The 234823-nt window shown below is 41.9% G+C and overlaps 9 protein-coding genes and 1 long non-coding RNA gene across 15 annotated transcripts; 3 read left to right on the top strand and 7 right to left on the bottom strand.

Moving 5' to 3' along the window:
* Positions 1–16181: 16181 nt before the first annotated feature.
* On the bottom strand, positions 16182–33913 carry LOC133960651 (uncharacterized). The gene is made up of 3 exons (XR_009921937.1): positions 33716–33913; positions 18709–18931; positions 16182–17335 (listed from the first exon to the last, which is right to left on the bottom strand). It is a non-coding gene; the product is annotated as an uncharacterized LOC133960651 (long non-coding RNA).
* ptmaa (prothymosin alpha a) lies at positions 32526–39198 on the top strand. 2 transcript variants are annotated; one of them, XM_062395421.1, is made up of 5 exons: positions 32526–32719; positions 35673–35741; positions 35828–35897; positions 37048–37136; positions 38319–39198. In XM_062395421.1, exons 1-5 carry the CDS (start codon positions 32675–32677, stop codon positions 38355–38357), a joined length of 312 nt encoding a protein of 103 aa, XP_062251405.1. In that variant the 5' UTR covers positions 32526–32674; the 3' UTR covers positions 38358–39198. The 2 variants fall into 2 exon arrangements, with proteins under 2 accessions (XP_062251405.1, XP_062251404.1); XM_062395420.1 differs by having other exon boundaries at positions 35828–35903.
* Positions 39199–40972: 1774 nt separating this feature from the next.
* On the bottom strand, positions 40973–58862 carry lrrc40 (leucine rich repeat containing 40). The gene is made up of 15 exons (XM_062395013.1): positions 58645–58862; positions 56059–56240; positions 55281–55354; positions 54258–54387; positions 54039–54162; positions 52804–52943; positions 50234–50406; positions 49400–49490; positions 48785–48830; positions 48395–48497; positions 48069–48176; positions 47245–47355; positions 45870–45947; positions 41648–41833; positions 40973–41277 (listed from the first exon to the last, which is right to left on the bottom strand). The coding sequence occupies exons 1-15, from the start codon at positions 58787–58789 to the stop codon at positions 41172–41174; spliced, it is 1797 nt and encodes a 598-aa protein (XP_062250997.1). The 5' UTR covers positions 58790–58862; the 3' UTR covers positions 40973–41171.
* A 34340-nt stretch (positions 58863–93202) lies between these two features.
* On the top strand, positions 93203–137901 carry nfic (nuclear factor I/C). 3 transcript variants are annotated; one of them, XM_062394717.1, is made up of 13 exons: positions 96159–96596; positions 103964–104134; positions 104408–104584; positions 106061–106244; positions 119348–119422; positions 120136–120210; positions 120590–120722; positions 124092–124213; positions 125027–125140; positions 125220–125377; positions 125526–125709; positions 127222–127310; positions 128535–137901. In XM_062394717.1, the coding sequence occupies exons 1-13, from the start codon at positions 96567–96569 to the stop codon at positions 128553–128555; spliced, it is 1533 nt and encodes a 510-aa protein (XP_062250701.1). In that variant the 5' UTR covers positions 96159–96566; the 3' UTR covers positions 128556–137901. The 3 variants fall into 3 exon arrangements, with proteins under 3 accessions (XP_062250702.1, XP_062250701.1, XP_062250700.1); XM_062394718.1 differs by lacking the exons at positions 96159–96596; positions 127222–127310 and adding an exon at positions 93203–93388; XM_062394716.1 differs by lacking the exon at positions 127222–127310.
* Positions 137902–142090: 4189 nt separating this feature from the next.
* Positions 142091–155318, top strand: sass6 (SAS-6 centriolar assembly protein). 2 transcript variants are annotated; one of them, XM_062394933.1, is made up of 17 exons: positions 142091–142423; positions 143744–143804; positions 143888–143967; positions 144061–144165; positions 144397–144565; positions 144734–144811; positions 145191–145310; positions 145505–145696; positions 147849–148043; positions 149562–149651; positions 149982–150161; positions 150743–150824; positions 151755–151864; positions 152082–152185; positions 152469–152525; positions 152876–152967; positions 153868–155318. In XM_062394933.1, exons 1-17 carry the CDS (start codon positions 142362–142364, stop codon positions 153918–153920), a joined length of 1830 nt encoding a protein of 609 aa, XP_062250917.1. In that variant the 5' UTR covers positions 142091–142361; the 3' UTR covers positions 153921–155318. The 2 variants fall into 2 exon arrangements, with proteins under 2 accessions (XP_062250917.1, XP_062250918.1); XM_062394934.1 differs by lacking the exon at positions 152469–152525 and having other exon boundaries at positions 142093–142423.
* On the bottom strand, positions 155131–158865 carry ahsg1 (alpha-2-HS-glycoprotein 1). Its single transcript, XM_062394935.1, has 7 exons — positions 158636–158865; positions 158074–158184; positions 157853–157937; positions 157330–157499; positions 156974–157090; positions 155848–155925; positions 155131–155775 (listed from the first exon to the last, which is right to left on the bottom strand). Exons 1-7 carry the CDS (start codon positions 158831–158833, stop codon positions 155263–155265), a joined length of 1272 nt encoding a protein of 423 aa, XP_062250919.1. The 5' UTR covers positions 158834–158865; the 3' UTR covers positions 155131–155262.
* Positions 158866–163455: 4590 nt separating this feature from the next.
* LOC133960381 (leucine-rich repeat-containing protein 24-like) lies at positions 163456–175526 on the bottom strand. The gene is made up of 8 exons (XM_062394932.1): positions 175011–175526; positions 172183–172367; positions 171905–171991; positions 171580–171771; positions 171246–171414; positions 169334–169596; positions 168520–169092; positions 163456–166767 (listed from the first exon to the last, which is right to left on the bottom strand). The coding sequence occupies exons 2-8, from the start codon at positions 172348–172350 to the stop codon at positions 166348–166350; spliced, it is 1872 nt and encodes a 623-aa protein (XP_062250916.1). The 5' UTR covers positions 172351–172367; positions 175011–175526; the 3' UTR covers positions 163456–166347.
* Positions 175527–176271: 745 nt separating this feature from the next.
* Positions 176272–193209, bottom strand: lonp1 (lon peptidase 1, mitochondrial). The gene is made up of 21 exons (XM_062395540.1): positions 192646–193209; positions 188367–188455; positions 188007–188126; positions 187238–187403; positions 186415–186528; positions 186201–186262; positions 185943–186072; positions 185614–185697; positions 185453–185521; positions 184391–184542; positions 183208–183346; positions 182945–183123; positions 181862–181949; positions 181077–181199; positions 180863–180979; positions 180484–180624; positions 179880–180045; positions 179044–179130; positions 178810–178937; positions 177529–177693; positions 176272–176925 (listed from the first exon to the last, which is right to left on the bottom strand). Exons 1-21 carry the CDS (start codon positions 193171–193173, stop codon positions 176770–176772), a joined length of 3003 nt encoding a protein of 1000 aa, XP_062251524.1. The 5' UTR covers positions 193174–193209; the 3' UTR covers positions 176272–176769.
* A 17096-nt stretch (positions 193210–210305) lies between these two features.
* LOC133960240 (radial spoke head protein 4 homolog A-like) lies at positions 210306–221371 on the bottom strand. Its single transcript, XM_062394721.1, has 8 exons — positions 221172–221371; positions 220135–220357; positions 219365–219658; positions 218551–219000; positions 218314–218452; positions 212198–212315; positions 211824–212090; positions 210306–210765 (listed from the first exon to the last, which is right to left on the bottom strand). The coding sequence occupies exons 1-7, from the start codon at positions 221270–221272 to the stop codon at positions 211862–211864; spliced, it is 1554 nt and encodes a 517-aa protein (XP_062250705.1). The 5' UTR covers positions 221273–221371; the 3' UTR covers positions 210306–210765; positions 211824–211861.
* A 2070-nt stretch (positions 221372–223441) lies between these two features.
* dohh (deoxyhypusine hydroxylase/monooxygenase) lies at positions 223442–234563 on the bottom strand. 2 transcript variants are annotated; one of them, XM_062395379.1, is made up of 6 exons: positions 234409–234563; positions 233848–233989; positions 232792–232959; positions 232077–232153; positions 230939–231194; positions 223442–224790 (listed from the first exon to the last, which is right to left on the bottom strand). In XM_062395379.1, the coding sequence occupies exons 2-6, from the start codon at positions 233951–233953 to the stop codon at positions 224480–224482; spliced, it is 918 nt and encodes a 305-aa protein (XP_062251363.1). In that variant the 5' UTR covers positions 233954–233989; positions 234409–234563; the 3' UTR covers positions 223442–224479. The 2 variants fall into 2 exon arrangements, with proteins under 2 accessions (XP_062251363.1, XP_062251364.1); XM_062395380.1 differs by having other exon boundaries at positions 233848–233957.
* Positions 234564–234823: the final 260 nt, after the last annotated feature.

Genomic DNA, 234823 nt, shown 5'->3' with positions numbered 1-234823 from the left:
CCAGTTCCAAGGCCTTGCTCCAGTTAAGAGCTGTGAACTGGCATTTGAATACGCAGAGAAAAACAATTACCCCTGTCCCTGCCAATTGGACAGAGAAACAATGTGCCGGTAAGCTAGGTTGTGCAAGAGATCACATGAAACATAATAATCATTAATGTGTCTAATTGACCAATCCCCATGATTCTGTTACAAGTCCGATATTAGTGCTTGTCAATCTAACTTTCTGGATTTTAACTATTACAACATGTGTTGTTATGGTAGTTTTAAAGAGGAAAAATTAAGTGGACCACTTTACCCCGTAGCTTGGGTAAGGTGGGACACAAGACCACTTTTTTTTAAACAATCATATTTTCACTGCCCTTTGTCCTGAAGACATTCTGATCATTTCCATTGCTAGAAAACATCCTGAATTAATGGGAAATGTGTAAATTTTACTGATATATCATTTAAGCTCGCCTAGAGGGGAGCAAGTGTAAAAAACGTCCCACATTACCCCGCTCTCCCCTATATACTGGTATGTTAAAGAAAGTGAAAAATAATTGTTGGATCAGCAAAACATTTAATGGGTTCTTCCCTGACCCATGCCACATCCTCTTATTACGTTTCATGGTCATTTGTCCAGTAGTTTTCAGCTGATGCTTCCCACCAACAGACAAAAAAAAAACAAACACAGATGAAGGCCCTCTTCGTACTTCTTGTTAATGTCCAGACGGAGTCTAAACACAAACAGCATCAGAAAACAGAAGTTTGAAATGAGTCAGGTTTGAACTACTCTGTGGTCCCAGATATGTATTGGCCTTTGTTTCAAGTGCGGAAATGGATGGCAAAAGACAAGTTCAGCTTTCTTGTGCAGTGACCAGGAAGATGTCACTGGAAAACCTTTGGTGTTTTCAAAGAGTCCTTAGTGTCTTACACGGTCTGCTTTAGAATGAGAGCCTGTTTTTGTACTCACTGCAGTATTTTCGATAATATAATCTTGATGACTACGCAGAATATTTTACAGTATTGATTTTTCATTTACCCATTCACACACACATTCTTACAGGTCATCTACTGTATGTGCAGCACTTTCTCTATCATCCAGCCCTCACACAGGGCCGCCAGAGACAATTAGGTTCAGAATCTTACCCAAGGATTCTCTGGCAGGCAGGAAGGGGGAGATGGGGATCAACTTCCATCCTTCAGTTTAGTGGATGACCTGCTCTACACAGCCTCCTCTCAGGTATCTCCAAGTCATCCTTATGGACCTATCAACTGGGAGTCTGCATGAGCGGTTGATAGAAGAGATAAAACTGTTTCGGTTGAAGATGGTTTTGAGTCGTTAGCTGCTATCAACCATGTGGAAGCTGGCTATCACTGATGAATTTTCATACGCAGTTTTAACACTGACACAGTTGTACTGGTTGTGTCCTCAGTTCTCCACGGTGTTGTCAGTGTTCATGTCCATGACTGATGATTTCACATTGTCCAGCTCCTGAAGAGGGAGATAGCTACTGGTTAAGAAACCACATGATGACATATGGCCTCAGCACAAGTGCAGATTTCACTCCATGCTCACGGCCGGTGGATTTGGTGCTATTGGCCAATGTGTGGAGGCATCAATAGCAAGAATTTGAGCTGGTGAAAACCGTTACTAATGGGACATTAACACACTAACAGAGAAATTAAATCAAAAGTAATGGAGATTTATCCAAACTGATAAATCCAAATAAATAGGAGCAATTAAGCCAAACCAAAATAACTAAGAAAACGAATTAAACCCAAAAACATGCAAAGCAAACCACAAATAATATCATCAATGAGATCAGTTAAAAGTCGGTTAACTGAATAGATAAAGATGACACTGAAAACGAATTAAACCAAAAACATGCAAAGCAAACCACAAAACACAAATAATATCATCAATAAGATCAGTTAGAAGTCGATTAAAATGAGACTGAGGATGAGGCAGCAGTCCCCATACTCGGTGGCAGGTACAGCACAGTAGGAGATGGAGAGTAGGATGGATGTGTTGGCTATATAAGCCAGTGGGCAAAACAGCAGCCGGCAAACAGCAGCGTGAAGAGGGGGGGGAAACGTGCTGGCAGAAACCGCCCACACACACGTCAACCCTGCCATAGAAAAAAATACATTTGTTCTAGAAGCTGAACAACAACTGTGGTAACTTGAGTTAGCGTCATCTTATCCACATACCGTCAGGAGTTGAATGAACATCAAAGGGGAGGAAGGGGATCACTTGCGTCGAGCAGCACAATTACGTGCAATGCGATCGATCAGCTGATTGCTCCCCGCTGCAACCGGCAGAGGAGGAAAACACTCGCATGCCCTACAATTGGGGCCGATACGGGAGAAGGAAGACCCGGTCAATGAACTGCCTGAGGGATGGAAGCCAATGTTGAGGACTTGTGCAAAGTTTAGAAGGTACACCGACGCAAACAACTACTACATACCAAACAACGGCGAGCTGCACGACCCAGCTGAAAAGGCGATCAGGTGAGGCGGCCAGGTGCGGTGATAACAGAAGGCGGGGCAGTCTGTAGCTCCAAGGCAAGAGGGCTCCCAGTGCACAACCACTCACCTTTATAGGCAGCGCAACCAACCGTGATAGGCCGGTACTGCAGCACTAATTAAAGGCCCATCCTGCTACATTCTACCCCCATCGACTTCATCGTCGTCCCGACGATGGAACAACTGATCCAGAGGATCACCCAACTAACTCCACGGCCTAAAGAGCGCAGTAACGGCATTTGACACTGGACCAGGGGGATTTGCAGCCCCAGATGCCAAGTTCCCTACAGGTCGCGGAAGGTGATAAAGGTTTGGGTGCTGGCCAGCCATCGACCTGGCTGACCGGCGTACTTCACTTTCACCAGCATAACTGGTGGATGGAACGGCCAGGGAAACGGAGGGTGGATCTGCCACTGCAGTAGAGGGAGCGCTTGACGACTCTGACCCAGCAGAGTCAGGTGGTGGGAGCAGCAACCGAGGGGTGGTTTGAGTCACCACGGCTGTGCGAGCAGGGGCAGCAACAGGGGTCCCCGGCCCCAACATGAACAAGTCTCCGTCAAACGGCAACTCATCCTCTGACCGAGGCCGGTCAAGAGGGGGTGGACAATGGGGCAATGCACTACCCTGAGGGGCAGCTCCAGCAACGGCTTTCAACAGTGTTCGATGGACCTGCCGAACTTTGGTCTGGTCGTCCATCGGTGCGATGGTGTACACTGGACCACCTTCTCGGGGTGCCTTTATGACTCAGTACACCACAGGGCCCCACAGATCTTGTATCTTGTGGCGCCCCCTTGCACTATGATCGCGCAGCCACACCAACTGCCCACCTTTAGTGGGTCATCCCGAACATGATTATCATGATTCCTCTTCCTGCGCTCTGCCGCCACCTTCAACCTTTCCCGAGCCCCGTCAAAGGCCAGCTGGAGCCGGTTTTGATGTTCTTGGATCCACTCGTGGACCTCGCCACCCACAGGGTCTGAGACTCTACCCAAGAGAAAATCAACCGGCAGCCTGGGTTCTTGCCCGAACATCAGGTAGAATGGAGACTCGCCGGTGGACTGATGGGGAGTGGTGTTATACGAGTAGAGCACCTGTGGCAGGCAAGAGTGCCAGTCTCTTTTCCGAGATGCAGGTAAGGCACGCAATAAGTTGTGGAGAGTGCGATTAAAGCGTTCGCATTGGCCGTTACCGGCGGGATGGTATGGAGTGGTGCGAGATTTTTCAATACCGTAAAGTACACAGAGCTGTTGAATGAGGGAACTTTCAAAGTTGCGGCCCTGATCAGAATGGATACGGGCAGGAACGCCAAACTTATAGAACCACTCAGAGACCAAAGTCTGAGCAACAACTGGGGCTCGTTGATCTCGGGTAGGAACAGCCAAGGTGTATTTACTGAAAACGTCTGTCATGACTAAGACATTCTCCAACCCGTTGTGGCTGGGTTCCAGCAAGGTAAAATCAATGGCCAAGATTTCATTGGGACGCGAAGCCAACAAATGCCCCATGAAACTGGGAGGCGGTCTGGGTGTGTCCTTAGCAACTTGACACCTCTCACACTCTCTGCACCACTGTGCCACCTCTGAGGACATACCTGGCCAGTAGCACCTTTGCCGCACTAGCTCCAATGTCCTCTCCACACCCTGATGCCCATGCCCTTGATGAACCTGAGCCAGCACCTCTTGCTTTAACGTGGCAGGCAGCAGAAGCTGAAGCACTGCTTCGGCGCCATCAGGACGGAAGATGCGCCGGAAGAGAACACCCTCCTGCTCAACCAGCCGGTTCCACTGACCTATAATGGTCAGTGCAGGAGGAGACAAGTGCTTCCGCTCCTGATAGTTGAGACTCCGCTGCCGCCCCCAGAATGCTAAAATCTCCTGAAGGACAGGATCAGCTTGTTGAAGTGCCCGGAGGTCAGAAGGTGCATGATGGGGCAAAGCAGCAATAGCAGCTTGATTGGTGGGAGTGGTTTCACGCTGCAGGACCTGTCGCAAGGGCTCAGGGACTGAGGTACCAGGAAACATCACCTCTAGGTTCTTTGGCCCGGGTGGATGCTAGCATAAGCTATAGGTCTGACCTTCCCATTCTGTTCTTGGGAGAGCACAGCTCCAAGGCCACCATAGCTCGCATCAACCTCCAGGATGAACGGTAAGGAGAAGTCGGCGTAGGCGAGCACAGGTGCAGTGGTAAGTTTGGTCTTCAACGCTTCAAAATTGCGATGGCACTCATTCGACCAATGCTCCGCCACTATTCGAACCACACCCCTAGACTTCCTACCAGCTAGTTCTGCTACCAGCTTGTGTAGAGGGGCCGCCAACTTGGCAAACCCCTCCACAAAGCGGCGGTAATAGCTGGCGAAACCAAGGAATGAGCGTAGGTCAGCGATGGTGGTGGGAGGCTGCCAGTTGGCAACTACCTCTTGCTTGCTGGGATCGGTGGAGACTCCCTGGTCAGAGACCACATGGCCCAAATACCGCACCTCCAGCTGGAAGAACGCGCATTTGCTTAGCTTAGCCTTCAGACCTTGTTCCTGCAACCGTCCCAGTACAATCTCCAGCCGCTCCAGGTGTTGTTCCACCGTGGAAGAGAAGACTATGACGTCATCCAGATACAGGAGCAATGATTGACATTGTTGGTCACCGAACATTCGCTGCATCAGCCTCTGGAAAGTGCTGGGGGCGTTGCGAAGCCCAAAGGGCATGTGGTTCCATTCGAATAAGCCGAACGGGGTGCAAAAGGCGGTTTTGGGCCTGTCTGCTTCTGTGACCGGGACCTGGTTGTACCCGCTGGCCAAGTCAAGAGTAGAGAACCAGCGGGCACCTGTCAGCGCGTCCAAAGATTCCTCGATGGGTGGAAGGGGAAAAGCATCCTTCCGCGTTTTGTTGTTAAGCTGGCGGTAGTCCACGCACATGCGTAAACTGCCGTCTTTCTTTTTCACAAGGACAATTGGGGAACCATAAGGACTGCTACTCTCTCTGATGATTTGATTTTCAAGCAGTTGGTTAATATGCTCCTTAACCACCTCGTACTCGGACGGCGGGATGCGCCTATAGCGTTGCCTGACAGGCACATTGTCTAAGAGCGGGATGTCATGGCTGATCAGGTTGGTGCATCCCAGATCTCCCTCATGGGAGGAAAAGACAGAGCTGTACTGCCTAAGAAGGGACTGGACCTTACCCTGATCTTTAGTTGGCAAGGCTGACAAGTCCAGAGCCCCAATTCGATCTGGCACGACTTCAGACGTGGCCTGGGAAGCCACGGTGGCGACTTCTGTTGGCATCTCGTCGACTCCTGCAGGCATGCTGACAACCCGGACTTCATCCAAGGTGCCCACCACAGTATGAGGGTACAGCAAAACACTAGTGGAGCCAACATTTACGATCGGGATGTACGCAGTGCCTCGTACTACCCGAACCAAAGCAGGTGAAGCAAGCAGCCCAGCAGGTAGGCCAGACTCCGAAGGCTCAAACAACACCCTAGTACCCGAGTACTGCTCGGAGCATGTTGCTGTAACTATTGTCATCGTATCACCATGGATACGGCATGCCTTCCCACCCCGAACCTTGACCTGACCTGCTGCGTGCTGAGGGGCTTGCCTGCTGGCCTGATGACACTTCTGTAGTGCCTGCGAAACTGTCTCTGGTGCATGTGATACAGAGAGCGAATTGAACAAAGCCAGACCATGCTGTCCAAAGAGCACCTGATAACATCGATGAATAATGTTCATCCCCAGAATACCGGGAACCTGAGCAGACACCGGTCCCGGAGGATCTTTCACCACCAAAACCCCACACCGCGGCACTGAAGTGCCACAGAGCTCGACATCTAACTCCAGGTAGCCAACATAGGGGATGTCCAACCCATTGGCTGCTCTGAGCTTCAGCCAATTACAAGCTTGTAGCCTCTCATGCCCCCAAGGCTGGAAGTGTTGCAGGAAAAAGCTTTCTGTAACTGTAGACACCATGGAACCGGTGTCTACCAAGCAAAGAACCTGAGCTCCACCCATGTCCACGGCAACATGGGGGCAAGACGACATCAGCTCAAGAACTTCCTCCGAGCCAGTGGCTACCCCCCCCCCGAACTGTGGCTCTGCAGTTCGGTGGGTGCTAGTTTTCCGGCACCTGGGCCTGATGATAATGCCCGTTAGACGGTTGACGACCAGGCAAAGAAGACTGTGTACGCCATCACAATCGCTTGCTGACCTGGCTGTTGGCAGCGCCGGCATATAACAGGGCCACGACGAGGTGGAGGGCGGCGCAGGTGAGTGGGCTGCAATGTGGCGATGCTCGTAGTAAGTTGGTTTAGCTGTTCTTGCTGCAACCTTAACATCTCTCTCATCTCCACCATTTCCTGTCCCTGAGGTGGAGTGGTTGCTCCCTGGGAGCCACTATGTACCCCGTACTGGAGACCAAAAGCTGACGGGACGGAATGACTCCGACCCCTTACGCCCCCAGGGAACCCCTCCCGCTCCCACCGGATCGCCTCACCCCGTACATCAAGTAAAGTAGCAGTAGCCTGCCTCCTGACCAACTGCTTCAGCTCGCGACGCAAGGCACCGTCCAAATCATGCTCGACAAATTGGTCGCGCAGCAAAACGTCTGCATTCGTGATCCCACCAGGTGCACTTCCTTTCACCGACGCCATCAAGCTCAACAACGCGAGGGAGAACTCGTGCAGTGTCTCCCCTTCTTGTTGCCGTCGGGAAAAGAACGCCTCCTGTAAGGCTACATAAGACTTTGAGCACCCATACAGTTCCTGTAATACAGAGATGATTTGGGCTGAGTCTTCCCTCTCCACAACAGACCGATATTTGATCTCCTCTCGAGCCTCACCCTCAAGATGATCAAACAAGAAAAAGGCTTGCTCAGATGTGGATAAGTGACGCGCCCGCATGCAGGCTTGAACCTCCTCAAGCCACTCATTCAACCCCATACCTGATTTTCCCCTGAACATAGGACACTTTCTATCCCTTGGCACAAAAACCAGCCTCTCTGCTATGGGGTTCCTAGTAGTAACAGGGGCCACAGGTGGCACAGAAGAAGTGGAGGATTCCGAACTAGGACCAGGCACGGCCTAAGCCTGCTCCTGCCGCAACCTCTCATTGTCCGCCTTTAACTGTGCCACCAGCTCCCTCAACTCCTGCAGCTCTACATCCATAACTAACACTACAGTCAGACTAGGACACAACAACCCCACAACTGGATTCTCACCGAGACTCTGCGGACCACGAAAGGCCAAGCTGCTGTTTTGCCTCTGAACACAATTAAAAACATCTACATCAAATATGTACCCTGGGGACTATTAAAATAAACAAAACAAATTATATAAAGGAACTGGACCACACGTCTCTGCTTTCCAAAAGTAAATATCCTGCCAGCAACGCCAAATGTGGCATTCGACGTTCGAGGGACCAATAAGATGAAGTTTTAGTTTAACTAGTGACAAGTTGCCAGTAACGCCACCCCAGGAATTTCACCTGGAGAGTTAGATTAACCTTAAAGTTAAAGCACACAAGTTAATTACTAATTAAAGCTTGAGACTGGGTCCAGCATACAATTTCAATTCCTTTTAATTAATATATATAATCTTTAAACATGACTTCGCAATAAAATATGTTCAACTTAAACAAACTCAATAAATGCAAACAAAAGAAAACTAACAGAGAAATTAAATCAAAAGTAATGGAGATTTATCCAAACGGATAAATCCAAATAAATAGGTAAAGCAATTAAGCCAAACCAAAATAACTAAGAAAACGAATTAAACCCAAAAACATGCAAAGCAAACCACAAATAATATCATCAATGAGATCAGTTAAAAGTCGGTTAACTGAATAGATAAAGATGACACTGAAAACAAATTAAACCAAAAACATGCAAAGCAAACCACAAAACACAAATAATATCATCAATAAGATCAGTTAGAAGTCGATTAAAATGAGACTGAGGATGAGGCAGCAGTCATCATACTCGGTGGCAGGTACAGCACAGTAGGAGATGGAGAGTAGGATGGATGTGTTGGCTATATAAGCCAGTGGGCAAAACAGCAGCCGGCAAACAGCAGCGTGAAGAGGGGGGGGAAACGTGCTGGCAGAAACCGCCCACACACACGTCAACCCTGCCATAGAAAAAAATACATTTGTTCTAGAAGCTGAACAACAACTGTGGTAACTTGAGTTAGCGTCATCTTATCAACATACCGTCAGGAGTTGAATGAACATCAAAGGGGAGGAAGGGGATCACTTGCGTCGAGCAGCACAATTACGTGCAACGCGATCGATCAGCTGATTGCTCCCCGCTGCAACCGGCAGAGGAGGAAAACACTCGCATGCCCTACAATTGGGGCCGATACGGGAGAAGGAAGACCCGGTCAATGAACTGCCTGAGGGATGGAAGCCAATGTTGAGGACTTGTGCAAAGTTTAGAAGGTACACCGACGCAAACAACTACTACATACCAAACAACGGCGAGTTGCACGACCCAGCTGAAAAGGCTATCAGGTGAGGCGGCCAGGTGCGGTGATAACAGAAGGCGGGGCAGTCTGTAGCTCCAAGGCAAGAGGGCTCCCAGTGCACAACCACTCACCTTTATAGGCAGCGCAACCAACCGTGATAGGCCGGTACTGCAGCACTAATTAAAGGCCCATCCTGCTACATATGCAAAAAAGAATTAATGGATTACATAAAATAGGGAATCATACCTGTCTCACTTCCTGCTGTAAGTGGAATCTGCCTCTGTCTTGTTTCCATTGTAACAGTGACATCAGAGCAGGCGGTTGGCTTGTTTCTGTAAATGAGCCCCGCAGCTGATGGAGCACCAGTTATGATAACTTGACAATTTCATGTCTGACACAGGGCTGGGTCTAGACAGGCATGTATGAGGGGGCAGCCACAAATCTTGAGGGGGCATTGTGCTCCAGCACCTTTTACCATGTCTAATTGACAAATTCACTCACTAGGATGCGGGTACACTGAACAAGTGCCTTGTAAAGTACTGTGGTCTCAAATGCTTGGCACACTTATTTCATTGTAGTTATTGTTGTTAGACTAACCATATATGAACTTGGGTAGTTAGTTGTATGTCCTACCCTCAACCTAAACTGACTGCACTTTGTCAGGCCTCTACCCTAAGACCTGCCCAACTTGGGTGTCCCTATGAAGACTAGCGTCTGTTGGTATAGCTCTTAGGGTCACTGAGGCACTCAAACCTCATGACCACGATAAGGTGGCAATCCCTCAGGAGGATGTTTTTGTATTTTTTTTGTATTTTTTTGTATTTTTTTATTTTCATAATACCCTCAGGAGGATGTTTTTGTATTTTTTTGTATTTTTTTATTTTTTATAACACCCTTAGGAGGATGTTTTTGTTTAGTTTTTTAAATAAAAATTAAAGAAATAAAACAAAGGCTATTAGCCTAGAAAAAACAAACAACGTTGGCTAACTACAGCATTTTTGCTGGCCACTAATTTTAGTTAAGTTCTCCTAGGTCTCTAGGTCAACGTCAGCCTCCTGTTTCCCTTGGCAAACTCCCTCACAAATTCGTCCATGTCCAGCTTGTATGTAATTGACTTTTCATGGGCCAAGATAACCAGGTTCCTCTTTCTGTGATGCAGCATAGTTCTGCGAAAGGGGGTTAAGACACGGGACAGTGTGGAGAAAGAGCTCTCACATGCAGCAGAAGAAACCCCAATGACCAGTGCTGTAATGTATAACTTGTACAACAAGGGAAATGCTGCCTTGTAGTGCTGTAGGGTTTAGCACACTGTAGACAGATCTGGTTCATTGGGGCATTCCTTAAGCAACATGGGCTTTGCCACCAGGATTTCATTACTATGTAGGCACAAGGCTGGACGTGGCCTTCATCAGCTCCAAATTCTTCTGGCAGAATCTTGTCTCCAACTCGGTAATTGCCCGGTCCAGAATGTTTAGTAGAGGTCTTTTAAGTGTCTTATGGGGGGGAACACTGTCATCTGTGTCTGTGTGGCCCACTGTTGTAATTACAACACTGTCACTGAGGTGCCTATTCATTGTTCTCCTTCTCTTTGCTGGAATGTCATCCCCAGCTGCTGTGTGATCTCCCTCTCCCCACTCATCGCTGTGATCCCTCATGGCCCTCAAAGAATCCAGTGCTGTACCAACCTCGTTTGAGGCTCTGCACATATCCACAGACTGAGACTGTAATATGGCATTTGCTGGTTTCAGTAGACCAAGCACTTGCACCAGAAACTTGCCAATTTTAAAGAAGTGCTGCCTCTTAATCTGGCAGAGCAGGCCTGATGCTTCAGTGCACAGATCCACTGCAGCATCATCATCCGTTGCCACCTCAGACAGAACAGTGATTATTTGATCTTCATTCTCAGTAATGCAACGTGTCACCTCATAGTGGCTAGTCCATCGGATTTGAATTAGCCACCTAAGATTAGGAGCATCATTTTTTCTAGTGATGTAGTGGTGCTGAAAAAAGTTGTACAAGGAAGAAGACAGATCAAAAAATCTTTTAGTACATTGTTCGCTCTGCATGGCATGCACAACTACCAGGTGCAGTTGGTGGTTGTAGCAGTGAATGTAGGGTATATACTTTCCCAGCTTCTGTTGGAGCAGAGCTTGAACACCACCTCTCACCCCACTCATCACTGAAGCTCCATCATAACACTGGCTCAGAATGTTGTCAGCACTGTAACCAGCATCAGAGAGGCACTTCAGGATCTCAGAGGTTATGTACTGTGCATCTAGTTGGTCGAGGTCAAGCAACCCAATGAGATGCTCCTCGGGTAGGGAAGCACTGACAAACCTAATCATAACTGACAGGTTTTCGACATTACACCTGTCCCTGCTCCCATCACTCTTGAGGCAAAAACCCACAGCATCAGCATTTTCATATTTTTTTTTTATCTCTCCGAGCACCATGTTTGCCAGTGTGTCAATAATTTCATTTTGTATGTGATTTGATGTATATGATGCATTCCTTGGGATACCCTTGGCGATGCTGGCTAGTTTTTCATCTTTCTCAAGGGTATATTCCATTAACTTAAGAAAAAGCCCAGAAGCAATATCATCATCATCATGACCAGCAGCATCACGCCTGTGTTCCGTTGTTCCACGTAGACTCAACTCATTGACACAGAGGAACTTCACAGCGTTGCCCACACTCTTAACATAGTACCGGTTTTTCTCTACCTGTGTCTTGCCAACCAATAATGTGTCAACATTTCCCCGAGTAGCCTCTCTCTTCTGGTGCTCAGCCCAGAGAGTAGAAGCATGCACATGGTTGTGGGAGGACACATGCCTCTGCAGCCCTTTGTCACTTTCCAGTGCAACTTTCCAGTTGTTGAAACCAGTCAGAGTGAACACAACATCCCTCTCATTCACAGTACTGTATTTGCGACAGGGAAAGCAGAAACATGCATCCCGTTCAGCAGAGTATTCAAGCCATGGTCGTGTGCGGTACCAGGCAGGATTGAACGACCTCAGTTTTTTGCTAAATGCACGTTTTGGGTAGCTACTTAATAATAGCTGAGATGGTGCAATGGTGGTTAAGTCACTGGGTAAAATGGGAAGTTTGGGGTTAACTGTAAGAACAGCTGGGAAAGGAGGAGGTAGAGTAGAAGTAGTGCTTGCTGGTGTTATGCTAGCTACTGCTGGAGTGATGCAGGCTGCAGAACCACTACTAACGTTAGCTGATGCGCTGCTAGCTACAACACTGGTAGGGGTAGGTGCAGCGCTAGCTGCTGAGGTGCTAGCTAGAGCATTGCCACCATGATCTCCATTGGTAGGGGCAGGAGGAGTATGTTTTTTAAAAGCTCTGAAAAACTGATGCATTGTATATGTAACCTCAGAATGATCAGCAGAATGGAATGCAAGCAATCTCTACACTAGTGTTGTATGTCACTTGTTTACAAGGCTGAGTCCCTGAGGAGAATGAGATATACAAGGTTGGGACAAGTCTGCTGAAAGTTTTACAGGAGTGGAAAAGTGAAGATGGGATTGTAAAATAGCAGCCAGATTGCAGAAGTTGGGTGGGGGCGGGGCTTTCTTTAGGGGTCTGCACGCACAGATCATTTGTGCTCAGTCTGTGGCAGGGAGCGGACAGTGCTCTCTCCCCGTGCTGTGACACATGACAGGGACTGTGGGCCCACACACCCTGATCTAGGAGAATAGGCTACAGCTTAGCTACTACAAGAATTTGGTTATGTGGTTTTGGTTGTTGTTGTTGACTGAGCAAATAAAGATTTTCAAGAAAAATATTAACTCTTGTTTTTATTATGTTATTAGCAATTAAGTATGTCACTACACAAAATACTATGACCGAATTTAACAGAGCTCCTTTGCTTCGCAGTTTACTGCTGCAAGCTGCTATTAGAAACCTGACACTAGCTCATATGCATACTAAAGGGTGATTGGAAGTTGGGCAGACAGCTATCCCTCACAGTGAACCGGCAGCAGGCCGATACACTGAGCAGAGCGAAAAGGGGAGATGGAGCGGAGGTGAGAAACATGACATGAGAAACAACTTGATATATTTTATATTTGAGGGGGCAAGCAAGACATTAAGACATTAAGAAGTGGAGCGGAGGAGAGAAGCATGAGATAATAAAAAATATATGAAATTTATTATATTTTGGGGGATTTAGTTTGAGGGGGCACAACATTTGTTTGAGGGGGCCAGGCCCCCTCTTGCCCCTGCCTAGACCCGGCCCTGGTCTGACATGATAATACCCCAACCAGTTGCTTTGTTCTCATTAGACAGTGACACAGAGGACATCCACTGAACATACTGAAGGTGGTGCTGACGGCCTGATAATGTCAACTGCTGAACTCTGGGTCAATGACTGTGAAGGTCTTCACACAACTATACTTCCATGGGACATTTTCACACCAGCTGTCCCTGCTGACCAAGCTGCATCTCTCCCGGGAGCACTTTTTACTTCAGAAGAGTGGGTTTATTCCTAATACAAAGATTAATATGATAGCTTCCTTTGTTTTGGATTAAGATTCCCTTATTGTACACACAAGCACTATACATGCAATGGGGAAAACCTTGTTCTGTGTGTGACGACCACACAGAGCAGTGGGCATCTTTGGAAAGTGCCCGGGGAGAAGATGTAAGGTGCCTTGCTCAGGGGCACTTAGACAGTGAAATAGGGGGTCAATCTGTCCTCTTGGACTCAAACAGATACAGGTCTGGTCCAACCTCCGGTCCAGGTAATTTTGCCAATTTTGGTTCGAGGCCAGGTAATTTGGCCTCGAAACCAGCAACCTTCCTGTCTGATTTACCTTTTTCTAACCACTAGTCCAACGCCGCTCATGCCTTTCATAGATTAACAATGTCAAGACTCAAGCTGTATTTTACAAAATGTTCACTTCAGCGCAATGACTTTGCCTCTGCAGGTGAGTCCAATGTTGTCAGATCTTTCCAATTGGTATAAATGCGTGACCAAGCCCAACATTCACAAATCTCTATTAATAACCAGTGTTTCTGTTATACTTACTTTAGGAACTCATATATGAATAGAATGGCACCCAGCAGAGCACATATGTCTATCCCCTTCATATGCCACATGTTGTGTCTTCAGCATTGAGGCTTTATAAGCTGGGAAATTGGTTAAAATGTAAAAACGTTAAAGTAAATGATAAAAATAATCAGGATCCACTCCTTTGTCTGGATCTGCACAAGATTATATCGAATAAATTGAAAGGTAGGTGCGTCCTCTAACCAAGCTCGGTGGTTCGATCCCGGCCGTCCCCCATCTGCATGCAAAAGTGTCCTTGGGCAAGATGATGAACAAATTGCCCCTGATTGAAAAAGTGCTGCACATGGATGCGCTGTATGAATTTGTTTGTGAATGGGTGAATGGCAAACTGTACTGTTAAGCACTTTGAGAGGTCATCAAGACTAGAAAATGGCTTTATAAACAAGGACCATTTACTGTTCTCTCTTGGCTAATATCCAATCCTCCCATCAAGAATGAATTTTTTGGGGTAATTTTTACAAAATCTTGCTGACAATCAAACAAACGATATAACCTTCTTGGTGAAGATAAGAACAGCATATTAAAAAAAAAGATTATGACAGAGATATATGTATATATATATATATATATATTTAAAAAATATATATATATATATATATATGAACATGTAAAAAAAGAGAAAAAAAGATGGTATCATTAAAATTATAATTTTTTTTTACAAAAGAGTTAAATTATCCTAATACAAATTAAAACTTAAAAAATAATGATGATAATAATAATAATCAGTAGCCTATATTATATTTTTTTTGTCAAGCTTAGAATTAGATCTTTTTTGTTATTATTAACATGTTGCCAGATAATGTAGTTCTTGATTTGAAGAAAGAAACGTCCTATATTTGCATTTGGAGTCCATCAATTGTTCTTTTCCATGTGACACACATGGACGTACGATTAGTTGAATCCATCTAGTCATAAACAGCAGCTGATGTTCTTGTTTACCTGATGGTATATATAGTAACACATTCTCAAATACCATGGTCAGATCTCCTCTCCATGCAGCAGGTCCAATTCTTCAGCGAATCAACACATCTCTATATTAAGAGGGGTTTCTTGTACAGTGGTCAGGCGCTGCTGTTGTAGAGTTGCACTATTATAGAAGCTCTGATCACTCCTGAGTCTCCAACCCTGTAAACACTAGACTGGTAATTCCAGGGGCGAGGAACCTCAAGTGCTGTTCGACGGTCATTCTAAATTACTGAACACATACTGTAATTCACACTAACCTATTCTGTGTATTCTGGTACATTATTGTGTATCATTTACTAAGGTATGTACAGTTTTTTGTACATTTTATGTTTATTACATTCTGTTTCGTAATCCTTTTTATTGCTACTTTGGTCTGTGTGCAATACCCTTGACATGCTGCTGTAACAATAATTTACCAATTTGGGATGAATTAAATCTATCTATCTTATGTAGTGAGTGGAGAATTGGAGCAGAGGCAGGGTGTTGTACCTGCAGCTTTCAGCTCCTTGCTTAACCAGCTGGTTCATTTTAGACAGCGAAACAAATACATTCATTTCCTTTGGTTTACTTTTCATGTCCTGAAACCTCTCGCCAAATGGCCGAAGGAGTTTTTCAAGCTCATCAGCAAATTCAGATGTCATAACAGGCTTCTTAAACAGTAGGAACAAGCCCAGTGTTTCCTCTTCGCAGTGGCACTTGGTTCAAAAACCATCATTTTGTGGCCATGTTGACCAATCCTTCAAACTTTAAAAACGTTGATGGTTAAGCACGGAAATCAGGTTTAGGTCACGATAAAGGTTATGATGGTTATTGAGTGTTGTCATAACAGAAAGATGTGTGTTTGTGTCTGTGAACTTGTGTGAGAGGGCAGTACCCACAAAGTCCTCAAAATCCAAAAATCCGTAGTTTATTTAAATGTTCTCCATCATCAGTTCCTCTTGCTACCTTTGCATTTCTATCCATTGCGATGGGAGAACAGTTTTTACCAACAGCACACCCAAAAAATCATGCATGCTTTGAGGTCTATGTCCTTTATTTAATCAAAGAATTTATCAATTCAAGGCTGCAGTGACACAGACTAACTGACACTAAACAGTTGAAGACTTATAAACGTAGCTTGTTCCAATAAGTCTGAACCCAACCTGTCTCATGTCAACAGTCCAGCCTGCTGCTGCTGACGGTGTGATGATGTGGGGAATGGTTTCATGTCACACTTCTAAAGGTTCCTTTCAGCAGAATAATGCTCCAAAGCAAAGCATGTCGCTATTTATTAGTAACCTGGAGAAAACTGAAATGAGTGAGGACAATTCTGTTGTTGAAAAACTGATGAAACTCAAAATCTTGCTTTTTCTAGCCGGGCTACACCAGGAACACTTCATCTCCCTTGTGAGTACAGTGAAGACAGTGCACGAACACCACTGCACAGGGAGAAAAACAAAAACAAAAAAATCTGAATCTGAAACCAAAAATGTTGTGGGCGGGGCTAAGTTCGTCTGGCATCCAGGCTAATACAAACCCACAAGGACACAAGGACAGCAGTTAAATTCAGCAAGAAGTTCACAGAACTGTGCATTGGGAAACAAAACAGTTCCTCTGGTCACCAGGTGTGTTCCTCTGTCAACCTGCAGCAATGCACACATTCTGAACAGAGACAATGGATTGTACAGTAATAGAAAATCATTTATATTTACTTGTTAATCGTTTTTTATAGCGCTTTTCTAGTCTTGATTACTCAAATCTCTTTACAGTACAGTTTTGCCATTCACCCATTCAAACACATATTCATACAGGGCTTCTATGTGCAGCACTTTATCTATCATACATCACTCACACACTGCCGGCACAGGGTCAACCTGGGCTCAGTATTTATCCCGAGGACACTATGCATGTGGAATGGGACAGACTGGGATCGAACTGATCAACTGTCTTCTTTCCACCTGGAGGTGGTCTGAGGCTACTTTCACACTAATAACACTAATTACACACTAATTTGGGGTTCTATACTGCATCTATGTTGCTATGTTTACATCAACACACACACAAACTCTGGAGTTTCTGAGTCTTGACTTTGGGGCTGTGGCAGGAATTTTTGGAAAAAATGACACAGTCACCCGCGTTTAGTTCATATCAATCGTGACTTTATTACCACTGGTGAATGTAAAAATGTAAAAATTACCAGCTTAACCAAGGTTAGCAGAAGAAATGTGTCGTCTGGTGGTGGGTGTGAAGCGAGTCACAGCCTGTGTTATCATTTCAGTCCACCCCTGCTTCCACACATGCTGAAGAGAAGCAGGGACGCCTCATTCTTACACACACAGCCAACTGACAGTGTCCCTGAGCAAGCCACAAATAGTTATGTTCATTGTTACTGGAAAGTATTCAGTCTCTTTATAATACTACACGACGAAGTGGAAAACATAATTTCAGATTTTGTTTTAAAAGGCTTAAAAGCAAATAGCGAAATATCACATTGACATAAGCAATCAGACACTTTGCTATAACACTTGAGCTTCAATTCAGGTGCCTCACTTTTTTTTTTTATTGGAGTGTGCTGAAATCAACTGATTGGACATGATTTGGAAAGACCCACAGCTAAGCCAGGCCCCTAGATATCCCAGCTGACAGTGTACATCTAAGATGCATTTATTAGTCCCAAACACATGCACAGACATGCAAAGGCACACTCATGCAGGTAGGGAAATGTAATCTCTGCTTTTGACCCATCTGGTGGAGGACACAGAGCAGTGAGCGACAATGTACGGCGCTCGGGGAGCAGATGTTGGGGGAGTAAGGTGCCTTGATCAGGGGCACTGATGAACTGATGAATAAGGGAGAAGGACCTTGGTAAGACAGCTCACTTTGCAAGTGATTTGGACATGACAGAAACGTCTTTGTTTGACACTGTCATCACACATGCTGACACTTGTTCTCTCCATATCATCATCAGCTACCACTCTGCTCTGACTTGTTCTATTTCTGATTGTGTGAGGTGGTAAAAATGAACCAAGTGACTCCAGCATCTTCCCTGATCACAACACTGTGTGCTGCCAGCTGTCACTGATCAGGCCCAACAAATCTCATGTGGGCTGAGCTTGTGTTCTGCAGTTATTGGCCACGTGAATTTTAATGTTAATGCTTTGGCTGCAGGCCCTCATAACCTTACGCCCTAATAACATGATTACATTACATTCGTTATATTTTGGCATCACTCAGTCTTTTTAATCCCGTCTCCAACTGTTACAAGGGTAACACATTACACCCACTCTCGCCTCTCTACACCGGTTGCCTGTCAGCGGCAGGGTTAATTTTTAAATTCTTATGTTTGTGTACAAGGCACTAAATGATCTCGCCCCATCCAACACCTCAGAGCTGCTGTCCTGTCCTGTTTCAGGGACAGGGCCTTCCTTCTCCATTCTGCCCCAGAACTCTGGAACAATCTCCCTCTCATTATCTTATTCTCTCCTCAATAGACATCATTCGAAAACATGATTATTGTTGTTGTTGTTGTTATTGTTATTCCTGTGATTGATGATGGTAATAATGACCATCACTGTTATTTTGTTTAGTAAAGCAGTTTAAAGTGTTACACAAATAAAGTCGGGGTTGAAAGCAAAATCGCACCATTGGAGAAAAATATCAGGCTGTGATATTTCGTGTCACGTCATTCTTTGACAATAAAAACATCCCATATAAACCTTAAATACTACCTGTTGGAGTAGACTTCAGCCATCTGAAAGACATGACAGCAAAAATGGTCTGTGGAAGCTGATTGACAATAAGAAGCTGCCATTCACTTCTGGTGATACATCTCCAGTCAGTCCACCTCCACTCAGATCTGCAGCTCCACTCTGGGTTTTGTCTGCAGCCTCTCCGCACCCCCTCTTCTCTCCTCCTCTCTCCGCCATTTCAAACTGCTGCCTGTGGTGTGCTCTGTGATGGAGGAAGAGGGAGAAGGTCCGCTGAGATTGAGGGAGAGAGGGGAGACAGAATCACAGCTGCAAACAAGAGGCAGCACACGCTCCAAGGAAAACCAAGGGAAAACAGAGAATCTGTTGTTTTTCTTCTGCAAGTCCTATTAATGGGGGATTAAGTATTAGGAAAATGTTCAAGTATTACTAAACCGTATTCCGTTAAATGACAATGATGAGTCCATCTGGCTCAGGTGTTGATAAATGGTTTTGGTTTTGTGTTTATATAGCACTTTTCTAGTCTTGATGAGCAATTCTTATCTGCAAAGTATCTGGTTTGAATCGGGTCTCCTCACCACCTGTCTGTCATTCCCTCTTTTGCTGTCTCCAAAAGCATAACATATCAAATCAATACGATATGACACAGAAAACGATACGGAAATGTTCGAATCAATCGAATCATATGGGTCAGTTACTAAAGATCAGGCAGAGTGCAGAGCTGCACACATTCAACAAGACAAGGTCAAAATCGTGACCTCCGGCTCGTGAGGAGTAACTACTGACCTCTGAAGAAAGTAGCTACTGTTTGTCCTGATACTAGCCAGGTTTGTTGCTTGGTTCTTTTAAAAGAAAGTGAAATGACACTTAATCCATCGACAAGTTTGCTACGTAATCGACTCCACCTGCAAACACCACCCTGATGATGTAATAAAAAACAGTTTGTGCCAATATTTTTTTAAAAGAACTATGGCCAATAGGGAAACTCCAGTACGGCTTGTTCAGTCATACATTTGAATTTGTGGTTGGCTTGGCTGTGGTTTAGCCAAAAGAGCATTAGAGATGCAGCAAGATAAAAGCTAATAATCATGTTCTTTGGTTTTCAAGGAGCATTTTAGGTTATCTAAACCCATAATTTGAATGCTGGTGGACTGGAGACAAAAAAAGATAAAAGGAGATGAACCTGGCTCTTTACTGTGTTGAGTGAAAAAACTTGAAGTGGATGATACTGCCACCCTGTGTTTGCTGCATCAGTTATTGTTTGGTGTGGCCCAAGTGCTACACCAACTTATAGTCCAATTGTGGCCAAGTAGAGCCTAAAAGGAAACAACTATGTCCTGCTCATTTTATTAGAATAGTGCTGATCATGTGCTTTAGCTGTCTCACTGGTGGATTATCTAACAGGTCTCGGGAATTAGAGAAAGGTCATTATTTATTATTGCAAGAAAAAAGACAAAACATTGACAGGACAACATGGGGAGACAAAGTCAAGTGAATGGGTTTTTTGTAAGTCAAAGAGAGGATTTCGTGATCACAGTTATTGCTACTGATCCAAGACGATATCATTTCTGAATGCATTCATGTTTTAAATGTGTCTGATGTTTCCACTGATGGTTTCCTGTACTACTTTGCATTGTACCTTATCAAAGTGTCAAAGTGGAGCCTGTTCAGAACATTGTTTTGGTAAAGTTTTGTCCAACCCCTTCTCTTCTCCTTATCTGCATCTGCGGCATAATGCTCACCTGCAGTTTTACCTAACAGCAGAAGTTTAGATTGATGACTTCTCACCTAAACTGCACTGAGCATCAACATGTAGATGTGTTGACAATTGTGTGGTTTGCGCTGCTGAACATGAACCAAACTGCAGAGGTATCTGTTATGACTTGTAATCAAGAAAGATGTGCTTACATGCGATCTATGTTGTCTGTGAGACTAAAACAAAGAGAGAGAAAAGAAAAGAGCAAAAGAAGCTAAAAAAGTGTGTGAGTGAGTGAGTGTTTGAAACATGCAGGATAAGTAAGCAGAAGTCAAAATAGTAATAAATTTAGCACACGTCGCTGCAGTCTACGCACTGACTCCCCTCAGGCAAACTTATAAGACAGTAACTGACCCATCCCATGTTCTACTTGGTGCGTACAGCCCTCTGGTAGGACGCTCAGAGTCCCTCATTGCAGATTCAATGGCTTTAAAGAAATTGCTCATCAATAAAAGTCAATAAAACTATTAGATAAAGTCTTGCATGTGCAATCTGGTTAGATGCATCATTCATTGTTTGTTTATTAATGCATTTATATATTCTATGTATGAATTGCTGTTGTTTTATGGCTGCAGTATGGCTGAAGAGACCAAGACAAATGTACAGCTCTTTGGGACAGTCCAATTAGTACTGAATTTTGAATTTATGTTGTTTTAGCAAAATAGTTCTATTAATGAGTATGTAAAGATGTATGCACCCCATCTGCAGAAATGCAGCAAGGATTACTTTTTCACAACTAAACAGAGCAGTGTGCTTCTCTAGAGTGGCTGTCCACTGCAACTCCACTACTGCCCCCTGCTGTCAACCTGTCAGGGTTACACGTAATGCACTTAAACTGACCCTATCATATGCACTGAAGTTGAGTTCTTTCTGTCATTATATCCACTGTTGTACTTATAACAGTTCACTTATATGCATCATATCAACATTATACCATTATACAGTGTTTTATTTACCTGCTCCTCGACCAACACCGCTAGAAGGAGATCAGTGAGGTTCTAATAATAACAATAATAACAATACATCTTATTTTGAGGCGCCTTTCAAGTCACCCAAGGTCACCTTACAATACAATAGTACAGGATAAAAGATAAAAACATTAAAGATAAAAACAACATTAAAACAGAACATCAACATAAAAACAAGATGGAAAGAGACTAGTCATATCAATGCTCTCTAGTCCTTTTACATAATCTAAATTGATTGTATTCATGTTAATTCGAGAATATAAAGTAATGTGTGTAGCTGCCAGCAGCGTTGCATTTGCAGCCATCCTGCTGGAAGCTGGTTGACTTCTCTGTAGTTGTTTTCACCAAAAGAGAGACATGTCAGTGTATGAATTGTCCTATACAGAATAAAAGTTCAGAAGCTTCAATTCTTCCACACTGCTGTTTTTCATTATGGTTTTAAATATATGACGTGAATGTATGTGTGAGAGAAATCAAACTGAAATTGTCTAACCAGCACTACCACAACATCAGCGGTGCAGACTCCGACATCAAGCACAACATTTTGTCAGTGAGGGGGAGGTTAGAGTGACGGGGATGCAGTAGTAGAGTGGAGTCCTGCCCCACCTTCAGACCAGGGTGGACCCTGTTCAATCATCAGAAATGATCAGAAGCATCCAAGTGGGACACCCTTATGTTAGATCTCTACAATACCTTAACAAGACACACCGAAATATGGTTTGTGATACTCACAACTGGAATTTCATAGACCTGGACAGTTCTTTAATGTGGCAACCAATTCATCTTTCACTACACCAGGTTACCTGTTTGAATACATTATTCAGGTAATTCATGTTGTTATGTCAGAGCCCTCTGCTGCGCCCCTGCACTGGCTCCATTCAAATGAATCAGAGGACTGCATATGGCCTAAGATCTGACTAACCTTAAACACTTGAACGGTTTTCAGACATGTGTTAAACTCTGGATATCTCCTGACTTTCTCCTGAGGGGCTGTTATGTACGGTGGCCCTGAGATCTCAACGAACAGCAACTTAAGAAAACACATGCAAGTTGACAAAACACATGTAAGTTGACAAAACACAAGCAAAGTAAGAAAACATCTTCATCAATTTCACAACACAACACAACACATTACAGAAACGCACTGCAAATAGACACACTTATGCAGTTTGAAACCTTTACTATCAGAAGAGACATTTTGCCCCCTCTTCTGAGCGAGTGGGCGGGGTCGGTGCCCCGAGACCCGAGACCGGTCAGTTCGCTACACACACACACACACACACACACACACACACACACACACACACGCACACACACACACACACACACACAAACTCCCGCTCCTGGTATTTCATGAGGGCCTGATACGATGATGATTAAAAAAGGTAACGTGACGTTCAATCACGTTCATCGTTACGTTCACGTTAATAATATGAAAACTGATTCGTTAAGTTCAGCGTTTGCGAAACATATGCACAACACTGTAATGTACAGCCACGGCAGAGGGGCTGAAGAGCCGTGTTCGGCTCCAGAGCCGCGGGTTGCCGACCCCTGTGCGGAACCGAAATTGTATGGTGTATTGGACGTTTTAGTGTCTCCTGTGGCAGCGTTGTCCATCCCTTTTAGCTGTCCTCTGGAAACACTTCCGTTGTGTATTCGCCTCTACTTGCTGCGCGTTCGTCTATTTGCTGCGCGTTCGTCTATTTGCTGCGCGTTCGTCTATTTGCTGCGCGTGTGGCTATTTGCAGCTCGTTTCTGTAATGTGTTGTGTTGTGAAATTGATGGAGATGTTTTCTTACTTTGCTTGTGTTTTGTCAACTTGCATGTGTTTTGTCAACTTGCATGTGTTTTCTTAAGTTGCTGTTCGTTGAGCTCTCAGGGCCACCGTAGTTATGTATCAGAATGCAAATGTCTAATTAAGGGACTCCAACCAGTCCCCTTCTAAAACCTAAAAGCTGAAGCCCCCCTAAAATGTTCTTCAGCCCCCCCAAATAATTATTGGGATTATTTATTTATTTTTTTAATTAAACTATTGTTTTACACATGGACAAGTTATTTATAACTCTAACATGCTACATATATGAGTGCGTTTCTGGTTTGTATGTTTTCTTCCCCTTCAAATTACAATCCCATAGCCTCTCATCATACTTAACAATGAAGAACCTGGCACTAGGACCTTGGGGAGTCTATGTAAAAATCAAAGGAAATTTTCGATCTCAACTTTTTCAATTTTGGAGTAAAATGTCGTCTTACATATGGCATTTTGTATGGGACTGCATTAGTTCCACTCAGTGTACCTACGCATTGGTTATGAAATTAGGCATTGCTGTATTTCAAATAAACACATTTTCAAGGTAAAACTGGAATTGAAGATCTCTCACTTAAGATGGAGCACAAAAATAAGGGAGCATCTAGATTTTATGATATATTTATATACAATTTCCATAGTTGGAGGGCCTCAAAATATGTTGAGGCCCTCCATCGTTTCTGTCATGGTTGTTTAACCCTTGTGTGGTGTTTGTGTTTTGGTCACTCAGCCAATGTTCGTGGGTCTGGTGGACCCACCGCATTATTCGATCTTTCAAGCAATACAGCTACAACAATATCTGTAAAAATACTTAACAGATGTTAACTTTATCCCAATTACAAGGAATATAAACAGCAAATAAATAAACTCAATTACAATCAAGATATGATTAGAAAAAACGAATATGAAACAAGGTTCGTCATCAGTATTGAGGTCTATTTCTTGAACTTAATTAGAAATTGAACACACTCATGTCAGTTTCACATGATAAATGATTTTTGAAGAGAGAAAATCTTTGGAAGACAACAGGCACGTGCACAGACATTTTGGGGGGCCGATGCTCAAACCCCCAAAAAAGGGCACCCATCGCCAAAATTATTTACCAAATTAAAAATAATTATAATAAATAAATAAGAAACAAAGTAGGATATTTTCAACTTATATATTTATTTTGTTAACAAACTAACTAACTATCAATTCAAATAAATAAATGAATAACAGGTAAAAGACAAAACAAGGCCATATTGAATAACCCAATAATATGTAAGGGTTAGGGTTAGGGTTAGTGATGTGATGGGCTCCTCTGGACCAGGTGGGGTTAGGTACTGCAGTACAAGGTCGATCCAAGTGGAAAGCGCAAGCACATGTATTGTCCTTGAAACAAAAGCCTAATACCAGACTAATGGATATAATAGTTCGATGAGTTATTTTTGTGTAACAGTCAAAGTTGAGGGGCGTGGCTTATTGTCACATCAGAGTTTCCATTGATCTATTAGTCCCATTAGCTTCCTTTAACCACCTTTGCTTCAATTCCTCTAACCCCCTTTGCCTCAATTCCTCTAACCCCCTTTGCCTCAATTCCTCTAACCCACTTTGCTTTAATTCCTTTAACCCCCGTTGCTTCAATTCCTCTAACCCCCTTTGCTACATAACCGCCTTTGCTTCAATTCCTCTAACCCCCTTGGCTTCAATTCCTTTAATCCCCGCTTCAATTCCTCTAATCCCCTTTGCTTCAATTCCTTTAACCCCCTTTGCCTCAATTCCTAGTAGCCACTTTGCTTCATTGAAGAATCAGTCTGCAGCAACCAGCCAATTGGTAGAACAAAGAAGAACAAGAGATTTTTCATGCAAAACACATTTCGAACAGCGAAAAAAACAGTCACAATGGAGTTCACTCAGAAAGTTAAACAAATGGACATAAATGCAGAGACTGTCCGCCCGTACTTTGAAAGCTTTTTTACGAAGCTCACAGCAGAGCAGTGGGGGAGGTTGAAGTCATGCAATCCGGATGAAGCTACAACATTTATGTTGGCAGAACTTCTGCTGAACCTAATGACGTCTGTTTCAAATGCCATTGTGAAGCGGCGTCCCCGTTCACCTGTGTCTTAGGATAAAGTTCGGTCCATTCTGGGCGACACTCTCAACAACAGTCTTTCACCAGGCAGCACAACAACGTCTGAGAGTTTGGATAAGCTCACAGACTTAGTTGTAGAGGAGGTGACGGAGACTGTCAACTCCACCGTGTCTGCAAGCTCCAGCTGTGTGAGCTCTGAGAAGCCTATCCCAACCCGCCTCATTAACCCCGCTAAAGTCCAGAAGATGATCTGTTATGCCTGTGAGTCATTAAAGACAGACAGACGAATCAAACAGTTGGTCAAGCAAAGTCGGGCCATCTCCTCAGAGGAACAGGACCCTTCAGATGATCCCATTCTGGTGTCTAGGACTTCTTCAAGCTCATACTCTTCACAAGTTAGCTCCAAGTCAGGTAGTTCCTCAGAGGGAGGTTCAACAACAAGCAATGTGGATAGTGTGAAGAGGCTTGTCCAGGAAACAATCAACGAGAGTTTGACTGACATCACAGACTTCTTCAGTGAGTTCAAAGACTCAAAGTCTCTCTCTCAGTTCCTCGTTTTCTTCAGAGATTGATTTGGCTTTAGATGAAATAACTGAGTAAATCATTGAGGAAAGCACAAATGGAAAAGAATTTCCAGAGCCAAACTCCTCAAACGGTAAAGCGATGAGAAAGATCAATAGCCTTTTCATAAAGACTTTTGCCGCAACAGGGACTCTCCAAATATTGTCAAAGGTTGCGAAAAAATACAATGAGAATCCCAAATTCTCTAGCAGGAAGGCGATGCAGTCATTGATTGCTAGTATTGACGCTGTGCTTCTGGAGAGGGAGAAGCCAGGAGATGGAAATGAGAAAATTCTGCATTCAAAACACTGGAAAAGCCTCAATCTGAAAAGGTTATTGTATTCACAAAACAGCTTTCAGATGTCATCTATTCGCACATCGCACCGGGCAAGAATTCAGACAGGGGTTCAGGTCTAGGGAAGAAGGTTCGTGTTCCTACATCACACAGGGGCATATATGCAGACATTCAGAACAGGGTGTTTTGTTTTCTGTCCTTGATAAGCTGGTGGCTGAACAACCAAGTTAACCGCCACACAAACAGAGTGTCAGTCGCTTTAATGCCCATCGACTCATCGCAGTCATCATCATTAGAGGTCAACAGCCTCGAGGAGAAAAGATCAGAGCAGTCGTCACCATCATCAGAGTTCACCAGCAGAGGGAATGAAAGACTGAAGCAGTCAACACCAGCAGTGGTCACCAGCAGTGTGAGTAAAAGATCGAAACAGTCTTCATCCTCAGAAGTCAGTAGCGGAGGGAATGAAAGACTGAAGCAGTCAACACCAGCAGTGGTCACCAGCAGAGGGAGTAAAAGTTCGAAACAGTCTTCATCCTCAGAAGTCAGCAGGGGAGGGAATGAAGGACTGAGGCAGTCAACCCCAGCAGTGGTCACCATCAGAAGGAAGAAAATATCTAAGCAGTCTTCATCCTCAGAAGTCAGCAGCGGAGGGAATGAAGGACTGAAGCAGTCAACCCCAGCAGTGGTCACCAGCAAAAGGAAGAAAATGTCTAAGCAGTCAACACCAGCAGTGGTCAGCAGCAGTGGGAGTAAAAGTTCGAAGCAGTCTTCATCCTCAGAAGTCAGCAGCGGAGGGAATGAAAGACTGAAGCAGTCAACATCAGCAGTGGTCAGCAGCAGTGGGAGTAAAAGATCGAAACAGTCTTCATCCTCAGAAGTCAGCAGTGGAGGGAATGAAAGACTGAAGCAGTCAACATCAGCAGTGGACACCAGCAGTGGGAAGAAACAATCTAAGCAGTCAACACCAGCAGTGGTCACCAGCAGAGGGAATGAAAGACTAAAGCAGTCAACACCAGCAGTGGTCACCAGCAGTGGGAAGAAAAAATCGAAGCAGTCTTCCTCATCAGAAGTCGGCAGGGAGAATATTGAAAAGATCCAAGCAGAGGTCAAATATAAAATGTATGTCAGTGTTCTCTCGGACAAGCTCGTCACAAGAATCTATAACAAGGCAAAGCTGACCTGTAATGATGATGACACAAGGCATCATCTGCTGGAGAGAATATGGGCCGAGGTCAAAGACATTGTCTCTTCCCTTCTTGGAAGAGATCCTGAACTTGAGATATCAATAAGCTCCATTTTGAGAAGACGCCTGTGCAAAAAGCCTGGCTTCTTCTCCTCTTTCAGAGCAGGCAACTCTTCCTTCTTCAGGAGATAATAGGTGGATGATGTTACTCCGATAGCTTCACTTTCAAATGTCAGTGTGGCTGTGGTGCATGCCAGGGGGCTCTCCCACACAAAGCCAGAAACGGAATGTTTGCTTGTTAACATGATTTATTGTACACCACACACGTGAACACACAAACTTAACACAAACACAAAGTGACTCGCTTTTCAGTGTGAGGACCAATCAGCTAACAGCTCTCACCTGCGCTGATTGATCCTCTGTGGTGCAGGTAGCCCCATAATAATTTTCAGGACAGGGATTTTCCGGCCTGCAATGGGTTTTCTCAAGGTGCTCCTGTTATCCCCACATTTATAAAAATGAATAAAATTTCTAAAATGGAAGTATTTGTTCCCAGTATTTATTCCACTCTGACTAAAGTTTTGCTGTTTTACAAGGTGAAAATTCACGGTTTCTCAAGTGCAATTTTCTTCCTTTTATTCATCAGCCATCGGCACCTTCACCTGAACTTAGCTCCCAAAAGCTGTGTAATGCGGAGGAGAGTAACCTCATTATGGCTGGTGATCAAATAGCAATAGTAAGCATCTAACTTTCAGATATTTTCAGAATAAGAGTCACAGTTGCTGCACAGAATCAGCGTAAATGGATACAGTGTTACTTGATTGTGTTTGTCTTAAACTAAGCTAGCTAGCTAGCTATTTTGTTAGAAAATGTCTCCAGTAAAAATCTCCTGTGCATTGGATTCTATTTTTGAAATAATTTGAATGTATTTTTTGTGTATTGTGTATCTTATTCAACTCAGAAGTTGACACTGGCAAGTTGACACTGGCAGGTCCATTCCCCATCCATTGTGTGTTCCCTTTAAGAATTAGGATTTTGGAGTGACGCGGATATGAAAACTAGTATATCCGTTTTTCCTTTACAAGCAGGAAAATTATTTCTCTCAATTGGAGAAAAGTTCATATTTGTGTTGTCAAATTTCACAATGACCCTGAAATTCTGTCTCTTCTGTTATCTTTTAATGAATGAATGCAAGCAAAGATACAGAGAAAAATCACACTCTTTCTGATTGAACCAATCTATGAACTGTCTGAAACAATGGATATGTTTTTTTTGGGCCTCAAATGAGCCCCCCAAAAAACATTCAGCATCCTTAGGGGCTAGGCCCCCCTAGAAACGCCCCTGGAGAAATGTATCAGTGAGATTGAGTGAACACCAGAAAACGAGGCAGTCTTCAGTCTGTGAACACCAAACCAAATCCTATCGCAGCATCAACTGCAAACAGGTAAATATTTCACCAACCAGAAGCAAGAGACAACATGGGGAACGATTAAGGAGACACTGACATCTGACACCAAAGACGATCAGAAGCTAACTTTTATATCATAAGGTAAGTTTTATTTCTCGATATGATTTTATCAGGGTATTTAATTTTTATTAATGTCAATAGGTTGTTATATTTTCATCTATTTTATTTTATTTGGTTACTTGATTTTCTAAATTAATCAAATTTGATCTTATCTTTTTATTTTTTTATTTTAATTAGTTTCATTAGGCTATTTTATTTTCATCTATTATATATTACTTGGTTATTCGATTTTTCGAAATTAATCAAATATTATCTAATCAGGTTATTTTATATTAATTTAGTTTAGTTTAGTTTTGCCGGCAGCAGTGAAACGTCCAGTCCGCTCCGCTCCAACTTCGCTTCTGCTGTTACCTCCAGCTGAATACCCCACCCACTTTGCCCTAGCTGATTGACAGCTGTATCAGCCACTCATCGGGCGCAAAGCGTCAGTTTTATGTTCGCTCCAGTTCACCAGCCAATCAGAGGGAATGTTCAACAATCGCGACGCCACACGGACTCTTAAATCCGCCATGTTGGTGAGGGAATAAACCTCAGCGCTGTCCTTTATTCTTATTGAGGAAGTCTCGATGTTAAACATACATTTTCCTTGTTTTTCTGTCCAGCAGTGTTTCCTGTTTTCAAATGGAGATCGTATCCATTATTAGTTTGACATGAAAGTGTCAATAATAAACCGTTTAAACACAACTGTGACTGAAATCACCATGACGGTTACACACAAACAGCTCCACTTTAACAGGATAAGCTATCCGTCCACACACGCGCGAGCGCACAGACAAACGCCTCTCCTCATTTCGTTCTCTACTCCCCCCTCCCATCGCTCTTGTTATTTTATTGCCTCTTTGCCTCCCTCCTTCCTCTCTCACCCATCACTCCCAGTCTCCCTCCCTGCATCCCTCTCCCTCCCCTTTTCTCTCATCCATATTTTTCCTCTGCTCCCTCTCTGTCCTTCTCTGTTTCTATGTTACTCTGTCTCCTCCTGTATCTATATTAGATTAGATTAGAGTCTACTTTATTGTCATTGCAGAGAGTACAAGTACTTAGACCATTCGTCACATATATATATATATATATATGTGTATTGTTGTTACATCTATATATAACACATCTTTATATGAAATACATAGGCCTACAAGCAGAAAGGAAATACAGTTAACAATATATTTTGAGTACTTTGAGTTATCACCTAGAGTAACCATTGATTAGTTGTGGTACCAATTGTAGTTTGTGAAAGTATTGTTGTATTATCGCCCACAGTTACAATAAAGCAACAGTAAAGTTGTGATAAAAATAACAGGAGGAGTAACAGAAGAAGTGAGCAGCTGTAGTATATTACCAGCAGCATTGTAGTGCAGTATAGTAGCAGTAGTTATTACTGTTGCAGTATATTTGTAGTTTCCATTGTATCTACAATAGTACCAGCAACAGGCAAGTTGGAATAATTACAGCAGTGGGTATGACTTAATGGTTTTCACTTGATTAAAATAACATTACAGTCCAGAGCAATGCTCATATTATTTCTTTTAAATTAATTTCTTTGTTGTCTGTGTATTGCTTGAGTAATTCCAGTTTGTGCAGTTTTAATAATATTATTATAAACTTTATTTATTTCCAATTTTTATTTTTCAAAACATAGTTACAAAGTGCCTCACAACAAGTAAGACAACAAATCAATAAATAGAAATAAACTAAATTTACAGCCTAAATAGATTCAAGACAGGGTTTCTCGTAGTAGTAGGTTTTGAGGTTCCTCTATCACAGTGGTTCTCAAAGTCTTACCTTAGACTGGGATCTAAGGTTAGCCCTTAGATCCCATTCTTCCCCTTTTCGACTGCCGAAGTGTCCTTGGGCAAGATACTGAACCCAAAATTTGCTCGGTGCTGCACATAGATGCACTGTATGAGAGAATGGGAGCTACTGTTAAGCACTTTAAGTGGTCATCAAGACTGTCAATGTGGCTTGCCTCTCTCTCCTATTTGGTGGATATTTTTGACCGGCTGAATGGCCTTAACCGGTCTTTGCAAGGCCACGAATCAAACGTTCTGCTCCTTGCTGATAGAGTGAATGCCTTCACGCAAAAAATTGCTCTCTGGCGTGGTTGCATCAGTTCTTGAAACTGCGACATGTTTCCCAGCCTTGCAGACTTCATTGCAGATACACGTGGCACTGATTTCTCCTCTCTCCTCCAATCAGCTGCTGATCACCTTTTAGTGCTGAAGAATCAGTTTGGGTCCTATTTCAAAGTGGACTACCGTTCATTCACCTGGGTTCGGGATCTATTTCTCTGCTCAGCAGACAAGCTGTCAATAGACATGCAAGAGCAGCTTATTGAGCTGAAGAGTGACAGTAGACTAAAGCATCTGTTTACCACCTCCCCTCTTTCTTCATCCTTGGTAGCATTGATGCCAGAATACCCTCAGCTTTGAGACATATAGCCTTTAAAATGATCCTCCTTTTCGCATTGACTTATTTGTGCGAGGCAGGCTTTTCAAGACTGACTGCGCTCAAAACTAAATATCGCAACCGCGCACAGATCGAGGATGACCTGAGGATATGTTTGTCAAACATTGCCCCAAGAGTTGAGGACCTTTGCAAGGCAAAGGAGGCTCATGTCTCACATTGACAGACCTGCATGATTTTTTTTAAAGATCACAAGAGTATTCTAATGATAGCAATAATAATACTTATTTTTATTATGATAGTAATAATAATATTATGAAGGTGATAATAATGGGCGGTGGCGGTGATTATTTTTATTATGAGGGTTAAAACTATACAGCATTTGGACTTGTTTATTAGCAATACAGATTGTTTGTATGATATTTATGGCTGTCTGCGTCTAGGGTGCAGATGGTAACTTGTAATTATTTTTGTGAAGACCATTTTGAGCATATAACCTTTACAGAGTAATGACCTTTTTGGAAAGTGAGTACATTTTGGCCAGTTCTTACTTTTTCAAAGGCTACTTGGTTTTGGGAGTTGTGATGGTTAAGGCTAGGGTAAGGGGCTGGCAGATGCATTATGCCTATGAGTGTCCTCACTAAGACGGAAGTACAAGAATTTGGGTCCATGCACACACACAAACACACACTCACACACACACACACACACACACACACACACACTATCACACACACACACACACACACACACACACACACACACACACACACACAGACACACACACACACACACACTCTGGTCACTATATTTAGAGCCTTACTACTAGACCTAACCTTACCCCAAGCTTAGCCTAAGCTTTACCTAATTTTACCTTAAACTTTCAGCTATTTAATTTAAAACTTTAACAAAACGTTACCCTCCACCGAACTAACTTACCTAAGCCTATAACTATACAAATTAAAAATGTTATGACGTGTGCTTTGTCCCCACAATAACCTTAATGTGCCTGTGAAATCAGATATAGGTCCTTACTGCATTGGTAATACCTAGACCAGACACAAACACACACACTCAGAGAGAGAGAGAGAGAGAGAGAGAGAGAGAGAGAGAGAGAGAGAGAGAGAGAGAGAGAGAGAGAGAGAGAGAGAGAGATGTCCATTGTGTCCCCCTGGCCAATTGCAGGCTGAATATTTTCAAAGCTAATGGACCAATCGGCGTGTAGGTCCAGACACCTAGCGCCTCCCACTTGTCTATAAAGGCTGCAGCTCTGACTGGTGGACACACCGCTGTCAGGACGACGTCTTTCGTTTTCCACCCTCACAGGTTTAAGGACTCTACGTCTGTTCTTTTTTAAAATTTGATTTTCACATTTTGCAATATTTTGACTGGATATCCAGCTCTTCTCACACAGTAACATGGCGGACAGTAAAGTAGAAACCAGCGGGGAACTGAGCGTCAAGGTAAGGACAAGAGATGAAGATAAGGACACAATGCTTTTTTTTCCTGCCAACTCCGCATCCATTAATAACTGTGCTGGTAATTGATCTATTTCAAGCAGCACCGCGTCGAGCTAACGGAAGACTCGAGGTTGATTTCGAAGCATGTGAAAAGCGGACAAACGGTGTGAATTGGACATGAAAGTGTGTTTGCGGGGAGACGTGTAGAGGTGAAGCAGCTGTGAGAGTGGATGAGGAGCCGTGAGGCTGCAGCGGAAGCCTCCCGACACATTTCAGCATCTGTTATTTCACTAACTACACCAAGCACACTCCACAGAAGGCTTTACAATGAATGAACGAAGTCAAATCTCACCAAATGCTACCTCCAAGCCCCGAGAAGCGGTCTGAATGAATGCTGCCATTTAATGGACTTTGATTATTTAACTACGCTCCCGCCCACTCGGTGTTTGGATGCAAACTGTCGGCTCATTAAAAGAACACCGAAAAAGCGACGGTCCCGTTTGAGGCGCCGCTGGCCCCCTGTTTACACATCGTCCCCATGCAGAGGGTGAGCGCGGATCTTTCAGAATGGCTTTTGTGTCCCTCGAATTCGTGCACACAACAAATGGATTAACATTGTACGGAGTTATTTGGTTCGCGCAGAGCCGTGTAGTGAGACGACGCAGGTTCTGACTCACACCTACTTAATAAGTACAGTATCCAGATTAGTCCGCCAGGTTGTAACTAATCGGTGACGTGACTGAACAATAATCTGAGTTTATTCATCTCGAGCCCCTCCCGACTGAGCCCCTGTTCTCCGCCGTGAGTGCGCACGCCAATACATGTGTGTGTGTGCGTGTGCGTGTGTGTGTGTGTGTGTGTGTGTGTGTGTGTGTGTGTGTGTGTGTGTGTGTGTGTGTGTGTGTTTAGTTGTCATTGCGGAGGCATCGTGTGTATCAACAGAGCTCAGGGTCGCTCTTCTTCATCACGGAGCTCTCTGTAAGATTTCCTCAACTCTACCTGTCGGTCACGGGGAGCGAGGTTCCTCTTGCTTCACGCAGTTCCTTGTCCTTTACAGACAGTCCGTGATTCAAACCGGGGCAGCGGGTCCACAACAAAGTGACGAAGTTACTGTTTCATGTGGGTGTACGGCGCATACAGCGCGCGCTCCGCTCCAAATACTTCAAGCAGCTGGGGCGCGAGGAGGGGCAGAGTCGTGCGCGTCTCACTGAACTGCGCGCGTAGCCGCAGGGGGGCGTGACGGAAACAGACTGATCTGCAAGAAGAGCGGAGGAATGGAAGCAGACAGAGATACAGAGAGACAGACGGGCAGAGTGATAGACACGCAGAGAGAGGCAGAGAGAGGCAGACAGACAGACAGACAGAAATACTTACAGACAGACAGGCAAGCAAACAGATAGATAGACAGGCAGACAGACAGGTAAACAGAGAGGCAGGCAAACAGACTGTTCAGTAATGTGTTTGTCAACCACCTGCCCTGTGAGCAGCTTCGTTTCTGTTCACTCAAGTCAGTGGAAGTGCACTGGACAGATTCTTCTTACTCTTGACAGTGGTGGTGGTAAAGAGAGTCCAGTATCCACCCAAAGTCTCCCAGGTGTACAGTGACTGTGAAGGCCACATGAGTCACATCACTCATCTAGGCACTGAGGAACTCCTCCTGCCCCACTGTCACCCTGTCTGTCTCTCCACTGTAGACAGACATACAGACAGATGCCAGCATTGTGGTAGCCACACAGGTTCAGTTAAATAAAGTGAGTGACGGTTTCCTGTTGTTGGTCTATCAAGTGGAGGCAGGCGTGTGTGGACAGGTCTGATGATGCTGTGTGGATTCCTCAGCCTGAAGAGGAAGGAGGAAGTTATGCTGCTCTACATTATTCAGTCAGAAGACACCAGAGAGAGTAGTAAACATGCCCTGGGTGCAAATATACTATACTACTATATGAATATAGTAGAATAATGTTATAATATTAATGTGTAGCACAGTGTATGCTAAGTATATTGTTTTGCAGGTGACTGATCTACTGCAGTTGTTTAAGGAAGCTCTCCAGAAGAAAAACATGTATTTGCTTTGGCAGCTGATCTGATTAACAGACAGGAGAATAATCAGCCTCTGTGCTGCTGGGAGTTGTAGTCCTTGCACTGGTGAGCCTGTGGTTTCTCTGCCAGGCTCCGCTCTGACTACATGGCAGCAGTGACAGACAGTGTCGGGTTTCAGGGAGCCAGTAAGAGGTGGGAGGGACTTGTGAAGAATTCACCAATAGGAGGGCTGAGCTTCTCCACCTGACCGCCAAAGGCAACTGGCAGCCAATGCTGGCAGCCCAGCTCCATGATGGTGAGGAGGGTTGAGGCTGTAAAGCCCGTCTGAGAGTTTCCCTCCTTTTCTGCAGGACACAGGCTTGTCTGGTACCAATCAGAGAGCCTGGAGGATCTAAACAAACCAACTCTTTCTTTGGTGGATATTGAGGGTTATAAATTATTGCTTTATTGATATATGTCTTTCATTCGGTTTAGTTGTTTGGTGTTTCACAGCACACTTTTTCAAATGCTATTCCAACGTAACGCTTATAATTATTAACTGATTAATCATCCACATTAAACGGCCATTTAAAAAGCAACCACACTTGAGTACTTTCAGAAGTGTTTCCTGTTCTACACAGAGGACGAAACAAGTAAAGTCATAGTTTGACCTCAGAGACAGAGTACGAGACAGAAATAGATGCACTACTACAATGCAACATTAGAAAAAATCACAGAAACACGTAGACATAGAATTTTATGCCAGAAGCTGAATGTCGAACCCAACACTCAGTCAAGTTGATCTGAAAACATTAAGAATGTCACACATTGTCAGATTTGGTCACCAGGTCATTTCATGTTGTCCTTTTATTTGTATCAACTCAATGCCCCATTCATAAAAGTGTGTGACGTGTGTGTCTAAGAATATGTTTGCTCTCAGGAGCTGAAGGAGAAGAAGAAGACCGAAGAGGCAGAGAACGGAGAGGATGCTGCTGCCAACGGCAAAGCTGTAAGACAGCACTTCTCTGCTTGCAGAACACGAATGATCCATGTCTATGTGCTGGTGATAAATATAACTCTGTTTCCCCCTGTCAGAACGAGGAGAACGGCGAGCAGGAGAATGAGGTGGAGGACGACGTAGGAGAAGAGGAGGATGACGAGGATGGTGAGGGTGGGTGTCTCATACCATGTTGAACAAAGACAAAAATGCAGTGTTACCTGCTAGTGAACCTCCAACACTATTGTTGTGAGATTGGCATTCTTTATTATAGATATTTTCTCTGGAGCAACAACATTTACTGTTCACTTCTTTGTTTTAGATTCTTATTCAATGTGATGATTATTTGTACCTTGTGACAAATTCACCATCACCTTCACGTTCTGTGAAAAGCACCTGCACATTTACAACAGGAAAACAAACAACACTTTGACAACACAAAAGCTAGCCCGGGCCAATGACCATGTCCATACAACAGTCCAGCTGTTTATTCACAAAGCATAAACTCTAATAACACCAACTTCCAATTAATGCAACAGTTTTTGTTAATTATTAAAACAATTCAGATTCAAGTGTGCTCTGTGTGCCAGGGGAATGTTTTCTAAGGAACCTTCAAACAACCAAACTTGACTCAGGATAAGAAATAAAAACAATAAAGCCACAGTGTTAAAAAGTTAAAGTTAAAAAGTTAAAGTAGCTTTATTGTCAATTTCTTAACATGTTCAGAACATACAAGGAATCGATACAACGTTTCCCACTCTCCCACAGTGAGACATACAAAGTGCACAGGCACAACAGAAGACACAAGACATTTCCTAATACTAAGTAAACATACAGAATTGTTTAAGTACAGCAGCATAAGGTTCTCTAAAAGTGTAAACGTAGTGATTAAAGTGATAACAGTCTGAGGTACTCCTCAGACTGTGTGTTGGGTAACAAGAACATGAAAAAACTGTTATGTTACTGCTGCCTGAAACAGAACTGCACATTCAATGGAGCAGGATCAGCGATGGACGTGTGCACATTTCAGTGAATTCCTTATCGATTCAATAGAAGGGTTAGTGTGCCACCTGGTGGCCAGACTGTACAACTGTACAATGTACTAGAGCCCATACTGGTATCAACATTGTTTAACTGTAACAGGGAGTTAAACCCATATTCGCTCACCGGTGATAAGGAGATAAATATTCTGAAATTGTACCTGAGACATGCAATGCATGAGTCAACACAATCATGTATGAGAAATTCAGACTGTGAGGACATTGAAGTAAACTGAAGACTGTGTTTATCCAAAATCACTAATGATCTGTGTGTTCAGGTGATGAGGAGGACGATGAAGATGACGACCTTGATGTACCAACGGGGAAGAGAGCGGCTGAGGATGATGATGATGATGATGATGAAGAGGTGAGGAAGAGTCTCCATACATACTTGAATAAGAATAAGTGCCCATATTGTTGCCATTGTGATAGTACAGGGGAGGTGAAGGGAGTATAATGTGCAGACTGAGGTACTCACAGTTTTGCATCATTGGACCTAAATACCTAATTCTTATTTTTCATCATGTACAGAACACAAGGTCAAAATATTTCACAAGTATTTTTGTTAGATAGAAAGTAGTTAGATAGAAAAATATTGCTGTGCAATATTTATATGTAACCAGTTTATCTAAGATTAAAACCTAACTTCCAATAGTGGAACAAAAATAATTGCAGGGTTGTCCAAGGCACTCACACTGTTTTCTGCTACCATGCTTAAGCACTCAGTGTCTGCAAGAAACACATGGTGTATAAACAGTGAGATAGGGGAACACACCTTTTAGTCTGATAGCACAGAAGAGAGGATCAAATGCACTGCTCATGGATATTGGAACTTTCACTGAAAGACAGACTTGATATAAAAATCAATATGTGTCCACTAGAGCAGAGAGCAGAGAGCAGACATGGTTCAGTCAGTGAACTGTGAATATGCAACAGAAGTTTACAACAAATAGGTATATTATATATGTAACAGGCATTGTTTGGATTTGTACTATTCTGAATTAAAAATAACGAATATTTTAGAGGAACATTTTCAGAATTATTGACGCAGTCACTGCTGTTCAGTTTGGCAGCTTATACTGTTTTTGTCACAGTAGAAGAGAATGATTTTTAATCTTAATCAGTTCATTTATCAGAAACAAATGCAACTGAAAGGCTTAATACAAGCATGCTTTAAAGTGTACCTCAGTGTAAAACAATCAATGTTTATCTATCATTGTTGTTGATGCGCAAAACAGTGAATGGCACACAAAGACAGTGACTGATGACCTTTTAGTCCCATTATGAAGACATACATCATCTATAGTGTTGTTTTCTTAAATGTTCCTTTTTCATTTGCAAATACATGTAAATGAAAAAACTGTCAAAATTGTATTTAACCTTTGTAAGGATGGAATTCCAAGCTCCACTTTAAAACAGCATAGCCCACATTACAGACAAACCAGCATGTTGGCAGTTGTCCAGCGCTGAAGAGGGAGAAGAACATGTGGTTACCTGTGTTCTCTTTACCTGAGATGAGAGGTCTCACCTTGTTTGTCTTTGTTTCCAGGATGAAGTTGAAACCAAGAAGCAGAAGACAGATAAGTAGAGTTTGGCCAAGGCCCCGCTGTCTGGACGACGACGCCACCGAGAGGACAGACAGCCAGTTTTCCAGCAAACCTTCAACACCTCAGTCCTCCCTTCTTAACAAGAATACTTTTACAAACAGAATAAGTTTGTATTTTTATTTACATTTTATATTTTTGTAAATACTGTAAGGAGGTTGGCCATTTTGCAACAATGATCTTTCTTGGTATCAAGTGGTGCTTTGAGGACTTTTAGATTCCAACTTATCATCAGCCGTCCACATTCTGCATCAGCCAATCAGAGGCAGCCATCCCCCCCAGCTTACTTTTATTACATTAGGGTTCTGCTTAGGGTTCCTTCAGGGTGTGTGTTGGCATGGGAAAAATAACTGATTCTGCACTTCTCAAGAGTGCTGATAGTGTATTACTGGTAGTTTCAGCTGTCCGTCTGTCCCTGTCTGTCTGTTATGGCCAGATGTTAATGTTGTTATGTCTGTGCTGTTTTGTTGAACAATAAACAGTCGTTTTTGTTGGATTGTAACTGTTAGTTTATACCTGCAGTAAAAAGAATGAGGAGAAAAAGTCTTCAGTGACCGGAGTGTCAAAATTTAAATCTGTTTAGATACAGCCAGGAACTCCTCCAAATCTCCTCAATATCACAGTAATGGGTTAAAGCTGGTATCCAGATTTGTTTTTATTATTTTTTTAGATAACTGGTTAATATTTTGTGGTTGAGGATTGTATAACAAGAACTGGCATATTATCTGTTGGAGACTCTCTTCATACTTTTGAAAAAAATATTCAGCTTGTCAGGTTGCACCTGTCCTGGTTGACAGTTTCAATAAAATTTGTTCCAAACAGTAATTGCACTGAAGGTCCTGTAATTCACTAACAGACTGTATGTGGCCGTGGCTGAGGGGGTACCTGAAGGTCGGCAGTTCGATCCCCAGTCTGACCCATCTGCATGCCGAAGTGTCCTTAGGTAAGATGCTGAACCCTGAATGCATCATAGAATAACAAAGATAGATGCACTGTATGAATGTGTTTGTGAATGTGTGAATGTAAAACTGTACTGTAAAGCGCTTTGAGTGGTCATCAAGACTAGAAAAGCGCTATATAAATACAAAACCATTTACCATTTACCATTTCAGATTTCACAGCATTTCCACTTCCTCCCACCCAGCACTCACCAACAAAAGTGTAGGAGTGAGTGATCAGCAGGCTGCAGAGAACTGATCCTGCATTCGCATGGAGAAGAGCTGTTTACTGAGCTGCACGGTCAATCAATCTGACAGAACTGTCCTCTTCACCACATTACAATCATAACACAATGATATTTTTATAGTCCCGATATATCACATCCACATGAAGGTGAGGTCACTGGGATGTTGGTCTTCAGACGCCATAAACCAAAATCTAATCAGTTAATATTTGAGTCCAATTAAACCTTTTTACCAAATCTGAAGACATTTCCTCAAGCTGATCTTAAGATATCAGGTTCAAGCAAAACCATCTACTATACTCTATGAAGCCAACATGACCTTGAACTTTGGCTACCAAAATCGAATCATTAAATCCTTGAGTCCATGTGAACGTTGGTACCATATTTGAATAAATTCCCTCAAGGCATTTTTAAAATATTGCCTTTATGGGAAAGGGAAAGAAAGACGTACACCATGAAAACATAGTAGCTCTTAACACTGGCTGTCACCTGCATGGAGGCATAAAAACACACAATTCATAAATTCTGACATTACAATATAACAATGCAAGTGGCCACAGTTATGTGTGATGTGAACAGGCTTTTGGGAAATCAGGTGTCAGGTTTAATTTGCTGCTATGAGTACTTTGCGTTCTTACACTACAGGTAAAGTCTTTATTTTTGTCAGCTCAGGCTGGAAGAAAAGCTGAATCAAAATTCTTGTTTACACCAAACTGTTTTATTGCTGACAGCTGTCACCTACACCTGCTTATCCTGTGCAGGGTGGTGATGATACTATTTCAGAATCATAATCAGGGTTTACTGCCAAGTAGCATCCAGGCTAGCCAAGTAGTGGTATACATAAAAGGAATACACAAACATACACATGTTTGTGTATAAGCATAAATATAAATAAGGGAAAAGTATAACATTGTGTTTCTTAACTGACCTCATCTTCTGGGTGGTAATTGTCACAGTTATAATAGCTTATGATATGAAGGCACATATTTACAAACAAAGAGCATGTAACACATCTTTGTCCAGGTCAAGTGATGGAAAGATGCAAGACAAACTATAGAAGAGGTGAAAGTGAAATTTGTCTTGTGATGGATGAGATCATTTTCTATTGGAGTCTCCTCAGCTCACATCGTGATTGGCATTACAACAATGGAACCAAGAATAGCAGGTTTGGCTGTGAGCTCTTAGAAAGTTGATAGTTACTGTCTACAGATGGGGATAAATCAAAGATAAACAGTATAGCTTGTCAGTAAAGATGTGACGTCTCACCACAAAAGGATATGATCCACAGCTGCTCCTGAAGAAATCTGGCAACAATTAGCTGACTGTTAATTAGATGGGTAAAACATTATAGAAGCTTACAGCTGCTGTTCTATTTTAATTGCTACTACGCTTTTATAAAATTCACACCACTCATAATTCTTAGCAACAATTTTATTAGAGATGTGCCTTTGGTCAGGTTACCTTTTTTGGACTGAATTACATAAAGAGCCTTCAAATTGTTGGTTGAAACAATTAAAAATCAAAACTGATTGAAATTGATTGACAAAGGAGAGAATCTTCAAGTCCAATACAGATCTGAGTTGATGTCGGTGCGAGAGCGGTCTGAGCTCAGGGCTCACGTAGGAATGCGGCTGCAGAGATACTCCAACACTGCGTCCGTGCCTTTGGCCAAGATGGCTTCTCTGGGTGTGCGGAAAGGATTCCCTTCCAGTCTGAGACACCTGAGCAACAACACAAACTTCCACTAATCATCCATGTGACAATTATGACACAGTTAAATTCACATATTTTTAGCAAGGTCTCATTTCATTTAGACTTAATTCTAACTCTTTGTGGTTTTCTGAGAGGAAATTGAAGAAAATATACAAGACGCAGTTTGAGAAACAAAGAGAAATGAACACTAGGGTCAGTTACATCTCATTATCGTTAATTGATTCCCAGTGGACCACACACAGGAAAAATACTGAGTAGCACCAGTGTCATTTTCCCCCTTCTGAAAACCAGAGGATGGCATCTGGTGATGCTGCGGTGATTGCGTTCAGACACATGTTAAAAGAGGGTACAGGGCAGTGTGCTCAGCTGGGCTTCTACCTGAGGCTGGAGCAGAGGCCCAGCTCAGGGGGGATGTTAAGCAGGTCGTTGTTTGACAGATCCAGTGTTGACAGATTAACCATCTTCATCAGGCGACTAGGGTCCACCCCACCCACCTGGTTGTTACCAAGCAACACTGTCTCCAAGGATGTAATCTGATAGAGGACTTCAGGGAAGGACTTGAACCTGTGATCAGTACAAAGACTATGACAAACTGGATGATACCATATAATTGAATAATGCTGTCGAAACAGCATGATTCTACTTTAAATATTACTTCAAAGTACAACACAGAAACACGTATAACAGAATGTACTACTGCTTTACAGTTATTATGAATGCTTAATGAGAAAAGTTAATTCCCCTTTCTTTTGTGTTCCATTCCAACTCATAATTGGCTCATAAAGGAAATGTAAGGTACCCCATCCAATTCTAATAAGAGTATTTGTTTATTTGACCCTATCATGTTTTGTTTTTACCCTCAATGAATATCGACACAAGAGGAGATGGGACCCAGCCCGGAGGAAGCCCGGGGCCCCCGTCTGGAGCTAGGCCCAGACGGAGGGCTCGATGGCGAGCATCTGGTGGCCGGGTTTGCCACGGAGCCCGGTCGGGCATAGCCCGAACAAACTACGTGGCACCCCCCCTCTCTTCATCTCATGGGCCCACCACCTGTGGGAAGACCCGTTGGGGTCGGGTGCGCAGCCACATGGGTGGCAGCGAAGGTCAGGGGTCTCGACGGACCAGACCCGGGCGGCAGAAGCTGGCTCTGGGGACGTGGAACGTCACCTCGCTGTGGGGAAAGGAACCGGAGCTTGTGAGGGAGGTGGAGCGCTATCAGTTAGATCTGGTGGGGCCTACCTCCACGCACAGTCTCAGCTCTGGTACCGTACTCCTGGATAAGGGTTGGACTTTATTCTTCTCCGGAGTTGCCAAGGGCGTGAGGCGCCGGGCGGGTGTGGGGATACTCATAAATCCCCGTCTGAGCGCCGCGGTGTTGGAGTTTACCCCGGTAGACGAGAGGGTCACCTCCCTGCGCCTAAGGGTTGTAGGGGGGAAAACTCTGACTGTTGTTTGTGCGTATGCACCAAACAGCAGTTCAGAGTACTCGGCCTTCTTGGAGACCCTGAATGGAGTCCTGTATGGGGCTCCAGTAGGGGACTCCGTACTTCTGCTGGGTGACTTCAACGCCCACGTGGGCAACGATGGAGACACCTGGAGAGGCGTGGTGGGGAGGAACGGCCTCCCTGATCTGAACCCGAGCGGTCGTTTGTTATTGGACTTCTGTGCTAGCCATGGATTATCCATAACAAACACCATGTTCGAACATAAGGGTGCTCATAAGTGTACCTGGTACCAGAGTACCCTAGGCCGAAGATCAATGATCGATTTTGTGATTGTGTCATCTGATCTGAGGCCGCATGTTTTGGACACTCGGGTAAAGAGAGGGGCGGAACTGTCAACCGACCACCATCTGGTTGTGAGTTGGATCAGGGAGTGGGGGAAATTTCCGGATAGACCTGGTAAGCCCAAACGAGTAGTGCGGGTGAACTGGGAACGCCTGGAGGAGGCCCCCGTCCTAGGTATCTTCAACTCACACCTCCGGCGGAGTTTTTCTGGCATTCCTGTGGAGGTTGGGGGCATTGAGCCGGAGTGGGCGGTGTTCAAAGCCTCCATTGCTGAAGCTGCGGCGGCTAGCTGTGGCCTCAGGGTCTTAGGCTCCTCAAGGGGCGGTAACCCTCGGACACCGTGGTGGACACCGGTGGTCAGGGAAGCCGTCAGATTGAAGAAGGAGGCCTTCCGGGATATGATATCCTGGAGGACTCCTGACTCGGTTGCAGGGTACCGACAGGCCCAAAGGGCTGCAGCTGCTGCCGTGTCGGAGGCTAAGCAGCGGGTGTGGGAGAAGTTCGGAGAGGCCATGGAGAAGGACTTACGGTCAGCACCAAAGTGTTTCTGGAAGACTATCCGGCACCTCAGGAGGGGGAAACGGGGAACCATCCAAGCTGTGTACAGTAAGGATGGGACTCTGTTGACCTCAACTGAGGAGGTTGTCGGACGTTGGAAGGAACACTTTGAGGAACTCCTGAATCCGAATAACACGCCCTCTATGTTGGAGGCAGAGCTCGAGGTTGATGGTGTTTCATCGTCAATTTCCCTGGTGGAGGTCACTGAGGTGGTCAAACATCTCCGCAGTGGCAAGGCCCCAGGGATTGATGAGATCCGGCCAGAAATGCTATAGGCTCTGGGTGTTGAGGGGCTGTCATGGTTGACACGCCTATTCAACATCGCGTGGGAGTCGGGTACAGTGCCAAAGGAGTGGCAAACCGGGGTGGTGGTTCCCCTGTTCAAAAAGGGGGACCAGAGAGTGTGTGCCAATTACCGGGGCATCACACTTCTCAGCCTCCCTGGTAAAGTCTACTCCAAGGTGCTGGAAAGGAGGGTTCGGCCGATCGTCGAACCTCAGATTGAAGAGGAACAATGCGGTTTTCGCCCCGGACGTGGAACTTCGGACCAGCTCTTCACTCTCGCAAGGATCCTGGAGGGGGCCTGGGAGTATGCCCATCCGGTCTACATGTGTTTTGTGGATCTGGAGAAGGCGTATGACCGGGTCCCCCGGGAGAAACTGTGGGAGGTGCTGCGGGAGTATGGGGTAAGGGGGTCTATCCTCAGGGCCATCCAATCCCTGTACTCCCAAAGCGAGAGCTGTGTTCGCGTCCTCGGCAGCCAGTCAGTTTCGTTCTCAGTGGATGCTGGTCTCCGCCAGGGCTGCGCCTTGTCACCAATCCTGTTTGTGATATACATGGACAGGATATCGAGGCGTAGTCGTGGTGGGGAGGGGTTGCAGTTCGGTGGTCTGAGGATCTCGTCACTGCTTTTGCAGATGACGTGGTCCTCATTGGATCATCGGCCTGTGACCTTCAGCACTCACTGGATCGGCTGGCGGCCGAGTGTGAAGCGGCTGGGATGAGGATCAGCACCGCTAAATCTGAGGCCATGACTCTTAGCAGGAAACCGATGGATTGCTTACTCCGGGTAGGAAATGAGTCCTTAGCCCAAGTGAAGGAGTTCAAGTACCTTGGGGTCTTGTTCGCGAGTGAGGGTAGTATGGAGCGTGAGATTGGCCGGAGAATCGGAGCAGCGGGGGCGGTATTGCGTTCGCTTTACCGCACCGTTGTAACGAAAAGAGAGCTGAGCCGCAAGGCAAAGCTCTCGATCTACCAGTCGATCTTCGTTCCTATCCTCACCTATGGTCATGAGGGCTGGGTGATGACCGAAAGGACGAGATCACGGGTACAAGCGGCCGAGATGAGTTTTCTCAGAAGGGTGGCTGGCGTCTCCCTTAGGGATAGGGTGAGAAGCTCAGCCATCCGTGAGGAACTCGGATTAGAGCCGCTGCTCCTTTACTTAGAAAGGAGTCAGCTGAGGTGGTTCGGGCATCTGGTAAGGATGCCCACTGGGCGCCTTCCTTGGGAGGTGTTTCAGGCACGTCCAGTGGGGAGGAGACCTCGGGGAAGACCCAGGACTAGGTGGAGAGATTATATCTCAACACTGGCCTGGGAACGCCTCGGGATCCCCCCGTCAGAGTTGGTCAATGTGGCCCGGGAAAGGGAAGTCTGGGGCCCCCTGCTTGAGCTGCTCCCCCCGCGACCCGACCCCGGATAAGCGGATGAAAATGAGATGAGATGTTTTGTTTTTCTTTTCTTTTGAAGAATATTATATCTCAGTCAGACAGTTAGACACCTTGACGCAGTACATGATGCATTATTGTGGCAGCAGTCTGCAGGTAACAGGTGTTTGTGGCTGAATTTGTAGTCTCCTTGTTGCATGCTGTAGTAAGCATCTCTTCCTCACCCTTCAAATTTAGTCATACAGCAGCATTATCTCAAGGCACTTTACAGAGCAAACACTTGGTGACAGTAGAGTTGCTTGAAACAATCTTAGCAGTGTGAATTATTCTGTGTCTCTTAATCATCCTTCAGTATTTTATCAAAGAGAAACTACCTAAATACAGATGCGAATCAGCCATTGGCCTGATAAAACAGCATGACAGAAATAACATAAATTTGAATGGATAAATAAGGAAAGGTAACTAACTGTCAGAGATGATGATGCTTTTTACTTCTTCAAACACTTCAGATAAAAAGAAGCCAAAGGGGCTGACGTGTATGTTTGTTGTTACATGAACTTCAGTTAAACTGGTCCTGAAACAGTGAGTTACCTGTTGTAATTGAGGATAATGGAGCGTAGTTTAGTTAAGTTCTTCATATCAGGTGCTAAATCACTGAGCTGATTGTTCCTGAAAGCAAAAAAGACAGGTGAAAAATGGAGGGTGCAGCATTTCAGGGTGATTCTATACAAGTCCTATTCCTAAACTGTCTATGAATACCCTCAGCAATACTATCTGAAATCGTTGGCTTCCTCCATCTGTTTAAGTCATCACTTGTAGACATTTCATCATACACACTTAGTAATTTAATAGGAAATCCACACTAAAACTGAGCTGTTCCTCCCTTGCTGTGAAGCAGCCTCAGTTCTTTGTGGCATCACGTCATCTCTGCAGATTTGTCAGCTGTACATTCAAGCTGCCAATCTCCGGATAGACCACATCACAAAGTTGTTTATCTGGTGACTGAGGAGTTAGCTTTAAGTCTGGACTGTTGACACTAGGCAGGTCGGCTCCATGGATTGATGCCGTTTCATTTCATTTATTGGTGTATTTGACAGGGACGATGCTCACTAATCGAGCGCAAAATTACTAAATGAGCCGGAGTTAGCTCAAAAGGTTAATTGGAATTGTTGATGACACATTGTGATTCTATCATATGCAGCTTCAGTAGAAATTCAAAGTCAGCAGACCAGGCTAAGTTTTACAGTCTTCAACTGTCCACTGTCAGTGTGTGTATGAATAAAGCGGTTTCAAACAAGTACTAAACTCCAGACAGTAAGCGCCTCTGGTACTTCTGCGGAGTTTCCCCTGACAGCCCCCAAATAACAAGTCTGCAAAATGACAGAAGGAGCTGATGTGAGGACAAAGCAGGAGATCCTCAGCAGGATTCATGTGAGCGAGTGGGAATGGGTTGACATGTCTAACACTGCACAGATGCAAAAGATGATACAGACGAAGATATCAAGAGGGCTTTAGGTGATAATGGCCGTTGCCTTGTGAAAGGCAAACTCCGGTGAAAGTCCCAATGCTCCAGACATAAAGTGCTAGATAAGAGTAATTCGCCTAAATGAAACTTTCTTTTGATGCTGTGGCAGAAAAGTAATGATATCAAGTGATAGAATTTACAAATTATTTAGCAGATAAATGTTTTATCTCTGCAGATTAATTAATGATCATCATGTCACTTCCACTTCTCATATTATATAATATATTCAGTTATTTATTATAATGTTGATGGTTAAATTGTAATACATCAAGTCTAAATTCAATTTCTGAGTCATTAGTGTTTGACAACATCTTAGGAATCATAGCTAATTATTTATATCTATACATCTACATATCTATATCAATCAATCAAATTGTATTTGTATAGCCCATATTCAGGAATCACAATTTGTCTTAAAGGGCTTTATCTATATCTATATACCTGAGGTCGATGTGTGTCAGCTGCAGTAGCTTGCAGATGTCAGGAGGACAGGAGGTCAGTTTGTTGAAACCCAGATTCATATCTGAGAGTGACAAGTGGAACTCCACCAGCCTGCACACACGCACACGCAGACACACACAAAGGGTCATTAGTACATGATTTTACAGCAAACCTGAGATGAACCACAGTTTTCATGTAGGGCTGCCATCTTATCAGTTTTCAACTCTCTAAGAAATGGATGCTGAGAACCTGGTTGCTAGACCTGTCCCTCTCAGACTAAAGAAAGTCAAAACATGAATCAATAATCTACCGATTGTATAAGTTACTGTGAGTGATACTCATAGACTGCATATGAAGATGGATGACTCGTCTCCACTTCCACTCACTATCCTGCTAACACTGCTATGTTTCGCACATGATAAAGATGCTTTGGCCTTACCTTTTGGTTCTGTCATGTGGTCCATTTCTAGATTTAGTCGATGTTCATACTCATATAGAAGACTACAGCTATCATAGATTGTTATGAGAACCATCTATCAATCAATCAATCAACTATCTGTAATTTTTTTCATTAACAAGAAAAAATAAACAGTCATAGTACAAAATATGAGAAAAATGAAAATGAAACATCATAGGTTTGTATGAAATGTCATGTAAACCTGTAGATCTGTCTGGAGCCGTCAAGTCAGACAATATTCTAAACCGTTGTTGCAGCGATTGTTGTAGGAGGCCTGGCTCAACTCAAGCTAGCTCCGTGATCTTCATCATATGAAAGGGATTATGTCACCATGTGCAATTACGTGTGTATAATTTTGTGTACGTACCTGGGAGGTATGGAGGTCAGCTGGTTCTTGCTGAAGTTAACAGTGGAAACCCCTTGTTCTGCTGCAGTATCAAACAGCTCATCAGGAATAACAGCTGCCTGCTTCTCACTGAATGCACACACACAAACTGTTACACTCCCTCTGACCTGCACAGTAAGAGTAACTAACAACAGTTAGTCTCTTAAACAAGCAAAATCTTGAAATAAATACTGAATCAAATATGAAAGTTGTTTCACAGCTGCAATCAATATGTCTGACTATGACTATGAATATCCAATAAAACGATAGTTAAAATAAAACAATGTGTGTTGATGTCTATCACTTACCTGTATGCCAATACCTTGAGAGTTTTGATGTTATGTACATTGACACTAGCCTGGCTGGGTAACGTCATAGCAGTTTCTCCGTCATCTGGTTTCTCGGGCTCATCTGCAAACACACACACACACACGCCTGACTGAGAAATGTTATAATATTTTTGAAATGTTCTTGTAGTCTTTAAGAAATGTGTAATAGCAGGTCAGCTGATGGAGTCTTAATGACATGAGAAAGTTTAAAGATTGTTTTCCACAGTGAACTGAGTGAAACCTAAATCTCTGACACACATTAAGATGCAGTTGGAGAATTACCTTTTAGGAATTTTAAACCACATCTCACAGCATTATACAGTTAAGTGGAAAAAACTGTTTCCAGTCAGCACCAAAAAGGAATTTTACCTTTAATTCTTCCTCTTAAATATTTCAGAAGCTCATTGGTTCCTTTCTGTGAGAACAGAAGATGACATGCTGTCAGAAAATCCACATGGAGGTTTAAGGCCAAACTAAACATTCCCAACTGATTTCAAATAAAATCTCATCAAATCAAATAACATTTATTTACATTTTAGACATTTAAACCATAATTGCAAATCCTCTGTCTTTACTCCTCGACTAAAGTTAAAAATGACAAGTGATTTAAGAGTTTGAAAATGTCAGAAGCATCCCTAAACTTAAGAGCTACGACATATGGTAAACTGTAGAGTTATGTTAAATGGTAAATGGACTGTATTTATAAGGAGCTTTACTAAAGCTCCATCAAAGTGCTTACAGTACAATGCACATACTTTGTGATGTGGCTTTTCTATCACACACTGCAACACAGCAAGGCAAGCACAGCCACTTGGGGTTCAGTATCTTGCCCAAGGTACCAGGGATTGCACCACTAACATTCTGGTTAGTGAACGACACACTCTAATGATTCAACAATGATGTGATTCTGTCACAGTTAATTGTTTTGACATTTGTAAATTGAGCGTGGATGCTCAGTATTAGTGTCCTCAGTGTGTCACCTACAGCAAGTAGGTCTCTCCTGATTCCTCGCAGAGGGTTTCCTTCCAACAGTAACACCTTCAGATTGGGCAGTAGGCTGAGTGAAGCTGGAAGACTGACAGAGACAGACACCAAATCTGTCAAGTCTAGGCTGGATTCAACAGAGCTTAAACGAACTAGACTATTTACACATGGCACTAAAACTTGTCTCAGATCTAAACAAATCTAGATAACCTGATAACATTTAAACCTCATATTATCATGTGTCTCCAGAGTTAATATCTGATCTCTGTCCAGCTTACATTCCCCCCTCTTTTTTGTGCAGGAAAACCCCCCCACAAAGAATGAAGAGGAAGAATAGAAGAATAGAAGATGGTGACATCATCTGTGATGATGTATTATTGTTTGTTTGCTTTTTGATTGGTGTCGTCTTCACTCCATCCACAGGTGTCTTGAATAATGAGAGGACTGTGTTTCAAGGCTAATGGCTGCTTGCTGCTGCTAACAATAGTCCTGTAGGATCATTATTTGATGTTCTGTAGACTAGCTGTTTGATCTGGACAAGCTCTATTTGATTAAAACCTGATCAAAAAACACATTTGTGACATGTCATGAGCAAATTGAGCAACAGTGTGCATGCAACATGTAACAACATGTAGAAATAGAAAACTTGAAATGACCGTGGAGATCTTGTGTACACCAACAAACATTTGCCAGTGGCTCACCTGGTGAAATCTGTCTGAGGTCTGGGTAATCAAAGTTTGAATGGAGCAAAGACTAGTGGTTATATTTGTTTCCAATTGGAGTTTTAAGTTTAACAGGTAGCATCCATAGTGGGTCGCAATGTCTGTGACTTACGTGATGAGATCATTGTTGGTGAGGTCGAGGCGTGTGAGCGTGCTCAGTAAGGTGATCTGTTCAGGGAGGGTTTTGATCTTGTTGTCTCGGAGTTCCAGAAGAGAGATGGCCGCCAGGCAGGCTAGCTGATCTGTCTCCAAATGCTCGATCTGATTGTTCCCAATATACAACTCCTAAACACACACAAGAAAATTGAAAAATGAACTCTTTAATCAGCAGAACAAATTATTTGAATCATATTTGAAAGGTGACTTCATTTATTAGATAATACCTCTAGTGTTCTCACTCCAACACTGCATCAAATTAACAAACAAATTTCTGTAAGAATCACTGTAAAGCTCACTTCTGACTCTGAGTGTTGACCTCAAACTCAGCACTCACATATTGGTTAACCCCTGTGTAATCAATAGAATAGCAGCTATCTGAGCACTTTATTAGGAACACCATACTATTTCAATCCCAACATGAAACAGATTTTGTGCAAATGCTACAATGATCTTGTCCTCCATTTCAGACAGGACATTGGACATCAATAGAATGACAATGTTGCCTTTCGCTCTAGTTCAAACATTTCAACTTTATCAAGCGAATGACATAAGATGTGTGTCTTTCCATTGACTTTGTATGTATCATCCTGTTTGCTTTGGTTACACAAACAAAAATGTATCAGTGGAGAACCTTTACCTCCTGGCTCACTTCCAATCCGTGCAAGCAAGAAGACGAATACAACATTTGCTTCCTGTGTCGAGGCAAATCGTAGCATGGTTGTGTGTGGAGCTCAACTTCGGTGAACTTTGATCCACTTTGCATTTGCGTATGTGTGACCGTACTCTCGGTAGTTCCTCCCTTTGGTCTCAAAAGTATCTCTTTCTTTTTAATCTGCTCCATGTCAACTTGACTGCACCACATCATACCTGCAGATTTGTGAGCTACTCATTCATCTCCTGGTTTTCCATAACACGATATTCTACTAGATTCACATCTGCTGTGACTGTAGAGGTCACTGAAGTTTACTAAACTCTGCCATGTTGTTCATGAAACCAATTTAAGACCACTGTCACTTAGGAGCCTTATCCTGATAAAAGTATACTTTAGAAAATGTTTAAATGTGGCCTTGAAAATGTAATTTGATAAAGATAGATATTAAACCTAGATAAATTGGTTTGAGGAACAAAGTTTGACCATAAACCTTTCCCCAAAACATTACACCACCAGCAGCAGTCGTAACATTACATGTCATTAAGGGGACTTCTGCATCTTGCCCAAGGACACTTCAACATGCAGATGAGGAAGAGGGATGATCGAACCACCAACCTTCTGATTGGAGGAAGACCACTGCCTCACATTTCTGATCTTAGCTGACAGGAGTGGAACCTGAAGTGCTCTCTACTCTTGTAGAACCATTCACTTGATTTTTGGATGAGTTGTTCACTGTGAGAAGCTTCTCTGCTAATCACAATTGTTAAGAGTAAATATCTGAGTTATTGAAGCCTTTCTGTCAGCTCTAACCAGTCTGACCATTCTCCTCTGACCTCTCTCGTTAACAGTGAACAGGTGTTTTTTATTCAGTCTGTTGTGAAAGAACATAGAATACAGAATAGAATATAGAGTTAATATAAATTACACAACGATATTTGTATTTCCTGGATGCCTCCAAGGTGTTTATCGAGTTAATCATGATAACCACAGCAAGAGGAATGGGTCTCCCAATATTCAAAGTTGGAGATCAATTCCTGGATGATCTTTTTAAGAAGTTAAGAGAGTTTAAGGCTGGCCGAATAGTGTTATTTACCATCTGATGTATGGCTTAGAGTGTGTTCAGCATGACATTAAATATAACTCTAAATGAAACTAATGAAATGAAAATAGTGTTAGCACTAAGTAGGTTCAGAAGCTTAAATGCCCCTCATTCTTCATGGCAGACCAAGTCTTGTGTAGTAGTGAACTAAGTAAAATATCTGGGTCACATCATTATGGATTATTTATTCAATGATGACAATGTGCAGTGTCAGTGCTGTAAATGTACACTAAAGCCAACATGTTGGCATGCATATTTTCTATGTGTACAGAGGATTTTTAAATAGCACTGATTAGAGCCTTAAAATATGATCATAGGACCTTTACAGAGACAACACTGAGTGACACATTGTGCTCATTTTCTTTTTTGAAGCACTGGAACAGAAGTCTGCTTGGGTTTTAGGTTTTAATCCCTATGTACCTGTATATTGTGATGATTGTTTTTGCTTCTATGCTTTCATACTTTATTACCAAAGTTTCTATCCCAATGTTTGATGTGAACTGTAACTGAAGCTTATGATCTGTATCTGCTATTTTTTATTTATATATTTCATCGCTGGAGCATGGTGGGATGACTGGATAACGACATGGGTAAGTAGACTTACAGGCGTTCCTAATAAAGTGCTCAGAGAGTGTATATGTCTCCAAGAGAAGAGTGTGTAAGAAACAACACAAAAGCTCAGTAAATATAGCCAACAATGAACCACTATCAGCATTATTCACACCACAAATGACTGATACTCTGAGAGGAACTCTGATGTTGCTAGAGTTACCTTGAGCGCAGGTGCAGGGAGCTTTGGTAAGAAGCAGAGCTTGTTGTGTCGGAGGTAGAGCTGCTCCAGGGCGAGCAATTCTGATAAGCTGTCAGGGATGTCAGTCAGCTGGTTTTTGCTGCAGTCCAACAGTTTTAAACCTGTCAAATTAAGTCAGAACTAAGTTATACAGACACTCTCTGGACAGGATTTAAAAAAACTTTTAACGCATGAATTGCACACGTTTGCAGGAGTCAGGTGGTCCTGTCTTGTTCCCCTATCACAGCACACCTTCCAAAATGATTCTTTACAGAGACACTTTTGTCATCGTTTTTGCTGACTCTTTGACGACACTTTAAAGTCACTGAATTCATTGGGGGGGCATCAGGGGGACAGTGAGGTGCAGCCTGGATGAAGGTATGGCAGCAGGCTTTTCACCACACCCTCCACTGTGTTCGGCACACTGCTCGTTATGTAGAAGCAAAGACATCCAGGCAAATGCAGTCAGCAGATATGACGTTGAACGTCACTCCATGTATTTAGTTATTAATTGATGGTGTAGGATCATTTTTCAGGTTTCAATGCAGCCTCATAAACTCTGGAGTGAATCAAACCAACACTAAGTTACTTAATTTACTGATCAGGTCCTAATAACTTGTGATGAGTGTTTTTGTGTTTTTTTGTTAAAGTGAGAGCAGATTAGCAGGAGAGAGGAGGGAGGACACAGGAAACTCCAGCACGATACAAGCCAACTGCTGCTTCTGCTCTGTGTAATGTTGGTTAAAAATCAAATGCTGTTTAATATAAGGTTCATGTAATGTGTAATGTAAGTAGTCACATGACCATATGCCAGAAGTTACGTATGTAAGCGTTGCATTATTGGATAGAGCCAACATGGACGCAGGGGGAACAGGTACGGTCTTTGAATGACCAAATTCTGCACATGGTTTAAAAGGTGCACACGCTTAAAGTATTCATTCATGTCTTAAAAGTCGCGCCGTCAATAGATAAAAAAAAATTAAGTAATTAATCTCACATTTTGATATTCATTAATCTAGATTAATCGCGATTAAAAGTTAGTTTTTTCTAAAGACTAAATCTTAGTAATTAACGAGTAATCACTTCAGATTTAAGACACTGTTGTTTAATTAATCATTAATCTCGGGCACAATAATCTCATAGATTAACGCGTTAACTTTGATAGCCCTAATTAAAATACAAGCAGACATAAAGTTAGTGAGTTAGGGTTAGCTTACTTGAGAGCCTGGCTAGACTGTGGGGCAGACAGCTGAGCTTGTTGTTACACAGATTCAGTTTCTGCAGGGAGGTGAGACGACCCAGGCTGGACGGCAACTCCTTCAGATGGTTGTTGGCGAGGTCCTGCAACCAATCCCAACAAACAGGACACCCTAATCAGCCACTCACACAACACAGTGGAAGAAAGAGTCTGCTGTAATATCCTGCATACAGCTTACCAGCTCGGTCAGGTTCTCCAGTTGCCCCAGTTCCTCTGGAAGGTACTCCAGCAGATTCTCCTGCAATGTGAGGCTACGGAGGTTCTTCAGAGTACACACCTCAACCAGCACTACTGTCAGCTGGTTATGACTGGACACACAGGAAAACAAACACATACAAGCTTTCAGTTTATATTAAACTTATGAATATATTTTACCGTCATGTTTCTCTCTGTGGTTTGTCCCTCTCTGCTATCAGAGACATCTGGATTTATCTCAATTAAGTCAAAGTAGGTGCTGCAGCACCTTGTGGTGCCATAACAAAAGGCCAAGGGGTGCTGCAAGATTATTTTTTCATAGAAATATTGTTAAATTGCAGAAGAGGCAGGTAATGAAGTATATTTACTAAGTTACTGTACTTAACTACATTTATCATGTATCTTTACTTGGTTACTTGGAGATGGTTCACTGTTCCAATCTCAAGCTGGCAGATAACATTAGATCCCGCCTCGTTCAACGAGAGCAGAGCGCCTGCAGCAGAAACATACGAAATGGATTGATAAATGAAGAAGCCACTGCCAAGATGATGTAGCCAACTGTTGTTATGCAACAGGATACATTAAGCGGATGCTTTTACTTTTAATACTTTAAGTATGTTTAGAAGGTGGTACTTACTTTTACTCAAGTAGAAAAGTTAATGTGATACTTTTACTTCAGTACACTATTGTCAATATATTTGTACTTTGTGAAATGTTTGAGTCCTTCCTTTCCAACTTCTTTGGTATTTTATTGTGTTCATATAAAACACTACAACGATCAGGCTCTTTTGACATGTAAATATTTTTTGTGTTGACCAACTTTCAAGGTAATCCTAAATTTATTGTCAACCCATCCATATACACATGTAAACAGTTACTCATCTGAACACCTTGACGCAGCAGCACAACCTTGGACGTCCTGTCACTGGGCAGTGCTTTGCTTATTCATTGTATCATTAATACATGAAATCACATCAGTTTCAGTCTGCACTGTCTGTGTCTGTACCTGAGTCTCAGCTGCTGCAGCTCCTGCAGTTCTCCAAGAGCGCTCGGTAAATTGTTCAGCTGGTTGTCATGGAGCTGTCAGAGTGAATGAATGTTTTAAGATCAGCTGAAGTTAAAAAGTCTTCAGTAGCTTAATGCAGTGTGAGAAGATTAAAGAGTTAGATGATGAGATTGAGCTCGGGGTCATTTCATCCCAGATTAACATTATTACAGTAGTAATTTCTGAGTTTCATTCATGGAAGCTTAGTGATGCTTTGGTTCCTTTACTATTTCAAAATTATTTCAAAAAACGGGAGAGGCGGTGGTCTAGTGGCAGAAACTTGGACTATGGGCAGAAAAGGTCTCTGGTTCGTCTCTGGTTCGACTCCACGGAGAAACAACAAAAGACGAACCTGGATTGATCTGTCCAAAAATCCAAGAGTCTCCCTACCCTGTCTAGTGCCCCTGAGCAAGGCACCTTACTCCCCCAACATCTGCTCTCTGAGCGCCGTACATGGTCGCTCACTACTCTGTGTGTCCTGCACCAGATGGGTCAAAAGCAGAGGTTAAATTTCCCTACCTGCATGAGTGTGCCTTTGCATGTCTGTGCATGTGTTTGGGACTAATAAATTAATCTTAATCTTAATCTTAATCTTAAAATAAACCACATTCAGAACTTAGAATGTCTGCAGCACGCAAGAACTCTATGAAATGGTAATTGTAATACATCTCAAATTAGGAGATTTAAAACACATTTGTTAATTGTTGATTTCTTAGGTGACTGAGTTGATGATACTCACATCCAATGTAGTGAGTCCAGGTAGTAGTCGAATGTCATCTGATAGCTGTGTGAGCTGATTAGATGAGAGAAGAAGTTTGGTGAGGTCAGTCTGTTCCCACCAGCGGTCTGATGCTCCGAAACCGACGTTCTGCTGCGCCTCCTCTGGTGTGTCAATGTTTAGACGGTACACGTTCTGAGGGACTGAGGCAAGTGCACGCACACACTTTAAGTATTTATTCCTGAGGGATCAGTGAATTGCTTTCTTCATTTAATATTTTAATCTCTACTGAAAGCTATCAATATCTAGTGATCAGGTGGACTACAAGGCCCTTTTCAAAAGACCTGGAGATCCATGGGTGCAAACTTCCTAGCACTGGTGAGTCAGGACGACACTTCCCCTATTCACAACTCTGGACAGATGCTTGGCAGAATGTAGTTAAGAGGAAATCCATGCAGCTGTGATCAGCAGATGTAAATGTCATCAAACATCCAGAGGCTTACACTTATAATTCATCTCTTATCCCTCATAGAACAGCAGACTTTACTTTCTTATTTAAATGGATCCACTATACACAAGAGGCATTTTCAACTCATACTTTGGAAGTCATATATTAGGAGATATATTATATAGACTCTATTTGATTTACTACCTACATGTATCTACTATAGTGTCTAACATAGGCTGATGTAAAGGGGATCATCCAGTGAATTTAGACTTATAACGATCAAGCCTGAAGCCTGTCAGATCTATGGACGATTTATAAAAACGTATAAAAGTCTCAACATACAGCCATACATCAGATCACATGGTCTAATGTCACCTATTGTAACATTTATCTGACTGCTTATTGTTTTCAAGAGGAAAGCTGCACACGTTTTTTGTCAGGCTGAATTACAGAGCATATATTTTGAAATATATATTTTATAGAAAAAAACATTAAATTATAAAAACTTTCATTGCAGATACACCAGGTAGAGTGAACACAACGTTTTCTAACTTCACGCTGCATCATAGACTGTCTTTAAAAAGCTCTGTACATAATATGCAGCCCACTATGAAAAGTTGCAGTGTGTTGTGGAACTTTTTTTTCTGGAGGACTCACTAATGTCAAGGAATAATTCTGAAGTAGTGCCAGAGCATTACCACAGACCAAGAGAAAAACCCATTCCACACAGACAGGTTTACAATGGGCACTGCACTTAAATATTTGAGTGGAAGCAAGGGTTAAAAAAGCGTGATCAAATTCAGAAGCTCATGCCTTTAACAGTCTCATACAGTTAACACCAGGGTACAATAATGAATGAACGTATTTTGTTAACTTCGTTTTTTACTCTTTTAAACTTCCATCTCACACAGTAAGAAGCTGAGGCAGCTGCTGCAGCAGTGTGAGCTAATAAAACGGGTAGGAGGCTAAAGCCTGAAACATGCTTCTGCGACTGCGTCTGCGTCTTTTCACGCCGCTGTGGCGCAAGACTCGTTTTCATTCATGCTTCCCCAACCGTTGCGCGTCTTACAAAGCAATTCCGCGCCAGAACACTAGGCGGAGTAATGCTTTTTGTCGAGACGACCTTAGAGACGCCTTCTTTCTTCTTCGTCGATTGTCTATTTACATAGCCACTGCGGCTCCTCGTAGCCTTTTTCTGGCGGACAAATCCGCCAGTCAGTGACAGGTTATACAAGTGATCATACTATCGGATATCTTCTGCCAAGTGCTCTTCTATTTGGTCCATATTCGTTCTTCTAAATCTTCCGTGATTTCTGCCGGTATTATGGGGCATGAAACCGGAAATGCAGCTCCAGAAGGGATGTAGCGCAGACCAATCACAGCCTTGCGGGCTGAGTGAGCTTGCGGAGCTTTGCCGTAAATTTTAGAAAAGGGGGTCGACACCCGTCAGCACGTAAGGAGGGATACATAAGCACGTAAGGGACCCGGAAGGGCTCTTGCGCTTACGGGCCCGTGAAAACGCAGAAGCATGTTTCAGGCTTTAAGCCTGAAACATGCTTCTGCGACTGCGTCTGCGTCTTTTCACGCCGCTGTGGCGCAAGACTCGTTTTCATTCATGCTTCCCCAACCGTTGCGCGTCTTACAAAGCAATTCCGCGCCAGAACACTAGGCGGAGTAATGCTTTTTGTCGAGACGACCTTAGAGACGCCTTCTTTCTTCTTCGTCGATTGTCTATTTACATAGCCACTGCGGCTCCTCGTAGCCTTTTTCTGGCGGACAAATCCGCCAGTCAGTGACAGGTTATACAAGTGATCATACTATCGGATATCTTCTGCCAAGTGCTCTTCTATTTGGTCCATATTCGTTCTTCTAAATCTTCCGTGATTTCTGCCGGTATTATGGGGCATGAAACCGGAAATGCAGCTCCAGAAGGGATGTAGCGCAGACCAATCACAGCCTTGCGGGCTGAGTGAGCTTGCGGAGCTTTGCCGTAAATTTTAGAAAAGGGGGTCGACACCCGTCAGCACGTAAGGAGGGATACATAAGCACGTAAGGGACCCGGAAGGGCTCTTGCGCTTACGGGCCCGTGAAAACGCAGAAGCATGTTTCAGGCTTAAGTAAGTAAGGTTGTATATGGGTGTGTAGGTGTGTATGTTTACCTTCAGTGAGCCCTCGGCCACACAGGTTGAGCTGCCCACTCGCCCTCGCTGCCTTCAGCAGACCGTAGGGGACGCTGGGCTCCGGCTCGTCCTTCCTGAAGCCCACCAGAGAGTCCACCTTGTCCGCTCTTCTGGGTCGAGACATCGTCGGCAACGTTTTCGGTGTAGAACTGACCCGTGCGTTTACTTCCACACCCAAACCGATGGACTTCCGGCCGCCACAGCTAACAGGACGTTGCAGTTCCGCCCACAGGCCTTCGTAATAAAAGCCTCCAAATTATTGACTTTACCCGACTTTATATAAAAAGACTTAAACCAGCAGAGAAGTATCTTTAAAAACCATTCACACACTGTCATGCATTGATGAAAATGGATTTCGGTGGCTATGTATTACTATGTATTTGTCTATCTATCTCATGGCTTTTATTTTGGAAATATTAACTTTAACTTCAAGGTCTTGTGTCTGTCGTTTTTCAAGCGTTTATACAATATGAAACATGAATTTTTTTTCGAATTTGGTTTAAACCGAAATCATGGATTATACTTATGTGTAATATTTATTATTTATCACTGAAGCACAAGTTGTATATACAAAAGATGGTCCTAAATGTTTGTATTTATTTAATCTTTATTTAATCAGGAATATGTCCTGTTGAAATCTCATTTTCAAGGGAGTCCTGGCCAAGTCAGGCAGCAGAACATATAAAATACCAGTTAATCAGAGATACAACATAAGACACGAATGAAGGTGCCAAACAAGCAAAACGTCAGACAACATCAGTCAAAAACATCGTCGACAGTTGAGGTTGAGTGGCCAAAAGTAGAATCTAGTGCTCAAAGTCAAATCTTGAGTTATGTAATTTAATATTGCAGTTTCTGTTGTACTTAAATAACATGCACTACTTGACCTATTACTACAGTCATAGCAATACAATTATCCAGACTTCAAGTGAAATTAAGTTCTGAGTGGTGGTGTGAACAGTCTGGTTGGATTATTGGATTATTATATTTCCATTTATGCAATCTCAGTCGCTCATGTGTATGTAGCATGTAGGTTACTACACAGCAACTCACACACACAGACACACACACACACACACACACACACACACACACACACACACACACACACACACACACACACACACAATGTTGTGCAACAACCTCCCTCTGGACTGTGAACTTTGACCGCAGGTAGAGTAAAGCGTGTCTGTGTGTGTTCGTAGGTCCAGTCCTGCTGTACTTTGTTGAGTCAGCTTGGTGTGTCGTATTCACAATGGATGTGTATTTCCTTGGGCTGTTTGTGCTGCTGTCTGTTGCCGGTTGCTCGGCTAAAAAAGGTAAAAAATTCTAATTTATTGATACGGACTCACACGTTTATATAGGTTCCATTGTGATTTCCATTAAAGCAAACAAAAAACAAAGACGTTGTCAAAAGGATGTAATTCTATGGCATATCTTTCAAGTTTTGTTGAATGTAGCAACGTTTCTGCTGGATATGCACTCTTGTAACCTTATGAAAAAACGCAGCTCTCATCTTAACATTTGCACTGATCCTGTAGATAAAGAGCAAATTTCTGACCCAAGATGAAAAACTCAAATGTTCATCACAACCTGAATATTGCTTGTCTTTATAATGGCTCACTAAAATAGAAATGTCATCACAAACAAGCAGATTCACACAATCCAATGCTGCAGGATAAAAAAACTCAGATATGGCAGTGCACTTGTCATTGACTATCAACTAAATGGTACAACAATCAGTTTCCACTTAATTGTATCACAAATCAGCTTTAAAATGAGTCATAACACTTATCATCACGCTCCATGCTCTTTTATGATTGAACTTTAATCATTTGCCTGGACACATGCCATGAGCAAAGAAAGTGAGTGTGAATGCAATGTTAGATCGTTCACATACATTTTTCAGAACATTTGTGTGTGTGTGTTTGTCTGTGTGTGTGTGTGTGTGTTTGTGTGCATGTGTGTGTGTGTGTGTGTGTGTGTGTTTGTGTGCATGTGTGTGTGTGTGTGTGTGTGTGCATTCAGATGCCATGAAAGCAGCAGGATCTCAGTCAGTGACTCTTCAGCCATGGCTGATTGGTCTTACAGCTGTGGTTGGCTTCCTCTTCATCGTTTTCACCATCCTGATTGTTCGCAGACTACTAAGGAAGGACAGGTCAGTGCACACAAACACAAACATACACACACACACACACACAATTGTTCACTTTCCATAACATAACACAAGTGGATGCATTTTTAAGATACATTTCTGCAACACAGCTTCATTGATGATGTTGGAGAAAAGGAATTATTTTTGCTTTTTTAAGTGACTGTACTAAATCTGGTATTAAAATGACAGTGTATCAGTCCAGAAGAGGTTCACACTTATATTTGGTTCACATTTCTGCAACACGTAACAGCTCAATGAGACTGACGCTTCTGATTAACAGTGAACTGTCAGAGACCTTAACAGCGAACCTCTCCTTAACGTTAACCTGCAACAAGAGAACTGACCACAGCAGTTGGGAGAGAATCCTTTACTTACCTGGTTCACTGATGTCACATATTAATCAACAAAGGCATACAATGCTCATGTCATGCTTCCCACCTGTTTCAAGTTTACAGCCATACAGAGTTGTGCCCAGGCCACTCCTGTGTTATCTTGGCTGTGTGCTCATAGGATCATGTCGTGTTGGAATGTGAACCTTCGGTCCTGTCCTAGACGACTAGGCTGTTATTAAGGATATCTCTATTGTCCGTACTTGGCTCAAATCAGCTTTCCCTCCACCCTGAGTGTCCCTGGCCCTGCAGCTATAAACACCACCCACTGTGATGCTGCTACCACCATGCTTCACTTTGGGGATGGTATCCCGCAGGTGTTAAGCAGTGTTGACATGATGATAAAAAGCCAAAAAGTTGCAGTGATTTTAGTCCTTCTAAGAGTTTTTCTTAAAGCATCGCTGGAACTTCAGATTAAACTTTGGAAAAGTAAAACTCTAACCTGTCTGCCGGCTGCTGTCTTCTGTTGCAGGGAGGATGCAAATGGATGGGATTATAACAAGGCTGAAGAGTTGGAAGGAGGTGATACTAAACAAACCAATTTGTGAACAAATATAATCAGAGTCACCTGTGACCCTCTCTCTATCAGTGCTCATCCAACTGCAGAATGTCACTGTTATGTTATGAAAGAATTGTTATAAATATGTCCAATCAAGTTCAGTGAGAGCCATTACCAATGTCTGGTGTTTTGATTGCATTATATGAAGGGGACTGTAGTGTGTTGTTTCCCTAATCAGGTTTTTTTTCTAATGAAAAGTTAATACGGACATTCTGACAAACAAAAACCTGGAGAAATACACATTTAAAAAAGCTTCTGTTCCTGTCAAATGCCATGAATGACTTAAAATGATTTTTGCAACCATCTCAAGGCTCACACCCAAACCACAAACCATATTCATTTCAATCCATTGCCCAAACTGCAGCCTTCTGATTGAGCCAATCACAGTGCTTTTTGAAAACTGTAACCTGTTGCCCTCTGCATTGTTTCAAACCCACCAGTTTATCCACGCATATGAACTCATGCTGTTCATTTGGAATTCTAGAAGAGATCTAAAAGCGTCTAAACATTCGCACTATATCAGACTGAATCTTTGGTAAATGTATAAAATGTTGCTTTGGACATTTAGAATATCCAAATTTAATTTAAAGATGCATACATGACATACATGGACTCTTGTGTTTGATTATTTTATTCAATGAAAGCTGCTGTTCCTGCTTCTGTACTGTGCCTCACATGACTGAGCTACTCTGGTTTTCTGTCACCACCAGAGGTGCCCATAACACAGATAGACAGTCCAGTCTCATCTGCTGCCTTTATATTACAGCTACAAAGAACTGTTAAGGCAGTTATTTACATGAATGTGAAGGTACATAATAATAAGGGTTATCTTAATTGGTTTTGTTCATATAAGTGTATTAGTTCAATCTAGCTCCTGGTGTGTCCCTCTTACCATGATATTAAAACTGGGTTATGAAATATACTTTGATTGACTAATAATGACTAAATATTATTTGTGTAAATGTAATTTTTCTACATATTGCTATCTTAATCTTAATCTGTCTAAACAGGGTTCTTTAAGATAAATCATCAAGTACTACTATACTTGGTGATTAGAACTTACTCATTTCAATCATGCAAACTATAACTTTTTGGATGCCAGCTACACAAACACCAGCTACCCTCGGAGGTCCAAAGGAGCTGTGGGATCTGTGTTGTTTTATTCCAATATGGACATTTTCCACCACCAAAGCACAATAACCTGACATAATAAGGGCCTTAAGGAGGCTGGTGGTGAGGACTAGTCTCAGAGAGGTTGGCTGTGTAAACATGAGACTGTGCTCCATTCCTCAATGAGCAGCACTATACCGAGAAAACAGTCACGTATTGCAGGTAATGTGACACTGGCCCCAAAATCCCTATTGCTGAACACAATCATCACAAGAAACAGCTGTAAAACATTATTTGTGTTCTCAAAGTGATGTTAATCTCCATTAAAGATTCACCATGTTATGAACTCTTGAACACACATCACTGTGATTTATGTATTTGATGCCTCAGTCTGCAGAAGTCAATTTCCTATTCAAGGCAGCAGCTTGCCCCTCATTTAATATTGCATCACAGCTACTTTGAGCGGCTCCACAACCCTCAGAACTATAGTTAGTTGGCCTCATCACCACGATAAAATGAATCCTGAGATAAGGTGGCACAGGAAAGATCAATCTGTTGGATCCTTCGTTCTTCAGGCACGGAAGCACGAATCAGGTATCTGTTTTTGGAGCCCATGGACTGCAGATGTGAACTAGCTTTCAACAATAATCTTGTAAATGCATGCTTATTTTCAAAAATAAATAAATGAACTGAATCGGCCCTGAGTTGGGACACGTCTCTTTTCGACACAGCCAATTCGATTTTTTTCACTATCCAGTCTTATACATACAATATTGCAGCCATTTGGAAAACATAATTACTGATCGTGCTTTGGGTGGAACAATATATATTTTTTGTCAAACATGTTCTTTTCCCTACATTTTTAAGTAAAACTAAGATCATATTTAGTATCTCTTTAAAGAGTCAAAAATGTTTTACCTCCACCAAGGATATTATGTTTTGAATACTTTGAAGATTACTCAAAAATTACTGAATTGATCTCGTGAAGAGGTGGGGCATTACCCAAAGACAAACCTAATACATTTTGTAGTTGACTGGGATTAACTGTTGACCCAAATTTGAGGGGTTCAAAATGAATAGGGCAGACATGAAGTCAAAGAAATCCTCAAATACATTATTTTTATCAAATCATTTGCCATCAGTGTTTAAACTTTCTAACCCACAGACATCAGCAGGTACATTGTGTTTTCCCTGGTGGTCGTGTCCATTTCCTTTTGAATCCCTATAATATTAGCACTGTGTTTAAAGCTGTGTATCTTCCACAAAGTTCTCTTTATGTTATTCACAATCAGAGTCAGGAATTCTTCCTCTGCCTTCCCAATTAGTTTATTGAGCCTGTTGACATCTGCTATCCTCAACCTACGGCCCCAGTATACAACAGCACACAGGATATAGCAATGGCCAACACAGACTCATAGAACTTTAGCATCATCCGATAGATGTTGATGGACCTCAGCCTCTCAGTAAGTAGAGACAGCTCTGGTGCAGGGTTTAGAGCGTTTGTGTTCAAACCAGAAGGTAAGCCCTTAGATCCCAGTCTTCCCCTTTTCGACTGCCGAAGTGTCATTGGGCAAGATACTGAACCCCAAATTTGCTCGGTGCTGCACATAGATGCGCTGTATGCGAGAATGGGAGCTACTGTAAAGCACTTTGAGTGGTCATAAAGACTAGAAAAGTGCTGATTAAATACAGAAAATGTACTTCTGGAAGCTCTTGTACTTCTGGAACCTCTTGTTGACAGATTCAATGTTCTTGGTCTTCTTTGTCAAAATACACGCCCAGGTACTTGTAAGCCAAAAACATTTCCACAGATATCCCCTGAATGGAAACAGGGATCACATGTGCCTCAGTCCTCCTAAGATAAATCTTCTTAAATAAATTAGAGACTTGGCACCAATGTCTTATCTCAGTGGTTCTCAAAGAGCAACTTCCTCAGTGTGTTGTGTGTGCTGAAGTGCTGGCAAATGACAGCATGAAGCCAAACAAATTAGAAAGGCACCTCGACACCAAACACCCGGACTTGAAAGAAAAGCCTGTAGACTTCTTTAAACGTAAACGTGATGGCCTCCAGCAACAACAAACCACCATCTCCAAGCATAGCACTGTCTGGAGGCATCGTATGTAGTTGCTCATAGAATAGCTAAGCTTGGCAAACCCCATACAATTGCTGAAACACTGATTTTGCTGGCAAGACATGTGTAGAATAATGATAGGAGAGAGTGCAGCTGCTAAACTCAGCGCAATACCTATGTCAAATGACACTGTGTCACGCTGGATATCAGAAATGTCTAGTGATATCAAAGAGCAACTAATACACTACATTAAAATCAGTCCTTATTATGCACTGCAGCTGGACGAATTAACTGACATCGCTGGACAGGCCCAGCTTCTCACTTACGTTAGGTATGTGCGGGAAAAGGAAATTGAGGAGGACATCCTGTTTTGCCGGCCTCTTCCGACCCGTACAACAGGGTAGGCAAACTTTAATGTCCTTGACTCTGTCATCCGCGACAGTGGTTTGGGCTGGGGAAGGTGTTTTGGCCTCTGCACAGATGGAGCGTGGTCGATGACAGGGCGTGATCGTGGCCTCGTAGCACGCGTCCAGCAAGTTGCTCCACTTGTGAAATGGACACACTGCATGGTCCATCGCGAGGCACTTGCTGCCAGGAAAATGCCACCGCTCTTCGAGTCAGTGCTCAACCAGGCTTTGAAAATAATTAACCATATTAAAGCTTGTCCACTTATCTCTCGTTTGTTTGGGGTCCTCTGCCAGGAGAAGGGGTCAGGGCACGAAAAGCTGTTGCTGCACACTGAAGTTCGCTGGCTCTCCAGAGGGCGGGTAGCCTGACGTTGTCATACTCACAATTCTAGTCAGAATGTGAGTCTGATACTGCTCCATTGGGCTGTGATTATGGGGCGTGTTTTAACCGAACCAGAAAAAAAAATGCCTCTTGTCTCAATTGGATAGACTTACAACCATTCAGAGCAACGTAGTATCTGACGTATGTTAAGCCATGCATTGTGAGTTATTTACTAATGCCAGGTTCACACCGGACACTGACGCGACGCCAAAGCGACACTTAAGCGCAGCACCAAGCCTTAAATAACAGCTGGCTCCCCTCCAGTCCCATGTGAAACCTTTATGCGGGTCACACCGGAGGATGAAGCGCCGCGCTGCACCAAGGCTGCCTAGCGCCATAAGCAGTGATGAAGATAAAAAGAGAGAGGGGGGGCTACGTATTCTCCACATAGGCTTGAGTGGAGAATACGTCATTTACCCTCGACACCCGTCGTTTAACGGAGCAAACAGCTTGTTCTTCAACATGGATGACATTAAATTAATAATTGAAGTGGAGAAGTACAGTGAGTTGTATGATCCTCGGAACATGTTGTATAAAGACAACACCAAAAAAGACAAATGTTGGGATGCTGTTGCTTAATGTTGGAGCAACAAGCCGGCGCGATAGGGATTAGCGCGGTGCGGCGCTTTGGCGTCGCCTCCGCGTTCTCTGTTCCTCTTTCAAAATGAATGCGCTGTCGATGTCTTCTAAAACAGACTCAATGGCAGCATCTACACATGTCAGCTTTCCAGCGGCAGGCATGTTTGTGGAAAACAAATTCAACCCAAGCGCAGTTTGATGACGTGGTTGATTACGTTACTGTTGATCATCTGTCCATCATCGTATAAAGCCCGCCCTGACAATCTGATTCTGTTCGGGCATAATTTCTCCCCAACGGAGCGACTCCAGACCAATCTTCCCGACCTCAAATGTTGTGGGCGGGGCTAAATTCGTCTGGCATCCAGGCTAGGGGGCGGGTGTTACAACGGCTGTATGAGCTGCGAGAGGAGGTAAAGTTGTTTTTGACTGAAAGTCAAACAGATCTGGCGAAGCACCTGGATGATGCAATGTGGCTTGCCTCTCTCTCGTATTTGTTGGATATTTTTGACCGGCTGAATGGCCTCAACCGGTCTTTGCAAGGCCGCGAATCAAACGTTCTGCTCCTTGCTGATAGAGTGAATGACTTCACGCAAAAAATTGCTCTCTGGCGTGGTTGCATCAGTTCTGGAAACTGCAACATGTTTCCCAGCCTTGCAGACTTCATTGCAGATGCACGTGGCACTGATTTCTCCTCTCTCCTCCAATCAGCTGCTGATCACCTTTTAGCGCTGAAGAATCAGTTTGGGTCCTATTTCAAAGAGGAATATCGTTAATTTGCCTGGGTTTGGGATCCATTTCTCAAATTGACAGACCTGCATGATTTTTTTTAAAGATCACAAGAGGCCCATAATAATAACAGTACCCTAATGATAGCAATAATAACACTTATTATTATTATGATAATAATAATTATATAATGATGGTGATAATAATGATGATTATTATAATAAGAAAGCAAGCTTGCTAATATGAATAGCCTATTAACAGGCCTACTACTACTGATAATAATCATAATAGTAATAGCAATAATAATAATAAATAGTTTAAAAACTAATAATAATTGTCTGTATGGGCCTAACAATAGCCTAACCTTGACATGTCAGGCTTATCAATAACAATATGCTATCTATCTATCTATATATGGTGGTGTAGTTGAGGGAGGCGATGGCGGGCAGCGGGTGGGTGGGGTAGCCCCAACTACCCCTAACCAGCTTTGGGGGGGCCCAGCTTGCAAAAGTTTGAGAACCCCTGTCTTATCTCACTCTTTTATTCCAAACTGAATGTACAGAGCACAAACTGTCCCAGTATACTTTACTTGACTGCAGTAAACTAGGGTGGTATGGTAAGTACGCTTACACATGTGCAGTGTGTAAGCATTGACATGAAGTCAATGTCATGTTGAACACACGTCATATGAGCTCAGCTATTTAATAATACGTTTTGTTGATTCATCCAACTGAATTACATGAGCATACATGCAGGCAGTTTTTATAGAGTTGCATTTTTGTTGACTGAGCTGGCAGCAGAGCTGCTAAAATGCAGCAAGAGTACAGCAGATTTTGAGACCACAGAGTGGAGAGCCGTCATCTGTGTTCCTTGGTTCTACTCAGGGGGTTGGGTTATGGAGTGTGTGTGTGTGTGTGTATACTGTCCTGTAATTTTCTCTTTACGTCCTGCTGTTCTTCTCGACCAACACTGTGATTGGCTCAGAGCACCTCTGTTTAAGCCTGATTGGCTGGATGTTTACACCTTTGAGGGAGGTTAATTGGCAAATTAAATGAGAGGGTGGGAGGCTGGAGTTGACTGAAATACTAATTACAAGACTCATGTTTATGTATGTGTGTGGGGGGTGCGTGTGGGCATTTTCACATCGATAACCCTTTAACAAGTTTCAACCCCCTCCTCTATTCCAGCTCTAGGTATAATATGAAAATCCACGGAGAAGAACAATGACTAGCAATGGAACCATAAAAAATGATGCCAGTTAGAGGCAAGCCTAAAACAGCAGTGAGACATTTGGTTTAAGAGTCTTGACCTTCTCCACAGTGGGCTGTGGCTTTTCTGATCCACAGACCTCAGGCCTTCAGCTGTGAGGCTCTAACTCTGTGGGCTGACATAGACACTAAATTGGCCACACTGTAACCACACCCTGAAAAACCATAGGTCCTCTTTGTAAGGGTTCTGTTTTGAGAGTAGTGGCACTGTAAATGGGCCTATTTACGAATAACTGTGAAGTAAGAGATAGTTATCTATGTCATATCAGTATTTTTGACCAACATAGTTGTCAGTGCCTTTTAAAACCAGTACAATTATGACTATTACTGTATTATTTTCTGATCTGTCACCAGCGTTTTGGTCACCATTGGTTTTCAGTCATCATTCTTATTTTCGGTCATTCTGTGTTTGTCTCCTTCCACTATCCATCCACTTGGCAGACATTCTCAGACTTTCCTCCATATCCTAGATCCAATTGTTCAAAGGTCTCATAGTCTCTATCACCAGACCTTCCTTGCCCCCCTACAAAACCCATTTCCATTATTCCCATTTTCCTCCATATTTTCACCCCCCCCAAATCTACTCTTATGCCTGGGCCACCGCAGTACAGCTGCACTGTTGTTAGCCCTGGCAGTGTCTCTGCTTCGTTTCTGCAGCAGAGATGCTGGTATAACTACTGTATTTCCTTATGTATTAAATGCCAGAACACTACAGTATGAAGCAGTGCATCTTCCGCTCTTGCAATAACGTTGTTAAAGCAAATGTCAGAAATGCTGTAATGCTTTTACTTTGAAACTGTCACAGGAAGTGTTGCAAACATTTATGTTCAGACATATTTGAGAGATAAAGATTGAAACGGTGGTGAAAGATAATTTTCACCAAGTCTTATCTGCTGTGAACTGTGAGCAGTATGCAATATGCTGTATGAGACCTTAAATCTCTAGAAGAGCAGTGCAGCTTCCGTGGCTGAACTGTAGGCAGTGTGGCGGCTCTAATTTGTTAACATGGGCACTGAAATGAAAAGCAAGCTGTTCCTGGACTTTCAGTCTTTCAAGCCACTCGTGTTAAAGACTTCTTATCTCGCAAACCTGTCGGTAACTTGTTCCTTAACCTGCCTGCCTGTGCCCTTATCTTCAAATGTAGCCACTTTATTGCATTTGTCTGGCTGTTTTGGAGTCTTCCCTGCTTGTAGGCTGAACATCAGTTGTGACAGTATGATTACACCTGAGTCTGAGTTGTGAGGGAGGAACTTAAGGAAGTGATATTTTCCATAGAATTTATTCTATCCCTCTGCCAAAAAAGTATGCATCTCTGTCCCTATCTGCCAGAGGATTTCAAAACCTTGGATGAAGATGCCATCGCTGAGTTTGTTGCTTCTGAATCACAGCTTGCCTACCAAAGCATGAGCTTTTATAAGTTTGTCTTATAAAAAAGCCACTTCACGAGTAGATGGCGGGAATGCACCAATGTAGGTTGTTGCCATCCGCCAATAAACCCAGCAAAGAAGAGAAAGAAGCCACATGGCCTTTGTCTGACTGCATTTAGGTCCTCTGCTATAAACCTCAGTTGTGACAGGTTAAGGTTTTGTTAGATTTAGACACATAATGTACTTGGATAAGTTTTTGGAATTATGTGCTTTAGGTTAAAATAACCACCGGAGTCATCCACCAAACTCTGAGCTCTACATCAGCATTTCACTACCACTTATTTTGTTCCTGATAGGCAAGAGTCATAATTCATACAGCTGCTGAAGGTTAGTTAAACATAAACATGGTATTTAGGGCATTTCTAAGTCATTTTTCTTGGGAGGACTGATCTAGTTTTACCGAACCGTAGACTCAAAAATAGAAGGTAGATAAATGAGAGACTAAAAATGTTGCTCTTAATGAATTACAGGCTGGTCCTCCAAAATATGGTAGCAATATGTATTTGTTTATTAAGTTGTAAAGAATAAAACAATGCTAGTGGCTGTACATTTTTAGCTATTGTCTCGTACTAATTATAAATATACATCATGCAAAGTAATATGTGGGTGCCAGCTTCTGGTATTGATGGCTCTGATATTTCTATGAATAGTAATAATAATACAAACTTTTGTTACTAGTTTAATCATTAGTTTAATTCCTTCAGTAGTTGTGCTCATGGAGAGTCCAAATTCCAACAATACTTTCAATAAGTTCATTGTTAAAAGTTTAAAATAACAGTAACACACCGGCAACAATTAATCCCCCCCTCGAAGCCTGCTCTGATTGGCTAGCTGGCCTACTCTGTTGTGATTGATAAACCAGCACATCTACCTACTAATCCCACAAACATCTTTTGTCTTTCTGTTTGTATTTGGAACCCATATCTTGGGGAACCGTTCATTTAATCAGCCTCACACTTGGCTTGTCAATTTTAAATTCCCCAAGAAAGTGCAGTACCGAATTTGGTGCGGCTAGAATATGTCTTCTTCTACATGCTCTGATAAACTACAGCAGTGGTAGGTAACTGGGTCAAACAGTGGGTCATACATTGCAGCGAGATCATTTTGACTATTTATTTTTCATTATTTCACCATATAAGACTGACACAGACATTCAGAAGAGTCATGGAAGCTGAACTCAGTCATGACAACATTATTCATAGAATACTTAAGCAATTGGTCTTCAAAGAAAAAGCACAACGTCTCAATGTTTGTAAAATTCTGTAAATCTAGCTGAAATACTAGTTTTTATTTGGAAAAGTTACCTCTTCAGAAGACAGTATCACATGTCTGAAATAGGCGACTTGCAATGTATGAAAATTTAGTAGCAGTTCAGAAAATCATTTAAACTTATACATAAGCCACGCACATAAACAAAAATAAAGCAAATTCAGTTTCATGTTAGGAACAACATTGACCATAAAATCTTCATTGTAAACCAGGTAGAATGAACACAACATTTTCTAACTTTACTGTGCAACCCTGGACTGTTTATAAAAAGCTCTTCACACAATGTTCAGTACACAAACAATACAATTAGTGCCAGTATACGGTAGAGCTGTTGTAGGAGGAGTCACTAATGACAAGGAACCATTCTGAAGTAAGATCCAACGCATGATCCCAGGTCAAGCAAAGAGCCCACCACAAGAAGCACAGCACCAACATAGGAAATTCAACTCTCACCTCTTGCCTTACCTGGCTTTATTAGGTGGCTTTCTCGATAAACTATTGTTTTACTTTCTAGACCTTTTACATGCACAAAAACCTTATTCAACACACTAGAGGAAGGGTCAAAACTGAAAAAACATAATACGTCTCCATTAAGTAAGTTACTGTTGACCTAAAAAGATTAGTTTTGAGCACACTAAAAAAGGAATCTCACAATGCTCGAGGTTACCATGGAGGCAATTATGGTACTTCTAAAAGTACTGTCAAAAAAACTCAATGCTTAGCTTAACATAAAAACAGGGTTATGTGACTCTTGTTGCCAGGTTACCAGCAGAGACACAGCCAATAATGGATAAATGGAAACTGTGGCTTGTTAAAAAATAGTAATACAATTTAAAACAACACATTGTCCTAAAACAAGATACAAAATATTTTTTTTTTCTTTTTCTTTGGATAGTAGCTTACTGAGCCCACCTGCTTCCATTTTTTATGCTCATCAAGGACACCCCAGATATATCAATTTTTTTGATTATTCAAAAGTACTATAGTGATCCCTATAAGGTAAAGATTGATCTTTAATCTTCAGTGGGATATTTAAGGCAGGAATCTGGGATAATCTAAGCATGGACCTCTTATCTCATAAAATAAAAAAGGGAAATCTCAATGTGGGTTCTTCATAGCCCCCTGATGCGATAGTCCAAAGTTAAAGGGATGCTTGAGGTCCCCTATTTTGTTCGGAGGGTGTGAGGAAGATGGAAAGAGGGAGAAACAGTGTGTAGGAGAGAAAAAAAAGAAAGCTCAATGTCGTTATTTAAAGATTGGCACTGAGTCACAGGGAAGGAACACAGACCGACCAAGTCATGATAGACACAGTTTTGACCTTTTTGTTTTTTTAACCATATATGATAAAAGTCTTAAGAAAAAAAACATTTTGCAGACGAGTGTATTTAGACAGCTGTTAAGAAGCATTTGATGTGTGTGTGTGTGTGTGTGTGTGTGTGTGTGCCTACCAGTACCTAATCCGCCTCTTCAAAGTGACAGCCCACTCAGTGGAATCAAGAAAGAGGCGGCCGGCTTGGTGGTTGGTTGGTTGGTTGGTTTTGTTGGTGGCTGGTTGGTGCTTTTTTTGCAAAGGGGTTGGAAGTTGATTAGGCATTTTTTACTGGGAGTTCCTCCTTAAAGACACTGCTGAACTAAGGCAGGTGCTGACAGGAGCTGGAGAAACTACAGTGGAATTTGTTCAGGAATTAGTTAATTCTATTTTACCCCAAGACGATGTGAAGAAACGTTTCAGAGATATATGCTTGGATTATCAGAGGAGACCTTATTAACTGAAGCCCAACATTGGTGGATTTTCTGCTTGATATTTCACAATCATATACAACAAAAAGACTTACCTGAATGACTCAAGGCTTTGGAGGGATGTCTTGGATCTGACAGGATGGGACTGTAGTTCAAAGGTGTGGAATTCAATTTGAGTAGGCGCTGTGTTTGAAACCTCTAAGAGCTTTGTGAGTTGAAACTCAACAAATGTACCATCTCTGCCATTTGGAGGCAAGACCAAACTCTAAAGACCTCCGTAAGAAACAAGAGCCAAACAACAATAGGGATTTACAGGGACTTGAGCTGAACTGAAAAGGACAGAAACAGATTCTCTCTAACAAACTGGAAAAACAGCCTGGAAATACTGAGAAAAGCAGTAAAAGTCAAAACAGTGTATCACTACGAAAATCCTCGGATCCCCCAAGGATCCTGTGTTCAATCCAAAGCCATGGTGGTTTGACATCTGACGGTTCCCCTCTGCTGTCATGTCGATGTCAGCTACACCAGGAGGCTGCGGTGAGGCAGACAGCTCGGTGAAGTGGCAACTGTGTTATGATGTCACTGCCAAGACGTGGTGGATGGTAAGTCCCCCTCAAGGGCCATTAAGTAACATGGTTCAATGATCTTGTATGTTTACTGTAGAATCAATCACTACTTTTCTGGTTGTATATATTGTGCATTTTGATCAAATTCCTAACCATCCATTATTGATGATCATAAGAAGAATACAGTGTGTGCCCGGGACAGCAGTACTGATGAGCACACAGAGAATAAACAGCACAGGTTGCAGCTCTTTGTAAAGTTCAGTGACTGTGCGTAAGTTTAGCTAATTAGCATTAGCTGCTTATATACTCAGAAACAACATGAGCTCAGCATCAAACTTCATTTCTTTATTCTCCAAAAGCTGTCAGTAAAGTAACACCGATGTGTTTTTGTTTCAATTTCTATCATTTCTTTGCTTCTGTTAAAGTTAGCATACAGCTAGTCCTGGCCCTGCCTCTACCATCACTCACTGATAGTCCTCCCTGTCCAGTCTAGCCCATCACCTGTGGTTAAGAGACATTGTTGATGTCTGACGCCATTAGCTGATAATCACTAGCTACACCTTTATCTTATTTGAATCATCTGCGCACCCTTGGAGTCCTTTTTTTGCAGTATTGCAGAATTTGAGACTTAGCAACACAGAAGCATTGATAAAGTTATTGATAAATATATTTTCTAATGACTTCACAAAATATGTACGCAAAGAATCAGAGAGAAGTCAATACAATAATGAGAGACATTAGATAAATTGAATTAAAAAATCGGCTTTAGTTACTGTCTTTTCAAGCTCTGTGGGCCTTAATGATTCCTACTCTGACATATCTGGTAGAGTTGAGCTTCCTTCACATAAGCATCACTATAATAAAAATGTTGTTAGTGACTGTCATTGTAATGCTGTACCCAGGCCCATTCGACATTGAATTTATAATCTTTCTCAGTTAACAGTGGAACTGTCATTGCGTCTTCAAGGCTTTGATAGACAAGACTACTTGTCAGTTGTCTGTTGTGCAAAATGAATCATGGCCACTCAGTGAAAAACTGTCAGTTGGGTATTTTCAACCGTGTGTGTGTGGTGAGGGTGACTTTATTGTTACACATGTGGCATGATGTGTTTTTATGGATGTGTGCTGAATTCATGTTATTCTGTTGTGTGTGCAATATGTGTAATTATGATGTGTGGAGTGACTATCAACTGGGCAGTGATGAAGTACTGAACTGTGGGGTGTTTACACTGCACAACTCCAACATTGTTACCACAGCAATAACAGAAGCTTTAGAGGGAAACAACAAGAACATGTTATTTCTCGTATTTACTCTGTTTCTAAATAATTGAAGTTAGAAGCAACAAGAAACTGTTCAGGATTTTTTACCTCCCTATAATGCCAGTCATGTCGCATTTAGGTTTAAACAACTCACTGGGTGGCAAATGATGTGTAGGAGGGCAGCGGGCAGTGTGATCTTTATAATGAAGGCTGGGAGGTCACAGAGAGAGGGAGACAGATACACTGGCAAAGGCTGAGGAACGGAAATCCTGGAAAAACAGCCAGAAGAGCTCTTCATTCCCGGCATGAGGAGAAAGAACAGCAATGACTCAAACACAGGGACAAACATGACACATGGAAGCAGCTACATGTAAGACTTAAAGTATCATATGTTAATTAAACCACTGTTTCAGTTTCTGCTAGAAGAATTTTCTGGAAATTAAAATCAGTTCCTTGAAACAAAGATATTGCATAGTCTGTTATATTAAACCAATGATGCAGCCCATTAATGCGATTATCTGTATTCATTATTACCTTTTTCTCACAGTAAATATAATTTTCTAGTTGTAAATCAGAGGGAGTTTCAAACCTTTTTGCAAGAGTGAATAGCTTTCTGGATGGTCTATTTTCCGTAGGATGTTAATGTGTAGTACATGAGAGGATGCCAATCCAGCAATATGTCACATCAGATGAATTCATGTGTGTGTGCTTGTGATCTTTAAACAACAAATAAGAGCAGGTTGTGAGTATGGTGCAAGGCCACACCAATGGGACTGTGGAGATAGCTGTTGATACAGTGCAGAAGGATGATGGTTTTAACATCGTGGAGTGTAGTTTTTTTTACAGGCTTACTGCTGTGACATCGGGTCAGCAGGCTGTTTGCTGGCAGTGAAGTGGCTAAAGGCCAGTTCATTATATTTAGTAGAAGTGTTTTGGCTCGTGACCAGAGAGCTTCATGGTTAGATAAACATGGTAGATCAGTACTGATGTCCCACAGTAAAATCTGAACATCTGCTCTGAAACTGACAGTGTCATGACAAAATCTATGGATGTCATGAAGACGTTTCTTTGTTAATGTTACAGTTATTATCAATCAATCAATCAAATTTTATTTGTATAGCCCATATTCACAAACTACAATTCATCTCATAGGGCTTTAACAGGGTGTGACATCCTCTGTCCTTAACCCTCAGCAAGAGTAAGGAAAAACTACTAAAAACCCTTTTAACAGGGTAAAAATATGTAGAAACCTCAGAGAGAGCCACATGTGAGGGATCCCTCTCCCAGGACGGACAAAAGTGCAATAGATGCCACGTGCAGGAAAACATCATCAATAATCAAAGTCTCTAGCAGCATTTGATGAGGGTAGACATCCCGAAGGACAACCCCAACATGACATGCCAAGCAGTCCCGCTGCAAGCACAGTCCATGCTCAGCAACCATCTAGACCCTCGGCTCCCAAACTGGGGTACATGTACCCCCAGGGGTACGCGAAGTGGTTCAGGGGGTACATGGGGAGAACATTTTATTTGCGTTTTCAAAGTGAAAAAGGCCATTTACATTATCAAACTGAGTTATAAATAATCATGCAATATTAAATAGTCTAAATAGCCAAGTCGCATTGCCAAAAATACTCATGTATACCCATATTCAGCAAAATAATTACACTGCCAATAAAAGTTACAAGTAGGTTAGTGACTGTTAGTAAAAACGAGGGATGGGCATAATTAATCGACAATCGATTAATTTATCCTTAAGAATTTCCTAGATGACATTTTGTCATAGACTTAATTCTGTTGCGTTCACTGCCAACACTGCAAAGCTATACGTCTCCATGAGCGCCTGAGGAGTCCACTGCTCTCTTCAAGTAGGAGGTCTAGCTCCAAAGCTAGCCCCTTCGGACTCAGACAGAGCTGGCTCTGAGTGAGGGGTGACAACCACCGGACTGAGAGGTCGAGAACCGTCAAATCCAGCTAGCTCACAGCGGCTAGCTGCACTCTCATCGGGGCTTAAGAGAACAGTAGCGCATATTTTCAAGTGTAACCAGTGAGCGGATCCCGTTTAACTGCCACAAGAGTTGTTCACCTTGTAATAAAGATCTATATTTTCACTGCATTTTAACAGAGCCTATAAATAGTGCATTTTAATATAAAATATTAACGATTAATCAAAAATCGATCGTTAATTCTCCCGACAATCGATTAGGAACTGACAATCATGGTTAACAACTGATTGATAACTAACAATTGATAGATAAACTCTGTTTGATCTAAACTTCCATCCGAGTCCTGAAATCCCTGACAATTTCAAAGTTTCAAGTGTTATATGCTGTATACGTGCGTTGGGGGGGTACATAGCTGGAGATTGAATGTCTGAAGGGGTACGAGACTGTAAAAAGTTTGGGAACCACTGATCTAGACCACGATCCACCATCCAGACCAGACACCACTCCAGTCCTCAGTCACCGTCCACCGCCGCCCACCAGGACCCATCACAAGCCACCACCGCGGTCCTGGTCCACTGCCCGTGCCCAATGCCAACGCCACACAGGGCCCGCCACCAGCACCACGATCATCCCACATGACTCAGAATCCGCCACACTGGATCCAACACCGCGACCCCCGGTGCGCGATCCACAAACCGCAATCCATGGTGCGGCCACAGAGGCCCTGGATCTGCGGGTGATAAAGCAAAGGGATTCCGGGGAAGGGGGATAGGGATGGAGAAGAGGAAGGAGAAGCTGGAAAGAGAAGCTCAGTGTATCACGTGTCATTAAATAGAACAAGTAACGTTCTGGCGCACTAATTAGCTCTAACTATAAGCTTTATCAAAAAGGAAGGTTTTGAGCCTACTTTTAAACGAAAAGATGGTGACTGTTACATGGGCAGATGGACCTGAAGTAGCGGATAAACGTTAGAAGTTGAGCTTGATAAACGTACGTATGTTTACACTGATATCAATGCCGATGAATCACGAGTGTGACACTTGTGTGTTAGTCTTTCTTTTTCTTAATGTAGCTGTGCAGTTAATCTGTAAATGTCACAGGGGATCTGAGGATTTGACCGAGGCCATTTGTGCTCAGCCTTTTGACTGTCCTCTGTTAATTGTCTAAGCTGCTCCCATTCCTGCAGGGAGGCTTTCTACACACCAAAACTCATTATTTTTGTTTGAAGAGCAACAGAAACAAAAGCAGTATGTTTTAATTTAGAGGAGTTGAAGTGTTTGCACAGCCAACTATAGGGTAGGAAGTATTCACTCTCTTTAGTGTAAACGTACAGATATCCCACAGTAGAACTACTCCATTAAGTAAACCACAAATTTAATAGTGATTATTACTCTTATTTGATTAATCTGCTCTCTCTTAGACTCTTAATTAGCCGTATTGTATTTGAGTTCCGAGCAACACAGAAGCATTGATAAACTTATTGATTAATAAATTGTCTACCGTCATAAAATATGAATGCAAAGAACCAGAGAGAAGTCAATAAAATAACGAGGTAGAGTAGATAAAATTAAATTAAAAACCTGATTTATTTACGTTGTATTTGCAAGCTCTCGGTTGGCCTTATTCATTCTACTTGTGACAGATCTGGTAAAGTTGAGCTTACTACACATCATTTACAAATAAATACATTTTGGAGATTTGTTTTCCTGTTTTCTGTTCTATTGGATTGATTAATCCAAAGTAGTGCATCACATTTAAGGCCTATATACACATCATAACTTTAGGTCATAGAAACATAAATGGTCACATTGCCACAAACTATATCTGCCAATAGTTCTCTAAACAGTGAGATCTATTCCTCGTCAATCAACATCATTGAGTATTATTTGTGTCAAATTAAATTCTCAATTATTGCTTTTTATTTAAAATGGGTACATTACCTGAGGATACCGTATATGTATAATTAATATGTGAATAGACAATGTGGAAATAACTGCATTCCTTACTGAAACCCACACATACTGGAGGACTTTACGTGACCAAAACAATTTTAACCTTCCCCTATAAGCCCCTCAATCAAATCAATCAATCACATTTTATTTGTATAGCCCATATTCACAAATTACAATTCATCTCATAGGGCTTTAACAGGGTGTGACATCCTCTGTCCTTAACCTTCAGCAAGAGTAAGGAAAAACTACTAAAAACCCTTTTAACAGGGTAAAAATACGTAGACACCTCAGAGAGAGCCACATGTGAGGGATCCCTCTCCCAGGACGGACAGAAGTGCAATAGATGCCACGTGCAGGAAAACATCATCAAGATTAAAGTCTTCAAGATTAAAGATTAAAGTCTCTAGCAGCATTTGATGAGGGTAAGCATCCCGAAGGACAACCCCAACATGACATGCCAAGCAGTCCCGCTGCATTCACAGTCCATGGTCAGCAACCAGCAGGACCACGATCCACCATCCAGACCAGAACGCCACTCCAGTCCTCAGTAACCGTCCACTGCCACCCACCACGAGCCGCCGCCGCGGTCATGGTCCAATGCCCGTACCCGATGCCAACGCGACACAGGGTCCGCCACCACGATCAGCCCACATGACACAGAATCCGCCACACAGGGTCCACCACCACCACGATCAGCCCACACGACACAGAATCCGCCACACTGGATCCACCACCGCGACCCCCTGTGCACGATCAACAAACCGCAATCCATGGGGCGGCCACAGAGGCCCTGGATCTGGGGGTTATAAAGCAAAGGGATTCCGGGGAAGGGGGATAGGGATGGAGAAGAGGAAGGAGAAGCTGGAATGTTCCTGACTGTTTTGTTGGAAGCAAGGGCAATGTCGTCTAGTGCAGCTATATCATTAGATAATGTATCTCTAAGGTGTTTGGGGCCAAGTATTATAACCTCTGTTTTGTCTGAGTTTAATAAGAGAAAATTGTGGGTCATCCAGGTTTTTATGTCCTTGAGACATGCTCGAAGTTTAGTTAATTGATTACTTTGTTCAGGTTGTGGAAATTGCGATGCAACACGAGGGGCAACTTCCATCAAGTTGGACACACAAATTGTGCTCCGTTTATTAGCATCAAAAAACAATAACAAACAAGATGGCTTTTAACATCCCAGCATGCCCTCGGGTCTCAGACGTCACCACGTTCCCATCATGCCTCTGGATCCTGACGTCATCACGTCACCCGGCATGCCCCGGGGTCGACGTCATCGCCCTCGTAGGAGACTGACGCCGACTGTGCCTGTACTGAGCGTGAGGGTGAATTATGTCAGTCCCCTATTCACTACACAGCTCCCCCCAGAATTTACCATAACAACAAAAAACATATCACCGGAGAGGTGGTCGCAGTAACCGGCCAAAACGGCTGTGTTTTACAGGGGGTGGAGAAATCACTACCGTGGCACGTTTGATAGGCAAAGGAACAGGGGGTGGGTGCAGGACTGGAGGACGCCCGCGTCGTGGGGGCTGGGCCTCCTCAACGGGCCTAGCCACGTCCAAATGGGCGGGTTTGAGGCGGTCAATGGAGAGTCTCTCCTGTTTGCCTCCCATGTCCACTGTGAAATGTTTGTCCCCCACCTCCAACACGCGAAATGGGCCCTCGTAGGGCGGCCGCAGCGGTCCTCTGTGAGCATCGTGGCGAACAAAAACGTATCCCGCCTTCCGAAGCCCAGCGGGGATGTGCGACTGAGAGAGGCCATGCCGGGAAGTAGGGACAGGTGCGAAAAGCCGCGCATTGTCCAGTAGCGTGGCCCTCTGGGGAACCGCAGACCAAGGAACGGTGGATGTAGGAATGAAATCCCCTGGAACCCGGAGCGGCTGGCCATAAACAAGCTCCGCAGATGAGGACTGCAGGTCTTCTTTTGGCGCAGTCCTGATGCCCAGCATCACCCACGGGAGCTTGTCGACCCAGTTGCAATCCTTGAGGCCAGCACGAAGAGAAGCCTTCATTGACCTGTGGAACCGCTCACAGTGTCCATTAGCCTGTGGATGATATGCAGTTGTGCGGTGGAGTTTTACTCCGAGGCTCTGGGCAACCGTGTTCCACAGCTCGGACGTGAACTGTGCGCCCCGGTCAGAGGAAATGTCCGATGGGGTGCCAAACCGGGCAACCCAGGTGCCGATAAATGCCCGTGTCATCTCAACGGTTGTCAACAACGTCAGTGGCACAGCCTCAGGCCAACGGGTGGTCCTGTCAACCATGGTGAACAGGTAGGTGAACCCCTGAGAGGAGGGCAGAGGGCCAACCAGATCCACGTTGACATGGTCAAACCGCCTCTCTGGCACCTGGAACAACTCTAAAGGGGCTTTAGTGTGTCGATGTACCTTGGCCCGTTGGCACTCCAGACAAGTGGTAGCCCAGTCTCTAACATCCTTTTTGAGGCCGCGCCAAACAAACCTAGCCGCCACCAGCCTCTGCGACGCTTTTGAACCAGGATGGGAGAGACCATGGATGGCATCGAAAACGCAGCGTTTCCATCCCGAGGGCACGAGCGGCCGAGGACTGCCTGTGGAGACGTCACACAGGAGCGTGGTGTGAGCCTCCCCAAACACGACGTCCTCTATCCTCAAACCTGTAGTCGAGGTCCTCAGGATGTGTATGTCTGGGTCTGTGGTCTGGTCCGCTGCCATGCTGCCGTAATCCAGGCCAAGATGGACTGCTCCTGCCACAGCCCGTGACAGGCAGTCCGCCACCTGGTTGTCCTTACCGGCCACGTGCCGTAAATCCGTGGTGAACTCGGAGATGTAGGACAGATGACGTTGCTGGCGGGCGGACCACGGCTCGGCCACCTTGGCCATGGCGAAAACCAGCGGTTTGTGGTCGACAAAAGCGGTGAAGTGTCGACCTTCCAGCAGGAAACGGAAGTGTCTGATGGCAAGGTAGAGACCCAGCAGCTCCCGGTCAAAAGTACTGTACTTCCGCTCGTTGGCTCGCAGTTGGTGGCTGAAGAAAGCAAGCGGCTGCCAGGCCCCGCCTACCCACTGCTCGTAGACTGCACCAACAGCGTAATCCGAGGCGTCTGAGGTGATGGCGATGGGGGCTATGGCAGAAGGATGCGCCAGCATAGCGGTGTGCGCAAGGGCTGCCTTAGTCTCTGCAAAAGCTTTGTCCCTGCCCTCAGTCCAGTCCACAGCGTGCGTGGGCTTACCTTTCAAAGCCTCGTGCAGGGGCTGCATGAGCTGAGCGGCTCGAGGGATGAAACGATGATAAAAGTTTACCATGCCAAGAAATTCCTGCAGGGCTTTCACGGTGAGTGGGCGTGGAAAACGTGTGACCGCCTCCACCTTCGACGGGAGAGGGACTGCGCCGTCCTTAGTGACTCTGTGTCCCAGGAAATCTATGGTGGAGCGACCAAACTGGCACTTGGCAGGGTTTACGATCAGGCCATGTTGGTTGAGCCGCTTGAAAAGTGTTCGGAGGTGCGACAGGTGCTGAGATTCGGACGTGCTTGCTACTAAAATGTCGTCCAAATATACGAAAAGAAAAGGCAGGTCACGTAAAACAGAGTCCATGAGGCGTTGAAACGCTTGGGCTGCATTTTTAAGCCCGAACGGCATCCTTAAGAATTCAAAAAGACCGAACGGCGTAATCACCGCTGTTTTTGGAACGTCTAGTGAGTGCATAGGCACCTGATAACCCCGGACGAGGTCTACTTTAGAAAAAATCACCATCCCGGCCAGGTGTGCTGAAAAATCCTGTATGTTCGGGACTGGGTATCGGTCAGGTGTCGTTGCGTCATTAAGTCGCATGTAGTCGCCGCATGGGCGCCAGCCGCGACCAGGTTTGGGGACGATGTGAAGGGGTGACGCCCACGGGCTGTCAGATCGGCGGATTATTCCCAGGCGTTCCATGTTGGAAAACTCTGCTTTAGCAACGGCAAGTTTGGTCGGGTCGAGGCGTCGAGCACGGGCGTAGACGGGTGGACCAGTAGTGGCGATGTGGTGCTCCACACCATGCTTCACGGCCGACGCGGAGAAAGTGGGCTGAGTGAGTGCTGGAAAACTAGCCAGTAACCGGTGGAAGTCATCCGATGTAGACAGCATGCTAGACAGTGGTATGGAGTCAATCCCGCTGAGTGTGCACGTATAAGAACAGAACGTGACGGCATCGATCAAACGGTGGTTCTTTACATCCACTAACAGTCCGTGCGCACACAAAAAATCAGCACCCAGGAGGGGAACGGCGACTTTTGCCATGACAAAATCCCAGCCAAACCGATGTCCCCCGAAACACAATTCAACGTACCTTAGTCCATACGTGCGGATGGGCGTCCCATTAGCCGCTTCCATAGGGGGCCCGTAGCTGTCGGTCACCATATCCAAACGGGAGGCAGGCAGGACGCTCCTCTGTGCCCCCGTGTCGCACAGGAAACGTCGTCCGGAGATGTTGTCCCGGATAAACCGCAGCCTGCCGATGTGGCCGACACTCATGGCCACTACTGAGCGCCGGCCCTGGCGTTTCCCAAACCGCCGAAACTGCAGGGCGGCCGACATTTATAAGCCTTCAGTCCAAACTTCTCGTGGTAAAAGCACAAGCCCGAAGAAGACTGCTGGGGGCCTGAAGGTTGCTGCCTACCTGAAGACTGCTGCCGACGAGAAGAGGTTGCCGCGATGAGGGTGGAATCCGCCATTGTCACCGGAGTGCCATGCGTGACCAGCAACGCGGCCATGCTGTAGCGCACTTGACTTGCCAAAAAAAATTTATCAGCTTCTTCAGCCAGCTCTCGACAGTCGGTGATTGTGGTGTTGGCCAACGCAGCTCTGACCTGGGAAGGCAGCTGACGCAGGAAAAGCTGGGTGAAAAGAAAATGGGGACTGTGCTCCCCCAAGAGATCCAGCATACGGTCCATGAGCTCTGACGGTTTGCTGTCACCCAGTCCTTGGAGGGAGAACAGCCTGCTGGCTCTCTCAGCGTCTGACAGTTCAAAAGTCTTCAACAGGTGGGCTTTGAGTGCTGCATACTTGTCCGTAGCTGGAGGGTATTTCAGGAGACTCACCACCCGCGATGCTGTTGAGCTTCCCAGAGCTGACACAACGTAGTAGTACCGCGTTGTATCAGCTGTTATGTCCCGCAATGCGAACTGTGCCTCCGTCTGGGCAAACCACGCCGCCGCTGAAGATTCCCAGAATTCGGGGAGTTTGAGGGCCACAGCGTGCACGGCCATGGTCGGGTCCCGTTCGTTAAACACGTCAACAAACGAACGTCAAGGTCACCAGGGTGGAAATTGCGATGCAACACGAGGGGCAACTTCCATCAAGTTGGACACACAAATTGTGCTCCGTTTATTAGCATCAAAAAACAATAACAAACAAGATGGCTTTTAACATCCCAGCATGCCCTCAGGTCTCAGACGTCACCACATTCCCATCATGCCTCTGGATCCTGACGTCATCACGTCACCCGGCATGCCCCGGGGTCGACGTCATCGCCCTTGTAGGAGACTGACTGTGCCTGTACTGAGCGTGAGGGAGAATTATGTCAGTCCCCTATTCCCCTATTTATTAATAAGTATAACTGGGTGTCATCCGCATAGCAGTGGAAATTTACCGAGTGTGTCCTGATAATGTTTCCTAGTGGAAGCATATATAATGAGAATAAAATTGGGCCGAGCACAGAGCCCTGGGGAACACCATGGTTTACTTTGGTGCGCATAGATGACTCATCATTAATTTGCACGAATTGGGAGCGATCAGAAAAGTACGATTTAAACCAGCTTTACCCTCAGTGGGTAAAGCTTGCAGCTCTGCAGAGCAGGATCCTGAGACCTGGTCTTTAAGAAAGTCCAGTCTCGTTAAAACCTTAGTTCCGGAATTAAAAGGTGGCTCACACACATTCGTATTTGGTGGACAAGTGTGTAACTTGTGACGGCTGCTTTCAGTAGCTGTCGAATCTTAAGGAACTCTGTGAGGGTCTTGTCAGGCCACATAAAACCAAACCCAGCTTTGATAATGGGTGGGCTCAAACTTGTAACAGACTCGCACAATTAAAAACACTCAGGTTCACCAAAAAAGGGCCTCTAGTGGTGGTCTGGGTAATGACTCTTGTTTGTCACAGGCTACAGGAGAGACTGAAGTTCACGTCAGTTCAACCATGACCACAGTCTGGCCCCTCCTAAGCTAAGCCATAAAGACTTGACATGAACATTTCTACACCAGAAAGGAGGCAAATAATTTGTAGTAATTTGTTATTTGAGGACGCTGTTAATTATTCTCATCCTGTTGATGGGGCACAGAATCAGAAAATGCTTAAATGGTTTAGCTTAAAAAATATATTAATAATAAAAATAATAACTGTATTTGTATAGCAATTAACTAAACAAGGTTACAAAGTGCTTCACAAAAAATCCATGTCCATGAACTAAGATAAAATGTATTCAATTAAGTTACATTTTAAGGGCCAAATCATCAATATATGCCTTTTTAAACTAAACTAAACACCTACTCTCCTAGGCAGAAGAGTCAGAAGCTGTCACATTTAAGAAACTACATAAAATACGGCTGCAATAAAAGGAAGATAAAAGGAATAAAGGAGTTAAAATAACACAGTAGAAATTTTGAGGAGGGATTTAAACATAGGTAGTGAGTTTGCGAGCCTAATTTCGTCAGGCAGGCAGTTCCAGAGCTTCGGAGCCCTGATAGAGAAAGCCCAGTCACCCTGACAGGCTGGCCGATCTCAGGTTGTGACTGGGATTGTAGGGAGTCAAGAGCTGCAAAATGTGAGTAGGGGCCAGTCCATGTTGAGATTAAAAAAAAATTCTAAATTTAACTGACAACCAGTGAAGGAATTTTAAGGAGAGCAGTTTTGGTCCTGTGTAGTTTGCGAAATCCAGAATTTGATCAAAAAAGTGATTATAGTCACATACAACTCAATTTTGGGTAAGAAGTGATTCGTCAAGAAAATGTTCTGTCTGCAGGACATGTCGTTCTCCGTATAGGAAGAGTAGCAGTTCAAATTCTTTTGTTTTACTCAAATAATTAAAAGTCCTCTCCTTTCTGCAGAGTGCTTGGATGTTAAATAGAGTGAACTCCTCATTTTTCAGGTGCCTCACCCAGCCCTCTATTGCTTTCGCTGTCCATTACTGGACAAGACAGTGAACTATAGAGCAAAGTGCAAGGGATGTAGCCTCCATGAACACCAGCACTGTGCCGATGTGTAGATCCAGCAGAAAGTGGCTGAGCTCTTTAAGCCTTGTTGATGAGTCTTAAGGCAAATACTGTAATTCCTCCAACATCTGTCCTCTGGATGCTTAGAAAGACACAGCTCAGCCTCCCTCCATCTCTCTCCTCTCCAAGAAAGACAGAGAGAACTAAATAAGGAGTTTGTCCATTCTATTCCTGTAGAGTAAAATGACAAGAGATAAATCTTTTTAATAAGATAAAATAAAGGTGATCAGGTGAACAAAAAAAGTGCTAGTTAGGCTTGTAAGCAGGTTCCACTGTCGACACACGACAAACAACATTCTTGACTGTGATTGTCTTGTGTGAAGGGATTAACAGCAACAGAAGCTCCTTGATAGAACTCTGTGGCTGTGGAGGGGTGTAAACCTGTATGAAGGAGGTTAATTCAGACCTTGAAGTCTCTTTTTGGCCAATATTAGTGATTTGAATTTGATTCTTGCAGCCAATGGTCAGTGAGCAGTGGAGTGACATTTGTTCCCTTAGGATGACTGAAGATCAGACGTGCTACCACGCTCCAGACCATCTGTAAGAGTTTCGCTGTGCTTGAAGGGAGGTCCCATAGGAGGGCATTGCAGTAGTTCAGGTCAAAAGCTCCACAAAACACTGGACAAGCTAAGGAGCAGCTTCAGCAGCTTGTACCCTGTACAACACTCCGCTCCATATACTGGAACACTTACTCCACATCATATGTGATATGTGTTAATATAAACCATATTGATACTTTATATCATTTTATACAATAATATTGTCTTTTGCACACTCTGTCTACATATTCTTACACTCATAGTATATTATATTATCTATTGTATAGTCAAATACTTATATTTATACCTCTACTTTATATCATATCCTATTATATCATACTCTTTGTATATTCTTTGTATATATAAGTCTATATACACATATTTATACATGTGTACATGTTATTATTATTATTATTATATTTACTATTATTATTATATATACTGTTGCTGCCATTACTACTATATACTTCTATTATATTGGTATAATTACTATCATATATAAATATATAATATGTTATATTATATTATATACTATATATACTGTACTATTTTTATATACTGTCTAACAATAACATTACCATCATATCATCAGTACTATAACCATCATCTTGCCACTGCACCTTATCTACCTATTTATCTTGTGTTTCTGTTTTTATTCTTTCTACCTAGTAATCTATCTATCTACATTTAAGTAGGAACTTAAAGAACCATTCAAAGGACATTGCTGAGAGGCCCATGTTGTGTTAGTACCTCAGTGCAGTTCAGACAACTCTACACAGTGGTCAGACAATTTTAACATGATACATCTGTTATATTTCCCTGGCTCCCCACCTGTTCCCGTTCGACCTGCAATCGAGCAGCGCCTGAAACTCTGCTGCTGAAACATCCTATTCTGTCTGCTGTTTTTCCATGACTTTATAAAGTCATGGAGTCAGGGGCAAAGATTAGCTTTCTTTCCTGCTTTTTGTTACTATTATTCTTATTCACAGCACTGCAGCCACTAACTTCAGTATGTAAGAAGAGCTCCAGGCACAGAGTGTGTGTGTGTCTGTGTGTGTGTGTGTGTATGTGTGCCTGTGTGTGAGTGAACATGCAGACCTCCAGGGAGAGTTGCTATGCAGATTGAAGGAGGCTGAGTCAGCAACTGCTCTTTTGTTCTAGGACACACACACACACACGCACAAGCACTCACACACACACACACACACACACACACACACACACACACACACACACACACACACACACACACACACACACACACACACACACACACACATAATGGTGTGGAAGGTTGGAGCTACATAAGAAAATGTATGATTACCCTTTTCATCTTGAAAGGAGATTAAATATAACACAGCTGCTTTTCATTCAACATACATTTTGAAATCCCAAATGTTATAAATAGTAAATTGATTTATCTATGAACGAGTAATTAAGAGGCCTTAAAGTATCATATTTTACTATTTGATTTGAGTCAGAAACAAAATTCATATTAAATATGTTTGTGTATATGTTTATATAGATATATAGATATCTATATATATATGTTCTCTCTATGTTTTCAGATGGGATTACTAATTAACAGAACAGGTAAAATAAACGCTTAATGCTTTTGTTTTTTTAATCATGAAACGTTCCATATTTATTATTATATATTACTTATTTTAATAATCAAGCATATTGTAATATTGATGACATATTGATGACCATAAAATCATAAACCAATTATTGGTATAACCCACAGACATTTAGTAAAGCTCTCCTTTACTGATAAAGATTGTTGGTGCACATCCCACCCTGTCATGCACAATCAACCTGCTAAAATCTGTAATAACTCACTATAAACATAACAAAGGAAAATGTAAATATAACCAGTGCCACAGCAGAAATGCAAAAGACTCTCCTGTCTCCTTCATCACACCGCACACACACACACACACACACACACACAGACACACACACACACACAAACACACACACACACACACACACACACACACACACACACACACACGCACACAAACACACACGCGTTTTTACCTTTACCTTAGTGAAGACACCCGTTGGTATAATGCATTCCCTGGCTCCTTACCCTCACCTTAACCATCCTAACTAAAACCCTAACCCTAACCTAAGCCTAATTGTGACCCGAACACTAAACCAAGCCTTAGCCCATTAAAGGTGTGACAGAAGGTGAGGACCGGAAACCATTTCCAAAAATTTTCCCAATAGGTTCTAGGCTCAAAGATATCTGTACAAGAGCACACACACAAACACACACACACACACACACACACACACAGACACATACACAAAATACAACAATACTGAAACTCCTCTGCTTTAAACTCCAAACATACTGAACTTTTAGGACCCAAGCAGAGGCTTCTTACATATTACTTTGTCTATGCACTAAGCAACAACTTGGATAATTAGATGATTGAACTCATAAAAATGCAATGAGTGTACATTTATTCAAATATTGTCTATATAACTTGGTTGTCATTTTCTGCTACAGCAATAGCAATATACAGTAGTGCATTTGAAAATGATAGCAGCCTAAAATTTGGCCTGCCATGCTGCGTATCAAGTGATTACTCCTTTGTTTGTTGCATTGCTGCCATCTGCTGGCCTGGATTGGTGGAGGTGGCCAATGGCCATAAATTAGATTAATTTGATGTGGTGTGGAGTCACAAACAATCTCCACCTCTGTAATATTAAGCGATATTTATTAATAAAGCATGATAAATATATAGACAGCCACCTTTGCACATGTGGACTCTAAACTTACAACCCAGATAGTCACTCATGATCCCATTGTTTTATTTGTTTTACTTTCTTCAGTGCCATTTTACTCGCATTCACTTGAATTTATTGTGTGGATCAGGAGGAAGCCAGTGATAAGTTAGTGACAGAGTGATAGTGATAGACTCCGGCCTCCTCTGCTTGCAGGGTAGAGACTACCCTACACTTGACTCTATGTGTACCATCGGAAAGAGATACTGGACTTGAGGATAGCGATCAGTCACTTGAAGGAAAGTTGCTCACACCGTACTTGAGGTAAAAAGGTTTCCCTTTCTTGCTTCTAGGTTTGTTTCCAAGGACAGGGAGCTCACTGCGCAGAGGCCATTAGTGAAAGTGAGATAATTATATTTGTGCCAGGCAAGCAATTTCATTCATGAGTGGCTGCCATCTTTGAGTCTGATGTGCAGTTCCTATGCACCATGGCAAAAATATATCAAACATCCTCATACAAAGAATGCAATGATTTTAGAGCAATACGTAAAAAATATCAAGTAACACTTCTTTGGGTGACAATGTTAAATCAAGTATCTTAGTAGCTATGATGCGTTTTCTTTTTTTTGGAACTGTTGTTTTCTGAAGCTTTACAGCTGCCTTTAAGATTAGAGAAGAGCAAGGGCCTGCTTCCTTTACAGCCAATGTAATCCAGATTTAAACTGTAACAAGGGAGATTTCTACCACATTTTCAATCATTAAAACTACTGTCATTAAAAACTAAAAGGGCTTACGCATGCATTTCTTAAAAAATTATGACAAATTTTTCCCAAATCATTCTTAATATGATTCTAGTTCATTGAATCCTGAATAAAATGTATTTCTGAGTATGAGTAAATGTTTTTATATTTAAATAGTTTGACCTGTGCATAGGTTCACATATGCCCTACATAAAAAATAATAAGTCCTTTAAAACAACATTTGTCCAATAGATGATACAAATATTTATAAAGAATGCCATTAAATGCATAACATTTATTCAAAATAATTTCAAATACCTACAAATTTTACTGCACTATCAACACAATGTCTTTATTTTTCCCATCTGTCCTGCCTTACAAACTGTATTTATTATCAAATACTCATTAGTTAGAAAAACACCAACAGTGTAATTTATACCAAAGTCCTTCTCAAACACTTATTCGCAAACCATCCGTCGTCTTCTACTCTACTTAAATATTTATCTAAGCCACCCGATAATTATTTTATTGATATACGTACTAAATATGACCTTGATAATTACACTATAATTTGTGGGCTGCATTCTACTGAGAAGGTTTCTTCAACGCAAAGAAAAACAGGGCTGTGTGATTTCAGATGGTGAAACACTTCCACTCAGAGAAAGCTTAGACACACATGTGCACTGCATTGCTTTCAGTTAAGTGCAAATGCCAACATGGAAACCTTCTTACAACGACATATAAACATGCTGATGGTGCTATAAGGTTACCATGGCTACCATAATAGTTACGCTGGTGTAGGTACAGGTTCTGCTCAGGTTGATAGGACTGGTGTTGCAGGTGTGATCATAACCAAACTTTGGCACAAAAGTCATATTGATGCTGCTGTTGTCCTGGTGTCCTACACTGATTCTTGTTAGTGTGCCATTATGTCACCTGTGTTCCCCTGACAGACACCACTCCTCATTGCTGCTCTGCCACTGCTCTTATAGGGTCTTGAAAACGTAATGGTCACATGACCACAAATGTGTTCCGTTCCCTAGATACAGGGGGTGTCTCACATTACCCGATGTCCCACATTACTTTGTGTTCATTTAGTCATACTAAATACATACTGTAAATAAATACAAGAATTATTGCATTTTGTCAGATAATGATGAACCTATTACGAAAGTGTTTTGCAGATAAAAAAAGTGAAGGAATATCAATTTGTAGCTGCTGAAAAAACTGAACAAAGTAATTGTTGTGTGTTGCTCTCTGTCCTCACTGAAAAGCCAGGGGTATGTATCACGTTTTTTTCTAAAGGCATCAGAGGCTTTAGTTTTTATACCTCTTATGTTGCTCTATAGCTGCAGTGACATCGTAATAGAATAAAAACATCAACACTGTCGACATCAAAGACATTACAATAGTTGTGATGTCTTTAATTAGTTGTGATAAACTCTCCTTACGCTTTATAAGCTGTTATAAAACAGAGTGGATACATATTAAGTCTGGAACAACTAAATTATTCCACTCATCTATAAAGATATCTGCTGTTCTTTATAGTTTAAACTTTACTGTATACTATTTTGTCCATGTCAGGATCCTGTGAAATGATGACCTGATTGGTCGGTAGTCAGACTAATGACAGGTTTTGATCTGATCCTATGAAGTTAGCCTGTTCTGAAGAAGGTGTACACTGTAAAGAGACCCTCTTTCTTCACAATGAAAAGCAAGGATTATGCCTGAAGTTATCTGACTATGCACACTTTTGAGCAGTCCTCTGGACCATGGCTTTAGTTGATTTGCTCTATACTCATTATCTGCCTATAGAAAAACACCCTACATCTACAGACAGTGGATTTCAATGATACACAATACATTTGCATAAATCACTAACTAAAAATAATCCAGAGGATATTTTGCATGCAAATTCATTCAAACATGAGGTGTAATTAACTATAACCCTAACCCAAATGTGATTAAGAATAGGAGGCTCATAAAACCGTGAGCTGTTTCTGTATAGTTGATAACATGATGAAGACCGTGGGATGTGGGTGAAAGCCCTGAAAAGGGCTAGGTGGTGTAAGCATGAGACTGATACAATGGATAAGTTTAATCACACACATCCTGTTTTTTATCAATTCAAGGTTGAGATGAAGCAAGTCAGTATTCCCTCCCAACCCAGCTGCCCTAGGATGGGTGGAATGATTCTGTCTCTGCAAATAACTTTTCATTTCTCAGGGCCATCGCCACTTCATAGCTATGGGAAGAAAGTGGCGAGCCACAGACTAACTCTTGCCTTGCTGCTGAATGTTACTTTTTCAATATTCTGCTTGCCCCTCCAACAACACAAAAGCCCAGAAGGCGTGATTACTTTCCTGTGTGGATGGATGTCAATAAAATGATCAGCTTTAATCATGGCACTGCTCCCAAAGAGAAGCAAGGACTCCACATTCCCTTCTGAGTATATTAGTCTATCAGTGAGTAACCACAGCAACCCATGCTTTAATAAACTTATTTCCATAAGAAAAACACAGCAGTGAAGGCTAAATGGTGGAATGAGCTCCCCATTGACATCCGGACATCAGAAAGTCTACACATCTTCCGCCGAAAACTAAAAACATACCTCTTCCGACTTTACCTTGAATAAATAAAAAAAAAAAAAAAAAAAAACACTAACAACTTTTTGAAACTAACACTTTACTAGCACTTAAATGGCACTTACTTATAGCACTTTGTAGTTTTGCCTTATTTGAAGAAATTGTATTTTCTTGATTCTTGTCGTCCTTGGTATGTACCCTCGGGTTTGAATGCACTTATTGTAAGTCGCTTTGGATAAAAGCGTCAGCTAAATGAAATGTAATGTAATGTAATGTAATGTAAAGGACTTGAAAGGAAGGTGAATATGGGTCAGGGTCGAACCCAGCTGGACGCTGCATCACAACCTGACACCTTGATGGTTCAGTTTATAGTGGCACGTTGTAGCTGAACACCCTCACCTCACCCTCCCCTTCCAAACATGAAAGAGAACATGTGGTAAACTTCAGTTGTCATAAAAGCTCAAAAGGTGTTTAGTTTGACCAGTTTGGACTACTTTAAAAACTATGGTGGCCTCCGTAGAGAGGTCCCTGTGTAAATACAAAGTAGTTAACTCTAACAAGCTCCATTCTAGGGTAAAGAAAAACCACAATTCATACAATTAAGATGAAACAGACTAGTGAAATCCTGACTACAGGTCAACTGGGAGGGGCCCATTGCCACTGTTTTATTGTTTAAAATAAGAAACCAGAGCATCACAAAAAGTTAGGGAAGATGAGTGTGAGGAGAAGAGTGAGAGAGAAAAAAGTAAGAACATACATGAGGGGATGGAAGGAGAGAGGGATTCCAACAGTAAAAATGAGCAGAGAGGTGGAGGGTGAATGTAGCCACGCTCTGTTCTGCCGCAGCCTCCTAAGGGGGGGGGGGGGGGGGGTTGATGTGAGGTGTGGGGGTGGGCGTAAGAGCCCGAAGCTTGACGCGGGACGCTCCTGGTCTCGAGCACCGCGGATTTACTCTAGCTGGCACGCGCACCATGGCCGAAATGGAAACCCTCCGGAATGACAAGGACCGGCAGAGCGGGATGGGCAGGCGTTGAGTTCAGCTCCAGCGGCGGTGGCAGCGGCGGCGGCTCGGCTTGGAAATGGTAGGACAGCCAACCTGCTGCAATGTAGCGGAGCGCTCTTCCTGATGGTGTGCTACTTCGCGTTTTACTAAACATTGAAATAAAAAAAAGACGCAATGCGAGGAGTTGAATGCCATTAGCTACGCAGCTCAAGGTGGAGCAAAACGTGGAGGTGGCTCCATCCCTCGAAATGTCAGCGAGTCTGTGTTCAGCGTCTATTAGTTTGTGGAAGCGTCCGAATTCAAATTATAGTCCCATACGCGACGTTGCCCTTTGGGGGAGACTCTGTCGCTGAATTCCATTCCAAAATCTTCCAAGTTAAATTTCACCCTGCACACCTGCATAAACATGCGCCGGCCACAGCTCGACTAGGGAACAGCGGCGAAGTGTCAGGTCCATGTTTGAATTCGGCTTTGGCACTGACTCACCAAACAGCCCGCACTCACAGAAAACCAGAACTTTCTGAATCGGATCTACCGCTCTGCCCATCGGTGTGTTTCCTCACACACAGCACAGGGCGGAAGTCAGCAGCCTGGAACCACCACTAAACCTGACGTTCTGTTGACATTACGGTCATTTGGAAAAGCAGACATGCGCCGAATTTTTCCTGAAGACCAACTCACGTGATAGGCTTTCATGTCACAGAGCAGGTGACGCTTGCGTGAGAGTCATGAGGCAAATGGAGTCAGTCTGTTGTACATTATGCTGAGGTTTGGAGCATCGTTGTCTCCGTTGCGGACAACGGGACGTATTGGCGTTAAACAGCCTCTATCCCACCGGTAAATGTGCTGTCCGGCCCTTGGTGGTGCGTGAATAAGCGAACAATATGTATTATATGTATTGGCCTGTGTGCATGAGTGTGTGTTTGTGTGTGTGCGTGCGTGTGTGTGAAAGTTGTGGAGTTGAGGGATTTCGTGAAGGCTCGTGCAGCGGCGGGCCCAGCTGCTCCGCTCCCGTTCGTCACGCGGGACGGCGCGAGGCAAACTTGAAGTTCAGCCTCCTCTTCCCGGCCTGTGAGTGTGTTAGTCAGCAGAAAATGGCCGCAGTTAAAGCCAGCAGGCCGAGTTAGAAGGACAGGCCGACAGAGGGCCTCCTGTCCCGGCATGCAGCTGGGGCAGAGAGCCGCGGAGGCAGGGACCTCCCGTACCCGCAGCGGAACATCTGAGCTCATGTTGGGAAGCGAGCCACTTGACAACAGCACATATTCCACAATTGAGATGAAAGAAATCAAATATGAGCCCTACCTTCATCTCCACCAGCTACAAGAGGTTATACAGACTAGATCTGAGACTGTATGGACTTTATTTACCTATTCTTGCTCTGGCTAAATCCCCTTGGACAACAACTACAAAGCTAAATAGAATCACATTGATTTACGTTAGATGATGTTAAAGTATTTATTTACTTAGGCTGCTTCAGCTCAAGGATCATATATGTCTTTCCTGATGAAAGTAGGGAGATAAAAGACAGAACAAAATTTAAGTAAATGGTCCTAACTTTTCCATAATACAGCCAGTAGTACAATTATATCCAGTGGTGAGTTAATAAACTATGTATTCAGCCACATGGTTTAAAAAAGGGTTGTCAAATCAATTTGACTATCCAACAGTCTAAAGCAGATCAAATCTCACTAGCACCAGCTTTAAAGCTCTCCATATGTACTGTTGAAAGATGGATCAGTAATGATATAATTTATTACCGGAGAATTCAGTTCATACTGCTGAAAGAGTTACTTATTGACCACACAGCCCCTGTTAGTGGTTATATCCTTATTGAAAATGTTTACATTAGTGACATATTAGTTCAGTTTATAGTACATTACATAGTGTAGGCTACTTTATATTGTAAAATGTAATATACAATTTAAATCATATAATGTAAATGTAACGGTATCGTCCACTTTTGTATCATTCTATTTTTGTATTATTAGCTAAATGTACTTAAAATATCTATAATCTTCAGCATGCAGGGAAGAAAAAAGAGCAACATGAGTTTTATGAATGCAGCTGTATTATTGGATTTTTATTGGATATTATTAAAGATGGCCTGCATCTTTAAGTAACTTGTTTGTGTTGTAGTTTCTCCAAGTCTTGCTAACTTTAGTCAGCTTATTTGTGAACTAATGTTAAAAATATTTCACATACTGATGAGTAGTTTGATTTAAGACAATGCATTAAATTATAGAAGTGTGTGGAGCTTTATAAGTAGAAGCACACAATTGAGCACAGTGAATATATACTGTATAGCTTACTGTATGTACTGTGTGTATGACTGGTGTGTACTGTGTGTGTGTACGCATACTGTGTTTACAGTAGGTATAATGTATGTACATTGCCTGAATATTGTGTGTAATCTATGTGCCGTGTACACTATGTATACTGTATGCATAGTGTGATTACAGTATATTTTGTGAACATTGTATGTACACTATGTGTACTGTGTGCTCTGTATGTATAGTGTATGTGTACTGTGTGTACTGTCCGCACTGTCTGCACGTTGTATGTGTACTGTGCGCACTGTATGCATGTTGTATGGGTGCTGTGTGTTTGGAGGTTGAGGGTTGCTCGTGTGAACCCAGTGTGAGTAGCTGAAGAGGCTGGTCAGTGTGTGTTGACAGCAGTTTGCCGGCTGTGAACTGGTCCTGAGCTGACCTGTAGAGTGTGTTGTGAGCCCGCTGTGCAGAGACAGAGCACAGAGCAGCTGCTGCGGCTTTAAGCCCTCCGTCTGGGATGGGCTGAATTCATAACGTCATTTCACTTTTCTCTTTTATTCTTCGCCCCCTCATCACCGTGCCTCTCTAGACGAGACAGCCCCCTTGCTCCGTTACACCTCCGGCCATATTCTCCTAAGAATGATTATTCGGAACTTTATCTCTGTTTTTCTCCCCGCGAGGCATTTTTACGGGGCCTCAACTTTTCTGGCGTGTCATCATTTCTGGAGTTAACGCGGCGGAGCCATCCGAGGCGACCGGAGCCCGCTCCTCGCTAGATTCTTAAAAAAAACTCTTGAGTTACAGCCCAGGAAATGCAGCATTTTCTCAAACCCGGAGGTAGCATGCCGAAGTGAATGAGCGGGGGAAGAGCATGTAGAAATCCGCACTAATAAAAATAAATGAAGACGCGATGGAAATGAAGGTGTTCAGCCCAGGGATATTTATGTTAGCGCGGATCCTGGTCTGACTCTGCTCCGCCTCATCAAAATGATGTTTTCTCCCCTCTCCCTCTCTCAGGTAAAACTGCTAAGTCTGTGCTTCTGTTGTTACATTCGCTCTGTCAGAGGAGAGTCCTGCCTGCAGCGAAATGAAGCCATCATGTTGCCTCCTTAAGTAATTATCAATGACACTGTGTTGATTCCATAGTGAAAGAAAAGTATTTGACGACCTATGTTTTATCTTATCATCTACAATAAGTAAGAGCTCATGCTGGTGCCATTGTGCAGAGCAGGGCAGGCAGTAATATGAAACATGGATGAAAATGTGGAACAGGTAGACAAGGGGTGGAGAGCTGAGTTATACCAGCTGCACCAGGCCTGTTGAACTGGGACTTTAATTAACATGTGTGCAGTTAGCTGCAACATGCTGAAAGGAGTGCTTGAAAGAACCTGTGTTGTACGTATCCTCTCTGCAGTATGTTAGCACATAACATGTGTTGGGAAAGATGGTTCCTCAGCGTCTCTTCACATCAGAGAAAGTTTGAACAAACACAACTATTTGTGCCCATTGCAGATCTAAATCTATAGAGTGTAGATCAAAGAAAGTGGGACAGCTCTTTAGTATCTGACATGTGAGGCGAGTTGGAGTACAGACTGAGGATCCCTTTTCAGCTGGTGCTGGTTTTTGATTGCCACTGCCATTATTCTAATATAAAGCTGTTCATGTGTATTACTGTCAGCATTCCTTGTGCTTAAAGTTGACCACTATCATGCAAAAAAATGTCACCACATTCAAATATTCTGGTTTCCCGGAACTTAATCTGAAAAAGATTACTTAAACTGCAATTCAATACACTGCTGATGATATGCTGGTACTGCAAAATCTCCTTATACATTCTGCTTTTAGCATTACTATTTCAAAACCTATTCGGATTCTGCAAGCCCCTGTTATTACTATCGTTATTACCCTAACCTGTGCTACTGTCACTATGTCAGCTACTACTGCTCTTAGCTCTGTTTGAGTAGTGCTACAGTGGTAGCCATATTTAGCACAGCTTTAATTAATAATTATTTTTGCTACAAAGTTTATTAGTAGTTACTGTTGCCACAGCCGCATCTTCATTACTACCAGTTGTTCCCAAGCAATGCGTAGTGTTCGGTTCTCAAGATGATTTCCAGAAATCAAATAAAATGTAACAGTAATAGTAAAAAGTATATTTTATCTATAATTCTACAACCAACTTTAGGGATAATGTTGTAACAAATCACTGTAACTTTTATTTGAAGGTCAGAGGATAAAAATGTTGGTCTATGCTATGATAACACATTATTAAACATCTGGCTGTACCAACAGATCCCCAGATTTGTATGTGCACTGTGGATTTATGCTACACCATAAAGTTTGTTTCGATTTTCGATAAATTAACCATTCAGTTCATTTGACAAATAACAAAAGTTGCACAGAATGTGTAATTCACTCAGATTTAGTGAAGAAAGCTAAAGATTGGTGACTTCCTACCTGGGAAGCGATCTTGAAGTTTGCTTGTCCGTCCATTCCTCGAGGATTTCTATTCTTTTAGTTGGTAAGGATCCCTTAATCAAAAAATTTAAAGGGTTTTTCACAAAGGTTTATCACGTTGTAGATATTGGCATTCAAAGTCCATTGCTATCAGTCGAGTACTTTTCTTTCTCATAAAATACACTTTTTTCAACTATTCCATGAAGCTGATGACAGTCTTCTGCAGGTTTTAGCATGCACTATTAGAAGCTATTGGCTTTATCAATCATTCTCAGTTGAAGAAAGGCATTTGCCCTTTGCAGTGAAAGTAGACAAGGGGAGGTAAGGAAGGTTTAACCCAAAGATAGTGACCTGCGTTTGAGTGTGAATGTTATGTTGACAACATCAGGATTTTCATAGTTCCTGCATCAAGTGACCTAGATATTGTTATTCAAATATAATTTCTCATAGCCATACGTGAACAGATGTTGTTTAGGTTGTGTTTTAGTCCCATGCTTAACAGGCACATTCAAATACTGGCCTTAAAGTTCATCTGTTATAAACTTCTTGTTTTTTAAGTGGTGACTTTCCCTCTGTTACTTTTTGCTGTGACATGGTGCTCTCTGGTTCTGGATGGGTGTGGTTGAGAGGAGTACTTGGGCAAGATACTTAATCCCGAATTACCCCCGACGGCAGTGCCATTCTCATAGAAAAAGTGCTGCCAATAGAATGTATGTGTGAATGGGTGAATGCCAAAAAAAGCTGTACTGTGAAGTGCTTTGAGTGTCATCTAGACGTTTACGTCAACAGAGTAGGTTTACTATTATTATGCATTTATATTATTATTACTTTGTAAGCATTTTTGTAAAGAAAAAAGACACAAAACAAACACTAAACACATCTTCTATTGTGACAGCTCTATGTGGAATCATTTTCTATGGCCTCTACTCCACTGGGGTCACGTTTTAACAGCGCACTCTTCTAGCCCTCCCAATGCCACTCAGCATTCAGCTTACTTTGCTGCTGTAGTCTGAGGGGAGATCAACACAATATACTGCTCGGTTCTGCTGATGTTGAACAAAAGCAAAATCAATTCGGGCAGTCTATTTACGAGGAAAGACATTTTAATAAAGGAAACACTGAAGCGCACAAGGTATAAAGTAGAAACTTTTCAAAAGACTAGGATACCTGTGCTGAGCGGACTCTGTCCTTGTGCTGCAGCACACACAGTGTAATTTGTTTTCCATCAAACTATTAACCAGTCTTTTTTCTCCCTGTCATCATTAAACAGTTTTTAGCCTACTAAAACACCCAGTGTTATTTTTTTGTGTGTTAGTGCCACCCAGTGTATGAAGGTGGATTACTTTAATATGAAGGAGGGGCAACAGGAAATATTGGTTTAGAATTAGGGATTTATGCCCCAGCAATACTCAGTTGAACGATGGCCTCTGTAAACAGTAAGACAGAACGTTTTACTACAGGCTGAATTTTTCCGCTGTATCTTTACTGACGAGTTGCTGAGAAAGACTGAAACTGTAGGAGCATTGTGTTTGTGTCCGCTGGTGAGCTGATAATTGTAATATTTTAAAAATAAATAATTGAAATTAATTAATATTGTGTTAAGATGTTAATCCAGTTCCTCTTTCAATGACTTTGTGTTGCAAAAACCACAGTTTATGGCTTGCCTCTATCTTTGTTTCTCTCTCTCCACTCTCTCTGTGCACAACCTTGTTGGAGGTAAAAATTAGATGAAACACAATGAACAGAGTAAAACTTTGACAGGAGTTTATTTATTCACTGAGAGAAATCGTAGAACAGTATTACGGTTTTTGTCCGGGGAAAATATGTTTTTACTAGGGCTGCTCGATTTATCGAAATTTAATCGTGATTCATTTATGGGGTCAAACGATCGCCAAACTACTGTAATCGAGTTGAAGCGATTATTAGGCATTTTTTTCGAAAGAGAAGCGCATGCGCAATTCAGTCCTTCCCCCAAAGCATTCAGCGGCGCAGCTGACTGGCACTCACGCTCAAGCAGCTGTAAAGTGAAGGAGGCGGGTTGTGTGTGTGGTGACAGGCGTTGAAAAAAACTGCGCGAGTGGAAAAGCAGCAGCACAACATGTAGCGGCCGCGCCGCGCACCGCTATTCTCAAGCGCGCTCCCGCCTGGCTGTTCAGATCGGACCCGCATTTGTCCGCGTCCGGTCAGTCGGTCAAAGAGTGTTAGGGTTGCCATCATTAAGGGTTATAATAACCGGGCACCGATATTCTGGTTTTACGGAGGAATAAGACACGCAGCCGTCCTCGATGTTTACCGGAACCGGAAGTGATTAAAAAAAATTAAGCATAGACTTCAGAATAAGGGCACTTATTAATAATCGTTTGAATAATCGTGATTTTGATATTGTCCAAAATAATCGTGATTAGGATTTTTTCCATAATCAAGCAGCTTTTCACTCTTCTCACCCACATCTTCTGGCCTTTTTCAAATTGATGCTGTTATCAGTTTTGCATGTAGGTTATACTGTTCCAAGTTATACTGGGGGGATCAGTTTATATAAGGACATACAATCCTGTGTCTCATACATCCACCTTAAAATTAATATATAATATTTTTCCTCAGATACTCGACCATTACTGACAATAATCCATCAATTCATTGACATTACACCTAACATATATTGCACTTCTGTCCGTCATGGTAGAGGGATCCCTCACATGTGGCTGTCTCTGAGGTTCTACCTTCTTTTTACCCTGTTAAAAGTTTTATCCTTACTCTTGTTGAAGGTTAAGGGAAGAGGATGTCAAACCATGTTAAATCCCTATGAGACAACTTGTGATTTGTGAATATGGGCTATACAAATAAACTTTGATTGAGTGATTGACAAAAACAATGCTGTATTTAAACCATCTGTCCATGACTGATCACTATGTGCCAATGCCCAGCAAAAGGACACTTATTAGGTTACCTGTCCTATCAAACTGGACCACTCTCCACTTCATCCTCCAGGGCACTAACTCTCTTGTAACCTTTGTGCGAAGGTTGGTTGTTTGATTCTAGCTGTAGCAAGGAGCTTGTATTTGGGCCTTCTTTGTACTAAAATGTAAACCTAAATAATGCCTTTGTCAGACCTGGTTCTGATCTGGCATGAAGTATACACATGTCATTTTATGAGGTAGAAAGCAAATACGATGCATGATGTATGTTGACTGGTGTGGTCCACAATAATTTTAGCTACATACTCCATTTGGCAAAATAACTAATGACTATACATGGTCCAGACATATACTAGGTGTAGACTTAGACTTGTTCCTTAATCAAGCAGCACAGGGATCTTTGGTGTGCTTAATGCAAACATGCCCACATGCTGTTTGTCTCTCTACAGATGTGAGTGGTAAATGATCTGCATTTATATAGAGCTTTTCTAGTCTTGACCACCATTCAAAGGGTTTTCCAATACAGTGTTTTTCAGTTCTCATTCATAGCACTTTCCCTATCACTGTATTTGGACAATTTGGGGTTTAGTTTCTTGTTGTCCAAGGATATTTTGTCACAGGGGAGACTTCAACAAACGGCCGATACACTGGTTGGTGGACGACCCATGCTATCTTCTGATCCACAGCTGCCCAATGTTGTGAGATGACGCATTGACATATTGCCCTGAACCACAGAATAATCTCCCGTTCTACCCAAGTCTCAAAGATTCTCTACTGGATTCAGATGTGTTGAAGGGGGAGTGTTACTGAACTCACTCTTTATGAAACTATTTGGAGATTTACTTTGTGATAGACTGTGACATTCAAGCTATGATAGATTGCGATTAAGGTGCTCACATTGCTCACAATAGACAATGTACAATGAGACTTGCATACACATAGGGTTAGGGTTAGACATTTGCTCACAATGCAGAGTGTGGTGTGCAGATATTGTTACCCAGAGACACACTGTGTGAATGTGTGTGTGATTGAGTGTATGGCAATTCAGTATACTGTCATCAAGACACATCCCTAGCCTTTTAACCGTTTCATTCCTTTTGGGAGTCTGTAACGGGAAAACCTTCTTTTGACTTTGGCCGTAGAATCTAATAAAATCTTCCAAAAGAGTAAAACCAATATTTGCTTGAGTCGCTAAACATTACCAGGAAAACCTCTCAACTGGAAATCATAGACCTCAGTAAATATTAATTATGGGGTAAAAAGGTCTGAGACTATACTTTTCCATTTCGGAATTTTGCCCCCTAATGTTATAACTTTCTTCTGGCCGAAAAGTGCAGAACAAAAACACAGTAGATATGTGGTTGTAAAAATGTTTATCGCTAAATTGGATGGAATAAGAGTGGGGTGGGACAGGTAGTGGAGACAAGACGGAAGGCACGCTGTTGGTGATCAGAGTTGAGCTGGTGGAGCACATGAAGTTAAAAAAAACAGGATGACGCTGAGTAGCTTGTTCTGTGGCAACAAAAGAAGCAATGGATAAGTAGGCAGCAAAGCAAGGCACAAAAAACTCAATAGAAGATGTATGTTGAATCACGAAGCCTAGATGTGTTCCCACACTGGTGGTAGGACGATCTGGCGAGGAGAGATGGTCTGGTGTGTTATAGACTGAGGAGAGGTGACAAGGAGATGAAGCTCAGCTCACAGTTAGTCAGCAGGAAGCCCTGCCCAGCTCCAGGTAGACACACACAGGGAAAGAGACAGACAAGAAACAATGTGGGAAGGGAAAACACAAGGCAAAAAAAAGGGAGGGAGAATCCTTGTCATAACACCCCAAAACAACTGCCTTCAATAATAACAACATGTTTGTCTTTAAAGAAAGTTGGTCCCCATTTTCATCCTTATAGTTAGTGTTTAGTAGATTCAATCTTTCCATGTGGAAAGAGAAGTCGCCTTGTACACATTTCACTCTGAAGAAACTGTTAAAGTTGTACTGTAAGTATTTAGAAAGTTACACACTGTCTTTTTGTTTAGGCGTTGTTCTTCTACACATTCAATTTGAATTAGAATAATGGAAACATATATAAGTCTCTAGTCTCCAACTTCGAGTCGTCAACTAAACTTAAAACCATCAGGTCATTGGACGGTGGGAGGAATTCAGAAGAAAATTATGCAACTTCCACACTGAAAGACCCAAGTTTGAACCGCTGCACCGCTATGCTAACATACAATATTTACTGTGTGTGTGTGTGTGTGTGTGTGTGAATAAGGTAATGTGATCCTTTGTATGTGTTTTTAATGGTTACTCCACTATCACACTGCATTGGTTCAAATCTCTATGAGTATCAGTATTTAGAAGGCTGTAAATAACATTTACATTTGTACTATATATGAACAAAACTGTTTTGTTCTTCGGGCACTGAGCTTCAGTACATTCAATTTGAAATTTGAATAAGGGACACTGTCTTTCTGTCTCTCTCTCTTAAAACATCAATTCAGTTTTTACTGTCCTTAGGCAGGAATCAGCAAAATGTCAGCAGATGTCACTGTGGATGTTCATGCAACCAGCATACAGTTCTCAGAAGACAGGCAGACCTCTGCTATTTTTGAGTTGTGTACTTACAATATCCAAAATGTTTCCAGTCAAACCTAGAGAAATCAGTAATTATAATCAAGTGTGTGTGCGTTTAATTTGGTCATCAGTCAATCACGCTAGATGTCCTTTTTGCATGTAAGCATCGTGTCTGAGCGAACAATAGTGACAGCAAAAGGCTCAATGTAAAACCCTCCTGAACCATGAGCTCTGAAGGGAGAGGGAGAGGCTGAAAACAACTCTTCTGCCCCCCAGCTACTTCCTGATGTTAACAAAGGCTCTCTGTTGTTATTGATTTGATTTAACAAGAAATTTGTTTATTGTGTATTTAAAGTTGGTTTGGTTACTGATCATTGTGTGTGTGTGTACCTCATGTATCATATGTGTTTGTATTGAAGTGTATCTGTTCATCTGTTACATAGGATGAGTTCCATCCATTCATTGAGGCTCTGCTGCCCCAGGTCCGTGCCTTCGCCTACACATGGTTCAACCTCCAGGCCAGGAAAAGGAAGTACTTCAAAAAGCATGAGAAAAGGATGACAAAAGAAGAAGAGAGAGCTGTAAAAGATGAACTGCTCGGGGAGAAAGCAGAGGTGGGATGGATAAATTGAGTGGTGGAGAGTAGAGACAATTATCTTGTTTTAAAAATGAAGTTGCTAAAATTAAACAACAAATTTAAATAATAATAAAATAACAAACTGACGACATTTTATTTTTGAGTCAAACCACATTTCGATGCTTTACAACATATTTAGATATAATACTTACCATAATTGGTCTGAAAACTATTACAACTATGCTGATCGAATACATTACTCAATACATTAAATTACATAACTCTCTTAACAATATCATTCTGTTCCTAGGTGAAACAGAAGTGGGCCAGTCGTCTTTTGGCCAAGCTAAGAAAGGATATCAGGCCTGAGTGCAGAGAAGACTTTGTCCTGTCAGTCACTGGGAAGAAAGCTGCGTGTTGTGTCCTGTCAAACCCTGACCAGAAAGGCAAAATGAGACGCATAGATTGTCTTCGACAAGCTGACAAGGTAAACTGTTTTATGGTACACGTTTGGTTAAAGTGAATTTGTCCAGTTGTAATGGGATCAGAATCAGGCTTCAGACTTTTATAACCCAAAAAGCATGCATATGCAAGCCAAAATAAGTAAATGATAATGATAATGAAAGAGTGGATGGTCTACAGGCAAATGTAAATATGGCTCAGCAATGCAGTGACGCATTGTTTTATTTTTGTTTTGGGCTGAAATTAGAATACTTTTCCATATGCATGACAACAGTCATGTATCTTTATTATAATAATATAATTTTTAATTTACATCAAACTAATATAGCAGTATATCGGCAGAGCTACACTCGTTGTATATAGTGTATTTGCACTCATTTATTTTCAGGGTCACATTCAGTTCAGTTCTTATCACAACACACATTATCTCAAGGCACTTTACAGAGTAAGGTGGAGATGTTACAGTATTAAAGAAAGACCATGAGCAGGTATTTGGAGACAGTGGAGAGAGGAAACCACAGCTTGTTGAAACTGTCAAGTTCTGGAGTTCACAAACTGATAATGAAAACTTTACACTTCATTGTCCTTTCTTCCACAGTCAGCAGACCTTTTACCAAGAAAGTTGAAGTTTGTGTGTGTGTGTGTTTGTTTGTAAAAATCACAATAGTATGGAAACCAGAGAGCAGTGAACCATTTATTGATGGTGATTAACGCCTGTTTTGATATTTAATTGTTTGTCACAGCTGACTGCACAACAGTCTCCTCTGAGTCTCCATCACATGTTGTTATGCAGCTCAGGCAAGAAGTAAATGGATAACTTATAAAGGACAGACATCTTGTTTCATAAATATCAGGCTGCAATATTATCTGATCTGATTCATATTTATAAACAGTATCACATACTATATTATTATTAATATTTTGTCATTTTCCTAGTTGCCAGTATATGTGCACTTAGTAAACATTATTTTGTGTAAAATAATTCTGCGCTTTTGGTTCGACCAACTCAGTAATTATAAATTATTTTTGAGATATTAGGGCAAGGTTTTTATGAAGCTTAATTTTGTGTTTTTGTTTTAAATCGTACCTAAATGTACCTCGATTCCCCATCGAAAAGAAATTGTGTTAAAGTGCCCAAAGGATGATGTCAGGGTGAAGGCGATGGAGCAAAACCCTCAGGAGATGAAACACATTGAATCGCAGTGGAGATGAAAATGATCAAAAGTCAGCCGAATTAGTTGAAGTACTTTACACTGTCTTTCAATATCAACTCTGCACTTTGGCTTAAACAATTCACAATATGTCAAGGTGAGGGTTAAGCTCTCATTTTATCCTATTATATTAACAGAATTTGCTGAATGGGAACGATCAGAAAACAACTTCAAAATATTCAGTTAATTACAAAAGGAAACACCGATGCAGCGTTTATACATGGTATATTGTTGCACTACCCTTGGAAGAGTTGTATTCATGTTTAGTTAACATGTTTGTCTTTTTCAAGGTGTGGAGGTTGGACCTGGTAATGGTGATCCTATTTAAAGGAATCCCATTGGAAAGCACAGATGGAGAGCGGCTTGTGAAGGGCGGCCAATGCTCCAATCCAATCCTCTGTGTCCAGCCTCGACACATCTCTGTCTCTGTCAAAGAGCTCGACCTTTACCTCGCTTATTATGTCCAAGAGAGAGGTATGTACCTGCACACACTTCATTGTCAGATTCTACTGTTGCCATTATGCAACCTAGATAGTTAATAAACACACACACACACACACACACACAAAGCATGAAAAGCTGTAAAATGCTTCATTTTTCTGTTGGTGTCAGGGTAAGAACTTGTGAATTTAAATAAGTGGTCAAATATCTGCAGGTGATGACTAAATCTAAAACAGCGTGGAAAATTATAATTAAGTAAACTTGAACCACACACAGACAGTGGCATGGTGTCAGCAGGGCCTAACCCATCTACATTTCTTAAGTCTATCAAATTAATGAGTCAAAAAGTATGTTTGAATGTTTGAATGTGTGAATGTTTGAGTGTGTGTGTGTGAGTGTCAGTACTATGGGTGCTAATGTGGGCCCTCATTTTATTTTTAGCTTTACTGCGTCTATGACCAGAGTTACAGTGATGGAAGACCTAGATTTGACTTTGTAACCAGGCTAATTGAGGAAGCAGCACATCTGACTGTTTTTCCAATTAGAGAAACTAGTACAAGCTCAGTGGTATCAATGCATGTACTTTAAATAGAGTAAATGATATTTAAAGATAAATTGGTTTTAGTGCAGACATTTGCTGATATAAAAACTTATTTTAAAGAAATAAAAGATATTCAAATCATTTACACAAAGTGATAACATTTTAAAGATATATATATTTGGTTGTATTTGTGATCTATTCTCAATTATAGTGGTTTTGATCTGCAGTTCACAAAGATTTTGTGTCCTCTGGTCAGGCAGTGTGTTTGGAGTTCCTGCTGATTCACTGGTGTAGTGTTAATCACCACTGGGAATGAATGCTTTTAGGTTTTGTCAGCAGAGATTTTAAGGTGTTGAATGGTTTTATGGGAAGGGTTGACTTTGACTTCAAAGGCTCTGTCTGTGTGTTTTGATAGTTTAGCCATATCGGGCTACAGGCACTTTAATATGTTAGAGTCAGTTTAAAAACTCTGATTCTATAGGTATAATAAGACAAGCATTTTAGCTTTTCATAGTAACACACCAGAAAATGCACATCACATGACCATTCTCTTTTTCAGGGCCTTGTAAAATCTGCCTTATTAATTTAGCAGTGTTGTGTTGAATCAAATTAGGGTCAATGGGATTTTGAGTTAAATTAATGCACAGGTGAAATTCAAATGTGTATGTGTGTATGTGTACATGGAAGTGAATCTGTGAAACATTGTGGTTATGTTGCTCACAGACACCATGGGTGTGTTTGAATAGTCAATTTTGCTGCTCAGTATCTTAACATAGATGATGACAAACATCTCTTTTTTACAGCAACTTTGTTTTATCTCACCAAGCATATTTTGGGTTCTCAGATTTTATCACACACTCTTTTTGTGCAAATACAAATTTCTCCCACAGATTTATTGCTCAGGTTGAAGAGAGAGCAATTTACAGCTATACATATGCTCAAAATCTTTTAAACTCTAATTTGAGTCCACACGTGTGTCCTGGTCTGCAGACAGATGAGTAAAGAGAATTATCATCCTCCAGTCCTTGTCTCTCTCAGCCCCTCTTTCTATCTCCCACCTGAATGATAAGTTATTGTGCTCTGCAAAAGGGTCCTCACACTTATCTTTTGTCTTGTCAGTGGTGGTTAGAGCCAGTCTTCACATGAACAGTGGGATGTAAGAAAAACGTTTACAAGTTTTTATGCTCATATGTGAACTTAAGCTGCAGTACAGACCATGAAGGCTAGGTTTTGACCTGAGGACATGTGATGACACTTGAGCCATGCAGCTTTAAAAATGGCTTGACCAGGGGTTGAAATCTCAGAAATTTTGTTACTCCCAATTTTCCCAAAACTATGTTCCTTGGGCGGCTGTGGGTGAGGGGTAGAGTGGTCCTCCTCCAACCTGAAGGTCGGCAGTTCAATCCCCTGTCTGACCCATCTGCACGCCGAAGTGTCCTTGGGCAAGATGCTGAACCCCGAATGGCCCCCCATAGAAAAACAAAGTGCTGCGAATAGATGCACTGTATGAATGTGTGTGTGAATGGGTGAATGTAAAACTGTACTGTTCAGTGCTTTGAGTGGTCATCAAGACTAGAAAAGCCCTATATAAATACAAACCATTAACAATTTACCAAAAGTCAACAATGCCTCAAAAGGCTAAAAATCTAGAGTTGATGAAGAAAATACCTTATTATGATGAATGAAACTGCCTTGCATTTTCACATCAGCAAGGTGATAAATTCAATTACCCAAAAAGTTATTACAATGTTATGACCCCATGATATTTCTATTGCACTAATCACAAAATTATCTAGTTTAATTTCTATCTCTTACATTCATGATGAATTTGCCCACATAGAGACTCATCATTACCCTTTTTTAAAACCCCAACGTAATACTGGTATTTGAATTCCCTGAAGGAGAAACTTAAATATGGGAAATAAAGTATATCAGAATCAAAGTGGCTTCACGCTGAAATTAAACATTCTCCACATAGCTGAAAAAAACGAAATATGAGACATGAGAAAAGATCATTGTTATAATCTTAATCATAGAACCAAGGGCATTTGAGGATAGATACTCAATTCCACATGCGAGGTCACTGAGGAACTGCCTCACAGTTTGACTGAACAACTGTTTGATCACTACTCCATTCTTCTGTCTGACTTTCCCTCTCACAGCTTGAGAATGTAATCAACCATCATTAATAAATCACACAGTGGACTCTGGTCACCAGTGCCACAGTGCTCTCTGCACTCATATGACCATCTCCCTACATGTGTGGAGCTGGTTTTGGATAAGACATTACAAGTGAACATAATCCATATAGCCAGTCAGGTACCTTGAGATATTGTGTAACTTCTTGGAATAAATATTTAAAGATCTATGGTCAGTTGTTAGATACATGAATGATCATTATTATTCCCTGCAATATGAAAAGGTTTTTTTTGAAGAGCTCTGGTTAATAAATATACATTTTTAATAGCAGTAACAGGTCAGGCTGAGTTCCTCCTTTGAGGAGCACGAATGTGCTGAGAAAAGGCCATGGCCATCTGCACATTAGGCTATTACATATTTTAGCCTGAAGGGGATGCAAGTACGAAGTTGGGGCCGTTGCGCATTTTAGGAAATAAAATTTCAATAAGCAAAAGTTTGTGGCAGTCCAGAGGATATAACTCACCGATCAATGCATACGTTGGTGAATAATCTCGTGTGACGCCACTCAGCCAATCAAATCTGTGACTAAAGACGGAACAAACTCTTGTGTTCATTCTTCAGACGGACAGTTAAAAAAACAGTATGTCTCATATGTTCTCATACTTGATTGTTTAGAGTGGCAATGGGAAACAAAAATACACCATTTCAACCCACATGTGAAATCCTGGCAGTAACAGGCCAGAGTTCACTTGTCTCACTGAACAAGACAAGTGGGGTTGGGATATAAACAGAAATGAAAGAGCAGCTAAAGCTGTTCAGTTGTTAGGATGTGTTGAAATTGTTGTTGGAAAATAGTTTGAGAAGTGATTTTTTTTAAATGTATAATCCCTCCAGGCCACTGTTAAACCTGATTTGACAGTCAGTGGATGACCACATATATAGATTGATACATGTTACATTTCAACATACATTGCACTGGATCATAACTTTAGTTAGACATTATGATGTTTGCATTATGATCTTTACTGGAAGAACTTTTCTCTATAAAGATAAATCCAGATATAGCTGGACCTTTCTGAATTTCAATGCTCTTGCTTTAAAGGAAAGTCAAGAACACACTTGAAAAATACATTACAATGAATCTTTGTGGAAACATAATCAAATCCAACTGAACTTCCCTTAGTTCGATTTACCTTCTCATGAAACAGCATAAGAACTTTAACTGAAACAAGTAACTGTAGGGAATTTGTGTCCCAACCGTGAAGCTTAACAATGGTTCAGAAGGTCACTTAAAGCCATGATTACTCATATCATATTCAGAGATAGAATGCATGCCAATTTTCTGAGAAACTAAATTTAGTTCTAGCAGGTGGCTGTAGAAGAATTTAAAGGGAATTGGGATTTTTTAAAATCATAATCAAAGCTGCCGTTAGTGAGACAACGGTTATCTGATAATTTCCGAACTGAGTTCTTCTTTCTCATTGGTCGGTTGATACCATTTGTATAAATATATTTAATTCAACTTAGAGTGGAGTCTGAAAATCACTGGAAGAAAACACAGTGTTCACATCTGGTTTATATATTGTGGCTGCAGGAGATGTAAAAGGCTCACTCACTAACAATTAGGCGGCAGTGGATGGAACATGGAACGGTACACGTCAAACAGCACCAGTGATGAATGACACCAGTGACACCAGGTCTCCACATCAGTTAATAAAATATCAACTAAACTGCAGAATAAAGTTGATGGACAGCCTGTCCGGGGAACAGAAGAGGTTTCACAGCAGGATCCGTGGAGGGCAAGCTCTGACTCACAGTCATGTTACTGAGTCAGAGCTCTGGTTTTAATATTGTGGTTTCAGAGGCTGTTGTAATTCAGCAACACACCCTCGAAGAGTGCACTAAAAGGATTTGATACTTTTTCCTCAATGTCATGCTGTTTCTAACAGCAACATCACAGGTGATATTACCTTTGGTACTGATATTGGATGTTTTCTATATTTTTATGAGAAATGCATAAAATTCCCAATATAGAACTGTAAATGATACAGAACAAATAAGCTTGGTAAAAAGAATCTCAATATCGTTAGCGTGTCGCCAGTTACTCATCTATCGTTAATGTTTTTTAGCCATAAGTTTGCCACTATTGTGACTTTCCAGGGTGATATGAGCTCCATTCCTAAATTAATTATGCAAAAAAGTGAAACATTAAGACTTAGGAATCTTCCGCTTATCAAGAAGGCAACCAGTGCAGCAATCATGTCTATTTCTGCTGGAAATGCAGATACTCAGGTTAGAAGTCAGCATAAATTTTGTTAAATTTTAAATACATTGGAGACATTTGGATTGTCTGGTTGACTGAAGGATAGCTCTTTGTCACTGGAAGATGTAAAATTACCCTTCATGAAAATATTATGCATGAAAATGTATGCCATGATTAGACCCTTAAACAGCCTGATTTGTGACAAATACTTTAATATTCCCTAATGATCTCCTGATTTTGATAATTCCCTAGATTCTTTTTTTTTAAAGTTCAGGATCATTTTAGCTGATCAAATAGCAAAACAGCAGGGTAATCATTCATTCAGAGCCGTAACTCCAGCCAAAACAACTGAAATCTGAATATTGGCCAAAAGATATTTAACCTCTCGGAACCTTGATTCTGCAGGGATACACGTGTTTCGTTTAAACTTGCACTACTTTATTTAAGTTTCAGTGTTGGAACAATAACAGAACCCTTACTGTTGATTTAGTCTCTAACTTACTACCCTCTGCTGCATCTACATCCAAAATGAAATAAACTCTTTTCTGGGTCTGAATTCCTATTTTCATTCCTCTGTGAACTCAATTAATGACTTTTGCGAGGTGAGGAAAGAAGGTAGGATGTATTCATTTTCCTCAACCCTGTCTGGACCTATCATTTTGACAGAGCTGGATTTCTTTGGACACTAGGAAAGCCCAAATCATATTGGAGTATGTTTTTCTCTCCCATGCTGCAAGGTAAACTAGTCCACTATGTTATAAATTCAGGTAGTGGTTTTTGTTTTGATGGAATCTTGGTATAGGCCAGGGGTAGGCAACCTTTTCGATAGTAAAGGTTGCCTACCCCTGGCCTATACCAAGATTCCATCAAAACAAAAACCACTACTGCCATTTCGCCCCCTCTTCCCCAAAATTATATCTGTCTGGAGCGCACAACATATTTGATAACACAGGTTATAAAGTTATATATATATAGTTACACAGCTGCAGATCGGTAGAAACCACCTGCAGCTTCTGCTATGATCAAGAAGCTTAGGCGCTGATCTCTGATCAGCTGAGACCAGAGAAACTCGTTGTTTTCACTGTTTCCACTGTTGAGAAGCAGCCGGTCAGTCACTGAGAGGCTGCTCCACGTGAACAAGCTCCGATCTCACTGTGTCTCTCTGAGCGAGTGAGTGGGGCTTAGGGCAGGGGGCGGAGCCCCGGCTCTGTATGTGTGTCGGCTATCTGGGAGCGCTCACACACACACACACACATTCACCCGCTCCTGGTATTTCATGATGGCCTGATACGATGATTATTTAAAAAATGAACGTGAACGTGACGTTTACTCACGTTCATCATATGAAAGAACTGATTCATTAAGTTCACCGTTCACGAAAAATATGCGCAACATGCACTGCACAGGGAGCCACTGCAGAGGTGCTGAAGAGCCGCATGCGGCTCCGGAGACGCAGGTTGCCGACCGCTGGTATAGGCAAACTTTTCTGTGGGTGTGTTACCACATTTCATCATATCTGTTCTTTATTCTTTTTCAAACTGTTTATTGAAGAGTGCTGCACACACTGTGGTGATAGCTCTTCTCTGACCTGGAACATCCACTTATTGTTAAAGGCTTTTGGATGGCTGGACTCAAAAGTGCAGAACACAGGCTCAAGAAGGTTTAAGAAGGCTTAAGAAGGGGTTTAAGGGGTTTAAAGCTGAAAGTGGAAGTTAACAGCTACACACAGAGTGTGTGGATGATGATTTAGTAAAGACTGGAGAGAAGATCTAGGGTTTTCTTGTAGCGGCTGGTTGATAGTTGAGTTGTGGGTGTTTGGGAGAATTTCCAAGAGCCGCAGCCTAAAGGACAAACTGGTTTAGTCAGGATTGACAAGGGGTTTTGGCCCTAGTTTTGTGAGTTGTCCTGTCATCCATCTTTAAATACAGTCATTGTTATATTTCTTATCCTGAAACAAGTTTGTTAGGTTAATCTAGCTTCATCCACATAGATGAGTGTATGAGCAGTTCGTCTGTGCTGTCACCTCTATTACTTTTGAATAAGTCTGCAGTTTTACAGTACTGTGAATTATGCATAGGCTGTGTATGTACCTCGGTTGGTTGTTGAACAGACATCTTACCTGAACACACTGATATATCACATATAGCACCTAGTTTCACTGTGTCCTGTGAAACTATTTTCTTAAAGGATATTTTATTTGATCTTTATCAAGGAATCTGAGGTTTTTGTTCAATAGACAGTATTCACTTTAAACAAGGGATAATGTTGGCCAGCACTCAGTCCCATAGTTGTCTCAATGATGACAGTTTCTTGAGATCCTTAGAGTATTCTACCTCTTCTTCCAGTGGGAGACAACCTTTTTATGTATCTTTCTCTCTTTCTCTCAAAGAGAGACCTTGGTTTACAATGTGGTTAATACCTACCACCACATTCTCCCTCTCCCTGCGACTCTTTTTCCACAATGACCTGTCTTCCTTCATCCATCTGTTCCCTTCTGTTTGTTTGCTAATAAAACAGGACACCTGGGTAGGCTTTCAGATGCAATTGCAATCAGCTGTGTTTGAAATAGAAATGTTCTGCAAAGATTTGAATGTATTTTGATGTGGTCACAATAGAAATGCACTGAAATCAATCATTCTGTTTTGAATGTGAGAAAGAGCTTGGGGAGTTAGATGTGGAAAATGTGGTAATTGCATGCAGCAATGGAAAATTATTCACAGTTTGTGTGTTTCTCTGACTGTGTGTGAAGTTTTGACAATGTGACTACAGTTTATAGTGCAATGGTGCTAGTCAGTCCTTCATTTGCATTTTCTATCTTGCATTTGGTTCTCATTAATATTGGACCTTTTGTCCTCTTCCCTACACCTGAGGAGAAATATTTTACATTGTACACAGGACAGTATATCGAGATATTCCAACATTAAATGTGTACTTGAGGGAGTAACACTTTGTTGCCCAGATGGAGGCTGTGTTTGAGAGTCAAAAGCTGCTTTCACACATGCACTGATACCCTGAACTTTTCTAGAAATTACCCAGAGAATCTGTATGTGTGACTGCAAATGTTCAAATCAGCTGAATTAAATCCACTTAACACTGCTCCATCATACAGAGTCTTTGTAATGTCTGATTGACTCAAACCAACCAACCACATAAGGCAGAATTCAAACACAATGGGATTACGTCATGAGTATATTAGTTGGCATAATAATTTTCCAGTTTTCAACTACATCCCCATTTTCACTCCTTGACTATACATTGTCCAGCCCTATAAAGTTTTTGACTGTCTTAGATGTAGCAGGATGAAGGAAATACAAGTCTAATTTGTACTAATTGTATAAAAAAATGTACATGTGAAAAACAAATTTATATATATGTAGTGGTCGCTGTTGTTCTTGAAATAGAGAAAAAGTTTAAACTTTAGAATAATGTGGTCGCTGAATATATTGTTTCAAAGCATTCCAAACCCTGAAACCAATAACTTGCTCAGTGAACCAAGTGAACAAGTGCTGACCCATTCTTATTTGGTTCCTTTTGTCTTTGCACAATGGTTATGTCTTGTTTGCACCTCTGTTCTGGAATCAAACTTTTTACAGTCTGATAAGTCTCTTGTCATGTTGCATGCTAGATTACACTCCAAAACAGAAACACCTAGCAACCCTGAAATTAGTAGGAAAAGATTTCTGTTGCTACTTTTACTCTTGATTTCTGGTATCCAGCCAAATCCTGGTCCTGGCATTGCTATTTGTAACACACCTGCTGAATTTAAGGATAGGACCGGGCTAGGTTTAATACATCTGAATATTCGTAGTCTGCCATCAAAGATTGATATGCTGCATATCTGGGCAAAATCAACTGATGCAGATGTCATTGTTCTGTCGGAAACGTGGCTCAGTAAATCTTATTCTGACAAAGCAATCTCCATCAAAGGGTATAATGTATTTAGGGCTGACCGTCCTAGGAAAGGGGGCGGGGTTGCAATTTATTGTAAATCAAAATTTAATGTAAATGTCCTGCAGTCCAAATCAATCAGTAAACAGTTTGAATTCTTAGCCATAAAACTTGATATTTCAAATGGGTTTTCCATCACTGTTGTGGGCTGCTATAGACCCCCATCAGCTACTGCTGAAGCGCTAACTTCTCTGACTCAGCTATTAGCGGAACTGACCTATAATGAAATAATATTGACTGGTGATCTAAATTGGGATTGGCTAAATTCTAACTCTGATGCCTTCAAAGATTCCTGTGTTTCATTGAGTCTTACGCAGCTCATTGAAAGCCCCACACACCCAAATTTGAAGTGTCCAGATAAATCATCTTTAATTGACTTGGTCTTGACTAATGTACCGCACAAGTATTCGATGTCAGGTGTTTTTGCAAATGATATTAGTGACCACTGTGTGATTGCTGAAGTCAGAAATGCCAAAGTTCCAAAATCCAACCTCGTATTTTGATAAAACGTAATATGAGGGCCTTTGTTGAACAGGCGTTCTTCCGTGATTTATATGATCTTAACTGGGATCGTATTGAATTAATTAATGATGTAGAGACTGCATGGCAATTTTTCTCTGAAGGTTTATCTTCCCTGCTTGATAAGCATGCTCCCTTCAGAAGATATAAGGTTAAGGGAAGGGATAATCCCTGGTTCACGCCCGATTTAGCCGATCTACTGCGTAATAGAAATCTTGCCTGGGCTAAGGCCAGAAAGACACAGTCTGAGGCAGATAAACTTATATTTAGGCAACTCAGAAATAGTTTTACCTTTCTTATTAAAAAAGCAAAGTCTAGCTTTTATCTCTCTGCAATAACGAAAAATTTAAACGACCCTAAAAAAATGTATACTTGATTGTTTTATTACTCATTTTTCTGCCTCTGGCTCCTTATTCTCTCGGTCTTCTTCCACGATTGCTATGCCTGCCCTTAATATTGCGTCTTCTGCCCTAGATGTTGGAAACATGTCTCAAGGCCTTATCTCTGCTGGTCAACCTTCCCTTTGTTTTTAGGTTGTTTTCAGTGGAAGAGGTCCGTAGAGCTCTTTGCTGTCTTAATATCAGTAAATCTGCAGGTCCAGATCACTTGGAACCATATTTCTTAAAGTTAGCAGCTGATTTTATTGCCAAACCGCTCCAATATCTTTTTAACCTCACTATCACCACAAATTGTATTCCTGACATTTGGAAAGTCGCTTACGTCCTTCCCCTTTTGAAAGGGGGGGACCCTACTTGCTTGAATAATTATCGACCCATCTCCAAGTTGTCCATCCTCTCAAAGGTCCTTGAAGGTCTAGTAAACAATCAGTTGAAAGATTTTCTCCATACTAACAACATTCTCCTTTCTAAGGCCTTTGACACAGTGGATCATTCCATTCTGAAGCAACGCCTGCTTGATATAGGTTTATCTGAGCAGGCTGTTGGCTGGTTTAATAATTATCTGTCTAATAGAAAATAATGTGTTTGTTTGGAAGGCAGCTCATCCACACTGCTAAATGTCTCTACTGGTGTGCCACAGGGCTCAGTTCTTGGCCCAATTCTGTTTGTTATTTATGTAAATACATTGGGCAGTAACGTCCTAAATGCCAAATTTCATTTTTATGCTGATGACACAGTTATATACTGTTGTGGCACCACTCTTGCCGAAGCCCTTGGCAACTTACAAATTGCTTTTAAACTTGTGGAAAATCAGCTCATTGAACTAAGACTTGTCTTGAATGCCGCCAAAACCAAACTGTTGATATTTTCCAATGGCAAAAGTGCCTGTGTCTCCACCCAGCATTTTGTCATTGCAAGGGTATGAAATTGAACTTGTGAACTGTTACAAGTATCTCGGCATTTTAATTGATGCCGCCTTATACATTGGCATGTTTTTATTTATAAAGCTATCTTGGGTCTGCTCCCCCACTACTTATGTAAGTACATCTTTAAATCCCAGAGCAATCACTGCTTACGTTCAAATGAGCTTTATTTATTAATTATGCCCAAAGTACACTCTGAATTTGGTAAGCACAGTTTTAAGTTCGCTGCACCTGCTGCTTGGAATGCACTGCAAAAAACTCTAAAGTTAAAGGAGCTCATAAACCTTGAAACTTTGAAGACTCATGTGAGAGAAATTGGAGCGGCTTCATACCGCACTTGTTCTTGTTTTGGTGGGAATCCGGAGCTTTAGTCCTGTTGCCTTATCTTAAGGGAACAGGGAACTTATCTTATTTGATCTGTGTTATGTGATTTTTGTGTGTCTTGTGATGTTGACATTTTTGGTATGCTGCTGTCTATTGTAATCCTGCCTGTTAATGTTTTTTTAGGTCAGTGTGTTGTTAGTGACAAGCTGTCATACTCTAATTCTGTATAACTGTGGGAGACCACATGTAAAAACATGGCGACAGACCAATTGCGTATTCGTGGAGGCATGCTTTTGATTTGGTTCACATATCCTCAATAGACTTACAGCAGACCTTGTTTAAGGGAGAAAATCAAACTCGTAATCCATTCTAGACATGAGTTAGTCAACATACTCATAATCTGTTACACCAATGTGATGGCTACATCTGCATGACAATAAAAAAAATAAGAACTCACGGAAAATGTTTTATTTTAAGTGCTCTGGCCTGTCCCTGCATCAGATTTGTGCATGGACAGAATCTGCACGATATGAAGACCAGACACTGTTAATGATTATTCACCAGCTTTATATTTTTCATTCCTAAGCTGCACTGTCTGCTGCTGCTCTGTGTCTGTTGCAGCTCCTTAACCGTCGTCTGCTGCTGTAGGTTTTGCCCCACCATTTACACTTCTGATTAATTAAATATAATGATTTACAAGACCATTTTAACCCTGTATAGCTAGTAGCTAGTAGTTTTCTTTGTTAAATTAAATTATTGGAAAATTGTTATTTTGTTAAAGTAGTCCATTATAACCTTGGAAGCAGATGTAGAAGGCAATGTGTTGTTGTAGCCATGCAGGAAATGTGCAATGTGTGTTTTCACTTAGTGTGCCTGACTGAGCGCCGTCCGGCTTTAGTCTGAGCAGAGATCCAAACAGCCCAGATGTGTGAACACACCTGGGCAGGTGTGCAGGGCCTTTAACAAGATAACAATCGTGAACCTCTTCATTTGGAGGTCAAACTGAACTTAATTATTGCTGATAGAAAGTTTGATCAATTACATATGATAGTGTTCGCAGTGTGCTTAAAAAATACATTCTTGTTACAATTATAGTGTTAGACAACGTAGAACAAAAGCACAACTGAAAGAATAGAAATACAAGAAAAATAACAGTAAAAACATACCACCAAAAACACATTTTTCCATTCAAAATATACAATGAATAATCCTGGTAGCTTTATACAGATGAGATACAGTGTATGCAAGCACATGTTATAGAATGAGCAACATCTGTTCAGATGAGGAGCATCCAAACTGAGTCTTTTGTTGTTTGACTTGACATGTTTATTTATTCATAATTATATTTTCCTAAAAGTTATTTTCTCAGGTGCAATCATTGACTAGAAACAACAGGAAATTCACACAAAAAAAGCTTTAGCCTAACGTTTAAGATGTATGTATATTCATTGTGTGACATTGCCGTTCATTTGGTTTGCACAGTTTTAACATAAACTATAGAATAAATAGTAATGTGATTCAGTTACACCAGAATGAGACAGCACTAATAAGTAATTTAAATACATAACAACCAGGTTTATGCTGGGTAAACCATCAAACCACCCTGTCAAATGGTCAAATGCAAATCTGTTCTAGTTAATTATAATAATTAAATTAATTAATTATTATAATTAATTATAGTTATCAGACAGCATGCTTGTCTTTTTGTGCACCGCAGTCAATGTTTTCTGGTTGTCCTACTCTGGTGATAGTGATATCTCAGGAGAGCTGTGCGGTGATTTCCTCAAATTTGGTACAAATGTTAATTTGGACCAGACCTACTGATTAGAACTTGGTCGGTCAAGGGGGCCTTGCAACTCATCTTTTTTGCCTTGTGACTAAACGTAACAGCCACAGTGCCTTATGGAAATGTTATATCTGGCACAATTGATCACTTTTTGGTGATGATTGCATTAAGTTAAAATTGTACTGATCTGTCTGTCTGTCTGTCTGTCTCTTTCTCTCTCTCTCTCTCTCTCTCTCTGTCTCTCTCTCTCTCTCTCTCTCTCTCTCTCTCTCGCTCTCTCGCGCTCTCTCTCCAGAGGCAGAGCAGAGCAGCAGTCCCAGTCGCACAGGAGTGGGCTCTGATCAGGAGGACAGCCGAACCACCACCATGGGTACTGTAAAGAAGGAATATTAATTCATTTTTAAGTCTGTGTAACCTGGTCATGTAAGATGATGCTCGTTGTCACAAATTGTTTTGTAATTTGTAAATCATCAAAGACAGTCAAAACATCTGAAAGAGAAGACAGATTGTTAACAAACCAAGTAATACGTCCACAAATAATGTAATTTATGGGCAGTACTTCTTATCATTATCTGCCTATCAGTTTTGTATCTTCTGCACTAGAAGCTCTAGTGATAATCAAACAGTAATACTGACACTGGACATCAATGATGAGTTCCACATGCTATCATTTGTGCTGTACTGGTTTCCTCTAAGGACCAATACACTTCTTTATGTGAAAACATTTTGTACCAAGACGTTGTTTTGTACATAATGTGCTAAACTCCTCTTCTGAGAGATTCTTGGCACAATTATAATGTTAGTCTATGCAAAAAGATAAACTTGTGCTGAAAGAATGGATTAAAAGAATAAACAAAAAAAAACATTGAAAATAAACCATCAAAACACACACTTTGATTAAATTTAATCCTTATTGCTTCACACATGGAAATTATGACGTAGATAAGCTCAGCTAAAAGCAGGAACCCCTTATATGTCCGAATCCATCTGAGAATCTATGTTCATGTATTGACATGAACTAGCTGTCCCTCCTCTAGACTTTCGCTCGCACACAAGTGTCTTACTGCTGTTGTGTTTCTGCAGATGGTCCAGAGTTCCAGGAGAGTTTTGTGACATCAGGAGTTTTCAGTGTCACTGAGCTGGTCCAGGTGTCAAGAAGTAAGCCCCTTTGCATCAGTTGACACAGCAGACATAATTTGAAGGTTGAGCCTCAAATCCCAAAACTTAGGGGTGAAAAAAACAAACAAAAACATGGTATAGTAAAGTAAAGCTATATAACTAATAAAGAACTTTTAAATGTTAAATAAAGTGTGATCTTAGCTGAGCTTTGCATGTTTCTTAGGTGTTGGTAGAACACATAGGAACTTTTATAATAATAAATTATTAATAATAATAACAACAACAACAATAATAATAATATTTAATTAAACAAAACCAAAAACTGCATATTTTGTCATGTCCTGTTTTTATAGGCTTGACTACAGTTTTCAGAGTGCCCTCAATTCTTAACTTTGTGTTTTCTTCCTTGTGTGTGCAGCTCCAGTTGTCACAGGAGTCGGACCTAGTTTCTCTGTGGGGGAGCTCCAGGGTCATCTGGCCTATGACCTCAACCAGTCTGTCAACCAGCCTGTTAGTGTTAGACGATCACTGGCCAGCACCTCATCCTGCGGGTAATCTCTCACACACACATGCATGCATGCAAGCGCACACAAACACACAACCATATTTCATAAACTTTTAACTTCACAGCATCAGGAAGTGTACAACCTGCCTTGGTAATTGCTCTTACCCTTAATTACAGCACTGAGCTTAAAGATTTTTTTAAACCATGAGCTTATATTAAGCTTAATTCAAATCTAAACTCTGAAACTAAGTTCAGACACAAACAGACTTTGAAGGAATTCAAAGCAGCCAAAATGTCATAATCTGGCAAAGAAGTCTGTGTCTGTCATTTAAGGTCTAAAACCATAATATATTAACTAGGCCTGTCAAAATTAACGCCTTAACGCAGGATGAGTTATTTGTGGAATTATCGCGCAATTTCCCCCACTCACTCGTTCAGAGCAGCTCAGTGACTTTGTAGAAGAACAGTGAAACACAGAGTTTCTCTGGTCTCAGTTTCAAGTTTCAAGTTTCAAGTGTTTATGGTCTTATTCACAACGATTACATTAAGCAGTCACTTGCAATGAAATTCTTGGGTCACAGGCTCTCTTATGGCAATGCTCAGAATATTTCAAGCAGACAAAAACAAATTTGAATATAAAAATGTAAAAATAAATCAATTATAAATATCTAAAATATATATATACACCTGAAAAGATAAAGGAAACAATAGTGCAAGTGTGTGCAATAGTGCAAAATGCAATGGTGCAAATATGCTAAGTAGCTGAGCTAGTGGAATTATAACGGATTGGAGGAGTTTAAAAGTCTTATGGCCTGGGGGATGAAACTCTCTGAGCCTGGTGGTGCGGGCCCGGATGAGCAGACTTCACCATCCTCTGTAAAGCCTTACGGTTTAGGGCGGTGCAGAGATGCAGACACTACATCAGCACTGCTGGTCTTTGCTTTGTAGTCAGAGAAGGTTTTGAGTCCGGCTCTCAGGTTCCTAGTGTTGGAGCCCTTGTAGTGGGACTCCAATTTGTCCCTGTAAAGTATCTTGGCACTGCTTATAGCATTTCGGAGCGCATACCTGGACTTCCTGTACTCCTCCAGATCACCTGAGATGTAGGCATCAGTCCGTGCTTTGAGTTTTGCATGGACGTCACCATTCATCCAGAACTTCTAGTTTGGGAAAGTTCGTACAGTAATCCTGGGTACGATGTCATCGATGCATTTGCTGATGTAACAGATGACTGCGTCCATGTACGTGGTGATGTTGTCATCCTGGAAAACGCACCACTCCGTCATGCTGAAGCAGATCCGTAGAGCCGAGTCTGATTCGGTCCACCGCTGAATGGTCCGAGCTCTGATCATGGCGCTCAGCTGTGTCATGAACAGAAATGGGAATGTTCTAGGTGACAAATGTACGGTCATGTGTTTTAATTTAGAACAATCAAATAGAACTAGTTCATTTTCAACTTCATTAACTGATGTTGGAACTTGTTCTTTTTAACCATCTGCAGATGGGTTCAGATTCAGATTTCACATTCACATTTAATTGTGTAAAGTTTGTGTTTGATTAAAAAAGGAAAGTAAAAGGTTTTATTCAACCATCCTATATTAGCTAAAAAAAGAGAGAGCAAAGGCTGAGATGCCCCAATTGTTTAGTATAAAGGTTTTAGATAACATCCTATGTTTGCTCAGAGGCATAGTAAAGAGACACTAACAGCCACATTAGAGCCACACAGTGGGGCGGCTCAGGCTGAGGTGGTCGTCCTCCAACCTGAAGGTTGGCAGTTCGATCCCCAGTCTGACCCATCTGCATGCCGAACCGCCTTGGGTAAGATGCTGAACCCTGAATGGCCCCCCGTAAAACAACAAAGTGCTGCGATTAGATGCAATTTATGAATGGGTGACTGTAGAACTGTACTGTAAAGCGCTTTGAGTGGTCATCAAGACTAGAAAAGCGCTATATAAATATAAAACCATTTACCATTTACATTTAATTATGGTGTGGTAGGTTTTAGTTAGTTTTTATTTTATTTTTCAATCTTAATAACTATCATTTGTCATCATAAAAACACAAATGTTAAATGTATATATCCGCCTTCTGTCATTTATCTTTCCGTTCCCACAACAATTTACATAGAAAATGGGAATTTTTTGGAGACATTTAGAAATGGTGATTTATCGTGGTTAGTCATAGCTACCCTGTGATTAATTTGATTAAATTTTGAACGTTTGACAGTGCTAGTTTTAACATGATGAAAACTTTGTGACAGATCACACTATGTTTCTTCTTTATATGTTTATATTAAGGTCAAATTTATAGAATTTAGTGACATCTCCTAGTGAAGTTGCACGTTGCAGCTGAATATCCCTCACCTCACACTCCCATTCGAAACATGAAAGAGAACCTGTAGCAACCTCGTGCCTGATGTTGTGATGTCATTTCTGTACATAATTTATTTGCTGAATCTGTTACCATTACACTTGGATCTTTTAACAATGCACCAACTTTTCCTCCTCTTATCAAGCTTTAAAAACATTGTGCAATATTTCACTATGTTGTTCCACTCAAAGTGAAAATGTGCATTAACCATCTGGAGAAACACACATTGTGACTGGCTGGTTACACTTACACATTAGCCCAATCAATACACCACAAAAGTTCAGAATTACCTTTACCATTAAGACCAGCCCTTACACCAATGTCATCTCACTGTACCTGCACAATGTTGCCATTTAATAGTTAGTGTTAAAACGACTATAACCATAGCCATAATTACGAAGAGCTATAGTTATGCCATGGGTATTGCCATGAACACAGCTACAACCTCAATGATAGCTTCATTGTATCGAACTAACTAAACGTAACTAGTACAAAGAGTGCACCTGAAGTCTCTGGCTTCAGCTGGTCTCTGAAGGTAATGTTACATGAAGGAATGCTTTTAGTGTTATTTGCTAAAGCATTAGCAATCAGTAGTTCATAAAAAGTCTTTCACCAATCATGTTGCTTTCACTGGCAGTTTAACAGCTTTGACACATAAGGGACAGTGTAGTGATCATGGTTACTGCCGATGTAATCAGGCCTGTGAAAGCAGATGCAGCTGGAGACCACATTTTTTATCAGATTTCACTTACAGACTGACTTTCTGACGTTTGATCCCACAATCAGACCTAGGGGTATTCTGGCTTCTATGGCATTGGTTGTTACCACACATTTCTCAAAGTGCCTGTTTAAAATCAAACATCCTAGGTTAATCAGTAGTGAAGATCTATTTTTGGACATCCGTAAGCCTGACTTCACTGTTAACCCTCCTTGAAGTAGCTGCTGAATAATGTTTAGCCACTGACCCCTCCCCCTCCCAACAAACTTATTATTGGAATTGGAAAATAAATTGAAACAAAACTGTAGGTGTCTCTACCTTTGTCTACAGGAGTAAGCGTCATAAGTCTGGCTCTATGGAGGAGGAGGCTGACAGTCCAGGAGGGGAGTATTACCACTCACCTTCCTCTCCTGCCAGCAGCTCCAGGAACTGGACTGATGACATGGAAGGAGGTAACAGAATATGAACAAGAACAGCAGTGTCAATCGTGCCCAGTGGATACACAACTAGCATTATAACGTCAGCTTACTGTAATACTTGCATCTTCGTTTACACTGTGCTAAGGTCTTAAAAAGCACTCTGATTAGTTATATATTGTATTAATTTATGTCACTTACAGTCCCATTATCAAGGACCATACCAGTGGTTGACAGACCTGAATTATTCTACGATTGCATTATTCACTAATTATTTTGGTGAAAAAAAACAATGGAAATATTTCTGTGTTGCCTGTGCTATACATAATTAACATTATGACAAAGTTAAGTAAAATATCTGAAATTATAGACACAGATTACAATTTAGTCACAATAGATGGATGAATGCCACAGACTCCTCTCAGACAGTTTGCTTCAGTTGCCCTGGGTAACAGATGTTAGCCCTCACACTCTCAGATATGTCTCTCACTGCTCATATTAACCAGAAAACAGTGATTAAATGTAGAAATCTGTCTGCCAAAAGCTGTCACTTCACAGATAGTTTGGGGATTTTTTCCACTAGGCCACTAAGCACAATTCACACCTGACCGTGTAATTTGAAGTCATGAAATAGTCTTGCTCAGCTGTTGTGTCTCAAATGATTTTATTGTATTACTACATAGTAAAGTAATAAATTAAAAATGATGCAACAAAGTTTAATTTCCTCCAATATTATTGTTTTTTGTTGTGTTTTACCATAATATGCATTGTTATTATGTATATTGTTGGTATAAAAGACAAATAAAACTATATGTTACTACAGCTATTGTTTGTGTGTGTGTGTTGTAGGTCTATCTCCTCCAGTAAAGAAGGCAGAGCTGGACAGTCCCTCCCCCCAGGAAGACTCACCAAGACTGGGTTCCTTCACTCAGCACCATCGGCCAGTCATAGCGGTTCACAGCGGTCAGTACCCCCCCCCCCCCCCCCACACACACACACACAAGTAATGTTAATTCTTCTTTCTTTCTCTGTCCCTGTCCAGGTCTGTCTCGGAGTATCCAACCCTCCTCATCTCTTCATTTCCCATCCTCCTCCTACTTTCCCCACGGAGCAATCCGCTATCCTCCTCACCTGGCACAGGACCCCCTAAAAGACCTACTCACACTGGCCTGCGACCCTGCCAATCAAGCCCCAAGCTCAGTAAGTACCAGAACTCCACCAAAAGGTCAGCTGAGTACATCACAGATTTTGGGTTTTCTTTCTTCACTGCTACAGCTAGGGTTTCATGAAGCCATTTAGCTTCCGAGAGCAAATGTGATTATTTAAGGTTGTTGGTTTGTTTTTCCAGCTGAACGGCAGCAGCCAGATTAAAGTCCCCGGTCACTACATATCCTCTCAGATGTTAGCACCTCCTGGACCAGCACCCTCCCTGGCTCCTAACCAATCCTCCCTCCCCAGACTGACCCTGCCTACAGAGTCAAAGGCCACTACCACCTCCTCTGATGGGGGAGCCAACTCCCCGACATCACCTAGTAAGTGTTCTTAATGTTTATATTAACATAAGCTCTTGATAGGTGTCAGGGTAGAATACAATATTTCATCATCCATAATGCTACAGATGTTTATTTTTAAAAAGAGAAAATGCTGAAATGCAATTGCAGCAGTCTGTTATCACAAAGCATTTCTTTCATGGGGGATGTTCCAGACTCACAGTGGGCATATTGTTATTATCATATATAGCTAAAGCTTATGAGTTGTGTATTTCCTTGATCAATAAATCAATGAAAAGACTCAAGCTGTTCCTACTAGCTATTATTTTCTGTACATACACAGCTTTATACAGTAGTTTCCACTGTCTCCTTCAACCTAGTAGAATAGACTAGCTGTCATGTTCTCACACTATGAAGATAAAGCAACAAATTAGTGTTGCTACATCCTTGAATACAATCTGGTGACGTGTGCCTGACAGTAAGTAATCCCTTTCATTATCACAGCCATACATTTCGTGACAGATTCTTCAATTAACAACTAGGAAATGTTAAGCAACAGAATTATTATGAAGATGACATTGAAATGGATGTTTATTCACCTCCTGAGCAGCAAGTTAGACACTCAGCCTTTGCTCTAAGGTTCAGACTGACATCAGCACGTATGACCTTACTAAGTTTAAAATAAGAACAATGTGACCTCAGTTAATCCCCAATGCTATTATCGTATTTACAGTCTTGAGGTCCACGTACATTAGTAAAATGTCAAACAAACCTTATTGAATCAGAAAAGGTGAAAATGAGAAGTATCCTATACCATTAACTGAATCAACTGAAACGCAGCAAACGTCAGTCATATTAAAATTTTCAACAAAATAACTCATGATCACCTTGGTTTAAGTTGTGACAAACTTTAGGTTGGCACAGATACAGACAGAGAAAGAGGGTCAACAGTTCAGTGGAGATGGTATTAGAGGTGGTGGAGGTGGTCTTATATTATTACTCACTGTAACATGTGATCAAAAGACCGAAGGGTACAGCAGAGCTGCAGCGATGTTGGGTGTTCACCGGCAAATTATAAAAAGGGTTTGAAGGGTTCTGGTTTGCAAGTTTGTAAATGAGCAGAGGGCTAAGAGCTGTTGGTTTTGACCTGCTCCATACATGTGGAAGACATCCTAATTTGTTGTTATATCGCAACTACATAACTAATCACTATCGAAAGCACTTTAATGAACGAACAGATGCAAAACTTGTGATAACGAATACACATTTTGTTTCATCAAGTTTCTGCAGTAGAAATTTGTTTATAGTACCAGTTGTGTGAAAATATATGTTAAACACTTCCACATCTGGAATGCCATCATAGACACAGAGAAAAAAGATAAATGTGTCATGAGTTCAGATCAGTCGGAGTTAGATCAATCAGCAGAAATCAGTGATTCAGGAAGAAGAGTTTCATGCTGTTGTCTCTTGTAGATGTATTGAGTTTCGACAGATTTTTGTTCAATGTGCCTCGAGACATAACAAGACTTATGTTGTTAACACAAACACCCTCAGCATACTCGGCCCCCGGGACCCCCCCTGCCAGCCGCTCCTCCTTTGTTGGAGTCACCCCTCGAGACCCAGCTGGACTCTACCAGGCCCAGGTCAGTATGGTTTATATGACACTGACAAGTTGAGTTTGGAGAGGATTCATCGGACTATAGAAAACTTGGACTGTTGGACCCTTAAGAAAGAAAACAAATAAGTTCCCACCTCATCATGATTTATAAGATAAATAATGTTTGATTTCTGGAGCTGAAAGACTTGATTATTTTTTACAACAGCAAAAAATTCAGTTGCATCTGAAATATTGACCTCTCCCTTTGTGCTGGACTAAATATTATTGTTCCTCATGCATCCTCTTTAGACTTTGTAATCTGCTCTTTCATCCATGTTTCTTACTTCTCCAAACAGTCTCCGATCTCACCAATGGGAAAGTATGGTGTCTCTTTTACTGTCCTAAATGCTAAATCTAAAAACTTTGTGACAATAAATTATCAGTTGCCACAGGCTCATATTTTATAGAACATTGGGGAATGTGGGATTCAGAAACATATGTGTTGATAAAGAGTAGCGCTGGAACCTCGTGTTAAGTTTGGATTGTGCCGTTGCTGCTGCATTGCAGTTCCACTGCCCCAGAAACAGCTCCATTAATACTGAGTCAGGAATCCTCTCTCTCTCTCTCTCTCTCTCTCTCTCTCTCTCTCTCTCTCTCTCTCTCTCTCTCTCTCTCTCTCTGTGCGCTTCCACAGTTTGTCACAACAAAACAAAAATTGGACTAGTAAGGGATATTTTATTGTGATGGGAATCCGAGTAAGGTTTCAGAGCAGCAGTGTTTGCAGGTCTGCTACATGTCACACTCAATCTGTGTCTTCAGTTTCGGTGCAATGAATCTTGAAGTAAATACTTTACAAGCATTGACATGTAATTAACTTGTATCCTTCATCATCACACACTGGCATTTTGTATTTGCTCACTATTCCCATCTGCAGAGTATTGACAAATTTCTGGTGTGGTCAGTATGTTTTCTGGTAAATTCTGTCAACTTTTACAACTTTCATATGATGCCCCTCTCAAAATGTTAAAAGCTTTCGCTGAAATGTCCAGACAGTCAAATTACTTCAACTACAAATCGTGATTTTTATTTATTTTATTAAAGTTATCTGATTAGTGGTTACTTAAATTATTAGGTATTTCTAGACATGCTAGACATAGAATAATCCATATTTGATTTTGTGTGAGAGAAAAGCAGGTTGAGTTCATACATTTACCATATAAGCCAACTTTTTTCACTGTATTATTGCATTATGTGTTTGTCTCTGTTCCAGTCATGGTATCTGGGCAACTGAGGGACCTCTGGAGGACGGCTGATTGTCGTGGTGGTACTGTCCTGGAGGAAAACAAACAATGTTGTCAAGACATTGCCAAAGGAAAGATATATTCAGCTTTGTAGAAAGATATAACATGTGGTTGTACATATATGTGAATATACAGTGAAATATATTTACATATGTGTTCATACCCAGAAAAGACGGCCTGGATGAAGGGAGTATGCTGCTCTCACTCAGCCGTTTTGCAGCCCCAGAATGTACTATGCTCTAAGACACTAAAAGGTTCACACAAATGCAACTGCGATGAGTTGTGATTTTCTAGAGAAAGCAGTGGATTGATGAAGATGTCTGGTTGGTCCATATGAACTGTCGACCAGAACCAGGTCTCAACACACCAGATCCTGAAAAGCCTATAACCTAACCGTGTCCCCAGGATGAGGCCCGTTTCCTTGGGATGGATGTCAGCCTTTAACCCTTAACCCTGGTTCTCTACACCGATTCCAGTGTACGGCCTCTACCCTGGGACAGACATAGACCTCATCCCCCCCCAACACCCAGAATGCCCCCTCCGCTGCAGGTGCTGCTTATAGTATATGCAAATAAGCCTCCCTTATTTTTTGAATCAAATAGCAAGAGAGATCCTGCTGTCAATATGTAAAGTTTCTTTGCACTTTTTGATATGTTATTGATGCGCCTGAAGAAAATTTTGAGTTGAAACAGCGCATTTTTTTTCTCTCTTCCCACCAAAAGACAGAGGCTTTGTCTTTTTTATTGACAATCATCAGGCTGAAACCATAAAGTTGCTTTGCGAGGCTTTTGAGAGGCTCATGTTTTTATGACTGATTGTGCTTTTCTATCAGAAAACAATGAGTAATAGTGGAATATAAGAGCTATATCCATGCCTCCTCGAACACATCACACAATGCTATAGCTGGACACCAATATAGAGTCATCAGTAATACTGGGCCTTTTAAGGACAGAGGCCCAGTGTCTTGAGCAGAGGGTGTCTTTTGACATGAATTTCCTGCTGCTTCCTACCCTTCAAATGCTGATCATTTTGACATGACAGTACTTATCCAAGCAGCCAAAGGCACAATGATTGGAGGACACATGCACCTGCCAGAAGAAAACGTCTCAGCAGAACTGAGAAAAAACAAAGACAAGACTAAAACCAGGATCATGTGGCTGCACAGCCAGCTGTAACCTGGCTTCAGAACTCGAAGTGTTTGAAACTGTAGCACATGGCTTGTGTTTGTGGGTGTGTGTGTGCGTGTGTATGTGTGTCTGTGTCTGTGTCTTTGTGTGTGTCAGTGTGTGTGTCAGTATTTGAATATAGATCCTGCAGTTCCACACTCATACCTGCTCTGTTTTCAGGGGTTGTTGTAAAGATTTTGTTTGTGTCTCACAGAACACCCTGACAGGTTTTGAAGATGTGTGTTGGTAAAGTAGAAGGAGATTTACAATTACGTAACAAATTCCCATTTTGAGAAAAAGTGTGATGTAGCCTGTTGTCAAGCTAAGTGTAGACATGACGAGTCATGTGTATACTGGTTTGAACTGAGCACAAACTCTGGGGGTCACTTTGTCCAGCTCTAGAATGACTGGTGACCAAACCTGTGTCGCTCAGACCTGACCCGTCCTGAACAATGTGTGGTGGCACAGTAGCCATAGGGTTCCGGCTGGGCTGCAGTTCAGGCATGAACAAAAAGACATGTTAGCCACAGTCTAGGTTTGGTTTCAGGTCAAACCTTGATGGTTAACCAATTGCAACAAGGAACTTAAGAGTGTGTAGGTCTTGATTTTCTCAGCGCATAATGCTTTAAAGAGGCAAAGCAATATTATTTTATAGTTTTTCTCATCTTCATTTAGTCGTTAACTCTTTCAGGCTGAAAATGTAGCACTTACTAGAACACAAACATTATTCTCTGTCTGCATTGATGGTGGCATCTCAAAAACACTTCTTCATAGAAGTAGTAAAGAGCAAGATGTCAGTTTAAGATAAGGGAAGGAAGTAATATCCAAAAATAGATTTTGGGGATATTAAATTGATGTCACTATTGATACTTGTGTGTAACATTTAATGCAGACTCCAAACATGAACACAACACCATGGCATTTGCTATTTCGGACATCATCTCTTTGTATACGAAAACACTGAATATAATTGGATTTTTTTATAATTGATGCCATATTTTATTTCTAAGGCTTTGCAACTATAAAGCAGTTTATTTAACTTTGTTAACTGCGGATGTATTTAGTTTAAGGACTTGTGTTTCTGTGTTGAGCTGTGATTCGATTGAATGCCAAGCACATTTTTTTAACACATTATTTACACTAGTATGACTGCTGGTGCGTTTCTGCAGGCTGCGTTCCCCAGTTCAAACAGAAGGAGAAAATTCAAAAACATAACTCTTCCACTTGTGATCAGCAGTGGTTTGCCTGTTAAAAGGCATTGCTGTGATCTCAAAGGTGTCTTCCTGGAAGGATAAAATATTCCCCAACCAAAGCTTAAACATGACATTTCTGACCACTGCGTTGGACCTGAAGGGCATCCAGTGTAGAGGAGGAAGAGAGCAGTGAGTTGTGAGGTCAGCAGAGTCATTAGATTTGCTCTCATCATTCTGGGCAGAAAGCAGATACCTGTGTGATCACAAAAACACTTTTTAAGATGCAGCCAGCTAAACACAGTAAACTTTTCCCGTGAGTAACATTCAGAGTCTATGATCTGTGCTAACTAAACATCTAGTGTGCATACTGTTGAGACCATCACAGCCATATACGAGTGCCAGTGTGTGTGATGGCTCAGACTCGGAACTAATCAGGAATTCTCTTTTTTTCTTGAGGAGAAACAGTTCTAACTCACACAGAGGTGTCTATATATTTTTCATATTTCTTTATGTGCTAAAATTTGCTTGGCATTCAATCTGAACATATGTCTGCGTCTTTTACTTTTACCAGGGTTTGGGGTTAAAGTTGACAATGGTCAGTGCCTACTAGGGGTTAGGAGTTTGTAAGGAAGGTGCTGATAGGAGCTGTGGCAGGGCAAGGTTTAAGGTATGGTTATAGCTGGCTTAGATGTATACTGCATGGTGCTGCCCTGGTCGCTGTGCTGACCTGAATAATGCATGGCTCAAAGTAATGATACCTCTCCCTCTCAATCCTGCTCTGTCTCCTCGTCCCCTTCCTGGAAGGGTTATCTATTTCTTTGAATTTTAATAATTACCCTGTTGTAAACTTCTATTTTGCACGATATATCATGAAAACCCATTATGTGCCTTGCCTTTAGTTTAGTTAGTTAAAGAACAATAATACATTATTGAAAAATTATCATACTTTTCATGGTACAGCTGGTAGCACATCACATTAAAAAAAAGCTGCATGTGTGATTGCTTGACATTAATCAATGTAGCAGGTAGACAGTTGTAGGTTTCACAATGGCAACAGACTTGAGAAACAGACTTGAGTTTCAGCTCAGTGAAAGCAGAGGCTTGGATAACACGTATCCTCTCCTATCATTCAAGACAGTAACTTTTTAAGGTGTGGCATTTTGGGAAATACATGTATGATAAAGTACTTAGAGTGCCAATGTCTCTTTCTGCTGGAGACACAGTGTGGATATATTTAGCAGAGCTTTGTGATAAGTTGAGCTAACCGGCCCAACCCTTACCTAGTTACTCAAGGTCCATTTACCAAAAATATTTATAGCTTTAAACAACCTTCATGTGGGGAGATCTAGAGCCCTATTCTACTTCCAGGATGCCACTGCATCAGGAGTTCTGTCCACACTCCAGATCCAAACACCTGTTATCATTTGAATATGTACTCAACTAAACCATCTCAACGACAATTGAGCAAACGAGGAAAACTGTCTAAACTGTCTCCGAAGTAAAGAATGAACCGGCCACTTTGGGGTAAAGCTCAATAATAATTTAAATCCCAAAATGTTACACTGTTCCTTTGAGGGTTCACTTTTTCAGTCACAACTTTTGCCATAACCAGGTGCTGATTTCACTCATAGAGCTAATCTGGTTCTGTGGCTCTGCTCCTATAAACTTGTGCTGTGTTTTTGATAGGTCTTTGTGGACTGAGCTAAATTGACACTGACTTTACCCACATTAGTGTTAAGAATGAACTTTATGTGTGTTGTCGCAAAGTGTTGGCTGTAGTAAGGCCTCCTTGGATCTGAAAATGGCACTTTACAGAAACAACAAACATTGGTTTTGAAAGTAAAGTCTGGTTGTAGGACCTGCCTAAATGTTCACAATACAAGCAAAAGCCATTTTCAGAGACTTTGCTCAGTTCTGTCTACGTTTTGTTTTAACAATAAGTCTCAAATCGTAGAAACACATTTCATAGTATTTATTGCAGGGGAAAGTATATTGTGAATATTTTGTCAGGAATTTAGCCAATGTGGCCAAGCCACTAAATCTAGTCTAATGGAAACATGTGAAACATGTTAAGGTTCAGACTTCAAGGCTCTGCGGCTCTATGATTGACCATTAGAACACCGTCCATTTGCCTGTATGATGACTCCTACCATGTGACTAATCGCGTGACAAGATACTACAAGAGGAAATTAATGATTTTGAGTTTTATATGGATGCATGCACTTAACACTATTCTTACTCTACATGGCTTTCATGTTATTTTTAAGTATTTCTTGAGTTGTTATCTTCATGTTGCTTGTAGCTTTATAGTTTAAACACAGCAGTGTGTATAAAACATATGTACAACATAGACACATAAAAAGGATGTATAGAATGTTTGTTTGTCATGTTTTTGCTTTTTGTTTCAGCTGTCTTAAGAGAATGGCCAATCCAGTTAATATGGGACCCATGAAATGGGTGGGACTGATAGTAACATTGATGGAGGATGAATGATGATAGGTGAAAATTGGAAGTGAGGGTGAAGTAGAATGAAGTAGAGTACACTGAAAGAGTGTGTAACTCTGCCAAGGCTGCACAGTCCTCTAACTTTGTTGCTTTCATAACAGACAGTGTTTAGAGACACATCTGTGACTGGATCTGAGCCCAGTCTATACTCATCTCATAAGGATTGGCAACATTTGTGGATGTAAATCCTGACCTGCAATGTTCGAGCTTCATTTGTAAATGATAGAATTGTGCACACTAAGTTATGACCAATTGAGTCGTTCATGTGTAGAGTTGAACAAAGTTTAGCTTGATTGTTGGAAACAGTACAGCATCATCACTCATCATCGCTCATATCTTTGATATTTGGTGAGATTGGAGTGAAATGTGGAATTGATAAGAAGGGTTCAACAAATATTTTAAATATGGCTGGTTCAGAAGTGAAGATGCGAGGCTTTCACTATTCCAAGATATAGACACAATCCAAAATTTGAAAAAAATTGGACCTGAACAACCCAAACAGAAGAGAAGAGTAGTCTAGGGTCAGGTGATGGATATTCTGTCAGCAATAATGACTCAAATTGAAAGGTTCTTTAAAAATGCCCACATGATGGAAATATTTCTATCGGTTTGTATCGGAAATGAACTAAATTTAGTGTATTTTCAGCTGAGTTGTGCAGGGTTGAAAACAGAAGTTGCTAAGCAGAGCTTAATGGAGAGCTATAGAAGCTGGGTCTGGTTCACTGAGCTGCGATGCTGCTGTGATCAGGCGCTGGTTGCCTATTGACAAATGCACTACAGGAAATGAAAGGGAGAATTTCTGGGCTCACATACAGAAAAAAAGATGTTGCTTTGTAAAAAAAAAAAAAGTTAAGTCTCTAGTTTGTGTTTGGTAGTTCCAGGTAAGATTTTAGGGGGTTGACACAATAACACCAAAACTGGTTAAATATTTGACTCAACAATTCAATACAAAATCAGATCTATTTCTGAAAAAGTCCATACCTTTTCAGCAAATCACCCCCTTAAGCTGCGTCATCAACCACTGGATCTTTCCGCAGGAACTAGGAACCTGTGTGTTGATTATTTTGTATTAAGTATTTACCCTTCCTATAGCCCTGTTCGGTGTAAATTGCAGCACTGAACATTTCTGATAGTTGATGTAGTGTGGCACAAATCCTGCATGTTTGTCATTTTATATGGATTCATTGTTGTTGTATGGTCTTCTGCAATACCACCACCTACTGGACTATTTTTGTAGCCATCGATTCTTCATAAGTCAGCAGGCTAATACGCCCAATCATTTGAGGCATAAAGGTGTAAACACTGGCAACAAGCAGTCCAAAGGAACCTTTTATTTCCTTGGTGATGTGGTGGATTACAGAGTTGATTAGTGGCTTTGTGCTTGTGTCTCCTCAAGATTATTACCAAGATTACTATGCATATTGTAGTATGGGATTCTTATAACTGTTTGCTATTTTCTACCAGAGGCTAAACCAGTAGCCAAAAATAAAGAAGACTGATTTAGAAACCTGAAAAAAGGATGTATGCAGTAATTAACAATTGGAGGCAGTGAGTTCAGTCATATTTCTGATGGATGGCTCCTGATTGTCTGTGTTGAAGCAGCCCCCTTAATGTTCTGTTTCTGTCCATGTTTTCTCGATAGATGACTAGTAATAACGTTGTACATAGAAATCCAAACAGCCTCCTGATATAACAAAAGCCAGCCAAGTGGAAGACTGATCCACTGGTCTCATTGTGTATGGGGAGTCCAGACTCAGCTGAAAGTGTTTTAAGAAAGGGCTGTGTGTTACTCTGCACCAAATGGATTAAAAAAAGACTTTAAACCATTATAAGTACAATAACACCACTAAGCACGCACGTGTGTGTCCAGGCCTTTGTAGTAAGTGGTAAACAGCACGTGGCTCTCAGTAACCATAGCACTTTCTCTGCTCTGTTCGAGTAAGAAAGCAGATCAACATAATACAAACAGAAAAACAACCAAAATGATCGAAACAAGCAGTGCCTGTCATTTTAGTGCTGGTTTCATTTGACTCATTTTATATGCTGGGCTTTGCAGCACTTTTTCTATTCAAATGGTTGTGTGACATACTTCAGCTTAGTGGTTGGTGCTTAGTATTAAGAAGATCCCCAGTCCAGGCTAGCATATGGTCGATGAGCTGGGCTGGACCTGAGGTGACAAGAAACTGAGGAGTTGAAGAAAAACCTGAATCTTCATTGTTGTAGATTGAAAATTCCAAATGCAGCAAAAAAACAGTTTTCTCATCATTACAAAATCATGATATTTACTGTGACAAGACCTGTTGCTCATGAAGGCTAATTCAGATGTTAGATTGGAAATGGCATATAACTATTCATTGAAATACTACTATAACCACAGTAATGGTAGTAATGTATTATGATTCAATGTTACTGACATGTTACTTGGAATATATCATTACTCCATCAACATTATTATCATTCAACATTACTTGTAGGTTTTTCATGAACAACTTTCATTGAACAAGTAGGCAGGGACTGGATCTTAATTCCAGATCTTAACTCATTTCAGCAACAAATCGTCATGTACTGGTTCATTAACATCTGACACTATTTTATAATCAACTTCACAATTTTTTATTTATTTGGGAGCATGTAGTGGTCTTTTTATTAATTTTAACTTTCCAAATGCCATACAAGTTGGGAACTACTAGTAGATGTTCTGTATACCTTAGAGTTAAGTGTTACTACCACATTTATTTTGCCTAAATCCGGATTCAATGGGCCCTGAGCATTTATCAGGAGTCTCCAGCATGAAAAAAGAAACCACTGGATCCTCTTAATGGCTGTGAGGGGGAAGTAATGCTTGAAGATGCAAAGTGTGTATGATAGAAGTTTTGTCGTGGTGGCAGGTTGAAAAATCGAAATTCATTGTAAGTCAGTCAAGATGAAAGTATGATGTCACAGATCTTTTCATTTTGTTGACTACATGCTGACTACGACGTTGTAATTATTATTATGGCAGATTTTGGTCTCACAGTAAGTTCCCTCAAGATCTTTCTTGCTTTGTGGTACAAACCAAGTGCTGTTCTGACAACTGGTAGCAGAGGATTATCAAAGTTAATGGGAATGTCCACATATGGTTGGATCAGGTCTAGCTGAAGACGGTGTGAGGTCTGCTGGATAACTTCAGATTTTCGTTTTGGGGAGATTTTAGGGAGACGTTTTCATAGAGGGCTGTTTTTTATGAACTATTAATATGACTACACTCTTTGCTATTGCAGCTGTTGCCTGAAAATCTTCTTTCTCCAGTTTATGTTTCTTTTTTGCTGTTTCTTACATGAATTGCAACAGATACATTTTTAATTGCTATTGAAACCCTTTCTGTAATTCAGACTCACAGCAGCTGAAAAATGTTTCTTAGTTATTGTCAAATCTGATTTTGTACAGATACAAGTTTTCCTGTGTCAATGATACTGTATGGATTCTCGTCTGTATCTGTGGGTATGCTGCTTCTGCACCCTGTTTACCATGCGTGCTGAAGACAGTTTGTATGAGCGAAAGAGGAACATTTTGATGCGGTCTCATATTAGAATTTTTTCTTTTCAGATATTATAGTCAAGGTCTGCTTTGCTTGCTTCCAGATATATATCCCTTACATCAGAGAGAGCATAGGCATGAACAGCTTTCATCAGTTATTGCATGACTGCAATCCACACCGACCACAGACCTTTTCACATGATAGTGTACATCAGGCCATTGTATAATCAGTTTAGAATCTTCACACATAATGATATCATTCAACACCTGAACACAGCAGTACATGCTGGAGCTGAAGCAGAATGGTGTCCGCCCTCTCATGACTCTATCATGTTTCGTATAGAGACACCTCAGAGTGCATTATCATATGTGGATGAATGGACGAATGGATGGATGGATGGATGGAGTCATGCAACAATGCACATGTGTCCAACATAATAATATAATGGTAATCAATGAGATGGAGACCCATTGTGATTCTGATCTTCCAAAACTGGGAGAGTGGTGGCATTATACGTGGCCTGAGGTACTCACTGTGGAAAGGGCTGCTGATCTGGACTGATGTAGTTTGTAGCAGCTTAAACAAGAGCTATAGGTACTTCTTTTCCTTCGGATGTTTTTCAGCTGAAGCAGATATCAATAGTCCACATTTATTTGCATGATGTAAACTGTTCCTAAAATAATCATTCAGACAGCTACAGGAAATGATGTCAACACTGTGGCACATTTATAACTGAAGTCACAGTTTGACAGTTGAGTGACAGCTGCCTGAACCAGTGTTCCTGATCTAATGTTGTTCATCTGCTGTGGGGGATATTAACATCTTTGATAATATGTCATTACAACCATATTTAGCCCATGCTGTCAGCAGACGCTGATGAAGTCATTACTGGAAATGAGTATGTTTCCCTATGCAAAAATATACCATTAATAAAACAAACTATACCACAACCGAACCTGTTTATTTTTGTAATTCTTGAAACTTGGCATCTGCTGATGACACTGTGGACTCAAAGGTCTCAATGCCGTATTAAGCGTTGAGACAATGCTGTGACATGAAATATGATCATGTAGGACCAAATAGTAAATGATTTGTGAGTCTGAATACTGGTTGGTACATAATACTATGAAACAGAACTTTACAACTCTGACCAGTTAGCAGTGAGACAATCATTTTATCTAAAAGTGAGAAATATGGGGAAGTGTTATAAAGAAATACTCCAGTTATGCTGTATTAGTATGTATATGATTATGGAGGACCATACATGACATAAGTAAAAATAAATAAATAAATAAATGTATAAATAAATACAGAAATAAATAAATGAATAAATAAAAATGGAAATAAATAAATAAATACAGAAATAAATAAATAAATATGTTAATACCAAAAGAAATGTCAAAAGAAATGTCTTAAATATATTTTAACATTTATTTTTTCCCTGATACATTTCCTTTGCATTTGCAGTGTCCTTATGCTAATGAGAAAGGCGGGCCTAACCGCAGTCTCATGCAGGATTGGTCACAGGAGTGTAATGATCCAGCCCTACTACTTCTGCCTTTTAATGCTGGTGTCCAGTAGCTGTTTGCAGCGTTGAGCCAGTTCACACTTAAAATGAACTAGTTCAAGTTCAGAGGGTTAGTTAAGGTTATTTTTTATTGGGATGATTTAGCTGTCAGTAGTCCTGACTGTGAGCGTCACGTCTCGTGTTGTAATGAGCACAAGGAGCGAGCCGAGAGGAGGAGGAGGAAACAGAAACTCCAGCTCGTTACAAACCACCTGCAGCTTCTGCTGTGATCATGAAGCCGCTGATCTCTGAGCAGATGTGACCAGAGAAGCTCTGTGTTTCCACTGTTTCCACTGTTCCACAGAGTCACTAACTGGCTGCTTCACGGTGAAGAGATCAAGTCTCAGTCACTGCCCGTGTCTCTGAGCGAGTGTGTGACGGAGCGCAGGGGCTGTGTGTGTGTGTGTAGCTCAGTTGACCAATCCTGCTCGAGACTGAGGTTAAGCCCGCCTTTCTCATTAGCATAAGGACACTGAAATGTGGAAATAAATAAATGTGGAAATAAATAAAAGTTGCAATAAAAGTGGAAATAAATAAATAAATGTGGAAATAAGTTTAAGACATTGATTTATTTAATTCTGCATTTATTTCCATATTTATTTATTTATTTCCACATTTATTCCAACTTTTATTTTTCGATTTCAGTGTCCTTATGCGAATGAGAAAGGCGGGCCTAACCTCAGTCTCGAGCAGGATTGGTCAACTGAGCTACACACACACACAGCCCCTGCGCTGTGCCACACACTCGCTCAGAGACACGGGCAGTGACTGAGACTTGAGCTCTTCACCGTGCAACAGCCAGTTAGTGACTCTGTGGAACAGTGGAAACAGTGGAAACACAGAGTTTCTCTGGTCACATCTGCTCAGAGATCAGCGGCTTCATGATCACAGCAGAAGCTGCAGGTGGTTTGTACCGAGCTGGAGTTTCTGTTTCCTCCTCCTCCTCTCGGCTCGCTCCTTGTGCTCAGTACAACACGAGACGTGACGCTCACAGTCAGGACTACTGACACCTAAATCATCCCAATAAAAAATAACCTTAACTAACCCTCTGAACTTGAACTAGTTCATTTTAAGTGTGAACTGGCTCAACGCTGCAAACAGCTACTGGACACCAGCATTGAAAGGCAGAAGTAGTAGGGCTGGATCATTACACTCCTGTGACCAATCCTGCATGAGACTGCGGTTAGGCCCGCCTTTCTCATTAAGCCTGAAACATGCTTCTGCGTTTTCACGGGCCCGTAAGCGCAAGAGCCCTTCCGGGTCCCTTACGTGCTTATGTATCCCTCCTTACGTGCTGACGGGTGTCGACCCCCTTTTCTAAAATTAACGGCAAAGCTCCGCAAGCTCACTCAGCCCGCAAGGCTGTGATTGGTCTGCTCCACATCCCTTCTGGAGCTGCATTTCCGGTTTCATGCCCCATAATACCGGCAGAAATCACGGAAGATTTAGAAGAACGAATATGGACCAAATAGAAGAGCACTTGGCAGAAGATATCCGATAGTATGATCACTTGTATAACCTGCCATTGACTGGCGGATTTGTCCGCCAGAAAAAGGCTACGATGAGCCGCAGTGGCTATGTAAATAAACAATCGACGAAGAAGAAAGAAGGCGTCTCTAAGGTCGTCTCGACAAAAAGCATTACTCCGCCTAGTGTTCTGGCGCAGAATTGCTTTGTAAGACGCGCAACGGTTGGGGAAGCATGAATGAAAACGAGTCTTGCGCCACAGCGGCGTGAAAAGACGCAGACGCAGTCGCAGAAGCATGTTTCAGGCTTTAGCATAAGGACACTGCAAATGCAAAGGAAATGTATCAGGGAAAAAATAAATGTTAAAATATATTTAAGACATTTCTTTTGACATTTCTTTTGGTATTAACATATTTATTTATTTATTTCTGTATTTATTTATTTATTTCCATTTTTATTCATTCATTTATTTATTTATTTCTGTATTTATTTATACATTTATTTATTTATTTATTTTTACTTATGTCATGTATGGTCCTCCATATATGATTGGCCTCCACAGCGTCTAATCGAATGTTCCTGTATTAAGTTTTCTGTGTTTGAAACTCTCTATCAAGCCAGCTTTGCCTATGTACTATAGTCTGCATGTACAGATACAAGGTCAGGCCAATCGCTGAGCAGCCCCTCTTTTCTAAGGTGGAATCAGTATAAAAATACATGATACAATAACTTAAGATAAGGGTTGAAGGTCCAGTGTGTAGGGTTGAGGAGGATCTATAATATTTCAAAAATGTTTTATTAATATATAATCACCTAAACCTAAGCATCATTGCACATATTCGGTTGGTTACAATATTAAACTTCACCACTAGATGTCACTTAAGCTTGATGCCTCAGCAGCTTTATCGCAACATGTGAATAAGGTTAGTCCTCCTCTGTCTATTTTGTGTCATGGACTTATTGAGATCAAATTCACCCATTCACACACATACAAAAACATTTATGCTCCTGGTACATCCTAGGGGTAAATTGGGGCTCGGTGTCTTGCCGAAGGACACATTCAGAATGAATTAATGAAGACCCTGTTTCCATGTGGCGTCACAGAGAAAAAGAATAAGGAGACAAGCAACATCCCAAGGTCATGGCAGACAACCATTTATTATAATTTAATTATTATTTATTATTGCATGAAATTTCAAAGTGTTGGACTTCAATTTCCCCCACTCACATGAGCAGGTCAGTCAAATAGCTAATTCCTGACAAATTTGACTTTGATTCTTTGAGTTCCCGTTCAGTGCCCTTGTCAGTAAGGACGAACACTGTGTATCTTTTTAAACACAACTTTCGGTTGATTTTCTTCATGCACTGCTGACCAACCGCACAGTTGCCTTTGATTTAAACTCAATGTAACCAAACAATATAAATTATCATGCTTATCTACTACTGCTGATACAGTAAAATGCATTAGTATATCTCTTTACATGTCAACTTGAGTTAACCATTTTATAGATGTTGCTGGCTTAGTGGTTGGTACAACAGTCAACCAAGGGTTATATCTTCAAGATTCCACTGCTGTTGAGAGACATTTCCAATGTAAAATTGATTTATGAATTATATTAACTAACTCTGTGGTGAATGAGGAGAATATTTCAATCCCAGCAGCAGAACCAACATAACAGAACTGAGAAGCCTGTGCTCAGTCTGGTTCAGCCAATAAGAATGAATAAATGAATGAAGCTTTAAATGAAAAATGTTCTCCCTCCGTTAATGTCTTTATAGCTTTTTTTATTGCTCCTTTGTATTAGATTTCTTTTTACAAATTAGTTGAGTAAAAATGTCCACGTGCATGCAGGCTTTCACACTTAGATTAAGTATTAAAAAAAAGGTTCAATTAACTATTATTTCTTAAACTCACATAACCACCCAGTTAGACTTGTTTTGTCACATCTGTCTTCATGAAATCACCTCTGTATCTCCATATCAATTACGTGTGTGTGTGTGCGTGTGTTTTTTTGTTATAGGGACCTGAATGTGTCACAATTTTACATGTTATACTCCCAGTCACTAGGTGGCGGTGGAACGCTTTGACTTTCCCCGTCATCGTCCGGATGAAGAAGATAATTCAGGTTCCGTTTCCAAGTCGGTTCACTTGGCGGGTAAAAGGCCGCCAAATCCAATCTCAGAGAAAAACAATCAAGCCTTGCTGACTCCGTGTGATGGAGACCACCGCCTCCTTTTAGCTTGACCCGCCTGTCATTAGTTGTCGGATGTTAGCTGTAGTCGCCTGTCATAGCTCTAGCTGCCTCGCTTCCTAAATGTGTCTTTAATGTTAGGCTGTTTGTTGAACCACCCCAGTGAAAGACTCGACTAATAACACAGACATGGAGGAACTCTTCAGCAAAGTGTTACAGGTGAACGTTAGGTGCAGGGACTGCGAGGAAAGGTAAGCTATCCCAGAGAGATGTTCAACTGCCTCTCTGCTGTGTTCATGTGAGAAACAAACAGTTTGTATATTCAGAGACAGAATGTTGATGTACACAATGACAGGAGAGGCTTGGAGGATAGAGCCAGTAGAAACAATGGACAAAATAAAGTAACTTTTCATTACTTTTCCAGTGTTCTCACACATTCAACCAGACCGCTCACCGCAGTCTCGTCGAACATGTTGATTATCTGAACTCATTTTCGGTTTGTCCATTTCTAACCACTGTTCACTGATCCCGACTGACAACGTTATGGTGTCACTGAGCGATGTGGCGCAGAAGAGAATATCCACTAGGCCCTTTTAGGCAAACTTTATCAATAACAGAAGATGGGTACAGTGACAAACTGCGATGAAACTGTAGATAAGATTAAACCACGATATAAACATCCATAATCTTGTATCAAGATGAAGGACAATACATTATTGACTAGATTAAATTAGTTAATATACACACCCGCAAAACCAAATAAGACAATATATGAACTTAACCTTTGCATAAAGGGATAGTTCACCATGAACAATGCCATAATACATTGAATTGATATTAAACTAAGATATAACAATAATTATCGTAATTTTGAAATCCTTATTAAAGAAAATAAAAAAAATGTGATCTATCTCCCACCTGGCCGGTGATTCGCAAGGCATTCGGTCTACCTCTTAGTTTGAAGCGATGGTGTGAAACATTTCTATTTCAATGGCTATAGAGCCCTAAACGAAACGGGTTTGGGTCTTGGACTGATTGTTACTCCCCTAATCAGGATGTATCTTGCAACATTTAAGTTTGACAAATGTGAGATGACAGTTTGTCAGTTGTGACAGATCAATTTAGTTGTAACGTAAACATGACCGATTATAATATTGTTAGTGATTTGCACTTGCAAAGTCCTGTGTCAATTGGTCTGATCTTGTGATGTCCATTCATAATTATAGTATGTAAAACAGATTGCAGTAGTGGGAGAGGAATATCACATTTGTTTGAATTAAATATAGAGGAAAGTGTCTGCCCAATTATTATCAAAACCGCCCATCTATGTTTGAATCAATTATTGTCAGAAAAGTTCAAAGTTATTTGTACAGTAGGTGCTGTTAGAAGAACATCATTTCTTTGTTTTCTGCCATGTCACATTATATAAATGTCGTTTTATTTATTAATTTTTTTACTGACCAGTACCATCAATCACCATAGCACAATCGAGTTTATGAAAGTTACAATGGGGGGTTTGATGGTAGTGGCATACATAGTGTTTTAAGAGGTTTAATAGTTTAATTTTGCAGGAAAGCAAATATTCGTGTAATCATCAATCTTCAGTTGACAACAAGTCCAGTGCACAAACGGGTGAGTAGGATATTTGTGAAAATAATCTAAATGAAGAGGAGACGTCTTCCTGGTGACTGACTTGTTGCCCTTGTTTCTGTTAGGATCTTCTCGTAAGACTAACCGATGATCTGGATCCATATTTTCTCTTCAACCTCTCTATATCAGAGGAAGATTTTCAAAGGTAAAGATTTACTTGTATAAGCTCAGTGTTTGAATGTAGGACGTCGTAAGCAACGTTCACTGATGATTTCTTTCTTTGTCATTGTCGGAGTAGTCTGAAAGTCCAGCAGGGGCTACTGATCGACTTTGCATCATTTCCTCAGAAGTTTATTGACCTGCTAAACCTGTGCTTCTCTGAGCAAGAGTCAGAGAATCCAAGGTACGATGTAATGCAAATGACACACAGTATTACATTGTTCAACTAAATCAGTTTAGATATAGATTCAAATTTATGTTTTGTAACTGGTTGCTGAAGAGAACTTGACATGGGCATGGTTTTTTATCTTAACATTAATCTAGTGGTTAGAAAAATATTAGACACCTTTCAATTTAATATACTTCACTAAAACAACAACAGACACTTAATGACCGTTTATTGTCTTTTCCACAGGTTTCTCCTGCACTTGTCATGTCAGTCTTCAATGCTTGAAGGCCCTGCTAACTTCAGTGTTGTTGAGACAAACGCATTCAAACACCTGAATCACTTGTCCTTACGCCTTGTTCAAGGTTCTGACAAGGAGATTAAGGACTATCTGGCAGTGCGTCTCTCATCTCTGAAGGTTTGCTCATTCAACATAATTCATCCTAATAATACTGTCTGGCATTTTGAAATTTCCATAGTCCCCTGTACAGAGTATAACATGTGAACAAAGATTCAAAACAAAATTTGAGCCATGTTTTTTTCCACCATGTGATGTTTATAAGGCCATGTCACCCCAATCTTTCAGGTAGAGAAGCAGGCCCTGGAGACACATCTTAAGAAGACTGAAGACGATCTGTCCAGACAACTGAGTTATGCTCAACAGGTGTGCTGTCATTGAATGTGGTGTTTAAATACTTAAGTTGAATGTAGCACTGTTACAATGGTAACTCTACTTTTCCTCAGGGTCTATCCTGTGCTGTGATATCCAAATCAGTGATTTGCTTATATAAAGTTCTAGATTTGGTGCAATAATCAAGGGGATGTTGACTGTATTAGATTTTGACTTCATATCAGTCTGCTGTTCTGTTCGAAAGTAATCCAACAAGTTAAAATGTTTAGCTACTTTGGTTACTAATCATGTTTGGACACAAATTTCAATACTTTCATAATTGCCATTTATTTTTTACTTTCATAAATTAGAAAATGGTAAAAGGTGAAAACCAAACACTAGCTATCCTAACATGTCTGAATTTCTCTCATAGACTCTATCTGAGAAGTCTAAAGAGTTGGACAAACTGCGTTCAGAGTGGACATGTCAGAGCAGCTCTCTGTCCAGCCGTCATTCTCAGGAGTTACAGTTGGAGAGAGAGAAGGCTGTGGAGGTAAGATCCCTATTTATTTTTTTCTGAGGCTTGCTCCAGAACAGAGTTAATCTAAAAGTCAACGAAAGACATCATATAGGGATTTAACAGAATAATTTTTTTATCACCGTATATGTTACCAAGTTGATCAATGGCACAGACGTGGAGTGTAGGGTTCTTAGACACTGTATTTATTTGTTCTTGATATTTTTCAGTTGCAAAGCAGGCTTCAGCAGCAGATTGAGCAGCTCCGTCAGGACTTGGAGAGCTCTCACAAAAAGAGTAGCCAGCAGCTTCATAGCAGAGTGACAGAGCTAGAGGCCTCTTGCAGAGAACTGACAGAGAGGAAATACAAGAACGAGTCTTCCATCAGAGACCTGAAGATTAAACTAGTCGGAGCAGAGGAGGTAAGTGAACAAGGACTCCATATGAGGGATGAATTTTTATCCTGAGATATTTCTATTTCTTTCTTCCTTTTGTTGTATCTGTTGCATGTTAAACACGTCCACTCACCCCGGAAGCGACGCGCAAGCGAGGCGGAAGCGAGGCGGAAGCGAGGCGGAAGCGAGGCGGAAGCGAGGCGGAAGCGAGGCGGAAGCGAAGCGGAAGCGAGGCGCAAGCGAGGCGCAAGCGAGGCGGAAGCGAGGCGCAAGCGAGGCGGAAGCGAGGCGCAAGCGAGGCGGAAGCGAGGCGGAAGCGAGGCGCAAGCGAGGCGGAAGCGAGGCGGAAGCGAGGCGGAAGCGAGGCGCAAGCGAGGCGGAAGCGAGGCGGAAGCGAGGCGGAAGCGAGGCGGAAGCGAGGCGCAAGCGAGGCGCAAGCGAGGCGGAAGCGAGGCGGAAGCGAGGCGGAAGCGAGGCGGAAGCGAGGCGGAAGCGAGGCGGAAGCGAGGCGCAAGCGAGGCGGAAGCGAGGCGCAAGCGAGGCGGAAGCGAGGCGGAAGCGAGGCGGAAGCGAGGCGGAAGCGAGGCGCAAGCGAGGCGGAGGCGCAAGCGAGGCGGCAGCGACGCGCAAGCGAGGCGGAAGCGAGGCGGAGGCGCAAGCGAGGCGGAAGCGACGCGCAAGCGAGGCGGAGGCGCAAGCGAGGCGGAAGCGACGCGCAAGCGAGGCGGAGGCGCAAGCGAGGCGGAAGCGACGCGCAAGCGAGGCGGAGGCGCAAGCGAGGCGGAAGCGACGCGCAAGCGAGGCGGAGGCGCAAGCGAGGCGGAGGCGCAAGCGAGGCGGAGGCGCAAGCGAGGCGGAGGCGCAAGCGAGGCGGAGGCGCAAGCGACGCGCAAGCGACGCGCAAGCGAGGCGCAAGCGACGCGCAAGCGACGCGCAAGCGAGGCGGAATGCAAGCGAGGCGGAAGCGCAAGCGAGGCGGAGGCGCAAGCGAGGCGCAAGCGAGGCGGAAGTGCAAGCGAGGCGGAAGCGAGGCGGAAGCGCAGCCCCAAGCCTCTGGCTCCAATCCACTCCCATGTTAAATCGTAATGCTGAACACACCGGACGCTGAAGCGTAGCGTTGCGCCGCGGCTGCATCGTGCCGTGCAGTGATCGGTTCGTCTATTTTTTTCGCTTGACACGAGCGTATCGCGACAGGAAACACACTGAAAAATGATTTTAAACGATATTGATGACATATTTGATATGATATAAATGATAAATTATGCATCCCACACTTTGTATTCACCTTCTGTTGTCCAGGAGTTTTAATTTTACCACTTTTACCGACCACATTATTAAATGTCCCTCTCTGCCCATCCACTACAGCCACACAAGCAGTCATAAAGATAAAAAGAGAGAGGGGGGGGGGCTACGTATTCTCCACATAGGTTTGAGTGGAGAATACGTAATTAACCCTCGACACCCGACATTTAACGGAGCAAACAGCTGAGAAGTTCGTCAACATGGATGACATTAAATGAATAATTATAGTGGAGAAGTACAGTGAGTTGTATGATCCTCGGAACATGTTGTATAAAGACAACACTAAAAATGACACATGTTGGGATGCTGTTGCAGTTCATTTTGGAGCAACAACTAAGTATATGCTTGAAAAAAATTATTAAATGCCGTTTTTACTGCAGGCTGAGAACAGCGGCGCTTCGGCGTCGCTACCGCGTCCGGTGTGAACCCGGCGTTAGTCAAATTTCTATCGCATGCCTCAAATAGGTGCTACACTACTGAGTTGGAAAAGAAATATTCATGAAGTAACCCTAACAACTAGAAGGGCACTCTAAAAGTACCTACCTCCCAAGGCTGATTGGCTGATTTTTATCACCATAGTGCATTCAGAAATCAGATGCCTATACCAAGAAAGAAAAAATCCTACTCCAACTCAGATGTGATCCTCTTTTTTTTCAAAATATTCTCTTATCAGAATAATATTTTACAGAGAGAAACTTAGACTATAACCTCATATAGCCTAGAATGAACATGTCCACTGTTGCTGATATATGGAGCAATCAAATTTTGGCATCGACTGGATAGCAAAGTATTAGTCTCTTGATATCCCCATGTCTGTTGCAGTGTTTAGTTGACTTGTGGGATTGTGCTCCTGCTCCTATGTGTGTTACCTCTGTAGGAGTGCCAGCGCTCAAAGCAGCAAGTTCTGTCGCTGAGGAGAGAGAACAGCACTTTGGATACAGAGGTCCATGAGAAAGAGCGTTTAGTGAACCAGCTGCAGATGAGAGTGGCTGTTCTAGACCAGGAAGTCAAAGATAAGGATCAGCTGATGCGCCGCACAAAAGAGGTGCTGGAAGCCACTCAGCAACAGAAGGTAGGAAACGCATTCACAGCCCACTTTACTGTATACTTAATATTATTTCCTGATCCTATGCCAGACAGACAACCTACTACTATTACGTCACCTGAGACACTTTAATAACAGGTCTGAAGACACATAAATACGTTAATACCAGGTCTGAAAGTTTAGGTAAGCGTCACCTCCAATTAGTGTCTGTTTTAAGACACTTTTTAGGGTTTTTTGTAGTTTTTCCTTACTCTTGCTGAGGGTTAAGGACAGAGGATGTCACACCCTGTTAAAGCCCTATGAGATGAATTGTAATTTGTGAATATGGGCTATACAAATAAAATTTGATTGATTGATTGATTTAAACTTGTTGAAAACCATTCACTATTAGTATAATAATGCATGTCTCATTTAAATTAGCATTGACACTGACTGCAGAGGAGAGAAAAGAGGGGAAAGCAAGCCAAAGATAACCATTCAGAAGCAATGAAATTCCAATAACAATAACATTAACTAATTATCAACCAATAAAATATTGACTTCTAATTAGTGATGTCAGTTAAACGCTTTATTAACAACGTCAATTTTTTTCTCGCGAGATTAACGCAGAGTTGCCAACTCTCAAGCCCCCCGCTCTCTCGCTCAGAGACACAGTGAGATCAGAGCTCGTTCACGTGAAGCAGCCGCTCACTTCCACACGGAGGGGAACCCGGACAGACCTGGGTCTGTGTGAGGGGTTCCGGGGTTCCGGGAGTTACGGCGTGACAATAACTTGACTGAGAGGGCGAGAACAGTCAAATTCAGCTAGCTTCCAACGGGGCTTAGTTTAGAGTACAGCTCGCTTATTTTCAAGTGTTACCAGTGAATGGATCCCGTTTAACTACCACAAGAGTTGTTCATCTTCGAATAAAGATCTCAATGACGAAACACGCTTTGTTTTTTCTATTTTCACTGCATTGTAATATAGCCTATAAATAGTGAATTTTAATATGAAAATATTGATGATTAATCGAAAATCGATCGTTAATTCTCCCAACGATCGATTAAGACAATTTAATCGAATGCCCATCCCTAGTTCATTTACGCTGAGTTTAAAATAATTCATATGCTTTTAAAGAAATACGCTAAAATATAAGCAGGCATACTTGGGTTTGTATAATTTAAGGTATACTGTATGCCTTGGAATTCTCATTGTTAGTTTGATTACTACATTGTCACTTTTTCGCGAATACACCGAGATTTCACAAAATGATCGGTCATGGAAATTTAGTTTAAAGTCATGGAAAAGTCATGGAAATCCATTGGTCAAAATGTGTATGAACCCTGAATATATATCCAAAGCAAATTATTGTATATCTTATTCCTCTATGGCATAGTCCACAAATGAGTAAAAGCTCATCAATCGCACTGATGCATTATGTGGCGTTCTGTATAACCATGAACACATTGTGTAGCTTAGTTCGAATCAATCTCACAAATGCCCTTTACTGCATAAAATCATTAGTGTACTAGAGTACTTATCCGCATTTCGTTTTCTGTTCTCAGGAATCAGTAGAAGAAAATGCTGAAAATAAAGAACTTCAGATGAAAAAGTTTGAAGCAACGGTGAAAACACTATCTGAGGAGCTTTTAAAGGTTTGTGAGGCTGGATGCAGTGTGTCCATCTGCTGGTATAATTTAACACCAAAACTGAACACATGATGAGATCATTTATTATCTCTTTATGAGCTCACATTAAAATCCTAGACCAACACTCTGAGGTGTTCCTGTATGATCCATGAACCAGGTTTAGACTTTCATAAAGTGAGGATGACATTTTAAATGCTGCTAAACTCAGTTGCATTAGATAGGTGTTTCTGTCCTTTAAACTAGTTTCATTGATATAGACAAACTAAGTATTGGTCTGTGCCTAATGTTTGAATATGGTCCATGTCCACCTTTATTTATTTTATTATTCTTATCCAGGCGAATGGTATCATTAAGAAGCTGCAGGGGGAAGTTCGAGGCCTAGTTGGAAAAATAAAAGTCAAAAACACTGTGACCGTGTCACAGGAGAAGCTCCTGCAGGACACATCTGAGAAACTTCAGAATGTCGAGAAAGATCTACAGAGCGCTCAGCAGCAGGTCATCACCAAGGACGAGCAGGTATGTCATCAAATCATAAAAAGGAATTTGAATTGCTATTGGATTAGCTCCAAGCCAACGTGTGAGCTCAAAGTCAGATTATGTTTATTTTGCGAAGTATCAAAAATCAAACATTTGCCTCTCAGGGCTGAGCCAACTGTACAGAACATGACAAGGAAAGGCCTACCGTGAAAACTTTATGGTTTTTTTTTAGCACTGGTGGTATTTCTTCCAGTCCTCCTGCTGGCCATTCCGACTACGACGCATGGGTCTGTGGGTTTTTGAGAGGTTCGGTGAGAGAAGGACTCTAGCAAAACTCTAGAGATATTTTATATAATAAGAACATTTTTAGTCCACAATGAAAAATGTGTCTGGTTGGTCTAGTCAAATTAAAGTTACACTGAATCCGTAGCAGGACAAACAAACATACTTACACATCTGTCCTGTGTTGTGAAAATCAGAAACCAAGAGAGAGAAATTTGTCTTCTGTTAGTACCTCCCATCTTTGTATTAATTCATCACTATACTGTAAGTTATCCTCCTACATAGAATAACTTGTTGTGAATTAGTCCAGTTATAACAATAGTCTATGTATTTTACAGGTGTCAAAACTGAAGGAGCAGTTGGAGCTGACAGTACAGAAGCTAAATGAAAGCAGCGAAGTGTTGAAAACGAATGAGAATGGTAAGGATGCTTGTTACAACATAAGTCAAAATTCTGCTTGGAATAACAATTGTCTGAAAATGTTTACACAAGTTAACTTCTTAACCCCCGAACACTAACGTACAATAAGTAATACCACGAACGTTGGGTAAATTTTGCCCCATATAATATACCAGATTAAAAAATATTTCTCATCAAATTATATCAATGTACAATTCAAAGTACTCTTCTTTTATTTTCCCTGTTACAACATCTCATAATACAAATAAAGAAGGTATCCTGTAACAAAAATTAGGGGGTCGTTAAAGAAAAATTCCTAAAAAATAAAATAATAGAGCTGGGAACTTGTTCTTTGGTCCAGCTGTTCCTGGGACATGTCGGGTGAAGGCACAGTCTCCCTGCATCATTTACAACATATATATATATATCATATTATCCCCCAAAAATGTACCCTCTCTAACACTAACGTGGGGTGAAAAAAAAAAAAAACGGGATGGGAGCAGGGAAACTAGCCGACCTTCTATGACGTTAGTGAGCAGCATGAAGCTGCCCAAGTATCCATAACTATCAGACAGTAGCAACACAATGAAAAATCCCATGAGCACACTCGCTCGGGGAAAAAAACACCCGTCAGTGTTCTAGGGTTAAAAAAAAAGTAAAAAGAGTAATTATATTAAGAATGTACAAATAAAATAATCCATTATTGAGACTTCAAAGTTAAGAAAATGACTGAATTTCTAAATTAAAGTGAAAAGGAATAAGAACTGGAAAACATATAGGAAATAAATAAGAAAAAATTGTGTCTTATTGTCACCAAATCAAAGAGACAGTTTGAAGAGGGTCTATCACAAACTCAGATCATTACATTTGAATGTTAAGGAATGAGGTTCAAGCTGTGTTATGTCAGTTTTGTTTCACTCTCATCTCGGTATCATTTTTCTTTTTACACAGTTATAAATTGGCTGAACAAGCAGCTGAATGAAAAGCATCTGTCCAGAAATCCACAGCCTCCGCAATGTGTGGGGAATCCTTCAGTTTTATCCACAACCCCTGGACTAAGGGTAGGATGTTCTAGCTGTGTCACAGGACATACATTCTTTGTTGGCTTTGTCCCTTCCACTTGCTCACAGTTTAAAGCATACAATCACCATGTTATCACACAAATCAGATAAAACAGTAAATTTAGATATATTAATGATGTTTTATATTTGTATTAAGTTTTTATTTGTATAATTTAACGCTGAAACCAGTTAAAGGCATCATTGTATTTTTTTTCAGGCACAGTTTTATCCTCAAACTGTCAAACCGGTTATATGTCCTGGGATGAGGGTGGATGTCACCCCTGCTGAACAGCGAGCAGCGCAGCCAGCCAGCAGACAGATGTGAGTTTAATTTGTCTTTCAGACCAAGAGCTGGTGATGTGTGAGCAGTAATGAATCGATCAGGTTCGCTTTTTTAGATATTTGGCTAATATCAGTTAAAAAGGCTCAAAAAAATGAAAAGGACTACTTTCAATAACATGCAATGCCTTCTGTGTTGACTGACATACAATATATTAGATTGGGGGTGGTCATGGTTTAGGATATGAAGAGGGTTGCCCACTAAAAAGAAGCCTTCCCCTGACAGAATGGTTTGTAATAGAGACGCATTGTCCCTGTCACACAGAGGTTGCAGGTCCTCTGATTCTCTGACTGGCCGTGATCTGCATTTCCGCAACATAAAGTAACCAACATCTAATACACACCTATTTTCACATTCAGACTACACTTTTTTATTCACCTGGCCTGTATTAGCTCACGAATTTTCAATTGTGCTTTTATAATAGCGTTTACCGACAACATTTTTCCCTTGGTTATATGCTTGGTTTTTGTTTCTCTCAAAAATTGCAATGAGAGATCGATTGTGCATTATGATATTTTTCTGTGGGTCGGGCTTTGTAGGTTGGCTCAATGTAAGAAATAAAATCCTTCAGTGTAAAGAGGACTTAGCAATGCCACTACTGTTTAGTTCTTAAGCGTTAAGGCTGGAAGTGTGACTTAGTGTTCCTAAAGTGCATATGTTTTACTCCTCAGTGGTGACTACCCAGGTCTGGATTCAAAGTATTTTGAGAGGAGAGATGACAGCATCCCAATCTACGGTCTGTCATCTAACCTGCTCCACAGAGGTAAAACTCATCAGCTAAATATGTAAAGTACCTTGAGACAATGCATATTATGATTTGTAAAATACAAATTGAATTGAATTAGAGTACTGCATTGACTCTTAGTTACAGATTATTCGGCATACACAATAAATACTGGTTTCAGGTGACCAATCTTGAAGTCAGTATTGATAGTTTGAGGCCATTGATGCTGGTACAATTTCTATTGTCCAATATTCCGTTCAAGATGCTCATGGTGTCAAGCAAGTGTTTATTTAATTTGTAATCCTCGCTGTGACAAAACAGACAAGCACATTGCTCCCCAGAAACAGTTTGCTGTCTTTTACAACATGTGTGGAAAAGACTTCCATTGACAAAAATCTAAACAAACTTGCTGTCGATTATTAAACCTCTCCTTGGTTTCATAGTTCCATTATCATTTTACTTTCACTTCACGTGTTAGTATACAGTGCAGTTTTAAATCTTCTGCCTGTGCACTGACAGCTATGCTATGATGCTTACTGATCATGTCTGACCTTACCCGACCCTGTATTTTTTCTGGGTTGAGCTGTAATCTGGCTGACATTGTGTCGTCTGACCCAGGCACTAAGTGATTAGTGTAGTCTGCTTTTTTCCATACGACTTCATGCATTTGATATCGAACTCTGAAAGTTGAGTGATTGTACAGAGTTAAAACAATATTTAACAACGTACTGTCAGACCTCAAGTGAAGGCCAGTTGTTTCCTCCTCTTCTGAACAGACCCTGGAAGCTGCAGTCTGCTGTCATAGCCACCTCCTGGCACCTCACACATGCATCTTCGAAGTGTCGACACAAACACACCGAGCCTTTTAGTTTGTAGTATAATGCTAATTAATTAGATAATTGAAATTAATCCTCCATTTCTTAAAATTGTTCTTTTCAGAGTTCACTCAGCAAACAAAGCCTCCTGTAGCTTCTGCTTACTTCTCTGCCTGACTGAAAGACTCTCAAATCAAGGTGGAAGCAAAACCATAATAATTGTTTGTCTTCAGCTCATTTACAGAACTTTAACTGACCTGCTGTGCTACAGAAACTTGTTTTTTGGTGGCTATTGTTGACGTTTTAATTTATTTGCCAATGATCTACATGTCTGTCTTCTCATTTGTTGGTGAGATAAATGCTGTTAAGACTGGTCGATTCCAATGATCATGAAGAATGTATTTTTCTTCTTTCGCATTCACAGCATTATTTGCATTAAAAGTATTTATTTTATGTGTCTAGTATTTCTTTTATAAAGTGTAATAAACAGATGTCCATCCTCATTGATGCTTACAGTTATTTCATTGATTGATGTAATCTCTCTTTAAGCCACATCAAATTAAAAAAATGTGAGGTGGAAATATTGGTGGGTTTCAAAGTTTACCTTCTCATTGCTCTGTCATCTTACTCTTTAATTTAAAGACGTGTTAGCAAAAGTGTTAGCAATAAAATATAGCTCTACTGACAGCTCTAAAACAATCATGACATGGAAAGTACTTATTAACTCAGGAAACCCTGTTTGTGAAACACGTGGCAAAATGGAAGTCATTTACTTTTGAAGGGGGTCAATGTGTAACAACTAGCCAAATATAAAATTCATAGTCCAAAAAATATAATGCAACATATTACCAGAAAGTTGAGGTGGTCTGCCTTATGATAAAAAAAAAAAGCAAATTCCCTCTGTGGTCCTTTGCCAGCCCTCCCCCTCCTCTGTGCCTTAGTGGGACTGTCCATCGGGCCCACCAATATAATTCCAGGTTGGATGTAAAATAATTAACTTTGTTTTCTATTTCTTATTTGCTGAACCTTTTGCCTGCCATTCAGGGTGCATGTTAGCCATGTGTGCCTGGTCAACGACTGGGCTACTCTTCAACCTTCAGCTCAAGTTTGAAGAAGATCATTGCAAATGTTTGATTGAATTTTCACTCGGGGTTTTGCCTTCCTCAGTAATTTTTTACCTTAATTTGTGTGTTTGTATCTAAATATATTCTGGAATTACATCATTTTCAATAAAATAGAAGATGCCACAGATATATGTATGTCATCTGATTATGTAGGCCTATGTGGTGGCTATTTTATCCTGATTCATACCCCACACTTGGTATATATCTGTTAATAATTGAGGCATTTTGAGTAGTGTTCTACAAAACGAAGCAGGTCATTGGAAGAAGTTTGAATGACAGACCTTGTTACTTTATTGAACATGTTCTGTAAGATATTAGGACTCAAACCATTATTGTATGCGTTAGAGACAATTCAAGAAGTCTTCTGAACAGTCGTAAATTGGTGTGCTTGTGTTTCAGGGCCTCTCGAGTTCTGGGATATTTCTGGGTTCAGGTAAAGGCTTGGGACATATGGGATGGAGAGCTGGGTCACTGTAGGCCAAGAATCCATTGCAGGGACCGATGAAGAAGGGGAGCACTCTTTCTCTGTTAGTTGGGCCTTTAGCATGGGGTGGGGGTCCTTGACCGCCAGCAAAGGAAGGAGGACCATGACCATGAGCATGGGGTGGGGGTGCACTTCCGGCAAAGGAAGGAGGACCATGACCATGACCATGAGCATGGGGTGGGGGTCCACTTCCAGCAAAGGAAGAGTGGCCATGACCATGAGCATGGGGTGGGGGTCCACTTCCAGGAAAGGAAGGAGGGCCCTGGCCGTGACCGTGAGCATGGGGTGGGGGTGGGGGTCGGCCCCCCCCAGCTGAGGGATGATGAACAGCAGGGGAAGGGTGGCCAGCAGGACGAGGAAGGTGCATTAGATGAGGGTATTGACACCGGGGCTCCTTCTCACCCGGGCCGAGAGCAGTTGTGTTCTGTTCAGGAGAACAAACAGGAGTTAGTTGAGGTGTGTATATAACTATAAATAACCTCATAAATGGACTCACCAATGCAGGATAGTATTCACAGTCAACAGACTGAAGCCCAGATCCTCGTGTATAAGATGATCTGCAGAAAGCGTGACGCTTTAGAGGGAAGAGAGAGAGACAATGAGACGAATGGGACACTGAATGATCAAAATATTCACCATCAAACTCAAAGACATACTGTTACTACTGTATATTGGAAAACAAGGCACTGCCTATAGCTCCTCTTCAAGACTTTCATAACACTGTGGGGATCATGGACATGGATATATAAAAAAAAAAAAAAAACGCCAAAAATATTCATAGAAAAGAACAAAACAACAATAAATAGACTTTCAATGAGATACATAAATTAACAAATGAAGTAAAATACTTGTACAGCTTTAACCTTAATCTATATGAATAATTAAATGAATCACTTACTACTACTCTTATTACTGCTAATACTGTTCCTACTACCAATACAAATAGCACAAAGTCTTCTAAGTGCTTCACAGTAACTAAAATAAAACACACAAACAATGAGAGAAAAACAATGATTACATGAGATCTAAACTGCGTGTTAATCCCAGGTGATCTGCAGTTTCAGAAATAATCAAACCCTGCGTAAAAATATTAGAAACACTTATCTCAGTTTGCATTCTATACTACTTGCTACTTTACTTTCTTACTGACCCGCTATTTTGAGCTATATTCTTATTCAATTCTCAGATTTCAATCGAACGATTCTACAGTTTTAGCAGAGACAGAAAAAATAGACCCCATGATCACACCACTTTAACCAATCAGGTTTTAGACTGAGTTAAGGCCGCCCACCCAATTAACATAAGGACACAGAAATGTGAAAGGTATGTAGAAATACAGACAGAGAGTTTTCCTCACGAACAGTATTTATGCTTATGTGCTTATTTTCCTTTCATATGTTCCCAGCCAGTTCTTGTATGTATGTCTAAATATTTGTTTCAATTAAATTGTTTGGAATGAGGTGTTGTGAAGTAGTGATGTCATCAAGGATCTAAAATGCTTGAGATTGCCTTGTGTCTTTTGTTTAAGACACAAGGCATGAATACTGCTATCTTATCAGTTCAGTACACTGTGTGGGGTTGTACATCCTCCCAAAATCTCTGTGTGTAAGAGTTGTACTTACCGCTCTGTCAGGGCAGAGGGGGTCGCATGCTTGAATGGCAATTCTGGATCCCATTGGGCAATGAGTCTCCACAATTACGAACTCAGAACTGTAATACATCCCCTGCGACGACATCCACTGAGAGAGGAGGAGGTCAGAGTAAATCAGGGAAACATGCAGGGTTTAAAGGGATGGGATACAGATGTGCTGCTGTGTGATCTCAAATTTGGAATGGCACTTGTCAATGAGGGGATAAAGCAAATTTTCAGGTCAGATGTCAGGGTTTGATTAAGTTTGGCAAGTAGTGCTTATGTTTAGACTAGGTCTACTGTGTGTGTGTGAGTGTATGTGTGTGTGTGTGTAGAAAATCTTTGTACCCCACTCATCACCCGTCCCACTTCCTGCAGGACGTAGAAGTGCTCGTTGGTACTGTTAATGTTCTCTTCGTGCACAGCTTTTTCAATAGCTGTGAGAGCCTCAGGGCTGTTGAGTGGGGTCAGCACGGGACAGTCAGGGCACATCCTGCTCATCTCCCTGTTGGTTTTCTCTACATACACACACACACAAATAATTATTGTTGTGAATCAACCGACTTTCTCATTTGTTTGTGAGGTGAAATATGATGATATCTGCACAGCGTTGTTTCACAGTGAGAAAGTGTAATTGTTTTTACATACGCTCATGCAATAAGTAACCCTTTTCATAGAGAACATGAGGGTGTGTCAATGGGTGAATGGCAATAACTACTGCAAAGGGCATTGCTGCAAAAAAGGGCTTTGCTAAATAGAACATTTCTAGGAATAATCAGTACAGAGCTTAAAATTAGATCCTTTTTTATTTATTCTGATTCTACTTGAATCAAAAACATAGTGGAGTGGACAATTATGAAGAGAAGCCCACCTTGTCGCGTGTCACAGTCATATCTTGGGACAGTAGCATTGCCATCTTTTACAGCCATCATGACGGTGCAGTTTGCTATCACCGCCTGCAGGGAAACAGAGACAGTAAACTCTAGAGACCTCCAAGCGTCTTTCGAAGAAAGTCAAGATCCTGGATAAAAGAGGATAGCATACAGTTTATAAAGGGGAACTATTTAAAATAAATAGTGGTTTAGCATTTACACGCTCTGTGACATGACGGGTCTCACAGTCCTCAAAGTGTTTAGGGCTGATAGAGTGACACTTTGTCTCCAGAAGGTCCAAGTGTAGCTCAATGGTACATCCTTCCTCAACCTGGAAACAACAGAGAGGAAATCATTCTTTTTCAGGTAAATAAAGCTTTTCCTGTGCCCACAGAATGGCCAACAGTCTCATATTCTCACCACTCAGACATTGTGCTTGTCATGAATAGCCGATGGAATATAATCATTAAAATATGCATTAGACTCATAACATCTCAAGGTCCAAAAAAAAACTCATTATTCCCCAGAACTCGTCATGGGCAGTAGTTACTCACTCCATTCCTGCAGGTAGAGCTACAGTTTACAATTAATAAATAATTACCCATCTTATTTAGAAATTTAATATTAGAATCTACAATGTTGAACCTAATAAGACAAAAAATACAGTCTGAGCTGGTGAGACAGTAAATTTGTTGTTAAATCTAAATACTAAATATTTTCATAGGACCACAACATCACAGTCAAACCTAAAGAAAACATTTCTCCTGTTCTGCATCCAATACCTTATCCATTTTGGTCTCCTTGATCTCACTGAGCCGGAACTTGTAGCCATGTTTGTGGTGCTTGTTGATGTCATGTACAGCCAGACGTGCCGCCGCAGCACTGTGATCCTCATTGCACATCACCGGCTCCAATACTGGAGAAGCCCGGCAGAGCAGCACCACTGAGGCCAGCAGCACCAGGACATTTAATGCCTTCATGGTGCAGAGGAGAGAGACAGCACTGACTACTGCAGCCAGGCATGTTATATAGACCTGGGCAGATTAACAAGAACCAGTGGGAGGGGGAGAGAGTGGCAAACAGGGGGAGAGATAAGGGGTTGGAGGGAGATAGGAGAGAGAAGCATGAGGACAAGGCCACAGCACTGTCAAGAAGAACAAACAGAGACTTTATCCTGAGCAGCTGAGCTTGTTTTGGAACCACCCTGTCAGTCTCTTCAGCCTTTTCCTGCCACTATACGAGCACTTTACTTGATGAGATGCATTCACAGCTTCATAACTTCTAATGTTGCACTTGTACTGCATACTGTAGGAGCACTACTACACCCAGTGAGAGTCATGTCGGCTGGGACGCTGTCGAGCTGCCACAACAGACCCAAATATATATGACAGTTTTCTGTGCTTTGGTTCAGAAGCTGGTCAGATGAAATCTGCCTGGTCTTTAGTGAGCAACAATTACTCATCACAGAACTCTGCATCACCATCACGACCACTATTCAGCTATTTACACCCATATGAAAAAACAAATGTTTCCCTAAGTGTCTTTTTTTGCAACTTTTTTTAATCACCTGAGGCCGTTTTGATAAAAAGAACCAGCATATCTTTGCAAAGGACACTTATAATATTAGCCATAAGCTAGGGACGAACCAAACATCTGCCACCATCGGGTGCTGAATGAACGTCTCTTTCTAGCTTTCAAGACCTCAGGAAGTCAGGTGAGTTGGTATGAAGAGTGATGGAGAAGAGCTCATGGTTAATTTCAGTTTCCAGTTGCAGTTTGGTTGAGTTCAGGTTGGTTAAGGCTACAATGCTTCTCTGTAGGTTTAGAGAAAAAACATTGTACGGGATGATTACAACAAGACTACTTGATATACAATATATCTACTCAAATATTTGACCATTACTGGCAATAACTCCTACATTTCAATTATCGTTTGCTGCTCCCTTAATTTCTATCAGACACTTTAAACATTGACACACCTTCAATTATGTTAAAAAAATGCTTCATACCACAACTCGGGTAAGGGAAAAAAACAAAGTTTCCTGGGTCAATGACTGGAGCAAGGTTTGGTAACCGGCAGATGAAAATTTTAATTTAGTTGTGTTCACTTTCTCGCAGCATCTATTGATCTTTCCTGGAAGAGGGATCCCTCACATGTGGCTGTGTCTGAGGCTTCTATTTTTTTCATCTGTTAATAGTTATTTTGTTAGTTTTTCCTTACTCTTGTTGAGGGTTAAGGGAGGAGGATGTCACACAATGTTAAAGCCCTATGAGACAAATTGTGATTTGGGAATATGGGCTATACAAATAACGTTTGATTAATTTATTGATAAAAAAGGTCCTTTCCTAATATTAACCTGCTATAAATCTCTCTGCCATACAGAACTTTTCCCATGTGACTCGTGGAGGTGTGCGGGAAAGACTCAAATGTGGGGCCTTTATTTTATTGTCTCCATCAAGGAGGTTATTTTCCTCTGCAAGTTTTTTGTACGTCTGTCTAATTTTTAGAAAGATCACACATATATAGTAATACTGGACGATTAACACAAGAGCTGATAATGTTGGAAGGCTAGAACAGAACAGGTTAGTCAGGAGAATGATACTGACAACAACATAATGTCAAGGTTAGGAGTCATACCAGGTGACTGAAAAATAAATATGTACAGAGTCAGCAATGGGATGATGTGCGAATCAGGCTCCCACATTTAATAATTATCAGGAATCGACCACTTCATTTTCTGGCTACATATAAATCATCTATTCATTCATTCATTCCTCTCTCAATGTGAAGCAGCTGTCCCCATATATACACTCCTGATTAAAATCTTAAGACCAGTTAAAAAATTGCACTGTTGATCTGCTGATGAACAGCCTACTTCAGTTAAATTGTTGTTTTCAATAAATAGCCTGCTCACAACTTTTAGGCTCTTGTTCCCATTTCTTCTTTTTGCATTTTGAAACTCTACTTAGAACCTTCCTAAGATTCAACAGTGCAAAATGCAAATTCATGCAAGTTTTTAACTGGTCTTAAGATTTTGATCAGGAGTGTATATCCCCTCTGCCTGCTCCTTCTAACTTAGTGTGATTGTGCCACAGTATGCATCTTTAGATTTGTACCTGCCTTTGCCCCTTTGGTATTTTGCCTCGTCTGCCTGTTACCAAACCTTGCTCCAGTCATTGACCCAGGAAACTTTGCTTTTTCACTTACCCGAGTTGTGCCAACTAAAGAGTCTAAATCTACACTGTGGCCTCACAAAATTGTAAATGCAAGAACGGGAAAAAAAAGATACAAATGTCCCTGAACATGCATTGAAGAAGCACGTTCCAGCCTTAACCAAGAGTAATACAAATACAAGTCAAGGCAAGTTTAATTATACAGTACTGAGCAGACACAAGGGGATTCAAAGTACTTTAAAGAGACATGGAAGTAAATAAAAATAAGACTCTAGGAGGACAATTGCATTGCATGTAAAAGACAATAAAAACAAAGCAGTTAAAATTTCTTTAGAGTAGAATAATTAAAAACATGAAGATAACTATAACCTAAAACAAACAAAAGCAAAAACATGAAAATAAATAGTTAAAGAATCAAATGGGATAAGATTATAAGTATGATATGGTTGGCAAAAAAAGTCTTAAGCCCTCATCTAAATAAAATGTATTTATGAATTTGTCCCAGATGACCTGAGGGGTCTGGATGGTTCATAACAAACAAGTCGATCAGAGATGGATTTGCATTGGAGCTCATTTAGTGCTTCGAGGACAAGTTATGGGCTGGTACATGCTGTGTCACACAGGATGCCCGTGCAGTGAATTAAGGAACCCCACTTTTTGGGTGTTTGTCAGGACGAATTTTTATTGTTTGAAACCTGTAGAGACACATTACCACAGTCTGTCCTGCTGAAAATATCCACATGAACCATTATTTGTGGGCGTATGGGTGATGTAGATATTAATGTTGGAGAAGAACAAACTGCAATACCACTTTGCACTCAACAGAGGGAAGCGATGGCCTCAGCATGTGTGTTGTTTTGAACACAATGTATATGGAATGCCCAAAGGGATTATCATTCAATGTGGCACAAACATTCACTCAATTATGACCTGAATAGAATTTAGTGGTCAAAGGTCAAGGTCACTGTGAAATAAGCATGTTTTTGGTAGGGGTTGCATCCCCTGCAGCTTGATATATTCAAATGTCTATTCCCCACTGAGGCTTGAAGATATCTAAAGACTTACCGCCCCCACGAAGAGTTTTGGTTGATAGCTGCCATGTTTCTCGTCCCTGTTTCTCTCAGAGAAATGTGTCTCTCAGTCTCAATAGACTGTATTCCAAGTTTGGTCAAGGTTTAAGAGGTTTGCCAAAGGCTTAAACTTTAATCAAAATTACAACTCAATATACTTTGAAGTCATGTAGCAAGCACAAATGATTTAGCATTTTACACTAACATAAGCCGTGCAGAGGCTCAAGAGAATTGAGGCTTGACTTTCAACAGCGGGTGGTTCTCTACTCAGACGAGTTCACAACAGCAACAAATTCTCCTCTGGATTCAGGTGAGGGGTGGTGGAACAGGCAGAGACCGATGGAAAAACACTCCATACAGTTAAGGCACCATTGAATGTATGCAGTTTTAGTTTTGTATTGTATTGCATTTTATTATTTTTATAGTAACCTCTTTTTACCTTGCTTTTATCTCAAATTCAATTTTTATTTAACTATTGCACTTCTGAGCTGACCGGTTTCCTGTTCTCCAACACATTTCAATGTAATGTTGACCCTGTTTTAACTGCATATGACAAATAAAACTTTAAACTTCAAAATTACATTTTAAGTATTAACTCCACTGCAGTGATCACATGTTTTTCTTTTACATTACATTACATGTCATTTAGCTGACGCTTTTATCCAAAGCGACTAACAATTTTTAGAACACTCAGCATTTATGAGGGGCCATTTAGGGGTTCAGTATCTTGCCAAGGACACTTAGGCATGCAGATGGGATAGAGTGGGATTCGAACCGGCAACCTTCTTGTTGCAGAGCACCCGCTCTATCCCCTAGGCCACGCTCTCCCTGGCAACAAAGTCAGCTGTTATCACCAAAACTCTTGACATCTTTGTCGGTGTATGGCTATTGTTCTTATGTATAAATACTTTATACATTGACACTTTCCATTCTGTTGAAAACTGTTTCTTCTAATCATGTTGTAAATATTGTAATTTTGTTTATGTGTTCAGTTACATGTGGCATCTACTTCACTTCTGTCCGTCCTGGGAGAGGGATCCCTCACATGTGAATAGAACAAGAAGAAAAACAAGAGTTACAGTTGCTTCCCATTACTGTAGACAGCTCTCTCTTACAGCTACTAATGCTAACATTGGCTATGTAGCAATAGCAAAACACATATAGCCCTTTAAAGAGAGATACATATTTTCAAGGAGAAATGTCTTTCACACAGGAATACAGTTTTTGGCTACTCTGCAATAACATCTTCTTTATATTATAGAAAAACATAATATAGAAATAGGTGTACAATCTTGTGGCTGGATCTTCTCTAATTTCATTGTTGACAAAAAACATTGTGAAGACAAAAAACGAGAGAATGACTGAACAAAGGGTTCATCTGAAGAAAACAATCACAAATCCCTTTTAATTATTTTGAAGACATTTAGATGGACAGAGTTTATTTGTACAACTGAAAAGAAATGGACTTACTCCAACCAGACTTTAGACACTTAGTCATGAGCCGTTTCACCTAACTGTGTTTCGCGAAAACAAATGAGGTCATTGACTTTGGGGATTCATGCTGGTGGGCCGATGCGCTGAACCTGGTTAAACAGTAACCGACCATAAAGTTGCTGACAACGGGAAAGCAAATGTACCCTCAGTGGGGACAGTGATGATGATACTGTATAAATGGGCAACATCGCGGTATTCTATTGGTTTGAAACTGACGCACAGGACATTTATGCAATAAACGGTATATATTAGTAAAAACGGCCAAAAAGCTGAGCTAATTTGAATATTTGAGCTTGGGCTTATTGAGAGAATGGTGTTCTGAGGGAAAGCTTCACAGAATCTGAATGTGACACAAAGCAATTGTCTCAAACTGAAAGACCACACTATTGAATAAAAATCGTGGATGATTTCGTATTCATATCAAATCCCTATATACATCAATATAGAAAGAACTGTGTGAGACATACACCCCTTCAAACTCAAAGTGCCAAGGTTTGGGGGATGAAAAGTAATTGGACAGACACGTTGAGTGTTCTTCAGCTCATCACCTTGTTGTGAGGTGTCTCTGTCTTTAGTGTCAACTTCAGTAAGTGGAACGCAGTCTGTCTCAGCTAGTCGAGGATATTCCACTCTGAAAAGTTTTTTGGGATTTTTCAGTATGTTTCAGACTGTTGCTGCTGGACGATGACATACTTGAGCTTTGATGCATTCCGCTGAATTTGTAAATGACAATAAGAAAGCTCCGGTAAACCTCTGCATTTATACTGTTGTTTCTGTCAGCAGTGAAACCATCAATCAAAAACACTTTGCCGGTTCCATTGGAGTCGTATGCACGAGCAGAACCAAGTTTGCCAGACGAGGTGGTGGCTTTGTGGTCACATGCTGCTCCTTTTTTCTCTACACTTTCTTCACTCCTTCGTTTATTTATTAATTTTGATAGAGGTAGATTTTAGTGTCATCAGTCCTTAATAGGTCTTTCCACAACCCTTTTTGTGCCTTTCTTTGGACTGCAGCTGCATCTGTTTGTTGAAAGATCAGGTTTATGTAGCAGTGGTTCACATCTTGTGGCAAATCCTCTGAGGCGCAGGTCATGACGACGTTTGGTTGAATGAAACATCATGTCCGCCTTCGTCGTGGAGAGCATTTCCAAAGACACAGAGGGGTTTCCTATTTTTTTTGTCATCCTCTACTTGTGCTCCTCTGTCGACCTGTCCTTTTTTATCTTTCATCTTTACACTTGTCTTTCAAAAGTGTGCCCAACTGCTCAATTACCCTTAATATCTGTCTTAGTGTTTTTTTTCCCTCTGTAGTCTCATTATTGACTTCTTTACAAAAAAGTTCACCTGTTTACTCCTAATTGGAGGACGACACAATCTAAACTCTGTTTTTGTACATGATCTTATGTTAAAGTGTCTATGCAATAAAAAGGCTATATCCCACACACAGTTCTTTCAATATCAACTTTTAAACCTACTAAAATTAAAGCAGAGATTTGGCACTTTATTCTAAAATCAATGATTTTAGCTCTGAAGAGAATATGAACATTTAACCTTTAAGTCATTTGAATAAAACATGAGCCTTTTAATTGGAAAAACACATCCACACACTTATTAAAAACGAATTTTCTGTTCTTTAAGCCTGTATTCATGCAAACCCCCTGTGGATTGTAGTTCTCTTTTGAAGTGAATTTCTTACTAGTTTGTTCACCCTGTGAGACTAGAATACATATCCTGTTGCTGACCATTTATTCATCCATTAGTAATCCCCACAATTGTATTGGACACATTTTTAACATTAAAATTATATTTATTTTTATAGCATCTTATTCTACTGTATCTTTGTTGTTTGATTACAGGATATTCTGTATTGTTAACATCACAGAAAAGCCTTATTTCCCCATAGTATGAACAGATTAATGTTATCTCATATTAAATACTCTGATCTTGAACTGCCGATGTTGCACACGATTAGCTTAGTAACCTGCTTCATGACACAATACCCAGAATTAGCAAGGTTAGGATCAGGACCAGTTAACCCACGGAGAGACAGAGTAGCCAAAGGATGAAGTCATTTTGTGAGAGAGACAGCGGAGGTTCACTGTTGGTGTCTTGAACTGGATCAGACATTGATAAGAAGACGATAACAAAATTATATGATATTTTCAAATAAATAGTAACAAAATTCAGCAGTCCCACAATCACTATAATGTTTTCAAAATAAATTAAGACATAAACAACATTTACAAAATAAAGAAGGGTTCCCACATGCTCATGTACTGAAAGATTTCATGGCTTCCCCGTTTATTATACTCACCCTGCTAATAACTAATGAGCTTTGAGTGAAGTCTTGAGGGGACAGATGTCAACTCCTGAACATCGATGACAGTGAAAGGTTCTGCGATGAAAGGAGCTCTGATAAATGCTGACAAGGATGTTCCTTTACAGGACAGTTCAGTGATGTGCAGCTCAGTATATACCTCGCTCACCTTGACTTTTTCAACAGCACAGGGCCTTTGACTGGCCATTACCACTGATGTTTTGGCATGCAAGGTCACACAATGTCCACTGGAGGTCTCAGTACTATTGATTTAAACCAGATTGTGAGCTCTGCCATGTCTCCAACGAGAGTCCACTACTGTGAATGAGTCTTGAAGAAAGTAAATCCTTCCAGAGGAATGAGCACATCTGTTAGCCTCTGCTTCACACACACACACACACACACATGAAACCTGTGTTGCAGTGGATTCTGTCCCCCCTTCAGCAGTGAATCTCGTACGCGATTGGAGAGTCCATGAACAGGCCTGTGTGGTTAAGAAACATCCCTTCAGCCTCTGATGTAATCACAGGCTCAGCCTCCCCTCCCTCCCCCGCCATTCTCCTCATGGTCCGTATGTCAACCTCGGGCTGCAGCTGCTGCTGCTGCTGTTGTTTGTTGGGGGCAAGAGTTGGAGTCACGATCTGGCCAGGCCCTGAGGAGAGGGTGTGGCTGGAGGTGTCCGATGGAGCGGAGCAACCCAAGTTAGTGGTGGAGACAGCGGTGGGTGGAGCAGGAGGCAGGACTGGTTTGGCTCGGTTGAGGACGTACATCTCATGGCCGCGCTCGTCACGGTACTCCTCCAGCTGGGCGAAGGTGGTGGGCCCGTCGGAGTAGTCATTCACATAGAGGATGCTCTCCTCCTGTAGGGTAAAATTCACTTTGGTCAACAACAATATATAATATGGTTGCAGATGCGACAAAGTATGTGAGTTTACATTTCAACTTCCCCGCCTATAGTTACTTATATAGTCTACTTATAGTTTTATAGTTCACTAATAACTAAATGATTATTGGTCACATTGGTGGTGACAAGACAAGAATTCTCCAAGATTATCATCATTATTATTATTTTGTAAGATAATGCTATTGTTGTAATGAGGAGATTATTTGTGAAAATAATATAACTATCATCACTACTACTACTACTAATAATATAAAACAAATTTACAAGAGGAATTGTACACACTTTGCTTTGTCATTCAATTCTGTTAACTTGCATGTATTCACTTTCTATTTGTTTTAATAAGTAAATAAATAGAGTAATCAATTACTAAATAAACAAACAAACAAAATGAGGGCAGACAGGAGGAGACTGGCAAAACAGATGATCAAATCATATAAAATAAAATCCGATTTTATTTGTATAGTCCATATTCACAAATCACAATTTGTCTCATAGAGTTTTAACAAGGTGTGACATCCTCTGTTCTTAACCCTCAACATGAGAATGGAAAAACTTCTAAAAAACCTGATGATGCGCAAGTAGGCTTCAGGCCCACTGAACCAGTGAAGAAGAAAAACTTGCTTTGATGTGTTTATAGTGTTGACACTGTGACTTGTACAGCAGTAAAAAGCCCCACATACTATAATAAGTAAAATCAAAGTAATCTACTGTTTCTATGCTTTGCTCTTATTCTGCAACATTTTTGTTCTCTCATTGTGATCTGTTAGAAGTTGACGTTCTAACTGCGCCAACTGCTCCTGCTCCTGGCAGGGAAACTTAATATTCTGATTCAAATCTTACTCAAATTACACAATATCAAAAATATCTTTGTGCTGGGCTGAGTCCAGTATGACACAGAAAGACAGACAGAGCCGAACCATAATCGCATGTTCTTCTTACCCCATTGGGTTCATTTGCCGACAGGTATGTGTTTGATATGAATAACAGTGTATAATTTTAAGGTCATTCTGACGATGAGAGGCAATTCTTTTTTGCCGCCATCATTAAATCTGAGCACTTTCCTCTCTGTCGTATTCACTCTCACTCGCTGCATTAACAGCATCAGCAACACGTCTCTCTGTGCATTTTCTTTTGTTAGGGACATCACTGCTGTGGCCACCAAACAATCTGTGTTTCTTCACCTCCACCTCACTAACAAACACCTCGATGTCAGTGTCAGAAAGTTGTGCTTCTTTTTCTCATCTCATGATGCCATGATTCACCAGAGAACCCCATAGTTCAGCAGGTTAGTTTAATATTCATTTATGGTTGAATGTGTCGTGTAGGGGTAGCAGGATTTGAGGCAGATCCACTTGCGCACATTTCCAGAGGGAGTGTAAAATCTGGGAATCTTTTTTTGCGTGCCTTTGTGCACATGTACACTTTAACTATGAATCCTACAGACTGTTTTATAAATGAGGCCCCTAGTCTGTAAGGTAGACATTTGAATTCAGTCCTGCTTTCTGCAATAAGATGCGAGTCTATAGTCAGATCATACATATTACATCAGTTCCAGAGGAGAAGATAAATGTTAACAAGGCAAAGTAGATGGACTTTCTTCAAAGTATTGTGTCAGAAAACAATTGTTTGGTATGTACAACATATTTTTGTCAAGCCAATTCAAGCCAAAGCCAGTTCCTCTTATTTATCAGTTCGGACAAACACAAACCTTCTCAGCTCCATCAGCCTCCTTGTCGCGTTGGTGATGTCGACTGTAGATCATGGCGACCAGCAGCAGAGCGGTCAGAGCCAGCAGAGAGATTCCCACAGCGATGGCAGTCTGAGTGGCCGCTCCCAGAGCACTGAAGGCCATGCTGCCTAGAGCGTAAAGGGGTTCCCGACTCACATCTGAGCCCAAAGCCGAGCCGTGGTTCCTCAGCCGGGGCCAGACAGGGGAGTATGGCGAGGACACTTGGGACCAAGATGCCCAGATGGAGGAGGACGAGGAGGAGGAAGTGGATGAGTTAATGGCTAGCTGAAAGGTCACCCTGGCCACACCCCCTGCATTCCAGGCTTCACATTCATAGAAACCTGCGTGAGCCACAGTCACATTACTGAGAAACAGCATGCCACTGCCGGTGTCAGGGTCAAAGCGCTCGCCTTCAGTCTTCTGCAGACTGACCTTGCCTTCCTCTGAGCGCTCCTCTGCCCCGCCTACTCCTCCTCCTCCAGCACCCAGCTCCTGAACCAGGCCTCTGGGAGAAAGCACAACTTTACCCTGGGATGCCTTCCTCCAGGTCACCTGCAAGAGTAATCAGAGTTTACCGATCAGTTTTGTCTTCTTTCACCTGTTTTCGAAAAGCATTCCCCTAAAAAAAAGATTTGGAAACAATCAGACCATTCACACACGTCACATCCTAACATTCAGTGTGAATAATCTTCAGGTGATGACAAACCGCTGACGAGGTACTTTGAATACTGAAACGAACCAGAACTGTGCTGTGCTGCTGGAAGTTACACATATCAACATGAGGTGTCCCTACCTGTGGCCGAGGATAACCAGAGGCATGGCAGGAAACCCTAAGGCTCTCCCCCAGGCGCACAGCTAGCCTCCTGGGCTCCAGCTGCACCAGTGGAGGGATGCACACCAGGCTGTTGAGAGGAACCTCCACCAGACTGAGGTGGGAGAGACGTGGCGGCTCGATGCAGACCAGCCGACGCTCTGCTGAGCTGAGCAGCCGCTGCCCTGCCTCATCAATCCAGCTCCTCAACCAGTGGAGAGCACAGTCACAGCGCCATGGGTTATCTACAGCAAGCAGAGGATGAGAGGTTAGGCTGAAATGTCTCTATGGTGAAACAGAGGCCCTGGTTACTGGCTGTGGTGATAGGAGAACAGACAGATGTTTGGTGATGAGTCAATAAGGTGTATAGTGATTTGTATTCCACAAAGTTTATGAGTGGTTTTAAACTGACCCATGGTAAACAAAGACCCTGCACTGAATGAATTGATAGTTTAGAAATAAGAATAGAATAGAAAAGTACAATGACTGAACAAGGAATAACTGCAGGACGAGTGTAACATAAACATATCTGTGTTTAACCTTTACCAAGTGGTTTGAGCAGGAGCATTGATTAAGCTTTAGTTGTCAATAGAAAATAATTAAGGAATGTGAGCAAAACAAAATGAGTAGTGAGTAAGTCTAAAGCTCAGTAGAGGTTAGGTGATGCAGCAGGACTGCCATCGGTTCTGCCCCCCCCTCTGTGGCTGAGTCACTCACTAATCACTCAAACCCTATTGGGATACAGTGCAACCATCCTGCATTGTGGTTGCAGCGGAGAGACGAGACGAGAGAGGGCAGAAGGAACAGCTAAACCTTTTGAGCATCAACGCTCAAACTGAAACATATTCATTCAACATGTTTTTTTTTACCTATATGCATTAATACTAAGTGGAAAATAAACATTTACATTTCCAGTGGGATTTTCCACCGGCCAACATCATAATCCTGCAACAATCCCATAATAACTGGTGCAGAGACAATGTGCTGGGGTCTGAGAAAGTTTTTTTCTTTTGCTGATCTCTCTAAAAAGTCCTCTCCATAGAAGACCCTATACCACCATACTTCCAGATCTGTGACGCAACTCAACAGTTAATCAAGTTCCAGCCCTTTCAACTTTTTTTGATGATATTTGGTGATTTTTGTAGTAAATCCCGTGTCAAGATGTCCCTGGTCCACTCCATTCTCCGTCTCACTACTGAACCCCTACTCGGATTTCTGGATTCACTAGGCCCAGCTTCCTCCCTGCTAGCTATCCTGCTTCAGGCAGCTCTTGATCAAGTCTCTGCATCAGCCCACCCCCTACACCCTGACCCAAAGACTCATCTTCAGCTATTCTACAGTTTGTAAATAAATTCTTCATTGCGTTCAACTCCCTGTTTTTCAGTCTTGTGTACCAGCCACCTTAACAAGGACAATGACCCTAAACACTGAGGTGTATAAATAATACAAAATGAAAAAAATCCCTGCATATGCACTGAAATATACCTCAACCAGGCCTATTTAATGAAAATAATGCCATTTAGTAATGTTATTATAAAATTCGCTGAAGCACATTATAATAAGGATAAGATTACATAGCAGTTAATGCAGAAAACCAGGTTATTTCTAAGAGCTTACACTTTGTTGCCACTATACTCTTCCCAGAGGTCAAGAACTGACTTCAATCTACTGAAATAACCACTGTTCCTTCTTTAGGATCCACATGGCTTTCATTAAACCCCCAAATTGAGACGGCATGCTGGTTATCATGATAATTAAGAAGCAGCTCTCATAAATTTGCAATTAATTTTTTTTTTTAATAAAACGACCGACACGACTGTCAGTTGTCTCTAAATTTGTTTTAGAGTCCTGCTTACCACCCTTCATCTCTGCACAATAACATGTCCCGTCTCACCTGTGATGCGCAGCACCTGCAGGCTGACAAGAGGTCGCAGGGATGCAGGGCCGATGGTATGGAGATTGTTCCCGCTCAGATCCAGCAGAGCCAGAGAGGTCAAGCCAGCTAGAGCCTGGTCTGCTAACATGTCTATACTGTTGTGCTGCAAATGAAGCTCCTGCAGACGCTGCGACAGGGACAGAATACTACATGATCTTCAGAGATTCATATACAGAACACTGAGTAGGATACTGTGAATACATCTTGCATAGCTATGTATCGAGTTTGCCATTTAAATACATGAAAGTCAAACATAAAAGCCATTATAGACATCTACTAAAATGTTTCCTACCTGTAAACCACGGAAGGTGTAGTCCAGTAGGCGGGTGATGTCATTTCCTGCCAGGTACAGAATGCGGAGATGCTCGAGTCCCTTAAACATGTCAGCCGTCACCAGGTGGATCCTGTTCCCATTCAGAGCCAGCTCCAGCAACTGACCCTGGTTCCGGAAGGAGCCCGGCTCCACTGCTGAGATGGTGTTGTTCTGGAGCAGGAGGAACATTAGAAGGTGACCACACAAAAATCGTTGCTGCTGGTTATTACTCAGGAACTTATTTCTTGCAGGTTCTACTGCTGATGCTGATTTTGTAAACGTGTGTATGTTTGTGTCCGTTTACCTGTAGATACAAGTAGTGCAGGTGCCTTAGCTGAAGAAGGTCTTGTCTACGGATCTGACCAATAACATTGTCCTGGAGGAAGATGGTCTGGATGAAGAAAAGGTGAGATAAAGAGGGATTATGAGAGTTTTTTTTCAGTTTCGGTGAATGTGTTAAAGAGCTAAAACAAATTATATAGATGGCACAATTCCAAATGCATGACATCTGATAGGGATCAAAATATCTCAAATGATTTAATGCTAATGTCACTGAGCTTCCTCTTGTAGTAGTGAACCCACCTGTGTGGATGGGGGGACGTGTTTGGGGATGTCTCTGAGGCTGGTGGAGCCACACTCCACGGTGAGGCTGTAGCAGCGACAGCTCACAGGGCAGGAAGGAGAAGCATTAGTCAGAGTGTGGGTGGACAGGAGCAGCATGGAGAGAAGAAGCACCAACATCACAGCCATCACACCGACAGACAGGACTAGAGATGTGGAGGGAACAGTAAACACACAGGTCATGATCACAGTCTGCATTAGCAACTGAGCTCAGATCTTTTGAGCAAATAAAAAGATTGACGAAGATAAAAAGGCATGTAAACAAGTGCTAGTGCAGCTCTCGGGTAAACAGTGAGTCCCTCCTGTAGCCGACATCTATTCAGCACATTCATTGTTTTGACTACTCGATTTATTCTCTTTCAGTCTCAGTGGGATTTCTGCTGCATTCAAAGAAGACTTTGGTTCAGATGTGGGTTTCATCTCGTTCCAGTGTCACATCCAAAAAGCCAATACAGTCCAGCCCTGCCTCTTGAGGTTTACACTGACATACTGAGATTCAGTTACATTAGACAATCCAGCAACATGCTGGTGCTACACATAATACAATCTGTAGCTTCCATCACTGAAAAGGTCTGGAAGCACAAGCTTCAAAAGTAAATTATAAGGATACAACCACTGTAAACTGAGATGAATATTTACTACAAAAGTGTTGAGTATTTAGTTTACTGTTCACTTTGATTAAATTAATCAAAATTCAGTTTTTATTGTTGCCTTTATCCAATTACAATAAAGAATCATATTTGTCTTCCTTTAAATAAGTTGAAAGAGAAACCTTGTGGTTTGTTAACGATCCTCTAACTTGACCCATCTTGTTATGTTATTGTTTTCTCAGATCTGGGCTATTAACTAAACACAGTACTGTGTTGTTTACTACTGAATGAATTGCTGTCCAGAGTTTAACTAAACTGTACATTTCTTTTCTGTAGTGTATTAAGAATGAGAAAACTCCTTGTCCCCAACCCAGTTAGAATTATTCATGTAAGTTCATGAAGATTTTCACTAATACATGTAAAATAAGGATCTGGAGGATCTCAGGCCAAAAATTATAGATGTGTGATTTTAGTATTTAGGAGCAAAAATACCTCCATGACTATAGAATGAATGGTATAAAGCAACTCCACAGGAAATCGCTCAGTACATGAAAACAACATGAAAACTGGTTGAGTAAATAGGATAGGAGATCCAGTCCCATCTTAACTACCAGCACTAAAACATCCCTTTTTTTTACAACAGCAGAGGAATGGTATCAGGTGAAAAACATATATGAGTGAGAACAGACATGTGGATGATGTAGTCTGTAATCTATAAGAAAATACCACACTAGAATCATCGTCTTGCAGTGTACGTCTTCACCAACCAGTCGGATTGAGGTATATGTCCATGTCTGTCCAGAATATAAACAGAATCCTCAGAACCTTGAAGGAATTTCACAATAGCTAATAAATAAATCAACCAATCAAATTGTATAGCCTATATTCACAAATCACAATTTGTCTCATAGGGCTTTAACATGGTGTGAAATCCTCTGTCCTTAACCCTCAACAAGAGTCAGGAAAAACTACCAAACAACTTTTTAACACGGAAAAAGAACGTAGAACCTCAGAGAGAGCCACATGTGAGGGATCCCTCTCCCAGGACGGACAGAAGTTCAATAGATCCCACGTAAAATGGAGAACATCAGACAGATAAGGTTATTTGCAGCATTGATTAGAATAAACAGTTTGTAGCATAATGGAAGGTAAATTAATTGATGGAATAATGTATTTAATGATTTATGATATGCCTAGTAGGGAGGTATATTTTGATCATTTTTATTACAGTTTTACGTGTGAAAACAGGAGCAGGTGTCTGGTAACTCTTGCTTGCCTTCCAATAACTGCATGCCTGGCGCGATTTTGGACAACAAAATCTAATCAAAATTTACACAGTACACCAGTAAGTAGACTGTGTACACTGTGTAATGCATGTGTTTCCATTGTTGTCAATAAATCTATCATTACAATTGAAATTTCTGCACCCTTTATCTCTGTCAGACTTTGTCTATTTTTTAAACATTGATACACGTCTCCATTAATGTTATTATAAGGATTTTCTCTGTATTTTTTCCTGAGGGTTAAAGGCAGATGAGGTCACACCTTGTTAGGCCTTATGAGACAAACTGGGATTTAGGATTATCGGCCATACAAATAACAATGGATTAACTGATTGATTGATTTCAGACTAAACTTGCCTCATCACCCCATGTCAACTGGGAGACCTTTATTTATTTTGTAGGTGGGAGAATTACAGCTCTTAATTGTCAAGGCAAACAAAAACTGTGGTGGCAAAAAAGCAGGTTTAAACAGTCTAAGGTTTAAACATATCTATTTAGATTCTAAAACATTTTAAAGAAAATCTGTACATAAAATCAAGCCTCATCAATAATCAAGTAGCACATTGCAGCTTGAATGAATGAAGTTTAGAAATAAAATTTGACTATTCTATCAGATGCTCACACTCATACCACTGTGGGTGTTTATAAACCCTGGTCCGGGTGTGATGGGGCCCTTTAAAGGCCAGATGCAGCCCTGCAGTTGTGACCATGTTGAGTGTGACCATACAGCACAATGAGATGCCATGTGTCAGTGCGACCACAGTGCGTGTGATGCCGAGGTGCTGCAGGACTGAGGCCACAGCACCTGGCAGTGAACCCTGGCTGCTCCCTGACTCTACGTGGCTATCGGAGCTCTCAAGTGTTGCAGCCCGTAGAAAAATGTATGGCGGAGCAGCAGCCTCCCTCCCACACGTACCTGTACTGACCGACGAGGAGAAATAATCCCAGCGACGTTTCCCTGCGGCCTCACGGCTTCATGTCTGAGGGAAGATGGAGGAGATGTCTGCCCAGCACGGTAACAATTATACCGATCTACTTTTGGTTCTCGGAGACGAGCGCGCAGCAGCGGCTGAAGGATGTTTGCACAGGGAGCGGAGCACCGTGGGCCCGTCGCATCCTCCAGACAACACGGGCTGGACACAGGAGGAGAGGGCGAGGAGAGCAGCAGAGCCCCGGTCAAAGAGCCACTGAGCGGGACGACGGTCGGTTCAGCAGCACCGAGTGGGAACCGGTGTGAAACAGCTCCGGTGTCTTTGTTACTCTGACATCCACCTGTTCCCTGACTCCTCTCATCCAGTCTGCCCCTCCGTCAAGTCCCACCGACTCACCCGCAGGAACAAGGACAACACTTCCGCTTCGGGTTATTCACAATAAACACATGAGCATAAAATAGACATTCAGGACCATATTGGCACAAAAATGGCTGCAGCTTATATCAAGTGAACACCCCCACAGTGAATTAAACCGGATGGACACAAATTTAGATTATTTTAATTTATTTGTTTCCACCCACATATAATCTAAAGGGAGGGAAGTACGGGACCTTAAAGACTATACAGAGGTCAGATACTACCCTCAATGGGCAGAACGCGGTGCTGGTGACTGTGGAGAGAAACAAACCCCTACTTTTATATATTTCTTTCCAGCAATTGTCCATCTTTTATTTACTTTTATTTTTTTAGTAGTTTTTCCTTACTCTTGTTGAGGGTTAAGGGCAGAGGTTGTCACACCTTGTTACGTCCTATTAGGCAAATTGTGATTTGTGAATATGGGCTATACAAATAAAATGATTGATTGAAATATTGTTGTAATTTACTCCTCTGCTTTTAAAGATGTTAGTGTCTGAGATTATATTTTCATGTTATAAAATAATTTTGATCTGATCTACACTGTAAACTAACAGGCGGCTCAAATATAAGGTTGTTTTTTTTCTTTCAGTGTTTGTGACTCTTAGTATGTTTGTTTAAAAGCATTTTTAAATATAAGATTTGCCTGATGAAGGTCTAGTACCGAAACGTCTCCTAATAAATCTCTGACTGCAACGTAAACAGTTTGCAGGAGTTCTTTCAAAAAAGATAAAAATGACCAACACTGATTGAGCCAACTGGATCCAATCATAGCTGTTGATTAAATATCCATCTACAGGACCAAATCAAAAAAAGGTTCACTCAAACAGATAACAGCACTTACTTTGTTTATTATTTAATTTATTTCATCATCACATAAGGTATGTAATAATATAAAATAATATAAGAAATCTATGAAAGAATCCCATACAGCCCTGCATGAGAGCTGTGGGTAAAGAGTAAAGAGTCATCCCCCCTCCTTCTGCTTGGAAGCATTATATCCTGTGATGTCAGCTCAGTGTTCATCGTCTACACCATCACCAGTACTGTACTGTGTATGTCAGTCTTTGGCACACATCTGCATACTTTTAGTTCAGTGATGTTGTCAACTGTCACATGACGTTCCTCCTACATCCAGAGATCCTGAGGTGACTTTAATGGAATAATATGAGAAATAAACAAGGAAGCAGTTCCTCTGGATGACACTATTTACAGCCAGAATGACAATCAGTGTTGTTGTGGTGATAAACAAGCACTGGTCTCTGAAGTGCCATGAAGAAAAGTCCTGGTACATCTCAGCTTGGTTTCATCACTGGGGTTGATAGTTGGTTAGGAGGGGTTCTGTGGAAACACAGTGGGGTAGATTTGGCTGTAGTGATCAACAAAATGGACCTCCAGGCCATCAGTGATGTAGTCCGGCAGGTCAGAGAAGTCCTTCTTGTTCTCCAATGGCAGGACCATGCAGGTCACACCAGCACGACGTGCCTGACAAAGACAAGAAGGTCCAGGTTAAACTTTGAAGAATGATATGCACATTCACTAGATATTTACATGAGTTTGTTTGATTCCAAGGAGTATTATTGAAAAACACTCATTCATTCTTTTTTTTTTTTTCCGTCAGTTCAGTCAGTTTATGTTCGGAACTGATTTAGTTCCAGAGGACGCTTCATGAAGTCTGTCCTCAGGTGATGCCACTCAAGGCAGCGTTGGTTGCAGCTGATGACTATTGAGAAAACTTGCGTCCTCTCTCTCAAGGCTAAATTAGCAGCTGTTACCATAACATGAATCTCTGACTGAACTGTGAGCAATCAAGGTGCATCGTGGGTAATGTAGGTGCCAGGTTTTTTAGAAGAACAATGCAATAAATAAAAAAGACGCTTTCTCTGAGTTCTTCAGTTATATGCCATGCTACATCAGTGGAGCATTTCTTTTCAAAACACAGCATATATTGAACTTGAAACCAGGTATTTACATGAAATGTGATAGATGAAAGAAAAACGTGTCTGCTGTTGTGTGTGTGTGTGTGTGTGTGTGTGTGTGTGTGTGTGTGTGTGTGTGTGTGTGTGCGCACGCACATGCTGTACTTACAGCGATAGTTTTCTCTTTGATTCCTCCAACTGGCAGTATTTTGCCGGTCAGGGACACCTCACCAGTCATGGCTACGTTCTGACGCACTGGCTGCTTGGTTGCAAGGGACAACAGTGCTGTGACAATGGTGCAGCCAGCACTTGGTCCGTCCTTAGGAGTCGCCCCCTAGATACAAGGGCACACAAGTTATAAAGTGTAACAGCGGCCGCCCACTTTTAGAACAGCTCTGGTTCCGGAAATAAATGTCATGTTTAATTTTCTTCATTAACACAGGAAATCCTTATAGAGAGATAAAGCCTGGAACCAGTCCGACCAGCTACAATATGAACGGTGAGTGTAACACATCTAATTAGAGTTAAAAAATATGGGGAAAAATGACAAAAAATTAAAGGTAAAATGCTGTTTACATAATAATTTTAAGAATGATGAAACAACTTAACCCATAAACCTTAGCACATGATCCCTTTCCGATGACTTCCAGCACGCTTCTTGAATTTTGACTTGTTGTAAATATAGTGTTGCAATACATGGTAGTACTTAGAAAGGAGTCAGCTGAGGTGGTTCGGGCATCTGGTAAGGATGCCCACTGGGCGCCTCCCTTGGGAGGTTTTTCAGGCACGTCCAGTGGGGAGGAGACCTCGGGGAAGACCCAGGACTAGGTGGAGAGATTATATCTCAACACTGGCCTGGGAACGCCTCGGGATCCCCCCGTCAGAGCTGGTCAATGTGGCCCGGGAAAGGGAAATCTGGGGCCCCCTGCTTGAGCTGCTCCCCCCGCGACCCGACCCCGGATAAGCGGATGACGATGAGTGATGAGATGATTACATTGTAGTCTTGAAAGTATGCATGTAATGTTTCACAGTAATGTAGAGACCTAGTGTTGAGCCAGCTGTGGGTAGTGCTGTACTTCTCCTTCACGTTGAGATAAAAACATGTTTTTCTTAAAACACAGTCATTCAGCGATGTGGTTTTCTACAGGAGCATATAACATTGTTTCACAGCCTGCCGCTTGTGGTAATTTTAGTTTGGATGATTACGACAAAATGGCTGATAATGAAAATCTCTATTGAGAAAATGAATTGGATCTTTGCTTCCAAAAAACCACACTGTTGAGCTCTATTGACCAACAGGTAAGAATGAGCGCTTTCGGCAGCCATCATACTGTATGTGTTTGATCCTATGATATGAAAATATCTAAGAAACTAAATGTATTTAGTAGCTAGTACAGAGTAAAATAATAGCAACAACCATTTATGTACAGAACAGTATCACTATAGTTACCTCAGGGACATGCAGGTGCAGGTGGGAGTTGACCAGAAAGTGGTTTTCTGGTTCCTTGTCCATCAGGAAGGCTCTGGCAAAGGTGGAGGCAATCTTTGCACTTTCTTTCATAACATCTCCCAGTTGACCTGCAGAGGAGCACCCACATCTTTAATATGCAGCGTTCACATCTGGTAAAGCCATCAGACAGGTGCAGCCTGCAGAGTGACTCAGTGTGTGAATGTCTTGACCAACCTGTGACCTCCAGTGACCCCTCCCCTTTAGGGTCATCTGGTCCAGAAGGACGGCGCAGTGAAGTCTCAATGAACAGCGTCGACCCACCTGCACAGAGGACAGAATGCAGACAGATACTCAGGATGTTTCATTGTCTATTGGTTTGTTTATGTTTGTGTGTGTTAAGGTCACATTCATTTATATAGGACATTTTAAAACAACTGGAGTTGAGCCAAAGTGCTTTACAATAACAGTAAATGAGAAGTTATAAAAGTGTAGATAAAGAGAATAAGTTGTGCTGTGAATCTTAAGTCAGAAAGAGATTAAAGGTTTAAGAGAAACTGAACAGAAATCAGATATAAAAGAAGAAGTTAATCAAATCAAATAATGATGGACTACCAGAATCCTGAGACAAACTCAGGCCGAATATTATTTTTTTTTAAAAGGTTGGACTTCAAATTAGATTAATTCATACGTCTGATTTTTTTTGTCCCCACATGACTCCTCAGATCATTATGACAGATTAGCAACAGCAGCAATCGCAACAGAATACTTTGGAGCACCACAGGAAACACAGAGATGTGCACGTAGATGACTTTTGCAATCTAGCTCAAATAAATATCCCATGTATAGGTTTCTGGTACCTATGTCTTGGTGTCAGAGGCAGAAAAGTGTGAGAACCAAGGTTTAGAAAATAATTGGCTTTAATTTAGCTATGAGACTGAGATTAAAACACCAACAAACCTGTGTTGTTAAGAGAAACTACACAAGGACAAGAGGATTTCTATTCTGTTTTCATTTAGTTGCAGAGAGTTCATACATACTGAAATGATTGAGTGAGTGTGTGCATGTCTCACCCATTGAAGTCCATGCCAGCCCCATAACTACTCCTGGTGGGGTGACATCATACATTCGATCCACTGTGAAAATAGGTTTACCCACGTAGTCCTGCAGGTTGTCAGGAGTAACAGTCACTGCTGCTTGTTCACCGCTGACTATAGAGAACGCCACCTTACGGAAAACCTGTCAAACAGATGGAAAGGCATTATTCTCTCACACACACAAACACACACACACACATTGGGAAGAGAGATTTATAAGAGATTAACGTGTCTCTCTGCAACTAATGACGAGTGCTTAACCAGCACCTGATCATCACTACTGGCTGAGCAGAATGTATTGTCTTGTCTTCTTTATTTATTTTTGTCACAGAGAATCTCAGTTCATTTCAAGAAGTACCATTTTCTCAATGAACACCAGTGACTGTAAGATGCATAAAGCAGGGGATTTTATGTATTAGCCTCCTCTATCCTCACATCCACCTCAAACCCTGTGCTACCTGCTGTTCCTATAACAGGAGGACTAACAACTAGGATTACATTTTTGTTGCTGACTGGGCTGAAAATCTTTATTCTGAGTAGCCCGGTGTTTTGTGAGCTCAGATTTTTTACACTATTTTACCTTTTCCACTTGTTTCTGCAGGTTCCTGACTCCAGACTCTCGGCAGTACTGCCTGATGAGCAGACTGAGTGCGTCAGATGAGATGGATGACTTCTTGTCAGTCAGACCACACAGAGCAAGCAGCTGGGGGACCAGGTAGCGCTGAAGACACAGAGAAACAGAAATTAAAAGCATAATGTACTAGCAAGGTATATAAAACTTTGTGACTGAAGACTGTGAAAAACGTTATTATAAAGAATAAACAATACAAATATTAAACAGCAAATTTAATGCAAAACAATATTATGACACAGTAAAATTGTGCACATTTAAATTCAAAGTGTTTTCCACAATAGTCTTTAATTTGCCATCTCAGTGCAGAGGTGGAAGTTGGTGTTACCTCAGCGATAGCCAGTTTCTCCTGGGCCACATATCCAGACACATTGATCATCTCCATCCTGTCTCTGAGAGGCTCTGGGATGGTGTCCGTCACATTGGCCGTGCAGATGAACAACACCTTCATTGGAGCCAACAGAAATGTGCAAGGCTTAAATGTTGAGCGCCTGGCATTTGCTAGGAGTGTGGCACTGCACATAAAGCGAGCACACTCTTACCTTTGACAGATCCACAGGAACATCCAGGTAGTGGTCGAGGAAGTTAGCATTCTGTTCAGGGTCCAGTAGTTCAAGCAGTGCAGAGGATGGATCTCCCTGGTAACCACGACCCATTTTATCCACCTGGCAATGACATGAGGAAAAACACAATCATTATTATTAATAATTTCATCAACGTGCTTTATGTCTCAGGAAAGAGCAAAAATCCCCAAAAGTCTGAGAGACAACCCAATAGCAACAAGCTTCAGACTATTCTCCATTCTCCACAGTATCCAACACTTAAGGCACAAGGACTGGGTTGTTGTTGATTATCCTATGTGGTTTCATCATTACAACTGACACGTTTCCCATGACACATTTAATCCATAGGTGTTTTCGTTCCACAGTTGCAAAAGTTTGCTCATTGCTGGAACTGTTGGGTTTCTCCATACTTTTGTAAGGTCCCGACCCCAGTATGCAAAGTGCTTTAAATAATGTATATATGCTGGGATTCCGCATTATACAAATAATATTGAGTTCAATATATATTGATATATAGATATTTATAGACCATATTACCAGACAATATGTCTCACTGGCTTTGGTGAAACCCTGACATTGAAACGCCATCCCCTGGTTCTACGAACCAGCTCCTCTACTGGTATCTGAAGTTAAAACTGATCCTGTTCATTGCAGACAGTAAATACTGTACCACATCAGCGGCCTTCCTCTGGTCATCTTCAGGTGGATTTGATATAGAGTTTCATTAATCTCACCACATACAACTACAGCACCACCATACTGACCTCATCGATTAACACAAGAGGGTTCTCTGTTTTGGTTTTCTTCAGGCACTGGATAATCTTTCCTGGCATCGCTCCAACATAAGTCCTCCTGGAAGCAAACACACAAAAAAAATATTTTACAAAATAAAATTGAAGAACTCTGATATTGTTTTGTGCCAATAATAAAATTCAGAGCGTTGTCTGCAGACACTCCTTAGAAAGGATTTCCTCTATGTGTTTTACACTTACACAGAGCAGAGAGAATAAATCTTCAGTTTATCTTCTACTCAAATCACGGGAGATTGCTAAACTAAACAATCATTTTAATGTAATGCATTTATCCACACATTATATAATATGTTGAATTCTCTCTGGCAGTTGTATCTGTCCAGCATTGATATACCTCACATCAGCAGCAGAGGAGCGAATGAATGATTGATTGGTTTATTGTAAAAGACCTGCAGCCAAGTTTGAGGGCTTTAGGTAATATTTCATCAGCCCAACAGTATGTCATGATATTCTGCTGATACATGTTTGTCTATGAGGAGTCTCTTTGTAATGCTGTTTTTACAAACAGTTTTACAGTAATTAAATGTAGCCTCTTAGCAGCCTAAAAGCATTTGTGGAATTATATACTTATTTCTATATGTAACACTTTTACTTACTGTTAGCTCATATTTCACTGCACCTCTATGGGAACTCTGTTTCAAGGATACTATTGTTTATTCATGTATTTTGAGTTTTATAAAACAGGTTTAATGTCATGTCTACAGAATCTGGTTGATGCAAGTGGTTTATTTTTGGCAAATTTTTTATCATACAAATCAAATTAAATTATTTTGATTATTTATCAAAACAAATTGCTAGAAATGAGGTAAACATGAAATGTTCAAGTTTTTAAAGTCTCTAAATGTAATAAATGTTAACCTTTAAATGACCCATTGGGTTTTGGTTCTTTAAATATTGCTTTTCTGGTAAAAATTATACTTGTCAGTCTAAAAGTATACCCGTGTATTGCATCTGACAAATACCAGAAAGTTTTCTGCACATGATACTGATAGTGAAAGCTGCCATCAGGTATGATGTAAGTATAGTCTTTCAGACCTGTGTCCTTTAATCTCAGCCACGTCAGTCATTCCTCCCACGCTGAACCTGAAGTACTGTCTGTTGAGAGCTCTGGCAATGGAGCGAGCAATGGAGGTCTTTCCTACCCCAGGGGGACCATAGAAACACAGGATCTTCCCCTGGGTGGAGCCACGCAGCTGACTCACTGCAATGAACTCCTGCATAAGAAAAAAGACAAAGCCGGGTTACTTTTACATGAAAAACCTGTGTGGATAAATAAATCTGTGTGCCTGAGCACTTACCAATATGCGTTTCTTAACATCATCCATCCCGTAATGATCTTCTTCTAGAACCTCTTTCGCTGTCTTCAAAGATAAGTTCTCATCACTATAGGTACCCCATGGCATGCAGGTCAGCCAGTCCAGGTAGTTCCGGGTCACACTGAAAAAAACAAACAGAGGAATCATCACCAAACACAGTATGTAGAACCTTCAGTTCAGAATACTAATATTTTCTTTGAAAGGGGTACTCACTTTCAAAGAAAAAAGCCTGAAAAAAAAAAATGTGTCTATCATATATCCAAATTTCAAATACAGAGGACAGAGCTTATCTACAAAGAGATCATCACTTAAGCATCCTTGTTCTTTTTACCGTTATTTGTTCTGTTTCCACTGAGTGTCCCACCAAAAAACACCTGGAGTGTAACCTCGAGTTCTGCATCTATACGCAGCACTTTGTTATTCTATTGGGGGCCATTCAGGGTTCAGCATCTTGCCCAAGGACACTTCGGCATGCAGATGGGTCAGACTGGGGATCGAACTGCCGACCTTCAGGTTGGAGGACAACCACTCTACCCCTCATCCACAGCCGCGCCTCAGAGCAGGTTCTTGTTGATCAATCATGCAAAATAATGTACCTGACCACTCCTCAATTTAAGACACACCCCCCGGGTGCTCAGATGGGTGAAAATAAATTTACAAGGACATTAATATGCAAATAACAAGGACACTTGATGGGTAAAATAACAACTGTATCGGTATGAAACTTGCAGAGCCAGAGTGCCACTGACACAAATTATCTAAGACCAGACTCAAAATCATCTTACTACAGGAGAAGTTCTAGACCTGCAGGTTTAACAGAAGTTATACAACATCAATATGCACATGATAAACTGCTGCAGTTCTGACTTTATTGCCGCTGGCTGCCCATGAGTGGTACACTCAAATTGAATATATTTTTTTCTGAAGGGTTAGGGTTAGGGTAAAATCTCATGAAGAATCCCCAATGGAAAAGGACTATTTTCTGTGCAGACTGAACGTCCTCAACAAATTTTGCATTTTAGGAAATTAGTGAGGCGGGGGGGGGGGGGGGGGTCATCATAACATTAGAAATCATGTTCCATCATGGTAACCTTACAAAGTTAATAGCATAATTAGTCAAAGGTCCTCGCAGACAAGTAAGACAAAAAAAATCCACAAGACCCACTTGAACTCTGACGAGTGGTTGTCCAACAGTCCCAGCTTGTTGAGTTCTTCATTAATGACTTCCATGATGTGTTGCGGGACAGTCCTTTCTTTTAGTCTATCACGAAACTTCTCCTCAATGGCGTCTTTGTCCTCTTTTTCCAGACCCAGCTCCTGAAAACAGCCACACACTTTGTTTTATTCCAGAGACCTGCTCCTTAGACCTGCTGGAGCAGGTACTGGGATTATTCACTGTCCTGTCTCAGTGCTGGAGAGCACAGAGCACTCATGATTCTCTATAGTGATTGTCTTACATGAATGATCTGATTCTTTTCAATGGAACCGAGTTGTAGGCTACTTGTGCCTTTCCTAATAATTGTGCCTAAATTTCACCGCCCCAAAGTCACGCCACTTTCTTTCACCAAAATTTAAGATTTCCATCTCTGAGAAGGTCAAGGGGGGGATGGAGGGGCTTCTGTAACCATCTATTAATTTATTTTAAATCACGTATGTCACAGGTAATCACTTTCATGGAAGCAAAATGAATCACTTCCTATTTCGGAACTAGTCTACAAAGAAAAAGCAAAACATTGTTTTGGTTCTAAAGATTGTGTCGATTGAAACAGACCTCCGAAATAGGCGACATGCAATTTATGGAATAATAACACCAGTTCAATAAAGCATTCAAACTTATATATTGGTCAAACACATGAACCCCAATGAAGCAAATTCATATTAATTTATAAAAAACATAATTATTGTAGAGCTTCATTGCAGATAAACCAGGTAGAACGATCGCAAAGTTTTCTAACTTCACTCTGCACCATAGACAGTTATGAAGAGTATGCAGAAAAATCCAGCATTCGTTCCACCCTTACAACTGACAGCATATTGTAGAACTGTTTGAGGAGGGCTACCTAATGACAAGGAATAATTCTGAAGTAGAAAAGGGAAGAGGGGGCGCGGCCCTTCTTGAAAAAATAATACACGTGTGTTATTAACAATATATAAAGGAGGAATAAAACAGTCCACAGTCAGACACATAGATGGATGGACAGACAGAAAGACAGACAGACAGCTCTACCTTCTTAATGATCTTGAGCTGCTCCTGTAGCAGGTACTTCCTGTGGGTCTGCTTGATCTTTTCCTCCACCTGTGAGCAGAGCAGCAACACAAATCACTGACTGATGAGTGGAGCAGGGGCTGATTAATGCTTACAGTACATGTTTGATGATGACCTCTGACCTCTCGGCCTAGACGCTGCTGTAGTTTACTCAGCTCATACTCCTTCTTTAGCAGAGAGAGAGCCTTGTAGAGACGCTTTGGGATCTGCAAACAACAACACGTGTCAGAGATTTCATAGCTTAAAAGGAAGAACTTCACTAAAGAAATTAGTAGATAGTTAATATTTTCTTAAAAGGAGAAGCAGCCAGAGTATTGAGTATCAGATCATTTCCCCTACTTCTGCTGACGAGCAGCACACAGACACTTCCCAGAGCCTTTATAACAAACTGATGTTTAACAGACAACTCCCTGCCGTAGATACAACAGCTGTATGCGTGCAGGTCGCTCACATTGATCTCCTCCAGGACGTCCTGTAGTTCATGTGACTCGGCCCCCGTCAGAGCTGCTCCCATGTCACTGAGGTAGATGGGATTATCAACCACCCTCTGACCAGCCTGCATCATCTGTAGGACAGACTCCCTGAGAGAGCGAGAGAGAGAAAGACACACACACACAAACTTTAGAACACTTCTATATTAGCATTGCTACTTTAGGATTTGTTTGTTTGTTTGTGGGTTACAGTTTTTACACTAAATAATGGGTCTGACCTGTACAGCGGGTTGAGTGCAATGATGTCCCTGATAGTCTTCACTATCTCTGCTGTCAGTGCCTGCAGACACACACATCACATCCCACAAGTTCAACTCATAACTGAGACCATCTGTTCTACAACAAATGCCACACAATCACCAATGATTTCAGTTTAACATGAGTGAAACACATCATCTCAATGGAACACATATTGTAATGTATGTTTTGTACCTTGACCTCCTCTGTGACAGTGAACTGCTCATGTTGAACATTGTCCACTTCCACCATCAGGATGTTGGAGGAAGTGAGAGGCTGGAGCTCTGGGCTCATGTCTGCATCTGAAATCTGACCAAAACCAAGGAGGTTCACATCACAGCTATCAATGTGTAAACCAACATAAACTCCAAATGCTTTCACTGCCCTCTTTTACACACACAGTGGTGACAGTGGCCTAACCCTAAAGTGGCCAGACTTTTTTAAATAGTGGCTGAATAGATCTATTAGATCACTGCTATATGTGTATCCAAACCAGTCAAACCACAGTTTATTCATGTCTTTCCAGACTCATTTAATATTTTAAACAGTATGTAGTGAAAAAGGAATTTAAAGGAGACCTATTATGCTCCTTTTTGGGATTCATAATTATAATCTTGTCGTGTCCGAAAGGAGCTCTGTTGCTAGGTGACAGCAGTAAACTGGTGATGCTGATCCCAGAAATCCTCTGTAGACCAGACTGTCTCATTTCAGTTTGGCCTTCGGGGTCAACGCGGCACAAGAAGACCGCCCCCTTCGTGGTCCATGGCAGCCCCTGAAGTGCGACACAGCTATTGTGTGCTGACTCACAATCATCTGAACCAAGAACTGTATCAGACACACAAGCCCAAAAAAATACATACATAGCCACAAGGCTAAACCAGGCATTTTCCAGACAAGGTGAAGGTGTTGATGTTGAAGAGGATGATGAAGGTGCTGATGGCTGCATCCTCTGCTGAAGTGTTAGTCTGGGTAATGTTTGAGGGTTATTCATTTAGCATGCAAGGCTCTTGTTACACACCTTGTCCTCCAGCTGCTCTGCCACAGACCCTGGTTGGTCCTTACGGCTGCGTTTAGATTTGCGTCTCGATGGAGGTTTGGACTGGGACTCAGGCTCAGCCTCTGACCACACGGGGGCCGTTTCAGCCTCTTCAGGCTCCACCTCCAGCTGTTTTGATATCTTGATCCTGAAAAGCCAGAGTGTACAGTACATATAGATGAGGCTGTCTACACATGGTAAAGGGGTGGGCGATCTGACCATTTTATATTATGCTGAAAAAGATTTAAACACGATCTGTCAGCATGGTGGACGAGGACATCAGTAATGTGGCAGTAGTTTGTCTCTGCATAGTCAGATGTTTTTCAAAGCAAGGCGAGGGTCGACAATGCCATAGGCAACATGACAAATCTGTTCAAAAACCTTCGTTCCTTTACAAATCATGTATAAATAATTCAGTTATAGTGATCAAGTATCCACTTACAGTGTTTACATATTATGTTGTTTTACCCAGTCTGTGTTTACACGTATTTGATATGAGTGCATGTGTCTATAAGCAGTTTCCATTGTACTACAATTTTTTCGTGCAAATACATCAGTCCATAGACTGATAAGAGTACATTTCCCATTTAGGAAGAAAGATCGTAATTCAGATCAGGGATCGCTACTGAATGTTAAAAATAAGTTTCAGTCCCTGATAAAAGCGGTATAACTTTACTCTACGGATTTTGGTCCAACAAACCCCCCATTTTACACAGAACTTCTAGTCATCAGCAGCAGTAATGTTTCTGACCTGCGATGTCCCATGACAATCATCCTCAACTTGTCTCCCAGGTCCTGCATCTCATGAATCTGAACAAAAGTCCCTGTAGAGTGGACGGCATCAAGAGACTCCACCACATCGGACTCATTACTGGAACAGAGAGACACACTCGTTACTACACACACACACATCCAAACACACACACGCGCATCACAGTCACTGACATACTTACGTATTGTGTGGACACCATTATTAAAAATGAATATGTTAAATTATTTGTATTTCTATAACACTTGATTTCTTGTCATAACAACCATGACACTGTGATGTTCTGATTATGAAATAACCTTAATTCGGTCAATTATGAATGTGTCATGAGAGGCATCTTACTTATCATCTCTCTTCAGGAAGACTCCAGCATACGGCTGAGCCAGGCGAACCTTCCTCCTCAACAGCTCCATCAACGCTTTGTTCTTTACCTGACCGGAAAAGAGACAGATGCATCACACACAGACTCGCACTCAGCAGCACCTGAAATGTCAGATTTACCCCTCAACGTAATTTTATTATGGATTGGTTATACGGAGGGAGCTTTTAGAGTCTGGAAAAATGCCCATACACAAGAATTTATAATTTGGAGTGAGTTAATGCAGTCGTTAACACAATGAAGTCCTTTTCAGAGCAGGGCCGGGTCTAGACAGGCATGTATGAGGGGGCAGCCACAAATCTTGAGGGGGCATTGTGCTCCAGCACCTTTTACCATGTCTAATCGACAAATTCACTCACTAGGATGCGGGTACACTGAACAAGTGCCTTGTAAAGTACTGTGGTCTCAAATGCTTGGCACACTTATTTCATTGTAGTTATTGTTGTTAGACTAACCATATATGAACTTGGGTTGTTCAACCTAAACTCAACCTAAACTGACTGCACTTTGTCAGGCCTCTACCCTAAGACCTGCCCAACTTGGGTGTCCCTATGAAGACTAGCTTCTGTTGGTATAGCTCTTAGGGTCACTGAGGCACTCAAACCTCCTGACCACGATAAGGTGGCAATCCCTCAGGAGGATGTTTTTGTATTTTTTTGTATTTTTTTATTTTTATAATACCCTCAGGAGGATGTTTTTGTATTTTTTTGTATTTTTTTATTTTTTATAACACCCTTAGGAGGATGTTTTTGTTTAGTTTTTTAAATAAAAATTAAAGAAATAAAACAAAGGCTATTAGCCTAGAAAAAACAAACAACGTTGGCTAACTACAGCATTTTTGCTGGCCACTAATTTTAGTTAAGTTCTCCTAGGTCTCTAGGTCAACGTCAGCCTCCTGTTTCCCTTGGCAAACTCCCTCACAAATTCGTCCATGTCCAGCTTGTATGTAATTGACTTTTCATGGGCCAAGATAACCAGGTTCCTCTTTCTGTGATGCAGCATAGTTCTGCGAAAGGGGGTTAAGACACGGGACAGTGTGGAGAAAGAGCTCTCACATGCAGCTGAAGAAACCCCAATGACCAGTGCTGTAATTCATAACTTGTACAACAAGGGAAATGCTGCCTTGTAGTGCTGTAGGGTTTTGCACACTGTAGACAGATCTGGTTCATTGGGGCATTCCTTAAGCAACATGGGCTTTGCCACCAGGATTTCATTATTCAGACATCCTGCATCAGTGCCAGCCAGCTCAACCAAAGGATGCAACAGAGCTCCATGGAGGAATGTGCCAGATGTAGGCACAAGGCTGGACGTGGCCTTCATCAGCTCCAAATTCTTCTGGCAGAATCTTGTCTCCAACTCGTTAATTGCCCGGTCCAGAATGTTTAGTAGAGGTCTTTTAAGTGTCTTATGGGGGGGAACACTGTCATCTGTGTCTGTGTGGCCCACTGTTGTAATTACAACACTGTCACTGAGGTGCCTATTCATTGTTCTCCTTCTCTTTGCTGGAATGTCATCCCCAGCTGCTGTGTGATTTCCCTCTCCCCACTCATCGCTGTGATCCCTCATGGCCCTCAAAGAATCCAGTGCTGTACCAACCTCGTTTGAGGCTCTGCACATATCCACAGACTGAGACTGTAGTATGGCATTTGCTGGTTTCAGTAGACCAAGCAGTGCTGCCTCTTAATCTGGCAGAGCAGGCCTGATGCTTCAGTGCACAGATCCACTGCAGCATCATCATCCGTTGCCACCTCAGACAGAACAGTGATTATTTGATCTTCATTCTCAGTAATGCAACGTGTCACCTCATAGTGGCTAGTCCATCGGATTTGAATTAGCCTCCTAAGACAAGGAGCATCATATTTTCTAGTGATGTAGTGGTGCTGAAAAAAGTTGTACAAGGAAGAAGACAGATCAAATCTTTTAGTACATTGTTCGCTCTGCATGGCATGCACAACTACCAGGTGCAGTTGGTGGTTGTAGCAATGAATGTAGGGTATATACTTTCCCAGCTTCTGTTGGAGCAGAGCTTGAACACCTCCTCTCACCCCACTCACCACTGAAGCTCCATCATAACACTGGCTCAGAATGTTGTCAGCACTGTAACCAGCATCAGAGAGGCACTTCAGGATCTCAGAGGTTATGTACTGTGCATCTAGTTGGTCGAGGTCAAGCAACCCAATGAGATGCTCCTCGGGTAGGGAAGCACTGACAAACCTAATCATAACTGACAGGTTTTCGACATTACACCTGTCCCTGCTCCCATCACTCTTGAGGCAAAAACCCACAGCATCAGCATTTTCATATTTTTGTTTTATCTCTCCGAGCACCATGTTTGCCAGTGTGTCAATAATTTCATTTTGTATGTGATTTGATGTATTTGATGCATTCCTTGGGATACCCTTGGCGATGCTGGCTAGTTTTTCATCTTTCTCAAGGGTATATTCCGATAACTTAAGAAAAAGCCCAGAAGCAATATCATCATCATCATGACCAGCAGCATCACGCCTGTGTTCCGTTGTCCCACGTAGACTCAACTCATTGACACAGAGGAACTTCACAGCGTTGCCCACACTCTTCACATAATACCGTTTTTTCTCTACCTGTGTCTTGCCAACCAATAATGTTTCAACATTTCCCCCAGTAGCCTCTCTCTTCTGGTGCTCAGCCCAGAGAGTAGAAGCATGCACATGGTTGTGGGAGGACACATGCCTCTGCAGCCCTTTGTCACTTTCCAGTGCAACTTTCCAGTTGTTGAAACCAGTCAGAGTGAACACAACATCCCTCTCATTCACAGTACTGTATTTGCGACAAGGAAAGCAGAAACATGCATCCCGTTCAGCAGAGTATTGGGTCGTACATGGTTGTGTGCGGTACCAGGCAGGATTGAACGACCTCAGTTTTTTGCTAAATGCACGTTTTGGGTAGCTACTTGATAATAGCTGAGATGGTGCAATGGTGGTTAAGTCACTGGGTAAAATGGGAAGTTTGGGGTTAACTGTAAGAACAGCTGGGAAAGGAGGAGGTAGAGTAGAAGTAGTGCTTGCTGGTGTTATGCTAGCTACTGCTGGAGTGATGCAGGCAGCAGAACCACTACTAACGTTAGCTGATGCGCTGCTAGCTACAACACTGGTAGGGGTAGGTGCAGCGCTAGCTGCTGAGGTGCTAGCTAGAGCATTGCCACCATGATCTCCATTGGTAGGGGCAGGAGGAGTATGCCTTTTAAAAGCTCTGAAAAACTGATGCATTGTATATGTAACCTCAGAATGATCAGCAGAATGGAATGCAAACAATCTCTACACTTGTGTTGTATTCCACTTGTTTACAAGGCTGAGTCCCTGAGGAGAATGAGATACACAAGGTTGGGACAAGTCTGCTGAAAGTTTTACAGGAGTGGAAAAGTGAAGATGGGATTGTAAAATAGCAGCCAGATTGCAGAAGTTGGGTGGGGGCGGGGCTTTCTTTAGGGGTCTGCACGCAGAGATCATTTGTGCTCAGTCTGTGGCAGGGAGCGGACAGTGCTCTCTCCCCGTGCTGTGACACATGACAGGGACTGTGGGCCCACACACCCTGATCTAGGAGAATAGGCTACAGCTTAGCTACTACAAGAATTTTGTTATGTGGTTTTGGTTGTTGTTGTTGACTGAGCAAATAAAGATTTTCAAGAAAAATATTAACTCTTGTTTTTATTATGTTATTAGCAATTAAGTATGTCACTACACAAAACACTATGACCGAATCAACTTGTCGTATAACACATTCTATTAGAATGTGTCTCCAAATGTGGAGACAATTCGGAAAGACAATATGGGTGATGAGCATTAACATTGTGTCAGTGGCCACAAATTAATTTGTGTATGTAAAACACAGAAGTGAACTAATAATTTGGGTCAGAGGACATCAGCCGAGTAGGTGGTCCTTCAATGTGATCCAGGCCACATTCAGGTCCACACAGCTAATCCCCCTTCAATGGAAGGGGGGATTATGGAATAATACATATTTTGTTAAAGGAATAATACATCAATATTTTCTGGCTCACAGAAATGAGTTGCAGTGACTGGAGCTGCACATGCTTGTTGTAAGCAAAGACCTTCGAGCCTGATCTAACACAACGTTACAAAATGAGAAAAACCTGTGGCTGCCCCATTACGCCAACACAGCTCAGCCTCCAGGAATGTGACCTCCGAGCATTGCTGTAGGATTGCATCATCCTGGGTCACTGAAGGAGATCGGCATCTTCCTCACCTCTATGATCTTGATGAAGCGGGGGAACACCGGGTTCCTGCTCACAGCGATTAGCGGCACATTGGGAAACACCTCCGGGACCAGCATGGGGGTAAGCGCTGTCATCTGAGGTCCGCTGTACGGGACTCCCCCGTCTCCACCAGACTCCTCTCCCCCGGAGCCTGCACTCTCCCCGCCGTCCTCCCCGGAGAAGCCGGCACCGCTGGGCCGGTTCCCGAACATCCTGTCCTGAACCATGAAGGGCCGAGGTGTCAACGTGACAAGATCGGTTTTACAGCGGAGCACGGCACCGGCTCGCATCCATCGTTGGGGTCTAAGGGTCAGCCTGCAGCCAGCTGTCATTGCTCTGCTGACAGGAACGTGAGAGCAGCTCACGGTGCTTGTGTAGAACCGTGACGGCTGAAGGCGGGTCAGAGCTGAAGGTTCGCTATTTGGGGTCCGGCTCCACCCGGCCCAATTCACTTTGACTGAAGCCGGATTTCTGTGCATCTGTCTCGCAGCGCTCAGCATCTTCATGCACGCCGCCATGTTGATCTGGAGCTTTCTGCAGCATGTGACCCACCTTCTTCCGTCAACGTCTGATGACGTAATATTGCTTTCACAACACAACCGACGCTGCTGTCATTTCTACAGTAACTCGGATGGTTCAAAATACATGAAAAAACTGTAACTTAATTTCTTAACTCAGTAAAGGAATTGAAAACTATTACAAATGGGTGTCACCCCTCTTGGATTACAGGAAACTGCTATTAGCCAATTTAAGAATTACTCCTCATCGATGTAGACCTATTTCTCTACTTAATAATGATTATAAAAGCATTGCCTGTTTTTTAACCAATAAACTTAAAGCAGCCCTAGACACAATTATTGATGAGAGTCAGTCAAACTTTGTGAAAAATAGATATATTTCTATTAATGTCAGACTTTTGGAATACTAAAAAAAATTATAGTACTTTAGGTAATTAATGTACTTTATAACTTTTCAAAAGCATCTGGTCTATGTTGGAAATAAATATGAATATTTGGCTGTTAAAGACTGTATCACACACTATTTGCAATATCCCTGCAAAGGACTGTGATGGGAGATTTTATATTTAGTTAAGTTTCATGCAAGGATTGACAGTTATAGATTGAAATATTATCCTGATGTGTTCCTGTGTGTTTAAGACTGAAAACATGTGGGGGTCAGCTTGGCAGACTCAGATGTGTATTCGTTGGAGATACCTTTGTGCCTCTGTTGAGACAAAAGGTCTTAACAGCAGGGGTCTCTGGGAAAACAGGTTTCACTGAGTCTAAGCAGAGCCTCATGTAAATGTTTACATTACATTACATGTCATGTCATGTCATGTCATGTCATGTCATGTCATTTAGCTGACGCTTTTATCCAAAGCGACTTACATTTTTAGAACACTCATCATTTTATGAGGGGCCATCTAGGGGTTCAGTATCTTGCCAAGGACACTTAGGCATGCAGATGGGATAGAGTGGGATTCGAACCGGCAACCTTCTTGGCCACATTCTCCCCCATTTCAGAAGGTTTAGTGAGACCTTCGAAGGGGTTCTCATTCAGATTGGAGGTGACCAAATGTAAGTCTGAAGACAACACACAGAGAGCTGATTGGATAAACATTCTACCTCTCTGAAAGGAGGGTCTTATTTAGAATAAATTAAATGTGATTACATTGTTCTGTGCCATTGACCCCAAGTCAGACAAAGTGACATGGGTGCTCTGGTCCCTAGCCGTAGCTAGGTAGAATTGTATGAACCAGAATTGATAATTGTTTGCTGTGAAATGTAATTAAATATTCCATTACAGGACCAAATTACTTTTTCGGGGATACACATTTTTAAAGACCAAAAATCTGGATGCTCCTTAAACTTGCATCCGATTATCTAAAAATAACTCACAAGAAATTGAACCACTGGTTGGAAAGACTCTTTATAAGGCAGAGTTTTAATAAGGTAGGATGAGGCTTTATATGGGCTCACATACATTGCACTGGCCTTTCATCTTGACAGTAATGTTAGTAAAGTTATTGTTTGGATGCTTTTTAATTTTATTTGGAAAAGTCATCACAGAAACTGCTGTTATGAATAATTACAAATCTGGAGAACTTAACTTTCTGTATTATATGACCCTGAATAATACAAATGAATCCATAAAATGTGTGACCGGTTGGCAACGAACTGGAGGGGTTCATTACTGACTTTGTCCACTGGTTTTAACTGAATCACCTTTACATCAACGCAACCAAGACAAAGGAGATGATGATAGACTTTGCAGGAAGTCACCCAAGAACACATAGGTGAACATCTAGGATGTGGACTTTGAGATCGTGAAGGACTATAGGCACCTGCTCACCTCAATAACAAACTGGACTGCTCCACACACACAGGAGGAGCCAGAATCGTCTCCATCTGCTGAGGAGCCCGAGGTCCTTCAGACTTTTAATGAAACTGTGGTGGCTTCTGCATTGTTCTAGGCCATTGTCTTCTGGGGGTTTGGATGCACTGAGAGGGACAGGGAAGGACTAAATAAACTGGTTATGAGAGCAGGCTTGGTCTTAAAATGCCATGTGATTTCCGCTGGGGAGGTGGGTTAGAGGTGGATGCTAGCAAAGCTGAAGTCATAGATGGAAAACACCTCTCACCCCCTACATGACAGCTTGGGGGCCCTTAGCAGCTCTTTCAGCAGCAGGCTGCTCCGGCCACAACACCTTCCGAAATGAAAAATAAATGCTTCTTTGGTCATGTTGTTTACACTATTTGCACAATTTCTAAGAGCAAGCAACTTGTTGCAAATTTTTTGTCTGTACACAAATGTTTTATGTTTATGTACAAAACAGATATTTCGCATTTTTCTATTTAACTTTAATTCTTTATTTTTGTTCTATTGTCCTTTTTATGTTTATCGATTCTCTTGTCTTCCTCATTCTGACCTCATTCTGACCTAGCCTGGATGCCAGACGACCTAGCCCACAACATTTTTGGTCGGGCAGTTCGGTCTGGATCCGCTCCATTAGGAAAAAATTATGCCAGCACCGGGCCAATCAGATTGTCAGGGCGGGCTTTATACGATGATTGACAGATGATCAACGGTAACGTAATCAACCACGTCATCACAGTGCCCTTGGGTTGAATTTGTTTTCAACAAACATGCCTGCCGCTGGCGAGCTGAGATGTGTAGATGCTGCCATTGAGTCTGTTTTAGAAGACATGGACAGCGCATTCATTTTGAAAGAGGAACAGAGAACGTGGAGGCGCCGCCAAAGCAACACACTAATCCCTATCGCCCCGGCGCTTGGCTGTTCACAACGGACACTGAAGCGACGCTGAACCGCCGGGCAGCGCTAATAATATCACCCGTTGATCCAGTAGATCGCTGCACGGCTTTGTGCCGGTCAAACCGGAGGCTGAAGCACCACGCTGCGCCAAGGCTGCCTCGCGGTGCTTCAGCCTCCGGTGTGACCGGCACAAAGTTTTAACATGGGAGTGGATGGGAGCCAGCTGTTATTTAAGGTGTGAACTCCGTAAATAACTCACAATGCGTTGCTTAGCATACGTCACATACTACGTTGCTCTGATTGGTTGTAGGTCTATCCAATTGAGCGAAGAGGAATTTTACTTCCTGGTCAGTTGAAACACGCCCCATAATGAAATCCCAATGGAGCGGTCTCAGACTCACATTCTGACTAGAATTGTGAGTCTGACAACGTCAGGCTAATTCTGACCTGCCTGCTGCTGTAACTCCGCTGTGTGGATCAATAAAGTACTTATCTTATCATATCTGATAAGCGGGGGCGGTGTGGCCTAGTGGTTAGAGTGGTGGTTCTTCAATAAGAAGGTTTATCTGAATGCCGTGTCCTTGGCAAGATACTGAACCCCGAAATTGAGTGTACTAATTGTAAGTCGCTTTGGACAAAAGCATCAGCCAAATGCTACTCCAGACCAAGACAATGCCTCAGCAGTAGACAATGCCTCAGCAGTAGGTAACAACAGGTATTTATTAAATTGTGAACTGAGTTCTGCTCTTCTTGATCCCCCAAAACTTGATCATTTCTGTGCACACTGGGATCATTGGAGTCTAGACCCATATGCTGTTTTAAAGACCAATTTGTCCTTCTAGACACTGTTAAATCACATCATTGTGCTGCGCACATCATCCTGTGGCGCATATCATCATCATGTGCGGTGCACATCATCCTGGGGCACAAATCATCCTGTGGCGCACATCATCACTGCACATCATCGTGAGGCAGACATAATCCTGCGGCGCACATCATCACCGCACATCATCCAGCAGCGCATATCATCATCACCTACATCATCATGCGGAGCACATCATCTTGCGGCGCACGTCATCCTGCAGCGCAAATCATCCTGCTGCGCACTTCATCCTGCGGCGCAAACGCGGCGCACATCATCCTGCACCGCACATCATCGTGCTGCGCATATCATCCTGTGGCGCACATCATCACCGCACATCATCGTGCAGCGCACATCATCGTGCAAAGCCCATCATCCTGCGGCGCATATCATCATCACCGCACATCATACTGCGGCGAACATCATCCTGCAGCGCACATCATCCTGCGGTGCACATCATCCTGCGGCGTGTGGTGCGCATATCATCCTGCGGCACACATCATCACAGCACATCGTCCTGCAGCACACATCATCCTGCGGCGTATATCATCATCACCACACATCATCATCCTGCGGCGCATATCATCGTGCAGCGCGCATGGTCCTGCGGTGCACATCATCACTGCACATCATGCACATCATCCTGGGACCACATCCGCGCACATCGTCCTGCAGCGCACATCATCGTGCGGAGCACATCATCCTGAGGTGCACATCATCCTGCGGGGTGTGGTGCGCATATCATCCTGTGGTGCACATCATCACAGCACATCATCCTGCAGCACACATCATCCTGCGGCGTATATCATCGTGCGCCGCGCATGGTCCTGGCGCACATCATCACTGCACATCATGCACATCATCCTGGGACCACATCCGCGCACATCGTCCTGCAGCGGACATCATCGTGCGGAGCACATCAGCCTGCGGTGCACATCATCCTGGGGCACATCGGCGCACATCGTCCTACATCTTCCTGCGTGCACATCATTGTGCCGTGCACATCATCTTGCGGCTGTCGTCATCTTGCGGCTCACATCATCTTGCGGAGCACATCATCCTGCGGCGCACATCGTCCTGCGGCACACATCATCGTGCAGTACACATCATCATCACTGCACATCATCGTGCAGCGCACATCATCGTGGCGCACATCATCCTGCGGCGCACATCATCCTGCAGCGCACTTCATAGTGTGGCGCACATCATCCTGCGGCACATCATCCTGCGGCGCACTTCATCCTGCTGGTGCACATCAAAGGAGGAGGGTTGGACCTAGAGCTAGAAGTTCCACCCCACATAACAGCCTTTTGATTAAATTTGATATTCTAACATTTAACAATACAGGACAAAATCGATTTATGTATGTGGGTCTACATACAGCATCACTGACTCACCGTCTGCTTTTTAACAGTGGAAACACAGATTTTCTCTGGTCTCAGCTGCTCAGAGATCAGCGCCACAGCTTCTTGATCAGAGCAGAAGCTGCAGTTGGTTTCTACCGAGTTTCAGTATCTGTGTTCGCCTCCAGTCTGACCTCGTCTCACTTTTTGTATTCACATTCCCCAACAAAAATATATATGATTGCATGTATGTTGTTTTTATCTCAAAATAGGGTACTTCTTATTTCTTACATTTCAAATATGGGGAGGACTCAAATTGCCCTACATAATTCTGTGTTTAATTTATTTCAAAGTAGGCCGATACTTGCCCGTGTATTTTCTTCTCCTCTTCATAAGTGTTTGGTGTTTTCTTTGTTGGAACTGGTAAAAATAGCAATAAAATGTCAACAGTTTTCTTTATTGTCGTTCTAAAATTTATATAGTATAACTCTCATCTCATCTCATCTCATTTTCGTCCGCTTATCCGGGGTCGGGTCGCGGGGGGAGCAGCTCAAGCAGGGGGCCCCAGACTTCCCTTTCCCGGGCCACATTGACCAACTCTGACGGGGGGATCCCGAGGCGTTCCCAGGCCAGTGTTGAGATATAATCTCTCCACCTAGTCCTGGGTCTTCCCCGAGGTCTCCTCCCCACTGGACGTGCCTGAAACACCTCCCAAGGAAGGCGCCCAGTGGGCATCCTTACCAGATGCCCGAACCACCTCAGCTGACTCCTTTCTAAGTAAAGGAGCAGCGGCTCTAATCCGAGTTCCTCACGGATGGCTGAGCTTCTCACCCTATCCCTAAGGGAGACGCCAGCCACCCTTCTGAGAAAACTCATCTCGGCCGCTTGTACCCGTGATCTCGTCCTTTCGGTCATCACCCAGCCCTCATGACCATAGGTGAGGATAGGAACGAAGATCGACTGGTAGATCGAGAGCTTTGCCTTGCGGCTCAGCTCTCTTTTCGTTACAACGGTGCGGTAAAGCGAACGCAATACCGCCCCCGCTGCTCCGATTCTCCGGCCAATCTCACGCTCCGTAGTACCCTCACTCGCGAACAAGACCCCAAGGTACTTGAACTCCTTCACTTGGGCTAAGGACTCATTTCCTACCCGGAGTAAGCAATCCATCGGTTTCCTGCTAAGAGTCATGGCCTCAGATTTAGCGGTGCTGATCCTCATCCCAGCCGCTTCACACTCGGCCGCCAGCCGATCCAGTGAGTGCTGAAGGTCACAAGCCGATGATCCAATGAGGACCACGTCATCTGCAAAAAGCAGTGACGAGATCCTCAGACCACCGAACTGCAACCCCTCCCCACCACGACTACGCCTCCAGGGTTTCCCCCAGCACTATCTTGTTAAGGCGGCCGCCTTAACAAGACTATGGCCCCGCCTTGACTACCAATGTACTGAAAAAAATATTGGTGATTGGTCCGCTAACGCCAGCATTTCGGAATGGAAACTTCCTGTTCCATTCCCTACATCACAATAAACCAAAATCACAACTACGACTCTATAATTCGTGTGACAAGTGTGTTAAGCCAGCGGCGTTGTCCGGCTGACGGTGGCTGGTTAGAGCACTTACGGCACGTGTGTACGGTCACATACTGTTAAAACGAACTTTCATAACGTGGCTAGCGGGCTAACCACCATGCTAACTGCGGTGGGAACAGCGCAAAAACCCGCTGACTTTAATCCCACGGCTCATGACACTCTTTCTCAAACACCGTCAGGTTAGAAGCAAACACTTTAGATCGATACTAACTAACGGTAGTAGTTAGTATCGGGTGTCCCTGCTGACTGTGTGTGGAAGCTGGGGGGAAGCTAGCTGCCTCCGTGTAGCTTCAAGCTGTTGCAGCTGTTGAATTAGCAACGCAGTTTGGAAACAAGACCGGGGAACCGCTGCGTTAAGACACGATAACATAAGCATTATGACCCGCTGGGTGTCACTTTATTCAGCAAAAACTGTCGCGTCATCAACATCCTTTTTCTGTTAGCTGCCATCGTTCACTGTGTGTGAGGAGCCGGGAGGACGTAAATAAACCAGCGTGGACTTCTTCTATATACCTCATGAGGTAGGCTTCTCTAAGCTCGACTTCAGTTGCGCCATCTACTGTTCTGGCGGTGAATTGTTTTCACAACAAAAAGGCTCGTAGAACTATAAATCAAAAAGGGTCCGTCCGCTCCGTCCGTCCGTCAGTCCGCAACGGACTCGGAGTAGCATAAATTGGCCTTAAGCTGCGTAAATGTCTAGTAATATCTCGATTTTAATTGGTCCATGAATGATATGTAACGTAAAGGCTTATGTGGCATACCATTTACGTAAAAAAGGCACAAAGAATGATGCTTATTTGCGTACATGTTAAATCATACAGAATCAGGTGCGCATGCGCGAAAACTTTTTTTTTCTTGCCGTCCACAATGAATAGGCGGTTAATTTGAACGGAATCCGACATCACAAACTGTCATCTTCAGAGGCAGCTTGATTTTTCTTAAAAACCGGCTTAAACCCTATTTTGTAGTGTCTGCATGTTTTCCACAACATTTGTACCTACTGTTGTTTATTTATATTGAAATAAACAGTTGTTTATTTCATTCATGCGTACTGGCATCTTTGAGCAAAATACCCCCAAAAATTTTCGCCGCGCCGCGCCAACAGCACCGCCGCCTGCTTACCACCTTGACTGACAGATTTACTGGGGGAAACACTGGCCTCGATATCCTGTCCATGTATATCACAAACAGGATTGGTGACAAGGCGCAGCCCTGGCGGAGACCAGCATCCACTGAGAAAGAAACTGACTGGCTGCCGAGGACGCGAACACAGCTCTCGCTTTGGGAGTACAGGGATTGGATGGCCCTGAGGATAGACCCCCTTATCCCATCTCATCAATCCCTGGGGCCTTGCCACTGCGGAGATGTTTGACCACCTCAGTGACCTCCACCAGGGAAATTGACGATGAAACACCATCAACCTCGAGCTCTGCCTCCAACATAGAGGGCGTGTTATTCGGATTCAGGAGTTCCTCAAAGTGTTCCTTCCAACGTCCAACAACCTCCTCAGTTGAGGTCAACAGAGTCCCATCCTTACTGTACACAGCTTGGATGGTTCCCCGTTTCCCCCTCCTGAGGTGCCGGAGAGTCTTCCAGAAACACTTTGGTGCCGACCGAAAGTCCTTCTCCATGGCCTCTCCGAACTTCTCCCACACCCGCTGCTTAGCCTCCGACACGGCAGCAGCTGCAGCCCTTCGGGCCTGTCGGTACCCTGCAACCGAGTCAGGAGTCCTCCAGGATATCATATCCCGGAAGGCCTCCTTCTTCAATCGGACGGCTTCCCTGACCACCGGTGTCCACCACGGTGTCCGAGGGTTACCGCCCCTTGAGGAGCCTAAGACCCTGAGGCCACAGCTAGCCGCCGCAGCTTCAGCAATGGAGGCTTTGAACACCGCCCACTCCGGCTCAATGCCCCCAACCTCCACAGGAATGCCAGAAAAACTCCGCCGGAGGTGTGAGTTGAAGATACCTAGGACGGGGGCCTCCTCCAGGCGTTCCCAGTTCACCCGCACTACTCGTTTGGGCTTACCAGGTCTATCCGGAAATTTCCCCCACTCCCTGATCCAACTCACAACCAGATGGTGGTCGGTTGACAGTTCCGCCCCTCTCTTTACCCGAGTGTCCAAAACATGCGGCCTCAGATCAGATGACACGATCAAAAAAACGATCATTGATCTTCGGCCTAGGGTACTCTGGTACCAGGTACACTTATGAGCACCCTTATGTTCGAACATGGTGTTTGTTATGGATAATCCATGGCTAGCACAGAAGTCCAATAACAAACGACCGCTCGGGTTCAGATCAGGGAGGCCGTTCCTCCCCACCACGCCTCTCCAGGTGTCTCCATCGTTGCCCACGTGGGCGTTGAATTCACCCAGCAGAAGTACGGAGTCCCCTACTGGAGCCCCATACAGGACTCCATTCAGGGTCTCCAAGAAGGCCGAGTACTCTGAACTGCTGTTTGGTGCATACGCACAAACAACAGTCAGAGTTTTCCCCCCTACAACCCTTAGGCGCAGGGAGGCGACCCTCTCGTCTACCGGGGTAAACTCCAACACCGCGGCGCTCAGCCGGGGATTTATGAGTATCCCCACACCCGCCCGGCGCCTCACGCCCTTGGCAACTCCGGAGAAGAATAAAGTCCAACCCTTATCCAGGAGTACGGTACCAGAGCTGAGACTGTGCGTGGAGGTAAGCCCCACCAGATCTAACTGATAGCGCTCCACCTCCCTCACAAGCTCCGGTTCCTTTCCCCACAGCGAGGTGAGGTTCCACGTCCCCAGAGCCAGCTTCTGCCGCCCGGGATGGTCCGTCGAGACCCCTGACCTTCGCTGCCACCCATGTGGCTGCGCACCCGACCCCAACGGGTCTTCCCACAGGTGGTGGGCCCATGAGATGAAGAGAGGGGGGGTGCCACGTAGTTTGTTCGGGCTATGCCCGACCGGGCTCCTTGGCAAACCTGGCCACCAGACGCTCGCCATCGAGCCCTCCGTCTGGGCCTAGCTCCAGACGGGGGCCCCGGGTTTCCTCCGGGCTGGGTCCCATCTCCTCTTGTATCGATATTCATTGAGGGTTTTTGAACCATTCTTAGTCTGGCCCCTCACCTGAGACCACTCTGCCATGAGAGACCCTACCAGGAGCACAAGGCTCCAGACAACACAGCCCTCAGGTTCACAGGGACACGCAAACCTCTCCACCACGATAAGGTGACGGTTCAAGGAGAGGATAGTATAACTTTGAAGTGTATATAAAACTTAATTAGCTTTGTTATCAAACATGTTTTGTGGCTCCAGACAAATTTTATTTGGGGGAAGAGAGGGCAAAATGGCTCTTTTGATAGTAAAGGTTGCCGACCCCTGCTATAGACCTATACTAGGTGGGATATCTAATGGACAACCTAAGTACTGCAAGCTAGACTTAAACTGTGAAGGATAAAAATGACTAAATGTGACTAAAACTAATATGCATTTACGTCTAAGGACTAAGACTAAGACTAAATCTAAAATAGCTGCCAAAATTAACACTGCTTTATATTAAAATTTACGGTAAACTTGTTTCCAGGCAATGTCCTGCTCTGGGATCAATGAGCTGACAGCATGTTCATACACGAGTACAATGATACAGAATACTCTCATCCCATTGGTCGAGGAGGTACTGTTGCTCGCGGAGAAGATAGTAGAAGACAACAAAGCAGCATGGGGGACAGTGACACAGACGCTGACACTGCTTTAGAAAGAAATAAAAGTGGAAAAAGTCTCCACATAATGTGGTATTGAGCAGTTGAGTTCATGATTTTTTTTCTTCCTGTATTACTACAACTGCAGCCTACAGTCATGGCCTTTGAGGCACAAATATGTTTTGTTATTGCACTAAAAATATGCACTATTTCAGGATGGATGTTATGCTTTCTATCTATTGTTTTATATTAATGTATACAGTTTTAAGTTAAGCAAGACAGGTTTCTGTTTAAGAAAGATTCGTATTTTATTCAGTTAATGAATTAGTTTATTATTAAAGTGTATTGCTGGATAATAATTTGTTTTCCATGTGTTCATGTCACTCAAAAATAACCATCTAATTCAATTCAGGGTCAAATAGTTAAAAAATCTAATAGTTAAAAAAACGTTTCAAAAAGGGGCTAAAAGAATTCACCACACCAGGAAGGGTGAAGGCAATTGGGTTGGCCGGCCCTGCCAATGAGGTGTCCCTTATTGATTTTAAAGGGAGTTGGCAACCCTATAGTTTTTACCCCTCTGTGTGACGTTGACGCGCCCTGGGAGTCTGAGTTCTGGTCTGGACAAACCACATGTGGCCTTAGGCTTTGACTACTCATATAGGCCAACTGTAGTTTACAAATACCAGGTCTCAACATAAGCTGTCAGCTTGTGATAGCTTTATGGTGGTTTTGGGGGATCCACAATAATGAGCCCGGCGCTTGGCCCAAAGAACTCCTTGCTCCTCCATCTTATGTCAATCCACAGCTCTATAGAAAATCCTATTGTCATTGCAGGCATTCTCGGGGCAAATCTTGGCCAAGAAAACAAATCAGTTCTCTGCGATAATGAAGCAACTGTACTTTTATTGTTCTGTTTTAAATCTCGATCTTTAAAGCTTCTGTAGCAGGTATCAAGGTAATTTGAGTGGCAAAGATCCTTCAGCATGTAGCCTGCCCAGGAATCCCTCCATAAGTCTGCTATTCAATGGCCTTAAAAAAACATCCAGTTAACAATGATAAGAGCATTGCCCTCTCTTTGCCTTTTGTGCATGAGCTGGTGATTCATGTGGGACTTCAGGTTTTGGTCTTATGGAGATGCTTTATTAGGAACCATATTCATGGTTGCTTCTATGGGTTCCTCAGGTGCGCTTGACCTTCGCTTGATCTTACAATATCCGATATTACCTTTGATACTTCATGTATCAATCCGACTTAAACACTCAAAATCTTTTACAAAGGGAGAAAGTCCAACTGTTGTCATATCACAAGTGAAGGAGTTCAAGTACCTCGGGGTCTTGTTCGCGAGTGAGGGTACTATGGAGCGTGAGATTGGCCGGAGAATCGGAGCAACGGGGCGGTATTGCGTTCGGTTTACCGCACCGTTGTAACGAAAAGAGAGCTGAGCCGCAAGGCAAAGCTCTCGATCTACCGGTCGATCTTCGTTCCTATCCTCACCTATGGTCATGAGGGCTGGGTGATGACCGAAAGGACGAGATCGCGGGTACAAGCGGCCGAGATGAGTTTTCTCAGAAGGGTGGCTGGCGTCTCCCTTAGGAGACGCCAGCCTCCTAAGGCTGGCGTCATCCGTGACTGAGCTTCTCAGTCACGGATGACTGAGAAGCTCAGTCATCCGTGAGGAACTCGGATTAGAGCCGCTGCTCCTTTACTTAGAAAGGACCCGACCCCGGATAAGCGGATGACGATGAGTGAGTGACTGAGTGAGCGTCCCAAAATGTTTCATTTTAAGTGTTGTCTTTATACAACATGTTCTGAGGATCATACAATTCATTGCACTTCTCCACTTCAATTGTTAATTTAATGTCATCCATGTTGAAGAACTTCTCAGCCGTTTGCTTCGTTAAATGTCTGGTGTCGAGGGTAAATTACTTGTTCTCGTCTCAACCTATGTGGAGAATACGTAGCCCCCCTCTCTCTCTCTTTATCTTTATGTCTGCTTGTGTGGCTGTAGTGGATGGGCAGAGGAGGACATTTAATAATGTGGTCGGTAAAAGTGGTAAAATTAAAACTCCTGGAAAACAGAAGGTGAAAACAAAGTATTGGATGCATATTTGATAATTTATATCATATAAAATATGTCGTCAAAATCGTTTAATATAATTTTTCAGTGTGTTTCCTGTCGCGATACGCTCGCGTCAAGCGGAAAAAATAGACTCGACGCCGAAACGATCGCTGCACGGCGCGAGGCAGCCGCGGCGCAACGCTACGCTTCATATTTGTCTTCAGATAATCGACCATTGCTGAAAATATTCAAACAATAAATGGACCTTCCATTATGCTACAAAGTGTTTATTCTAATCAATGCTGCAAATACCCTTATCTTTTGGATGTTCTCTTTTACGCTTGACATCTATTGCACTTCCGTCTGTCCTGGGAGAGGGATCCCTCACATGTGGATCCTTTTTACCCTGTTAAAAGTTTTTTTTAGTTGTTTTTTCTAACTCTTGTTGAGGATTAAGGGAAGAGGATGTCAAACCATGTTAAAGCCCTCGGAGACAAATTGTGATTCGTGAGTATGGGCTATAAAAATACAATTTGATCGATTGATTGATGACAAGACGGCATTTATCGGAACATTCGTCAAAGCTTCGCTTCTATGAATTGAATCAGTGTGCAACCTAAATCTTTCATGTTCCGAGAATTTTTCACTGGCTATATGCCCTTTCGTGAGATGCCAAGTCAACAATTCAGGTTGACAGCATGCTTACTGCTCCATATATATATATATATTATTCTTCTAGCTTGGTTTCCATTGTTGTTTTTTAAAGTTTTTCCTTTTATTATCTTAGCATGCTGCTTGTCTAATCCAGGGAACATCCAAAAAAGTGAGCCATCTGTGAGCATATCTGTATAGACATTTGTGCAAAAAAAGGGAAAGGAAAAATAATAAAAGGAATTTCAGAAGATATAAATGACACCTTTTAAAAATGGCTCCTTAATGTCTTTGATGTCAATAAGCCTAGCTCTAAAAGCAGCAGCAGGAAGAAGAAGGGAGATAGAAACCTTAGTAGATGATGGTAATGCACCTTGACATTTGTTTCCATGTGTCAATAAACTGAACAAAGAAGAAGAAGAAGAAACTCTTCCTGCTGATGAAAACAGTGAGGTGAGCGATCAGGAAGAAAAAAAACTGAAAACCCTGGGTATTGCAGAGATGTCAGCCTCTAAAGAGGAGCAGGTAGAAAACACAAGAACATGTACAAACCCTGGAAACCCAGTTTTCTCCTGCATGTTGACTACAACAGTGAAAGATGCACGTCCATCGCTGACAACAAAGCTCCAGAATCCCCTGTACAGGACATCTTCCAGTGACTACGGTGTTCTCCCACCAACCTTTGAATGCACGGCATGTACTTACCATCCAAAATGCGGAAAATTTTCTAAAGAGCAGGGCAGAAACGGGAAGTATCGAGACACATCCTTCACCACAGGCCGGGATCGGGGATTGCTTCGATGTCAGCCTCTCAGGAGCAGCAGGTAGAAAACACAAAAACATGTGTCAACACTGGAAACCCAGTTTCCTCCCGTGTGAACATTTCAAGAGTAACAGATCTATGAGCATCACTGAGAACAAACCACAAGAGCTGGAGCTGGGCAGGAATGGGCCATATCTTGACAATTCTTTCAACACAACCCTTCCTCTCTGAACACAGAATGTGGCGGTAATGCACCTTGACATTGGTTGCAACCTGCCACCACTGAACAGAACAAAGAAGAAGAAGAAGAAGAAGAAGATTTTTGCAACAGGGAGTTGGCATGGGGCTTGCCCCGTCCACTCCATGCATCAACCTAGGCCTGTACCTTCAGGAACACAACAATTCCAGCAATGAAAAATCGGTGACTCTGGAAAAATGAAAGATCCCTTTTGTGTATTTGCAGGATAAAACAGTTTGATTCAGATAAAAATTGCTGTAGCATATAAATGAGGAGATACAACTATGACAGACTGCATGTGCGACGGCGATCAGTTTCTGGCAAATAATTTTGCCACTTTTGTGCATGACACTGGCCGTCAAGATCACACCTTGTTTGATGACCTTCTGGAAATGGCATCCACATTTCTATTTCGATCTGACCTAATCTTGGACATCACTGGAAGAAGTCAACACAATATTCTAAAAAAATATTTCTTGCTTAAGTTAAACCTTCCAATTTCAGACCACTCGTCAAGGATAAAAACTTGTATTATGTCTGTAACTTAAAAGCGTTCTTGTTCTGTGAACCCCCCCACTCTTTTCAAACATCGCCAGTAAGCATTACAAATTTAAAATAAAAACATATTTACACTTCCACTGAATCTTGTTGAACACGTACTGGTCTGATTGTCAGATTCAGGATAAGACCAGACTGTATAATATTCTGAGTTTGTTGTATTGGGTCACAACTTGATCTGGCCTCTATCTGGCTCTGACTGGTCTGTCCATGTTTGCTGGTATGGTTAATGTAACAGAATTGTTGGTCATTCCTGGAGGCAGTAAAGTATATAAAACAATTTACTAGTGCTGTTCGGGATACATTGTGTCATCTTCTAAAGGTAACGTTGAGATCTTTAGGGCAGTGCTTGTGATACTTTTTGAATTAACGCAACTTCACATCTTTTATAATTTCTCTATTTTCTTTAACATCTTTATTATTTACTAGGGGAGAGCGGGGTAATGTGAGACATTTTTTACATTTGCTCCCCTCTAGGTGAGCTAAAATAATGTATCAGTAAAATTTCGACATTTCCCATTAATTCAGGATGTTTCCTAGCAATGGAAATGATCAGAATGTCTTCAAGACAAAGGGCAGTGAAAATATGATTGTTTTTAAAAAGTGGTCTTGTGTCTCACTTTACCCCGGCTACGATTAAAACTACCATAACAACACATTTTGTAATAGTTTAAATCCTGACAGCTAGATTGACAACCACACATTCCAAAACTAATATCGGACATCGTAACAGAATCATGGGGATTGGTCAATTAAGCACAATTATGATTATTATGATTCATGTGATATCCTGCACACCCTAGCTTACCTGCACATTGTTTCTCTGTCCAATTGGCATGGACAGGGATATTGTTTTTCTCCTCTGCATATTCAAATGCCAGTTCACGGCACTTAACTGGAGCAAGGCCATGGAACTGGTCAGCTAGTTGTTTCAAGTGTTTGGCAAGCTCCTCCTCCATCTCATCTGTGAATATTCTCTTGGCCTCAGCTACTGCACCCCAGGCTACTGATTTTACTTCCCCTTTCTCTTCTTTCTTTATGAATCTTTTGAGGGTTGTCTTGTCAATATTTCTCTCCCTTCCAGCTTTTCTTAAGGACTTCTTTCCTTGCATGACCTCAGCGGCTGCACTCTTCATCTCTGCGAGGGGTGTTTGGCCCCAGGTTGTCTTCCTGGTGTAGTTTCTTGGCATGATGGCTTTTCTACAATGTTTATGACATTATAAATAAAACATATCTAATGTAATATAACACTAAAATATGTTTAAGGCTAAATTAACGTCTCACTTTACCCCACAGCATTTGTCCCACTTTACCCTAGTCATAGTAATCTCTGTAATGGAAAAGATTATGATTATTATTATACCATGGCTTGGTGGAATTTGCTGTTCTGGTGTGTTCTTTAAAACTTGGAAAAACGCTCAACACTAAGTCCACTGTGTGACAATTTCTTATTGACCCCCAATCTTCATTCCGAAGTTCCGTCTCCACTGTGACTTACCAGAATTACATTACATTTCAGTCTGTGGGGGACTCCATCCACGAATATAACCTTATTGACTCCAGCAGACTCTGAGATAGCAGTGTAATATACTGTGTCTGAGCTGGTCACTGGGCTCCTTTCCCTACCTGGCCCAGCCGATGGTCATTTTGACCCCCGGCATAATGTTGAGTCTTTTTTATGCCTCGGCGCCAACGAAACCCAGTGGCCTGGAGAAATTACGTTTTTCGGATCCTTCTGTCCGTCTGTCCGTCCGTCCCATTCCTGTGATCACTTTGACTGATCTGATTTTGGTAACAAAGTATGTTTATGTTTTTCTTGAACATGTCATCTTAAGATCAGCATGAGGGAATGTTTTAAAATGTATACAAATGCTTGGATTCAAAGATGAACTGGTTATATTTAGGAGCCTGGAGGTAAAAGGTTAGGGTCATAAATTGTCTGTATTTATAAAGCATTTTTCTAGTCTTGATGACCACTCAAAGTGCTTTGTAGTATTGTTTGCCATTCACCCATTTACACACACATTCATACAGTGCATCTATTAGCAGCGATTTGTTTTCTATTAGGGGCAATCCAGGGTTCAATATATTGCCCAAGGCACTTTGGCACGCAGATGGAGAAGACTGGGATGAACTGCCGACCTTCTTGTTGGAGGACAAGCGCTCTACAATTCAGCCACAGCCTTCTCATATTGACGTCACCTCACGTCCCTGTGAATGTGACATTAGGACTTCCATTAGAGCATTCCATTATATCTGGCACAATTCATTTGGATTTACTGATTAAGTTTCTGTGGTCAAAGGTCAAGGTCACAGTGACCTAATATGAATCTGGAAAAAATATGTAGATATTCTGTGTGCATAAGGAAACTGCAATGAACTCTGCACATACAAGTTATCCCGATAGTCAGGATTCAACTGTGAGGCAAAAAGCAAACAAAATGCAGTTTTGTTAAATGCAAATGTTTTTTTGATAGGATAGTAAAATAAATGCAGCTAGTCTGACACATCCTTTGTTTAAACAATCTATGGCTATGAGTTGTGACTTACAGGCGGTCAGAAACCACGGAGATAGCATTACTCTGAGATAGCTAGCATGTGTGGGATGGGAAGTGGACCAAACCAATGAGGCAAACGAGGGGGGTTGCATTCTTTATTTGCACAAAGGCTTACAAAGCACATTAGTATATTTTGTAAAATGATATAGCTATCTCTAAAATGGTAATGAGGGGCCAACTCATTTATTATCAGGATATGGGAGTCTTTTCTTCCTTATTTACAGCAGAATGAACTGACATCAGGCCTGATCATACTAGGGTGCAGCATATAGCCATGCATCCGAACCAACACTAACATTTAGAAAAATACAAACATACAACTGTCAAACCTTCTCAGTCACTCGCACAGAGCGACACACACAGTGAGATGAGAAGCGTTAACGTAAAGCAGCCGGTCAACGACTTTGTTGAAGAAGAGTGGAAACAGTGACCATACAGAGTTTATCTCTGGTCACAGCCGCTCAGTGATCAGCGCAGACGCTGCAGTTGGTTTGTACCGAGCTGGAGTTTCTGTTTCCTCCTCTCCTCTCCTGCTCACCTGCATTAATTAACACTCATTAGTGATTGACCATTACAAAATAAAGCTGGAATATGGATCTGAAATCTCCTAAGCTTCTTTTAAATCATCATAGTCTAACCAGTAAATTCCCATCTACTTAAGAGACATACATTCATTCAAAATGAAATACAGATTTGACCGTTTTTCTCTCATATTGTTATACCCTCATCTCATGTTAATAAAGTGAGTTTACCTGGCTTCTTCTCTGATACACCCCATAATGCTTTGGAGAATTGATGAGATCATTTTAAAATATGGTATCATGGAAAACATTTTTAATTTATTAATATCAATTCAATCAGTGGAGAAGGTCTTTAGAAATACTACATAACATACACTCAACTAATGTTTTCGTTTACTGTTTTAGAAAAGGCACACACTCACTCAATCATATTAAAACATTACCAATGTTATATCCTTTCAAAATGAATTTGCATTTTGTCAATTCTTTTAATAAAATTTGTATTCATGTTTTTAAAAACATTTCCAGGGCCGGGACTGACTCTGGCGGGGCCGATCCGAGGACCTCACTAAACCATCCAATGGGGAGTAGCGATGTGTACAAACACCAGCACATTCCCCATCCATTTATTCCCTTTATAATGATCCAGGTTCTCCTGCAGGAGCTCGGTTCAGTTCAGTTTTTATTATTCGGTCTGAAATTTGGCAGCAAAACGAGACTATGTCCAGTGAGTTTTTCTTCTCTGTACTAGCAAAGTGCAGCTGTTAACAAAAGAGAAACTACATTTTTGGTAGTTTTGTGCCTGTATAGACTATAAAAAGCACTTTAGATTTTTAATTTTGGTACTTAAGTAAATTTCAACACCAGATACTTTTAATACTTAAGTACATTTAATATGAGCTAATTTAAGACTTTTACTCAAGTCATTTTCTGACGGGTGACTTTTACTTTTACAGAAGTCACTTTCAAGTAAGATATCTGTACTTTTACTCAAGTATGGCTTTCAAGTACTTTATACACCACTGGATGCCAAATGTTGGTCAAATTTTACTTATCAGTTCCAACATTAAAATACCTGAAAGGTCAAACTGGAAAAAATGTGTAACTGTTTTTTCAGCCATCATCTTCATCCTCTTCATCAGTGTCTTCCAACTCCTCAAGAGCATCTTGATGCTCTTCCAAAACATCTTTCAGCGCCTGTTCCTCCTCCAGTGACGGGTCCAGTGCCTCTGTGATTTCTGAATCGCTGGGATATTCTCTTTGTGGCTGTGGTGGTAAAGGTGGGCTGTACCCTTCCCCTGCATACTTCAGACCCCATCCAACATATATGTTCTCAAACTTTCTAAGTGAAGAGACAGCACATGGTTGTTTGTAAATTACAGTATTGCTTTCAGTATACTGAGAGAAAACAGATTCAGGAAGTCAGAATATCCTGATCTTTTTACTTACTTTCCACAGGCAAATGCAAATGCTCCCGGCCAGAGGTTAGAACGCAGCACAGCTACTGCATGCTGAGGGGTGAGAGTGGAGGACATCTTGGAGGTCCAGGGAGGGGTGTTGAACATTTCTGAGACAAAATTAAAAATAATAATTCTCTTCAAGGACATAGGTTATGCTTCAGAAGAAGAGGCACCATGAATTCATGGCTTAAACTTAAAAAAGACATCTGTGCATGATATTCCTCCCTCCTTCCTTTCAAACTTCCATTCATCCATCCAAAAATCCTATCGAGCTGAAGTGTGTCAAGTGTCAATAGCCTGGTTCCCTCAACAAAACCCAATGAAATTTTCCCTTGGTTTTTGGATAATTGTGGAAAACAAGCTCTGTGAAAGTTAATGATTTAATTTGATTCAACACTCAAAAGCCTTCCCTCTTAGAAAGTCATAGCCTAGATGCCAGACAAATTTAGCCCCGCCCAAAACATTTGAGGTCGGGAAGTTCGGTCTGGAGTCGCTCCATTGGGGAGAAATTATGCCCGATTCGAAATCATCCGGACCAATCAGATTGTCAGGGCGGGCTTTATACGATGATGGACAGATGATCAACGGTAACGTAATCAACCACGTCATCAAAGTGCCCTTGGGTTGAATTCGTTTTCAACAAACATGCCTGCCGCTGGAGAGCTGAGATGTGTAGATGCTGCCATTGAGTCTGCTTCAGAAGACATCGACAGCGCATTAATTTTGAAAGAGGAACAGAGAACGTTGAGGCAAAGCACCGTGCTAATCCCTATCGCGCCGGTGCTTGGCTGTTCACACCGGACACTGAAGCGACACTGAACCGCCGGGCAGCGCTAATAATATCACCCGTTGATCCAGTAGATTAAAAGCATATACTTACTTGTTGCTCCAACATTAAGCAACAGCGTCCCAAAATTGGTCTTTCTTGGTGTTGTCTTTATACGAGGATCATACAACTCACTCTACTTCTCCACTTCAATTATTAATTTAATGTCATCCATGTTGAAGAACTTTGCTTTTTGCTCCGTTAAATGTCGGGTGTCGAGGGTAAATTACGTATTCTCCACTCAAGCCTATGTGGAGAATACGTAGCCCCCTCTCTCTCTCTTTTTATCTGTATCACTGCTTGTGTGGCTGTAGTTTCCTGGTGCGATACACTCGCGTCAAGCGCAAAAAATAGACTCGGCGCCGAAACGATCGCTGCACGGAGCGAGGCAGCCTTGGCGCAGCGCGGTGCTTCAGCCTCCGGTGTGACCCGCACAAAGTTTTAACATGGGAGTGGACAGTGTTGTGCATGAACGAACGCAAAAGAACGCGTTCATTGAACACGTTCACTTTTGCGAGAACGATGAACTGAACGCACCTCAATTACAAATAATGAATTTGAACGGTGAACACGTTCATATTTCAGTGTCCTCGCTTATAGACGACAGGAAACTTCTCTCTTTATGTGTAACTTTATTAAAGTCCAGCGAACACGACACTCTTCTTGTTGTAACTCCGACACTCCTATCATCCACCACTGTGTTCTTCACTCCCCTTCCTCATTCACCCTTGACATGCCAACTCATCAGCCAATGAGAGCCTGTCATGCCAGGTAACTCTCCAGCCATTGGTCTAGAACTGTCACTTACCCCACCCCAATTGGTTCCCTGACCCTCTGGAAATCCCAATACATATTGACATGCTGTAGTTAGCTGAACATAAGTCATAACAAACACATAGCTGTCAAACAGAACATAAACCTAACTACCAGTCCGTTACAATATTATCTGAGGTCTAGCTAAAACGTTTTGGAATGTTTTCCTTCTCCTGAGGAGAGACGCTGTCTAAATCGAATGCTTTCACCATGTCGTTGGTCAGTGCCAGTGAAATGTCCGCGATGTAGCCTAACCTGAACCTGAAGTAACTCGACTCCGCACTACGTTACCCATGATTCATCGCACACACACATGCACACCAAATGAGCAACGTATTCCAAGTGTTTTCTTCTCTGGCCAGTGTCTCGGCTCCGAGCCGTAGTCTGGAGCTCGGCTCACGGGTTATCTTGGCTCGCTGTCTGGCCGGTAACCAGCCGTCCGGACCGCTCCGTGAATAAGGAGGAGGAGATGTTTCTTTACTTGGAATTCGGCCAATTTATTTCTCGGATATACAGCAGGAGCAACACTCGCATCACCTCTAGGTGGTCCGTCACTTCTCGTTATAAACACACTTTTAACGTCTCTTCCCACAATACCCAGGTGCACTACGTCACACACTACAAACAAACTCTAACACTACAAACTTTCCTTAAAGGGGCAGGCCATACCTGCAACACAACAGCTCTGGCCTCTTACAAAAATGGCTCACTTTCCACCTTAAACTATGAAATGAACTGAACTATGAACTAGTTCAGAATTTAAATGGTGAACTATGAACGTGAACTATTCATATTAACTTGTGTGAACTGAACTTTGACCTAGTTCATGAGAGGTGTGAACTTGCACAACACTGGGAGTGGATGGCCGCCAGCTGTTATTTAAGGATTGGCGCTGCGCTGAAGCGTCGCTTCGGCATCACTTCAGCGTCCGGTGTGAACCCGGCGTTAGTAAATAACTCACAATGCGTTGCTTAACATACGTCACATACTACGTTGCTCTGATTGGTTGTAGGTCTATCCAATTGAGCGAAGAGGAATTTTATTTCCTGGTCAGTTGAAACACGCCCCCTAATCACAGCCCAATGGAGCGGTCTCAGACTCACATTATGACTAGAATTGTGAGTCTGACAATGTCAGGCTAAGAAAGTCAACCATGAGTAGGGTATTTACTTTCTATTTTATGTCATAGAACAGTGGTCACCAGGCAAAGCCTTGATCTACCACACCAATATCTTCAAAAAAATACCTACTTAAGAGGGTCATATTTTTCGCAATTTCTGTTCAAGGCTTAATATACTAGCAGAAATTTAAAAAACGAAAGGCAGTTATGCAATGCACAATACTCACATTAATATCGATTCATATTTACAACATCTGTTTCATGCACAATATTTAGCTTCTCAGTTCAACAATATGTTCTGCAGAGGAGCTGCTTCTGTTTTTAAATATAGGCATTGGCTTGAATATGACCATAAATATGACATAAATATCACATTGTATATGCAATTTCCGCTTCTGCTAATATTTCACAATAAAAAAAAAAAAACGTTTTCGGCCAACATATACACAGGAGTGCTTTTAATTTAAAACACAAATAGGAATTGTTGCAACCATTTATGTTTGTGACATGAATTCAAGAGATCCAAATTAAAACTCAGGTGAAAGATCATTTTCTCTGTTTATTCTGCTTTGAAACCCAATGTTTATCTGTTTATGTCACTTCTCGAACCCATTTAAAGTAAAAGCACTCCAGTGTTTCCCTTTCTGAATCCGACCATTTGTTCTAACTGGACTTTGATTGTCATCCAAAGACCAGAAGATGCACATCTTCATATTATAGAGTCCTGACATGTAGTCTTATGTAGATAAACCAGCAGCCCCGCCGCAAATAGCAGACACGCCTGTGTGAGCGAGGGAAAACCACCACACAGCTGCGCCGTGATTCCAGAGTATGGGCAATGACAGTTAAGGCCTAGTGACAAGAGCTCTGAAAACCTCACACCACTTCTTATACATTACCAAAGGTACCAAACAATACTGACTGCAGGATGGTTGCCGCCGCCGCTTTGTTATCAGGGGTCAGCCTGTCTAGTCTTTCTCGGGGACACAGAGGGTGGGTTGACCTTAAATCATGTTTTTACTCAAACAAGCCAACTAATTTGCCTGAAAAAAAGACTAAAACTACAATTTCTAGGACTGCAAAGCAGCACTGAACGGGCCCGAGCACATGCATTTTAAGCGTTTTATGCGTTTTGCTCACTGCGGTCATTACGGTCAACGCTATCAATTGCATATCACACTGTGAAAATGTTATGTAAATTGCTTGGACTCTGATCATGAGAAAGAAGTTGGTGGTGATAGGACAATGCACAATGGAGTTATTACAACATCGTCTCCTTTGGCGAAGGATGAACCTTTGCCGTACCTCAATGTTTACAAGGTTTGAGGAAATGTATGTACATTTTGGTAAGAATGTTAAAGCCCTCAAAAAGCCAATTCGTTTGCCTGAAAAGTAATAATAATACTTACAATTTCAATAGGGCCTCACTGTCTGTCAGTTCCTGTCAGTGCTCGGGCCCTAATAACTTTATTTGAATAACACTTTATCTAAACAAGGTTACAAAGATCTTCACAAAAAAAAACATGGCAAAATGAGGAATGAATATAATAGCCAGCTGATGACCTGGTTTACTATTTTCCTTATATGTTCCACTTACGTCCTGTACAAACTTGGGCATTGGTGTTTTGGACAGTCAGAGGTCAGGTGAGTCTCTAAAGCCTGAAACATGCTTCTGCGACTGCGTCTGCGTCTTTTCACGCCGCTGTGGCGCAAGACTTGTTTTCATTCATGCTTCCCCAACCGTTGCGCGTCTTACAAAGCAATTCCGCGCCAGAACACTAGGCGGAGTAATGCTTTTTGTCGAGACGACCTTAGAGACGCCTTCTTTCTTCTTCGTCGATTGTTTATTTACATAGCCACTGCGGCTCCTCGTAGCCTTTTTCTGGCGGACAAATCCGCCAGTCAGTGACAGGTTATACAAGTGATCATACTATCGGATATCTTCTGCCAAGTGCTCTTCTATTTGGTCCATATTCGTTCTTCTAAATCTTCTGTGATTTCTGCCGGTATTATGGGGCATGAAACCGGAAATGCAGCTCCAGAAGGGATGTAGAGCAGACAAATCACAGCCTTGCGGGCTGAGTGAGCTTGCGGAGCTTTGCCGTAAATTTTAGAAAAGGGGGTCGACACCCGTCAGCACGTAAGGCGGGATACATAAGCACGTAAGGGACCCGGAAGGGCTCTTGCGCTTACGGGCCCGTGAAAACGCAGAAGCATGTTTCAGGCTTAAGTTCGAAACACAAGGATCACCCGTTCTGGTTTGTAGCCCAAACTGATAAATTTCAATGAAAGCTTTAGGGTGTTTCTCCCAAACAGTGCCATGGTGGAAAGGCATCGGGGGAGGCCCAGCCATTTGCTGATGTAACATTTGGCTTTTACATCCATCTTCAGGCCTGTTGGTACAAGGTAAACCGGTAGCACCAAACCTTGAATTTCCCTGGCAGTTAGCTTCGGTCAAAGCTAGGCAGCCATGTGTTTGTCGGACAGGTCGGCTAAGTAAAGCTTTCCCAAGTTTCGCACGGTTTGGTCTGCCAAGAATGGAATATTCTCACCATCACCTGAAAGAGACATGTTGTCACTCCTGACTCCTCTCTGGTTTGAGAGACTGTAGGATTTTTTAGGTTTTATTTTCATCTGGGCCCATGTCAGCAGTTTATCCAGCCTGCTGCTATCTGAAGGAGGGTGGTGGCATCATAGCTACGTAGGACTGGGAGTAGCTGACCTGAGCTGGCATCTGACTCCTCGGACCACATGCCTTCCACCAATCAGAATGATCTCAAATGCTGTTGTGAAACGGATGGGGGAGATAGACAACCCATTGCTTTTCCTTCCTGAAGCTACCAACAGAGATCTCTCGAGTTGTGTAAGCAGACATGGAAACAACCCCCCCCCCCCAAAAAAAAAAAAAAAAAAAAACTAAAGTCTTTTGATGAAGGGAATGGGAAGTGAAAGAATGCAAAAACACAAATATGTGTTCCACTGAGCATAGTGTCACACATCCTGAGGTTAGGTGAGAAGTCAGCAGTAAATGTTACAGTAGAATGCCTTGATATTTTACAATTAAAACACTTTCACATCATGTAACAGCCAATCTGCTCTTTTTGGCTGCATGAAGAGAAAATTGCAAGCGTGAGTGGCCTGTAGTTTATGGTAAAGTTATTTCTAGAATAAAAGCGGAAAGCACCCAAAGAACTTTATATGTAATTGTTATTCGGTTTTAAAATCGTTATCATCAGATCCACAATTTATTCACTCTTCTTCTCTTTTGTTTCGGTTTATTGGTGTGTGGCAACAAAATGAACCCCTTCCTAGTTTGGCAGAGCAATATTGAAAGATAAAGACTGACCTTCATCCTGGGAAAGGGGAGTGAGCAGAGGGGGCCCAACTTGTGGTTCAGGCTCATCAGGCTCCTCTTTCTCCTCAGCCTCTCCTTCCTCATTTGAGTCCTCTGAGTTCACAGCCATGTTAATCCAAGTGCAACGACCCTAAAATAGTTCACATCCTCATGTTAAAAAAGCATTCACATACAACAGCTGAGAGAATGGTACTTGCTTTCCAGAACTTTCTTTGATCAGGCTGGTACCTGCGGCAAGATGTGATGACCATGATGCACCCAGGTGGACAAAGACTCAGCCATCTCATTAACTGGAATGCCCTCAAAATCAGAATTCAATTCATAGCTGTCTCGTGGTGCCTCATCTTCCTCATCACCTTCTTCCTCCCCAGTCTGGAAAAAGCCCTGGGGGCTGACCTGTGTGCCAGCAGAGATCCTAGCAATCTGTGCTCTCAGGTAGTTGGCTTCATTCCCAGGAAAAGGCGGGTAACTGTTAACTGGTGATTCCAGCTTCCCGGTGAAGAATTTACGGATCTGGCGAGCAACAGCGATCTGCGCAGGACTGACTGAAGGCAGCTTTACCCAAGGAAGACCAGGCTCTTTACATACATAGTAAACACACTTGTTAGTGCCTGTTCCTATGGGCTCTTTTGGAACCACTGGTGGGGGTTTATACGTCGACTGAGGAAGAGGATCCATCTGAAAATAAAAACCATCACAATATAATTTCTTTATCGTGAAAATAATATGTATTGTGAAAATGTGTGTTAAGATACAAAGCAGAAAACATACTGTATGAGTAAAACTCAAAATGTCCACACTATGTTTGATGCTTTGGGTACAACTATGAAATGTAACCCTCTCTTTACACCTGATTCTGATCGGACAATGACCTTCTAGCAATCTATAATAATTTAAGTCAGAAAACAGAAAGGCCTCTGACTAAAATATGAACAATTACATATATTGAATGTCCTTGTCCTCTCAGCGCCTGAGGCAGATACTCTCAGAGAATTAATGAGGATTTTCTGGTACATTGATTTACTACATTCAAATTCCTCACCTCATTCTCTATACTCTCCTGAGTTTCGGTCTCTCTCTCTTCTTCCTCAGCTGCTTCATCAGTGATCGGCTCTTCCTCCTCCTCCCCCTCCCTGCACTCAGCTTCAGCAACAATATAGCTGCTCACTGTTCCCAGAATCTTCCCCCACAGTCTACAGCGCAGGAGCTCCTGCGACTCAATAAGCTGCTTGAGTGCGAGAAAAATCCTCTGTATCTCCTCTCTGCCCTGACCCACTCCAGCCTGCTCCAGGTAGAAAGCGATCTCACTCACATTAGGAAGAGGTGTTTCCTGTTGCTGGAGACAAATAAAAATAGACACATTATGAATATTCAGCTTCATATTAATATCAGTAACAAAATATTCTTCAAGTAGGCAACATTGTACTGGTTATTTTTCCCTGTGGATCCAAGGCAAAAGGCTGGTAAATATTTTCTTATAATATACATGAGTTGTTTTTTTAAAAAATAATTGTTTTTTGCATATGTTAGATAGACAAATATAAATATTTTTCAACCCTTTTAATCAAAACATCACATAAATATTATGATTTGTTCAAACTGAAGCAACTATAATCTGCTTTGTGGAGGTAATTAGTGGCTACAAGGGATGGAAAGTTTCATTTGGTGTCAAGTTTCTGCCACCTGCCACCAATGAAAGGTTCTAACGTGGTGTCACTGGCTCTCTTAAATTATGTTACAATTTGTATTAAAAGTCATTTCACCTTCAAACCACTAAGACAAATGTTCAATTCACTTATATGTAGCAAATACCAGCTCATCCTCCTGGTCATTGTCCTCTGGTCGAGAAAACAGTGGACGTTGCTGTTCAGCCAGTAGCTCAGCAGCTGTAGTCTGTGGAAGGTCTTGTAGGATGCTTTGCTTGTCTTCAAACAAAGCCCGCTTCACTTCACGACTTATATCCTCGATCACATCCACAACATCCTGTGGCTGCTCATCCATCACCTTTATTAGTACCCGGGTCAGGTGGTCATAGCTGGAACATTAAAGAACGATATTAGTTCCTGAGCATTGGATTATCCATTGGTCATTGCAAAGAATAAGCACACAGAAATTATATTCTCACATATATATATACCATTTACTGTTGGACAAAATACAGACGTTTTCCTTAGAAAGTGGTATTCTGTATGTTTACTGTATTTACATGACTATCTCTCTGTGTTTGTTGTAAAACTGAGTAAACAGTTATAATCAATAATACGGACACATTTACATCCATAGCTGTAGCTCAGCTTCATTGAAATGTCAGCCAAAGTGCAAAGGTTTTCAGTCAATTCCAGTTCAGTGGGAGTGTCCTTCATACCGACGTCACTTTGCAAAATCAGTGGATCTGAGTTTCCTGCTGTCAACAATCACTTTGTGTGCTGCAGGATTCCTGGTTTATCAGGACACCTCCGGTGAAAAAAAACCTTTCCACTGCAAGACAACTAGGTAACTAGGTGATTCATTGACGTCAGTTAAAAGTCAATCAATAGAAAATAATCTGCACTTTTTAAAACAGACTTAATGTTTACACTGTTTTGGAAAACATTCAGTATTTGCTGTTGTTTCTAAGATGTGATCTCTATTGTCAGAGCTGAGCACAGTTATCCACATTACTGTAGAAGAGGGAGTTACCCTACCTCTTGGAAATGGCTGTTAAATGAAGCCGAACTTTTAACACATTAGAATCTGAACATTTAATTTAATTACAACTTCTACAGTGTTTTGAATCTTGCTAATCTTGCTGTTTACATGCAGTTCAAAGATTCTAGCAAACATGAGCAAACATGACACACGGTACTTACAGGTTCAGGCCGCTCTTAATGCTCTGTTTTAACATGGTAGTCTTTAACAAAGCAGCTGCCTGCAGCGTCCCTTCACTGCTGCTGTCCTGCTTTCTCTCCATCCTTCACTCACTCGGTTGGTTTCACTGGTTTCTGGGACTATTTCTTGTGTCGGCCACGAACACTGGAAAACAACGAGGCAGCGTAGATCCAAACTTCTATGGTTGCTATGGTTGCTGTAGCAGATCGGTTGCTGGGAGGAATGCGCCCTCTGGAGGTAGTGAAGTATACAATGGTATAATATATATTATGTCATTTGGGATGCTTAGGGACACATTGTGGTCTTTAGGGCAGTGCTGCAGAATGTTTTTTTTTTTTTAAACCTACTGTATCTGCTATTTACCGCTATTCCACATATTTGTGTATTCCCAAAACTCTTCCAGCCTGCAGGATGTTCACAGCAACTGCTACACCATATAGAGAAAAGTATTGGGACGCAGCCCTTCATCACCCAATTCAGGTGTTTCATTCAGTCCCATTGCCACTAGATTCCTGAAGGGGAATCTTAATGCTGCTAAGACATTTTGGACAGTTCTATGCTTCCAACTTTGTGGGAACAGTTTGGGAAAGGCCCTTTTCTGTTCCAGTGCACAAAGCAAGGTCGATGAAGGCATGGTTGCGTGAGTTTGGAAGAACTTGACTGGCCCTCACAGAACCCTGACCTCAACCTCATCAAACACCTTTGGGGTGAACCAGAACAGATATTGTGAGCCAGGCCCTGCATCCCATCTTTGCCTTACCTCACAATTGCTTTTTTTGAATGAATGGTTAAAACGTCCGACAGATACACTCCAAAATCTCCCGGGGAGAGCGTGGCGGGTGCTCTGCAACAAGAAGGTTGCCGGTTCGAATCCCACTCTATCCCATCTGCATGTCTAAGTGTCCTTGGCAAGATACTGAACCCCTAGATGGCCCCTCATAAAATGATGAGTGTTCTAAAAATGTAAGTCGCTTTGGATAAAAGCGTCAGCTAAATGACATGTAATGTAATGTAATGTAATATTAATGCCTATAGATTTCTAATTGGATGTCATAAAAGCTTGTGTAGGTGTAATGTGTAGGGGTCCCAATATCTTTGTACATATGGCACACAATCCATCATAAATTTCATAAACCAGTTGTCAATGCATCTAGATGCTGCTTGCATTGGCTTGAGCACTTTCACTGATACTTCATGAACTATACTATAATATATATATATTATAGTAGAACTGACAAAAGCTATATATAAACATATATATATATAGCTGGTGAATGAATATACCAGATTATTGAGATATGGGACAAAACACATCCAGCAGTTGAAACTGCTATAAGTTACAAAATTGAAAATATTTTAAAAAGTAGATGTAATGAGGGATTAATAATTGAATTTATTCAACACATTCATTCCCTTCAATTTATTAATTATTGCATCAAATCTATGACACTTAATGTCTTCCCCCTACATCTAAAACAGCATTTCCACAGAGAAGGGTTCAATCGTCTTATGTATAATTAAATGTATAAAAATATTTTTGTTATGATTAAGAAGAGCTTGTTTCATAAAAATAAACACTCTGCTCTGATACATCATATCAGAGCAAAGTTGTTTAAAAAAAATGTGTGAACACTAATTTAACATGATTTTAATTAAACATAAAAAATTATAATTAGAATACAATCATGCAAGTTTCACAGTTTGAGTATTTTAAATTATAATATTAATATTTCCTTTTTTTTATTTTAAAGCTGTAATTGATTGATTCAATGTATTTGAGAGCTAATAGAACTACAAGTTCAAATTTTTGTTACAGCTGTCAAATATGGGTAACCTCTGTCGGATAATATTTCAGTATATTGTTTACGGAATTGTTGGTCATATGTGAAAATGTAATCTGTAAAAGATTTTGATAGAAGTTAAATGTCAAGGTAAAATTATATTATACAGGCCTATAAAAGCATGTATATAAATGTTTATAATATTAATATATATACATATTGATAATTTTTCTTGAGGGCTCTGTCAGCCCCGGTGACTTATTAGTTTTTGTTTTAAAGGTCTAGCATAATGTGAGTGAAAGTTAGTCTGTTTTCATTGTCTGATGGTTTTGACACAAATAAGTGATGGCACTTACAAGCTTTGTTTACTGGCAAATATAACCTTTTGTAGCACAGTGAGTGTGTGGTGTGCGGGTGCATGTGGCACAGTGGACCAAGCCACTCTGAGGCAAATGAGAGGGGGCTCAATCTTTCAAAAAAAAAAAAAAGCTTTATGTTGCATCTTTAATTGGTATAATGATTTCATGGCATATTATTACACTATGTCAAATAACATTATCTTTGTCAACACTAATTTATTCCCAGGATGGGCTGATGGGGGTGGGGGCGGGACCCTCTGTCTGCCCGATTATATATGCCCCTGTTTAGGTCACTCTCAAAGTATATGTACATAAATATCAACTGGGACATGAATGAATGTTTATCTTCAGGTTAAAAAATAGGTCACAGAATAATTTGAATTTGCATACAATTCACACCTGACTGTAAATAATGAGAAATACAAATAAAATTGACAAACTTTGTTCCACAGTAATCTGGTAACAATGCAGCCAGAGGAGCATAAGAGATGACAACCTCTGCAGAAGAATACAGTTGAGAATGGACTCTTCCTACGATGGTGGCTGTGTACTTTCCTACATCCAGAGAAGCAGATTAGTCTTTGGCTTGTCTTCGTTAGTTACAGCAGAATGAACTGACATCGGGGCTGACCATACAATGGTGCAACCTAGAACCATACAAACATACAACTCCCAGATAGATAAGAAAAGCACATCAGTTGAAGTTGTCACATCAGTCTTTTAAGCCTTCAAACTTCTGGGGTTATGTAGCTTCCACAAAACTGTAAATGATAGTCGAAAAGAAGCATATTGTGTGGAGGCAAACAGTACAAAAAACTTCTTGATGTTGCGAAATAAACTTGAAAAATTGTTACACACCAACAGTCCATAGATGATGTGCTTTACTGTTGGCCATTATCTGTGTAATGACTCAGCTCCAACTCGTCTGTGTCTTTAGTAACACAATCACCACATACAAGAGCTCACTAATCGTATTTGATTAATCTCTTGAACTTTCATTTTTTGATTTTACGTGTATATTTCACGCTGTAAAGTCTCATCTCACAGAATCCAAGAGTTTTACAGATGCAGCCCTTAATCCAGGTCTCTCTGTTAAATATACAGAATGGATTAGGGTGAAAGCCCCTTCAGACACTGACCTTTAACCATTTATCCCTGTAACCTCACCAGTTCATCTGCATACTGGAACTGGTCACTGTTTTCGTACTCCAGCATATCAAGTGCAACCTCACAACTCTCCTTGACAACACGCTCACTGTCTCTGCGATAGCGCTGCAGCACAGCCAGACAGTCCTCTTTGCCGATGGAGCCAAGGGCCTCTGCCGCCTCGTGCCGGACCATGGGGTTCTCACCGGCAGACTCCAGGGCTGCACTCAGCGCCGGAACCGATGCCGGGTGCTGCATCTGACCCAGGACGTAACCAATCTCATGACGGAACAGAGCACTTGAGCACTGCAGGCCTGAAGACAAACATGTCACACAAGTTATCCTTTATGCATTGGATATAAGTCAAACACAGGTTTAATCATTACAAAGCTCTTTCTCTGAGATGCTGAGAGAGGAGGGGGCACCTATGACAGGTAGGATTGTCTATGCATCATCATTGCAGTGGACTCAAAGTTCCGCTGCCTGGAAGGTTTTCAGAATACATGCAGGTCAGTTTTGCACTGTATGTAAATTAATTACAAGGTTACTTATAAGAAACATAAGCATCAGCTCATTTAATGATACAAACTATGATAAAAGTCGGGGGGGGAGATAGAGAGACTCTACTAGCATGCATACAAGCACAGATGAAAAATACAGTTGATAAAGCAGTTAGAAGTCTTCAGTCTGTAAATATTTGCTCTTTGTTTGCCTGAACCAGACTCGAGTTCTTCGAGTCTTGCACTCTCATGTCATGTCACAAATCATGAATTTACCATGGCCTTGTGTTCACTCTGTAACACATCAGAGCCTAAAAACGAATCACAGACTGACCCATACTGGGGTTTTGGAGTGCATCCAGAAATAAAAGGATTTTAAAGAACTCATTAAGCCATCATCAGAGTTTTATTTTTAGAATTTTTATTAGCATGTAAGTGGTGGAAAAAATCGATATCACAAACTGTGATGGTAGGACCATTTCTAAATAAATGCAAACCTAGGCCTTTCTGTGCTGGAATTTCTTTGTTACCGTAATCCTGTCCTGAGGAAGGACAGGATTACGGTAAACGTGCTGCGTCATTTCCTGTTTTCTTGCCACTGGTGGTGGTCGCTCTGCGAATTAGCTCCGCTGCTAAACACAACTGTTTCCCTGTAGCACTACGGCTAAAATCACCGGTCTGTAGTTAAACACTCGCACATACCAACCCTTATTCTATCGTGCTTAGTGATTCTGTGTTCTGTCTGAGCTCACCTTCGTAGCTATATAGCAGCGATGTCTTCTCTCTCTCCCTGTTGCTCTACTGCTCTCTCTTGCTCCGAGTGTCTAATGTTTACCTACTCCTCTGCCTCCCTTAACAGTAGTGGTACATGTAATAAGTGTAGTATGTTGATAGCGATGGAGGCTCGGCTTAGCGACTTAGAAGCTCGGCTCAGCAGCTTAGAAACTCCGTTAGCTGTAGTTAGCCGGCTCCCGCTAGCCGCGGAGCCACCTAGCTTAGCACGTAGCTTAGCCTTAACGAGCAGTCCCCAGACTAGTCCCGTGCAGCCGGGAGCCCAGGGCAGATGGGTGACGTTCCAGAGGGGGCATAGTGCTAGACTTAGAAAGCCCACGATTAAAGAGCCACCAGCTCACGTTTCAAATAGATTCTCTCCACTCAGCGAGGCACCCGCTGATAAACAAACTCTGATTATTGGCGACTCGGTTCTGAGAAACGTCAGGTTAGCGACACCAGCGACCATAGTTAATTGTATCCCAGGGGCCACAGCCGGCGACATCGAATCTAAACTTAAGTTAATGGCTAAATCTAAAAAAGGTAAATACAATAAAATCGTAATTCACGTCGGCAGCAACGACTCCCGGCTTCGTATGTCGGAGGTCACTAAATTGAATGTTGAGTCGGTGTGTGCTTTTGCTAAAACGATGTCGGACACAGTAGTTTTCTCTGGCCCGCTCCCTAATACAACAGGTGATGACATGTTTAGCCGCATGTTGTCTTTTAACCGCTGGCTGTCGAGGTGGTGTCCTGTAAACGGCGTGGGCTTTATAGATAATTGGCTAACTTTTTTGAGAAAACCTGGTCTTGTTAGGAGAGACGGCGTTCATCCCACTTGGGATGGAGCAGCTCTCTTATCTAGGAATATTACTAAGTCTATAACATGACAACCCATAGTTGGGACCAGGAAGCAGAGCTGCAGTGCTAAACACTTCTCTGCGCTCCCTCTGGATCAGTCACAAAACCCCATAGAGATTGTGTCTGTTCACCGTCCGATTAAATTATTGAAATTAAACAATAATAGAGCGAGAACTCCACACAAAAATGTAATACAAATTAAAACAACCTCTGAAACAATACAGGAAACCCAGACTTTTAAATGTCGTCTTTTAAACATTAGATCACTGGAAAAAAAGGCTCTTTTAGTTAATGAAATAGTCTCTGATTACAACATAGATTTATTGTCCCTCACTGAGACGTGGCTGCATCCTGATGATTATGTCAGTCTAAATGAATCTACTCCCCCCAGTCATATCAATTCACAGGTTCCTAGAGAAATTGGGCGAGGAGGTGGAGTTGCTGCTATTTTTAACTCCAGTCTATCAATTAATCCTAAACCTAAACTCAGCTACAAGTCATTTGAATGTCTGGTTCTTAGTCTTCCACGCCAATCCAGGAACCACCAACAGCCAATCATATTTGCCGTAGTTTACCGTGCTCCCAGGGCTTATACTGAATTTTTAAAGGAATTCCCTGACATTTTATCAAACTTAGTCCTAAAGACCGATAAAATTATTATTGTTGGTGACTTTAATATTCATGTTGATAATAATAAAGATTGCCTTAGCGTAGCATTTATTTCAATACTAGACTCTATTGGTTTCAGTCAGTGTGTGCACAAACCTACTCATTGTGGTAACCACACACTTGACCTTGTATTATCGTACGGTGTCGCAATTGAAAATTTAACAGTACTTCCGCGCAATCCAGTTCTATCAGACCATAATTTAATAACCTTTGATTTTTCAATAACTGAATATATGCCACTAATAAAAAAATTCATTTTCTAGATGTCTACCTGATAGTGCTGTAGCTAAATTTAAGGAAATAATCCCAATTACATTTAAACCCGTATTAGCAGTAGATATAAACAACAAATTCTTTAAAACCCTGAGCTCCATTGAGATCGACCACCTCGTCGATAGCTCTGCAGACTCATTACGATTAACATTAGACTCAATAGCGCCTCTAAAAAAGAAAAATGTCAAACATAGTAAATTAGCTCCGTGGTATAATTCCCAGACAAATGAGTTAAAACAATTATCAAGAAAACTAGAAAGGAAGTGGCGCTCCAGCAACAATGTTGAAAACCTCATAGACTGGAAGAATAGTGTTAAAGAATATAAAAAGGCTCTCCACAAAGTAAGAGCCCCCTGCTATTCAAAACTAATAGAAGAGAATAAAAATAACCCCAGGTTTCTCTTCTGCACTGTAGCCAGGCTGACAGAGAGTCACACCTCCAACGAACCCAGTATTCCTCCATCCCTAAATAGCAATATCTTTATGACCTTTTTTAATGATAAAATTCAAACTATTAGAAATAAAATCAACCATCTCCTGCCCTCAATTGGCACTAATACCCTCCCAACAACAGAGATCTCAGAAACGGCTGAGAATCCTACCCATTACTTAGACAGCTTCTCTCTGATCACCCGTGATCAGTTTACCAAATTAATCTCAGGTTCTAAACCAACAACCTGTATCTTAGATCCCATTCCTACCAACTTACTTAAAGACATTCTGCCCCTAATTGATAGTTCGTTACTTAACATTATCAATCTGTCATTATCATCAGGTTATGTACCACAGTCTTTTAAAATAGCTGTCATCAAACCCCTACTCAAAAAACCCACCCTAGACCCAGAGGTTTTAGCCAATTACAGACCAATATCTAACCTCTCCTTCATTTCTAAAATCTTAGAAAAAGTGGTAGCCAATCAGCTGTGTGAGTTTCTCCAGGAAAATAATATATATGAAGAGATTCAATCGGGGTTTAGAGCCAATCACAGTACAGAGACAGCCTTGGCAAAAGTCACTAATGACCTTTTAATAGCCTCAGATCAGGGACTTGTGTCTGTCCTCGTTCTGTTAGATCTCAGTGCAGCATTCGACACAATTGACCATCAAATTTTATTACAAAGACTAAAACAGTTAATTAACATTAATGGAACCGCCCTTAACTGGTTTAAATCGTATTTTTCTGATCGCTCCCAATTTGTGCAAATTAATGATGAGTCATCTGTGCGCACCAAAGTTAATCATGGTGTTCCACAGGGCTCTGTGCTCGGCCCAATTTTATTCTCATTATATATGCTTCCACTAGGAAACATTATCAGGACACACTCGGTAAATTTCCACTGCTATGCGGATGACACCCAGTTATATTTGTCAATAAAACCTGAACAAAGTAATCAATTAACTAAACTTCGAACATGTCTCAAGGACATAAAAACCTGGATGACCCGCAATTTTCTCTTATTAAACTCAGACAAAACAGAGGTTATAATACTTGGCCCCAAACACCTTAGAGATGCATTATCTAATGATAAAGCTGCGCTAGACGACATTGCCCTTGCTTCCAATGAAACAGTCAGGAACTTGGGAGTGATCTTCGATCCTGATTTATCCTTTAATAGTCACTTAAAACAAATTTCTAGGACCGCTTTTTTCCACTTGCGTAATATTTCAAAAATTAGACATGTCCTTTCACAAAAAGATGCAGAAAAACTAGTCCACGCCTTTGTTACATCGAGACTGGACTATTGTAATTCATTATTATCAGGCTCCAGCAGGAAGTCGTTAAAGACTCTACAGCTTGTCCAAAATGCTGCAGCACGTGTCCTGACGAGAACAAAGAGAAGAGAGCACATTTCTCCAATATTAGCATCGCTACACTGGCTTCCAGTTAAATCTAGAATAGAATTTAAAATTCTCCTCCTCACCTTCAAGGCCCTTAATAATATAGCGCCTTTATACCTTAAAGAGCTGTTAATACCTTATAAACCCACTAGAGCACTCCGCTCCCAGAATTCAAGCCTACTTGTCGTCCCTAAATTCTCTAAAAGTAGAGTAGGAGCCAGAGCTTTTAGCCATCAAGCCCCTCGGCTGTGGAATAATCTACCACTTTCAGTTCGGGAGGCAGTCACCATCTGTTCGTTTAAAAGTAGGCTCAAAACCTTCCTTTTTGATAAAGCTTATAGTTAGAGCTAATTAGTGCGCCAGAACGTTACTTGTTCTATTTTATGACACATGACACACAGAGCTTCTCTTTCCAGCTTCTCCTTCCTCTTCTCCATCCCTATCCCCCTTCCCCGGAATCTCTTTGCTTTATCACCCGCAGATCCAGGGCCTCTGTGGCCGCACCATGGATTACGGTTTGTGGATCGCGCACCGGGGGTCGCGGTGTTGGATCCAGTGTGGCGGATTCTGAGTCATGTGGGCTGATCGTGGTGCTGGTGGCGGACCCTGTGTCGCGTTGGCATTGGGCACGGGCGGTGGACCAGGACCGCAGTGGTGGCTTGTGATGGGTCCTCCTGGTGGGCGGCGGTGGACGGTGACTGAGGACTGAAGTGGCGTCTGGTCTGGATGGTGGATCGTGGTCTAGATGGTTGCTGAGCATGGACTGTGCTTCATCAATGCTGCTAGAGACTTTGATTATTGATGATGTTCTCCTGCACGTGGCATCTATTGCACTTCTGTCCGTCCTGGGAGAGGGATCCCTCACATGTGGCTCTCTCTGAGGTTTCTACATATTTTTACCCTGTTAAAAGGTTTTTTTGTAGTTTTTCCTTACTCTTGCTGAGGGTTAAGGACAGAGGATGTCACACCCTGTTAAAGCCCTATGAGATGAATTGTAATTTGTGAATATGGGCTATACAAATAAAATTTGATTGATTGATTGATTATCAACTGAAACCTTTACTGCTACCATATATCCATCCATTTAGATCAAAACCTAATTGTGTGTTCTACTTCCTACTGAGCTGTGAACGTCATTAATACCTTCCAACACATTTTTCCCCTATTTCAGGTAAAAACTAAATGAATCATGTAAAACGTATGCATGTTTATGAAGCAGAATGTATTTATTTTACATGGACATGCTGTGATTTGCTTCTTATGACCATTTACTCTATCAATTTTTGATGTTGTACTATTAAAAAAAAAATTTGTGCAACACACACATGATCCAGGACTATAGTGTGTAGAATAATGTGAATGTCACTGTTGTGTGAGACAACAAAAACTAAAAACCGCTTTTTTTCCCATTATGCATTGAATCTGTTTCACAGGTTGAAGACTGAAGTTTAAAATTGAACAATGAAAATGTATAAAGGTCTAGTGTTACTGTTGGGTTGTTCTGAATGCATGCGGTGATACAACTGCAGTTTTAAGTATAGTATCCTACCGTCTCCCAGTGCCAGGACAGCCTCCTCATCGCCCAGGTTACGCAAGGCAAACATAGCGCGGTAGCGTTCAAAGAGTGGCAGACTCTCGTTCAGCAGGGCGGAGCGCAGCTCTGACACACTTTTGATCACTGATGGGGGTGCCGGGTCAACAGAGCAGTAGGGGTTCTTATCGGTACTTCCATCCTCCAACTGTTTCTCTCCTCTACTTTGCAGCCACTCCAGGCGACGAACAGCCAACTGACACGTCTCTGCAACCTGCAGGGAGGGAGGAAAAGAAAAGATTCAGAACAGGTATCATGCTAAATACGAGAGTCTTAGATACAAGCCTTTGGCAAGGGGACCTTGACAAAGTCACAAAACAACTTTGTTTGAGTAGCCTTTTGGCTATATGGTAGTATGATGCACTTCATATTGAAGTGCATCATACGGTTATTACATGGGAAAGCACAAACAGTGCATTTCCATTTGATGCAAACGATTTGACCTCCCTGAGTGCAGGATGAGTAATTTAAATTTTGAAATAGGAAGAAAAATAACAGAAATTTTAATAAAAAAATTATTCTTAGAAATATTTGGTAAATGAGAAGATCAACTGACACAGGGACACATGATGAAAACTAGGAACATGTATTTTTAATTAATGGTGCCTGGTTGGTTGATTTTTGTGTGATATACACTTAAAATGACTTCACCAAAATGAACAACCCAGATTATACTCACACATACATGGATGCGGGTGAATAGTTCATAGTTCACCAAAGTTGAAATACACACAAAGCTACGCTGGGGATTTGCTTTGTTACAGGATACGAATGTTTGGGAAACACCATCACCCTGCTGTAAGTTTGATATTAACCTTTGAGGCAAATAATCTGCATCTATGAATTTGTGAAATCAAGTTACTTGAGTTACTCAGCCATGCAAGTGTTTATCAAAGAGACACTTTACCATTGCTCCATAATGAGTATGTGGTATTTACCTGTTTCCTGTCAAACCATCAGCTCCTGCTTTGCATCTTTGAAATAGCTGTCAAAGCAGGTATGGCCTGTCTGTCCTGCATAAGTCTCAAATGTTTCAATTATAAAGTAGACTGATGTCACTGCCTTGGAATTTACTGGCTAAGTGTTATGTTCTTACCTCAATGACAGGGTCTTGACTGTACTCTTTTAGTAGGTCCAGAACCACTGGATCACCAATTGCTCCCAGAGCCTCTCCTACAAAAACAGATAGACAGAGGGACAGAAACAGAACTTCTGCTTCTAGTTTCCTTATAGATTGTGTGTATTATTTGTCAGCGCACTACTAAAGATGCACACCATGTATTTTTAGCATAATAGTATCAAGTCCCAGTTCAGTTCAGCCATAGATCTGGCAGCACACACCACTCCCTGTACATGATTATGTTAAAACTGATCTGTCTTTGTTCACTTTGTAGGAAGTGAAAACATTAGATTTCCATATAATCAGACAAACTAGAGACCAACCAGTGATGAGTACAGACACACACACAAAACCAGTGAACATGTTGATTTGCTGAACCAGGGGTACTAAGTAGTACTTACAAAAGTATTATATGAGCAATCAGTAGTGTTTCGCATCAAATACCAATAGTGTCAATCAATTAAATTATATTTGTATAGCCCATATTCACAAATCAGAGTTTGTCTCACAAGCTGGGACATCATCTGTCATTAACTATCAGCAAGAGACAGAAAAACCACCCCCCAAAAAACCTATTAACAGTGGAAAAAACATTGAAATGTCAGAGAGAGCCACATGTGAGGGCCAGACAGTGGGTACCTTTAAGAACATGAACATTCTAGTTGGTTAATAAAGAGTGTTAGGTAGTAACCTGCTTCATGTCGAACCATCGGCTCCTGCTGTGTATCTTTGAGAACAGCCGTCAAAGCAGGTATGGCCTGTCTGTCCTGCATTTGACCCAGGCAGTAGGCCAACTCATGCTTCAGCAGGGCAGACTCATCAGAGAAGGCCTTACTGATCCAGTTTATAGCTTCAGTACCTGAAATCCAGAATATGGATAGAATCAGTTCACAATTAAAATTAAATAAAACAATTGAGACTAGGGCTGCACGATATATCGAAAAAGTATTGTATGTATATATGTATCGCAAAAGAGGGCTAAAACTGTGATAGTTTGTGTTCCTCTTCAGAGCACTGGCTGTTTCTGAGGTTTCTATGTTTTATCCCTATTAATAGTTTTTATTGTTTTTTTAGTTTTTCCTTACGCTCGTTGAGGTTAGTAACAGAGGATGGCACACCTTGTTATGCTCTATGAGACAAATTAAGACTTGTGAATATGGGCTATACAAATGAAAGGGCACAATATATGATTGAATATATCCCGACAGATGGACAATAATAAAAAGCTGGCGTGAGCTGTGAACAGCAGAAACTCCCCTCCTTATAAGGTATCTGTTATTATGTTATTGTCATTCATACACACCATGACTGAGGTATTCACTATTTATCTGTACTTTTTATATACAGTCTATGGTCCCAGTGCTTAAACTGAAATGTCACCTGAAAACATTGAAAAGTACGGAGGAATTTATCCAAATTTACCACTGATATGAAGACTGGAGTATATGCATGGGATAGATTTTTGATATTAAAATCATGATGACCTGGTCTCAGTATGGCTCAAAAACATGCAAATTCCTCCACTAGGTACCACAGCCCTCTGACAGATTCAATGTCAGGTTTTTAGAAAAGATTAATGTTAATACAACAGCTCTCAGCAAACTGTCTAATCTTAGATCTAAAGATCACTTCGCCATCACTGAGCACTGACTGGGTAAATTGGTTATTTGGCTTGATGAGGAATCTTATGGTCCTTTATTTCATCTCTAATTTGCGCTAAAGGATTTGTGGATGTGTGGACATTTACCTCCCAGGTTCCTCAGGGTGAATAAGGCTCTGAATCGCCGGGTAAGGTCCTGTTTTGGGTTCACCAGAACCTGTCCCACTGCTTCAACTTTCTCCTCACTGGCCATACTTCTACACAGGAAGACACACAGCAGCCAGATGGACTGACGACATGTACACAGACATACATCTCTGGTTATGTGGACACATTCCACCCAAGCACACTACACAACCTCATACTGACGTGACAGCAAGAAGCACTTTGTTTCACATTTCAACAATGGCACTTTGTAATGGACTTAGTTTTGAGGATTTAGAGATGATCATATTAATGAATTCTATTCCCAGTCTAGTTTACATTATTTAACTGGCGGACAGTGAGTATTTAACTTCTGGCTTGCGCTTCAAGGGAGTCAATGGCTGGTGGTGTGAATGGACGCCGCTCTGGTCACATAAGGCAGCGACCAGCCTCCTATGACGGGACCAGCTGTGGTTACAAAACGCTGAGCCGGCTAACTGTTAGCTTCCTCAGTTACACTTCCGTCAGGTAAACCTCGGGTAAACATGCCTCTCAATGACTCACCTACACAACGTGATTCCCAAACACCAGCAGGGTCGACGGAGCAGAAGTGTTCAAACCTTCAGAGACAACACACACAGCTCTGGATACTGACAAGTACTGATGCTGCTGCACGCGCCTCCGACCGGCTACTTCCGCCTCTTCTTCTTCTCCTCCTCCGAGGCTTCACGGCAGCTGGCATCCAAAGCGTTGCATTACTGCCCCCTTCAGTTTTCACGCCCCTTCTCCCCCTTCTCACTTTAGGAAAAGTCATCACAGTTCAGGTTAGAAGAATGATCTTTAGGGTATTTTTACTGCTGTAAACTGTCAAAAGGTTAATATTTGACCATAACACTATGTAAGGGTTAACTGGCAGATTGTGGAACTAAGGACTATTAAAGGATTATTTTACACAAAACGAACATCATTCATGGCATTA

This window comes from Platichthys flesus, chromosome 9 (assembly GCF_949316205.1).
Source record: "Platichthys flesus chromosome 9, fPlaFle2.1, whole genome shotgun sequence".
NCBI lineage: Eukaryota > Metazoa > Chordata > Actinopteri > Pleuronectiformes > Pleuronectidae > Platichthys > Platichthys flesus.
The sequence above is the reverse complement of the archived record's forward strand: the minus strand, read 5'-3'. Positions and strand labels throughout refer to the sequence as shown.

Excerpts from the sequence above, each read along its gene's own strand:
- ptmaa (XM_062395420.1), top strand. The coding sequence starts at position 32,675 with ATGGCGGACAGTAAAGTAGAAACCAGCGGGGAACTGAGCGTCAAG. Across the intron at positions 35,742-35,827 it reads CTGCTGCCAACGGCAAAGCT|AACGAGGAGAACGGCGAGCA; the intron begins GTAAGACAGCAC and ends TCCCCCTGTCAG. Across the intron at positions 37,137-38,318 it reads ATGATGATGATGATGAAGAG|GATGAAGTTGAAACCAAGAA; the intron begins GTGAGGAAGAGT and ends CTTTGTTTCCAG.
- lrrc40 (XM_062395013.1), bottom strand. The coding sequence starts at position 58,789 with ATGTCTCGACCCAGAAGAGCGGACAAGGTGGACTCTCTGGTGGGCTTC. Across the intron at positions 56,241-58,644 it reads TGGCCGAGGGCTCACTGAAG|TCCCTCAGAACGTGTACCGT; the intron begins GTAAACATACAC and ends CACTTGCCTCAG. Across the intron at positions 45,948-47,244 it reads CTGACACACATCGACCTCAG|GAACAATCAGCTCAGTGATT; the intron begins GTATATAGATAT and ends TTTTGCTTTCAG.
- nfic (XM_062394716.1), top strand. The coding sequence starts at position 96,567 with ATGATGTTTTCTCCCCTCTCCCTCTCTCAG. Across the intron at positions 96,597-103,963 it reads CTCCCCTCTCCCTCTCTCAG|GATGAGTTCCATCCATTCAT; the intron begins GTAAAACTGCTA and ends TCTGTTACATAG. Across the intron at positions 119,423-120,135 it reads CAGCCGAACCACCACCATGG|ATGGTCCAGAGTTCCAGGAG; the intron begins GTACTGTAAAGA and ends GTGTTTCTGCAG.
- sass6 (XM_062394933.1), top strand. The coding sequence starts at position 142,362 with ATGGAGGAACTCTTCAGCAAAGTGTTACAGGTGAACGTTAGGTGCAGG. Across the intron at positions 148,044-149,561 it reads AAGCCACTCAGCAACAGAAG|GAATCAGTAGAAGAAAATGC; the intron begins GTAGGAAACGCA and ends TTCTGTTCTCAG. Across the intron at positions 150,825-151,754 it reads GTTGAAAACGAATGAGAATG|TTATAAATTGGCTGAACAAG; the intron begins GTAAGGATGCTT and ends CTTTTTACACAG.
- ahsg1 (XM_062394935.1), bottom strand. The coding sequence starts at position 158,833 with ATGAAGGCATTAAATGTCCTGGTGCTGCTGGCCTCAGTGGTGCTGCTC. Across the intron at positions 157,091-157,329 it reads TGGGACGGGTGATGAGTGGG|TGGATGTCGTCGCAGGGGAT; the intron begins GTACAAAGATTT and ends CTCCTCTCTCAG. Across the intron at positions 155,926-156,973 it reads CCCTCTGCCCTGACAGAGCG|CGTCACGCTTTCTGCAGATC; the intron begins GTAAGTACAACT and ends TTCCCTCTAAAG.
- LOC133960381 (XM_062394932.1), bottom strand. The coding sequence starts at position 172,350 with ATGGCTGTGATGTTGGTGCTTCTTCTCTCCATGCTGCTCCTGTCCACC. Across the intron at positions 169,093-169,333 it reads CTGGTTATCCTCGGCCACAG|GTGACCTGGAGGAAGGCATC; the intron begins GTAGGGACACCT and ends TTACTCTTGCAG. Across the intron at positions 166,768-168,519 it reads AGGCTGATGGAGCTGAGAAG|GAGGAGAGCATCCTCTATGT; the intron begins GTTTGTGTTTGT and ends TTTACCCTACAG.
- lonp1 (XM_062395540.1), bottom strand. The coding sequence starts at position 193,173 with ATGGCGGCGTGCATGAAGATGCTGAGCGCTGCGAGACAGATGCACAGA. Across the intron at positions 181,200-181,861 it reads CTCTTGTGTTAATCGATGAG|GTGGATAAAATGGGTCGTGG; the intron begins GTCAGTATGGTG and ends TGTCATTGCCAG. Across the intron at positions 180,046-180,483 it reads TGCAGAAACAAGTGGAAAAG|GTTTTCCGTAAGGTGGCGTT; the intron begins GTAAAATAGTGT and ends TCTGTTTGACAG.
- LOC133960240 (XM_062394721.1), bottom strand. The coding sequence starts at position 221,272 with ATGGAGAGAAAGCAGGACAGCAGCAGTGAAGGGACGCTGCAGGCAGCT. Across the intron at positions 219,001-219,364 it reads AGGAGAGTATAGAGAATGAG|ATGGATCCTCTTCCTCAGTC; the intron begins GTGAGGAATTTG and ends TTTTATTTTCAG. Across the intron at positions 212,316-218,313 it reads TCCCCTTTCCCAGGATGAAG|AAATGTTCAACACCCCTCCC; the intron begins GTCAGTCTTTAT and ends ATTTTGTCTCAG.
- dohh (XM_062395379.1), bottom strand. The coding sequence starts at position 233,953 with ATGGCCAGTGAGGAGAAAGTTGAAGCAGTGGGACAGGTTCTGGTGAAC. Across the intron at positions 232,154-232,791 it reads GATGGTTCGACATGAAGCAG|GAGAGGCTCTGGGAGCAATT; the intron begins GTTACTACCTAA and ends CTGTTTTTGTAG. Across the intron at positions 224,791-230,938 it reads TGTCCTGGCACTGGGAGACG|GCCTGCAGTGCTCAAGTGCT; the intron begins GTAGGATACTAT and ends GTTTGTCTTCAG.